The 288,358-nt window shown below is 40.8% G+C and overlaps 1 protein-coding gene and 3 long non-coding RNA genes across 5 annotated transcripts; 2 read left to right on the forward strand and 2 right to left on the reverse strand.

Annotated features, from left to right (window-relative positions):
- The first annotated feature begins 35,702 nt into the window (after nt 1–35,702).
- negr1 (neuronal growth regulator 1) lies at nt 35,703–204,795 on the forward strand. Of its 2 annotated transcripts, XM_040031684.1 has the most exons (8): nt 35,703–36,345; nt 94,601–94,839; nt 121,607–121,732; nt 142,095–142,226; nt 156,403–156,523; nt 158,414–158,562; nt 169,970–170,011; nt 201,695–204,795. In XM_040031684.1, exons 1-8 carry the CDS (start codon nt 36,176–36,178, stop codon nt 201,793–201,795), a joined length of 1,080 nt encoding a protein of 359 aa, XP_039887618.1. In that variant the 5' UTR covers nt 35,703–36,175; the 3' UTR covers nt 201,796–204,795. The 2 variants fall into 2 exon arrangements, with proteins under 2 accessions (XP_039887618.1, XP_039887627.1); XM_040031693.1 differs by lacking the exon at nt 169,970–170,011 and having other exon boundaries at nt 35,705–36,345.
- On the reverse strand, nt 111,354–126,169 carry LOC120733471. The gene is made up of 3 exons (XR_005695830.1): nt 126,010–126,169; nt 119,557–119,561; nt 111,354–111,509 (listed from the first exon to the last, which is right to left on the reverse strand). It is a non-coding gene; the product is annotated as an uncharacterized LOC120733471 (long non-coding RNA).
- LOC120733467 lies at nt 125,762–130,203 on the forward strand. Its single transcript, XR_005695829.1, has 2 exons — nt 125,762–125,973; nt 126,766–130,203. It is a non-coding gene; the product is annotated as an uncharacterized LOC120733467 (long non-coding RNA).
- A 20,221-nt stretch (nt 204,796–225,016) lies between the features above and the next one.
- On the reverse strand, nt 225,017–234,977 carry LOC120733475. Its single transcript, XR_005695834.1, has 2 exons — nt 233,847–234,977; nt 225,017–229,137 (listed from the first exon to the last, which is right to left on the reverse strand). It is a non-coding gene; the product is annotated as an uncharacterized LOC120733475 (long non-coding RNA).
- Between the last annotated feature and the right edge of the window lie 53,381 nt (nt 234,978–288,358).

Consider the following 288,358-nt stretch of genomic DNA (forward strand, 5'->3'; position numbering starts at 1 on the left):
CTACGACATAAAACATTAAAATAGCTTCTCAAAAGAAACATCTACAAAGTCTCCTTCACTGCATTCGTTATTTTGCCTTTAAATTCATCAAAAGAAGCGTAAAGTATTCTATGTTTAAGGTGGATAGTAAGAAAATGCTGTTTCCCCAGATCTGTCAGGACTGTCAGGCACATCAAAAAGCAACCGTTTAGACGAGCGTAGCTGGTAACTGTTGCTGGGACAGACAATTTTTAGTTAGAATCGATTTACAGAGAAATATACCAGTGTTGTTTTCTTAGAGTGGTTAGTGATGGACAACCCACCAAATCATAAATGCAGTGGTGAGTCAGACACTTTGAACTCACAATAAAATGTAGAGATGAATATTAAACTATACTTGCAGCAACAGAGAGTAACACAAATATGTATTTAGTTACAAATTAAAGATATGGAAGTGATATACAGTAGCATTAACAAAAGAATTACTTTTTAAAAGGAAGCATTATTTGTTCTGAAATCTAAACTGCATCACATTTAAAACAAAAATCAACACCTACACATCCACACTCAACACAAGAATATGAAGTTAATACACAACCAAAGCAAGAAATCATTATTTTTGCTGAGGATATCAAGAATGATTTCAAATTCATACAGGGATCATGGGTCCTACTGACTGATTCACCTACTTGAACAATGTGAATGTGAAACATGAGGCCCCAGTTCACAGACAGCGCTTATGTGTGAACACGAAACGTAACAACCCAAAGTTGAAAACCAGCCGAAAGAACAAGTAGAAATGTAATGCTCCAAGCAACACTCCTCATAACTGCTTTTGCTACCTGATGAAGGCCAGGCTCCATCTGCAGAGCTGGGGTTGCTCAGCTTTAGCATCATTCTGGGTTCTTTGCTAGCTTTGTGCTAGCATGCTACCTGATGCTTGGGAGGAAATATTGTTTCCGTCTTGGATGCAGTTTGCACTTTACCATCGCACTCTTGGTTTGTATAGTGCTTTACTCAGTCACTAAGGACCCCAAAGCGCTTTACACTACATTCAGTCATTCACCCATTCACACACACATTCACACACTGGCAATGGCAAGCTACATTGTAGCCACAGCTGCCCTGGGGCGCACTGACAGAGGCGAGGCTGCCGGACACAGGCGCCACCACCAGTAGGCAACATGGGGTTAGCATCTTGCCCAAGGATATTTGACATGCAGCCAGGAGGCAGCCTGGGATCGAACCACCGACCTTCTGATTAGCGGCTGACCTGCTCTGCCACCTGAGCTACAGCCACCCAATATAAATCAAAATAAGAGTGACGTCTTCCACCTCTGTGCTCTCAAACCGTTCTACCCGCACATCGTGCTGAAAGCTTTATAATACACGTAATGGCATAGTTTCAACTGTGACTACTGAATTTAGCACAGTAACACACTACAATGCTGGGTTACTGAAAAATGTAAATGTGATTACAGTAATGCTATACTTTGGAAGCCATTGCACTGATTAATGGTATAGCTTTAATGGTTTAGCTTGCTAAACAGAGCTAGCTAAAAACAAATCACAGAATGGAAACCAGGCAGCATCATGAATGATTGTATATTTTTGGTGACATTTTTTAAGGAGCAGGTTTGACTTAGATTTAGCACCATATCAAGGAATTGTATTATCATCAGCTGGCATCTGGAATATCAGGTCATGCTGGCATTTAGATTCCATCATAAAAGTCATCACTTTGAAGATGACAGTCAGTTGCTAGCCTACATTCTCGTTGCCTAGGTAACCCTCTAATGTATTTACTACCTTGTCATATCTCTGTTTGGGGTCTCATTCATCCAAGTCATTGTCATTTCAACTGCTTGAAAAGAAGGCAATTGATCTCCTTTAGGTTTGTGAAGCCTCTCATCCAAGACGCTTCCTCAGCTCTAAAATAACTGAAGAGAGTCCCAGGTATTTAACCCCTAGAGGCGCACCTGTGGGTCATTAACCCACTATTAATCATGTTAGTTGTCACATGAGCCAAGGTGTGAAAATAGGCACAGGCCACTGCCGTCACTACAGCCAAGGTGTGAAACCTCTGTAAGACATTGCCCCGCTCTAATATCATGTGAGCTATTGAGGTCACTTGAAGCAAGGTGTGAGTGGGGATTGACATCCCTGAGAAGAGATCTCAAGTCTGCTTTGGTGGTGGCTGATAGCTGGTGTCTATGTCCACTGTGAAAGACTATCACTGAGAGAGAGAGAGAGAGAGAGAGTTGGTCAGCACAGTAACCTTGCAGCAAAAACGTCCAAAGTAACCTGGTTACCCACACCCCCATGCAGAGCCCACATGCACCATCATCACCCACGTGGGCTACAGCGTCCCCCTGCAGTCCCACAACATGCTTATTAGGTTTACTGTTAATTCTAAATCTGCCAGGCGTGAATAGTGTGTGTTCTGTGTTAACCTTGCAATAGACTGTGCAGGGTGTACCCCACCACTTGCTCCATTACAGATAGCTTAACTCCAATCCACCCATAACCCTCACACAGGATGGGTAGATGGATATCTCTGTGTTATTATACGGACTTTACAATATATATAGTGCCTTCCTGCAACTGTTGTTGTGATTTGGCACTATATGGATAAAATTGAATTAAATTGAATATTGGAGGGCTGTGAATTTCTTATTAGCTTTTTTTCCTTCTCCATATTGGTTGGCCTTAGCAGGACTACCGGCATTTATGCAAAAGAAAGCAAAATGCCTTAATGTACCTTTAGAAAGCCTGCGTCTGTTCAGTGCCTGTGTTGTATCACAACACAATTAAACTCCAGCAGATATATTGCTTATTATGAACATATTAAGCTGGGGGATGACAGGATTCTCACTTAATGTTTTAACAGCTGCGTATGCACAGCAATAAGGTGAGGGAGGTAGGTGAGGGGAAACAGAGACAAAAGCTTGCTTTGTTTTTAACTCTGAGGGCGAGAAAAGAATGACTTCTGTAGCAAATCGATATTAAGTCTGCCATGAATTCTATTGTGTTTCACTGACAGCAAAGGTAAAACTCCACATCGCGCCCTCACTGTGAGATGAAGCCCTCCCCTTTGCTCAAAATGGAGCCTCCAGGCAGACTTTGTCAATCGAGCGGTTTGAGTGTTGCCCTCACTGCTGGCAGAAATCAACTCTGACACACTGCACTGGCTCTTCTCCCCATGACTGTGTGTGACACACTGCAAAAGCTCCTGGAATACTGGGCCATCATATTATCGAAATAAACACTGCAGGTGCGTCTGTCTAGCAAGCAGACAACAGACGTCACAAAGAGGGCTGAGAGAAACTCAGATTATTGACACTTTTATCCATGAATGTCAAACTGACTCTGAATTACTGGGAAAATGCTGTTAATGCCATAAAATAAACAAAATGCAGCATTCTGCTTTCTTTAACACATGAACAGTAACCTCAGAGCTTCATCAGCTAAAGCCACTAAACATTATTTCTGTCAGCTGGCCAAACGTTGTAATGAAACTTCAGGTAGCAGAAATGAAAATCCCCCAATAAAACAAATTTAATCTTAATCTCTGTTAATGATGACCTCTGTGGCTGCTGGTTCCAACTCTGCTCATACAATTTCATGAAAACTGACAGCTGCCCTTGAGAAAGAACATTTTATTTACGTTCTCAGATATTTTTAGCTTTAACAATGTCGTTTTGCTTCAAGAGATCTGCCATTGGCTCTTCTGAATGTCAAATTAATGTGCAGCTTTTGTTGGAATTAAAATAATAAGAAGAAAATAATGGATGTAAAAATGTGTCTGTTTTTGTCACAATATATATTGAAAACTCACACATCCTTCTGATAGCAACAACTTCTACTTTTGTTTGATCGATGTCTCTTTTCAAATTAAGTTTTAGTTTTTTCAAGAGATTATCCAGCAAAAAAATACAAGGTAATAATAATGCTGATTCCATGATTTTCTAACCGTATGATACGTCTACCATAGCTTAAATCCAATAACAGGCATGTGCATGAAATGGGAGGAATGCATTTTCTTGCCATAAAAGTGTTACTTGAAAAAGACAGAGTTGGGAACAGGCTGCAGTTTGTCTTTTAAATATAAAATCATGTGAAATCAGGTCTTTATGCCGTCCTGTAAAACACAAAGTGCACCCTAACTGCTTTTATAGGAATTAAGAGGTTAAGTAACAGCCAGGTGCTGCCAGTCAGATACGCTTGATTAACTGATCATCAACAAGTGCGAGCACCTCTATGAAAACAGATGTTTTTGGTATTCTGCAGGTCTGGAGCATTCAGGTATGTGTTAAAACACAACTACAGTCTACCCAGGGGTCGATATTCTCAGCAATTTCACCCCAAGGTCAGACTGTGAAATGCTCACAGACATGGCAAAAAAGCCAAGAGCTACATCGAAGACTCTACAGACCTCAGTTAGTATGTTCAATGTTAAAGATGTGACAATACAATTAGAAAAAGACTGAACACGTATGTCAAAGCATGCCGTAGTCAAATGTGAAGCCATCTGCCCAACAAGGATGGCTGTGCAGCAGGACAACGTTTCAAAGAAAGGCAGCAAATCTACAAAAAATGACTGAAAAAGAAAAAAATCATGTTGTTGCAATGGTCCAGAGGTGACAGAGGCGCAGAGGTGAGAGTGCTTTGGTACAACTGGTCCTCTATCCTAGTCGAGAGTTTGTTCACCCCGGTCGGCTCGCTGAATGTCGTGTTTCTTTATGCAAAAAGAGTTGAAAGACTCTGAACACTTGAGAGACGGCTGAACTGACCGAACTGTCAGGTTCCTCCATGATCAAGATTATGACCACTGGCTCGCAGGTCATTTGGACTCTTTGTGTGAGAAGATTGTAGATGCAGCACCTAATTTTAGCTTTCGCTTATAACCTGCAGCATCAAAACCGAACGTCTGTTGGAACTTGTGTTAATTCACAGCCACTTTGCTCTCTCCTCTTCTTTTTGACAGGGAAGTGGTGAAGACTAGTATTATTTCCCTTGTTTACTTCAGTTGGCAAGTACAACCAAAAGCAGCGCAGGTTTTTTGTTTGTTTGTTTGGGGTGTTTTGCACATTTTGCACGCAAAGCAATATATCTCTCTGTAGGTCAAAATTTGTATTGAACATTTAGGATTTTTAAAACACTGAAAAAAATGTATCTTGTAGCAGTAGAGGCCATTTATTGGACATTAAAGCCCACAAGTTGGAGCAAAGGGGGTCTAAATACCAAAGACATTATTATTATTAATATTAATTGGGCAGCACGGTGGCATGGTGGTTAGCACTGTTGCCGAACAGCAAGAAGGTCCTGAGTTTCCTTTCTGTGTGCAGTTTGCATGTTCATGTTAAAAAAAACTGTCATTTTTTTGCATCTTCTCAATACCAGGTGAAGTGTATGAGATTATTGTTAAAATGAAGAACACGACTCACTGTTGAATATTTTATAGCAGCAATAATCTCATGAGCCAACTTGTTCTGAAAGGATTTTTGGAAATGCTCTTAAGGGATCGTAAACATAAACACGTCCATATCCTTGAAAAAGATGAAGGATATAGATATGTTAATGAGGGGAACTACCTTTTCAGCTTTGAAATGATGACAGAAATAAGCCTCAGAAGTCCTGAAATTAGTCTGAGTGATCATAGTGTGATACAGAGAGTGCTGTGTCAGCTATCAAAGAAATGTGTTGGGCTCATTGTTTGGGAAAACTACGCCCGATGGAGCGTACCACAGCATTCATATCAGAGCTTTACCCTCTAATAATGTAAAGTACTGTGTAGCCGATGTGCTGTAAGTGAGACTATGTCTCCACATATAGCATTTTCATCGCTGTGAAATGTAAAGCCATTACACTAAGGAACACTCTGCACAATATTAAATTACAGTTTACGAAATCCATCTCAGCTGGCAACTACCGCTTACATCTAAGTGGTTCCCTATATTGTTCTGGGGTGATATGTCAGGGAAAAAATCCTCTGCTGACAGAGTATGCAAACACTTGAGCTAAAAATATTACAAACACTGAATGTGACATATGAAGTGAAGCCAGAAAGATATGAGGGCGGGAGGAAGAGAGAGGCAAAGAATGACACAGAGATAAAAACAAAAAAACTCAGTCTATGGGATAATAACTGTACATACATTGTTAACATCCATATCATCCTTACAGTGAACCCAAAAAGATAAAGTGCCATTACAGTAGAAATCCCTGCTGCATCCAGATGTCAGAATCTGCTGCTTTCGCTGTTCTCTGCAGAAGCTCCTCTGAAGCCTCTGTGTCTGTTGATTTCAGGGAGCCATCACCTCCTTGCCGGTGGTGAAAGAAGAAACTGAACCTGTATTTTCCCGTCTCCGTGCCTTGTGGCAGTGTTAAATTTGATGTTTCCACTCTTATACCCTGTCTGCCAGGAGCATGGTTTGTTTTGAAAGATTGGGTCAGCAAAGGAGCAGCTTAAGATCCCCTCTGCTTAAACAAGGGGCCTGAGCATTTTCTAGACAGATCTCAAACCCTGGGTAAATGATCTGTGCCAGCAGCGCTGCTCCTTCTGCATAAACACGGGCCGTTGTCAGACATTTTTACAGTCCCGTTCTTGCACTTGTCAAACTTGACACAGTTTGATTAAACTTGTCAACGCCGTTCGTCTCCTCAGCTTCCGACTGGTGGTGAGTGCAATAACCCCGAGATGCACCCGCCGCTGCCAGTCCCTGCCACTCACCTCGGGTCACTCTCATAGTACTGTGCTTTGTTGCTTAGCTGCCATACAGCTAACCTCAGCAGCAGTGGAAATACAGCATTATCATATTATTTATGAGGGCTGGCCTTCTGGGATGCAACTCAAGCAGGAATACCAATTGAGCTCTCCTGCCGTTCTGCTCCCAGGCCTGCCTCCTGGGCTAAGCACTTACACTTCTGCTTCCCGGGTAGGGTGTTATCTTCAAGCTGAGGTTCAGTGGGTGTTATTTATTCCCCATTTAAGCAGCTGCTGTGCATACACTGTACTGTAGGTGCTTTTCTCAGTGCCCTATATTTGTTACCGAGAGGCAAAAGAACTATAAACAGGACTCTTGTGTTTGAGATGGTCTTCTGTCTGATGATTCTCGGTTACTTTCCTTTGATATGAGGATTTGGTTAATAAGCCTGAGCCCCACTGTAGCTCCCTGGAAGCACCATAAGGATATGATCTACAGTCTGTCGTGGCTACAGACAATCTGCCAATCTGTTCACTGGGATGTGAAACACAGAGCCTTTCTCAGTGTTTGGACTGACAGATTAGATTGTTAGCAGAGAGTCATTATTTCCAGAATCGCACTAATCTGCAGTAGCTGTCCGAAACCAAGACCTTTCCTCACCCTCCAGCCGCACAACATTATTTTGGAATTCAGACTTTGAATGGAAGCAACAAACTGTGATTGAAAGGACGTCAATATCTGAATCACTGCTAACAGCGTGAGTCAGGTAGCTATTAGTCATTAATACCCCCTGGCTTTTTTGTGGGAGGCGGTTGGTGAGCCAGAAGGATATATTTGATGTTTTATGCTTTCGCAACTGATCATCGCACGATATCACAATCCCCTTCTCCAACGCACTTTAAATGCTGAGCCTATTCGAATTCCAACTCTGCTAATTAAAAAACACAGCCTCTGCTTTATCTCGCATGTCAAAACATTAGAAATACGCTCTCTTTGAAACGTCCTCCGTTACGGCCAAATGAGCTGCCTGAAACTTAACAACGACCCGTGGCATAATAATCTGAAAAGTATACCTAGTTTAAAAATATCAAAAGTCATTTTGGCTCGGTATCTTTTCTTTCACCCCCAAAAAGAGTGTCTGAATAAAACTTCACCGAATAAATTTGCTTGGCAACCGCTGCCGGTACTGTATCTCTCAAAAGCGACAGCACTGGCTTGCTTGAGTAAAAGGCTTTGAGTGGGTTGCTTTTCATGACAAAGAAATGGCCGAATGTGAAAAATTTACATGGCTGAATAGTCAAAGTGAAAGAAGCTCTTTTGTTTCACGGCGTTATTCAGAGACAAGAAGAACTTGTACCGAGTTGAGCTGGTGAATAACACCTTTTCTTTTGGTGGTGGTGGTAGTGTGTACTATAAAGCTCTACCATTTGCCTTTTGTAGCAGTTCCAGAATTCAGTTCTGATTTTACAAATCTTTGCCCATCTTAGCCCTCCTGTCCTCCTTTTTTCCACAGCGGTCGTAACAAGCACATATCATATAGGCTGTGTGCATGCCACCTAGGATGGATAAATGTCTTGCAGACACATTGCAGAAATTGCCTCATCCTCCTGTGAGCCTTTTTCTGTCCTCAACCACAATGTACCGAGAAGCAAAATGATGCAGGGTGGGGAGTGGCATCTAAGGGCCCCAGCAGCATGTCTCCTTTCATGCCTCATTCATTCACTTTATCACCTCATTAGACGAATGTGAAGGTGTGGAGGAGAAACCTTGTCACCCTGAGACAGAAAGGCGGAGCCGCACTCCATCTTCTCCTCCCTCGACTCAGCTCTCCACTCAGCTCAGCTTGCTAGCTGCATGCATGGTGAGCGTTGTTGGAGGTGGAGGGGGGTGCAAGCTGCCATATGAGCACACTTCATCAGGTGACACACAGCACAAATGGTTTTAGCTCTGGAGAGTCATGATTGTGAAGGGAATTAAGAAAGTTTTTATTTTTTTTAACTGAAATTATAGTTCTAGATCCCCATTAGGAGTCCACAGGCGTGGGGCATCTTATGCTGCACCAATTATAAATGTGCAATTAGGGGTTCCCTAAATAAAAAGGACTCAACTTCATCTGTAATTAGATTTTATTTTCTCATATGTGTCATTTACTTACTGCAATTAGTTTGATGTTAATAAAATGATATTGTGCTTCGCTGTATTTCTTTGGCACATTCTAATTACTAATTTTAATAAACTCATTTAATTGCAGAGTGCAGCGCACTGATGAAGGCTTATTTCTTCTTCTTTTTCCTCTTACTTCTGCTTCTGTTACCGAGAAATGAAATCGCATTAAATCCCCGTGTACATATGTGAAGAAACACACTTTATGTTTACCGTGTGTCTCAACAGATTCTGGTTCCACATCTGTCTTAATACCCCTGCTGCTAAATCACCCAAAGCGTGGAAAAAAATAGGAGTTGTGCAGATCATACGGAGGGAATAAATCACACCTACTCCAGGTCTAGAAGAGAACATCGGTCAGAGCTGCCCTGGATACATAACCCAGATGAAATTATGCATACACACAAAAACACAGGTCGGCCTGTTCTTCACACACACACACACACACACACACACACACACCAAAAACAGAAAAAGCTGCAATTTGTCTTTCCTTTTTAAGAACTAAAATAAGACTGTCGTGATCGGATGTGGCATTAATCACATGAATCATTTGTGCTGATTTGGAGAAGGCGAGAGGATAAACCATCATCTTCACTGCATCAGTACAAATGGAGCATTTCGTTAAACGTGTCAGGTGCTGTGTTGAGATTGTCTAGCTCCATGTCCACCATGTAGTGGGTTAGCCATTTTGAAGCGCTGTTCGACTTCTCAGCTGAAAAATTTCATTCACCACATAGTGCACCACGGCGTCAGTGCGCTGTAGGGGGCATGTTCTCCACCTTACATCGATCAGCTCAGACCATCGTGCGTCGTGAGCAAGAGAAGAAGAGTTGTCAGGTATGGAACTAATGTGATTTTCCTACCTGCTGAGTGTCAAGTGAGGATCGTACTATTCAGATGGCTCAGCCGTGCTGTGGCTTGTCTCTTCTACGTGAGTACAAAGATTGTTAAATATTGCCATTAAAATGCCTCCAGGATTCGTGTTTGAAAAGATATTACTGCAGAGATCTGAAGCATTTGAATCTTTTTGACTTTTCTTGAGTGGGTCAATGTTACTCAGATAGGGGTAAGTACAGGTGTTTGAGTATCTTGGAACAGTGCAGGTGGTATTTAGTGTAATTATAGGCTAATTATTACAGTGATCTTTAATAAAAGGAACCGAATACAAATGTGATTGAACAGACATTATCACACTTACTAGGAGAAAGAAGCCAAGTACTAATGAAAACTAAGAAAATGAATCATTTGTTTGTATAATTAGTAACAGCTTTGTAGAGAAAGCAAAGTGAAAAAGAAAACAAGGATCACTAAATCGCGTTAAACTTACGATCAAGACTCAGCGCAGCACAACTACAAAAAATCTGTTTGTTGACCTTATCTTTGGATTTTAAACATCTGTATGTAACATGTCTCATTTGTTGTTTCGTGATGTTGTTTCATAAGGGCTCAGTCACACTAGAGTTAAGACAGGACTGCAGCCTCCTGGTGAGCAGGAATAATCAGTGGGTGCTTTCTGATTGCATTTAATTTTTTTGCAGAGTAGTTCAACGACTACTTTAAATTACCATGCAGGAGGCAACCTCTGTCCAGATATTCGTGGTTGTCATGATCCGAGTGAGTGTCCGGTGGTTTGTTCCTGGTTCCACACCCGCATCCTTCCACCTGTCGTAAATCAGTGGCTTTGAGTGGGATGGTTCTTAAGACCAGCTCAACTTGCCATTCTTCACCAGTTTATCAGCTACCTCATGGTGGTAACTAGGCCTCCGTGACTCTAGTTATCCAGGTTTTGCCCTGCACCCGTGTCTCCTTCAAGACTCTGATCCACTTACCTGCAACTCAGTCCTCTGGATGCTGGACACTAAACCCTCCAAGTAAGCCTGCAAACTCACTCTGTTGAACCTCAGCTACTCACCGCTCTCACCTGCCTGCCCTCCTGCTTGCCGCACCACCACTGGACCTCTGGAAACAAAAGGTTGGAAGAGCAATCTCACTTACTCACCCACACACAGGTGGTAGCCTTTATGTGTGTTGGGTAGTCACTCTTAGACAGACTGGCGAAGGTTTGCATGTACTACTATCTAACTTAAAAATGTAGGCATATTGACAATGTGTTGCAATCTCTCTGCAATCAATCTGCACAGGCTGTCTGCACAACATGTCTATAACAAGTCTTTTTAATAGGGGACTCAACTCAACTGGTTGCCAGCTTGCATTCTGGTTATATACCTATATATACAACCTGCAGTTAAATAACTGTTGTGCAGCAGCTACAGCTTTACTTGTGGAGGGATTTCTGAATTTCTTTTTCTGATCTATCACTTTTGGGCTCAATTCTGTATGCTAGCAGTTCTAGCATGCTAGCAGGTACAGTACTACAGTACTACAGTACTGTACCCTCTTTTTTGTCTACTAGAAATGATTTGTGCTGTCTAGCAGTACAAAAAAGGTGCGACATGACTGGCATATGTGACATTGTCCAGTATACTAAAGATCAGACTTAGCTGCACAAGGACACTCTGTGTACACATTTATGTACATTTCTATGCCCATATTGTGGATATTTATGTCAGTTACATGTACTTAACCACAAATAGCAACGCTGTGATAAAAGTGGCCTCAACTGTGATGGAGAGTCTCTGTTCCTCATTTAAGAGACAGAGATAATTACAAATAGCAGGTGCATAGTTAAGCAGAGTCCCAAATGTCTCCATAGTTTTTTACCTAGATCCCCTAGTGAGTCCACTTTGTAGCTAACCCTTTATAGAGGATGAGCTGGTGAGCAGACAAGTAGACGATCCAAGCACAGCCAGGCTCGAACACAGCTAGGAGAGACAGTGATGTAATGTAAGAAGCTTTATCATTATGCTCTGTCTTTTTATTGATTTCCTCTGGCCTCACGTGCTCTTGTATCCCTCTGCTACAAATTGCCTTCATATTATTGGGATACAGCCCCAGCACAGGGCAATTATTTATTAGACCCGTGCTTGGTAAAAATTGCTTTTTGCTGTGAATAAATAATAAGCCGAACCAATAAACGGAACATCCCCTTTGATATTTGAGCTGTAGCTTTTATGAATGTAGGGCTTTATGTGCAAAAAAAATCGAAAAATCTCTAAATGTACTAAGCTTTTTGCGCCGTTGTGTTCTCGAACAGAAAAGAATGACTTAGGACTCAAAATAATAAAAAACAAGGCACGCATATTTTGGAGGTTATCCTGTACACCCTGATGTTATGCTTTAAAAGTCAATTGGAGCTTCAGCGGTCTACCAAAATTACAATTCATTTGAGTGAATGCTTCAGTGCAGACCTTATCAAAATCTGAAATCTCAGCTTGCACTTTGAAATTTCCTCCCCTCCGTCTGAAAGTTGTGGTTTAAAGCTGCCTGGCTGTGAATACATTTCGGGGAGTTTTGCCGGATGTATTTTAATGTAGGCATCCGTCTATTTGTCGGTGTGTACGTGTGGATTGTAGGTGTTTATTGATGTCACACACAACTTAACCTTATGAACTGCCAAAAAGCAATAGAGATGTTGAAATGTGATGACAGACTGCTTTGAATTCATAAACTGTCAAGGCCCGAGCATGGCTCCTTTAGAAGCAATTACACTGAAGCATAACTTGATCTTGAAGGAAAAATCTTTGAATAATTCATCACGGGAAAGCCATGTTTGGTATCGAAAGGATAAATATCTTCCTTTTTTAACTTTTATCTGTTTTCAGTAAGTACAGCATGTTATAAGGAGAGCAGAGGAAAAGACTGACATGTAATGCTGTCCGTTATTCTGGCTGTAGCAGAGTACGGTGTGCAATCACTTCTAGCTTTTCCAAGCATTCTTTTCTTGTTTTTGTTTGTTTTCTTGTAAGTATTTTACCGCTAATTGTTCATTTAGTTAGCTCATCGATTTTACTGATAATCAAATTAAGATTTTTCTCTTGGCCAGAACATTTCTGCCACTCCTTTGTTTCGCTTTAATCATAAAAGAATAAATTCACTCCACTAATGTGGGTAACAAAATTACTGTAGCTAATGGAAATCAAATTATTTATAGTATGCTCCCACACGGCCAGCTTGTAATTTGCGGTCTCTTGGTTTGGAAATAAAAAGGACATTTTCTTTCTTTTTTGTGTGTCTTTGTTAATGAAATCAGATGTTTATGGTATTTAATTAGAAGATGCACTGACCGCCGGGCAGCCGGGCGACTGAGGTGACATGAACTTTTATGACACTGAATCCCCGTCTGCTGAAGAAGTGCTCTTCTGCAGCTGAGCCAACCTGTGACCCCTGTGTGAACTGGATGGAGTGAAAGAGGGGGCGTTTTATTAAAGAGAATCAATCATTTAAACTCTCTTTCCTATTGATGGCCTGCGCTGCTCCATATCATAACTGTATTAACTGGTTCGTTTTGAGGCGAGCACTAAGCCCGGGTGGATTTCTAGATTCTACTTCTTTTCGTACCAAAATGCAGCGTGCAGGAGCTGTAGCCTACATCTATCGACTTAGACCATCATGCATTGCAGCCTGCGCCTGTTGTCAGACGAAGAAGAAGTAGGCGAGCAGTCAGATATGGAGCTAATGTGATTTTCTTGAAAATTCCTGGTGTGCATAATACTCCTCAGATACCTCAACCATGCTATGACTTGTCTCCTCCTCTGCCTGAGCAGCAGGATTTCAGACATTATTATTAAATTGCCTCTTGGAACCATATTTGAGAGACTTGCTCAGCGTAAACTCTGAATATGTTCATGATAGAACATGTGCATGGTGGCTAGAACAACTTTGCGGGTCCTTCAGCTTTAAAAACAAACCTGCATGTCCATCTCAGATGTCTTGTTTATTTTTTAATCAGACTCTTTTGTTCAGGTTCAGTAAATTCACTTTAATTGCAGTGAAAAAGCTGTTAGTCACTAAGTCAAGTGCATTACTTTCAAAGGTGTAGCTTAACTCAATTGGTTGAATTTCAGTGTTTTCTGGACCCAAAACCGTTTCAGTACTTGTGTGCTTTTTTTGGACAGGGTGTGGGAAACGCTTGCAGAATCACTAAAGATCAGACTGGAAACATTCAGAATGGTGAAAGCAGAAAGGGAAACACTGAACAAACTGATCAGCAAAGGAAAAGCACAGTGCAATGACACAAAGTGACAGCACACTGTGACAGCACAAACAAAAAGCAGAGGACGTTACACAATAACGTCTGAACTGTGACAGAATAAAAAAGATAAATATGGAATTCATATTTAAGCAGTATGAGGACTCAAAACACAAATAACTTAGTAAAGAATGCACTGCTGTCATGTTGTGTAAGTCAAACCCAATAGGGGACCTAACCTGTTTGAAAGTCACATGATCTAATTCATGTGTCTGATTGGACATATTGGCTTTCATTGACAAAGAGAAGTGGCAAAAAAAAAAAGGTTTGAAGTGAAAGCATTTGATTTTCATGCATTACTGAAGCTTTCACTCGATATTGTTTTTCATTTTTGACAGAGGTGGCATGGAGAGGCTTTTACATCTGAACTCTTCAGATACACTCGGTGGACACTTTATTAAGCATCTCTCCCTCGTACTGGGTTTGGAGCCCTTCTGCCTTCTTCATCACAGAGTCAACAAGGAGGTGGAAACATTCCTCAGATATTTTGGTCTATATTATCATAATAGAATCACATTTGCTGCGTATTTATCAGCTGCACATCTACGATGTGAAATTCCCATTCCAACACAAAAGGTGCTCTTCTGGATCTAGATCTGGTTGCTGCGGAGACCGTTTAAGGACAGTGAATCTTTTTGTTCAAGCTGTTCACAGCTGGAGATAACTGAAGCTTTGTGATCATGTGTTATCCTGTTAGATGCAGCAGTCAGAAGATGAGTAAACGGTGGTCATGAGGGGATGGATATGGTCAGCCACAAAGCTCCATGTATCTCCACCACCATTATACCATCACCGCCACTTTAACCATTGACACAGGCTGGATGGCTCCATGCTTTCACGGTGTTTATGCTAAATTCTGACCCTCTCATCCAAATATTCAGGAAGCAAGGCTCATCGGACCAAGCAACTTTTTTCTTCTATTGTCCATTTTTGACCAGCACCTGCTAACTGTAGCCTCAGTTTCCTGCTCTTAGCTCATGGCAGTGGTAATCCTTGTGTAGTTTTCCTGCTGCTGAAACCCATCTGCTTCAAGGTCTGACACGTTGTATTTTCAGAGATGCTCTTCGTTCTCCTCTGACCTCTGGCATCAAAAAGGCGTTTTTACCCAGAAAACTGCAGCTCACTGGATATTTTTCGTTTTTCAGGCCCTTCTCTGTAAACCGTAGAGCTGTGTTGTGTGGGAAAACCACAGCCGATCAGCAGTTTCTGAATCCACCGACAACCATTATCTCTTAAATCTCCTTTCTTTCCCTTTCTTGACCAAGTCTGCATCCCTAAATGCAAAGTGCTGCTTTGTGATTGGCTGAATATTTGGATTAACAAACATATACATTTATAAAGTATAGTGTGGCATAGTTGTAACTGCACGAGCTTGTGCAGGAGGATACACTTAACCCACAGAGAGTTGTTAATACAGTTTTATATGCACAGATTTAATGTTTCATTATTAAGATATGAAGCATGCACTTTTTCAGAAACAGCAACCGTGTAATGCCCATGGCCTTAAAATGTCCTCCAGGTGCTGTGCTGTTTGTTTATGCGATAGAGATAATTACTAATATACACACATAATTATGTATAACCTTGTAGTGTCCACAATGTACCAACCGTAGCCCCTACAATGACTCTTCTATGAAGACAACAGAATGCAGTGGGTAAGCAAGCGCAGGGACAAATGGACACGTTGAATGCAGCTCTAGTTCCAGCTGATGGACATGAAACATTATAACTTTATAAACAAGCAACAGCAGCAGAGACAAGTTTATGTCTCGAATGATTATTTCAAACCTCTCAGAACAGTCTGATTGTCCTGCACAATTTCAGCCAGGTTGCCAGAAAACATTAAGGCTGTCTTTGTAGGCCTGAAAGAGTTCAAAAACATCTATTTAAACTGCAAATAATGTTATATGATAGCGAAAGGTTACCAATTAAACACTGAACAGGTTCAATTAAAGATATAATTGCCTAAGGCTACAAAAAAAGGCTGGAACGTGAGGGGGGGCTTCAAACGGTATCAAGACGCGGCACGAGCGTTTAGATAAGGAGGCTCTTCATTTCAGCAGTGCAGACTGCAAAACTGTAAGTCTGAGTTTAGGAAGAAATTGGGGCTTCAGTGTACAGCCTGTGAGCCTCATGCAAACAAAGCATCATTGTACTCTCTAAAGATTTGACACACAGGCTTAAGGATAGCTCTTATGAAGATAGTTTAATTTAAGTATGCTGTAAATAAGCTACATATATATAGTTATAAAGAGCTGATGGGAGAGCTGCATTTCAAATGAAACAAAAAGGCATAGCAATGCTTAAAAATGCACAGACATGACTCTGGAAAATATCTCTTTAAGGGATATGAGTGAAATGGCGAAATGTGTGCCTACACTGTGAAAGCTGTGCATATGAATACTGATGGCTTCTAAGGCTCAGTGTGATTATGTAATTAGTATGGCATTCACAAAATATCATAATCATTACCACCTGGTATCTCTTTATAACAGCAAATTAGGAAATGATTCTGACTTTGGTCGTTCGGTAGATGATTTAGTGCCAAACAAGAAAAAGCACCTTTAATCTTCACAGGGGTCACCCAGAAAGAAGTGCTTCTAGGCCTTTCCCTCCTAACTGGCCTTGACTGTTTCACATGCTGTTTCCATCCATCCACCCATCCATCCACTTATCCATGTCAGGGTCATGGGGGCAGCAAACTAAGCAGAGATTCCCAGAACTCCCATTCCTCAGGGACACCAAGGCATTTGCAAGCCAGCTGAGATGTGTAATCTCTGCAGGGTAGTGCAACCATAACAGGTAGGATGCTGTGCTTTCCAGGTTACAAGCGCTGGCCCATTTTTTCACTCTCTTCTGTTCCACCTGGCCTCAAACATCCATGATTTTTGTGGCTTTGCTAGTTTATGTTTATTAAATTATCATTTATTTATGTAAACCTCTTCCGTGAACTCGCTCTTTGCCAGTTTGTGACCATCCTTTTTCATCAGTGCCTCTTGATATTGAGAGATAGCAGTCCTGTTTGAATGAGAGAGTCAAAGTCAGCATTAGGATGCAGAAAGTGTTGGTAGTGCTATAAGTCACACACCAGGAGGTCCAGAGGTCCTTATCAAATGTCCGGATGAGTCGGGGCAGGAGTGAGGTGTGACTGCTGCCGTAACCCAGCAGCAGTTACATCAGGGGACATGTGAGCACCACTCTGACACAAGCAACCTGGTTTTCATTGTAACCTTTCAGCGTGTAGGATTGTTATGCATGTGTGAACAGTACTGTGCAAAAGTACTGAGTCGCCCTTTTATTTCTCTATATTTTGCTTCCAAAGACACGAGCTTTCTTGTCATTTTTAAAGTGAAATCATTTTTTATTTATTTGTAAATAAAGAACCCTTGAATTATTTGCCTTTTTACACTCAAATGATTAATATTCCCCAATCAGTGTTGTGTCTGCACATAAAAGACGACTTAGCAAAGAACCAATTTTCAATTGGATCTTTAGGCACTTTGTTATCAGCAGCCTGTTGCAAAAACACATCATTTGTTCCCTTTTCTTTACTTGAAGCTACAAAAAACACCAAAGATAAAACAGTTTTAGGGGAATAAAAGAGCCTTTTTGCGCTAACACGGTGATTCCCAAAGGCCTATTAGCTGAAAATTTGAAATATCTATGAAGTGTGTTCTTAAAACGGTTGAGCAAGCTGGATAATTGTAGGACAAAAGAACAAGTCTCAGGCCTTAAAAAACTATCGACAGCAGATGACCAGTTCCTGAAAGTCCTTCAGAAATAGGCAGAAAAACAATAAAAGAAAATCCGGCAAAGACCTGACACGGGACCTGAGAGATGCGTGTGGCCCTTTGGTTGATCCATCTACTGTTCACCAAAACCTCATCAGAAGAAGGCGTCGTTCCTGTGCATGTACATGCACAAAAAATTCCGCGAAACAGCAAGGCCACGAAAAGTGAACCGTGTCACAGCGAGGGACCAATGTAGTCCTAAAAACTACGAACAATGGCGGTCATGCCAAATACTGACTTTCAAGCTTGTGAGAACTCCATGTTTGCATACATTTTAATAAATCCCTCTCTTCGTTCCCGTTTTTCCTGCAAAATATAAAGAAATGAGGCGTAACTCAAGACTTTTGCACAGTACTCTATTTTAAACCAAACAATGCTTAAACCTAACCATGAAGCCTATCCATGAGGAACACCTGGAAAACATCTAGCAGACAAGGGAGAGGACACAAAAGCCACAGAGAAACGCCACAGCTGACAGGAGCACAGGTCCCAGAACGTTATTGGCACCACAGTGCGGTAACAGTGCAGTAACAGTGCAGTAACAGTGCTAAGTACCACTGTGCCACCGATAGAAACGTAAACAGCAAAAGGAAGCTGAACTAAACAGCGAGTGACAGTCGTGTCATTTGTTAGGTAGACTGTAATAATAATGATAATAAAAAATGCTCCTGTATCGCTTCGATTACGCTTCAATTTGTCTTGATATAAGAAATGCATACATAATTACCCCAGTGACCTTATTTCCTAACCATGCAATCTAGAAACTGCTTTTTTAACCAAATTATAGAGCTAAAATGAGGGTAATTAGCAAGTTAACTACAGTTATTTGAGCTACAGAAATTGATAGTCATCACTTAGAAATAAGGAGCTTGCTTTTGTCTGTCCTTGTGTGAAATCAAACATGTATTGTTTCAGAAATTATTGCAAATTTTGAGTGTTACCCACCGTAATAATTGTAATCTGCATGCGAGGCAGGAAGGCTTGACAGGTGTAGCAGCAGTAACTCAGTAAAAATAGCAAGCTTTCCCCTCTGTGTCAATGCCACGTCACACCCACTGAGCTGCAGCGCCACGTGCCAACATCTGGCGCATCTATGATTCACTTTATAATGTAAAAAACATCTTAAAGGTGGCGAGAGCTTTGATATATATGATGTAAAAGAAACGTACTGAAGTTTGTTTCATCAGGAGCATTAATTTCACTCAACAAACTCATTAAGTCTTCACATCCTCTCTTCTAAACTCGATGCTCGTTTAAGGAGCCATGTATCTCCCAAACACACATTCTTCATGGATTAAGTGTCTACTATCATCATGCATAACAGATCTAATCTGGTGTTAAGTCTCACACAAAAGCAGATGGAACCATTAGTTAACCTCATTCTTGGGTTTTTCACCAGTTTGGGGCTTTTTCTAGCGTACTGGCACAATTTCACCTCACAGTCAAATGTCCGTGTTTTCACACAGGTTGCTTCACAAATCCGTGTACACAGCAATGTTATTTCTTCTTGAGTGGCGAGCCACACAGAGCAGGGACCTCCCTCAGGAGACAGAGAGCATTTCATTTCACACTGACACGTTCACCTCTATCCTCACCATCCCGCAGAGGGCTGCTGGGGTTGTCAACCGTGGGGAAATGAAAGAGGAACTCAAAATGTTGCCAGAACGAGAAAACTACATTTGTGACCACAAAGCAAAGCTGGTAACAAAATCGCTGGAATCTCTCCAATTGGGAAAGTTATTCATGTTGTTGTATTTCAATGTCCCCGCTCTATCTTTCATGCAGTTTTGCTTCAAAATAGCCCGAGGAATTATATCACCCTCAAGTAAAGGGTAAACACAGAGGGCATAAAAAGACAAGTCTCGCTATATAGGAGGAATAAAACTGTAATGGCTTGTTTCTTTGCCTCCGTATTTAGACTGAAGGGGTGAACAATATACTGTAGCTTTGTTTGTCTTTGGTCAAGTCAGGGTCAGCCTTCCAATAAAGCTCGCACGGGGCTGGTAGCACTCAAATAAATTGGATTTTATATGCTTGCCATGAATATAAGGCTCATCCAATCTGGAGGCCGCTCTGCACTTTTTAGAGCATTCATGATACCCTCAGGCTTTTCATCTCCAGCAACGCTTTGGCATATCACTTCTCATTATTTCTTGCTGAATCTTCCAATCGAGCCAATTTGAGGTATAACACGACACATCTGTTGTTCTCCTGCGGTTGAATTTGAAAGGTACAATGGATATGGGAAAGAAAGCGATAGGCGTTGTTTTCCATTTAAACACGTCAGTTGTTCTTTTCTCATTCCCCCGAGTATTTATTAATCTGTTAACGAGCAGGGAGCTGATAGACGTTTTAGGCATAGGAAGTGATAGCTTTCTTTTAAAAATCCAATTATAGATTTCTTTTACTCTATTAAATCAAGTCTGTTTGCAGGAGATGTTTATATCCCCAACGTGTGCTGTGTTTATGTTGCCATTTCATTAACATTTTGTCTTATATTTGTAATAAAGCAAAGGATAAAGCCACACAGGCAACAACAACCATTTTCACTCCTTGTTGTCAGTAAAGCAGCACATGTGTGACTGTTTCTTTCAAAGATGGCAAAAGTCCAGAGAATGATTTGTGTAGGCATAATAATAGACTCAAGTCAAAAAAAGTTTCCTTTACTTTGGGAAATTTTAAGTATATATTAGGTGCAATTTAGCTACTGAGGCATAAGAGATGTACATCAAAGAAATGGTTCTCCCTCCAACGAGCTACTCTCTCACCAGTTGGACACAGGCAGCTTAGACCACCTTACAATCAATACAAAGACTCTATAAACAGGCTCTGAAAACATTACATAAAAGGAGCAGAGCACCTTCTAGAGGTGATTATGAAACACCTCTCAGGAAAAGAGTTTGTGGGTAGTCTGGCTTTTCTTATTGAGAAAAACACACAGACAGTATAATACATGGACGCAGCTATTGTGACATCACACACTGCTCCCTGAAGACTCAATGTGAGCATTTGCCAGCTCAGTTGCAAAAAACAGATGTGAGGAGGAATAGTAGGTGTGGCCCAGTGCTAATGACTTTGATTGACAGCTCATTATCAGTTTCATGCTACCGATAGTTGTCCATTTTAAAACATGGTTGGACCAAGATTTATAAAACAGACTTTTTCTTCAATATGACCCAAAATGAGTGACTGAGACAGTAAACACATCAGGAAAGACTTCTTTAGGACCTCGTGTATGTTGGTGGCCGCAGCTATCGCCATCTAGTGGTCTTCAGAAATAATACAGGTTTAAGTGAAGCTACAGCGAGGCCTGGGCCAGTTGTTGCTGGTACTGCTGTTGATGTTGCAGCTGTTGATGTGACACATTTTGATACATCTATTTCTAGTTTATTTTTCTATTTTGCTCTTAGCTGTTCAGCTCCACCATTTCACTTTAGTTTGTCCATCTTTAACAAACAGCTCTTCCAAACTAAAGTCTGGAGAGGGGCCAGTCATGTTAGAGATCTGACTAGGAAATCTGGTGCAACGACCCTTCAAACCCACCTGTAGGCTGTAAAGTTATAATTATAAAAACATTTCATTGGCCCTTCAGCCCACAAGTGGCTCTGCCCACAGAGCTACTTCCCAGTATGCCAGATTACCAGTCCACCCCTGGCTACATTGCTATTTCGTAGTGTCTATGGTAGCACATACCTGGATTTCTATAACCACAAAACTAAGCAACATAACATCTCTTTCTCCCAATTGATAAAACAGAGATTACTGGATAATCAAATATGTTGTCATAACGAGAAATACTTTGAATAAGTCTTTGTTTATGCTAACTATCTATGTTTTACTAATTGTGTTAATGTAGGTCTGAGTTTTGGTATGCTTCATAAGTGATATGTTATGTGGTTAGGTCTTTCTGGTCATTCACATGCTTGGATGCATTTGCATTGTTCTTTTTTCTTCACTGGTCTTTCTTTATTGCCGGGACCTGCAATAAAATTGAAAATGATCCCACGTGGCTAAATCTAAAATAACATAAACATATATAGACACGAGTACACACGTTCTTCAGTTAAGTAGCAGTACAGTTAAAAACAGTCTATTAAAAGCACACAGCATGAGAACGCATTAGAACACAAACAGTATAAAAATAAAAAACAAAATAGTTCTAACACTGACCATGAACACCACAGCTGCTCCACAACAGTCCAACACAGTGTATTACATAGTGCATCACATCAGCTTGTGTCTTTTATTAAACCACCTGGTATTTGTTATACAACCTTTGAATAACAGTTAACATTATTCAGTTTGTTTTACAAGACTTTCTCAGTATGCAGGGTGCCGCTTTAGCTCAGTGATCGAGCAGGCGACCATATGCCCCATGGCCAGAAGGCAGCAGCCTAGATTCAAGTCCAACCCAAAGCCCTTTGTTGCATATCTTCCCCCTCTCTCTCCACTATCCACTGAAGGCAAAAAGTAATTAAAAAAAAGACTTTCACAATATGAAAAAAACATAATTCAGCAACGCATCGTTTAGCCTGTTAAGAAAAAAACCTCTCTTCGGTCTTTCATGTCTTACATCTTTCTCCATCTCTGAGTGGAATTATCGGTCATTGGTCTGTCTCTCTTGGAAATAGAGCAGCTGTACATTTAACTAGCAAACACACTGATAGACAAGCTGCACACAAACAGTTTGTGTTTGCTAATATTTCTCAGTCCGATACAACGGCATTTCAAATTATCTGTCACATAAAAAATGTTACTCCCTTATGTTCGCTCCTTTTCTGTAGCACTAGCTAGATGCTGAAATACCACAAGTGCAACTTACAAACATCTGCACCAAAAATGCAAACGATATCTCATTATGTGCAATAAGCAACAACAATGCAAATATCTGCAGGATTGTCTTGTATGTGATATTGTTCCCTCATTTATGAGTTGATGTCTGAAAAAAATTACAATCAAAGGCATTAAACCTGATGAAGCAAGCCCGTTTTGAGAATGGAAATAATAGAAAATAGTGATGCTTGTCTTAAAATGTAGGAAGTAAAATTATTAAAACAAAGTACAGTAACAAAGCATCTGTACTTTGAACATGCCTCTGCATATAGATGTATATAACTGAGGTCCTTTGCTTGCTTTGGTATAATAAACAGTTGTTCGTACGCGCACAGGTTCATGAATTCTAGAAACAAATGCTTATTTTAGAAGCAGACGGATAAACTCCTTTTTTCCCACACTGATAAAATACAAAATACCTCTAATGATGTACACAAAGACAATAACGAGCAGCCGGTCTGATGTTCTTTTTGGTATGCATAGGGCAATGCAGGTAGTTAGAGCGGAGGCTCTGGAGGTGTGGTAGGTAATCTATTTCTCTCTGCCAGAAGGTCAGACAGATTAAACCCTCCTATGAAGATCCCAGTTTTCCATGACAGCTGTCTGCAGGGGAGCTCTAAAACAGAACTCTCAATGAGATGTAAAATTAACTTCAAGTCATCTGGTGTGAAGGTCGTGCCTTTGTACCAAAAAGAACAGCCGCTCGATGTTCTCTCTCTGTAACCAATGCATTTTTCAGGCTCACATTTCAACAGTAGAGACTGAAGTGTTATGGAACAGTTCTACGTGCACCTTTTATGATGAAGTGTACATTTGTCAAACCCACCTAGGAATTAGATCCAGCTTCTGCAAAATTGATAGTTCCAAACATCATTTTTAACCAATCTAAAATGACATCTCCTTCAAAAATAGGAATTTCAGTAGCATACATGCTACTTTACTGCATTCAGCCTGAGCTCTCTCTGCAAGCGTTATCTCTTAATGTCTGCTTTTGCATGAGGGGGAAAAAAAAATCACCATTTGGTAACAGCATTTCCTTCATTTCACACCCGTACTCAAACCTAGACACATTTATTATTATATTTTTTACTGGAATAAGTAAGGGTGATACTACCTTCAACTGTTTTGTTCTGATGGATGGTAAACCATCGATAAGGTCCTCTTCATTGTAATTACCTTGTCCGTGTAATAACCACATTCAATTCAACCATTTCAGCCTCATTTGCTCAGTGATTCCACCTTAAATTAGATAACCCCTATTAAAAAAGTGGGCTCAATATTAACTGATTATCTTTGATGACCTTTATTATCTTTTAGAATACCTTAAAAGGTCACATCAATCCAGGCATTAAGATTAAATCCCAACAAATTAAATTTGTTGCTGACATTTAAGCTTTTTTATTGAACAAGATGTTGTTTACAACACATTAATTGACTGTGATTTGTTCAGGCGCTTTTCACAGTAAATTTGAATTATTTGACGACACCTTTAATTATTTATTTAGAAAGGAAATCTTCCGAATGTGTTCAAAACTGTTTTTTTCCACTGTCACTGAGGGAAGAAGACAAACAAAGTAGGAATATGAAAAAGCCCATTTATTATTTCACATTAATTTGATACTTTAACTACCACTTTCACCAGTAAGATGATTACAGTCAGGTAGAAGAGATAATAGCGGTATATTTAACAGATGACATTCCCGCTTCACTTGAGGCAGTTATTCTCCACCAATCTGTCTAGGAGTTTGGGAGAAGATGAAAAATTAATGCAAAACTGTCCAAGTAGTACCGAAGTTTCACCTGCTCTTACTGTAAGTAATAAACAAAGAAAACTCTTTCGATTAGACTAGAAAATGGATCACCACTTTTTCCCCCCCATAAAAGAATCAACTGCTGTTAGCGTAGCTATGTGCAATATTAACACTGCCTCGAGGCTCAACATGCTCGAGTGAAAGAGGACCCCACAGCATCCAGGAAGGTGAGTGAGATGTCATGCTGCTGCGATGTTTGCAGTCAGTGGTGCATATGTCTGAGAAAAGGGTGTAAAAATGTAGGACGAACATTAAAAACTAATGAAATGACTGTCAAACAGCCTACAACCTTTGCCACAGGTCACTCTTGCACGCGTACCTTTTCTCTTTTATTTCACATCAGTCAAGGAGGAAAATGCATTTTAATAGCACTTGTTTGGTGTCTGCACCCAGACTGCTGTCAGACAGAGCTTCTCACCCTGGCAACTTTGGAAATTTAGCTTTCTAAGACATAATAAGCAGCAGAAGTGGGGGTTTTTTTCTTCTGCCTGTCCCGTTTGGATCTTTAGCCGTCAGAATTGTTGTCCGAAGGCCAAGAAAGATGCCAAGTGGATTTACTTTACCAAGTGGATCATCATGGCCTTGCCATATTGGTCCATTTGATTGACCTTTATTATGTATTTATTTGATTTGATTTTCGGTTGTTACAGACGGGACAGACATGACTGGGGGATAGGACAGGGAGAAAGAATGAAAGAGAGCGAGAGAAAGAAAAACAGAGGGGAGAAGAGACGGTGAGAAAGGAGGGAAGAAAGAAAAGAAAAAGAAACAAAACATCTGGATCACCTGTATGGAGATAAGAAAAAACAGAAGAGAAAACAAACAAGAAAGAGCAACATAATGAATACAACACCAGTCACAATAAACTAGCTAACAGTGGATAATAGTAGATAGTAAATATTACATATTATTGTGCAGCACGCAAGATCAACAGCACACAATGTGCTTTGAGGTACCAGCCAAGAAAGGTGTAGTTTGTGTCTGTGTACACCTGTGTGCATCAGCACGCTTGTATTCAAAAGGTTTCTCCATGTAATGATCTGCTAGGGAGTGGGGAGCCATAGCCCCGTCCCCCAGGCCATGAAGCAGATATGGAGGAGATCCAGGCCCCAGACATCCAGAGGCCCCAGAGTACGAGGACCCAAGGAGGACCACCAGGGGTACATATGTCTGAGAAAAGGGTGTAAAAATGTAGGACGAACATTAAAAACGAATGAAATGACTGTCAAACAGCCTACAACCTTTGCCACAGGTCACTCTTGCACCTTTTCTCTTTTATTTCACATCAGTCAAGGAGGAAAATGCATTTTAATAGCACTTGTTTTGTGCCTGCACCCAGACTGCTGTCAAACAGAGCGTCTCACCCTGGCAACTTTGGAAATTTAGCTTTCTAAGACATAATAAGCAGCAGAAGTGGTTTTAATGCCGCGACTAAACTTTGGTAGGAACACTTAAATGTAAAAATGAAATGAAGGGGAGTCAAAAATACAGTCCGGTGCAAGATTCAGTCCGCCCACGTGACCACTACTACCTCAAGCTCCTAACACACTGTGTTGGAATACAATATGTGGTTGTTTCAGAGTCATGAATCAGTTAAGTTTCATGGCTATTTTAAACACCAACACTAGTGTTGTGAATGGGGATTTTGCTCAGATATCACAGTGCAGGAACACTGCGGTATCTGGCTTCGCCTGGTGGTAAGTGTCCTTTCTTAGTCCTGGGGTGAAACTTCATTCACTTTGAGGAGCTTTTCAAAGCAGCTTGATAGACGACTAAAGAGATTCTTTTTTTTCCAGAAGGAAATAAAACAAGTTTTCTACCTTGAAGCCCGCCAAGAGTCGTTTTATGTAATTTATGATTTTGAATCGACTTTGAATCAGCAACTGAGGATTTATGGCAAACACATATACAAGTCTGTGACAGAGCTGCGGCCTCCAAGCGAGAGGTTTAACTATATATATATATCACAAAATATATAATGTATGTCTGAAACCCAAGAGCCAAAAACAGAAGAGATATATATCCTATTGCTTTAGTGTCACTTGCCATTTTGGCTTGATAACAAAGAGTTATCACAATGGAGCTATGGTAAATCGCACTTGATATCCATTTAAGCCCCTGAAAATCTGCTGCCAGTACAGGTCAATCCATGCAAAGTATTCAACTCAAGAAGTATTGCGAGAGATTTTATGAGGACACGAGCCTGAGAAGGATTCTTCGAAGAAACGGCGGTTCAAAGGGCTTAATCTTGGCAAAGACACTAAACATTTACCCAGAGTAAAAAAAGAGAAAAAAGAAGAAGGTTTCTGGTGCATGCAGAGCGGGCCTTTGCCATGTTAGCTTACGCAATCAAAGAAAGCTCACAGGTGCAGCTGCTTTGCCTGTGGCTGCTGTTTGAGAAGAACATAGAAGAAGAGAAACCAAAGGAACAGCGAGGCAGCGTTACACCTTCTTTCCCACACTCTGAGGCTCTTAGATGACTTACAACGCTGTGCGAAACGAGAACAATGTTCATTTTAAAATAAATTCAGCGAGACAGAATGCGCTCAGACGATAGAAACGTAGCCATCAAACTAGTGAAAGCAGCAAATTACACACAGGGGAAAAAAGATAAATGGAAAAATATTTGTTTATTTTGAATATAAGGAATATTTACCACTGATGTCCAACCACTTGATATTTCACCAGTAATTTTTATAAACAGAGAATCAAAATAGCTTGAAACGATGCACACACACACACCAGAACACACATCGCTCCATTTTACAGCTAATGTCAATCTGTCAGTCTCTTTGGGACCTTTGTTTTGGTCTTCAGAAACTGCTGTCAACTCTTTGTGTTGTCAGTTCGAGGAGCACTTCCTAAGGGGCCAACATGAAGTAACTGCAGCAACATGTGTGTTTCACATTCAGTCATTGCTCTCATGAATCCTTGAAAACCTTAACAATAACCATAGAGACCTTTGGCAAAGTTTCGAGATATTTGTGAATTTTACAGTCGGATATGAGACATTTCTTGTTTATCTAAGACCAACAAAATCACAAGTATAGCCACAAGTTGTTTGTATTATTTTCTTGGAAGCGGGGTGCTTATGATCAGTAAATTACCAGTTTAGTGTTTTTAAGGTTTTGTGTGGCATCATCCACTGCTGGTTCCCAGAGTCTCATTATTATGTAGCCTAAAGCTACTGAATACACCACGGACCACTCTGCATCCTGCCAACTGGGCACACAACAGTTCCAGACAGCTGATCCACGTTTAAGAGATGAGAATTAACAAGAAACTACAGTTTTTCCCGTAAAGATGTCAGTAATGCTTTAAAGAGAATCCCATCTTCAACATGTTTTGTGACAGGGCGAACTTTTCACTTTTTCCCTCTTTTAATTTCACTTGTCTGGTTGTGCTGCACATCGTGGGGAAAGTTCAGCGTAAAAGCCACTCATGGGACAAACAGATCAGTTTCTTGCTATATTTAATGACTCAGAAGAGCTTTTTGAAACATGTATGAAATGTGGTCGATGCTGTCTGGAAGTACAAATCAGCTATGACTCATGAGTGCTGTAGGTTTTGTCCCTCATGGCCAGTGTAGGAAGAACAAAGAAAGGAAAGGCTCAAAATAAATCACTGCTTGAGGGCTACATACATCAAACTCCATAGTTCATTCAAAATGTGTTTTGTCCACTATATCTATGTTAGAAATGTGCATTTGGACTTTGACAGTAAGGCGCAGTTTGAGAAATGTAATACATTACTCTCTGCTCAAACAAGTGGCAGTTGTTGAACTATACCATAATGGAATTTCTTATGTGAAACACTAAGGCCAACGGCAAAAGCACTGTGGCTTCCTGGCTTTGTGTATCCTAGAAAGTCAGCCTTTTATGTTGAAGGCTGGATGTCATAGCTGATATAGTGTTTTTGTCAGACTCTCCAAGTGGACATTCAGCCTACTTTTCTTCACCACGCCAGGATTTTTAATATCAACTTTTACAGAGCTGAAACTCCACCATACTGCCAGAGAGATCTTCAAACCAACGTAGTGTTGAAGGTAAACACACTTTACACGTACAGTGGGGTAATAAATATTTGATCCCCTGCTGAATTTGTTTCTTTGCTGACTTACAAAGAGATTCACTTTAATGAAGAGAGAATAACAACCACAACTGCAGGAAAAAACACACATAAATGTTATCAATTCATTTGGATGTCACTGAGTCAAAAGAGTAGTTGAACCTATAGTGAAAACACGAGTTACTACTTGATGGAGAAACTGGAGAAAGTCAGTCGCAGTGGTGAGATGTTTCTTGTAGTTGGTCACCAGCTTTCCACACATCTCAGGGGGGATTTTGGCCCACCCCTCTTTACAGAAACTCTCTAAATCCTTTAGGGCTCTTGATTGCCGCTTGGTAACTTGAAGCTTTAGCTCCCTCTACTGAGGTCTGGAGACTGGCTAGAACCCCGAATGACCCTACTGCGCTTCTCCTTGGTTGCCATTGTGGAAGACTCATCCAAACTCATCTTCAGCGTTCTGGCTTGAGGAAGGAGGTTCTCATCCAAGATTTTACAGTCCACAGCTCCATAAATTGGTCCCTCAATGCGGTGAAGTCATCTTGAGCATAATGTTTCCACCTCTGTACTTCACAGTGGGGATGGTGTTCTTTGGGTTGTACTCAATATTTTACTTCCTCCAAACACGGGAGCGGGTCGAGTAGCCAAAAAACTTGATTTGGTTTTCATCTGGCCACAGCACTTTCTCCCAAGCCGTCTCTGAATTATTAGGAACTGTACTAGAACAATTAGGATGGGTCTGCTGACTGTGGATTCTACCCGTGTAGCTTTGAGTGGATCGACCATCTTTTTCACGATCATCCTAACCCCATGGGATCTCGCATGGAGCTCCAGACAGAGGTCGACTGGTGGCCATTTAGCATTTTATCAAACCAGCAGTTGTCACCTTCTCACCAAGCTTGTTGCTCCGGACTTGTGCAGGTCTGCAATCTTGTCCCTGACATCTTTCAAAAGCTCTTTGGTCTGATGGTGGAAGTGTAATGGAAGAACCGGAATCTGTGGACAGATGTGCTTCATACACATGAGGTTGATTGATTGTTTATAATCTATGTACGACACAACAAATCTGTGGGACACAGAATTGTGGCCAGGTTATAGGGCTCAAAAACGTATTTCACTCAATGACGTGCAAATCAATTTATAACCTTTATGTAGTGTGTGTGATTTTTTCGGGATTTTTGGTTGATGCTCTGTCTGTTTTAGTTTTCTTTAAAATTAAAGTGTTGAAAATAGAATTTCTTGTCTCAATTTGGGCATTAAAATACAAAAAACCCCTAACGTTATTACAATAATGTATTTATTTATTTGCCCTCTTTACACCACCACAGCGGGTTTAATGGAAACACAAATTTTTATTGATTAGATATATTATAATAATTTGTGAGAAAACATCTAAAAGAGCCGTTCCAGTTCTGGAAAAGAATAAGGGGAACTTTGGGCAGGTGAACTCAAGATTAACTTGTATCAGAATGATAGGAGGAGAGAAGTGTGGAGAAAGAAAGGAACAGCTCATGTCCTGAAGCATACTGCATCATCAGTCAAACACAGTGGAAGCAATGTTATGGAATGGGAATGTAAGGCTGCCAGTGGAACTGGGTCTCTAGTGTTTATTGATGATGTGACTGCTGATAGAAGCAGCAGCAGCACGAATGCTGAAGTGTACAGGGCTATACTCTCTGCTCAGATTCAGCCAGTGTTGCAGACCTGATTGGATGGCGCTTCACAGTAGAAATGGATAATGACCCAAAGTGTGCTGGAAAACTTCTGCAAAAGAGTTTCTTGAGGAAAAGAAATGGGATTTTCTTTGATGGCTAAGCCAGTCTGAAGAAAGTTAAATATATCCAGTGCTTTTCTGTTATTTAGATTCTCTTTCTCTAGTCAGAGTAAACATTCACAGAAAGCTGGTTATCAAATTGTTACGTTTACCTAGAGTATCCAAATGTGGCTATGAGAACATAGAAGCATCTGACCAATCTAAAACATGGATAAGTGTACTGGCAGCGGCGCAGCTGATTTCACAAATGAGGATAAAACTTTGCTATGGGAAAAATATAAAGAGCTTAAACACATAATGCAGGCTGAAAGAAAGACAGCAGCTGCAGACAAATCAGTGTGTGAGTGAGAGGAAAGCACTGTACAGGAGCATAATATTAAAAGTGCTGTATGGATGTCAGTGTGCTTTCAACATTGTAGTGAGGAAGACAGGAAAACAGCTACTACATCAATAAAGTTGAACCTGTTTGAAGGTTAGGAAGGAAAGCTAGCAAATATTCTGTGTAAGTTTAACAGACTTCTCGATATCACAACTCAATCGTTAAAACACAGGAGAATCTGATGGATTAAAATTGGTATTGATTTGCTACTGTAGTAACAATAATTATTACTGTTTCAACTACAGCCCAGCTGGTGTTTAATGGTGCAAGTAAAGGATAAATATATAAACAAAATTCCAATATAGGCTTAGTGTACATGCAAGTTTGATATAAGGCTCACGAGCACAAATAGCTGTCCTCTATTAGGATCATTTATTAACGGTTACAGGACAAATAAAACTGTTGTAGAATGTGGAGCAGGGAAATTATTTTACTGCTATTGTTAAATAATCATCATCATTACCATTGCATTAATAATATAATTTACAGTATTGATATTGCATTCAGATGTTTAAACAGTGTGTGTCTTTCAGAAAGACTAAGTTGCAGGCAGGAGTTGACAGGAAGTTGCAGAGAGTTTGCAGAAGTGAAAGCAGAGTCTAAGTTATTCTGAGGAGCAGGTTAGACGAGGCTATTTGAATTACTAGGTTATTCAAATTGTCTGTTATACTTTTATATTCTTTTATTAAGCTTTTAGTAGAAGTTCTTGATTAAAACATTTATTCAACATAGTACATGTAGTTTCAGTTAGGTTGTTACACATAAGGATGAGCCTCTGGTCTGGTAAAAGGTCAGAAGTGCAACGGGTGAATTGAGAGAGCATTTGAGGACGACACACACACACACACTCAGTTAGAGAGAATCATTTATAGGTGGAAGTTTAATCATGTTTTGCTCGGGGTTGCAAAAAAAGCAGTTTGTCGCAGAACTGCTGCTGAGGTGTCAAGATGACAAGCGAGCATCCGGCAGTGACAGGAAGTACCGGCCATGAAGACGAAGACAACGTTCTTTTAAACTGTGTTAAAAGTCATTGTGGTTTTGATTTGACGTATGTATGTATTCTGTCTGTGACGTATGAAGGGGCGTCATTAATTCAAACCCTGATGCTATAAAAATCTGTGTATGCTTTGATTAAGTCGAAGATTAATTCCTGTCTGCGTACAGAGTGGTCTTCCCACGCGTGTATTCATTAAAATCAGTTGTTTGACCAAGATCTTCTGGACCAATGGTTGTTTGTACTCTCCTTCCTCAATTATGTGAACCTTAACAAGAATTATTTGCATGAAGAGCCAAGAAGTAAAGAAATAAAGTTGAATCTAAAAATCTGATGATCTTCAGGGAAACACAAAGACTTTTGATGCTATTGGAAAACTTTAGAGGATCCTACCGTCTGTGCACAGAGGTCTTGCTAGAACGATGATGCAATTTTGGGGATAACTCCCTGATCAGTAGGCACTGATTTTGTACCTTTTGATGTCTCAAAAACACAACCAGCTCGACAGCAGGTTAGGTCTGCAGCGTAAGTTTCCAAGGCACCCAGTATGAGGTGATCTGCCTTTGTAGTACAAAAACCCAGGAGTAACCCTGAAGTTACAGGGATAAACCCACACCCAGCTTACAATTACAGGCTTTTCACCACAGTAGGGCAATGTTAGATTTGTATTGTTGGAGTGTCATTTATGCCTAGAAATATTTGTTTATATATGCTTAGAAGTATATAACCATTTGTAGATTGAAAGAATGTCTCATCCTAGGAGGTCTGTAACAACTTTTATTTATGCTACAAACCTATCAAGCAGGTTTTCACTTAGTAAAGACAAAATTAAAGGTCGAGAGGCTCCCAAACACAAAGCAACCCAAGGTGGATGCAGTGAAGGCCTGGCAGAGCATCTCAGGGGAGGAAACTTCAGGCAAAGTTTTACAATTACTGCTGAGGCTCTCAGGACTGTGTACTGTATACAAATGACTGTGATTCGTAAGTAAAGTGATACTTTTGTTAAACTCCTTGAATTAAAGCTGAAAGTCTGCATTCCACTCTCCTCATTTGATTTCAAATATGCTGTGTTGGTGTACAGAAGCAAAATTACAACAAAATGTTTAGCAGTCCAAAAACCTAAGAGCAAACTTACAGTGGTATGAATGCCCCAACGTGAAGAGTATAGACATTGACTAGCTCATATTTAACAGCAGTAAAGAGACTAAATTTAGATATTAATAACTTCACAGCTGTGAGAATAAAATGATAAAGAAAGCTTGGCCTACACGGATTCAAGGCAAAAGTTTCACATTAGAATCATTATGACTAAGGCAGAGTGAGATTTGAAAAACCTACCACCAAGTTAAAAGTGTATATCAGAATAAGCAGCATCGTTAAAACAATGAGTCCGTAAAAGCTGATGTTATTAAACCTGTTCTAAACTGCAACTCGGAACTTTATTCAGAAGAAATAAAACACACCAAATGCTGCATTCGTTTTTTCCCCACCTGGTAGTGTTTCTAATAATAGATAGCCTAGATCCAGCACAACATATCCATTAAAACTGGAGATGAATAGAGCAGTTTCATTCTTTATCATTATTTAATCAAAATACAGCTTTTGCTGAGTAAATTTGAGATTAAAAATCGGATCCTTTGAACAGGACATCAATTATCCTTGCATTTCCCTCACGGATCGCTCTCGTGTCCTGTTATCCCAGGCTGCGAGGATGCAGTCACCAGAGCCGTTCAGCATTTCTCTGCTTCGTCGTGATCGATCGGCACAGTTCCCCGCTGGACGTCATCCATTTTCATAATAGCTAACCAAATCACTATTACAGAAAAAAATGACCATGTTCTTAACTACTTCAGGAAACAATAGCCTTCAATATGCTGCCTTACTTGCACTAAATTAGTTTAATCAGCCGCGGTTGGTGTAAAGCAGAATGCTGTCACAACTTGCAGAAAGATAACAGTCAAAGAGTGTTCGCTTCACTTCAAGTTCATCATTCAGTCACAGCAGCCAAGACAAGCCAGCGCATGTTTCAGTGCGTTTGGTTATACAGTAGTGGTAACACACAAGACGGTAACTGCACTCCTGCTTCTGCATAACAGTCTCCATTAAGCAGACAGATGAAGAAGTCTCTTCTTCCTGGTGGTATTAATAATAATAATAGCGCTAATATATTTAAACCAACTGGTGGAAACAAGCTGCACAAAGAAAACTTTTTATGTGTTGCTTCATTCACTCCTTATTAAAGCAAATTGCATGCATCAGTTTCCCTCTAGCTCCGAGAAGACAAGTGTCTACCAACACCTGGAGGGAAACGTCTGTGGTATCCATTACTCAAAACAGCTCGCACACATCGTGATAGTCCAGCCTTGATCTCTTTCATCCTGTTCATAATTCCTGAGGTTATTACCAGGCTGCCACTCGCGCATACCCCTCCACACCTCTCTGGAAAGTGCACTACCACTAAATGGAGTCATCGTAATTATAGCTTTCATGCATGGAAAGGTACATTTTCTCAGGTAATTTGAAGGGCTCAGAGAAACTGGGGGAAAATCAGCATTGTGACTGACAAGGGAAGGATGGAAATTATCTTCCTGTCTCAGCCCAATAAAAACACCTCTGTCACAAAACCAGAGCGTGAGGATTTCTACTGGTGGCATTATCACAGCTATTAACAGCAGAGGGAGCTTCAGTTATGCAAATTACAATTGTTTTTGTGACAAGATGAACTTTTCACTCCCCCTGCTTTTAATGCTGCTTGTCATGGAACATTGGTTGTTGACTCATTTCCAATATGGTGAAATGTCCCCTGTAACCTCTGGAAACCTGTTTTCTGGCTCTTTGTCACCGTTAGCCCAGCAAACAGAAATCTGCCCCGTTCTCTCTCTCTTCTCTCACCACTGAAATAACAATTTATCTTCTTGAATAAATAACCAACGCTGGAGAGGCAACTTTCACAGTACCCCGAATAAATTTGCAAAGGATCAAGGCTTCTTTCCTAATTTTAAACCAAAGACAGGGTATCACTTTAAAGCTTGTTTCACTATTAAAAACTGAAGCAAAAGCCTTTCAGGAGTTTATAGTCTTTATTTCATTTCTTCTAACCTTGTGATAACATTAGAGACTTCAATCTTTACACTTTTGTCCAGTGAGCTAAAATATCATGAAACTATATTGATCCCCTTGGGGAAATTAATAAAATAATAAAAAAAAAAGTATAAAAGAGAATTCAGCAAGAAATGTAACATAGGAATCAGATGAAGGTTACTTTGTATAGGATATCAGCTCAAATCTGTAAAATAACATCAGTAACAAATCAAATCAAAAATACTAGAAGCTGCAGTGGCTGCAGGGATGAAAACAACAACAACAAAACAACAGGGATTAAGACGCTGTGGATTAACATCTGTTACTTTATTTTGCTTGAATCAGAAAATGCCCTCAGTTATCCGACTGGCTTTCTTTTATTAAAAAAACATTTTTTATTTCAACAATATGTTAAGCCTAATTTTTAAAGTCATTTTTATGCACATGCTCTCTTGAATAGGCATTCAAGGTGACTGCTTGATTAAGTGCCTTCTGTTGCTACAATCATAGCAAATCCACAAGGTTTTGCTCATGCCAAGAATTCATGGAAATTTCAGCGCACTATGCCAATATGTCACCTCATAGAAATGTATGTCATTTCCATGGTTATGGCCAGACAATCTGTATTATGTAGGCTAAGTCAAAAGGCTTAAAGCAGCATAATGGATGGGGTTTACTGCTCTAAAACAAACTTTCCAAGTCCCCCTTGTCCTTAGGTGTATGTGCTCTGTGTTTGTGCTATGCCGGGGTTTTCCCTGCTTAATGAAAAAGTCCCGTTAGTAGTGCAAACTCTTCAAGTCGGCAGTAATTATCTTTTCAAAGTATATTGTGGATGACTTCTAGAAAAAAACCAAACAGTTTAAGTGCATAAGCTCTGATTTTAAGGACTCCCATCTGGAGATGTGTCTATAACAGTAGCAGTTTGAAAGCTTTCCAGGAGTTTTCCTGTGGGATCCACCTGCGTCACCGTCAGTAAGCTCCATTTCCACCAAATGCTCACTGTTCATTTCCTTATAGGGGGACCTTCTCCAGTCGATATCTTTAATTGCTCCTGGGTTGTATCAATACCTTCCGGTTTTGCTGCTCCATCACGAGCCACTGGGAACGGGTTGCCCGGGAAACGGCCGCATGGCAACAGGATCAGAGCCTGGGGGTTGTCTGCTTCTAGGTCTGCTCCCATTTTACATCGCATTTCCTCACTAGATGGTGTGCAAGCCACTGGAGAGTACACTTCCCCGCACAGTGAGCTCTACATCCATCCAAACAAACCTGGGAAACTATACAGCGGATCGTTTATTCGTGGGGCTCCGCAAAAGTGTGGAAATAAAACGTCGTTCGCGTTAAGGTTCTCCGTTTTTTTTCTTTTGAAGCTAGCCCAGTTCGCTTTTCTTTTCTTTCTTAACAACAAGAAGACTTGGGGAAAGCGACAACAAAAACACAGCTGTGATGGACATAATGACTGCGGTGCAGGATGCTTGTGTCTCTGGTCAGTGGCTTACTGCGATAATTCTCAGCCTGTGCTGCTTTCTGCCGTCCTGCTTGCCCGCTGGACAAACTGTGGACTATTCCTCGGTTGAAAGTGTGGTCAGCAGACAAGGCGACACGGCACTACTGAGGTAAAGCGAGATAACACAACTTCACTTTCTCCTTTCAGAGTTCTGAGGAGCTAAAAGACAAAAAGACAAACAAACGCAACCCTTAGCGAACATGTTTGGTAACTACTTCTGGAGATTGGAGGGAGGGGGGTCTGTCATTGAGCGCCTGCGATGCTCACACAATAGGTCCTTTTCCCTCCATCCCGTCCTTGTTTTCGTCCGGCTAGTGCAGCCACCGCTACGGAGCTCGGCTGCTTACTAACAAACTTCTCCAAGATACTTTCCCTCTGTGCTAACTGAGCACAAGTCTTATTAGTTGTTGGCGTGTGATTTCACAGCTGCCCGTATGTGGGAGCACATCGCGTGAAGTTAGCCTACCGCTGCCTATCGCTTATGTAATTTGCTTACATTGTGTCCGCCGATTTCCACCGTCTCTCAAACGCCATACGTGTAGAAAAGCAACTTAATCTACGAGCGATGGGTCCGGCGTGCTTATTCTCAACGCTTTTGGACAGATTTTGCTGAATGTGCAGTGTGATGTCGCAGTTGCAAAAACCAGCCTGACGAGTGTACGCGTGTGTGTTCGTGTGTGGTCGCTGTTGATCTGAATGGAGTTATGGCAAATGATGCGCTAACTCCTCCACCCCTCCCTTCGTCACCCTGCCTCCATCACGTAGGCTACGGTGCCAGCTGCACAGGTAGCTGACCATTAAGGGCTAAATTAATTTCATGGGTGTGGTTTGGGTCCATTTCTCTCGGAAGCTTGCAACTTGAAACGTTGTCAAGCTATTAAAAAAGAGGAAAAAACAGCCTTCAGTTTAAACAGGCTACTAATGGTGCTGCAATAAATGCCACATGATGCACAAGTTTTACTACAAAACTGCAGATTTTTGTGTAACTGCAAATTTGCAGTCTGTTTCATAATGGTAATATGAAATAGAAAAAATATTCAAACTCTTGCAGAGCACAGTTTTTTTTAAAGCAAACTCTTTGGAGGGCTGAGATAATATCTTGTTCTACCAATATTAAATATCCGCTTTGATGGCTCTGAGGAAAGGCTGATGGGGGGGCGGGCCGGCCCCATTTCAATATGAATTCTGTGGATGTTGACTAAGGGATGCTGGGTGTGGACCTGAATACAGAGCAGCTAAATGTCTAAAGTTCCCACTCAGCTTGGCTTTTAGTAGTTGTTGTTGAAAAGCTGACTCCCCCCCCCTGTGACACAAGGTCATTCTCTGCTAAAATACAGAGATGAGTTATTATGAGGAGGGTCAAAATGTACTGGTGCTCATCACAGGAATCACCTTGGGAACAAGGGGTACTCACTATTTTTGTCACCGTTTGCCTCCGTGCAAAAGGGCCGTCCCCATCAAAAAGACTTACACCTCTGAATGTCTCTTGAGTGAGGATGTCTAATTCCCTGGTATCAGTCTGGGTTGGCTGTGATCAGTGGCAGAAGCTTTGCCTGGATCCTGATGGTTTATTGGACCAGAGATTATCCCTGTGCTATTAATCAGCTCAATAGACAAGTTGCCTCCCACCCCCTGAATAAGTCACCACTCATTTTCAACAAGCAGGCCATCGCCTCAGTAAAGTGGATCTATAGAGAGAATTTTGGAGATACTTCCATAGCTGGTTTATTAATGGCTTATACAGGACTCTGAGTAACCACTGATTGGCATTTTTCATTTATTTTACTACTGCCACTGTGACTCTATTGACTCAATACAAATATTAAACATTTTAACTGAAGCACAAAATGTCACAGAAGTGATGCCGAATACTTTTTTTTCTCCATTTTTCCAAACTACAAGGGTCTATGGTTCTGGATTTCCCCATGTTCTTTTATTGGCCTTGAGAGCCAGGCATCAAAGCATGAGCTGTCTCTTATAGGGACTCAGTGCTGAAAGCACTGCTTGTTTGTTGAGTTTCTTCATTGTCAAGACCCCTGACTAATAGTGGGGGCAATTTTCCTTTGCCCCAGAGCAAATTGCTGGTAAAAAAAAAATGCATGCATCCTCAAATACCAGCAAACCCAGAAGCACGCAATTAGTCACTGCCTTGGGATTATGAAGTGGCTCCCGAGAGGTGCGTCTTCTGTCATATGTTAATTTCCCCTCACCTCTTCAATTCTCAGTGCTGGATTTCTACTGCCCTGATTCATGTTGGACATTGGGTCCAGAGCAATTAAGTGATTTGAGCTTCCTGAAGATGAGGAATGGTCCACATGTGTATCATCACCCTTTTAATTTTTGTCTGATTGCCTAAAAGCTTAGCCATATTCAGCCTTTAATGAATTGTCTCCTGTATTTGAGTTGTGGTGCTGCTTCAAAGTCTTGCTTGCCTGCATTTGAGTCAGGCACATTTTTCACATGCTGCAAATCATAAGAGACACATTGTTTAAAGTAGCTACAAATCCATTTCTTTTCCCACCCTTTTACAGGTTTCGTGTTGTTTGGATTCACTTGAATAAATCCCAGTAAATGACATATTTGGCTATGAATTTGAGGGAGACAGCTGGATGAAAAGACAGTTCCCTGTGCTGTCAGGAAACACACTGTATCGGTGGCAGCCTCTTCCACATGGATAAGCAGCTGTAATCAACAGCAAAGAGCTCGTGTCTATAAATGTAGTCCATGCAGACTGAAATCTTAAGAACAGGCCGCTGCCATATGGTTACGGTTTGAAGTACAGTTCTTAAATCTTTTTATCTTTTACCCCGTGCCTCTCTATTTCATCTCAATGAAATGTGCATGATATGAAGAGAAATAGACAAAAGACACGCAGATCAGCAATGAAAAAATGTTTTTCTATAAAAGCAGAGGGACACAATGGTCTTAACATATTTTTGTTATTTATCACGACAGTCGGCCATCAGCTACAAAATAAGGTCTGTCCCACCAGCCTTACAGTCTCTGTAATGGTACAAAATTGACCTGTCACTGGCTTCAAAGTCGGGTATTCGTATAAATCTAAAATCATTGCCTCCATGTCAACAGGCTAGTTGATGAAAATCTTTTCTGGCTCTACATGATTGTACTGAAGCTGTTTTTTTTAACATCATCCAGGACAGAAATGGTGCCATGCATCATTTTTCTCAACTATGTCATTATTACGGCTCTGAAAGGTCTTGACATTTACTATGAGCACTTGAGCCAGAGACAACATGTAGTTTAAATGGTTTGGTGTTCGCTTTCCGGCACACACGATGATTAGACAGAAAAGAAGAACAATAGTTGAGACTTCACAGAAAATAATTTTAAAAAGAAGGAATAGTTGATGATCTGCTTAACGCACAGCCATAACCATGGGTGAGAAGCAGCTCTTTCTGCATTTCAGCAGCTTTTTAATTAGACCACAGCAAGTTCAGTTAAAAAGTAAAAGCGAGGCTACTTCATTTCCAACAGCTTGGTTGGAGATGTAGTAAACACTGGGCTCTCTGAACACATCAGTTAACTGCCAGATATCAGCAGTTTCATGCACTCATTTGGGGGAAAACCTGGTTTACCTCTTATGACACATCTGGAGGCACACCTGAGTCTGTCACTGTTAATTAAACGCCCAAATCCTCTCGTCTGTTTGCTGCACCCCATGTTTAATGCAGCCTGTGTTGCTGTCAGCACAATGCTGCTTTTCTTCAGAGTCTCCTAATCTCGGGGATCAAGTGTTTGGATTGTCAGTTGACCTAATTTTTTGGCCAATGAATAGCCACTATCATGATACAAAACCATCTGCATGTGGGAAGGACCAGTTGTTAAGCAGGGGTGGTACCAAATGAAGCCATCCCTACAGACGAAGACAACGTTATTAACCTCCAATTAAATTTAAAGTTTTTGTCAAAATTTTCTCAACTGTTTTTTTTAACAGAGCACGGGATTTTTCAAACATACATAACATAATTATTTCTATTTTCACACAAGCAGAATTAGTATTAACAACATTAACAACTGTTGTTCAATGATGTGCTTTAACTTTGTAATGCCCAAAGTTTGGAAGACAACCCTGAGTTTTAACTTGATTTTACAATTTACACACAGTATAAACACTTCAGTAGCAGTTTGCGCCTCACTTGAGAAAATATCATGCCACAAATAAACAAAATGAGTTTAGACTTGAGAAAAAGAATTACTGATGCTCACAAAGCAGGAAATGGATTTACAAAGTTGTCACAGCGTTCCAAGTGTCAAGAACTGGAGTGAAAAGTGTCATCAAGAAATTCAAAGAGAGCCCTACAGTAGAGCTGGGCGATATATCGAGTTTTTAAAAAATATCGATATATTTTTATACGAGATATAAGATGTGACAATATCCTTTATATCGATATAGTCTATGTTACGTTATAACTATACTTGTGGAGCCGCAAGTTTGCCTCTCTTTCGTCCACTTTTGTCTCTACGCAACGTTACTCGGCCTCGCCTCTCCTTCACTGAACACAACTCCCCCTCCTCCCCCATCGCTTCACCTGCAGGAAGCGACAAGATGGACACGGCAAATCTCCGTTAACGAGTTACTGCACATCGCCCCGTGCGTGGGGCTGGACGCCGTCAACGTGTTAGCTAGCTAACCACGCTAACGAGCTAACCACGCTAACGCCATGCAGCCCAGAGGCGCTGCACAGCCTAAAATCCTTGCATTTTCTCAAAAGTTGACAGCGCGCCTTATGTATGAATTCTGGTTGTGCTTGATGGCCGCGAACCGATTTTATGTGGTACACAGTCAAAAATGTTTTAGTATGACTTTGGTAAGCTACGGTGCTGCACCGCTTGATGGATTGTCGGAGCATTACGGCTACCGAGGAGCCTCGCGGAGTGATACGTACTGTGCTTCAACGTAATATTACCCTACTGTGTATAAGGACCATAAATGGCACCTGTTAAGAGAGGTGGTTACGAAGAGGATTTCAAACTCAATGCTGTCAGTCACACAGTAGAAGTTGGGAACAGAGCAGCTGTGAAATCTGTCTTTGTTATTATGCTCAGCGTCTTTTAGTTTACATTTTGACTGCACAATTGTGAGCTTTTTGTTATGCACAAAAACAACATTGTTTTCTTTTATTTATGGAGCATGATTATTTAATAAATGCTCATAATTTATTTTTGAGTAAATTTTATGTAGATCTATGCTCTATGTTAATAAAAGTGCCTGTGTGACATCTGGGACACAGCTTTGACTAAGAACTCTCGTTTTGTTCTTACTTTATGGCTTTAAAAAAAATATCGAGATATATATCTTATATCGCCGTCCAGGTAAAAAATATCGAGATATGAATTTTGGATCATATCGCCCAGCTCTACCCTACAGTACAGAACAGAACAGGCCTGGCAGAGGTAGGAATAGAAAGATTTTAAAGTCTTTGTAGGAGATGTGTCTTAAGACCCCAGAACAACTACCAAGACACTAGAGAAGTACTTAGCTTAGTCAGGAAGAAGACAATCACTAGAGGCCTGCACAAGAATGGACTACAAGGTTGCAGACCAAGAAAAACCTTGACTTCTGCAGTGTACTAGGGACAACCTGGAGAAAAACGCGTCCGTTTGTCAGATGAGACAAAACTGGCCACAGACTCAAACATATGTTGTTCCTGGTCAAGAACTACCTCCAGCAGAATAAAGTCTTTACGTCCTGACTTGATTCCCACTGAAAATTTGTAGGGTGAACTGAAGACCAAAGTCCATGCCAGAAGACCATCATATCTAGAGGAGCTTGAGAGATTTGCCCAAGAAAAATAGGCTGCGTTTGACCAGGAGACGTGTGTGAGACTTGCTGAAAGCTACAGCAAATGACTGAAGGCTGTTACCCAGAGAAAAGATACACAATTTACTATTAGCATAAGGGTGGCTAATAATTTTACCCTGGTAGTGTTAGGCTTTTTTTGTGTGTTTAAAGTAAAATAATGCAAACAAGCAAAAAAAGAGTTTGGTGTTTGGAAAAGCTAGGTTACAAATTCCTCGCTCTGTTTAACAGCAAATTTGTATAGGATGCGATAATAATAATTAAGTACTGATCTGTAAATACAAAACAGGAAAACCACAGGAAATATGATTTTCACAATTGTACAGAAATACATCTGTTAAATAAAGTAATATGGACCTCTGTGCAGGTTGTGGACCAGTTGTGCTTACCTGTGTAGTCAACCCCCAAAGGTCCATTTTGAGCCATGAAAAACCCCATAAACACACATTATTAAGGCTTGGAGGCTTGCTGTCTTATGTCAGAAAGCAGGCGTATTGCTAACATTTAGGTGTATCTCCCGTTGCCCAAGGGAGGCTGGCTTTACTAAAGTATTCATCATCACTCTGGCATCCATTTGTTACAGATGTGTTTGAGTGCAGATGGAAACCAGCCGACAAGGTGACACGCTAGAGCAGTTGTTAAGAAAGCTTTCCTAGCAGCTGCCTCCTTTAAGACCTCCAGTTAACCTCATCCAAAGCAGCCACTCGAAACTCAGAGTCTGTTATGTCTTGTTTTAAACAGTCACTCAGCCCATTGCCAGAAGGACTTGTTCAAGATGAAAAGTCCTGATGCATCCATGGAAATAAATGTTGTCTAGAACAACGTTTTCTAATGTCAATGATTGTCATAGCAAACAGTTCTGAGACTAATTTGCTTATTATGTGCACATTTTTTGTTGTTGAGCAATACCAGTTGATATTTAAGAAGTTTATTCATGAGATATACAAAGAGCTTTTTGAAGTTTACAGCTTGACCGAGGTTAGCTAGTCAGACACATGACATGATGCTCCCTCATTTCTTTATAACATATATAAAGAACATCCAGTTTAATGCTGGATGGTAGGAAAAGCTCTTACTTTTGGCTTCCTGCTGAACACATTCCAGGATGCCAGAGCTTTTTTCATGGCATGATTTGTAACTTCATGCTGCAACTATGCACTGGGACTAAAATGCATTGAATAAACCAAATTTATACACTATAAACAATTTCTAAATGCATTACATTTGTGCCTATCATTTGTCAGGCAAGTCAATCCATTGTACTTCATAAAAATTAAGCATTTCTATTTCTAATATATTTCAATTAGCACTAAAGAGATTGAGTGCCCCAGTGAATTAAAGTCTAAATGGAAATGCTTTCTCAAGGTAAATCCTTCGAGGGAAATAGATGCTATGCTAGGTTTTAAAGCATCTTTCTAATACTCGTATAATCACTACAATTATATGGGATAGGGAAAATGATTTGGGGTGGAAAAATTGAGCTTTTACCCATTCCAAGCTCAGAGCATCCACATAATTGCAATAATTCTACAGAAAATCTCAGAGGAGCATTTTTGTGATGTGAGAAAGCTATAAGACTGAAAATTAAACTTGACAGAGTGGAGAAGCAATAACAGGTTATCTTTTGGGCAATTTTAAGAAGAAGTTACATGAAACTGAGTTTTCCTGAAGTGCATGCCAAGGGTGCTGACTTTTTCCCCTCAGTGGCTGAGGTAAACATAAGTTTGCATGAAATATTTTTTAATTTGGTGTGGTGCTTACAGTGCGTTACTGTAAAAGTCTTCAGCTACCCTTAATTTCTTTGTTTTTTGTAAGGAAAGTGATTTACGTGCAAATAGAAATGGAAAGTTTGCCCAATTCTAACAAGTTTGAAGGTCAATATTTGATATGACCGCATTTATTCTTTAACATAGTCTGAACTCTCATAGAGAAGTTTTCTTGTCTTTTCTTTAAGTAGTCAGGAATAGGTCTCCAGGTTTCTTGAATGATATTCAAAGCTCTTCTTTTGTTCTGTTCTCTGTCAAGATGATCCCACACTGCTTCAATAATGTTGAGGTCTGGACTGTGAATTGACCAATCCATGACTGACAGTGTATTTTGGGACCATTATCACGCTGGGAAATGAAGCCCGTCTCAATCAGACACTTTTTAAATGGTGTTGCATGGTGGCTAAAAATCTGACCGTATTGATAATACCTACAATTTTGACGTGGTCCCCAACAACGTGCAGCCCCAAACCATAACAGAGCCTCCATCTTGTTTTACAATGGCTCTAGACTCTGTTGTACCTCTCTCCCAACCTCCTCCGTAAACATTAGGAATGATTCGAACCATTTGTATTCATCACTCCTTAAGAGCTATTGATTTTCAGTCCAGTTCTTGTGTATTTTGGCATACCTTAGCCTTTTATTTCTGTTTCTTCTTGATTGCTAGAGCCTGATTAATTTTTCAGGTCCTGTTTTGAGAGCTTCTGCTTTTTTACTGTATGTGTAATAAAGATTGATACATGAATAAACTCGAGATGCCATTTGTTTTAAATACTAAAAGACACGAATCTCATGAAAAAAGTTTCAGCTCAATCAACTCTCCAAATATTGATACCTATATTGATACGTTTTTATAGTCCTCGTAATTCTTTGATTGGCTACGTTTGCTTTTAGAGGATGAGTTCATCTTCATCTAGAAGCTTCAGCATTCATTCTTACAGTATCATCAAGATGGAGATTTTGAGCATGATTGTGAATATTTCAAATTAAGTGCTGGGTGTTTTTACAGGCCGCTTGCACATATGTTCAGTGTGTTCACTGATTTCCAGTAGCCTGTATCAAAAATCATGCTATTTTTGTGCATGTTTTTATAGATACATAATATTTTTGTTTGTGTACAAGATTAAGCTACTCCCATCTGACAGCTATTGCAGAGTAGATTTGTTTTTCCCAGCTCTTTGTTGAATACTGTGCAGCCTTTTCTGCTCTAAATCATATGCCAACACTTCCCAGCCTTTCATCACAGAGAGGAATGATTCCTCAGAGCCCCTTCAATTAAAATCCTTAATCAATCAGTTAGCATCTCCTTGTGTTTCATGATAATTAGTTGTGCTTCTCTGACAACATTGCGTAATCTCATCTGTGCCTCCTCAGTTGAGCTGTATACCAGCAAGTCTTGGTATGCCTCTCATGTCAGCAGGTTATAGTCAAAACTCGCTGACATCAGGGTTTGAAGCCTGAGTGATGCGCTGGAAAAAGAGTGCATTTGTATGGAAGGTGCACTTGGCTTCTGGTCTTTCCTGAATGGAAATCTCTGCAGCTTTGTGGCCTGTGTCAGAAGGTGAACCTGTGACCTCTTTGAGCTAAATTTATCTTACTAAGGCATTCTGCCTCTGTTGTTTTAAACTTATTTATAACGAACAGTGAATGTGAATCACCACCGTGAGAGGACTCTCCCATAGGATAATGTAGTTGATGACATGAGGCAGGTAAACATTAGTTAGGTCCTCAGGGAAAAATAAATCAGAAGTGTTGACACATGGATATGTCAGTAGTGTTGCTGAGTGAATTAACACAGTCCAGTGGGATTTCAGCGTCTTGTAGAGGGCATCTTGTTGTCCTTTAATGAGCATTTGGCGTTGTTGTATCTTGGATTTACACATCACTATCAAATGGAGCATGAATTTTCTTTCTAGTGAACTGTGATTTCAGAAATTGTAAGGATGGCTTGCAGCTTTTCTGCAGTAGGTTGAACATGTTAGGTGTGACCTCAGATCACCTTTCAATTAATCCCTGTGCAGCAGAGCATCGCTGTAAATTGAGCTTTTAGAACGGGTGCGGTATTTAGGTTGGATTACTTTAGGATTACTTTTGGCATGACGTAGTTGCTTCAACTCTATAAATATCAGCATATCTAATGAGTCACATATACTGTATTTGACGACTCAAACAAATTGCATTTGTTTTCAACGATCATGAAATGATGAGTGAGAAGGAAAAAAAGTGATTTCCTTTGCTTGACTGCTTTTTGATGGAGTGGAAAAGGGGGTCAGGGGATTACCATATTCCTATCTGCTCGTCTCTCCCCTCAACTAAAAATAGTATTTCTGGAAGTGAGAAGTGTCTGATGTGTGAGAGGAATATAAAGACTCGCGGGACAAGTTTATTTATGAAAAAGGACATTGCTATGCAAAAGAGACTTGCACTAAGACCTCAGTCACAAAGTCTTCGAGACTGGTTGGCAGCCCTCTTGCAATTCGGTTACTAGGAAAAATGTATATTCCCCAACAAATCCTTGTGATTGCTTTGATCACTACCAGATTGCGTGAAAGACGCTGACTTAACTGCAGACACTCACCATTTACTCTCTGAACTTTAGAGATTCACATCTTCACTACTGCCTAGAGAGCAGTTTGTGAGTGTTTGCAGACAAGGTGTTGTCTTCTACGCAATCTACTGACAACCACCACAACCTGGTTTTTGGTGCACCATTAGAGACATGAGACATTAGCAATCAATGTCACAGTGACTGCCAGCAACCTAATGCAGACAAATACAGGTTTTTCTCATGACGGTAGCTGTCAGATGGTTGCCAACGGGTCTCTGGGCCTATATAACCGAGGCCTAAGATGGGATAACAAAAAAAGACAACAACATTTATATAGTGCATTTCATTACATGTAAACTTAAAGTGCTTAACAAAAAAGACAAAAACATACAAACCTTGCCTCAAGGCAATGAAACTAGTACATATAAATCACTTTTTGTTTCATATTTATTCTTTGGTTTTGCCCCCTGGAGGCATAGGTTGGATGAATCTTGGGAAAAACCAAAAAGTATTGACAGTAATCTCTATTTTAGCACTTCTGTTATCTAAATGTTATGTTCACAATGGCTGGCCTTTCACAATTGGTTAGAAAAAGCCCGGCAGCTAAAAGAGGTATGTATTGTCATAATTCATTTGGTTCTATGTTGGCATGGCTAAAGAATTTTAATTGGACTTGTTCTGAGAAGGTTATGGTTTTTGTGCTTTTCTCTCTCTCGCTCTCGCTCTCTTTTTGTCATCTGCATAATGAGTGTGTGGATTTCAGGCTGCTGTAAATGTTTGTTGGAGCCGAGTAATTGGAGAGCCTGCATTAGTAATTATTAGTAAATGGAGAAAGAAGCAGTGGAGCAAATCAATATCACTGAGAATTGTGCTACCTATTGTTTCCAGAGGGGTCAGGAGTTAAGGTAACAGAAGTGTCATGCTGAGAATAATAAAAACCATTTGTAAGACTGATTCATTAAAATTGTCCAGACTTTAGGCACTATGAATGTAAGCCTAATATTCTCTACAATGCCACTGTACTGATGACATATTGAGGCGTATTTTGCTGCAAAGCTTTAATTTTATGGTTGATAAAAGGCAACCGTGACAAATGCCCCCTTTGGTTACTAATTGTAGATTCACGACAGTTTATTAACTCTTTGCTGTTTTACACAGATGGTAGAAATTGTTTCCTACTGTAGAGTAATCCAATTAAAGCGAAAAAAATTGGATGTTGCTCAAGTGGAATTTATAACATTCCCACTAGCCCTTGACTTATTATGGGAACACAGCACGCTGCCGTGATGAGTGAAACGGTTAGTGCTGGTTTATTGAAAAAGCCCCCTGACCTACATAGTTTTAATAATATGTGATCAGAATCTAGTGTGACGAGCCGTTATAGAAGGCGTTTTTAGTCTCGGCTATGCATGTTCAAGTCTGGTATACGTACGTTGCTTTTAAACTAAGTATAGAGATGATATTAAATAGTTGTCAAGCTTTGCTGTAACCACGCGTTGGCAGCTCCAGTCTGTGTCACTGTAAAATAGCAAATTCATCAATTGATCTATGAGGCTGCCACTCATTAGCATTCTAATTTTAGACTCGGGAGAGCTTTTCGCTATTCATAGTGGGACTTTGATTTCTCTACACTCCTCTGTCTTTGTATCTTTCTTTAACTCTCTGTGGCTTTTCTCTACTCATATTTCTCTCCTGCTCCTAAATGGCGTTGAAAGGTAAGCAACCAAATGTAGTCGTGATCAGTTACGATCGAGTAATAAATGAGCTGTCTACTGTTGTCAGCGTCACGTTTAGATTGTTCTGTAATTACTGATCGGTGATATTGAGGTTTTCAGTATTCCACGTGATATGCAGCAGTCAGCTCAGTGTACTCAGTTATTAATTACTTGAGTTACCAGTTTTCCCCTTTGAGGTAAATCTTGGTGGTTTTCAGACAAGCTCATTACATTTGACCACAACAATCAAGATGCACAAATGAAATAGTATCTTTTCCACTGGGAACAACACACTTGTAATATTTTATTGATATCTGCTGTAGGTGAAAATCCATTCAGTTTACCCAAATGCAGTTTACAGCTGCTACCTGATTGATGCATGGGTGCTTGGGTTACAGAAATAATTTAACAGTTATACTGTTATCTTTATATCACTTGTGCTTTTTGCAATTCTGTCATTTCCTTGGTGAATTGCAGCATATCAGTCATATATAGTTTAGTGCCTTTTCCTAACAACATAAAGCTCTATGTTGCTCTTAAACACACAGGGTAAGGGCTCAGTTAAAGCCATGCTGCTAATTCAGAAGCTTCTGGATCAGGAAAGAAAAGCATTTCTCTCAGGAAACAGTTCAACTATTCCATTTAATGGCATCAAAACTTACATGCAAGTTTTCTAGCAGGGCTTGGAATTAACCTCAAAGGTTCTCTTTAGAGAAGCGAAGCTTTGTTTTTCCTCTGCATTATGCCCCGTTTATGAAAAGGAGGATTACAGCTCAGAGCTAATTAGCATCCAGTCCTACTAGCTATGAATGCAATGCTTTTGTAGATAATACAGCATATGTAGCTACCATGCCTCTACCATGTTAGAATGTGAATGCCAGTTGTTGGGTTTAACATGCACACTGATTCATCTTACTGTATTTTGTGAGAAACAGCCATATGCAACAATAGAGCTTCCCTGAGGCATGCTATCAGTTTCCAGCTTCAGCACTTCATTCTGCAATCTCTTAAACAACCAGTTGTCTTCCTTGGAAGTGTGTGGGCCATGTCTTTCTGCCGCAAACCTCAATCCAGGCACTGTCTTTGATTTCAACACAATACTCCCGCTGCCTTCTTCTCTGCACTGCTTGCGTGTCACTTTCATTTCAGAATATTCACCCTTGTTTTTGCCATAGCAATAACTAATGGGTAGTCTTTGCAGAGCCTGGAGAGGATAATCCTGTCATCTTTGTTTTCATTGCCACCTCAGGGCCATTCAACAAGTTCAAAAGAAAAAAAAATCTGCAGTGCAGCGTCTGTGAGGTTTGCTCTCGCTGTCATGTTCCATATCTACGGTGGCCCCTAGAGACAAAGCACGTACAAACTCCAAAACACTTGCAAACTCCAAAGCACATGCAAACTCCAAAACACATGCAAATTCCAAAACACTTGCAAATTCCAAAACACAACGGAAGTGCTCCAGGACGCTAGGGGCAGTGTTGAGCTCGATTTGCAAAATAAACGGCAAGTTTGTCTGTATGGGACGGTCTAGTCTCCGTCGCGCTTCCCAGGTTGCCTAGCAACCATGATACTAACCGCTGGAAACGTGTCATACAACTTGGTTTGACAGAAATGAGGGAGAACACATTTTGTTCATTTGTTTGTTTGTTTCTACAAGAGCTTTGTGTGATTTGATAAGTATCTGAGGCTGAGACCACAGGACAGTAAAACATGATTTTTGGGCTTCATTTCTGTACTGAACAGTTATTTCAAGAATTAGCTGATGTTGTTCATGAGACTAAAGTCATATCACTTTGGTAATGTAAATATAATATGGCCAATATTATAGTTATTATATTAATCATTATTAGCTATTACAGCAGTGAACATGAACTCTGTGTCAAATACTGAGCTTCAGTACAGATTCAAGTTGCAGTTATTTATATGTCCTATCACCTTAAATCTTCACTCAAAGACAAGTATCTTTGACAGTGCATATATAGGTGTATCATATATAAGAGACAAATGTTGTTCCTTCATGTTGGCATTACTAAATTTGGCTCATTGCTTACATATATTTATAAAAAGAAAATGTACAAGCTGTGATAACTGTTTCTGATAAAATGAAGAGTAGACTGATATATGAAATATTCCTTTATTGGGTGAGAAAATCAGACCATGTCATAACTGCTTTAAGTCACACAGAATAGATATCAGAGCCTTAAACAGGCTGACTTCTGCTAAATGGGTCAAACTGGGCAGAAAGTATACAAACACATAACATCCTTATAGAATATGATGTAACACTATAGATCAACTTACCTCAGAATATATAAAGCATATAAACAATTACAGCAATATGATGCAACAAACACAGCAGTGCTACTGATCCAAAATACTCAAAGCTTCATAGAACTGGAACAAACATTTATTTTTAGCTCCATTCTGCTGCTGATACATACTTTAGGTTTCTGAATATTACACTTGTTGCTGCCTTTCATAGTGTGTAACTTGAAGGCCCTGAGTACTTTCTCCCACACTGAAAACACTGGAATGATCAAATTATTTGAACATTACCTAATAAGACTGATTCAGGACAGACAGTTAGTTATTTTAAACTTTCCTAGCAGTCCTTCACAAACAGGGAACAGTCTGTCTATTCTCTCCATCTGTCAGCTGCTGCTGGCTCTTCCTCCTCCTCTTCCTCACACACTGCTGAGTTTGTCCTGGTGGATCATCAGGGGTGCAAAGCCTCACAGATGATGTGCAGCAGTGGGTCCCTCAGTCTGTCCTCACTCTGGACACTTGCAGTTGTCACACATGGAAATCAAATGTGTGATAAGCTGCAGGATTCAAACACAAGTGTAACTTATAAACACATGTTCATACTTTTATTACACAATCAGAGAGAAAGAAAAAGAGAGAGAGTGCAGGACAGACAGACAGGTGACAGTCTCAGGTGTACACACTGCTACAAAACAGCACAAAAGAAGGAGGATTTAGTGTTTGTGTTATTACGAAACAAGAAGAGTTCCCAGATGGTTCAGTGGACACATGTGTGACTCCTGTGATTAAAGCATCTTTCTTTCAGCTTAACGAGTGAACCGTCAGCTCTTTCAAACACACGTTAAACAGTGCAGTGGATCCTGCTTGTGCCGTGATATTCAGGACTGCAAACCGAGCAGCATCACTGACTTTCAGCTTGTTGTGTTTGTGGATATATGACTGACTTAAATTATCCACAAAATCATCACAATCTCTGTAAGATTAAGGTCGACTATATATATATTTTTTTTAAAGTAAAGGCTTTAAAACCAAGTTAATTCTGAAAGTACAGACATCGCTAATGTCACATAACTTTCCCGACATGTGGCCAACAATAATGGTTTAATGTTCTTCATTAAAAAAATATTTGCGCATAAATAAGTGACATAATATTCAGTACTTACTTCTGAAAGTTTACTCTTCCTCCGCTCCGCTTCCACCGTTTTTTTTTATCCACACCACCACCGCACTATGAAGTCTGGGATATGTTGGGCCATGAAGGCTACACCGACCCATCCTTAAAATTCAGGGAAATTAAGGACGCATTTGAGGGCCGCATTTCGAGCAGCCGTTGAATTGGGAAAGCCTTCTCTTGTCGCTGTGACGTAATCGGCCTTAAAATGCGGCCTTTAAGGCTGCAAACCCCAAATCCGGTCATTGGCACTGCCTGGCTTGTGTAGTTACTAGGTAACAAAAGCTCAACACTGCCCCTAGCGTCCTGGAGCACTTCCGTTGTGTTTTGGAATTTGCATGTGTTTTTGAGTTTGCAAGTGTTTTGGATTTTGCAAGTGTTTTGGAGTTTGTACGTGTTTTGGAGTTTGCAAGTGTTTTTTAGTTTGCAAGTGTTTTGGATTTTGCAAGTGTTTTGGAGTTTGTACGTGTTTTGGATTTTGCATGTGTTTTTTAGTTTGCAAGTGTTTTGGAGTTTGCATGTGTTTTGGAATTTGCATGTGTTTTTTAGTTTGCAAGTGTTTTGGAGTTTGTACGTGTTTTGGATTTTGCATGTGTTTTTTAGTTTGCAAGTGTTTTGGAGTTTGTACGTGTTTTGGATTTTGCATGTGTTTTTTAGTTTGCAAGTGTTTTGGAATTTGCATGTGTTTTGGAGTTTGCATGTGTTTTGGAGTTTGCAAGTGTTTTGGAGTTTGTACGTGCTTTGTCTCTAGGGGCCACCGTACATATCTACCATTACAGGCACGGCTACATGTGGAAACAGGTGCTGTGCTGAATGACTATAGCGGCTCACTTAGGGGAATATCCGAGCCAGATGCTTTATTATGTTGTGTTAATGCTGATGCCAGGTTACCACACGCACAAATGTGCAGGGGTGGAAGGTGGTTCTTGAAACTGCAGCATTCCTGAAAATGATGTATCAGTTTCAGAATGCTTTCCAGCTTTTGCATATTATATATGTCAATCACTCCATAAACATCAAATTTTCCATGTCTGTATGTTTTCAGTCATCCAAGTCACGGCTTGTCTTGAATGCTTTAGTTGAAGGTGTGGACCTCTTTTTTAGTTTCTTATCTGAGACACAGAAAGCTGAAGAAGCGTCTTCAAGAACCAAAAACAAACGTAAAAACCCTGGCCTTTAACTCAAGATCTCGGGACTTTTCATATTTTTCCTGACAAGACAACATGGTCATTCAAAGACGACTATGTTTTTTTGTGGCTGCTACTGAGTTTTATGGTTTTAGCTCCATGGTGCACACTGGGTATTTCTTTCTTGGGAACAAAAATCACTCACCTTGAGGAAGCAGCAGTGTTTGATTTGATTGTATGAACTGTAGGAGTGGAGCACATTATACATTCTTGTGATGAGGAAATACTTTCAGGTTGTGGATTACAGATCATTGTAAGAAAGAAGCACTAGAATTAGAAGTGTTTACAGTGAAGGGAAACCAAGGCTTCCTTGCTTGTCCCTGCACATGACAAGAATACTTATTCTGAATGAATTAAATTTGAAGGTCTGTGAGAAGGTTATGCCAGAACTTAAAGTATTTACTAGACCTGTCCCTCACTAGTCAACAAAATGTTAGTCACTGAGAAGACTCTTTAGCTGTGTATGACCAGAGATCATAGAAAGTCACTAATCTTTGGACACTTTAGTAGACTACTAGAAAAAAAAGATCGCAATGTGAAGTGTTCAGGTCTTGAAATAAACTTGTCTTAACCTTGAGACAACTAACAATGAGAATGCAGGATGTAGGCGATTGACATATGCCCTTTTAATTAATGCATTAGAGCAGCGGTCCCCAACCTTTTTTGCGCCACGGACCGGTTTGTGCCCGACAATATTTTCACGGACCGGCCTTTAAGGTGTCGCGGATAAATACAACAAAATAAAACTAGTACCGGTACCGAAAAAAAGAAGATTTATTCATAACACACGTGAAAAGACCCAGGAAAACCGGGTTAATGAAAAAAAAAAACGATAACAAAATAACACTAAAAACCCTGAAAACCATACATTTCACACCTGAGTCTCACTCTCGCGGCCTGGTACCAAATGACTCACGGACCGGTACCGGTCCGTGGCCTGGGGGTTGGGGGCCGCTGCATTAGAGGGCTACGCCAGCAGGTAGAGCCTGGAATGTCAGCTAGCCACTAGTTCCAAAGGAATATGCAACCAGTGTGGCTGCAGCTCTAAGCTCCTGTTGTTTTCTTGTTTATTTGTTAATGTTTGGTTGATAGTAAACCTCTTCCTAAACTATTATATGGCAGTCTTCTTTTTAATTAGGAGTTGCTTTAATCACTCGCCTCAAAGTTGAGGGTAGTTTAACCTATAGCCCCCTACTTCGAGTCACAAATGGCAATTTTGCCTGTCATAGCTACAAGTTAGCAATTTCCATGATCATTCTATGGTTTCTGTTATACACATCGCTAAACATCTCTTCTTAATTATGAGTTGAGTTTTGATTGATCACCTGCTTTCAGAGTAAGGGAAATGTATCTCATATTACTTTGATGCACGTTCATAGGCAGGAGACAGGCTTGTAGAAGTTTTTTTTAGAAACTGTGATTTTCATACAACTGTCTCTAAGAAATTTAAGGGAAAAAAAGAAGAAAAAAAGCATCCAGTGAGCTGCAGTTCTCTGGGTGAAATTGCCTTGTTGATTGAAGAGGCAAGAGGAAATGACCAGACTGGTTTCAATAGATAGAAATGCAGGAGCACAAAAAACTAATTCATTACAACCAAAGTATGTAAAGGAGAATCTGTGAATGCATAACACCTCAGACGTTGAAGCAGATGGGCAAGAGCAGCAGGAAACCGTTCTAAGTGCCACTTCTGTCAGTTAAGAACAGGAAACTGAGGCTACATTGAGCACAGGGTCACCAGAATTAGACAGTGGAAGAATGGAAAAATGCTGCCCGGTCTGATGACGCTCATGTCTTTGCTGCAGCTTTCAGACACTAGACTCAGAATTCTACAAAGAGCATAAGAACTGGATCAATCCTGCCTTGTGTCAACAATTCAGGCTGCTGGTCATTTCTCTCTTTTTTTTTTTTTGCCATGCTTTTAGCCCCTCAGTAACATCGGAGGATCAATAAGTGCCATAATGTCCATGCACCCATGGCGATCAAAGTGTACCTGTCTTCTAATGGGTCTCAGTACTAGCAAGAATAACGAATAAAATGGCCAGAGAATATAAGACCAGGTAAGAGTAATTTGGAAAGAGGCGATATGATTGTGTTGTCCACCGAACCAGGCAGCTTTCTGCTCAGAGTAATTGTGTTGACAGGTGCATTGAAATTAGACTGCCAAATGGAATACTTTAGCACAGTAATAGATTTGTGTCGTGAAAGGTTTATTTAAGACACAAACAGGAATCTGATATTGTTGAGTGTTATATGACAGGGACCTGTCAGTAAGCATTGTACTTCATCTGTTCAAGGAAAGTGGTGAGGTTTTGTCTAGATAATATATAACTAGGAAACGCTTGAATGCTTTTTGCGTGTGTGTATCAATTTAGAAGTATTTATAAGAATACTTCTCAATCCTGCAGACATTTTTAAAAGGCTTTATATCGCTGTAGTTTTCTTAGTTAAAGATCGAGGCATGTCTGCACAATTACTGATCTCTTGCTGTTGCCCTAAGCCCGATACTCGACACATAATACTGTTTGACAGGATGTGTTTGTCTGCAATTTTGGAACTCATTATTGACGTGCAGCATGAGATTGGGTTTTCCAGCTGCCATGGCAATGGCCAAATAGAGTGAAAGCTTTCCCTGAAATATGAAAAGCATTGGGTAACAGTCCCAGTAAACAGCTCTGAGCCACCTAGAAATAGTATCTGTTAGTATGTGAGCATGCATATATGTGTGTGTGTTTGTGAGCGTGAGCCAAAAATGAATACTGAATGCTGTAACTGACTTGCTTGTATGTCGCTATACACTGCTATGTTTTTTATGGTGTAGCTGCATTTTTGATGCAGTGAATAAGTTATAAGGAATAGCACAAGGTCGCATTTCACCGTTTTCCATCTGAAAACAAAAGAAGCTATGCTGCGAGTGAAAGCTTGGTTCACTTCTCATTAACACTAGCCAGTATCCCCTGTTCCTCAGATTTCTTTTTTCCATCATCACCTGCAACACAGACGTCTTATATGTCAACTTAAAGGCTGTTTTGCCAGCTAAATGACTCAGACCATTGATGTGTTTTTTAACTCTGCGTTAATAATGGGAAGATACTGTATACAACTGAAATGAATAATTCATGCAGACATTCCTTTGTAGAGATTAAAAACAGAATAAGAAGAATTCACACTGTAAACTTAGATAAAGGGGTTTAGAAACAGCTAACGAGCTAGCAGCTCTTTGTGAGGCGAAGCAGCTACCTATAAAGTTCTGGGTTTGTCTTCAGAAGTGCCTGCTTAAGCCTAGCTGAGAGCCAACCAGAAAGTGAATTTAAAGGCTTCTGTACACATTATGTGCACCTCCTCTTCGATCGAAATTCCTGTGATTTTCCTCTTGGACGTGACACACTGAAGCCTCTGCTGGTTTACTCTTCCACTGAGGAAGTGACATGTCCTAATTATACAGTCTCCGGGCCCAGAGACACTTAAACATTAACAATTACGTAGGGATAAAATCAGAACATAAAAGGAGAAGAATAACGAGAGAAAATAAAGGGCAAGAGAGAAAATGAACCGTAAGAGGCTTTAAAAAAAGATTCTGCTGATAAAGCAGGCGAGAGATTGAGTTTGTGGAGAGCAAAATGACAGTAATAGTTCCTTCTACTTGTTTCAATGCCATAATCAGATTTGGAAGCATATCCTGTATTTTTTTTTTTCATTTTACATAATACCCCCGCTGCTTACCAGTTGCACAGATCAGCCATGCCTCAGTGAACAGCAACAATTTCTGAACCTTTGTCCTTCATTGAGAACCAGTGAACATACAGCACACTGTTATTGTCTTTCCAGCCATATGGTTAGCAAGTAATAATTGCCTGGTCCTGCATTACAGAACGCTGTGGATGAATTCATGATCTGAGCATGCCGTGCTGTTTAGCAAACAGTTTAAAAGGACAACGACCTTATGTTTGCTCTCCTGTAACCCTGTGAGCCCTAAATGAATTAATGATCGCGAGGTTGTCAGTTTAAACACGGACCTTGAGCGAGGCACTTAATCTAAATTGTTTCACTTAATATCCATCTTCGTAGAGGCTTTACACACATATCGTAGCTCATGCAAGTCGCCCTCGACGAAGTCAGGAGAAACAAACAATGCAAGCCCCAGATAGCAGCCTAGCTTGCAACACAGTCCTGGGGAATATCAGGTTGTTTATGTCTGGATTGTATTGCTTTGTCATTGTTTGGAGCCTCTGTCACAACATATTCCATAAGTGCGCAGAGGTCATTCTCTGACTCGTACTCCAAGGAGTAAGGAGGGTTTCTCTATGGAAACATGCATGTTCCCATCTTCTGTCAATAGTATGGCTCCAGGTGCCCTTCTTTCTGTCTGGCACTACACAGTGAACAGGGCCAGAGCGTGTTACTGACATGCAAGGGGGCTGCGAGCGGTGCTTAATCAGAGCAGTATAGCTCACACACTTCTCTTGAGTGGGTGGTTGGCTTAGACCCGGACCCCGCATACAGGGAGAGTAGAGTTTGCAGGGTTTGCCCAATTAGTGCTGAAAAGTGTTGCAGTGTGAGGGTGCGTCAGCAGGGAAGTGTGCACCAGAGGAGGCGTGTCATCAATCATCACTCCAGCTCCAGGCTTGTTCCAACCCTTTTCCCTATCTGGCAAAGAGAGAAAGAAGGGGAAGAGAAAGTGACAGTGGCTGGCCAGTTCCAGGAATGACAACAGACTGCACCACTGAGTGCATTAAAGCCTACGTCTGGATGTCAAATTAGGGAAATGACTTCTTTTTGTTTTTACAGTTTGGCTGATAGCTAATTCTTCTTATTGTACCATCGGCCACTGATGCCATTTCATTTACTGATTGGCCTTTGGCGGTTACCACAGGATATGATACGTACCAAAACTGATATATCGGTGCAGTCCACTATAAAAGTCCTCAAAATGATAAATGGCAGATTATGCATTGTGTGTGTGGGGTTATTGAGTGACATCACCAAACACTGCCAATATGCAATATCACGCCTCATAACCTGCGACAAATACTTATATATCCTACCCATCAAATATTCAGATTGCCTGCCTTTCTCTCTTGTGTCAGTCATCTACATCCAACTGCTCCTCGCTGGCTTTAACAGTAACATAATGCATGTGACACTGGCTCAAAGATTTGTAATGTTTCCAAAAATGGGTACTTGGCTCTGTATGGAGAGCATAATGATAATGACGGTTCATCATAGTACAAAATGCCTCTCATTTGGGAGTCTTCTCTCTGCTTTGTCACGGTCTTGACAGTGTCGGTACAAGCTAATGAAAGCTTAAATAATCTCTTCTGAATATTTAAGGTGTTTTATCATGTATGAACCTGTGTTTTTAAAAAAGTCTCCTCATACTCTTAACAATAAAAATCTTTAAAAGTATTTCTTAGCACAAGTACTTTTGGTTCATTTCATGCCCTCCACTAGAGCGGAAAATGTCCATGAGGAAAATGTTTGAGGTAATCTTTCCTCGGGGAGGTATGCGGGAACACGAAGAGCCGTGATAATGAGAATTAAGAAAAATGATAATACATTTGCGGTTATGGTTTAATTTAACCTTTCAATATCTGTGTGCTCAAAATGGTCATTTCGGCTGTTAAATCAGGTCCAGGTTAGCAAACATGATATGGCCTGTGGCCTGCTGGCCGTTTGTGTGAAAACCATCTTTCATAAAACAGTCATCAACATTAGCTGAATAGTGTCTAATTAGGTTTTTGTCCCTTCATCAAGGCAATATTTCATCACTCCCAAATTGTGCTCAGCAGCATTATGTTGATGGTAATATCCATATGGCATTTGTGATGACTCTAGCACCCTCACTGGGAGGGGTGTAAAATGTTATTGCACCAATGGAGATTTCCCTTGATTAAAGAAAAGCATATTACATGACAGCATGTATTACAAAGGCTATCCAGGATTTTTATGGCTTAAGGTCAAAGTTCACTGCTGTGTTTGCTCCCCCCGTAAAGTATGAAACTCATTCAGGAGAATATTGCTGTTATGAACAAAGCGCCTGCAGGAGGGTATAGCTTGGATCTACTGGTAATAAGCTCTCCTTTTAAAAAGCAGTCATGAAAGGCAGCTCTGACCTACATGCTGAAAGGGAGGATTCGCGCTCTCTTGTTAGTGTGTACTGGTGGGGAATTGAGGTCTTTTCTGTCAGGAGGTGATACGTCGAAGCCGCTGACTATTTCTGCAAAGCCCAAGGAAAAAAATAAAAGAGACAGCGATAGGGAGAGGAAGCTCTGTGAGAAGAGGCATAAGAGTGTTTCGGCTCTTGCCTTTTTTTTTTGCACATGTGTGATTGCATAATATGTTTGCGGGCCTGTGAAGTGCATTTTTTCATGTGCCAGCATCACACACTCATGTGTGTATGTGAGTAAGATAGGGGAGGGGGGTGACCGACGGCCCTGTCTCCCACAACACTGTAGAGCTCCATACATCATTAATCGCTGACAAAAATGAGCGTTCTGCCGTACCCTTTAAGGGCTAAAAGACCGTACTGCTAGTTCCCACTCCTCACGGTGTGTCTGTGTCTGTATGTGTGAACGCACACTTTGTACAGGTGAGGATTCACTATCAACTTGAGATTTCTGACCTGTGTGTTTGGTTCAGTGCCACAATGATGGATGACATGGTTATCAGAATCTCGCCTCCAGGATGGGGGCTGTCCTGTCTTGCTGTCAAGGTCAATGGTTGCTAGGCCTATAACAGAGTGGCAACCTAGTGGGCTTAGTGAAACACAGCATATATTCTATATCCATCATGTCAAATGTCAGATTCAGAGCGATGCGTATGAGTAAGCCTCTGATTGGAAAAAAGTGACCCCAACAAGGGCAGCGTTTCCTCTACCACTCCACAGGACCCCGCTGCAAGAAACCAAATTGAAATGAATGCATAGGTTTGTTTATATGTTGAGAAATAAGGCAGGGTTTTGCTTGCAGGTGTCTTGTAAAAGGCAGACGTGTGTGTTTGTGGCAGTCAAACAGGAGATTGGTCATGGCTTGATTGGGACAAATGTTGAGCCTCTCCCGTTAGACCCCGGGGAGCTGATAACAGATTGCTGGCTTAAATACCAAACTAGCCTTACCAGAAATGAACATGTAGTGTTGCTTAGACTACAGAATCCATTTGTTTCTGCATTATGATCACAGCAATCAGTCACTTGAGTGACAAAAACGCACCAAGACACAATCTTTGCTGAAGTGAAGACAGGCAAAATGAATCTTTTTTCTTGGGTTGGCTTCCTTTTTACATCAGTGTACTTTATTGATCTGTTGGTGGTTCCAAAGCCAAAAGGGGAATAAATAAATAAATAAAACAAATAAATGATAAAATATAGACTAAAAAATATATTAGATTAACAAAACCTAGATATTGATTAACTTGGTGAGTGTGCTCTTGTTTTGTTTTGGTACAGCTTGAGAGCAGTTAATGAATTTTGCTGTAATTTATGGTTGTGCTAGTCCCTCTCATAGTTTCTCTTTCCATGGTGGTCAAAGAATGGCGTGTTGCCCATCTGCTCCTCCCCCACCAAAGTCCTCATCTTAGGGGAAGCACTGACAATGACAAACACACATAATTATATTAGCAGTTAACATCAGGCTCCTCTCATTTCAGAAGTAGCCTGTATTAAAAACAAACTAAAAGTACTTTTGCCTTAGTTTGCTTATTTAATACCCCGTGGACTTCTAGACCAAGCATATGCTTTTTATGATTTTTTTTCCCTACACGATTCTGCAAAGTTAGAATTTCTCCAACTAACCTGCTGATCACACTTTTGGTTGATTGCCCTCCGGAGGAGCTGCTACAGCTACTTTGAATGTCATGAGCCAGTAAAATTACTGTCCATAATTCAGCAGTCTCTATTGTTTTCACTGTCAGGCTCTCCTACAAGTGATGGCCCTGCTATGCCAGACAGATATGCCCACAGCAAGCTTACTCTAGTTCAGTGTTTTATTGCTGGCTTTGTGTTGCACAGCCACAAAATTATAAGACCATAAAAAATACCAATCCTTAAGTCACCTTTCCGTCATCGGTGTCACTGTTCCCTTGGATTTTTACAGCAGAAAAGAAAGACATGTAATTATACTGACAGTAACTTTATGTCTTATGCTTACATCAAGAGTGCAGACATTGATTGACAGGAATATATCTGGTTCTGTGGGCATTTAGCTCCTAAAGAGCTCCTATAAAGCACTGGTTGCCTAGGTAACCCTCAAATGTATTTTAGAGTATTTGCTGATGTATCAGAATTTTAGGAGCTAATGAATGAAAATTTTAAAAGTACAGTAGAGATGGGAGAAACACCCTTTAACCATGTTATGAGTGTTGATGTTGCATAATTTGTCCACCAGAGAACACCCTGCAAAATCCCTTTTGGTAGCATTCGTAAGAAATCATGAAATATCATTTTTGAAATACCTGTATGATTGTGGTAATGTATTATCACACTGTTGTATAGCAATCATCTGCTCAAATTAATAGTCACTTCAATAGCTCGCCACATATCTTAACATACATTTTGTTTACCAAGTTTTAAGTTTGCAAACTTTTACAACACAGACATCTGTGTCTGTGTTGTCAAGGACTTAGCCCGTCGACAACATAACCAAACCCCTCAAATGGGGAAGCAAAACATTCCTAAAGCTTTGTTCTTCCATGCTGTACTAATCCTTGATTTTCACTCTGTGCTATTTTCTCCAGTCATTCCAGGATAGTCTGTAAACTCTCAAGATGCACTTGCTGGCAGATGTTTAATGAATGAAATAGATTTTGTTTGTGTTTTTGCATTTATATTATGTATGTATTCATTAGTTGTGGAATAACTCGCCCTCTCTTCCCATCTCAAGGTGTCCTGGGCTTAAATAAAGAACAAGGAAAGCATTCTCTCCCATCAAATGGGTCCCATCAAAAGCATGTCAGTGGAAAAAACCCATTACGTTTGCCTGTAGGCTCTTTCCTATTTGACACCATTCTCTTTAATGGGGTTATTCAATAAACCTTGCAGCCATCTTTAACTAATTGCGTGTTTCATAAACTGATAAGGAAAATTCTAACAGGTTACAGGCTGCAGCCCATACATCTTATTTAGATTCCCCCACTCCTGTAACCATCCAATTTAGGAGCTTAGCTGACTTTACTTCTTATCAGCCATTTTACCCTTAGCTAAAATTACATACTCTATAAAGTGGGATTTGTGGGGGTGCTGGATTTGGTGCATACAATACACTTCAGTGCTGTGATCTCAGCCATAAGCATGATGAAAAGGAATCAGTCACAAAATCACTTTAGTGTTGTGTTGTTGGTGGTTTATGAGGTGACTGTGTTGTATCTAGTGCACAGTCATCAGTCCGTTCCCCCAAACCCCACAGAGCACAGTATTGTGTGTTTGTGTATATGCTCATTTGCCATTGGCTCATTTGAGCGTGTGCAGTGCCGGTAATGAGCAGCCAGAGCTGGTGAGGCATAATAAAGCCCAAGGAAGGGCTGAGATGGATTCTCTGCTGGGTGTTTCACTTTTACCATTATTATTGTGGTTGCCACAATGCTAAAGTCCTGGAAAGTGCAGCATTTACATGGGCTTAATGAACCTGTTCACTTAGACATGCATTCCCCTGCTATTCCCCTTCACTACTGGCACATGGGTGGGGAACAATCAGACCCAAATCCAGCTCTTAATGGGCTTCAGATAACATCATGATAGTTAACATGCTTGTGTGCCATAGCCTCTGTGCATCATTTCAGTCATCATTTCAATCACTTTGTATAATTGATTGGAGTTGGTAAGCAAGAGGAGCAATTTTCCCCGGGATTTTTGACTGCGTTAATGATTAGTGAGATTAAGGGGAAGAACAGCAATTGATCAGGAGGTTCTTGGATGAAACCAAATTGCGATGTTTGTGTTGCTGTGCTTTGTATTTTTTTGTATTTTAATGAGATGTGAGATCATTGTCACTAATGCAAAACTTGCACTGTATTTTTCCTCTCGCCGCCATTACAATTTTTTCTTGATTCAGACACTCAGGACTGTCTGGTAAACATTTCCAGACAATATGAGAAATTTCATCACAACAGTTTCCTCATTACCTCGAACTAAATATGCTTAACAAGGTCATTTGGTAACAGGAAACAGTTACAGAAATAACAAGGGAGGCTTTGGGTTAAGCCAATGAACACATGCAAAATGGACTTGTGCAACTTAGCTTTGCTGCCTGTGACTTTTTTTCTATTGTCTGCTAACAATTCATGGTACCTAAGAAAGATTTTAATTGGTCTGTTACAGTAGTTATGAAACAAGGCAATAAAAACTTTACTTTTATTGCTCTTTTTTTTTTTTTTAGGTATCTTTAAGATTTACTTCTGTATCTTTCTGTAGTTTGACAATGTGACTATTTAGTTCCATTTTTGATGAAATCTGATACACCGTACTACAGACCAGAATTAGGACCAAAAAAGTGGACACGACTTTATTTTTTTTCCAGAATTCTGAATTCTGACTTTAATCTCACAATTTTGACCTTTTTTCTCAGAATTGTGAGATTAAACAAACTTCTGAAATTAAAGTCAGAATTTTGACCTTTTTCTCAGAATTCTGAAAAAAAATCATCATTTCTTGACTATATGGTGTTGAATCGATTGGTAATATTACTTCTGGCGTTTAACTTTGACAGTGTTTTTTCCATGTTTCTGTAATGGTTAATCCACCAACATGTGCAAGCTCTTTAATCAAAAATGATATTTTCCATGATAAATATATAATTATTGTTGTTATTGGTGAATTTGCCATTTTATTAAAAAATAACATATATAAAACAAGCACATTATTATTTTTTGATTAGAATTTCAAAGTACAGTTATTTATTTTAATTCCTGAGCAGAAAAATTAGTTTTACTAATTAGTCGATTAATTTCTGCCTTCTCAGAGAAGTCCAGCGTGCCGGCTCAAATTTGGATGAATTTGTGAATTCAGTTTGTTTGCCTAATATATTACAAAATAGTCTTTGGTTTTAAACAATTTTCTATGACAGGTGCTTTCATAAATTTGTTAAGACGAACATGTAAAGCAAAACACCACAGGAATAACCAAAGTTAAGCTTTTCTACCTCTTTATCTCCCTTCCGGAAAGCTGCTTTTATCTCACTGAGGAGGAAAAAGAGAATAGAGACTCTTGGCCTATGTGGCACACAGATTCCCATCATTGCTCTCACTCTTTAAGTTCTCCGCTTCCTCATCGAGTTCTTTTTGTTTACTCGCCAACTGCATTAACTTCAAAAATTGTCTTCCGTCCATCATTTAACTTAAATTGTTTGGTCTAGCTTACGTTGCACGCACCGCCCAGGGCTTTGGATTGTTTTACAGCCTCTTTAAAACTGTATACCACCGTTGACACTCCTGAAGGAATTGGATTGTTTTTCACCCTGCTGACCACCACTTCAGTCAGTTAAGTGCAACAGGCTCTGAGCCCAGGTGAAGTGAGGTAAATAAGTGCCTCTCTAACCCAGGTTGTGCCCCCTGTTGGCTGTCGTCAGAAAGTAATGTTCAGGCTCTTGGTTTGCAGAGTCCTTTTCAGACTTCTTCCTGTGTCTGTGTCCTCAAGTCAACCCAAGCTCGAACCCACACATGCCAGAGAGGCATATTGATATCTGTAATTAATGTAATAGTATTTTACTTTTACTAATGACTTCTTATGAAGACCTTACAGTGATTAAGGCAATGAAGGGAGTATTTGCTCTATCAATAAAATTACTTAGTCAAATCACTGTTATGAATCAGAGACCTTGTTCGTGGGACGAGCCCTAAGCTGAACATAATCCTTGCCAAATGGACTGGCGATTAGCTTAACTAAGGACTTTTTGGTCCCTGCCAATGCACAGGCTCTGCATTTTAAGCAGAGGAGCATTCAGTGAATTTCTGTATTCATTCAGCCTTCTGCCACCTCGTTCTATAAAAACAGGCTTACATGTCTCATAAGTACACAAAGAAAGGTTTGAATACCTCACATTTTAATATTCACAATGATGATTTTCAGTAGTAATAATAAAGTTAGACACAGTGCAACAGTCCTTCCTTCCTTTTGTCAAAATAATTAACAGCCTTAAGCTAAAGACTTCATGCATTGCTTTAAACACCGCTTGTCTGCGTGTTATAACAGTGATAGTAACGCGGATAGTGTTTACTAATGTTCTGTTGTGAAAGCAGGGGGTTTAAACTGCTCGTGATGCACAACCTATTACTTTTACCCACTAGCTGGGAACTTTGTGTGCATTGCTGTAAGACAGACAGAAAAAGCACTGTCCCTAATGCAAGCAAGTAAGCACAAATAGGGCATGTAAAATATGACTATACCCAGAGGGACCTCTCCTCTACGCAATGTATTTATTCCAATATTTGCAGATGACTGAAACCAGTTAAGTGCTGTGGCAATTGCTTATTTCCCTTTGTCAGGATGATGAATGTGGTCGCACCTATCGGACGGCGCAGGGGTTCCAAAGTCCTCTGACAAAGAAGGATTGTCCATTTGTGCAATGGACAGAGCACATCAAAAAAGGTGGATAAAGCCCTGCAGGGAGGCAATAACAAAAACACTCACTTGTTATTGTCATTGTTCATGACGGAGTGATTTTTTTAGGCATAGTCACGTGCACACACCACCTGGCGTTAGCTAATAGGTCCACAAATATCTGTGAGGAATCCAGTAATGTGATGGCATATAGTAAATAGCTGACTGTGAATTTGAATTCTGTCATATCGAACTGAAGAATGCACGTCTTTATTTTTTTAATGCATTCAGAGTACGGGCTAGATTTGCAGCAGCACAGCCACCCTCACATGGCAAGAGCAAGGACCTGAAGAGTCAAGTCAGATTTACAGAGAACAGTGAAAACAAATGACTCGATCTCCTGCCAGACGTGATCGTTACAGGTTTTTGTTGTTGCTGTTGCTAATGCAGATATTTTAGCCTTTTGCTTTTGCTTAGTAAGGCTGTTTGGCATTCAGATTGTGGAGTATGTTGATGTTTACCTTTGTGTTAAAAAAAAGGCTGAGACACTGTTTCACCTCAGCTGTTACTGTCTGTAAAGATGCCAGAGCTGGCTTGGCAAACAGCATCAGTGTGCATTAGCTTCTAGAAAACTGCACAACCTACTCTGATCCAATATAATGTTAATGCTCACAAATGGACTGTAAAAGACAATTTCATTTTTTCCTCACTGCAGAATTACAAGGACTGCTCTGAATCCCACTGACCGTTTGCCAGTTTGTTTCGTGATTAAATGCGATCTCGTTATCATTCATAATGTATCACTTTCTTTGCCGCTGGGGAAGTGATTTGGAGAATTTAAAACTTTACATTTGTCTACAGTGCAAATAATTCAAAAACAAAGAACGATAAAGGATTTTTGCTTGTTTTGTGAATATTGTGACCCGACCTTTCTCATGAAGGACACAGATGTAAAAATCTAAAATACAGTTTCATCCTCTGCGCTTATTTTGGTGAGACTTCAAGTTGAGATGAAAAGAATCAGGTGCTAATATTGCCCATGTATGGCTCTTTATGACAGCTCTCATTCTGAAGTTTATTCTTCCACAGAGAGTGTTCTCAATAACACTCTTCAGAAATGGGAACATGGTGAGCTTCTGCATTGTCAACAAGCAGAAATCCTCTTGTTGAGGCTTTTTATAGAGGGAGAACAGACCAAACATAAGATGGTCAGGTCATCGTGCTCCAAAGGACTAGTGGGCCTGGCTTCTTTCCAGCCTCCTACAAACTATGAGTCATCAAAAAGAGGGTTAGGCTCCAAACAAATCTATAACATTGATTGTCCTTATTTAGTTTTGCATGACTTTTGTAATTTCTGTAGTTTCTGTATCCCAAAAAGCTGATTCTGTTCATCTGGATGTTTTCAGTGGGACGTTTCATCATCCATTCAAGTGACTTCTTCTGTCTCAGCTTACTGTATTTTTTTGTAAATCAGTAGAATAATGTTTCAGTTCCTCTAAATGAAGTTACAAATGAAATCTTGCAATTATCAAAGTTTCGGTAGTTCTTTGCTAATGGTATTATTTAAAGTATGATAACCCCCCCTTTTTCTTAAAGCTAGGGGGAGACTTGAAAAGAAATATTTTCTCATCAATATGCACTGCTCAAAAAGTAAAGGATTTTTTTAAATATAGCATCAGTATAATGGCATCAATATAGACTTAATATAGAGTATGGCTTTAAGTTAGTCAAACTTCTGGGATTTTGATCTGCTCAGTTACGTAGCAGAGGGGGTTAATGAAATTAACAGCACCATGGAGCCCAATTGGCATTTGCCATAAAATAGCAGAAGTGGCAGGTCCACTGCTGCAGCACTTCAGAGACGAGAGTAGGCTCACGCTCAGCACTTGTGACAGTTGTGAAAGAGTCTGAGGAAGCTCGGGAAAACGTTATAATGTCTGAAACATCATTCAGCTTGACTGGTTTGGTGGTTGGTCAGTGATGGTCTGGGGAGGTTTATCCATGGAGGGATGCACAGACCACTAAAGGCTACACAACGACATCCTGACTGCCATTAGGTATCAGGATGAAATCCATGAAGCCTTTGTCAGACTTGCAGTGAGTCCTGGCCTCATGGGGCGAGAGCATGCTGGCAGCTCCTGTAGGATAAAGGAATTGATTCTACTGACTGGTGCCCATGTTCTCCTGACCTAAATCTAATAAAACACCTCTGTAACATTACGTTTTGGTCCATCCGACACCGCCAGGTTGCACCTCAGGCTGTCCAGGATCTCACTGATGCCCTGGTCCAGACCTGGGAGGAGATCCCCCAGGGCACCATCATCTCATTAGGAGAAACGCCCTGACGTTGTCAGACATGCACATGGGCACATGGAGGCCATGCAATCTACCGAGTGCCATCCTGAGTTGCTGCAATGAAATTTTGTGAAAATGGTCTAGCATCATTTTTTTAATTTGATTTTCAGGGTGTCTTTGAAATCAGCCCTTTGTAGGTTGATAGTTTCCATTTCCATCCAACAATGTGGCATCCTTTCATTACTAACACATTACCCAGTCCATGTCAGTACAGATATGCAGCAGCATTTTTTCCCCATTGAGAACTGAGCTCTTTTCATGGTGTTTCTTTAATTTTTTTTGGATCGGTGTACATGCTACAGATACAACATAATACTTGTCTCACATTTTTGCACAAGTCTTGCCAACTTGTGCAAAAATGTGATCTGAGCTGTAAAAAAAGAAATTGAGTGTTTCATCCATTGCTATTGGTGTAGTTGAGCAGGCAACACAGGCAGCAGAGGAAGCTGGAATGTGTGAGAAATGTACCAAAGAATTTGAAGAGCAGTTCAAATTCTGCCCATGTCAGTACCTTTGCACTGTGGCCCGTCGCTGCTAGAGAAATGAACCTTCAAAAACAGCCTTTTCATCATTTTTAAACTGTCTGAACTGCAGGACTTTTTTCCCTCCACAAGAAAACTAATTACGATGCAATCTTTTACCAGGCGGATGCTCTGAATATGCCCTGAATAGTTCTTTAAAGGAAATGCAATATTTAGTACATTTATATGTTTAACCATCAGAACAAACAGAATCAAGATGGCTAATCCCTTGATTTTTACCCACAGTGTTGTGAAAAACATAGTGCATCATTCCAAAGAAACACAGAAGAAACATCAATAGGAACAGTCTAACTATACTCGTGATGCGGGCTTACCTTAAAATTTGGGGTTTACAATAAGTGCCTGCTCAAAAGACTCAGCGTGACCTCATTTTAAAGAAGTAATTTGCAGTGACCTTTAAAAACGCAGTATGCATAGGCCTCCTTTTCATCCTAAGAGTCTTCACACAGTCTAGACATAACACAAACACACTTGCTTTTAGTTTGATTTAACTTGGGGTGTAAGCTCTGTTATTGAGCGCTGTAAACCCATCTCTGAGCCCCAGTGGTCCCAGGCTAACAGGCGATGAGTAGCTTTACCCCACATCCAGCCTTGACCTATCCCACTGACTCCACTTCCCCGCTCTCTCTGGCACGCCGCCAACCCTGACCTGTCACTTGGGTGGTGAGCGGTGTGGGTAAACTGTTCGACAGCAGAATGCCCAACTAAGCATATACGGATGAAAGGAATCAGCTTCCACACAGACGCACATACACACTTCAAAGCACAAACAAACGAGGTAGAGGAGCACACCAGAATAAGAATTAGTCGGTTTGGATAGGAAGCTATTTTTGCATTAATCATATTTTTGGGGGTTGACTGCTTATTTTGATGTATCTTTTTCAGATTCAGATAACTTTATTTATCCCCATGGGGGCAATTGAGAGTGCAGAGAGTGGCATATACAGTGAAATAGAAAAGTGCAATGAAGAAAAACAAATATATAAATAAAATAAAATAACACACGACAATATAAAGCAATTAAAGTAACAGTCAGTGGGTTATATACAATATATATATATATATTTATATATGTTTTTATGTTTTTGGGGGGAATTAACCTAAATATCACGCTGATAAATCCTGAGCAAATTATACTTTTTATGCCAGTAATTGCAGCTGTCAGTTTCACCTGTCATACTAGAATGCGTGTGTCCACTACAATCAGTATGTGTTTGAAGTAGTACAAGCTAGAGCACGACAACTCGAGCGAGACGGGAGACAGCAAAGGTTGACAGAATAGTGGGGGATTAGGAGGACCTGGGCACAGATGGCTGTGGGAGGAAAATGTCCCGGCTGAGCTGTTTAGGGTAGTCCCTGCCAGCCCAGAAAAGGCAACAGACGTACGCAGAGCAAATAGGCTACCCCGCAGAACGGGTTGCTAGATTTGGGAAAGCAGATGCTATAAAATGAAATCCATGTGTGAAAATGTCACCAGAACTACTAAGAGGGAGAAAAAGGCAGCCCTCTTAAAACCCATTTTCAACAATTTTCTTTTGTCTTTAAGACATCACAAACACGTGACATCCCATACATAAAGCCATTGTGGCATATTTTCATTCTATAGGAATGTAATGAAGACATAATATTGCTTCCCAGTGGAGTCCTGAACTGGTAATTTGACAGACAAACTCAGTAACAAATGTCCTGTGTGCTGTGGCAGAGCACTGAAAACCAACCGTCTGGCTTATGTCAGGCATTTTCTTTATGATCACCAGTCGGTAAAAAGCATTGCGAGCTTTCAGTCTCACTTTTGACTTTTACAGTACTGTTATTTGGCCTGCTTGTATATTGACTGTTTTCATTGATTGTGTCTTTACTTCTTAAACTCCCAAGATTTCCTGGTTTCTTTTTGATGGCATCTCTCGTCTTATGTTTTCTGTGTCTGTTTGAGAGTCTCTGATTCTTTTTTATAATTTAGGAGTAAGTAGGAAAGCACAAGATGGGAATCACCATGGCAAGCTAGTTAGCTTTGATTGAACTTTCAAAATAAGAGTGTGAATCGATTGCAGAAGGTGTCTGCCCAGGAAAAAGTCTGTGTGTGGGAAACACTGCTAAACACTGTGCATGGATTTGCATGGTTATTCGTTTTTTGGACATTAATAAAGGTATAGCTAAAGCCACGAGCTGAAAAACTGAGTTTTTGTTTGAGAATGGATGAAATACCTTTGTCTGTCCTCTCACTGCTTAAATATCTCAACAGATTAATCAAAGGCAAACGAATGAATGGCCTCAGTCACGCATTGGTACACAACAGTGAGTGATCTCGTGCACTGTTATCTGTCCGGATATAATGTCATTTTTGAAATTAAATGACGCATAATTAAAAGGCTCCAAGGGCCCAAACAGTATAATACTATGAACTTCAGTGAGCTTGTCTGGGGTTTGTCAGCCACCCACTGCTTCCGTTTGATCTCTGGGTCTTTAATACGCAGCAGCGATGCATTTATTTTCCATATTTGCATTCTTCTCTTGTCCCCCGCTATTGCATGCAATCCCTCCTCCCTTCTTTCTATAGGAGAGACACAGCCACTTATTCATAGTGAATGTGGAATTCCAGACAGGAAATACAGGCTCTCAATTGATATAATTGATAATAATCAGAAACTCCAGAAACTTGATCCTGTGAATGCCTGTCATTGTTTTTGTTTTTGGGTGAACATCATTTACAGTAAGTTTCAGGGATGTCCCGAGTGTTCCCGTTTGTGAAAGTCCTTTAAAAATGCTAAAAAAAAAAAAAAGCTGGAACCACAGGAAGTGTCCAGTGTTGAACCAGTCAGTGGTTTTGAAGGACAACGCGATTCTATATGGGAGCTATGTTCTTGTAGTCTGCACAACCACTAAATGTCGCTGCTTAATTGAATACTGAGTGCTTCTTTGTAAGATATTCTATGGTCACTTGTGCATTATGAGATTCCCAGAGAGCGTTTTGTCAGGATCCAACAAATGTGGTGTAGAAGAAAACACAAGTTTAAAAATCCTGTTTAAAGCCTTATTTTTAAGAACATCTCTTCTCACTGTTTCTGATTTTAAGAAAGTTACAAGTTGTTTTCTGACAACTTGGCGGAACACTTGCAAAGGACCACTTGTCATCACATTTAAACGTTTGCAAGCTAATGTTGGAAAAGAGGGAATCATTTATCGGTGCCTAAACCTGCCCAAAAATAAAGTAAAATAAAAACAAATATCTTTTTTATTTTCATAAATATGGAACTATTGGTTTGCAAATAAATACATATCAAGATACTGATGTCACACAGCCCCAGGCGACGTTAGATTGTGTTATATTGCTTCCTGTTTAATAAGGTTTTTAATATATGTATCCTTGATGGAGGCCTGCACTCTACTGAGCACAATTTTTTTGTTATACAAATTAGAAATGCACCGAGTGACTGGCCAGTGGCCACAATCTCTGGCTTTCTCTGGCTGATCCTGTTGCTGATCCATCTCAGCCTGGTGATTATCTCTCCAGAAATATAAGTACACATTGCAGTAATGTAGACAACAACGGTCTGTTTTGCCGTAGCAATATGCCACAGAAACACTGCCTTTTGTTTAGCAGAAAGCCACCTCGCTTTAAAATAAATTCAATATTTAAGACTTTATGTTTATAATTCTTTTTCATCCTTCCAGCATCATTTGTCTTTTTTTTTTCATTGCAGTCATTTTCAGTTAAGGTAACTGTTGTTTTACATTGATTAATTCCAAATGATCAACACTTCTACCACATAGGAATTTGGAGGGGTAATTGGAAAGCTATGCAGAGATAAAGTGGGATTTATATTCAGTTGGAGTTTTTTGTCCAAAAAATGTCGAGTAACATGGAGAACTTTATTTAGAGATTTATTTCTATGTTTGTGTATGAAGCATGAAGGAATAGAAAATTCCATTAAAACACTGTCTGCATATTCAGTTGGCATATAAAGATAGTTTACTCACTGGTAGGTTAGTTAAACACGTAATAGTCAAACTATTACTCTTAATTCTCTTGTCAGATTCTGATGGAAAGATTTGCTGGTCATAAGACGAATCACACTTGTGGACTCACTTTTGCTGACCTGTTACTCTTTGACTCCTTTAAAAAAAGGTAGCATATTGTTGGGAAGGTGCTTTGCCAAGTTGGACAAGTTGTCTTCTTTGGTTGGATTAAGCCTGACAGGTGTATTGGCAGACTGAATGAAAATGAAAAAAAAGTAAAGCAGACACTGGAGAAACATGCATCAGTCAGGTTAGGAGTGTTAATGTAAAGTTTGTCCACCTCAGGGAACTCTTCCTTCTTGGGAACGTGCATGTTGGAGCGCCACAAAGACAACAACCAGTTTAAACAAGTTCAAAATAAATAAATAATTTCAGTCATCAATAAATAACTATGCAAAAAATACACATGTATGTTTATGTATGTACACACATATGTTAGTGAAATCTGTTTATGTCTTATGTGCCTAATTTTTATGACTAGATATTGGTATAAATGTCAGGCTTGTTGGACTCTAGCCTGCATGAGTTTAAAGTATCTTTTACAGATGGGCGTGTCTGTGGGCGTGCCTTGGTTATTAGCCACAAAATATATGCGTGTCTGATTGATCAACACGTTATGGTGATAGTAACTACCCTATTTATTCTGTAAGTAATGGCAGAACATTGCATCCAACTCACAAGGTATGTTAGACCACCGGCACCAAATACAATAAAAAACTCACCTTCTTCTTGAAGAAATACTTCATATTATTTGAAGCATTTGAAAAATGACTTCCTGAAAAAAACACACAGTGAGCTATACGTTGTTCGAAAAGTTCAACAGTCTGCTTTGCAATGCAGGTTGCTTGCACCAAACAAAGATAAGCGAAGTGATTTAAAAGTGTGTCTCTAGCACAGCAGCGGGCTTCAGTTTGCTACAAAGGAAGAACAGGCTCTTAAGTGATCATTGAAAATCGTTTTGACTGGACATTCAAATCAGAACTGCTGTTCAGTAAACTTGGTCAGACGCTGGTTTCCTGTAAATTGTTTGTTACTTTTATCATGATGTTGAATGCAAGAAAATTGTTGTCGTTCTGTGGTAGTACACAGTCATCGCTATGTTATTTTTGAGATTCAGTGGTACTGACTGTGGTCCAGTAGCGTGCTGGAAGAAGACGTGTCTGACAGTGGTATTGAATAACTGCAACATTCGCCTTAGGAAATAGATTCCCACACAATATACTATTTGTTTAACAGAAAGCAGGGCAGTAAACTGGTACAATGTTTGATCATGCTTTGTCGAGCCTTTTTTTCCAGTGTGACATTTATCAGCATTTGCGTGTGCACTGAACACCGTTTTGATGTGAATATGTTACATAGAGCACATTCAGATATTTATAAGGAGGAACTGTCTGGGGTGAACATTGCACTCTCATTATGTCTCTGCAAAGGCTACTCTTTATCCTCTCAGTATTCTCAGCTTTTATTCAAAAGCTGATTTGTAATCACCATTTGTTATTTAAAAAAAAATCAAAGTTAAATTGATGCCAATGCTTGAAAAAGGCGATCAATAATGTGAATTAATCCAGAGATTACTCGTGTAGAGCTTTGAACGATTTTCTGTACATGAATTAGTTGTTGAAGAAACACTGGTGTTGACTTTTGATCAAATTGAGATTGACAGCATGTGAAATCTTCTACACGTTTAGAGTTGAGAAGAGGAGCTACAGCCTTGTTTTGCTGGTATTTAGACGCAACGAGTAGATTTCTTCTTGTTCACACCTTCTGGATATCTTCGACTCTGTTTCTTGTGGATCTTACACACATGCACAATGACACAAAACCACTTCATATGCGCCTAGAGGAAATCCGAAGCTGGATGGGACAAGGTGATGCTGTTAAGAGTTTCTTTTTGCTGTGGCAACAAAATAGGGGCATCGTCAGGAGTCTAAGCAATTTCTGCTCCCACAGTCAGAGGCTCCATCTGTGTCAGTTCAGAGAAAGTGATACTGTAATGAGAAAAAGACTATGAGACAGTTTTCAGAGTGTTCTGCGTCTGTGATGTTAGATGGCATGTGTGTGTGCATGTGTGTGTGTGTGTGTGGATTATAGCTGAAAGGCTTCAGATGTGTCCCACTGGCCACAGTCGACAGGATTATTTTAGGGATTAAGAGCCTGGTGCTCTGTACCTTGGTTGCACAGCACTACAGTGTGTCCTCATTCTCCCTCATCCTTTGCAACAACACAACACCCCACCTCTAGCATACCCACCCAATAACCAGACAGAAATCAATACCTATCTTTAAGGGAATGAGCAATACCATCACTACTAAGTATATATATATATATATATATATATGTGTGTGTGTGTATATGTGTGTGTGTATATGTATACCGACAAACAATAATATCATTACATTTTATTTAAAGTTTCATCAAACACAGCAAAAATACAGCGTTCACTGTCTGTGACCGACTAATGTGGCTGGTGAACAAAAAGAAAAAAATTCCTTACATGTCTTTTTCCTAATAACTTTACTTGGATGAAAAATATCAGAAGATCATGGAGTGACATGAACATGAACTGATCTGTCAGGTGAAAAGAAGCACTGTGGTGCTTTTGGTTTAACTGGATCTGCCATGTTCCCAAAGATGATTCACAAACAACTATCTGTCTAACATGTGCCCCTTGTTACTGTTTTTTTCTTTATGTGCATGTAAATGTGTACAAAGTATCACTTCACTGTTGTATAGACACTCAATGGATGGTTTTTAGTACTGGGGCTGGACCTCCTTTTGCTTTCAGAACTGCCTTTTTTCAGTTTTCCGTGGCCTAGATTCAAGAAGGTGCTGGAAACATTCCTCAGAGATTCCATTTCCCTTTCCACCACATCCCGAAGGTGCTCTATTGGATTGCGCTCTGGTGACTGTGGACCATTCTCTGTAAACCTCAGATGTGAGAAAAACCCCCAGTAGATCATCAGTATCTGAAATACTCGTCCCAGTCCATTTATGTGACATTCAAACTTCTGATGCTCAGTTTGAACTTCAGCAGGGGTACATCCACTAAATAAATTAAGTTGTTGCCACGTGATTGGTTGGTCAGACATCTGCATTAACGAGCAATTGAACAGGTGTTTCTACTTTACCAGTGACAACAGTGTAATCAAACGGTTGTATTAAGAAATGTCCCGTCATATTTCCTCCTCCTGCTAAAGAGATGATCTGCTTTAACTTTTGCCTTTAATAAAGCTTTCAGCGTTTCTAATTCTAATAAACACTGTCAAAACAGCAAAAATGAGGAGATAACCAATGCAAACTGAGATACACTACAACCTTCACTTTGATCACAGTAATGTGGCTTATTATCTTTATTTGTAGAGCACATTACAAAGTGCTTCACACAAGGAGGCGACTTCATTATAAGAAGGTTTTAATAAAGCAGCGTAATATTCAGCGTTCGCTGTTGGCTTTATTAAATGTTTGCAGTTCAAAACTCATCATCATTTGAGCAAATTATGGCATAGGATGAGAAAATTTTTTAATTTTTATGATTATCTGGGTCACTTGTCAGTTATGCTGTATGACTGCTTTTGTGATAGTGCATCGCTTTGAATTGTGGGGCGTTCTTTTTAATGAAGGATGGTTCAGTGTATCCTGCGGTTAAGGAGTAATAAACAGCATTTAGTGAATTTGATAAACTCTTAATACGACTGCTACGCTGATTCATCCATGGCTCTTCACTCAGGAGCCTGCTTCAAAGAAACTGGGTATTTGACTGCAACCATTGTGAATGCCTATTCATTATAAAGAGGATTTTAGATAGACATCACTGGTGATTTGGTAATGCTTCCGACAATCCCACCAAATGAATTAAAATATTCATCAAAGCCTGTTGCACACTGTTGCGTAGAAACATGCCTTTAAACCAGCAACGATAGCAAAATGTTGCACACGTTTTTCCAGAGTGAACATGGCCTTGAACTTCCCCACCCCCTCATCCCCTTTTTTCCCCACTCTGTCCCACCCTGTATATACCACCAGTCCACCAGTTGCACCCTGCCAGAGTGTCTGTTCCTTAGTGAAATTTGTCAATATTTTGTCTAGGGCTGGGCCATATTACAATACAAGGGAAACCTGAAGAAAGTCTCACCCAAACTCCACCAACACATCCATTTTAACACGCGTGGAGATCGGCTACTCGACCACTGCTACACCTCTTTCCGGGATGCGTACAAAGCCCTCCCCCGCGCCCCATTCGGCCAATCAGATCACCGCTCCATCCTGCTCCTGCCCGCCTACAGGCAGAAGCTGAAACAGGAAGCTCCAACCCGGAGGGCGGTGCACTGTTGGACGGACCAATCGGAGTCTGCGCTGCGGGACTGTTTTGATCACGCGGACTGGGAAATGTTTCACGTGGCTGCTAGGGACATTGATGAATACACAGACTCAGTTTGCGGATTTATCAGGAAATGCGTGGAAGATGTCGTCCCATCCAGAACAGTTAAATCCTTCCCAAATCAAAAACCCTGGATTAACGGAGATGTTCGCGCGGCACTGGCGGCACGGAACACCGCCTTTGCCTCCGCGAACACATCGGACTACAAACACGCACATTACCAACTCCGTAAGACGATCAAAGCAGCCAAATGTGAGTACAGGGACAGGGTGGAGCAACAGTTTGACAACCCTCGGAGTATGTGGCAGGGACTAAACACGATCACAGACTTTAGAGGGAAAACCAGCACACCGCAGACCACGGCCTCTCTGTGTGAGGATCTAAACGTATTCTACGCTAGATTCGACACAGCGAACACCATGAGACCGGACAGTGTGCGCACCGCGGATGACGTCAGTGCGTACACTGTGTCTGAGGAGGATGTGCGGAGGTGCTTCAGGAAGGTGAACGCACGCAAAGCTACTGGTCCGGACGGGATTCCCGGCCGCGTCCTCAAGTCATGCGCGGCTCAGCTGGCTGGAGTGTTCACGCACATCTTCAACCTTTCCCTCTCTCTGTCTGTAGTCCCAGCCTGCTTCAAAATGGCCACCATCGTCCCTGTACCCAAATCCTCCACCATCTCCTCATTGAACGACTGGCGACCTGTAGCCCTGACCCCCATCGTAAGCAAATGCTTCGAGAAGCTGGTCAGGGACTTCATCTGCTCTGCACTACCCGACTCACTGGACCCTCTACAGTTCGCATACCGCCACAACAGGTCCACTGATGATGCCATAGCCCTGACACTACACACTGCCCTGTCACACCTGGAGAAGAGAGACACGTATGTGAGAATGCTGTTTGTAGATTACAGCTCAGCATTCAACACCATCGTTCCCTCGAAGCTGGACAGGAAACTGCAGGATCTAGGACTGAGCAGCTCCCTCTGCAGCTGGATCCTTAGCTTCCTGTCTGACAGACGCCAAGTGGTCAGACTGGGCAGCATCACCTCATCCCCCATCACACTGAACACTGGTGCTCCACAGGGGTGTGTACTGAGCCCTCTCCTATACTCACTCTACACCTACGACTGCACAGCCACTAACAACTCCAACATCATTGTGAAGTTTGCGGACGACACTACAGTGGTGGGTCTTATCACCAATGGTGATGAGACGGCTTATAGGGAGGAGGTCAGCGCCCTGACCCACTGGTGTCAAGACAACCATCTCACCCTCAACGTCGCAAAGACAAAGGAGTTGATAGTGGACTTCCGGAGGTGCAGAGAAGTACACACCCCCATCACCATCAACGGCGCTGCTGTGGAGAGAGTGAGCAGCTTCCGGTTCCTTGGTGTACATCTGGCTGAGGATCTTACGTGGTCAGTACACACAAACAAAACAGTGAAGAAGGCGCAGCAGCGCCTCTTCTTTCTCAGGAGACTGAAAAGATTCGGCATGAGCCCCCGCATCCTCAGGACCTTCTATCACTGTGCCATTGAGAGCATCCTCACTGGATGCATCACCACCTGGTATGGCAACAGCACCGCCTACAACTGCAAAGCTCTCCAGCGAGTAGTGCGGTGCTCTGAACAGATAATTGGAGGTGAGCTTCCCTCCCTCCAAGACATCTACAGGAAGCGGTGCCTGAGGAAAGCGGGGAGGATCATCAAGGACTCCAGTCACCCCAGCCATAAACTGTTCAGACTGCTTCCATCAGGAAGGAGGTTCTGCAGCATCCGGTCCCGTACCAGCAGACTGAGAGACAGCTTCTTCCACCAGGCCATCAGACTGCTGAACACGTCATAGACACCTCAGCTTCACTACTGGAACTTTAACACTATGCACTCCATACTGTACAGTAATGCCACTGTTTTGCACATGTCTCAACTCTGTATATTTTTATATATTTTATTTATTGTTTACTCTATTTAATTTGTAAAATATGTGTACACACACACACACACACACACACACACACACACACACACACACGTAGAAAAATATTTAGTATACACATCCAGAAATGCATATACTATTATATATTGTACATACAGTGGGGCAAAAAAGTATTTAGTCAGCCACCGATTGTGCAAGTTCCCCCACTTAAAATGATGACAGAGGTCAGTAATTTGCACCAGAGGTACACTTCAACTGTGAGAGACAGAATGTGAAAAAAAACCCCATGAATTCACATGGTAGGATTTGTAAAGAATTTATTCGTAAATCAGGGTGGAAAATAAGTATTTGGTCACCTCAAACAAGGAAAATCTCTGGCTCTCACAGACCTGTAACGTCTTCTGTAAGAAGCTTTTCTGTCCCCCACTCGTTACCTGTATGAATGGCACCTGTTTGAACTCATCATCTGTATAAAAGACACCTGTCCACAGCCTCAAACAGTCAGACTCCAAACTCCGCCATGGCCAAGACCAAAGAGCTTTCGAAGGACACCAGGAAAAGTATTGTAGACCTGCACCAGACTGGGAAGAGTGAATCTACAATAGGCAAGCAGCTTGGTGTGAAAAAATCAACTGTGGGAGCAATCATCAGAAAATGGAAGACATACAAGACCACTGATAATCTCCCTCGATCTGGGGCTCCACGCAAGATCTCATCCCGTGGGGTCAAAATGATCATGAGAACGGTGAGCAAAGATCCCAGAACCACACGGGGGGACCTGGTGAATGACCTGCAGAGAGCTGGGACCAAAGTAACAAAGGTCACCATCAGTAACACACTACAACGGCAGGGAATCAAATCCCGCAGTGCCAGACGTGTTCCGCTGCTGAAGCCAGTGCATGTCCAGGCCCGTCTGAAGTTTGCCAGAGAGCACATGGATGATACAGCAGAGGATTGGGAGAATGTCATGTGGTCAGATGAAACCAAAGTAGAACTTTTTGGTATAAACTCAACTTGTCGTGTTTGGAGGAAGAAGAATACTGAGTTGCATCCCAAGAACACCATACCTACTGTGAAGCATGGGGGTGGAAACATCATGCTATGGGGCTGTTTTTCTGCCAAGGGGACAGGACGACTGATCCGTGTTAAGGACAGAATGAATGGGGCCATGTATCGTGAGATTTTGAGCCAAAACCTCCTTCCATCAGTGAGAACTTTGAAGATGAAACGAGGCTGGGTCTTCCAACATGACAATGATCCAAAACACACCTGCCCGGGCAACAAAGGAGTGGCTCCGTAAGAAGCATTTGAAAGTCCTGGAGTGGCCTAGCCAGTCTCCAGACCTCAACCCCATAGAAAATCTGTGGCGGGAGTTGAAAGTCCGTGTTGCTCGGCGACAGCCCCAAAACATCACTGCTCTCGAGAAGATCTGCATGGAGGAATGGGCCAAAATACCAGCTACTGTGTGTGCAAACCTGGTAAAGACCTATAGTAAACGTTTGACCTCTGTTATTGCCAACAAAGGTTATGTTACAAAGTATTGAGTTGTATTTTTGTTATTGACCAAATACTTATTTTCCACCCTGATTTACGAATAAATTCTTTACAAATCCTACCATGTGGATTCATGGATTTTTTTTTCACATTCTGTCTCTCACAGTTGAAGTGTACCTCTGGTGCAAATTACTGACCTCTGTCATCATTTTAAGTGGGGGAACTTGCACAATCGGTGGCTGACTAAATACTTTTTTGCCCCACTGTATATTTATTAGTTTCAGATGTAGCCATTCTTGTATTTTGCTTATTTACATTATTGTATTTTGCACAACTCTGTTGCTTGTGAAGCTCGCACACAAGAATTTCACTCACATGTGCTGTACCAATGTACCTGCACATGTGATGTGACAATAAAAGTGATTTGATTTGATTTGATATTATACCGTTGACGGTAATACCGGTACAATGTTAGGTAACGATAAGAAAATGAAATATCGCGATAGAATATGGGTAAAATGTGCATGCGCAGTGCCTTTGTTTTCGTACGCACATGGCCAAAAAAGCACGGCGGCAACGGGAAATGAGAAGGGGGAAAGCGGATGGTTGAGTGAAAAGGATGAACCAGAATTGGTTTTTAAAAATGGTGCAACTTCACTGGTTTGGTGTTTGTCTGTCAGATACACAACAAAGCACATCTTTTTTGTAGAACGTGCAAGCGGGCCGTCGTTATTGCCGTATTTGTCGGACTAAGGTGCTCGTAAATCTGGGCGTAATCTGGGTCCTAAACGCCGTCCGATTCAGGTCCCAAACTCAAACGAACACTGCTGCATCACTGAGAGTTAAAAACTGTCTAAATTCTTTCATCTTTAATAAAATGATCAGCATTGCTGCTTTACCAGGTGTAACTATGAAGTTTAACATCCATCCATCCATGAAAACAGAATTTATTACATTTAACGGAGTTAGAAGTTAGCAGGAAGTTAGCTCGCTCGTTTACCTAAGCATGATGTAGCATGTTGTGACTGAGAGATTTCTGAAAAATTCAAACGTACAGCTCTGCTATCATTTCCAACATAAATGAAGACAGAAAACTAAACAGCAGTGACGTTTGTAGAGTTACTGAAGTTGGGCTAGCTGGTATATAATGATGTGCTACGTGGTCACTAGCGACACAGCTGTGTTAGCATAACATAAACAGTGAAGCTGGAGGATGAACGCTAACACTTTTCCACTCGATAAAAGTTAACGTGAGGGTTCCTGGTGGTTAGAGACAAATGCAATCGCATAGCAGGATGCTGTAAACGGACCAAACTTCAGCAGGAGAACAACTGAGATAATCCGTCCACAATACCAGGTTAGTCATTAATATACTGCAACAACATGGGAATAGAGCAGCTGTGATAGAATACAGCATTAATGAATCAATGGTACAGAAGTGGAGGAAGCAAGAAGAATGAGTTGAATAAAGTTTGATTTATCTGACTGCTTTGTTTCGCTTAATGTGCCTTATAATCCCGTGCACCTTATGGTCCGAGAAATACGTATTTGATTTTTTTATTTGGCACACTGCAGTTTAATGTTGCAAAGCACCTCTTTTTAACTTCAGTGGATATCATACATGGTTATGCTCAGGATATGTCAGCCCATTTCTACTCGAAATGGCTTTTGGTTAAACTTTCAGCAAGGAATTTGAATTTGCACTGTTAAATGTTTATATAGCTTTAATGCACATAAAAAACAGCTTCTTGTTTAAGTGAAAATAAATGGATGGGGTTTTTTTGTGCTAGTAAAGTTGTGAAGTTGTATTTTGTCTCGCAGAAATTATATCGTCAGTTATATCGTTATCGCAAATTTTCCAATATATATCGTGATATATATTTTTGGCCATATCGCCCTGCTCTAATTTTGTCCAATATTTTGTTTTTGCCTGCTCCGTTTGCCTTTGACTACCTGCCTGGTTCCAGCAAACTTGCAAAATGACCTGTTTTCTATCCTTATCGGCTGGCTTCTCTTTTGTGGACGCAGCAAAATAAAAATTCACAGCAGAAAAGGCTTTTGATTTTTAAGCAAACTCCTGCTGACTTTCACTATGATACTCAGTATCCAGTCGCTTCGAAATACAGTTTCTCATTTGGAGAGTCGATGGACATTTGGGGTCTTTTGAGGCCAGTAAGTCGTTCTAAAGGTCACGACAGTATCTCTGTGTGAAATGGCTTAAATGGAATCAAACATCTCCAGAAATCAAGCACTGCTCTTGACATAAAATGCAGACGTAATCTCTATAAGCTGATGCTCCACGACAGTGTTACAGAGGATAACAAAAATACAAGGTGGTATTCTCAGTACCTGAAGCTTAAATCACACTTCGGTGACCATGCAAACACTACTATTACTGCTATTACTACTAATAATTTATTTTGAAATGCTAACTTTAATAATAGAATATGCAATAATACAAATAAAATATGATTAAAATCAAAAGATTGCTTACCAAAAAGCATGAAAATGTGTTTTAAGAAGTGTTTTTTGAGGAACTGATTGTGTCCAGGCAGATCATTTTAAAGCTGAGGGGTCCTGATGGCAGAAGCACGCTCACCTTTATATTCAAGCCTCAGTCAGAATGGCCCCACCTGAAAATACTGTAGATCCTCTAAACTTTACATATTTGTTTTTCAGCTTGTTACACCCAGCCTTTCCCTGGATCAGCACTGTTTCATGGTGGGAGTCTCTGGAAGGTCATTTTTCCTCGCCAGCAGAATGTTGAAAGGCTCCTGGCTGCTCCATGATTTTAGGACACTTTGAATGAATGAGAGATGAGTGCTACATTCTTCATGTGGGTTTTTAGCTTTGTAATTGACAAAAGCATTGATCAAATTGAACTCAAACAGAAGCGAAACAAATTTCTTCGTCCACTTGTGTGACATCCTGACAAATGGGACTTACAGAATATTCTGACCAAATTTGTCAGCACCATTTATTGCATTACTGTGCTTGATGCTGTGGGCTTTCGCCGTGCAATTTTTATTTGCGATTTGTCTAACATATCTTATTGTTTTCCATATGCTTGAATCAAGAGGTTGTAGTCATTTTTACTTTTTCAATTTTGTTTGTTCTACCACACCAGGCTTGTTTATTTCCCCATTTCTGTGGTCATTATTACCAATATCCAAAACTATTCGTGGTTCACCCTTATTTTCAGAAATAAAGGTTTCTGTAAGACTGACATCGGTTTTCAGTTTAGGCACCTCACTACAGGAAATCTGGAGGATGTGGGAAGGCAGCAGTAAAAGTGTGCAGGTTGAGATAGCGAGGGAAAAACTAAACAAGTAAAGAGTAAAACGATAACCCCAAACTCACTCCTATTCATGATTAGGTGGCCACAAACACACAGCTCAGATGCTGTAAAGCGAAAGAACTCTCTCTAAAATACTGTACTGCTGTGAACAAGAGGGCTCAGCTCACGCACCACCATCCTGAGATAATGTTAGCTGAACACCATCCAACAGTGGACACACTTAGGTTCACAAAGCTACCTCCAGACTCAGAGCAAACTAATAGCTCAGTGGTCAAGTTCTTGCATATACAAAAAAAAAAAAGAAAACCAAAAAAACTAATGGTTGTCTGATGATTGTATTGTTTTTTTTTTCACATTCTGTTACCGATTACAACTTATGGTGACTAAATTGTTTCCCAGAGCTTGAGTGTTACACAGTTATAACCACTTTTCATTACAAAGTGTTTTGATATGTTGCCTGACAGGAGGCAACCTTTCTGCAAACAGCTGCAGTCTGATGTGGACTGTCTGCAATCACTCTCAGAGAGATTGTTGAAGGTTTTCAAATAATTGCTTAATAATTTATAAAAGCAGACAGACTGAATGAGTCTTTTTCATTAAGCATAACTCGAGGGCACTCGACTCAAGTGGCTGCCAGCTGGTTGTATTCTGGTTATATTCCTAAAGAACAGGAAGGCTGCTGAGCACAAATGTAACAGTTAAATATGAATTTCTGTCTATGCAGACAGCTATGATATGTGATTTTCAGTGATTTATCACAGTTAATTGCTCTATTATCAGAAACTGATTGCATGTTATAGCCAACTAGACCTCATTCAACTGCAGATTGATGTCAAACTGATTGCAGACTGAATCTGTCTTGTACCATCATACATGTATATGGATGTGTTTGCTGACAGTATTAGTGTGCATGTAATGTCATTTTGCAGCTTGCAACAGATATTGACGAAGTTAAACTTTGAAGGCATAGTTTAAACTTGAAACGTGGCCTCAAGTTGAAATATATGTGTTTGCAATACTCAGCATATCACAAAATGTAAAAAACAAATTGCAATAATATAATATCATGTGTGACGTGTTGTGATTATATCATATCATGGGGTGTCTGGTGATTCCCACCTCGATTTAACAGGCACTCACACAGTACTGCAGAAGTGTGAAAGATATCCATGAAACTCCGACAGTCAGTGCCTGCTAGGTGATAAAGCAGAAACTCAGTCTGGGACTGTCTCCCAGGCCAACGTCTCTGCAGTTTCGTGGTATAACAGTACCGTATACCAGAAGGGTTTAGAAGTTTGTTTGGAGATTGCAGAGCCGCGGGATCATAGCCTCTTCAATATATTGCTTGATTGATACAATTCATGGAATTTGGACAAATGCCAGGACTGGCTGTGTACAGCCTGTCAGTGCGTTTGGCTGGTTGTGCTTCATTATCACTGACAAATTCTCAGTACAGCTTTAAACCTGGTGTGAGACATGACCTTGTTGAAGTAGGGAGTGGGTAGCATGTTGTTAGTATACCAGTACATTTCAAGTTCAGGCTTATGAATGATACCAGGGAGAAAAAGGGCCTTACAGTAGGAATGTTTTCGTGTCTGAAACTGTAACAATCTTCAATGCATGAAGAGCAGCATGTGGTGAGACACTGCCAGCGTGAATGCTGATCTGCATACAAGTTTGTCTCATCAAAAACACTCTGGATCAGTTCATTAGAAATGAACAACTCAATAAAGCCAACTGGCTGTTCTGGATCAGGAGCATCAACAGCATCATTGAGAGGTTCAGGATTCTCTGTGGAAGTAAAGCTTCAGGCCCAGGAACTACAGTTATATGGTTTACAGGGGCCCTTACTTGATCACCATCCACACCACAGCCTTCTGCTTGACCTCTACCCCATCCAAAAGCTTCACCTCCATCCCTTTTCCTGTGTTTGACCTATAAATAAATAAATTACTAAAATATAAAAAAGGAATATTTTTTATTTAGGAGCCGTGTCGTCCAGTATAACCAGGACCCCCTCTGGCATGTGAAAATGGAGAGAGAATGGAGAAAGAAACCTGAATTGTTCAGCTTCTTGTCTGATGTAATATTACAGGAAATCGCAACAGTTATCAGTTCTGTATTTCACCTCTCACATCGCAGATATTTAATGGATGCTCCTGGATGAATCTAATTATCAAACAATCTAAATCTCAGGCTTAAAACATGTCTAAGTGTCTTTCCTCTTGCATTTCTGGCTGCTGGGAAAAGAGAACAAGACCTGAGCTGTGAATCCTTTAACTCTGTTTCTGAAGAATCACAGTTTGAAATCGAACTGTCACTATCAGCAGGTTGATGAGCAACCTATATCTCTCCTCGGGTCTTTGCCCAAGTCCTCGAGTTATCTGTCTACTCCCGACACATCTGCCATATGGATGTGAAAATTCAGTGTCAACAACTCCATAGTCCATCTCACGTGCGTTGTCGCATCTGTGTGGCAACTGTCATGACTCGACCCACCTGCTCCTTTTAAAGTTTGAATCACAAAGTTGACAAGGCATGAATTATCAGAGTTTGAGTCCATCAACAGCTCCAAGGTTTGCACGACCACATATTTCTTCCTGAATAGTCTGTGGTTTTGCGAGGGGTTGATTTATTTTGCGTAAAAGCTCTAAGCTGCTTCTCTCAGAGCAGATCTTCTTCCCAGAAATGCTGTAATATGCCATCCCTAACAGCTTTCGCTGTTGTCTGACAGTAAAAAGACAGATTGGTGGAATATCTCGACAATGGCTGGGACATACTATTACACACAGATTTAAAAGAGATCCGTAATATCTTAAAATAGATTATGAAGTGCATAGGAAGAGACCCCAGGATTGAGGGTGATGTTATGAAGCCATCCAAAGCTGTAAAAAGACTAGTTGCTGCACTCTGAAGTAGATGGAAGTTGTGAGCTAGGTTGTAAAGATAAGGAGCCAGATGGGCAGTGGACGTGAGAGCACTCAAACTGCCCTCCACAACGTCTGATGTAGTGAAGTTGCAGTGTAGTGACAAGTGTCAGCAAACCTGTTGGAGAATAGAAATAGTACAGGCCCGACTGATTTGAGCGTTCTGACTGATTACGGATCAGGACAAGCTGTGATTAGAAGTGTTTTCTTTTTAATGTGATCTTTTTCACATAGAATAATGAATAAAGTACCAATTGCACTGTCATCATCAACAGCTAAACAACTAAATAATAATAATAATAACAAAACCCAACCTTTGTAATTGGTCCTCAGGTTCAATTTCAATGGTGGATAAAGGAAAAATAATAATAACAATAATTTCTGAGTAAAATCTGCACAAAATGTCGTGCTGTTGTCTTCATTTCAGATAAAATAAAAACGTTTCAATTTCTTAAAATGCAAACATCGTTTGTCTTTAGTCTTACTTAACTTTTACATCTAAAAAAATCTGCAAAGGAACACATCCAGAAATGCATTTATTTCCTTTGCCAAACTGGAGGGGAAAAAAAAAAGTGAAACAGTGAAATATGTTTATGAGGCGAGATGTGTGGAGTTGGCGCCAAGGAGAATATTTACAGTTGAAGATCTAGCAAACATTTGTATAGAGCAAAAAGAATCTGGGTCGCAGTGATGCCCCAGTGTTAATTATGATATCTAATCAAAGAACATGAATGAGTTTGGCTAAATGGATTAAAATCAGCCTCATCTTTCCAGCTTCCATACTGTAATTAATGATTTGTCATCATTCCCCATTCATGTGAGGTGCTGCTCAAACACTTTCCTTTCTCCACATTATGCACAATCGCTGGGGTTTGAATTGAATTCTTTTCTGAAATTCAATATATGTTTAAAAAAAAACACACATCTTGTAATGGGCCAGGTTCCTGTGCACTCATTCGTCAGAAACGGGGATAAACAGAAATATCAATTAGCATATATTTGTGTTGTCAGAGCTGCATCAGACCGGAAGTTCTGATGTCTGTGAAATAATTACCTGCGCTTTGTATAAGCCATGGGCAGTCTGCTACCTGGGGAGGCTTCTAGAATAAAGGCAGCCTAATGAAAACAAAGCTCACCTTAGGTGTTAGTTTTGTGCTGCTCTGCCTGGGTGAGCAGATGAACTGGGGAGTGGGGCGAGAAAAAACGACTTTTGGCTGCTCTCTCATTCACGAGGGGTCGCCGCAGCAGGTAGCGCCTCATATTTGATTTAGCAGATTTTTTACGCCCGATGTCCTCCGTAACACAACCCCAAAGGGATTTGTCTCCTCCCGGGATCAAACTGGGGCTCTTTTTGCTTGTTAGGCAAATGCGTAAACGACTACACCGTGGAGCCTACTAGCAGATGAATTTGGGAAATGTGGCAGAAACAAAAGACACGCCCAATGGCATGGCCTTGCAATAATTTACATTTAATATCCAAGGTCTTTGGTACGTGAAATAGCTTGTTACTTTTAATCGAAAATTTCCATGTGGGTTTCATTGAATAATGTGGGATTACTTTAAAATAGCAGAATTAAAAGAAATACATTGCAGGCAAAAATGCTTCTGTCCCCTCTCCAAGCAGCTAAAGCGTCTAGAAGCAGGACTGCAGATTTGAGTTTGTTGGTGTGTCAGGGGCATTTACCACCACAATTTATCACAATGTTGTATATATATATATATGTCATCTATATGTAATGGTTTTACACTACTGATCTGCCCGAGGTCTACGCTCCATCAAATTGCTCGATATCACAGGCAGCAAAAATGACTTGGCCCAACAGCAGCCTGAATCTGCCACACCGAGATGTCTCATGCCAGACCTGTGATCAGTTCCCTTGTAGCTCCTACTTCAGTCAGCAGCAACAAAGGAAGCAGCCACACTAAACACCCTCCCACCCACCCGAGACAATGTGCTAATGTAAAATGGCCTGTTTTGACACACTGCTTTGTGAGCAGATGAACAAATATGGGCATCGCTTTAGCTCCGTGGTGAAAGATGACAGCGAGATAACAATAATGATTTCTGCAGAAAGAGTGCAAAGGCACTCAACGGTGATAAGCAAACTGGAAAAACCAGTGCAAGAACATCGAGGCCTGGGTCATCAAGATGAAGAAGAAATAATATCAAAAGTCCTTGTAGAGATCCTGGCTCTGTTATATGTGTCCGCAGGCCATAGTTTTAGCTGCGTGGCTTTGTTAAAGTAAAGGTTTCCCCCGAAATCTATCCTTGAAAGGTGGTTGTTAAAAGTTAGTTTCCTCTTCAAAAACAGCAGAACAACAACCATTTCAGCAGTTTATATGACCACAACAAAGAAATGCATGTCTTATGGTACCAATGGATAGCAGTATAAGTGGTTTATACAGCTAGAAGAAGCCTGTGCTGCAGCAGTGTTTTGAGACCTTTTGATAATTTTTCAAGCCTTAAAAGCCTGTCACTGTTAAAGTGCATTGTAACTGGCATCTATACAAAGCTGACCAGAGCTTCTGATCTCTTCTGAAGAGGAGACTTTTTTAACGGCCACCTATGAAGCCAGTGTGAGAGATTCTGAAAGGACAATTTTAGGTGAGAAAACATAAAAATCAATAGCAGCTACACTGGAGACTATGTTTTCTATGGCGACCCTGTTTTACAAGAATATAATGATGAAAGTCTTGGAAGTTGTTGACAAGTAGTCCACATCAGTGGGCTGCACACAGGTTCATTGAACACTCTTACTAGTCCCGCCAAAGTGTGTTAAATTATAAGTCACTGAAGGGCTGTGATCATACATGTAGGCACCAAGCCTCCCAACACTTCTCTCAGCTGAAAATACATTAAAAATTGGCTTTATGTCACCGTAATGCGATTTAGTATCGACCACGGTCAATCCGAGTAATGAATTTGCCACTTGAAGCCCACAAATCTGCCATTATGTGAATACAGCACATTAAATAATCAGCACATCTCTAAAATCTAGTGTACAAGTGAATTCTTATTTTGTTGAAAAGCAAAAAAAAAACAGAAACGGAGTGAAACCTGCCTCGAGGCTCCTTCAGTAAATCTTGCCTGAGGGCAAGGACACCGTGGCTCAGGTGGTCAATGGGCTAACTAACTGACAGGTATGTGTGGGCTCTCCACAGGATCTGCACTTCTCTCTTGTGCTTATTTAATTTTACCCACTCTCACATTGTTTGCCACTTATTTCTCACAATGCAGCAATGCTTTCTGTAAGGGGAGAACCAGCGTGGACGAAACCATTGTCCTCTACCCGCTTTCCTGACAGACACTTTTTTGGCATAGGGAGTAAAGAGCTTTGTGGTTAGTGCCAAACTGATTTCCTCGGTGGGTTTACTACTGGTGCTGGCAGTCTGCGTGGCATGTTGACAACGGCTAAAGAGCCAAACTTGATTGCTTCTTTTCCTGCTCATTATTACAGTATTCGTTACAGAATATGATGCGATTTCTTAACTACAGTCAGCACTGGGCTTGTGAGAGTGCTTATCCCCATGTTGTAACCTTTACTGAAGCTAAACATAACCTGTGTTGGTGCTGGTCTCTCAGGCATCGGAGCATGCTCTTATAAAACACGTTGAGTAAACTGAAGGTTGGTGGAGGACTATACCTTGTATGTTTAAGTTGTAATCATACTTATTTTAAATGTTACAATTTTCACGTCCAGTTATTAAAAACAAAAACAATAATTCAGATAGCCAAGAAGACTGAAAGAGAGCCTTTAGTGAACAAGATCTAACTAGAGGAAGTCCCGAGGTTTTTGAAAGTCATCCCATGGAAGGACTGTGAACACTTGTCTGGAATTATATCTGTTTAGAAATCATTGCTGCCAACAAGATACAAGCAGGTCTCTGAGGAATGTGACACTGTTCCTTTGCCCCACTCGGTACCAGCAAACGCCCCACAGTGACGTCCCCAACCAAAAGATTAAAAGTCCCTAAAAAGTTTTTTAAATTCAGAAACTGTATCCAACATATAATTTCAGCGTTAAATAAACATCAGCTGGTGGTCTTTGGTCAATGTCTTGTTATGGTTGAAAAATATTCCCAGCTGTATTTATTACTTACTGAACATTGCTGGTTCATGCTTAGATGTTCTAGGAAGCGTGAAACACGTAGGGGTCAAACTGGGATTGTGCAGGTGGGGACCCCCAAGGTCGGGTGTAGCGGTGTAGTATGAAGAAGTGAATTACTTAGAAATAAGTCAAATATTTGCTTGTTTTGTGATATAGATGTTTCTTTGTGTACAGGCTGTGACCTGTGCTGCTACTCCTGTATTCACTGCTTTTCACAGGTTTAGCACTTTCACTTTCACAGTTCAACAAGATATAAGCAGATGATTCATGAGCTACATGGCTGATTTCCAATCGCTAGACACTATAACGGGCATATAAAAAGTAGAATTAGGTGTCATGATCATTGCCCTAAATAATAATGATTTATTATATATATTTGATTGTCTATGTTTGACCTAACCTACCATTTACCATGAACAGGGTGCTCTGTACCAGTCCAGCCTATGGTTATTCACCACATTACTACAAACTAAGCAGTGTAACCAACACTAAACTGCCTGGCATTTTCATGCAACCTTTGAATAACACAAAATTAGTATACTTGTACTATGGAAAAGCGCAATTTAATCCGCACATAATTTATAGCTCAAGTATCTGATTTAAAAGCTCTAAAAGGAATGAGGACATTACATGAAAGGTTTAAATTTCCACTTTATCAGATTTCATGTGCCGAGAAGTCTTTACCTCCATTCCCTTTCCTGTGTTTCTTACATCTTTCTCAGTCTCTGACAGTTTCACTTATAAACTTTCTTTTCCTCTCCCTGGGAAATAAAGAACATTTATTTGCATTTTATATTATCTGTAACTTCAAAGAACTTTATTCTGTTTATGCTTCTCGTCCAGCTAGATCCTGAAGTACTGCGACCAACGTCATTTACATCTACACCATGAACAGCTCACATGCATGAGAGGAAAAAATGGGCAGTCCTGTGGGATATGATTATTTTCTTATTATTGAGAAAGCATCTCCTTGCTGTCACTGGAGCAACTCCACACTACAGGACACAAAAAATGAACTCATCGACATAAACATTAACCTGCCTATCAGATTTAAATGCTCGTTAATTGAAGGTGCCAGAACGCCGTTACAGATTGTTCCAGCCCACTTTAACCCCTGACTCAAATTCACGATCTCTTTCTCTGGGGTTCATTTCTCATCCTGCTGAGGTAACCAACTTCAGACAAAAACAGCTGCATCACAGGGTTTATGATCCTGACATCAGGGGAAGACTTATGGCGTTACAGTGGATGTAACAGCCCAACACGTTCATTTCACAATGGAAAAAATGATAGAGAATTTAGATGTTAATGCAGATAGGCTTAAACCTTACCAGCTGTAAAGTGTCGTTTACATGTGAAAAAACATTCTCGGGTAATAATAATCTGTGCACATGAATAAAGGGTTAATGGTTCTCTGTTTGCAATCATTTAGCAAATTAGTTACAAAGAATGAAGACACATGCATTTAATTCTTTCATAAGAATTTGATTGATATTTCTCACTTTGCAAGAGACGTGTGGCTAGATCTCTGTTCTACATGGAAACAACCTGAGTACCTGTCTGTTTAAGGTTGATGTTGTGCCAGTTTTGATCAGAGATGACGGTGTATGCTTTTATAAATAATCATGTTAAATAATCAAAAGTGCAACATTGAACAGAAAAAGTAATACTAATTTATTTTTGTTGTGTTCCAGTTGCCTCGTTTTCAGTGTCTAAAAGATTTCAGTCCTTGTTGATTCAGCTGTACCTGTAGTTCCTTCTGCTAGCTGTACATGAGGCTTAAAACTGCAGATCACACAATACAGGAGGCAGGAACACAAACTACGGTGTTGTAATTGGAAAAGAAAATCAGGCAATAGCTGGCCTTTTCCACTCTGGGTGGGACCGTGATGTGATCTTATGCTGCACATAGCATAAGTCTATAAACGGCAGGGCTCAACGAGAGTGGAAGTTGGTTACCTATCTAAGAAGGTGGTGGTGGTGGTGGTGTACCTGCACTCTACATCAAATGCACACTGTGGGAGCTCTTTCTTGTTCCACTGCTCCCTCCAATATTTCAAAGTGATCCACTGAAAACTGCCAAAAATGACTGGCCATGGTTTGTCGATGCAGTTTTCAGTTAGTGCTGCAAACACAGACACTACTGTATAATAAAATCTAACACTATGAAACTTGGGCATATATAATGTTTTCATATATGTATATATGCACACACACACACACACACACACACACACACACACACGCACACGCACACACACACACACACACACACGCGCACGCACACACACACACACACACACACACACACACACACACACGTATTAAAAAGAGAGCTACTTTAACCTCCTTTTACTTTTACCTCCAACAAGGCATTGTGCTTTTTGAAGGCTGGTGTACAGACTGTCGAGTACAACCAGTACAAAGGAAGCGATTCTAGCACCTGGTGATTTGCCAGAAGTAAACAAATGACTTAAATGAGCATGGCTGGAGCACTTGCTAGATGTGCTCCGTATGACAGGAAGATCAGATGGTGAACAGAAATTACTGATTAACTAGTTACTAGTTAAAAAGCTCAACCCAACATGCAATATCCCAGTTTTTCCAGGAAAAATACTACCTGGGTTCCTACAATATTAATACAATAATTACAATAATTTGGTGAATCTGTTGAAATAAAGTAACACCACCAACAGCATGATATGCAATATCAGTGACACAGTAATAATTCCAGTGACAGCCTAAATCAAACGTGTGGACCAAAGTAGCCTAAATATTATTGAACAATTAGCATTTAAGAATAACTAAACTAACTTAATCTTTGAACTCTTCAGGAGCTTCAGGATATTATCACATAATAATATTGAAAAATATATTTGACCTAAACTGTTTTATCTTGGGTCAAACGTTTGAACCAGCTGCTTAAAGTGACCGTCATCACCAGCTGCTAGTATCTCTTTGTTGCCTGATTGTGCACGATGTTGTGTGTTTGTCTCAAGTGGTGGAACAGAATCGACTGCAGGAGCAGTTTTCTTGCATATTTTGCAAATCACCGTTCTTCATCAGACGTTGTTCAAGTAACTTCCTTTTAGCTACTAAATCGTCATCTGAGACGTAATATGTGGCTCTTGCTGGCAGACATGCCTGGGCTTGTCTCGCTGTTCTGCAAACACAAGGTGTTGCTATGGCAATGATATCTAAATATGACACTTTAAGACACACATTAATATACCACCACAAGGCTGCCCTTGCTGGCACCCTGTAGCAGCAGATTCACACTTCAAATTAGGTAGTTTTCATTAACAGTAACTGATTGGAAAAGAAGGAAGGAAATGCCCTTTATTTTGCTTGCTGTAAAAGATGCCGCTTCCTGCATGTTGCAATCACTGATAAAGCATCGTTCACTATTTTCTTTTCTATACTGTCAGAAATACCAGAAATATCTAATTTCCTTGAAATATCATCCTATAATTTTGCCCATCCCTGTTTCCCATTTTGAATACTTTAAGATTTCTGCCTTCAAAGACACAAACATATCTCAGTTTGGCACACGCTATGTCATTGTCTAAATTTCTGGCAAGGTGTGTTGACAACCATGTCTCCCCATTGCAGTCAGTAAGTAACCTGACCTGGTGATGCAAAGGTTGAAGGTTTGAATCTCTAGACTGTAAACAGTGCTGCTCTTCGCACATGGGTGTGTGTTAGGGCAACAGGCACTCACAATCTGCTCGGACTCTGGAGTACAGTTCCAAGTGTTTCTTTTCTGACTGCTGTAGTTTGTGTCTTTTTGTCATAAAACTCATCAGTTTGCCTTAAATTAAGTCAGACGCACCTTCAGTCAGTCAACTGCTGAAGTATAAAGATGCCTATTAACACTTAACTGTTAAAATGCCACTGAAAATGTGACAAAGAATTTCACTTTGAACTTGTTTAGAGTGTCAACAACAGCGCAGTCTTTGTTATTCTGATGGCTTTGGGATAATTTAGTCTCAAAACAAATCAAATCTCAAAGCAACCTTGAACTTCTTACATGTTAAATCACTTTGTCAAGTTGATGAGATTTCTGTATTTTGTGAGACTCGCCTTTTGGCACATTAAAGATTTCACCTGTTTTCTGAGTTAAAAAAATAATAAACAGCAGGAGGTGTCTTCTAAATAGGAAGACAGTAATATTTGTCAAGAAAGGTGACATTTTCTAGACATTGCTAATAAGTCAAAGACATTCTTCAGCAAAGATGATGACTTAAGAATACTTTGAGACGGATGTGTTTTTCCAAGTAAATCTAAATGTGTCTTTTTTTGTTGATCCAGGTGCTACTTGTTGGATGGGATCTCTAAAGGAGCCTGGCTGAACCGCTCAAGCATCATATTCGCAGGGAATGACAAGTGGTCTGTGGATCCACGTGTGTCCATAGTGTCCAGTGTTGGAGACAAACATGAGTACAGCCTTCAGATACAGAAAGTGGATGTAACTGATGATGGCCTTTACACATGCTCGATTCAGAGTGAGCGTAACCCGCGGCCAAAGGTCCTCAACCTCATTGTAAAAGGTGCGTGCAGGCCATGCGTGTTCTTTACTTTGTCTGTGTGTAGCATATGTTCATTAGTATGTATATGTTGGTGATTATCATAACTTACATTGTTCCATTTCCAAGCATGCACGTGTTTCAGTTGTCTGCACATATCTGCAGTTCAATTTTGGTTGTTTAAATCGTAGGCGCAGAGTTTTCAAGCATCACAAAAAGCGAGCTGCAGCTTCCGTCCTGTGCCTTTTCTGATCTAACACCTTATGTCTTGCTCACAAAGGCAAAGGCTTGAGAAATTGCTTTGGTGACGGGAAACCGACATTTTAAGGTACATTGTATGCCCGCAGGCCATGCAGCAAAAAGCCGGTTGGTTTAAATTACTGGAGGCAAAGTAGCTTTAATCAGGCCTCTCTGGATTTTGTCGCAGCAGGCAAAACAAAAAGAGATCCAATTCTGATAACTTTTAACTACATCCTGCACTTGCTGATATGCTATATATGCACTATGCATTGCTTAGCAGACGATAATGTTGTGAATTTTAGTTTTCGACACAAATGTGCTGGCACTGAGCTTTTCAGAGGTTGTCTGCATTGGGCTTTATCTCGGGCAGCGTGCATTTTTTTAGGGATTTTAATGGGCCCACCCATGTTATGTTTCTTTTCTAGGCTGATGTGAAGATTTCATTAAAAAATGTCTCTCTCTTAATCCTAATATTTATTTCACAACATTGTCTCCTGGCCTACATTCACACACACACACACCCGTCGGCAGGTATCAGATTAATTGAAAATGCACAACAAATTATTCTCATTCTGCTTTAAGCCTAGCCAAGGTAAGGATTAATTTATGAAAACATAATGTTGCACACCTCCGCACAAGCAGCACAGTATTAATAGAAGAGGTGAGGGTCAGGAGCACTGAAGTTTGAGCAGTGATATGTGAAATGTGCAAGTGGAAATAGCTCTCCAGCTGGCGTCTCTGTTGTGACATATGGAGAGAGCTTATGAAAATTTTTTTCAGGCATGTGATCCTACCTGCAGTTTGATTTGTTTGTTGTGAGCTGTAATTGAAAGTATTTGTTTCGCCTTTATCCACGTTAAACTGGTACAAGAGCACCAGGGTTTGGAAAAGAAAAAAAAAGAGTCACATCAATTCGCAAACAGCACGGACGGCGCTTCTGTAAACTGCTATCCTGTGAGGTAGCACTTTTCACCGGGGATAAGAAGAGTAGTCAAAACAAATCACTGTTTACCTTCTCAGGTGTCCGTCCCTGTTCAACAAGCAGCACAACATGAAAGCAGCGCGCTTTTAAAACAGTCTGTTTCCCCAAATTTCTTAATCTGCTGCCTGTAGTGTGCAAATATTAAACTGTGTGGGCGTCGAGCGGCAACTAAGGTTGGTTTCGAAGGTACAAAGTGGTGTTTGAACAATTGTGCTTGTTTGGCTGCTGATGAGAGCGCATTCACTGTGCTGCCGTTCAAAAATGGCCTTTGGTTAACAATCCTAACAATCCTGTCGGTTTTAAAGGGTCACAGAATTTAAATGCTATACTCCTGGTACTTTTTTATAGCTCCTTTTTTGGAGGACGGACTCCACCCCATCCATTTTCGTGTCAGTCCACAAAGGACAACGTTTCATAGAAAAACTTTTCTTTTAGTTGATTGTAACTTTGTGGCAAACCTGCAGACAAAATTGCAGGTAAACATCAGCTAGCTGAGTGAAAGTTGGAGGCAAAAACTGAAATCAACAGTGAAGTCCAGGTTTTATTCTTACATATAAGAACACGTGAAAAATATGAGATTTTTTTCTGTCAGCGTGATATATTTGGCATCAGTAAATCTCAAACGGAGACAGGATTAGAAGAAAGTGAAAGACTTTGTGGAGCTGCACCGACACAGCTCTGCTGATCCGTCTGTGCAGGTTAGCATAATAAAGTTACAGCAGGTGGATAGATAGTGGATAGAGCTACAGATTAGATTTAGTGTGTAACCTCCTTCTTGGGCCGGTTGTCGTCACTTTGCTGAAAAACTTTTCTGGTTGAAACTCGGCCTTTCCGATTCTGCTGTCGTCACCTTCCTGTTTGTTGTTACCTGCTTCAACTGTGACCACATCACAGCCCCATAACTGTTCATGCTGGCGCTTGACTCCCTGCAGTCTTCTTCTTAATGATGGATGTTATGTGTGCTGAATCAGTGCTGATGTAAAACAGAAGAAGTTGAAGCGTTTTCTCCAGAAAGTCTCATCTTTTCAAGCCGTTGTAGCATCTTCCTGTCTATAATCTGGGAATCTTTGAGCTTCACTCATCTATCAATTAAAAGGTGGTAAATCTGACCTACTCGTACACGCGGGTCTCTACACCAGCCACTACAGCTGCGGCGTGTGCCTCAGGTAATTAAAACTAAAGAGTGCACGGCAAGCTAAAACAACATCACAGAGTGGGGCGTGCCACCATTCACAAAGATGACAACAGCAAGCAAAAACAGGTCAATATAATTGGCTGTGCGAATGCAAGCAGAAAAAAACAAGCCCCCTGAAAGTTTGTAGTTCTCCGGCAGCTCCCCGGTGAGCTGGGACCCTCAGAGTCACGAGAAGTCTTTAGTGCAAATGCACCTTATCTAATTTCTTTTTAATCTCTCATCAAGAAATTGAGCGTCCATAGCCTCACTTATTGTTTGTTAATGAAGATGGGCTTAAACCTTTAATAAAAAATGCAGAGTTCTATCAGCACTTGTCAACTCCTCAGAGCACCGCAGCGCCTCTGCAGTTATAGCCACTGTGCTATAGCTGAAAGGTCACAGGGGCAAATCCCGCCTCTGCCAATGTGTCCATCAGCAGTCTTGAGCCTTGTTAGCGTTTCCTCAAGTGAAAGCATACACCCCCAGACGCACGCACACACCAACACAAGCACACAGGCGTTCGCTTCCTCTCAGCGAATGATGAATTTACTTCTAGAAATGTGTCCGTTCACTTTAAAGAGATTCCTCAAACTGGCCTTGAATACTGATTTTATAAAGTAGATCACATATCAGTAAGATGGGGCACGAAACACTGTTCTGCATGTCCCTTCCTGTGTAGGTAATAAAAGTGGCCATTGGCATTCAGTTGCCTTTATTAAAGGTTGACGCATCAAACTTTTTCTGAAAAGTACATTTTCTGCACTTTTTTTTTTTTTTAGGAAAAGTCATTTTGAAAAGGCACACAGAAGCTTGAAATTGTATTATATCTGTAAGCTCAGTAATACAGAATGATTGTGCTTCTTATGTTGAACTTTTAGGAGCTGGAATTTCAATGAGATCCATGCAGTAAGATGTGTAATGCAAATTTTTAATGGGGGGGTGCAAATGGGCACTGGTATTAGTAAGACTGCTTGGGGTTAGGTACCAGGAGAGAAAAGGTCAACACATCCCTATAAGTTAGGGCTAATTGCTGGTCAAAAGGTTATAATGAAAGCACCTTTGTCTGGAGGTTATAATAAGAAAATCTCATACTTTTTTTACACTAACCTATTGTGTTCACATTGTTGAATTTGCCCCATTGAGCAGCCGTTATAAGCAATTCTAGGATTGACTAGAGTGGAGGGAAGAGAGTGAAGACTGCTTTTATTTGCTGATATTCACATGGACAGAACGCACATAGAGTTGCTTTCCCTGCTCGGGCCACATTTTACAGGTACACCATGTTTCTGAATATGTATGTGATAAACTGTAATCAGCTGCTTGGCAGGCAGTAATGTGAGCTGCACGACCGTCATGTTTTTGTAGGCGTTGGTTTTCCGAAGAACAGTTTGTAATGGGAATCTTACCAGGGGTGTTGTGGGTCATGGCAGCTCCTCACCACTGGCCATATGGCCACAATCAAACCGAAGCTAATGTGCCAGCTGTCAGCTGCATAATAAGTCTTGGAATGGCTAGAATTCCTGATGGATGTGACATAATGGCTAAGATTTGGCAAAAGTTTGACCTACAAATAGCAACTGTTGTTCGCAAATGTAACATGTTGACCATCAAAGTCAGTGATGTCAGTGCATTATACTCTGAGAACTGCATTTTATTTCACATAAACAATAACGAGGCTGAACAGAAGCTGTTTAGCAGAGAGCCTGCAGCTTCGTTAAACCTGTAGTGTAGGACAAAGACTGGGTAGTGATAGCAGAAAACAAAAATATCTGAACGCTATATGAAGGGATGTGGTCACTGTTTCCTTGATGGATGATGAGCAGACGATATAATCATGTGAAAAAGTGTAAAACATGGAGATCCCTAAATGTACTTATGCTGTTATCAGCTTTCAGTAAAGCTTGATGGCGTTTTGATTGTGTTATGTATCTAAATCTGTTGAGTCATCAGGCAAATGGACAGACAGCTCTGTGTATCTGAGAGGGAGCTGCAGGCAGGAAGTATGCTGAAATACAGATGACTACCTCCAGCTGATGAATGCCGATAGGCATGTCTTTGACAGGTCGCTAGAGCTAGTTAAAAAATTTGGTTCATTACATTGCCATTGCCAGTCTGTCCCAAAGCATATGTGTGGTCTTCTGGCATCTCTGCCATTTTACACCATATTGTGCTTCAGTTCATTTTCTTTGTCAAAACTGTGCACTGGGAAACCTTACCTGTCACTGTGTGGTAGTTGTGTACACATGCTTAAGCCCACTCATCGAGAACAGAGGGATTTCTTTACAGATGAGATGTAGCAGAGGAGCCGCTCTGTCATGTTGCAGAGGCTTCTGGGAGCATGCTGTTTTTTTCATCTGCTGAAATGAAAGGGAAGACTTGCTAAGAAAAAAAACAGACACTTTAATCTGAGCTTTTCAGTCCAAGCATGCAACATTTATTAATACCGCAACACAAATGTTACAGTTGACTTAAAAGGATTTCATGGCGTTGGATTTTTTTGGGGCGTTTTTACTTTGCTTGACGGTGCACCATGGAAGAGTAACATGGAAAATTGGAGCAAGAAGGGATTACTGCATGAAAATATGCAATGGTCTCAACTCATTTCAGGTGCATGGTTGGGTCTTTGACTAGTTGATCCACCGAGCAATTATGCTTATCTGAAATGAATATCTTTGTCTGCAGTGCAGGGAGTGGCTTTCTTGCATCCGGTCATTTACAGATTTGAAAATGGAGATATTTGAATATTTCACCAAGCTGTGGGGCAGAAAAGACGAATGCTAAAATACAAGCGAGGAACATTTGCCAAAAGTTGGACATTTTTAAGGGACAGCTTGTGATGGAGATGGAAGTAATGTTCAACGCTTCGCTTCATAAATCCTTCAAATTCACCAGTCCCTTAACAATGATGACTTGGCAAATTGAGAACCCACTGAAAGTTTGTAACTTTGATAAATATGTAAAGCTGTTTTTGGAATTGTTCTACTTTTTTTTCTTCTTTTTTTAAAAAACTGAATCTCCATGTGTTTCCTTTTTAGTCGTCTCTCGCTCAGCAGAAACCTTTACATTATTTATGGCAATGAAAAATAACGTCAGTTTTATACGAGCGGATGAAGACGGAGGTAAAGACGAGAATTTTTTTCCCTCCTTCTCTGGAGTCGCATCCCTCGGGATTTCTCCTTACCCGAACCTACGGCACCAGGAATCTCTAGTTATCGTCACGCTTCTTAATGCATGAATCACATGCTGCTCTATTAGAGGCTAGAGGTGGGATATGACTTTGCTGTCTTCTCTAAGAATCATTTAATCTCAGTGTGACATTTATCCCCCTCAGAGACCTTATGTCACCTCAGCAAATTAGACATTTGCATCTGTGCCCCTCCCACCCCCCATAGCTTTTTTTGCAAACGGTGCCCCTGAGAGGTGGGTGGAAAAAATTGTTCAGAATGCACTATTGCGCTGGCATTACAGCTCAGAGACACACAACGCCGAGGGCACCGTCTCGACACCACATTTTCTCTTTGTTGTCATTGCACATGGAGTAAGCTCAGTGCGCCAAAACAAAAATAGGAAGATGAGAGGACTGCGGGTCTGTCGGATGCAGAGAAGCATATTCATATTCCACAGAGTGATGCGAAGATTAAACTCAGCTCAACTCCAGATCTACTTCTTTTTTTTTTTTAAATTGAAATCACAACAACAGTCCTCTGAAGGTGCCAGTGCCCGCTCGCCCTCTCTCTCTCACGTAATCTCAGCCAAAAGCAGTGATCATAAGGCCACAGGGGGTCTGCTAAATTACTAAAGGGTCCCTGTTTTCCTCCAGGTACTTTTGGCACAGGTGCCGAGCAGTTAGACCATTCTTCAAATACTCGACTTAACAAGATTAAACCAAATGGGCTCTGCCTTGTGGCTGTGCACTGATTATTGAGTGAATGCGAAATGCTCTGACCATGAAGTAACTAGTTCATGTGAACCCTGCTGTTCTTCCTGCATATTCTCCTCTCTCCATCCCTCTTACACTAACTTAGCAGCAATCCCCCCCGAACAGCATCTGATGCAGGATACTGAAAGATTGGCATCAGGCCCAGCCCGCCCCTTCTGTACATCACATAAGCGGCCTCCTCCTCAGCCGCCATTCTATTCCTCGCTCTCGGTTAATTAAGATTGTAGATGTGATAATGCATTAAATATGCACAGCACCTCTCATCTAAGAATATCTTGTCACAGCGAGGAAGGGGAAAGAAGCATACTTCCTTTCACCATCAGTAGCTGCTCACACAGGCATTGGAAATGCATTTCAAGGTTTCATCACCATGAATTTGTTAAGAGAAATCTTGTTCACATAATGCAGTATGTCTAAAGATATAGGATTTCATGTGGGATTTTACATGTTGCCCTGGCGTGGTGTATTGCTTCGTAGGGGTTAACGTTTTTCAAAAAATGTGAGCAGTAATCCTGTATGTGATGAAAATGCTTTGGACATTAATATGGATCAAAGCGGATCCACAGTGAAAAGTCGCCCACGCCCATGGAGTGAGTCAGCCTGGAAAGAGTGTTTCACAGCGAGAAGAGAAATGGAGGGTTAAACCTCCGGTTGCAGCTCCTCTCTTTAATGTCAGCGCAGAAGCAGTGTGTAATTACATGGCATAAAAAGACCAAGCAAATCGCAGTTTATTCGTAATGTGCTATGATTCTGTCAGTCTCATTAATTGTTGGGTGCTTTTAAAAAAAAGATTTCATTTTCTCGTGACCTGAGCCCGAAAATACAGTCCTGTCAAGCATCGCTAAAGCACCTCTGTGACAAAATCCACACAGCGAATGCCTTTGCGTTGCCATTTCTCCTTCACTGACTGTCACAAACTCCACTTGAGTATTAGTGACATCGATGTTATAAAATTTACACGTAATTGCAACCTAGCTCTGCTTTGCTCTTGATTCAATTTCAAACAGATTGCTCCCAGTGCACATATTGGTTAAACAATTTTCCTTTTAAACTCGATGTCAAGTAGCTTAAAAAGTTTAAAGTTAACTTCTGCATATTTCAGTGAAACTGAAACACGGCGGGACATTTTGTCAATAGTCGATGCAGCTTACCTAAAGATATTAGATTAGACATTTACTCTAATAGTCTACAAGTGTTACAAGGAATGAACAATCAGAGGAGTAATTTTCCTGTATAAGCAGTCATTTCAGCCGATAAGGACAGAAATGCAGCTTTTTTATTTTTAAATGAGTAATAAAGATGCTCTTCCTGTCTGTGTGCGTTGGACTCAACCTGCAACTCAACTGATTGAACTTTGACCACTGCGCTCTGTGACACGCCTTCGCACGAAGGCCTACTGTCGCCTACTGTACAGCTGCGCTAAGCTCAAGCACACGATGAAGGAAAACATTCTGTGATTATCGGAGTTCTGTGAACTGGTTTACGTGCATATAGAGGGACTTCCAGTCTTTGCGTAAGTCATTCCTTTCAACAGCTGTGGGGACCTCGGGAGGAAAGCAGTGTTGTGGGAACGACACACTCTTCACTACTAAGGTATAACAATGTATATAAAGCAATGTGGAGACCAATGCCGAGCATTTTATAGCTGTAGTGTGTTACACTTGATGTTTTTAGTTACATTAACCAAAGTTACATTTTAGCTGAGCTAGAATTACTGTTACAACTAGAAATTTTATTAAGATAAAATTAGATTTTAATTAAAAAAAGATGAATTACACTGAGATTATTGACTTATCTAGTTTTATCTAGTCTAGATGAAAGACTTGGAAGACTGAAAGACTGCTCTTGTTGCATGATGATTGTTATCAAAGTGGAAAACAGACACTTTGACAACATTACTGCAATAGCTTCTAATGCCTGTGAAAAGATGTTCTATGAACAGGGAATAGTGAATCAGCATCAGCTGGAATAACTGAGTATCAAGGCCTCAGTGGAATAATAATGCACTGAAACAATGTGGCTGCCATTTATATTGCAGGGGAAAGTGTGGAGAGAATATGAGTGCGTCTAAAGGAACAGATTTGCCATTATGGCCCCTGACATTTAGTTAGCCACCAATCATTGCACGTTTGTGTGTGTGTGTGTGTCTCTGTGTGGGTGTCTGTGTTTGTGAATTTTTATCTAAGCTCTTGTAAATTTCTCTCATCACGAGGTGTTTGCATGCATGCAGCAATATATATTTGTACAACTGCATGCACATGTGCGCGTGTGTGTAGTTGGTTGAGCATCTGCGTGAGCCTAAAGTGAATCCTCATTATGAAAATGGCTGATATTAGGCATTGTTAATTAAAATGAGTGAGGTTAAAGGTCAGCCGCTCAGCTCTCACGTCTGTCTTCTCTAGAGAATAGAGAATAGAGGCAGCTTGAGTGGAGAAAACTTTCATTTGGAGCCTTGAACGGTATTCACAGGTAAAAGAGCTTAACATGAAATTTGCCTCCTTATTGTCACCTTTTACGTCTGTAAATACCTCAAAATTACATTCCACGTGATCTGTTATGTAAAAATGTAATTGCCTTGTGCATGCTGGTTTTATTTTATTCACAATAAAAAAATGGAGTGATGTTTATTTTTATACTTTTTGTACTTTGAAATGTATGCGCTGTATAGCTTTATTCTCCAGATTATAGTAATGGGTTTGTTTCCACCGAAAACCACAGAATGTAGAGTTACTCCCCGTGAATTTTCTTGGATGGTGTCCCACTTCAATTATCCTCTGGTTTTTTTTCATGTGTTCTCTGCATGCCTGTACTCGTGGATAACATTAGATTAATGGGCAGGAAAAATAAATCTCTGCTGTCACTCATTGTTGCCGATAGCCGTAAATATTCAATAAATTACCTCGAGTCGTGAAAGTGCACAGACACTCCAGCTTAGATAACACCTTTAATGCCGGGAAGGCCAAAATTGTTTAAAAAAAGAGTCGAGCACGTGATGTATAATTTAATTAAAATATAATAGAAATAAACTTGAAAAGTGATTTAATGAATCATGGGTAGCTGTAGCTGCTTAAATCAAAGCTTTATTTACTTCAGGTAAAGCGGGAACTTGGCCTTTATTTGAACCAAGACCTAATTAGGCTTTAATTCCAGTTTCCTCTCTTTTAACTGTTAATTGTGTCTTATTCAAGTAAAAAGCCTCGCTGTTAACTCTCAGTGCCTTTTTTCTTTAATTAGCCTTTTCTTAAACTTCATGTCTGGCTGTTGTCATGGTGAGTTCGACATGTTTTACATTGTCACAGCATGTGTTGGAACAATATAGGCATACCACGCTAGAAGAATTAGCAGACTGAATCCCCCATTATGTTTCCACATCGTCATCTCCTTTGATGCAGGTGATGTTGTTCATCTTGTCTCATTAGGTGCAATAAAATCATGATTTAAGACTTCTGAGAACCTTTGAGTTTGTTGAGTTGTCAAAATTAGTCACTTGTTGTTGTCGTCTCGTGCTGTTTTTCTTTTTCTTTTTTTAATTTTGTCTGTGACACATTCTTATTCCCGCTTACACACCTCAGATTAGTCTGGTTGTTTTTTTCAGTGCAGGAAGGAGGGATTAATGATCAAATAAAAGCAGTTAGATGTAGGAAAAAGGTCTTGTATGAATGTGAGAATGAGACATGTAGAGTAATCCATTTACTGTTGTGATGTCCTAAATAATTAAACGTGACCCCACCTGCAAGTAGTTCGTATTAAGTGCTGATCAGTGTTTACTCTGTCAGTAGTTTAGAAAACAGACAAACCAAATAACGATAAATCAGGGACACATTTTACTGCTGTGACCAACTGTGGTGATGACGGGGAGGCACGGCGAGATGACAATCGACACAGTAGAACCAGTAACTGCAGAGCAGAAACAGAGATACCTGCAGGAAGTCGAGCAGGAAGTTGAGCAGTCGAGTCCTGGTCCTGCTCGACTAAAACACGATCAGGGAAACAATAAGTAATCAATAAAACTTACTAGAAACAATTTTAACGTGGCTCCAAATATGACTTTTGTTGGTTTTTTCTACCTGACTGATCTTCGGTAGAACAGAGGGATTTGGACTTTAACATTTTGTGATGACTGTTTTTCTTTTGGTTTGTTTAAAAGTCATACGTAGTCGTATATAAACCCTGATTGCTTTTCAAATGAAATTTTCATGAGCATACATTACCCAGTCCTTGCCCAGTTTTTCCTTCCACGTGCCGTCCGATTTGAACTTTTGAATTGTGAACATGCGTGCTACTCTGGCATCGTTCTCCCCCTAAGCCTGACTGACTGTTCACACAGTCAGTCAGGCTTAGACGTGTCAGGCCATGGCTTTTGTGGTGTTAAACATTTGGTTCTCAGAGGTGTAAATCACAACAGAAATAAGAATTCTCTCACTTGTGTGTGGATACAAGCGTGCTTGTCCTCTAGGCTGTGTTTATCATACAGCATAACCTTCATCAATGGTGGGATGGCTGTGAAACTGATTTGCTGGGGGGGAAACACTGGCAGACATCTCAGAGATATACTGGCCCTAATTGGGCAGATAAATATCACAGGCTGCGCTCTCTGGCCTTACAGCACTGTTGCATACATCACCCTGAATGTAAACTGACCACCAGCAGTGGGGTGCCGCCCGCCTGTCTCGTCCGCGAGATTTATCTTCTGCCCAAAGTGCAATTAAAGAGCAGGGAGAGATTTCCTCTTTGTTGGCTTCCTTGACTACTAGCTGTCGTAGAAGTCTGGTCACAGAGACCCTCCGTCTTTGTTAGATTCAACGAGCCCTCCAACTAAGCGACTGCATCAGACCTTTTTTTCCCTTACCGTCTCAAAGAATCACATTTTAGACATGCAGGATTGTTCCACTTTTAAGAGACCACCCCTCGTTTTCCACCAGGAGACTGAAGTCGGAATTCTGTTTAGGACTCCAGGAAAGTGTTGCTTAATACTTTCATTTCACTCTGCTTAGTCAGGTGTAGGACCAAAGTTATTTGGTCAGGAAAACATATGGTTTAGGTCAAAATCCACTCAAGGATAAGACTGTTTTAGAAAGTCTATGCACACATTTTAGACAGACAGACAGATAGATAGAAAATTCCTCAGCAGCTCACATAAACACATATACACATATCTAACAGAACAAATTTGCTACACCAATGTACAGAAAAAAATAGAAACAGATGTTAAAAGAGCTGTGTATTGTAATGTAGCCTCCTCACTGCCATACAATAAATAGCCGTGGACTTTGGTAGTTTTTCCCCAAAATAAATATTAAACTCAAATAAGTAAAATAATCTTAAGAGGATAAAAATAATCATCAGTTCACTACTGTAGTGCAATGAAAATCTACGCACTAGATTTATACATGCTTGAATTACAGTAGCTATGTACTAGTAGTCTAACCATGACATTCAACCTACATGTTCTGGATACTGCAGCATTCATCTGTAGCAGCCTGACACACGATTTATTATCATAGACACAAAAACAGGCAAATCAGAGGTGGGATGCTTATTTAAAATGATCAGAGTCCTGGTGTTCTGTATTAACGTCTTTATCTTTCGAGACTAACAGCGTAAACAAATAGCAGGAACTGACATCTGTATTCGGCAAAGTAGCTGATAGTTTTTAATAATGAGCAATTTATTGAATATTCATGACTTTGGCCTTTCCAAAGCTCTCACTGGACAGGAATTGCCCTGTATTACCTACGTGTTTTTTAATCCAAATCTCCCTTTACCAACCCATGGGGACGACTGTGAAGAGAAGCAGTTGATACAGGAGCACCATCAGAATGAATGGAGCACACACAGATAATACACGTGCTGTATGCAGACACTTTCAGTGTTTGTGGTTGTGCACAGATGTGCATACTACATAGATGCACCCCCCCACACACACACAGACTCTGAGAGTAATCACTAATCCTCTTATGCACTTGAACCTTGAATTGTTTTGGCAGCCGATGCTATTTATCACGGACTTATATGACTCACCAATGAGAGGAATAAATCATGACTGAGGGAGACAGAAGGAGAGGAAGTGAGTTTGACAAACAATCCACGAGTGCGTTTCGACGCGATTCCAACTTTCCCGGACAGTTCGTCGCACTTCATGAAAATGTAGATTTCTTTTGCTCCACATGGCCCAGTCACAGGGATACGTAGCAATATTTCACAGTAATTGCACTACAAATGGACAAACAAAGGCAGGGCAGTGCGCATTGCTTTGATGGTTAAGGGTCTTCCAGAAGCCCAGTGGAGATTATGTTAATGTGCTCAAAGACGCTCATCAGAACTCTCAAGGGCACTCTGACAAGTATGATGAAAAGCACAGAAAGGCATCTTAAAATTTAGATTCACTGAGAAACTGGGTAGTTGAAAAACAGCATCTCTAAAATCGCACACACAAGACAGTGTTCGGTATCAGCGATCGTTTTATGTATCTACTCCCTGAGATGTACGGGCTATAGACGAAAACTACAGCTGCTTGGTGCTATTTCAACAGGGTTGGTATTTTGCATCTTAAAGCTACAGTGTGTACAATCTCACCACTAGATGTCAGTATATTGCAGATTGCAGTCAACTGAATTCCGTTTTCTTCACAACCCTAGCTACGGTGGACGTTGTAGGACAAGCAGTTCTGGCCACCATTCATCTTTAGTGAGTTTAAACTATCAGTCAGTATTTTATCTCACCTGGCGCCCATGTGTTCACTATAGAGGAGGCCGTGAAAGTTTGTAAAAGGAGTCTTGATACGAGGCAGCAAAGCTCACTTCTGTCTGATGACAGAGAAACGGAGGTGAGCCGATGTTTTTACCCCCGTTAGCCGACATTAGGACCTGCTGTTCTTGCAATGTCATTCTGTCATTTTTGCAATGTGAAATTTAATAAAACTGTTTTTCAAAAGCAATTAGGACACATTAGGACTTTCAGGACACTCAGCCTAACGTTAGCTGGCATAATGTTAGTTTATAACCAGCTGTTGTTGTTTTTTAGCTAGCTCGCTGTCAGCTGCACTGGGACAGGAGGGTCGCACGTCTGATCTGCTGACGGTAACTAAGTGTAACAATGTCAGGAACAAATAAGCATGTTTATGAATGTTTTTGTGTGTTAGAGCCCTGAATTCAGTTCAGGTGATAAGGCTTGAGGTGAGGAGGAAGAAGATGAGGTGGAAAAGAGGAAGGAGTAGAAAGTCATAATGAGCTAGATGATTAAATGTTAAATGGTCATATACAACTGAAAGAGCTGTTTGTGATCTGTAAATTAAAAGTAACTCACTTGGCCTATACGTTTGTAGCCGGTCTCTAGCCAGATACATACAAGGCGATTGTGAAGAATGGCCATCTCTGACACTGTACTCAAGGTGGTGGCTTCATGTGAATGAAGTTTATGGGAATGCATCAATTTAATAGAAAACGTAATTACACAATCACTTTTATGAGTACAGCATTTTTGTTTTCTATTAAATAACTACTTTTAACTAATAATCCACATTTTTCTTCATAAATAATGAAACGCAAAGACCGACTGATGAGCAACAGGCCAATAAAGAGCAGATCCAAACACCCACTGAGCTCAGCTCTTTTGTTATGACTGTGTGTGTGTGTGCTAGCTGCAAACTGCTTTCTCCCCATTAATCAAGACCCAGGCTCTAAAGGTTGAACTTTGACCTTTAGGATCAGTGACAGATGGAGGCCAAGATTGTGTCCCATCACATTATTAGTTCATACACACAAGCTAAGAGTTGAGATGCACCCATAGCAGTGGTCATTTAATCCCTGGCTCACATTTTGCAGCCTGAAAGCTGCATGCCCTCTCACAGTCTCTCTGTTTATTTGTGACAGTAAACTATTTAAGGGGCCTGTGAGTAGCCACACCAATCAGAGACACTTTGCTGCCATGCAGCTAATTGAAAAACCAGCAATCATCCTTGAGATTTAAGTGTCCCACACGTAGAGGAATTTTGTTTATAAGCAAGATGCTGTGGCTTTAAAGACGCTGATTAGCATGAATAAATTAGATATCTTATCTTTGAATTACATGGCCAGTGCAGCTCTCCCATTGAAGATTAATTGCCTCTCACAAGGTATTTCGAAAAGTTCATTTTCATCAATTGATTTCCCTTAATTCACGAAATCCCCAGAAGTGCATGAAATTGGTAACAAGCTCTCCATAATCACGCTTTGTGCATCGTTAACCTCACTGGCAATTACTCATCATATGTATTGGTTGTGACATTTGCGGAAGCATGTTATTTTTGCACCATTAGGTCATGACAGGAATATTATCATAAAGTTATGGTTAATTACAAGTTGAATAGAAACGGTGTCTATAGTTTCCTCACATTGCTGCACAGGGCAAAGCGTGTTCTCAGCATGTTTGATTTTACTTTCACAATTCTTTTTGTCTTTTATCGCCTTGATCATCTCACTAGCTCCCAAATTAATGACTCGTGTGTTATTAGAATAAATACACACAGTTTGCATGAAATACTGATAAAGTCTCAACTTCAACCTCCTGATAACAGAAGTCGTTCTGTCTAATAACACACCTTCGACGTGGTGAAAATTGTTTCGCTCTATGACTCCGGCGACGTCCATACATTGCAAGTGCATTTTGGAGGCTTGAGGTAGAATTGTCCAATGTTTGTCCGATTCTTTCTTTTTCTCCTAGGCTATCATCGCCTCACCAGTGTGTTATTGTTACCACGGTATTGGGGTCACTTCTGTTTCAGTCACACACGAATGATGCCTCGAAGCGAAAAAGTGGGCCACTGACATAAACTGAGAGGAAAAAAATAATAACTTCGGGCTTGCAACTAAAGTAATTGGCATAGATTTCACTGTGAGAATGTATGCCAGGTGCATTAACAGTGATCCAGTTATGTGTAGGTGCTTACTGAGAGTCAGCAACAAAACACAACCAGGTCACATCGACGTGAAAGACACTATCTGCTGCAGATGTAGTAGAAAGTGTGTTTGTTTCACACATGCCAGCTTCTATCTGTATAGTGTCGCTACTGACATACAGTAAGTCATCATACTGTACCGCCATTATACACTGTCACCAGGCCCTCAAGCGAATTCGTGCAGTACATTAATCGGGTAAATCACTGGATTCATCATACTTAATGATACCATTATGGAATAATGTTCATCATCTAATGTGCACTTGCCAGGAATCTATTTGTGTCTTCAGCTATTTGCTGTGTGCTGCAGCTCCTAACGTCCTAATCCTTTATTAACCTGCCCAACATCGTAGCCACGAGGAGATCTTAGAATATGAAGAGATGCCAAAAACAGACAAGCAATAAGGGATGATGAGGTTTTATGTCTTGGTACTGCCATTCCACCAGTTAGTCCACCTCCTCAATTGCTGCTGGGCTCAAATAAATGGAAAGAAAAAGAAAACATCTCTTTTTCGGGACGTTTTTATTGCTTTTTATTATTGCCGTATGGCTGAGCGTGTGTTTTTGCTTTATTTTTTTCTGTTGAAAATTATTGAGATTGATATGTTTAATAACACTATGGGAGTTCAGCAGTTGATGTTGAAGCTAAAACTAAAGCTACTTTCAAAGTTTATAGGATTGGAGTCACGTATGGTATAACATTTGTTTAAAAGCACACAGTGCAAGCCTGTGGCACACACAAAGGTACAAACACACTAAAAAAGAATGGCATTAAACTGTCATTATCCGAGGAATCCATTTAAAACAGACTGGGGCAGGTTTTTGTGTCGTTGTTGTAATTCAAGTGGTCTGCATTTTCACTTGGCTGTTTTTACAGACTTTATAAAATCCATCTACCCCATTGCATCATGGGGTAGATGGGACAAGGGTGTGTGTTCCTGTGAGGGATGTGCAAAACACAGGGAACTGTTTCAAGTTCACAGGGAACTATTTGATTACCTTTGACCCCAAACTGCTCAAGTTCTTGCAGACTTCTGACATGCTAGCTTTGAGGGCTGTCGTTTATGCCTGACCTTGTGTTCGTGTATTATTTGACGACTTTTTTTTAACAGCAGTAGTTGTCTTTGACTCTACATATTTGTCCTGCGTATCTAATCTTGCTGAGTCGGACACATTTTATTGTACGGCTCGTAGTTATAGTCCTGTATTATACTTAATGACGACTTCTCGATATTCGATAATCATTGCTAGTTCTTGTTGGCTGATCTGCAAGTGCATTCCCTTCAGATGAGATGCTGTTGGATTTCATTAGCCAGAGTGTCCGTGTAGGTTCTCGGGCTTTCGTGTCATGGTAGTCTGAAGAGCTTGAGTTGAAAGCAACTGGACTTCTTTTTTAGGTTCATGAAGACATTTCAACTCTCATCTGAGAGGCTTCTCCAGCATTGAAGGCTAACTGAACACTGGCCAGACTCTTTAAAAAAAGAAATAGCAGCAGTAGAGTAAGTGAAGAGCCTCCAACACTGCCACTGCTGAAAAACACAAATCCAGTAGATTAAATAAATAAAAAACATCCCATACATACATTTATTTAATAATCTACAAGAGACAGTGCCTCTATCGACCAGCACTGTGCATGACCTTCTTCACAGTTAAATTTCATGTTAAAGTAGTGCTGAAAAGTAGTACAGCTTCTTGTGCAGAATAGCTTCTTTTCATTTTACTGATTTGGATAATTCATAGGTTTGGTCTTATGGTGAGGACCCATTCAGACTGTTCGTACTTAATTTGGGGACATAAAATTAAAAATATTTTCCAAACTATGTGTGACAGCAAAACTTAAAAAAAAAAAAAAGGGACCCAGATGACCCATTTCCCGTGCTGCCCTTTCAATCTGAGAAGTCCTCATTCACCTGCCAGCTGAAGAACCAATGACAGACGTGTAGGAAAACAATTCATCACAGCTGAGTAGAGCATCCCCATTGGCACTGAAGCTTGCACCAACCCTTTAGATGGTGGAAAGCCTTATTTAATGATGGAAAATCCTGCAGTAAAATTTGTTTATTCCTGCACTGGCACTCACTGTAGTTGTCACACTTGGCCTCAGCCAAGGCAGACTTAGGTAATATTTAGCTTCATAAAAAGCTGGATTATACAACAAACTCCTGGGCTGCCTCGCTGGCAGACGACTCTGGTCGAGCCTATTGATCAAGCTTGCGTTGCAAATATGTCGGTCGGTATATGCTGCTGCTCATTAGGCTGAAGGAACGTAGAACAGAGAAGGGAGACTGTCAAGAGGACAACATTACTTTGAAATTATACCATTTTCCTTTCTTTATGCATACTGCACCTTCAGTATCCATCAACTCTGATTTATTAGGCATGCTTTTTAAGATTTGTGTATAATACATTAAAAATCACCTAATTGATTCTGAGGGCCTTTAACTGATGATGTTACACATGAGGCACAACAAACACGATAGGTTGTGTGGTCGAGCCTTTTCCTTACACTAAAGTTATTTTTTCTTCTCTCAAAAGTAGTAAAGAAAAATGTCATATCAAATAGTGACATGTTTCTCTTTCTGTTTGGATGAACTTTCCCCTGAAGTTAAGTGCTACAAATTATCTGTGAATGCTTTATGACACTGCAAATGGAGGTAATCCCTTTGTGTAATATAATCTGTCACTGTTTATGTTTAGTCTCCGTGTCTGACACCTAATTAACAGAGTGGAAGGGTTTTTTTTTTGCCTGCATGCTTTGGGGAAATGTAATTGAAAACCTTTAGGAATAGCTGTCACATTATAGAGGTGTATATTACATCCAAGAAACTTCAGTATACTTTTATGGGGTTTATGTTTCGTTATTAAGTTTGGGGAAATTTGGGAGCAGGTAATTTTAGAGTTTTAAAAACATATTTTAAGATTTCCCTGTCATTGTATCAAGTAAATCTTCCCCTAATTCACTTCCAAATTTCTTCAGGCCAATGATTAAAAAAAGGTGTCCTCCTAATGAAAGAGCCTCTCTGTTTCAGTAAGATTATTACATTGCGTTGTCTTGAGCAGTCACAACATCTTCATCTGTTTCAACACTGGCAGTGGAAAATAAAGGATGGCACTCTTTTCCTTCTTGCCTGTCCTTCCCTCTCTTTCTCACAGCTTCCTGTGACTCATCACGCGTGCTGCCGTCCATTACAGCTAGTGGCCAGGGTTCCCTTCTGTGCTCTAATTGGAAAGCTTGATGGCAGTAGGTTTAGCCAGTAATTGGGTCCTGCAATTTAGTAGCAGAAGTCATCGTGGAAAGGCCTGTCAGAATTCATGGAAGAGCCCAGTAGCGTGCATCCCCCATGTTATAATAGTGCAGCTGTAAGCATTTCCGTAATTCAAGGTGGCGTCATTACGGTTTTATTTATTCACCTGAGGCATCTGCTAGGAGGGAGATGATGCCACCCAGATCAGCTGTGGCAGCTTGTGCTCAGCACCTCCCGCAGGGCTAGAGAAGGGAAATTAGAGAGGAATGGGCAAACATGACAATCATAGCATCGTTAATGAATTAGCGCCTAAAGAAAACAACAAGCTGGTGATGTTGGTATCGAGGGAAGGGTTATATTGTTCTGCTGTTGAAGGGGTCGCACAGTTGTGACTGTTTCTGATGTTAGAGTTGGAGGAGGTGGAAAAGGGATGATACGGAGCACTCAGAGGCACCCAGGGAACAGTAACGGTACCGAACTTCACAGGCTTTCAATGTGTTAACCAAGAATTTAACAACTAAGAATTCCAGCGACGTCTTATCTCAGCAGGGAGGAACTTTTATATGAATGTCCACTTTAGTTTTGACTAGTTTTCCTCTTTGAGCAAGTGGTTGTATTTTTTATTTATGTTGAACATAGCACATGAAACAAATAAAATCATAGAACTTAATGTTGCATTCACAGGGGGAGGATGACGTGTGCATTATATATACAAAAAAACCCAACTGGATTTATAATAATTATATATTTTTTAAATATATAGCTTTTGTAATTGCTGTGACGTTGTTGCAAAGCTTTGTTAAGCAGGGCCCGACCTTTTAAGGACGAGTTACAGTACATATATACATACACTGTGATCAGTATAGTAAGATTTATTTTTACTTCCATGTCACTGAGTTAAGTTGTCTACAGTTAGAAGCGGCTACTGCGTTATTCTGAATTAGAGGGAAGGGATTTTGAGAAAATCTTCAAACTCATCAGCGGTGTTTTAACCTGTCTTTTAAACCATGATGTACTATGGCTGGTCAAGCAGTTTGTTTTATTACAAAGATCCTAGTATCTTCTGGCTTATACTGACCTTAAGAGAAACACAAAGTGAGCCTCAGTACACATGTTACCTTGGAGTAACTGCGTTATAGTGTTGTGAAAACGAGATGAAATTAATCACCTCCAGCACACTGGCCGCCATTACTAAGTGTTGATTGGGTCAAGGTATTGACGATTCTGGCTTCTGAAGTGTTGGACTAACATTGTAAGAGCACCTTGATACTGCCACTTACATTCGGATATAATGCCTGAAGAATCCGTGGTGTCATTTTACCTCAGAGAGGAAGATCGTCATCACTGCTGTTGGAGGAGGCTTTTAGTTCTTTTTGTGTAAAAAATAAAGTTGGAAATGTAGAAAAATCTCACTGTGGTTGGATGCTGTATTTCTGAATGCACATTTTTGCACCATGTTTCTCCATTACTATGTTATGAGACATCTATTGTGCTGTAAAATAAGATAATGGTAGACCATAACACATTCCAATCATTAACCTCACTGGATGGTTACGTTTGTGCTGATTTGGAGCAGCCAAGTAGTTGTGGGACTGGGGCCCATAATATATGTCCAGTTTAATTCCTGCTGACTGGAGCTTTGCTGTCATTTGCTGCTTTTTAATGGCCAGCAACTCTTTTGGTTGCGCAAACACTTCAGTTGAGCAGGGAAATTGTCCCTTTTGTGAAATTCTCAGAGTCGGCGAGGAGGATTTTCAAGAATATGCACATTATTTAATGACTTGTCAATTACACCTCGTTAGCCTGTTCTTCGGGTCCAGGTTTCAAAAACTCTCAGCTTTAGGCTTCATAAAGGGACTTCACTTATTGGTGGGTGTCCTCATGGTCACTATGTCCATTATTTTGTTTTTCTCACTTTTCTAATAAAAGCAAAAATGTCATAAATATCCACTACAGCATTCACCCACATGAGTCCAGATGGGCCACAAAGAAAGTTGAGCTATAGTCCCACCAGATAAGAAGATCTCAGTGCCAGCCCACATCAGGCATTCTATTTAAAATGCTTTAGCTTGACTATATTTGCTGTGCTTCTGCTGCTTTGGAGGTCAGCTACTTTCATCTATTACCATTGGAGGCTACTCTGACTGGCTCTGTCCTGATCTTTAGCTTTTTATGCATGCACATGGAAGGTTATGGAACTTTGCCCGTCTCCTTTTATGCTTTCCACATATACACAGTGCAGTCGAACCGATATAAGACTTTGAAGAACAATATCTAGACTCATATTAAAAAAATCCAATATATCGTTCAATATATTTTTCTGTTAGAGACATGAAACATAAACTTCCGTCATGTTTGTGTTGTGTAGCTATTTATGCACACTTGCAAAAAATATGAAATGCATTTTAAATCTTTAAAATTAAAACCTTTGATAATCTTTTATTGTCACACCAAGTCTTGGATTTTACACTCGGGTTACAACCGTGGCAGGCGTTTCCAACAAGTAAGATGCAGAGTGGACAAATTACTTGTCTGTCACTCATAACTACAGCATGTTATGTGTGTCGATGGAGCATTTGAAGGGTGTTTCTGTCATATCCTCCTTACTTTTTAAATGTTGGATGATCAGCTGGTATGTCATTGGGCTCTAATGCACACTGAAGGACAGGATGGTCCAGAGATAATAAATATAAATGGCATCAATGAAAATAACAACTTTCTTTTGACTGTAACAATAAGAAAATAAAGTCATTAGCTATATATTCATATAAGTTACCACTGACACATACAAACGTTTTTCTGTATTAACACGAGTCACATGTCAGTATGAGACTCGTGCTCTTGTTAACACGAGCTTCGTCACTAAAACATTTGTAGGAAAGGGTACTCGCAGGCAAATACACAACCCGTTCAGTCCTGTGTCCATCATACGGACCCCTCAGCAACACAAATTGCAAAGTCTTTGCACTGTAACCTAGCAACAAGACTCCCACTTAATAAAAAACATGTAAGATATTATTTAGGATTTTAGTTTTTAGTTTTTTTTGCACAGGAGAAACAACAGATGGCAAAATCATATTTGGTCACGCTATCACTCGTTTCCTATTCCCTACACAATAAACACTTCATACTTAATAGCAGCATTGCATTATTAAACTAAAATAAATTTGCAGTTATGTAAACTTTCCCCCATATCTGCCTCTTTAAAAAGCCGCTGTAGTGAGACAAAACATGACACATGCTTTCAGTGATTTCCTCATTTGTCCGTGATAAGAGTTTAACTTATTTAACAGCAAAAGGTGAAGAGTTGACCTTATTACACATTTTGAGTGGCACCCACTCTCATTTGTATAGTTAAGCAGAAATGGAGTTTTTGCAAATAAACCAGGAAAATACAAAGGAACGTGTTCCCAAAATAAATAGATAAAAGATGAAATGCTTTTAAAATTCAAAACCAATGATGATTACATAGAATAATTAATGCAAATGTAAATACAGGTTTTACATGTCAGGACATAATAAAAGCAGTTTTTAAAATGAAGTAGATAGAAATTCAGATAAACACCAACCTGTGATATTACACCTTATTTAACAAGAATGAAGCCAAACAAACGAAGTGCACCCTGTGATTCAGAAGCTTATAGAACCAGTTTTCTACAAAAGCAATCATTTTCTGTACAAAGGCATTGTGGAGGAATTTTGGCCCACTCCTCTTTACAGTGTCAATTCAGTTCACTAAGGATTTCAAGGTCCGGACTTTGACTGGATAACACACTGACTTTTCTTTTTCACATTCAGTTGTAGAATTGCTGGTGCTACGTGACCCAGTTCAAGCCAAGCTTTATCTGTCTGACAGATGGCCTCACATTTGACTCCAGAATACTTTGGTATACACAGGAGTTCATAGCGGACTCAGTGACTGCGAGGTGCTCGGGGCCTGTGGCTGCAAAACAAGCCCGAATCATCACCGCTCCTTGACAGTTGGTACGAGATGTTTGTGCTGATAGGCTGTGTTTGGTTTTTGCCAGACGTGGTGCTGTGCATTATGGCCAGACATCTGTACTTTGGTCTCGTCTGTTCGAAGGAGATTGTTCCAGACGTCTTGTGGTTTGTTCAGACGCAACCTCGCAAACCTAAGCTGTGCTGCCATGTTCTTTTTAGAGAGAAGATGCTTTCTCCTGACAGCCGTTGTAAACAAGCCATACTTATTCAGTCTGTTTCTAATTGTACTGTCATGAACTTGAATGAATTTGCTGGGATGGTGCGATGTCCACTCCTGGAGAGATTGGCAGCTGTCTTGGATGTTTTCCACTTGTAAATAATCGTTCTCACTTGAGAATGTTTGGAAATGGCCTCATAACCTCGCCCGATTGATGGGCAGCAACAATTGCTTCTCCAAGACCATCGCTGACGTCTTTCTTTCTTGACATTGTGTTAACAGGCACCTGAGTGCTCCAGACCACTAAACTGACAAAACGTCTCCTTTTGTAGAGGTGCCCACACTTGCTGATGATCAGTTAATCCACCTGGCTGCTACTTAACCTCTTAATTCCTAAAGCAGCAGTAAGGGTGGATCTAATATTGCACACACTTATGCTTATGCATTTGGCTTAGTTTCTGTTAAATAAATAATGGCACAATGTAATATGTCATGTTTTGGAGTTGATCTGAGGTTGTAGTTATCAAATTATTTCTATCATGTCTTGATATGTAAAACCTTTCTTTCTTCTTCTTTTCATGGCTTTAAATAATCATACGTACCTACATTTTTTAAATATATTACTTGAATGCATTCAGTGTTGTATCCATTTAATTATTCATTATAGTAGTTTTTCCCTCCATACTAGAGGTAATAGAGCAAATTTACAATTATAAAAAAGCCTTCGGGTAGTTACTGTAATAGATTTAAAAAGCATGAATCGAAAACATGGACTATTGTCTGGTGAATAAATTACTGTTCAGTTGTTCAGATACCGCAGCGCCATAATGATAAAAAGTTTTTCACTCAGTGTCTAAAGTTTGACTGGTACCTATTGATCTTTTATTCTGTTTCACAGCATCGGTTGTTATTCTTAACTGGAGCAAGCATTGTTATACAGTAAAGCCACTGTGCTACAGCAGCTCTGAGCTGAAAAACTGTGGGCTCTTCATCTAAACCTTTGAAAACCTCTCAGTCCCCGCCAAAGAGAGATAGGATCAGTAGACAACCCCAACATTTTCAATTTTGTGCTATCAGACACTGAGGAGATGTGTCAACACTGGGGTCCTACAGCAAGTAAACACAGGAGTCTGACAAGCAATAACCTAGATTCAACATCGCCTCCGGTCCTCTCCCACAGAAGGTCCGCCACTTTCATCTCATTTAGATCCAGATCTGTTGATCAAAAGCGACGCCTATCATCCCTCAACAAAAAACAGCAGCACTGCAAATGTTTTCATGGGCATTCCCTTGTTTCATTGGTTGGTTATGCCTGGGTCAGTGCAGGCTGCTGGTTGGTGGAACCACTTGTGAGTCATACAGTGCTGTTTGTTTCCTTTAAATCGCAGAGTTATAAAACCGATTGCTTTTTTCATAACCCATCCTGTATGTGACGATTGGCTGTTTGCTCTTAATACACAAGTGGGACACATATAACCTTGTTAAAGTTATAGCATGCTGTTTATGGCCTTGATGTTGGTCATCGGAGTTCCGTTATTAGCTTTATACTTTTACTTTGTCCAAGCCACAGATTGTTTTCTGTGCACTAAAGAAACTCATTTATTGTTTATAAGTTGCAGGGTTTGCTTGCGTTTAAATTCTTTGCAGTGCCCTTTGTATACTCATAACAGAGTGAAGGGGAGAAATTGATGCTGAAGTGAAAGTTCAATGACACAAAAGACCATGTGACTAAAATGTGTTGGTGGGCCTAAAGGGGGGAACTCTAGACATTGTTGAATCAACTTTTCCTTTGTTGTTTTTTTAGCAGGCATCAGGCAGGATCAGAGGGTAGAATAGTTGAATAGTTGGACCCAGATGAGTGAGAATCCATTACTGTATAACACAGTCCACTGCAGAAAAGCCCCCGCCGAGATTCAAATCTTGCAGATTAAAACAGTGTCTCATAAGCTGGCAGCAGTGTGTGCGCACATGCACATGTACCTGCATGTGTGCTTATTCAAATGCGTGCAAAGGCCTTTGTGGATGGCTTCATGTGTTTCTCTCTGCGTTTTGAGCACCCTAAATACCGAAGCTTTTAACATCAAAGCTCCAAGAGGATTTAAGTGCACAGAAACTTTCCAATTATACGTGTAAGTGATGTCCAGCAGGGACTTCTCATGAGCTGCCGTCAATATGTTTTTTTTCCCCCAAATTGATGATAAACACCCTCTAAGCCCGGCTACAGATCTATGAATTACTTACTTTTGGGGAGTTTGGTTTTAGGGGCTAGGGGCTACGCATAGTAACTTACAATACCATCATGAAGTATTTCCCAAAGTAACAAAGGTACCGTGATACATGAGCCATTAGGAGACATCTATCTGCAGTGTGTCGCAGTGTCTGTGATTAAAAGGCCAAGAAATATATTTAGTCAGTGTTATGGTGTCAAAGTCTATTCAATTATTATTCACATTTAAAACTAGTTGAGCCACACTTTGTGCTGTCATTCATTGTGTGAGCACATTAGTTAACTTCTGTTTACCCTCAATCATTATATCAGTATATCACCACCAGATGTTATACAGTAGTGATTCTAGGAAGACAAGATCTGTTTAAAGCCTGTTCATGTTTTTGTAAAAATATCTAAGAATTATTTCCATATTTCGATATACATATACTGGGACCTCGATATACTTATACAACAGAGGATGTCATACAATAAGTTGCCAGATTGATTCTTTTTAGCGAGAGGTGAGCTAATCATGGGCAAACTGTTGACTCATAGCCCCATTTGGCTAGTTTAGATCCACCAGCCTCCTGGCTGGGGCCCCTCTGTGTGGAGTGTCCATGTTCCAGTACAAACACATTGACGTTAATTGCCTGTCTCTGATTGGTGAGCTGTACAGGGCGTCTCCTACATCAACCCCTATTTGACAGGATAGGCCAGGATAGACTTGTCAAATACCAAAAACTAAAGCCTGCTGTAAATGTTAACATAAGACGGAGTTAGCCTTAGTCTGACATCAGTCTGCAATTCAGTGCGGTCAATTTGGCAATTACATGGAATTTGTTTTCTATAATAGAGCAATTAACTGTGATAAATTGTTAGAAATTACATATCTGATGGTGTTAAATCTGCATTTAACAGAAATTTCCATTTTAACCATTACATTTGTGCTGGGCAACCTTCCTGTTCTATATTAATATACAACCAGCTGGTGGTCAGTTGAGTCGAGTCCCCTCGAGTTGCACTCAGTGACGAAGGCTCATTTAGTGTGATGGCAACATTTTGGCAATTTGAGTGATTGCAATCAGTGCAAGTCAGACTGTGACTGTTTGCAGAAAAGTCCTCCTATGAGGCGTGCAATCGCCTTATGGATAAAAAGTATCGTGAGTGTGCAACACACTCAAGCCCTCGGTCACAGAATATCAAATATTCGTTTTTAGTTGAGTAGATTTGGTATCCTATTTTTACTCATGGAATGGAGTTATTAGCTTACACCGAGGAGGTTAGGAGGTTGTCAAGTTTATTTAGCTTATGTTATCTCAGGATGGTGGTGCATAAGATTAGCCCTCTTGTTCATATTCAGTTTAATAAAATATTGATATTTGGTGTCCCAGTAACAATACACTATCACCATGCACCTATGCTGTATTCATTTCTTTCCTGCACCGCTAACATTTAGCCTGTCTTATACTGTGCCTCCGTTTATTTTGATCAGACTGTCTGCTTCTTTGTTTAAACCTGCCTAACCTATACTAAGTGTGCATTACCCAGTGTAGCCTCAGTCATGACTGTGATAGTCACTGATGCAGTTGAATAGGAGTAACTGCCAAGGGGAAAGTCACACTCCCCTTACGCCCACTCTGAATATCTAACAAGGTGACAATGTCAGACTCATGGGGTCTGAATATGACATGTAATGTGGGATTTATGCAAACAGTAAAGTGAAGGAGCATTTACCGAAACATATATTCTTCTTACTGTTCTTACTGTATTATTCATCATACACTGATTTCCTCTCTAATTTAATCGTACATATTGATGATATTGCTGGAGGAATCATATTTCACTTTGAAATGCTAATCTTGTTTATATGTTCTCCCTTTCCTTTCTTTTTCTTTTTTTTTTTGTAGTTCCTCCCAAGATATATGACATTTCCCCTGACATCACGGTAAACGAGGGCAGCAATGTGTCTCTCATCTGCACAGCCAGTGGGAAACCTGAGCCAACCATTACCTGGAGACACATAACCCCATTAGGTGAGTTCACATCACCTCTCACATACCCAATGCTAATGAATGAAGGGATGGATAAATGGATAGAAGGATAGCTGAATAGAAAGCAGTAATGGGGAAGCACGGAAAATATCAATAGGTGATTGTATGAACAGGACAGAGTACTTCTAGTAATGTTGCAGATAAAGAAATAGCAAGAGGATAGAGAGATAGAATAGGAGATAAATGTGATTGGATGGATTTGCATTAGAAGAGCAGGTGGTCAGATGGAACAACTGAGTTCCTTCAAAAAACAAAGTTGGGGGACAGACAGAAGCCAAGTCTGCATCTACCTGTACAACTAAAGCAATCAGCAAATGAGCAGCTACAGACTTCATGTTGACACACCCCACTAGAACCAATACTTACAGTTCCTTCCAACTCCAAACGTCTGAAAGAGGGATTTTTTTTTTTAGTACCATGGGTAGTGTACGGAGTGTATGCACTGAGGCAGCAATTCTGACAGAGAAAGCATACGCCTACAAGGGTTCTTGTCTATTCTTACATGCTGAAGAAGGAGGAGGTGGCACATTGTCATTTCTTTTCCAGGCTAGCATTGCAATTGTAAAATGTTTGCGAGGGCTAAGAATTTAGCCTATGGGTCAAAAGGCTAAAATGTTCCATATATATTGTTAGGCATGCTTGCACTGGCTAACATTATAGCCATGACAATTGCAATCTGACGCTAATTGCTGCATTTTGTGGACATTTAAAACTTTCGCAGCATCTGACCAAACGCTAAATGCTGAATTCTGACAGTTTAACACACTGTACCACCTGACATACATTACTGCTGTGTGAAGGTTGGTCGGTGGTCTCTCCCTGGTCCCCTACGTACTCCAGATGGTGATCTGATGGAGTCGTCAGTCTTTTTGACCTTTATCAGAGCACTATCCTGGAAACATATAATGCATTTCATGTCAATAGGAATGAGACACAGGTTAAAAAAAACCCTTCAAAATAAAATAAAGACAAATACTCAGAGTCAAGAAGAGTCAGAGTCAATGACAGTGGACCAGGCACCACGAGAAAAATGAGACAGGGAGAACAGACGACAGGAAAAACACTGAGCAAACTATTACTACCAAAAGTAAGAGTCAAACCAGTGGATTGCAAAACTGAAAGGTATCAGTAGGAAACATAAAGGAAAAGCAGAAAGACTCAATATCACCATAACCAAGACTAGAATAATAGAGTATCTGAAGAATGCCGTAAACACAAATGTAATAAAACAGGATGCAGAGGTTAAAACTGAGCACTGCTATAAAAGCAGGTTGATGCTTACTCAAGACTTTAACTCACATCACTGCAGGTAGACATCTTACACCTTGTAAGTGCATTAACAAAATAATTTAGTGTTATGATGTAGGAAGCTGTTATCCTGGGCACCCCCCCCCACACACACACACATAGATCATTAAATAGTTTAAATTGTGAATCCTTCCTTTGAAGACTTATTCCAAAGTGTTTAACTGTTGCTCCGAAGCCCCCACCCAGCCACTTTGAGTCCTCCCTCATTTTCATATTAATGGATTAGAGCATGCTGTGCTTATCTGATAGCTATGAGGATTACTGCATTTATCTTATGGCTGTCAAATCCTTCTCTCTGGCGTGCTTGCCCTGATTGCATTAGAGGAGTTTTCAGAGGATGATCAAAAGAGCCATCCTCAGAGTCCGAGTGGCAGTCACTCATTCTACTTTGAAGTGTCCACACTTTGAAGTATGCCAGGGAAGAAATGATATGCTGGTCAAATGAAAGGGCCCAGGACTAAATGTAATCACAGACTGTCTCCCAGCACATCAGAAAAGAAGCCGTTTGCCATGGGATCTTTGAGTCAGTCCTAGTAAGGGTGATTTGACCAAAGGATGTGGTACAACTGAAAGGTTGTAATAGGCTAATTACCTATCGATGGAATTCCATTAAATCCCTTGGATATGCAGAGCATGCTTTAACCAGTGCATGGCCAATTTGAATGTGCTATCAGAGCATATGGGAATATTTACCTCATTTGTGAATGATCTGTCAAATAGCAGCAGACTTTAAAAACTAACAGTGCTGGGACTGTAATTGCAAATTGATTCATGAATTCTGCACGTATAAGGTAATTACTTCCAGGGTATAAATATAGTCAAAACTACAGCTCTGTTAAGTCATTTATAAAATGAGACAGATGGGGGTCTAGACATGTAAAGTAAGCCTTGGCACGTGTTGAAATGATCATAACAATCGCTCGTTTTACTTGGGAACATTTTGTGGGCAACTTTGGGGACTGTTGGGGGATTTCTTTCCATCCAAGAGGCTTATTTAAGAGACTTTGTGAATAGATAGCTTGCTTGTAGAAAATAAAAGGTACAAATATGCAGCACACACATAAAAAATACAGTAATAAAAAAATCAATCTTTTGTGAATTATGCTTGGCAAGATTTAGTTAGGGCTTGGCAATATGGAAAAACGTCTTATCACAACATTTTTAATGTCAGTCATTATGGATACATATGACAATATGTGTCCAGTCACTGTGTCTGACAAGCTTAAAGTTCAGATATATTCATGACAACAATGTTCAACTACATTTTAAATAAACAACACGAGTACATCTAATAAACTGAAACTGAAAGATTCAAGTTTTACAGAAGAACACAAACGAACTTGAAAACTAAAATTCTATGATCAGCTACACAAACATAAAAATGCCATCAGTGCAAAATAAAATCTAAAAACTACATCTAGACTATAATTGCTTCTTCTCCAGTGGCACCAAAAGGAACATGAAGTGCAGTAGTCTCAATGAAGTGGGCCGTGAGCCTCATATGGATCAGATGTTCGTGGTGGCAAATACAGCTGTTCAGTTTAATTCAGTCTTATTTATGTAACGCCAAATCACAACAACAGTCAGCTCAAGGCACTTCATTGTAAAGAACCAGGTTCATGGAGAGCTGTCTCAGGGAGTTTTTTATGGCCACAGAGTTGGTAACCACTAGGGCTGGGTATCGTCACTGATTTCTAGAATCGATTTGATTCCGATTCACAAGGTCCCGAATCGATTCCATCCACAATTCGATTCAATTCGATTCGATTTGAATCTAGGAAATTTTGCCTCAGATAGTCAGAAATATTATAATTCAGATCAGTACATTTACATATTTTTGTATCTATAAAAAGGAAGCTGACACACGCAAGACTTTATCAAAGGTGTGAGCATCACAGCAGAGGCCTTTGTGTCAAAGTAGCTGAAGATAAAACACAGAAAAACATGAAGGTGATTTTCCTGGCCTGGGATTTTATAAAAATATTCTGCAGTACATCAAAACTGAAAGAAAACCATTAATCAACACATGAACATTACCTCTGAAGTTACAGCGGTTTTATTAGAGACACAGCTAAGCGTTTTGCATTTTGCATAATTTTAAAAAGTTTAAATTTGTTCAGTATTGAACGGCAGAAATTGGGTTTCCTTTTCGGAAGTAAGTAAAAGGGGAAAAAACAGCGGCCGACAGCCTGTAAACAACGGTAGACTTGTGCGTAACAAGCAAGCGAATAATGAAGAAAACAGATTTTTAGACAGGAAACTGTTCTTGAAGTACAGAGAGAGAGAGAGAGAGAGAGCTGTGCATGAAGTGTGATTTCATCCTGGTGGAAGCAAAACAGTAAAAGTCAGAGGGAATTCATGACGATGTTTATGTGAAGCGTAGTTTGGATCTTCTTTTGCTGCTGGTTCAGTCAGTATTGTTTGGAGAGAGATCAAACTAACAGCTCTAGAATCAGCACAAAAAAGACGTAAACACAAAGCGCGGACCCGCCGAAGCATCAGAATCAGCGACCTGTCGGCTTTCAGCCCCGACCGTGTCCGTGCCATCGGGTGAGAAAGGCGACATCTCACTGATTCTGATCCGTCTGCGGGTCCACGCTTTGTGTTTACGTCTTTGTGCAGAATCCGCGTACCTGCTCTCATTTACTGTTTTAGCTGTTTGGTGGTTGTCGAATCTGAGATTCTGGCATTTCGGGCAAAATAAATTTATATTAAAAAAATCGATTCAGGATTTTAATGAATCGATATCACGTTATCCAAGCCAGAATTGATTTTAATCGATGAATCGATTATCAAAACCCACCTCTAGTAACAACGGTAAAAATCCCACATTTTTGACAGTGGCATCATGTCTCGTCATGGTTCTGCTTTGCTTCTTTGTCGAAGTCTAAGGAGCTCGGAAAGAAACGCATTTGGTGTTCTTTAAGTTTCTTGGAGATGTTTCATCTGACAAGCTTCTTCAGTTCTAAGCGTAACTGGTGGAGAGTCCCAGATTTTAAGTCCTATTGGGAGTGTCCCTAAGAGGGTCATGAACCCCCTATTGATCCTCTGCCTGATCACATGAGCCAAGGTGTAAAAACAGGTGTGGGTCACAATCAGCCAAGGTTTCAGGTGAACCCCACCATATCATGTGACTCATGTGAGTGGGGGTCAAGGCGTCTGGGAAGGGATCTGGATTATAGATGGCGTACATCTGTAATCAGGTCATTTGATCTTGGTAAATTAGCATTAACGTTACTGTAATGATGCAGCACACCATACCTTGCTCTTACATTTGCTATGCTTCGCACTGCAGTGATCATCACACCAACTATTATTTGCAGTATGTACATGCATGCTGTGTTACGTAATACTATAGACACATTAAAAAACTGAATGCAAGGATTATTGCTGAAGTAGTTGCAGCAGGTTGGCTGCTTGTAAACAAGAGTTATTTTGGGTAGCAGATGAAATTAATTACCAATTTGGAGCTGCAGTGTGATTCCACAGACGCTGCAGGATCATTATAAAGGAGTTTGCATTATAATGCTAATTAGTTTATTTATCCATTTGGGCTTTACGAACATGTACAATGACTTCTCGGTGAGAAAGTCGCATGTCGCTAAAGTTTATTGTTATGTTGTACCATGTTGTTAGCGTTCTTTAGCGATCCATGTTGGTTATGTTCGTAACTACTGTTCAAACTGAAGCTTTCGTGGAGCAGAAAGGGAGTTCTGACAGAGGGTGAAACTGTCTGCTGCAGCAATGTAAAGTATAAATAACAAGTGCGTTTTTGATCAATAAAGCACAGAAACATATTCTAGTATATCCTGTTAAATAAGGTTATTTGACTGTAACGAGCCAGATGGTAAAAAGCTCTCCCTCATAAAAAACAAACAAACAAACAAACAAACAAAGACCAGGGACAATTTTAAAACTTTTTTTACTGCATAGTTGTTTATTTTTATCCTATAACTCATGTATAATTTTGATAATGTTGCATTTTCTTTTCTTTTCCACATCGCCGTGTTTTGTTGAATTTGCGTGTAAACTAATTTATTTAATAAAAGTCACAAATAACAGGAATAGGAATACATTTCCATCAAACAATGCAACATGGACTCATTTCACGATGATTATATTTCCTGCCATGTTTAGGACTATACTGGGACAGGAACAACCCTGGAAGTGTACTGGTTAGCTAGTGACCATCCTGAACTCGTTTATCAGTAGATAGAGCTGGCGGGGGAAAAAAGAAAAAACTTAATGTGTTTTAACTGTTAAAGCACATGTTTTACAAATCACACTAATAGTTTATCTGTTATGTTTGATTGTTACAGACGCAGGACAAATTTCTTGCTATTTTAGCTACCTCATTGACGTAAAGCCAAGCAGGTGTGTTTAATAACAAACACTTCTACATGTCAGGTAAAGTTTTCTGGCCTTCCTCTCCTCAGCACTCAGTCATTTTGGAGTAGTGGGCAGAGATTTTTTTGCACTGTAGATGGTTCTGCTGCAGCAGTCAGTGAAGTTTGACAGAATGATAAATTGCTCTGACTGACTGTCAGGTTCCTATTCCCACTCTGACTGTTTTGTGTTTGCATTTTTTCCCCTCTGTCCCCTTCCTGCCAACCAGCAAAGTGCAAGCTAATAATAAACTTTGTGAGTCCAGTGAAGTGTGGCCATAAACAGTTTATTGAGATGATAATTTGGCTCAAATCGGTTCATAGAAAGTTAGTGCATGTTCTTCATTAGAGATAGCTGAAGCAGGCACTTGAAAAAACACTGATCATTATTGTTGACGTGCTATGAGAAGAACAAATATGTGTGGACTTTAATGTTTTTAAAGACTTTTTCTGTAATAGCTTAATTAGCCATGAGAAAGTTGTGCTTAACAGTGAAGTCCTTAGGAGGTTGTGAGGACTGCTGCATGATAAGGGTGCTTATAACTAAAAACACATGCCCTCTATCCTTTGGTGAAAGCTACATGTTTCATGCTTCCCTTGCTCTTATCAAGCACTGTTGGTGTGCCCTTGAGCAAGGATTTCTCCCCAACTAATTCAGGGCTGCAGTTCAGTTAAAAACAGAAACATAGTGGCAAGATGCTTATTTTAGTGTGTATCAGTTTGATCAGCTTTCGGATTTGCACCCTTTAAGTGTCATTAAAACACTGTTTTGAATCAACTTGTGTGTTTAAACCAAGTGAAAGATTTTTGGCAGGAAATGTCATTGCAGTATTTCCGAAAGCAACTCTGTCTTTGCTAATTTAGCTCTTCACTTACCCACTTCATTGCTAATCTCATGATAGATTGGGGCAGCATGGCTGCTTGTCAGGGTATTACCTATATATGGAATCTGGTGCTGTTTCCTCACCATTCTTTCATAGGTCACAGAAAGTGGGGTGAAAAGCCTTTAATGTAGTCTGTTTCAATCTGGTTTGGTTGTGTGGATGGCTGGATGGCTGGGAAAATTGCTTTGATAAGCCTTTTCCATTGAGATTTGAATCCATGGGATAGAAGTGTGACCTTTGAAAAGGCTGACTAGAATACTAGAACGCATATTTGATTGTTTCTCATGATAGGACTCAGTTGGGAGCGTTTTTCTCTCTCTTCCCCTGCTACTACTGTACATGTATCAATGCTATATGTGCTCTGCCTTTTCATTTAGTGTAAGTGCATGATCTCTCCATGACACACTGTAAAGAAACAGGTAGCAGCATCCTCCGTCCTCCGATTTTCCCATAGGGCCACATGAGAAATTGGGACTGTTGTGGAGGCTCGCCAATAGCAGAATTTAATTTTGCTCAATATTAATTGTATCTCTGTGCTGCAACTGAGTAGATGTTACAATTGAAGGAATAGTAATAGTACCAATATTTTATCATTATTAATCAATATAGGCAAAAACAACTGTGAACAAAATGTGCATGTTTTTGCAAAATGTTAGATTTTTAACTCCATACAGAGCGGTCTTTGCTGTTTTGCTTGTAGTTTAAGAGTTTAAGCGAACAAGGAGTAGTCTGGTTTAAGCTTAAGTAAGTGTAAAATAATCAGGTTCATTGTCTGTTGTGTAAATGTGAGGAACGGCAAACTCAAGTTTTACAAATTCCTCATTTTTCTTCCCACAAAACTCTTGAGTTTCTGCTCTCAGGTCCCCAGCACATTTTAGCCCTTTAGCCAAACCATCTGTCAGCTACGTTGTAGCCTATGTCACCATGTTCGGTCTCATGCTCCTTCAAAAGAGCAACAAACTGACTCCTGTCCCCTTGCCACTGTTTACTGTTTTAGGAACAACATCAACAATGTGTTACATTTTTATTATTGATTTTGACAGCAAGGTCTGGTGGGAAAATACCAATACCAATACCCATTCTGGGTTCATTTTCAATTGTATTTCGTAGTATTGTGTTTCCTAATTTTCCATTGACCTCGTACGGGCCGCTCAGAGACAGCCAATGGGCTTTCCTCTGCCCAGGTCCGCTCTGCAGACACAGCTTACTATGTTGTGAGTACTGCAGCCTGTTAAAACTAGATCTAACGGGACTTTTTGGTAATAGCATGAGCTGTAGTGTTTTTCTAGCATGTAATAGTGTGATGAATTGTTCAAACTTGACTTTATATCACTGCTGTGAACCTCGAGTTGTGCCTGTCATGTCACGCTGAAATTTGGCAGCTCTTTAAGGAAGGCTTAGCAGGTGTTTGTCGGTCTGCTCACCTGGGATCTCTCATTCAGAACCGGGTTTCTTTTGTCATAGTTTGCATTGAACTGATCTGCAGTTCAAGGGCTGACATTTGGGCATGCTTTAAACACGATGGGAGGTGAAAGATAAAGAGCTAGGCACTGCATTTCAAATTTCACGTAGCAGCAGCAGGAGCCGTGTCTAACACTTCCCCATTCAGCTGTTGAACTGAGTGTTGCTAACTAAAGAGGTGCTCAATGGGCTCGTGGTTTATTGTAGTGGCCCTAACACGATGACTACTAGATTGTTTGCCACGGTGCATATGCTACTGTTACACACTACTACTTTATTTAATGGTACATGTAGTTGAAAGCCACATATAAGCAGTGCCTTTTAATATACTTAGACCGACCATTGTCTTTACTGATTAGTGTATTATTTTCTTCTTAATAGATTAGCAAAAACATGTCGAGTTTACAGATGCAAAGAAAAAAAAACAGCCAATATATTATGGAGGACGATAAATAAAATTTAATTGTCTAATGTCTCTGTAAAGCACTTTGAATCACCTTGTTGTTGAATTGTGCTATACAAATAAACTTGCCTTGCCTTAATTGAATTGAGGTTGGAACCAGAGAATGTTGGCTTTCTATCTTAGAGGAATCTAGATGATTAATCAGTTATATATTTATCCTTTTTTCAGTCAGTTAACTGACTAATTGAAGCTCAGAAGAATTTTTCACATTCTTGGCCCCTAGAAGGCTCCCAGAGTTGTTGTTTTTCTTTTTTTTTTGCTTTAAACTCTGAAAATGAGCCTTTTTGAAAATGAGCCTTGTACTGTATGTACACTGTAGTATACTGCACGCCCTAATTGACCCTTTCTTTTTCCAAACGCAGATGTCGTTGGTGAGATCATTTGTAATCAGTGATTCTTTCAAATTGGATTACTATGTCACTGTGATTACCTTGTGTCTATTTCTGAACAGACATCTGCATTTGTTACTTTTGAATTTGCATTTTAGTCACATCTCATAAAAGCCATCCATTCTTAATAAATATGTAAAATATGATCCTTTTTTCTATCCTTATATTAACACACTCATTTCATTGTTAAGTGTCCGTGTGTGCCAAGCTCGACAGATTGATTCGGTCCCACGCTCTGCAGTGACAGAGACAGCTAATTAAACAATAAGCAGTTTAGCTGTGGTGTGGACTCCACACAACAGGACACTACAGCTTGTTCCGGTTTAATTGTAAAGTAAAAAGTGTTTATTATTTTTAACCTAAACCCTCTGTGATAAAAGGATTCATCTGGTAGAACACACAACTTACCAGGCCGTATTAAGTAAACAAATAAATCTCTTAATTGTGCTGTTCTGTGGTACATTTTATTAACTTCTGCAAATTGTTGGAGCCTAATCATCGTTTCCCATACGCAGACTTTACTTCCCGGGCAATCGTTTTTATACCTGGGTGGCCTCTCCAAATATAATCTGTGTAGGAAACACTAGCAGTTTAGCACTTTTCTTCCACTGTGCTCTTTCTTCTGCCGTGAAAGCTCTGCTAAGCAGACAACAGTTCAACAAGGGGGACTCGAGACTCAGTTATTCATCACAAAGAACTTAGCATAGGAAGGAAACTTACACGCACAGTGTGCAAGTAACGCACATGAGCACGCACATGTATATCTGTGTGTGAACACACTCGTCCTGGCCACAAGCAGAATACAAATCTGCTAATTCACTAAATAAATAAAAGATTTTTCTCTGTAAAACTAATTATTTTGTTTTTCTCCCGAGACCACTCTGTTTGTCTCGTCGCTCATTTTCTGAATGATGTATGTTACTCTCAGCATTGTCTAGCTATTGTGTAATCACACACTCCAATAACCAATAACCAGTCCAGCACCTGAAATTGTGTTTCACTGCCTTCAGCGCATTTGGCTAAATATGTCAGCACAGAAAGTAGCGGTGAGGTAATTCTACGGGTCACGGAGGTGGCAGCACATCCAATCAGACATGACTTAAGGCTCCTTTGGCCCAGTTCCACTCTGGATTTTAACGGCCTCAGATTGACAGCCAGGGAGCAGGGTAGGGGTTACGTATCAAGGTAGACTAACAGCCTGTTTTTCAGACAAGCCCTGCACATGGTGTGATTCTACCCCTACTTCTGGCCCACACCTTGAGTCGGGGCCAGAAGGCACCAGTGCACAATGTAGCGGCGTGGGTTGTTCTCCATTTTCACGAGTTTAAAGGATAAATTGATGTAGAAAATGCTGCTCTATGCTATAATGGATTCTTAGGCGATGCCTGCCCTATCTGTGTATTGCAGCCCTGAAGGAAGTGTACCCTCAGCTCCCCTACACAATGTGGGAAATTGCTTACCGCATCGGCACTTAGCCAGGATTGGCACTGAATACGGAATTAACCTTGCTGTGATTTCTTTAATTTGCTTGGAGTGACATCTCCCTCAGGTGAGAGAGGCCTCTGTCAGTTTCTCGAATATCTCTCACCATGCGCTCACATGCAACTTATGTTGCGTCCCTTGACAGTTTTACATTACTTACACCAACGCTAGAGCTTGGATATATTGTTTTATTTCTGTGCTGTCTATTAGTTGAACAGTGGACATAAAATGATCTCCAAAATGTATATCAAGGATGGGATACCTGCCTAATGGCCTCCCTGACCTTTGAAAAGGCCCCTTCTTGGTTAAATCAATAGAAACACAATTTGCAGCCTGGTGCAAGTGGATCCTGCATGGAAATAATATATTGGAGTTCATTTACTAATACACTGCAGCATAATCAGATTTTTAAATCTGAAATTTGTCCATTTGTTTCTGAAGGATCTGCATTAATATTTTGTTCAACTGTAAGTCCACATCTGCTGATTCTGAAGTTAACATGTGAATGATGTTGGGGGGAAAGCAGCAAATCTCCCTGTAAATGCCCGCTGCAGCTTTGTGCTGCAGTGGTCTTAATCTTAGACAACGTGTTGTTTATTTTCATGTGATTTTATTTTGTTTATCTGCTCTTTTGCTTCTCGTACTACAAACTATTCCAGTCATTTCACGCAAATGATCACTTTTATTACAGATTCACAAGATAATGTGGCTTTGGTGTGAAAATTCATTTGGCAGCAGGAACAGGGAGAGCCTCATTCTTAATGTTCTGTAATATTGTTAATGTCCTTTTGTAAATAGTAGTAGAAGTATACAAGTCTTCATACTGTACCTGCTGGCAAGTCAGGCTGTGTTTGGTGTGATGTGGTTGGATCATTGCTACGTAGGTTGGTGAAAGAACGTTTAAGAAATCCATAAAAATCCATAAAACTTCATAATTATTGCTGTATATTAGAAAAAAATAATAGAATAGAAAAGCTTCACTGAAATGGAAGTATTTCGTCCTGTGATCTAGCAATGCTTGCATATTACCTTTTGCAAATCAGTCATTTACCTTAAAGTATTCCTCAAAGTACTTCCACACACGAGTCTTTCTTATCAGCGAATCGGGGCAGAGCTATAAGACGACAGCTTCACCAGTTGCCATCTTCCAAGTTGTCCTTTTTTTATTCTCGTTTCTTTTTTTTCTTTTTTTTCCTACCTTTTATTGTTTATTTTATTTTAACCTGCTAGATACGGGACAGACTTGACTGAGGAAAAGAAAGGGGAGAAAGAAAGAGGGAAAGAAAAACAGCGGGGAAGAGGAACGGTGATAAAGGGCAAAAAAACAAAAACCAACAAAATAAGCAGACAAAACATACATAAATCAATCACCTGGATCACCTGTTGAGAAAGAAAAAGGAGAAAACAAGCAGAAAAAATAGAGCAACATAATAAACAACATCACAATGATATATGTGAATATAACAGTAAATACTAAATATTAAACATTATTGTGCAGCACGTAAAATCGACAGCACACAGTGTGCTTTAAGGTAGGAGCCAAAAAGGGTGTAGTTTGTGTGTGTGAGCACCCGTGTGCACTCCTGTGAGCATGGACGCGCTTGTTTTTAAAAGGTTCCTTCATGTAATGATCTGCTAGAGGGTGTGGGGGGGCCACAGCCCCGTCCTCCAGGGCATGAAGCAGGTATGGAGGAGATCAAGACTCCAGACATCCAGAGGCCCCCAGAACACAAGAGACCAAGGAAGACCAACAGAGGGGCAGCCGCGCCACTGTCCCAGAAAGAGCTGAGGAGAGCCCCAGATGAGGGGTCACTCAGCAGCCGCGGAGCAGAAGCCAGGGGGAGTTGCAGTGACGCGCCCGTGAGCTCCGCCGGCAGCCAGCTGCGCCAGAGTGACCGAGCCCCAGGCCGAGAGACTGAGGGCACCCCACCCCCGAAGTGGCCCGAGCGAGCCCCAGGCTCCAGGCCCCGACAAGCAGCCACCAGGAGCCGGTGTGTACCTGGACGCCCATCCCCAGACACAAAGAACCACCAACGCACCGATGTCTGAGGGCGTCTGCCACTGGCAGGGGAGTGGTGGGGGGAGATAGACCTCCTTGGAGGGCCTGAGATGTCCCCAGAGAGGTGGCGTCTGATACCCAACCTGACATATAGACACAGACAAACAGGCACACACATATACAAACATCCATTCCCACCCTCATGCTCTCATATTTTATTCTCATTTCTAATTTCGTCCTTCCTGGTCACACCAAATGAGTGAAATCTTAACATCGATGGTACCAAAAAGGTTTGCTGCAAATAATGATGCTCTACTTCAAATGATGAACACCTCTACTGCTCAACTTCTGCTGCGTGATGGTGTAGACCTAGAATTGAACTGAATTAAACTGATCAACATTATGGTATGGACCTTGTTGTAATACTCAGTCTAGTAAACTGAGTCACTATTAGACTAAAAATATTGGACCATCTAATATAAAGAATCTCTTAGCTTCCCACTGCAGTCTATAGTAGTATGAAATATTATGAAATGTTTAATGTGATTTTAGCTGGATAACTATTACTGTGAGCGCTGGATGTGTTTCTCTTTGAAACTGATTCAGGAATTTAGCTTTCATAAACATTTAGCTTTTGATTTCTTGGTTAACACTGATCTTGTTTTTAAATAGTTTATTCTTGTTCAAGCGACCGCTCACATCCAGTAGTAGGAACATGTCTTTGTGCAGCTCAGAAAATCCAACAAGAAAAAAACAAAGTACACCAAAAACACTGTTAGATGAATAGCAAAGACAGGGATGTGGGATATATAAGCACAACAAAAGGCTGATAGTGTTTGCTATGTTAGGCATGGGAAAACTCATGTAACAGTAGCAATGACCATCCTTTTCCATTTGGTTTGACTGACCAGGTTTGCTAGCATTTGATAACTTCAGAGATGTCATTATGTTCACATTGAATCAGCACAAGGCTGCATATTTTCTACAGAATTATGAACACTCGCAAACTGGAATATTTAGCTCCGTCAGTTTAATTGGAAGCCTACATGCCACCTGTGTATATCACTAAAGGGTACTGTTGAGCGTGGGAGACATTATTACTCACACCTGTTTCTCATTATTGTGATCTGCTCATGTGAAATGGATAGCATTCGATTGCTTCTCTAGGCTGAAGCGCGTGAAGATTTTTTCCTTTCCAAAAGCCCACAAAGATGCTTGTATGTGTTCAGCGGAGGTCACGCCCACATTTCACGTCTATGCCCTCGCTATTTGGCACCAGTAATGCTGGTGGTTTCAAATAATTATGTATTTTTATTTTATCAGTGTATCAGTGCCATTTCACTGCAGGGTCTCAAGTGTTTCACAGTCAGCCTCATCTCTGTGGTCAGATGTTCCAAACCAGCAAGGTGCAAGTAAGACAGATGACATGTGGTGAAATCAGTGTGGTCTGGTAGCATTTGATCTGGAAACTCAAATTACGTAGGCTGTTCCAGAATAACCCAGCATTTAACTGTCATGGTACCACTCAAGCAGAGCAATTCCCAAACACACTGGTGCAGGTTACTGGTGCAATCACTGTTAATGGTAACCACACGGCAAGCCAGAATGGCATTATGTGGGTGGATCACAATGTGCTGCCCATTTAAAACACAGTTAGTTTTTTGTGTGCATGCAATATTTTTTTGGACTGTGTTAATAATAATGGATTGCATTTATATAGCACTTTTTGGGACCCCTCAAAGCGCTTTACAATTCCACTATTCATTCACTCTCACACACTGGTGGAGGCAGCTACAGTTGTAGCCACAGCTGCCCTGGGGCAGACTGACAGAGGCGAGGCCACCATATCGCGCCATCGGCCCCTCTGGCCATCACCAGTAGGTGAAGCGTCTTGCCCAAGGACACAACGACCGAGACCGTCCGAGCCGGGGCTCGAACCGGCAACCTTCCGATTACAAGACAAACACCCAACTCTTGAGCCACGATCGCCCGTGTTGAACCTTGTGTGAGTTCTGCTCAGTTGTGACTGTTTAAGTTTTTTGTTTTCCCGATGGTTCCGAATCCTGATAGAAGGGGTACCTGAATCAAAACGACCAGCAGGTTGGTAAATGCCAGAGACCAGTTACTGCCATCATTTAGGATGGACACCAGCTTGCTGCCTACCAGCTTTAATGCTTTTAAGTATAATTACTCATTCTCTAAAACTGTGGACAGCCCACTAACAGGGGCTCCAGACCTTCTCTGCTCCCTGTACACTTTCCTGCTGTTTTTCCTTTTTCAGTCATGTCCCTGCCTGCTGAGATCAATTTTATTTGCTTTAATCTGTTTTGTGTATTTTTAATTGAATTGGTAGCATTTTTATTCTTTTCACTGTTCATATGTGAGTGTTGCTTTGTGCATTAGTCTGCAACTCTTTTACATTTTACCTGCACAAAAGGTGCTATTCCAGAACTGATTAAATGAAGCTCCAGTAAATCACTGCCGGCCTTTAAGTCTATGTAGTCTTAAAGATGATGGTGGTATTGGGCTTGTGGGGCTATAGAGCTTACTGGGACTGAACCATCATCACATTAATTGACTACATCTGTAATGCACTAGCTGTGACCAGTCACGCTGCCTTCCATTTACCATAATTAAGCCACAGCAGTTTCACCTGGATTCTATGATTAAATATAGACTGACATCATGTCTCATTCCTGTTGTGAATGATTCCAATTTGCTCTCATATCCCAAGTCTTCACTGCCTCTTTTATCTGCTCTGTGTACTCACAGTTCAGTGATATTGAACTCGCTGTGGGTTGTATTTATGCTGTGTCAATACTGAAATAAATGCGAGGTCGTCATTTTTCAAAGCGGTTAACTGGAGGCATCGGAAAGTCAGACGCTTTTTTTTTTTTTTTTTTTAATATCATGTGACTAACCGAGCATAGATGACCCATTCTGCATCAATTTGCTTACCAGGAAAGCTACACTTGTTAGTAGCATTGGAAAATCTGACATCAGACAGATTACAACAGCCTCATTTAATACTAGACAAATCATCCTCAGCGTTTACAAGAATTCTCCAAACAATTCAAGCAAACCTGCCTTAATTTATCTCTCAAATGTAAATACTTTTGTCAGTGAACAAAGCCAACTATCCTTACATCATTGTTTACAGTCATGATTAGTCACGTTGTCAATACAACAGTTTCTTCAAGTATTTTCTGATGGTGACTGTAGGTAAGGTTTTGCAGACAGTAATTGAAAAAGTTGTTGAAGAGCAAAAAGCTGCACTTTTTTCTGTGTGGCTTATATCAGTTTCAACAAAGTTACACATTTCTGTATAAGAGACTGATTGCAAGAGACTGTAAAAGACTCACATTTCCACTTTTATATTGTTTTATACTGTAAATTGTCGACAGCGTACGTCACTGCAAAAAAGAAAGGAAAAAGGCTGTACTCTTACAACAGTCCATAGCAGAAAGAAGAAAAAAGCATCACAGCGAAACCTGCAGTAGCTGGATGGGACAAAAGATTCTTTCAGTGCCGTTCTGCAAAGGAAAATAAATGTTGTGTGGATGGGAACCTGTGGGTCAAACGATAGCATCATCTGGAGGTGCAGAAAGACTGCGCTCTAACAAGCTATACAGCACTGCAGGTACAGTTCTGACTCAAGAAAGCACTTTCCTATGTTTTCAATTTTAATTTTGAAGTGTTGTAAATGCTTTTTTTAAAATATTTACTTCAATGATCAAAAAGGTTTATTTAAAAAGAATATATATTTATAGAGAATGTGGTTGACAGATTATGATTACAGATTATTAAAAGGCTGAGGTGTTATTCCACACCCTTAAAAACCAATCTGCGGCATTTTTATACTGCAGATTCATATGTAGATTTATGATTGTCTTTCGTCCTGTCTCCTTCCCTTTACATGCAGCTGGTCACGGCAGATGGTTTCCTATCCCTGACCCTGGTTCTGCTAGAGCAGGGGTAGGCAACTCCAGCCCTCAAGTGCCCGGTGTCCTGCAGATTTTAGCTATGACCCTCGGTCAACACACCTGAATCAAATGATTAGTTCACATGTGTCCAACTCCAAGGCTCGAGGGCCGGTGTCCTGCAGGCCACTGGAAAACTTCAAGACATGTTGAGGAGGTAATTTAGCCTTTGAATCAGCTGTGTTGGATCAAGGACACATCTAAAACCTGCATGACTCTGGCCCTCGAGGCCTGCAGTTGCCCACCCCTGTGCTAGAGGTTTCTTCCTGTTAAAAGGGAGTTTTTCACTACCACTGTTGCCAAGTGCTTCCTGATATTGGCTGATCCGATCTGTTGGGGCTTTCTCTGTATTATTGTAGGATCTTTACCTTACAATATGAAGCACCTCGGGGGTCACTGTTGTGATTTATTGCTATATAAATAAAACATAATTGAATGCAAATGAATTGAAAAATATGTAAGCTTCATGCTTAACATTTTTCCTTTTTTGTTCTGATGTAATCGACCTCCTGTAGAGGCAAGGAAGTGAGTGATTGTGGAAAAAAGCTCTTTCCTGTGGAAACTACAGCATTTCGTAATATGTAGCAACAGTACTTGGCCTTGTGGGTCACTGCTTTTGATTTTATTGCCTTATTAAAGACACTAGTGCATACCGTGTCTTTAATACCAAGTATAGTGAAATGCAATGAACGAAGCTGTGGAATAAGGGCAGTGTTGAGGTCAAGCATAGAGCCGGAGGGTGTGTGTGTGTCTCTGTAGTATGGAAGCTTGCATTTCTTTATAGTATATATGTTGTTAATTAAGTTTATTTATATTGGTCATTTCTAAAGCGCAGCTCTCAGAGTTTTCACAATAAAACACAAGCATCAGATAACTCTAATCATCAAGCCAAAATGCAACCGCTAATGGGCCGTAATGATCCACGAGAGCTGTGTTTGCAACAAGTAGACATTCATTTTAATGACTATACCTGGTTTTAGCGGTGTCATGTGGGTAATACTAACACACATGCAAGCAATTTTATATGAAAAAAGCAAACATTCTGCCTTCTTTATGATCAATTAGATACTATAAAGCAGTCTGTAAACTCAGATAGCAGATAGCAATGATAATTAGGGTATATGGGGAAATTATTATGATTCAGCTGCCCCAAATTAATTGGCAAATTGCATCATTTTTAACTCTATATTACAATGACAGTTGGAAGGGTTTTCAGAGCTGACAAAACTTATCCACTGTGCAGTCTGTCTCTGCCTTCTGAAACTCTTTCAAATTTAAATTAAAATGACTGCGCTATTACAGCTTTTCTCGGTGGCTTTGATGCATTTCAAATGATCAAAACTGCTCGTTAAATCATCTAGTCACTTGTGCACATCATAAAAGCACGTTCGCATTCTTTTGAAAAAATTGCCAAATGCAAATGCTGAGAATGATCAAAAAATATACTAAGAAAAATACACGATATGACCAGTAAAGCAATTGTCACGTTCTGGCTTTGCTTCCGTTCAGTAAGTCCACTTAATAGATGGAAACATTAACAATACTATGTAGTTAAAAATGACTTCAATTTGTGTATTTAATCTCTTTGTTCAAATACAAGCTGTACATGTATCATCAGGCCAAGGTGCCACACAAATATGTAAGCTATCTTAGATGATTAGCTTACTACTGAAAGCCACCCACTGCTTATATTCAGCAGCTAATGCCTCTTCCCTTGTAATATTGTTGACATTGTGACTTTGTAGCATACCATGTCTCTCAATCTAATGGATTGCTATTTATCTTTTGCTATGAGAGATATGCCCGAGTGAAATTAGAAAACGGCAGTGTGTTATTTAAAATAAAAACCGGTTTGCAATCTTTGCACGAGTAATTTAATAGCACATGGAAATACTGTGCATTGCATCCTGGTACTGTAACCTTGTCTAGACAAAATCACATTTTTATTACATCAGACGTGCTCTCCACCATTTGATTACTATATTGACACACTCTGCTGCACACCCTCTCGCACATTAGTGGGATTAAGTCAAAAACGAAACAAAAGCGGTGCACCCACTGAAGATTCCTCTTCACTTGTGTCCCAGCCGCTTACCATCCAGCTCCACAAAATTAGAGCCCTTTGTGTGATGTCTCCATCCATGTGCTCTCTTGGCACACTAACTGGTGTGGTTTTTCAGACACATTCAGTGCTTATTTATGGATTGTTTTCTCAAACGCTGGCCCTTTTATTTATTTTTTTATTTTTTTTGCAGTTGTTTGTGTTGCTACAATATCTTTGCCAAGACTCTTGGACTTCGTTGTTGCCACCACGACAGTGTGAGGAGAGACAAGAAAGCTTATTATCGACAGTTCCTTCGGTTTCAAGTTTTTTGACACAGTGGTTTGCAGATAAAAAGAAAAAATGCCCACCAGGGTTGGAGAATGTGGCATTACATATAAAATCCAGCTCACTTGCAGGCAGCACCGAATGGCAGCTGTTCTGAAACACAAGTTGTCTTTATAAGATCTGGCTAAATCGGGGTTAGATCTCTGTGGTTTTCTGTATGGTACACTGTGCTCAGTTTAACTTGATTGTGTGCTCTGTTTGAATCCCATGCCTTCTGAGTCTGGCCACACATCTTCCATCCCAAACCACCATTACCAGGCTGAAAGGTTCTGTATAAATAGATTTCACACTGAGCACCACTGGGTTGGAAATTAATTGTTGTCTGGGGAAAAATCTACCACAGTTTCTCTTATATGTACACAGAGCAGCCTGCTGAGATATTTTAACCATTTGTTACACGCACACTCACAAGCTAAATGATCTAAACAGTCTTATAGGTGTGATTTTACTCGAAACAGAACGTGTCTTTGCTGTCAGTTGGAGCTTATTGGCCGTGATTATCAATAATTGGACAGATTTTTCCATTATGCTGTTTTAAGTGGCCGGTTTAACATGTTAAATAGAGCTTCAGATTATGCTATTTTCAGTGTCGATTAGCCGAGTCGTCATTTTCATATTTCATCTTCCAGTGAAATTGTGGTTATATATAAACGATGTATTCGTACATAAAGAAGCACAAACATAAGCACACATACTGAGAAACAGGTTCCAGATGAGTGCTAAATAAATGGCGGCAATGATTAATTGGTTATTAAAATAGTTGTTCATTAATTTTGTTTCCATCAGTGCCTCAACTATTCATTCTAACGACAGCGTTAAATAAAACAATGAGTGGCTTACCCATAATGTTGGCTTAGATAAACTTCATTTACATTCATTCGCTTTGGCTAAAAGTGTGTCATAGCCTTGAACACTTTCCAGCATTTGCTGCTTTGCCTTTCTGTCTTTCAGCTTACATCCTTCAGATATAAAATGATTAAGAATTCCCAGATTTATGCCACTAATGTATTTATTCCTGATGGCTGTATCCGAATTGTTCTGGAAACCATATTATTCTGTGTCGCTCTACTTTTCTCCGCATTATTATTAATGCAGTTTCTAGCATCAGAAATTAGCCAAGTGAGTCTATCTCTGTTAGCCTATTTTAATTTGAGTGTTGAGCGGACATCTTTGTGTGGATTTGCATGTTTAAAGTGGGCCATGCCACTGTTGTTATGCCAGTAAAGCACTGGCATGTGCATTGAGCCATCAAATCTGTCTGTCTTCAGGGACAGCTCTAACTGCATTGCGTGGGGTTGAGCAAACGATGAGCGGATGACTGGGAATACACCATTATTACCTACCGCTGTATCAATATAAATAGATCAATGCTCTGCTGGTCCGCTGCTATTTTAGGATGCAAGGAAGGTAATCAGGAGTTCAATGCAATATCTAATTGTATTGCATCTTCTACTCAGACTTAAACTTACAAATAATTTGCTACAAATGAGGCCTTTCCACCCACTAACCACAGGCAGCACAAAATGCCTCATGTATGCGTGTACGTGTTTGTATTCTGTGTAGACATGGTGGTAAGTAGTTTGCTTCTATTCTTCTATTTCCAGCCAAGAAGTATGACAGTGGCGAAAATCTTAACATCACTGGGATCACAAAGGACCAGGCTGGAGACTACGAATGCAGCGCTTTAAATGACATTGCCTCTCCCGACACCAAAAGAGTAAAAGTCACAGTCAACTGTAAGTACATCTCTTTCTTCTTCCTTGGGTTCCCGTGTTTTTTTTTTTTTTTTTTTTGTGCACCGGCCTTGCAGATCCACGATCCCTGACGGTGCACTTCAAGAAAGTATACTATCCAGAAGTTTGAGAAAGTCGAGAGCTAAAGAAGTTTCTTAATATTTAATGCGAGAATTCCCTTTTTGTCGGTGCATGTAGATGATTAATTCACACTAAGGAAAGGTCTGACTGTTCTAAGCACTATTCCATTATGCAGGTAATGAGTCTTTCAAAAGTGTGAGGAGACAGTAATGAGGAGCCAGGGCATTAATGAATGATACTGGGCTTTAGCTGTCGTGGTCACATAGAAACCACCACTTGTAAGTAGAAGCAGAATTCGGGTGCTTGACTATTATTGCCATTCCCTTTTCTTTCAGAAGTGCTCCTTTGCTTCACTGTTATTCATTGAAGTTTCTGTATAGATGCCCTCTGCTAAATCTCACTTTTGGAAAAGCTTATCAAGCACTCATCGACAGCGATGTGGGGAGGGAGGGAGGGAGGGAGGGGGAAGTGAAAGAAAAAAGGCTCGTCTTGGCCCAGTTAGTGAGTCGCATCCAGAAAGCTAATCATGCAAGTTTTCTAATTCGGGTTTTAAGAAATTGATACGTACTTTTTTATATTCATTTTCAAAACGATTTTTAATCTGTTTCTGCAGATCATCTGTATCCACCTCCATGTATTAAGACAGTGTTCATGCCCGCTTTGGTACAAAACCAAGAATTGTTGCCATTATTTCTGGGTAATGCCTGGCTCTAATGAGCTGGGTCTGAGTGAAGTTTCAGAGGCCAGTTATTTATAGCTCTACTGAGATGTGGGTTCAAGGATGAAAAGTGCTTTGACAACTGGCTGTGTCTTTATGGTACAGAACAAAGGAGGTGTTCTCTGTGATTGATAAGGCATGTCATAGTCAGACGCTGAATTTTAAGCCGAGACGGCGGGGTTATGTGGGCTTAGCATTCGAACTGAGTGAATTGATTAGGAAGACTTTTCTTTGCTGTCAGACAAAGTCTTCACAGTTTGAGCCCCTGAGCCATAGTTGGGGTGGGAGCGTGTTGTATTTGGTCAAGTGCTCAGGCCTGCTGGACAGTTATCTCAGGCTGCTTCCGCCATTGATTCGCTCGTTGCTATTGATCGATATCGCAGACGACAATGGTCCAGATATCTGTCTGTGACTCCTTTGATCTTATTGTATAAATTGGTTTCTGAGAACTATTTATAAATTTCCCTTTGATCTGATATTTTACATAATCCTTCAGTACAGCAGATATTGAGTTGCTCCGCTTCACAAATACAAAGTGTCTCTATTACAAAAGAGTTAAACGTATGGACCAAAAACTCTCGCACATTACATCAGCCTTCAGGGTAATGAATAATTAGTTTTTGTAACGCAGCCAGCCTAACTGCAACACCTTTATGGAATATGCTATAAAAATGAAAAATGTAAAGGAGACAGTTTGTTGGACAGTGTTATCAAAAGCAGCAGGAGGATGTTGAGCGATTACTTTGAAATGAGATTTTTAGAGTCGATGTCAGTTGAAAGCCATTATCTCCAAAGTGTTTCTTTTCAGGAATGAAGTAACACAGCCTTCAGTGAGGTCGATGATAATTCATTTTTGAAATAATCCAATGGGTCTTAAAAGGGTTTTTTTGTGCGCTAGCGAAGTGGCAAAAATATCACCTTTTATAAAGTGGCACGCAGTCCTTAAATTTAGGTGAAGTATCGTTAAAGATCCAGATGCTATAAAGTCATTGCCGAATGACCAATTAAGAAGAGGCTCCACAGTCGCCCCTTTCTCTTAATATAAAATACACAAAAAACTTTCATGTAATTTAGGAAAGGAGGCATACCCTGCACGAGCTGTCTTAAGAAAAATGAGCTTGTGGATTTGTTTTTCCACTTTACATGTGCAGTACCATGGCAGTGTGTTTGGGATCATTGTCAACAGTACAAGTGCATCTGCGAACAGAGAAACCTTTGTGCATTTCCAGTATTTTTTGACCAAACACCAACAAAATATTAGAGAAATGCTTTTAACTTTTCACACATTCGGACTTGTAATGCTGGCATCGTCACACCTCAGTGGCGGTGCATCTTACCCCCCAAAAAACCTAAAGTATTTATGATTTTTTTGCAAGTTTCACATTCTGCAAACCCATCAGGTGGGCCAGTTCAGAGATTTTGCTGGGCCCGTTATGGCTCTCGGGCCATTGGTTTTGCACCACTGATTTAGAGAGACAGCTTGATGGGCATCCGCCGTACACATGAAATATCTGATAGAGCTCTTGTGTGACATGTGTACACATTTTCATTCATAATTTGTGTGCAGTAAGACTAGAAGGTGTCTGATAAGTGTTTGAGCACGCGCTGTACATCTTTGGGGCCACCCTTTCAGTTATAAATAATGGATTTCATAATTATTTACATGCTGTTTGAGCTACTGCAAACACTGTCAGATTTTTCTAGCCTCACAAGCATTTCACACACGAAAGGTCCTGTGTTTTATTGCGGCTGTTTAGCATTCAAGGTGCTGAATAGGTAACAGAGAAGAAGCAAAAAATGCAGCTGACGTTAAAGAGGCAGGACTTTGTTTGTCGGCTTCTTCAAATGGGACTGAAAAGTTCTTCAATATTTTGCGCTCTGTAGCTTCAAATAGTCAGCGACTGTTTTCAGAGCATTTTGTCAGTATGCTTTTCATGCTTGTATTTTTCATCAAAGTTGCCTCTTCCCTTTTCTCTCTGCATGGTGACTGGTGACACATGTGCTCATCTCTAAAGATAAGGAAGCAGAATGAATGAATTAAAGTTGTCCATTGGAGCGACTGATTTGGCCACAGCAGGCAGAGCTTTAGCCAGCTGGTGGCCACTCTTCACTGCCTCCTCTCCTCACTGGCACACTTCTCCTCCTGTGAAGTAAAAAGAGAAGCATTTGGATTGTGTCCCAATCTACTGTATCATTCATGCTCTGCTGTCACACATCAGGCTGTATTCACCAGGCACCCAGGAGTGTGGGCTATTGATGAGGGGCTGAGCGTATTAAAATCTGTATTAAGATAAAGACATTAGCTGACATGGAAACTCAAACAAGAGAGAATAATTACGCAGCAAGAAGCAAGAAATTAACTTTATTAAAAATATTACACTGCATGGACAAGTGCTCATACAGCTGTTTTACAGCTGTATGTCTCACAAAAGAAGCCTGCTAATTTTGTGAAGGCCCTCCTGGGAGACTGCAGGTGTCAGTTTAACTCTCTAACTTAAACAGTACACAGCACAGGAATTCAAATATTCTTTTTGCTTGTTTATTAAGTCACTCAACACTGAACTATGAATCATCCGAGCATAAAAAAACACACCTGACTCTAGGAAGTGTTTCTAAGAAGCCGTTCTTAAGGGAAACAGGCAAAAAGCTGAGGTTTGCCAAATCACACAAGAACTAGAATGAAAATCAATGACAGCAGGTCTGATGGAGTCATGAATGCTAATATTCGGTTCAAATAGTCAGAAGTGGGGGTCTGCAGCCATCTGCAAAACACAGTGGGGGCTCTGTTTGGTTTGGAGCTGCATTTCAGCCAGTGGTGTCGGGGATCATGTCAAAACTAAAAGAATTATGAATGCAGAAACGCACAGACAGATTTGGATTCGCCCTGCGATGCCATCTGGAAACCATTTCATTGGCAGCAGCTTTAATTTCAGAATGACAATGATCCCAAACACACTGCCAAAGTCGCCAAAGCACACCTTTTACAATACTGGCAGTAGAAAAAAGAAAAACGCACAATGGAACATTACAAATCATGGATTGGCCTCCCCTGAACTCTGCATTTTCGATCATCTTGACAAAGAACAAAGCAAAAGGCAGCCAGCATCCAAATAAGAGCTTTGAATGTCCTTCAAAAAGCTGAACTATCTGTGAAGACTACTCAAAGAAATGACGAAAAAGCTTCTTAGCAAAACAAAAAGAAATGAGAGGCGGAGTAACAGAAAGGGCGCAGCGTTATCGTTCGATATTGTTAACAGTGTAAGCGGCTATCGTGGCGTGCTTTGACCCCATTATGGTATCACCACTGATCCTCTTTTTTTCTTGCTAACAGCAGTTAAATGAAATGAATTCATATTCATCAGTTAGTGAAGTCTGTAGTATTTTTTTCCTTCATCATTCTAATAAGACAGCATAGGATTGAGTGACACTGACATTTCAAGGGTTAACAGTCTAATTAAATACATGTCCAGACAATTTTGTTCAAAACAATGGCTTTTTTCAGAGCTGTGGGTATAGCTGACCTCTGGGCTAATTGCAGATTAGGGCCACTAATTAAAATAAGCAAACCAAGGTAATGAAAATAAAATTAAGCTCGAACATATTTGCAGTTTTAATAACACCGGGCCACTAAGCCTGCCATTTGGTTCTCTATGATAGGAGGAGTTAGAGGCAGACGTTCGCAGGCATTGTCACTGCCCGAGTGTTAAGTCCAGTACATGTAACCCCAGCATGTCCTACCTTCATGTGGCAGCATTAATTAAATTATGGCCTGAGAGGGCTTCTTGCCTTTATGCTCCTGGCGATAAATGAACGGCGACTGAATACTTTTATCATCTAAACCTGAACGATGGCAGTCATCCATAAGGTCGCACTAGAATCAGATTGGCTTAAAAAACCCTACTTGGCGAAAGAATATTTCAGCTGTGATTCTACCTGATGAAATTTGATCTCTGACCTACTTTTTTTAAATTTACATATTCATCTTCACTGCAGGTGGGTGCCGTTACTGGCTGAAATTCTCACTGCACAGTGTGACTCAAAAGCATAAATATCACATCTAGGTGGTTGAGTCGGAGGGATGAATGAAAAGGAAACCACCGTGGAACACCTCCGCCTGAGATAAAACGCTGGTGTTTGATTAATTAATGAAGCCACCTTGTAGCAGATTGAAGGCATCCATCACTAACACTACAGATAAAACAATAACAGAAGCCTGTTTCTGTTTTAAGACGAACAATCAAAGGTGTTTGACCTCGCTTTCTAGTTTAGGGAGCTCTTTTCCTCCAGAGAGAGGTGTCGGCTCCTCTTATTGAACGAGTGAGAATACAGGGTTTGAACATCATCATGTTGCAAGATGAGATTTGACAGTTTGCACAAACTTTAGTCACACACGGAAGAAACGGAGACAGCTAACTGTCTTGTCGTGCTACGTTTTATTTGCCCGTCACTGTTTCAGTTGCTTCATCTGAAGCTGTTTGAAATATCTAGAGGGAATTTGATAGCGTGGCACAAATGTTTACATAAAGATTTTAACCCTAACTCAAAAAACTCTGGACAAAATTTCACAGAAAATGTCAACTTTGCAGATATCCAGATGTTTTGCAGAAGTACAATTTGGATATTATCTGAAATAAGACGCACGAGGAGGCGATATAGAGTCAGTTATTCATTTATTTCACGTTTATCTTCTTAAGATGAACTTAAGAAAATGAAATCAGCAGGGTTCTTTTAGGACTCTTTTACATGCTTTTACATTGGGCTACATTCCTGTTAATTTTAGCTTATTTAATTAAATAATACGTTTAAATCATGCATATATTCACCTGACCTACATCTCTTAGAAGCTTCATTATACCTCCACCATGAATGTAAATAAAGCTATAGAGAAGTACTCGACTGCTGTGAGATCCTTCTGAATTTCTCCTGAAGCTTGGGAAAAATAACTCAGCGATGCGATAACACATCTTTGTCCGCTAAGTTGACTATTTTCTAATTTACGTTAGCAACCATTGCATTGTTTTTCCTGCACTTTACGCATTCATTATACTGTTTCTTAAGGTGTATCTTGAGGCAGCTTAAAAGGTAATTGCGTTCCTTTGCAGCGCAGACAAAACGCTTTGAATATGATTTATAATCGGTTGAGATAACTTGTGCTAAATCTGAAGTATTTCCCACAACAATGATGATCTCCTTTGAGGGACAAGCTCTTCTCAGTCTGCTGCGGCAGACGTTAGAAGTTTGATCTCTGTCTGTCTTTTAGCATAGCTTCAGTCATCGAATCATCGAATCATACGAGTCCAGGAAAGTTCAAGTTGCTCAGTGCTGGGAACAGCTGTGATTGGCACATGCCTGCACATGCTCAGGTGCCACTTGATATGCTTTTACTTTGTGTTCTGTAGCTGGAGCGTGTGTTTTTATTATTGCTCAATCATGGTCATTAAACTGTGTCATCACGCCCTAAATGAACATTATTGGTATTTACCAAAATGATTGTAATGTTTTTGTAACGATTAATCCGCCAATATGTGCAAGCTCGTTATTCAAAATTATGGTTTTATAAACAGAATGTAATTATTGTTGCTCGCCATTATTTTCAAATTTACTTTTTTAAGGCACAGTAGAATTTTTGATTAAGATGTAAAACTAGTTATTTTCTTGCATTCCTGAACAGACAGATTAGTTTTAATGGTTGATGTCGTGCTTGATTTATTAATGAGCTCTCAGAGAAGTCCAGTGTGCCGGGAATAAAAATGTTGATTACATTTCAGTGAATTCAGTGAGTTTTATTTTTTAACAGGTTTTTTGACAGATTTCTAAAAAAGTATTTGTGTTTTCTCTTTTTAACTAATTTGTTAAGCCCTGTATACAAAACTTTTCTCCAGGAGCCACTCGGCTTGTCAAGTTAAAAGGCATCAATTACTAAAAGTTTGAGGTGAATGTATGTAAGAGTTTGCATGTATAATTTTTAACTCTATGTGGATTAGAGAAAATGCAAAATAAATTCAAACTCGTGGACCCAGTTTGCTTGTTTTTAACCATTGAAGATGTGTGCTGTACACAGTTCAAAGAAACGATTGAAAGCCCAAAATTCCCATTATATTCATGCCCACGGTGAGCGTATACAAACTTCTGACCGCGTGTAATTTTGTATGACAGCATCCCTCGATTCAGGCTAAAGCTTTAACCAGTTCAGGTTTGTCTTCCTTTTTAATATCACTTTGGCTCCTTCGTGTCAAGCTTGCTTTTCAGAGTGAAAGCGTACCCTGTATGCTTTGGAGTTTTCCAGCCATTTTTACGCCTCCTTCCTCCTCCAGTACCCTGCAGCTGTGAATTCTGCTCACATATTCGCCATGGCTGTGATTGGAAAAAGAAGAGCACCTCGCTCTTTCCTGCTTACACTAATTGTCCAGCAAAACTGTGATCATTTTAATCACCATACACATCAGAGCTGCTGTGAGCAATTTAACCAGTGGTATTGATAGCTTTCTGAAAAAAAAAAAAAATCAGAATGCAGGAGCACACTGCGAATACTTCTAATTCTTTACATCACCTGGTCTTTTGTTTGCTCCTAACCTTCCTTTCCCTCTAATACCCCAGCCGTCCAGGCCTGTTTGGAATTCAGGCCCCGGCCTGGTAGATACACCCACAACATGCTCCTCTGCTGACAGAGTGGTTGTGGGGAGTCACGACCATCTCTGATAAATAAGAGACTAAAGTTGTTTACTTGTGTTCAGTAGACACATCTTCATGACCACCCAACATTACAATGTCAAGTAATGACACTGGAGTAAACAGCTATTAGCGGCGTGTGGGCATGTTTGTGCTTTATTTATTTATTTATTTGATAGTTATTGAATTTACAAAGAATCATTATACACCATAACAGCTGCATAGAGGTATGCAGAATTTATTACATTTTGCAAAATGCAATGACCTACATACTGTGTGTCCATATCAGGCTCAGCGCAGCGGTGGATGGTGAGGTTGAATCAAAGGTGGAATAAACGTTCATCGCACAGTTCAATGAAAACTGGCGTCGGGAGTATTTTCAAATCAGACACGCAGTCTCCGTTGAGCGTTTGTAGACAGTTTGCCCTATCTGTTGAAATACTGTGGCTTACGATTCAAAAGAGAAGGCTTCCTAGAATTGGATTCTGATCCAATCCTAAGTAGAGTTAAAGCCAGTACCCTCAAGCTGTTTGGATGTAAATCCATCTTTCTACATCTCTCCAAAGCTCTCGTCTTGATTGCTATTTGGATTCCTTGCTGCATGAGGGGCATGAATAAATGAGCGGAAACTTGATCTTCTGCAGAATAAATGTTCTGGCTAGTACACTTCCTTTTTTTTCCTTTACTTTTAAACATTGGCATCCCATTTTAGTGACAAAATAAGTAATAATGTTGAGCGCAAGGTGAATAACATCACAGGCTTACATGAAATCGTCTATAACATGGTTATTATGTTCACACAATCGGAGATGACTTACTGCGCTCGCTCGTAACAATAGATTAATGACATTTCCGCGTGTGTCGACTGTACCATTGTCTTCATCGGAACAGCTCGCCAGCTCGTGTGTATTTAGGAAGATAGGTGAGGATTTGTGTACCTTGAGCCATTTAGTGTTAAACACAGACAATAGATTGAATCCCTGGTGTTGTCGACCCACACAGTCCTACACACTAAGCTGGTTATTTATATGCCTCGCATTGTATAAAAAGAAGGAACACAATGTTCCCTAGCTGTTCTGAATAGAAATCTTAATGAATTAATAAATCTTGGCAGTAGAACCATTCCTGACTGAGGGGGGAAAAAGCAGGACAAAGAAGCCCACAGATGGCAGTGGGGAACAGTGTCTCTGTGTGTAAGCTGACAAGTCATGCACTGATGAGTCCATTTCTTAATTGCAATGAAAACTCATTTTCAAATCTGGCTGAAGAGGTAGGGTTATTAATTGATCTTTTAATTAAAAAGCCTGCGTTCTCCGGGTTCTCTTGGCAAACAATAGTATGTAGCTAAATAAATCATATTCATCCTTGAAGTACACCAATTAATCATCAATTGTCACACGAGGATTGTTTAAGGGACGCTACTCAGCGAAGCCTTGTACATTAAGGTGTTTTGCTTTGTGAGCAAACCCTGTCCATTAATAAAGGTCACACTTGTTATGTATCTTTAAAGTGTGTGTATTTGTACGGTTTGCATAGACATTTGGAGACATCGGCTTTGTTTTGATAATGCAGATGTAATGGCTTTTGGTTCGTGATCGATCCGTAGCTGCCCATTTGTCACCTGCCAGAGTCCTCATTTTTCTGCCATGCTTGTACTATTCCTGGACCCAACCGCTCACCCCCATCTGGTGGAGCCACCGTGACTTCAGGCATGATTTACAGCACCACCCCAGCATTCCCTGGACATTAAATTACCTGGATTATTGGGGCTTCATGGTTTTTAGTGCACTACTTTGCATTACTCTCCAAAATCCGGATGGTGTATAGCACAATATATGATGATATAAGATATGCCAGCAAGGTAAAATTGGACTTATTGGATTGTACTGGGTTTTATGGTTGTGATCTGTCTTAACAGATCGCAGTGCCAAGGTCCAAATTGGGAGAACTTGATAATATTGATATGCATATAAAATTATAGCATTTTGCAATACCTGCAATGCTATAAGAGAGATTTTTCTATATTAGAAATCGCTGAAAGACAATTATTGGACCCAAATTGCTTTTTGAATTTGTCCATTTGCAGAAATACAACTGGCCTTCAAGAAAAGCTTTGTATTCTTAGTTACCGCTCTTGGAGTTTTGCAGCCTGTAGTGCTCGTATTGTATGCTGGCCAGTGGGATGATGCATTTACATGGTTCAAGTTTTCAAATTAAGTGCAGCAAATAGAAAAATGCTTAAAAACATTTGACTTTGCCTTTGCAAATAACCAACATCAGTTCCAACTCCACACTTTTATAGTTTTTCTGAATACGCGGCATGTTGCACGACTGGATCGCTGGTATTATTATTATACTGCGCTCTGTATTTAGAGCTGTGCTGTGGAATGGATGAGCACCTGAAGTGCCTAACATTTTTTAACAGCACATTTTTCAATCCTTTCATTGTCTTAGTTTGATTTTTTTTTATCTGAGCATTTTAACCAACTACTGATGGAGAACAGTAAACCTAATTAACTATAAAAATAGGAAATCCTTTGAGTCTAATGAAGAAAGCACAGTGTTCATTTGACAAATAGCTGATCCAGCTGGTAATATATTAAAGGGAACACAGCAAAATAATCCAGAGAGGAAATGCACATTTAGAAAAACAATTTTCCAGCAGTTTTGTGGTTTGTAGTTCAGGGTCTATCCCTGGGTCCGAATGGATGTTTAAAGATATGCACATAAGCTTGATTGGTCAGCGTACCATAAAAGCAGTGAGTGTGTGTTACATTTTTCACAGAAAAATTATTTGCTAAACACGTCTGCAATGCTCGATTCAGTCAAATCCAGATAGTCTGAGCAGTGTAGGTAATCATTTTATTAGAATCGTGGTTGTTTCTCAGTTACTTTTCATAAAACCTCTCTATGCAGGGCAGCCATGAAAAAACCCTCCATGCAGGAAAAACCCTCCTGGTATAATAAGAATGAAATAAATAAAAATGTCTCTATGTGTGAGGTTTGAAGTATTGACTCACCTGACTGAGCCACCCTGTCCACTGTCCTAGTAACTGTACAACACGACAGCCGGGTCACCCTGGTGCTTTCAGAGCCTTCAGATAATCGATGGCCCCGCACAATACCACCAATGGAGGATTACGAGGACTTGCTAAGCCTCTGCTGGTCAGCATACTACATTGATTTTGTCATACTTGTTATTGGCTTATATTTCTGTGCTGCAGAGTACTGTTGCAATTTTCTCTGCTTCTTCTCATCTTTTTCTTTAAGTACATCTGTTCTGTAAAGCGCAGTGTCAGACACCAGACACTCTGATGTTACTTTATTATGTGCTTTAGAAACTTTTGTTTTCTTTTAGTTGCTGCAGGTTGTTACTGCTCCTCTGCTAAGATGTCTTCAGGTGCAATAACCACTAATGCTGGTTATGTTTAAATATAGCTCTGAAGTAATCTGTGATGTTTGAACAGATCTTTGAAGTTTCTGAAGCAGAAAAATTTTGAGTTTAGACCACAGACACAAGGGTACACACACCCACAGTGCACATTCACACACAACATGCACAGGCATCCAGTCAAGGTCTACTAATACCCCCCCAGCATGGGGCCGAACATTTCATGCAGTGATAAATGAAGAGGAAGAGGCCTAGCATAACCCATTGCTTGATTCACTATCTTAAGTCCTTCAGATTATTCAGCAGAGCAACAAAAGAGGGAACTAATGGTATAATTGGCACACATGCAAGGACAGAAAATCAACATACACTAGTCCTATGAATGTGCTCATTAGGATGCAGAGGAAAGGTTGGTGGAAGGGCATCCATCATCACAGAGCACACTGTGATCTTTGTGTGCCTCTCTTACATGATTTTATGACACTTGTACAAATGATCACATGCTTCGCTTTCACCTTGCCCAAATCTGTGGCATTCCACTTCATCTATCTGCGCTGACTGTCACAGGCTGCAGGGAAAGACTGTGCATGCATTGGTTCCATGCAGCTCTTCAAACCAAGGCCGTCTCACAGAAAGTACTGAATGATCAAAGGTGAAGGATTTGTAAATCTAAGCGGATAAAACACATGAATGCTATCCTGTTCCGTAGGAGTGAACCAGATTATGTCTTCGTTGAATTTCCGTTGTTTTGGGGGAGTCTGACGTGCTGGGGGTTATGTTTAGAAGCTTTTTCACTCCATACTCAGGTCTCTCCAAATGCAATTGAAAGTAAAGTCTTGCAGGCTCTTGGCCAAGTCCTTCCACTGGAAAGGGGCTTTAGCTCAGACTGACAGGTCATTCTTTAAAGCTCATTGTCAGGAATATAAATAGTCCCCATCTTACTTTCAAACTTGGCTGGGCAATTTACTGCTAGCTGCAGGACTGGTCTAAAGAGCGTGAGCGTTTTCCATGTATCATATGCTTTTAATCAGAAACAGTGTGAGTGACACAAAGTAATTTTGCCCTGTCTTGTATCTGAAATGGCTGTGCATCTGCTTGGTTGTTCAGAACAATTTTATTGTTTGTCAGGCTTTTGGAAAGTCAAGCCAAGTTTACACAATACACAATGTCAGATTGAGCTCTGTGTGATAGTGTGATTGGTTTTTCCTGTTTCTTTGCCTCAGTGTTCAGTGAAGAAGCAGGCGATCTATGAAGGTAAGCTGTCATAAAAATACCAGTGGGTTTAAGCCACTGTGTGCATTCAGCTGGGACCAGTTTAGCGTTGTCCCCAGTCCTTTAAAGGTGCCATTTTATTTACCCATCACAGTTTAAGCATTAATTGAATTAATATTATAACATTAAGCAGAGTATAATACAATCTTAATCATTCATCTGATGAGTTGGCTGTTTATTTTACCCTTTGATCTCCACTTGGTAAAATTGAGTCAAATGCATTGAACTAAACCTAATAGCTAATGCTGTTTGAATATTATATTGCTCATCTAAATGTTTTACATACCAAATAAGAAAGCACAGGACAGTTACAGTTGTGTTATTGATTCAGTCCCAGTAATCCCACTTTGCGTGTGCAGTGGAGTTCAGGAGTCCCGGCACATTACGCCCACTCACTCGCTTTGAATCCACTCGACAATTACCTACACATGGACTTACTGTGCTTGGCCATTAATTGGATTTTAATGTCAGTCATCATTTTGACTTCCACCTAAGAAGAAAACAAAGTGATTGGCATAAAATGCTTACACTCCCCCCTTTGTTTTTCTTTTTTCCCACGGTTACAGCCGTGCACTTTTACAACCCCCTAAAAGCTCAAACTCACTGGTTAGTTTCAGCTCAAGCCTTCGACTGAAGGAGACTCTTTGGTCAAAAAGCTCAATATCAAGGAAGCAGAACTCGCAGGGCTTCCAAAGGTGAACCTGCCCAAGTATTTTTTTTAACAGTTGCCTGCAGCTGCTTAAAAATTTCACATACACCATTGACCAGAATAACCTGGAATTTTGTTATAAGCGGGCAGTCTTACGGACTGCTTTGCACTGGGGGACCCTGCAGGTTAAAGACCATTTAATGTTCGATCCAGCTGTGCAGGACAGCTGGATCGCATTACCCCCTTAAAGCCTGAAATATGAAATAATTGCCAGAAAATTTTTGAAAATGAAGAATTTATTGAACCATCTGACAAATTGGTTTAAAAATGATTTACATTTTAATTTCCATATACGATTTTATATTTTGGATCATATTTGCTACATCTGACTTCTTTTTTTTTTTAATTGCTTAAAAATATGTTTTGCAATTTATTTAGTTTTTTAAAGAGGGGGGGTGGGAGGGATGTTACACTGATGATGTAGAAGTCTCACAAAAACCTGCATGAATCAAATATGATGCGTGCACCTCTACAGGCTGATGTCTTGAAACGTCCAGGACTGCAGTGCATCAGTGAAAACAGCTTCTGACACATGCAACAACGTTTTGAGAGTGTCAAGAAAATGCAACTTGTGCTTTCAAGTTTAAAGACCATCAGACTGGAGAAATCTACCAAACCCAAACTGACTTACATACCTGTAAAAAAAGTTAAACTGATGGTATATTCATGGTGACATTATTGGGCCGTTATTTAATTTTTCATTCATTTTGGTATCACTGATCGTAGCTGTCGTCTGGTCTGCACTTGTGTTGGTTTTGTTATTCACTGTGTGACCTCTTAAACACGATGGCCCATCTCCCCGAGTTTAACCTGTAGTTACATTTTAGATGAAATTTGAAATGGCATTTTTGTTTTTGGTCTACCACTTTTATTATGTTGTCAATCTATAAAACATAAACATATTACATTATTTCAAGGCTCTGTTGCTTGAAGTGGAGAAGGACTGGGTTGCTTTAAAAGCCATCGCTGCCTACATGACACTGGCAAAGAGATTAACACCACACTTCAGCACATGAAAGGAGTCTGATTTTGCATTCACTGAACCTGCCTCTGCCATTGAGTCTTTGAACTTCCATTAAGCCATTTATCACCATGCAGTGCAATTTATTTGAGTTTCCTAACACAGGGGATGGGCGCCCTCTCTCCTCTCCAAATATGCCTTTGTAGATTTTGAATGTTGAGCTTACACCGCGCAATGTCTGCACTGACCAGGGTGTCAGCAGTTGTCAAGTGCAGCCACCCTTCGCCATCAAAATAAGAGCATTCACCGCTATTCTTATGGTAATGTTGTGGGTAATCTTGCTAAGATGTCTTATTTTTATTTTTTCGTTTTCTTCAGTTGCCCCATCTATCCACGACATAAAGAGCCATGGAGTCGGTCTGGGACGCACAGCCCTGCTAAGATGTGAGGCTGCTGCAATGCCTTCTCCAACATTTGAGTGGTACAAGGGTGAAAAAAGGTGAGTTCGGATTGTTTACCCCTGCATACCCGCATAGACCTTTTTTCATACCAGATTTCTTCTGCATGTCATTGAACTACAGGAACATGTGTAATCAATAAAGGAGGAAAATCACTGCCTTGCATTTAACTGAACTTACAAGCCTCTGGTATTGTGCACGCTGTTTCACCGTGACTCTCGATGGAGCTGAGGCATTGTTAACGAAATTAGTTTCGTGTGTCCTTTTCTTGCTATGACAAGTCCACACGCCATGAAAAATGGGCCGGTAGACACAACTATAAAGAAATCCGTATGATTACCCGGGAATACTTTCTTCCCGCGGAAGTCTAAAGTCCACATCTAAATATCAAATTTTTACTGCAATCGTTCACGCTGACATTTGACAATAACGCTTGTGTTATTAGGTCACACCTTTACTTGATAGAAAATGTATTACTTCTGCTTGTTTGCTCTTTTTCCAGAGACAGTGCATTTGTTTGTTCTGCCATCCATCCAGCCTCTGGGGAGAGCGCACAAAAATGTTCCAGCGAGAGTCATTTGTGCCTTGTCCTCACCTTGCATCCTAATAAAATGTTTGCTGGCAACTGGCTTAAATCATTCGCGACACATACATCAATCAGTCTAGATTCAAGTGTCAGTTCTTGAATTTAAAAACCAAATTACCCCTATTACCCGTCATTTACCCACTCCTGGTGAGCACAATTTCAATCATCAGCTCACACTGTGCTAATTGTAATTATAGGGTGGATTCAATTTATTCAAATTGCTAAGGAGGCAAGTTGGCGTGATTCTAGTCTTTACTTAATTCAAGGACTTGTTCTTTCTGTGACTTCTTACATGGCTAAATGTTGATTTCTTATTTACTCCTCATTATGAGCAGGACATTAGTATAGGGACTTAAGCATGGAGCACGTGTAGCTGCTGTACAGCATTAACGCTGCCTTTTTCACTGCCCAATTACTCTGCATGTAAAATGAGCCCCACTCCTGATTTTGGCTGAGTGTTGATGCAGCTATAGCATTGCTGCAGATGTCGTTTCATTTGGTCGATAATGGAAGGCGTGTGGCGGCTTCTGCAAGTAAATCTTTCTCGATGCATCGCCACTTTCGCTCTCGGATGACGGAGGAGAGCATTGACTAGTTTCACGGTGAAGTAAAGAGGTGAGACACATGCTGAGATTATCAGAGAATGTTCAGCTAACATTTGAGGAAATCGCCATGGGAGAGGGAACAACAGATTTGTGGATATTTGCTGGACATAAGGTCGCACATAATGCTTCAACCCAGAGTGGCTCTCAAAGCTCGAGATCATGGGGGGGCACAGCAAGGCCAGGATAGAAGTATGTCTCCTCTCTGGAGGATTTTATGGTTTATATGTTTAAATATGAATCTGTAGCAGTACAGGCAACCGCTGAGATGAAAACAAGCTGTACCATCTACAAAAATCCCACAATCAGGATTCATAGCATATGCCTGTGCTGAGTGAATTTTAATCTCTACAGGCTGTTTAAGATCATCACGCCCACAACAGTAAACAATTTAACATTTGTCAGTTTCTTAGCACAGATGCCAGGCACAACTGTAGTAGGATTTATTATAATCCGGCCGCACCTGCAACAAAAACGATGAACAACACGTCAAGTGGCACCCAGCTGGTTCACCTCTGGGTCATTTCTCTCTCCTCGCAGTCCTTCAAAGCGTCTCTCCAAGGCAGACCAAGGGATAAATAGATGTGTTGAAGAGAGTGATGAGCCACTACACAATCTGAAAATCCACTAAAGATGACAAACATTTGCGCTGCCCTTGACTCTAGCAGTTTCCACCCCCGTTACTTTGTGCTCGGGGAGAGAAATCAAAGCATCATTTGTTGTGATTGTGTTCTGTTTTTCAGGATTATCAAGGGTCAGGGCATCGACATCAAGAGCCTCAGCTCCAGATCAGTCCTCACAGTCACCAACATGACAGAGGATCGTTACGGGAACTACACGTGCGTCGCCTCCAACAAGCTAGGGACGGCTAATGCCAGCGTGCCTCTCAATCGTAAGTTGTCATTCTACCTGCTTGTGGCTAACTGGAGTGCTGAAGAGTCAGAGGGTTGGAAGAGTGTTGTGGATGTCAGTGGGGGGTTCTCTGCCCTCAAAAGTGTTTTCATTTTTTGCTACAATTTTCTTGTTATAGAAAAAAAAGGTTTAACCCCAGTGGAAGTGGTTGCCCACAGATCACCAGTAAAAAAAAAAAAAGATTATTTCCTAGACATCGGCTTTGTGAATCAGTTGTCTATTATTGTTAGACATCCTGTGTGTGTGTGTGTGTGTGTGTGTGGGTGGGTTGGTGCGTCTGCTTTTTAAGTCTACATCTGCATGTGTACTGGATAAAAACACCACCTGAAAAAGAAATTTAGGTTTGAGGCAACAGCGTCACAATTACAAAGGCAGCAACACAGGTCAATCCTGCTAAGTTGAATACCAAGTAGGAGTATGACTCAGATTTTAAAGAGGGCTCCGAGCCAGCCCTTTCACAGCTTTTCAAAGCCCATAAGGAATCTTTCAGAGTTCCAAAAAGACCCAAATATCAGAGGCCAAACTCCTGCAGTATCACTGATAAACAGCATTTATTTCTCATAGTTAGAAGCATTCTTTTAAATAAATAAATCAGTATGTGTCCACAAAGTAAATGAAGTCATTCCTGCAGAGATACTTCAGCTATGCTATTATAGCTCAAGTTTTCATTCTTTCATGCACAACTCTTCAACATTGCCACCCTGACTGAATCAATATTGCATATGAATAAATGAGGTGGCTCTGCTTTTTCATTCAGTGCTGTTGTCTGCCTGAACACAACCTTAGACCTTTCCGCTGGAGAGAGAGGCTCTGTGTTTCTAGGATGAGGCTTACACAAGGCTGTCTGTTTTCACCCCAGACCAGCACTTACCCAGGCCCCTGCTTGCTTAAGCATTCAAAACAACTAATGAAAGGGAACTGGAGATTGAAGGGGGAGAAAAACACAACGCTGGATCAAAAGCTGTTATACAGCCAAATCATAACCTTGTGATCTCATTCATCACTATGTTCAGCAAATACAGGAAACAAGTACATTATTTGAGAAAATGCACACTTGAAACCAGTGCTGCCAGGTAATTTGGGCTGTAACATACTGCATAAGACTGGACTCTCACACACATCACATCACCACACGCACTCTGGTTTTTCTTTATGCACACTTCCTATAATTTATAATCTTTATAATCTCTTTCTGCTATTTGCACATTTTTTACTGTAAATTTCTAAGTTAATTTGTAAATTTTTGTAGTAACCTGTAAATTGTAAATACTGTAAAACCACTGTCATTTAATGGTCGGGTTTGCACAGCTACAAGCATTTCACCCCCATGTCATACTGTGTATGGTTGTGTGTGTGTGAGACAAATAAAATTTGAATTTGAATTTGAATAACAGTTCTGCACATCCTCAGTTTGGCTTATGTGTCAATTTTATAGCTTTATTTGGAACAAACGATCTATGTGCTTCAGTCACATCACAGATTTTTACAGATTTTTACCCTGAGTGAGATTTCTTTTTTTTAAATCAGAGAAAATATCCTGACTAAGAAAACGAGAAATCTCTTAAAATAACAAGTAAAACACACATTCTAAGCAGTTCATTCAGTAAACTAAGCCTAACTTACTAGCTGATATACAATTTATGAAAGAAGAACAAACTCCACTAAAAACTCTACATTTCTCTCGCATATTAAGTGTAACGCACACCTATAGCACCTGTTAAACCTGAATGGTGTATTATAGTTCTGCTTTTGTGAGTATGCCAGGGTTCACCGGGTCCAAGCGATGTAAATTTTGAGCGCAAAGCTCCGTGCCGACGTGCACATGCCTACCAATTTTCTGTGACACCCATTGACACATTACACTACAACACACCAATGCATATACCCTTCAGGTGCACTTCAAGCAGACTTCAAAGAAGCATAACAAGAATGGCTACTCATCTGTGGTGTCTGCAGCTCTCCATGACGGTTCCCGCAACAGAGTATAATCCCTGCCTTAGTGGTTCTACAAAGTGCCTTACAATTCACTCACACACACACACACACACACACACACACACACACACACACACACACACACACACACACACACACACACACACACACACACACACACACACACACTCATACACCACTAGTAGAGGAGCACTGGACCCAAGGATGCTGTGGCTTGAGATCAAAGTTTTCTCAAACAGCAATCTTCAAAATTGAACTTTAAAAATTTCTGACCATAATCAGCTTTTTGAAATCTGATCTGTGCGTGCCACGAGCCGCAGCTCAGAACTGAAAGATGTAGGAAAATATAAGAAGATGTACAACGTGCAGGCACTCAGTGTTAACCAGCATGTGAGTGAAAGGCTTCTAATAATGACGAGTCCAGTCGAAGCAGCTCTTGTTTGGGGACTGTGGAAAAGCATTTGTGTGGTAAACTATCATTGTATTGTTTTATGTCTCATCTTTGTGAAGCTCCGTGTTTGAATAGAGATCTTCTAGCACATAAAGATGCCGGGCTTAATCTTGTCCAGGAGGCAGAGTATAATATACAAGTCATACGTTTATATTATACCATCTGTGCATGTTTTGACAAAATATAACGCAGTGTTGTTACTGCATTTAAAAATGGAAAATAATAAGCACACTGGATAAGGTTTGGAAGGAGTGTGATGCGTTGATACTACTGATAGTTATGATTTCTAACACTTTAAGGAAAAAAATGTGATAAGTTTGGCACATCAGCATTGGGAATAATGATAATAATTCTAGAATAATAAAAACATAACACGTGTGTCTGAATGAGGTGGCTGTGCATGCAGAAAAAATACTGTAGGATTTTACTAAATGGTAAAAAGTAATAATAATGCTACGTTGCTGGCTGTCACTTGGTGAAATCAATTGCAAAGAGGGTGCAGCACGAAAAGCCTTCCTGTGCAGCTTACTGCTACTACTGCACACATAGCTAACATGAAGACACCGACTTGTCTGTGGACGTTCTTGAAATTTGAAAAAGTCCAACGCAAACACTTTTCAAAAAGTGCAACTTTTACTTTGAAGGCGAACCTTCTCCATTTCCATTTTTCACTGCACTTTTCACCTTCACTGCTTTGAGAGTGGTTGCCAAGTGTTTGCAGACATGTCGGCGTTTTCCATGCAAACTACTGGCAACTGTGGCAATGTGCAATTGACCAAAGCAGGAGGTTTTTGGTGAAACACCAAATACATCCACCAACCACTTGCCAAAGTTGCAGAAAACATACATTTCCCTCATGACCCTTCGTAGTTACCAGGGGGCCACTGAGTGATCTGTAGGCCTGTGTGAAAGGGGGCTTTAGCAATCGACTTCACAGTGACTGCCAGCAACCTCCAACAACCACTCTCAAGCAGTCAGGAAGTACATATTTCCCTTGCAACCGGTGGTTGTTGAGATGATCTTTGACAGGTTTCCTAGCAAGATTAATAAGTTTCCAATTCTTGGTTCTGTATGAGAAAACATAGATTCATAAAGGTTGGACGAGGTTGTTTGACGATGATAACCTTTCACAGTTTTGAAAGTTGCAGCAGTAGATCCGTTCTCTACACTCTAGGCTTTATCACAGTCATGATGTCTACTGACTGGAGCCGAGGGCGGCGAGAGTCAAGGTATAGATTAGGTGAAGTGAGCCATCAGTTCATTTATTACAGGCCTAAGTGAAGTTCTTCATTGATCATTAAAGTATAATTGGCCCATTTTGTCAGACTGCCCAATACACAGAATTTATCCAAAAAAAGACAAAGTTCTTAAAATGCCCTGAGGCTTATTTGCCAGTGTAGTACTTAAAAGGCGAGGTCTGTCGATTGTTTAATGAACAAACAACCTGAGGCCTTTTTTTTTTTTTATTTCCAGGAAAGAAATCCACTATAAGCAAACTTTTAGGAAAAATTCCGACATGTTTGATGACTCCACTTTCTGAACGCACATATTTTTAAATCTCCGTGAATTACTTTTCAACATCTTTCATTCCTGAAAGAGCAAGACACTTCTTTTATGAAATATCTGTCTACAATACATGCATTCAGGAACGTCTTCGTGAGTTCTCCCTACTTTTTGGTGGGTGTTTGAGTTTTTCTTACACTCTTCCATTATTTTGCCCAACTGAGTGACAAAAAAAAGAGATTTAAAAAAAGCAGTGACATCGTGACTGAGGAACATCGTTTTCTCGATGTTTTACAGTGAGAGCAGTGGGAAAAAATCTATTTAATGTATTCAGTGATGAAATATGAACAGGTAAATTAAATTATTCACTAGTTTGCACTGCACTCTCTGATGATAACATTGTCCCTAGCAGGCCAGAGACTCAGACTACAAAAAGATATTTCTGTAGAGTTGGCAATTGTCAAAGGAGCACTCCACTCTCCTGTTTGTGTATGCACAAAGAACATCAAAGGCTTGTCTCAGATTCTCAAATGGATGATCTTAATGTGACACTAGCGAGGCCTCAAAGGCAGAGCGGTAAAGAAACCCTCGGAATAGAAAGAGGAGGCAGCTTCCTGTGCTGCCACCCCCAACTTCTCCCCTTCTCTTTATCTCTTTGTCTGTCGTTCTATCGTGGCTTTGTCTGTCTGATTCTCTTATCTCGTTCTCTCACTCTTTTTCTCCCCCTTTCTGCGACTGTTGTCACTCATTCTTCCTTTCGATCACTCTCTTCCTCTCAGCGAGAAACACACACAGAGTCTTGCCCCTCCCTTTGTCTCTCGTGATCTAGAAGAGAGGCCGTTTCCGATGTCGCTCTTAATGAGAAATGGCAAGCAGTCGCCGCAGCGCACCTCATCGCTACGTTGACGCAAATAACAAAACCCAGAGGTGAGATTTCACCACGGGTGACTTTGGGTTGCTATTTTTGAACCAGTCAATAGCTATTGATGAGCAAGGGGGGAAAGGGGTATGCATATTAGACTGAGCATCGTATATAGTGAGGTGAATTGTAAGTAGAAGAACAACGTGTGGAGGGATATTTATGGTCATGTCCAGCTGTCTCTGTGGTTGTTTGCACTGCACTGTGAACTGAGGGTTATCCCTATTCAAAAAAAGAAAAACAAGAGAAAAGGAAGTACAATAAAGCAAAACACACAAGACTTCAGAGCTCAGTGTCATTGCTCTGTTGTCAGGAATTTAAAGCTGAAAGGTCCTTATCTGTCAGTGGTGTAAATCCTTTTTTGTCTTAACCTTACAGAGTCACTTTAAATCAATCCAGGAAAAGGTTTGCCATTATCGCTGATGAGATGAACTGTGACTCTGCAAAGCCTACTCCCAGAGAAAGTAAACACATTTGCCTTCAATTCAGAGCAGCCAGTGGAAGACAGATAGTTGGGTTTCTGTTTCAAATCAAATAGGGATGAAAAGCAGAATTTGCATTCTGATCTCGTCTCGCTTTCGACATGGTAGGCTCTGACTAACGCCTGGGTGTTTTTATACGAGTTAGGTGCTGTGTTTCCTCACTGTCTGCTCTATTCTGCCAGTTATGTCAGAGCGTTTTGGTTTTCGTGCTTTTAAACCATTAGTCAGGGATTGTGATCTCTTTGAGCCAAGTACCACTTTAAGCTTGTGTTAAAAAGCTGTGGTAAAACACAAACTGGGTTCTGTGGAGCAGAAAGAAAGCATATAGCCTCTTTGTCACCACTCTGCAGCACTTCTGTGCGCGTGTGTGTAAATCTTTTCATACTTTGTGAATACCACAATGCCCAGTGTCATCGGTGAATGAACAAATATCAAAGTGAAACAGCACTGGTCACAATTGTCTGTACTTTTAAACAATTGTTAAGCTACAAAGGTGTGATGAATTGGACTGGGTAATAGTTATGAATGATGCATAGAAATACCCCAAAATAACTTTTTGTCCTTCTGTATGTTTTCAGTTGAAATGTGTGATTACAGACGAAGCCGAGCTCGCACAGGTTCAGCTTGCACTGATTCATTATCAGTCTCACTCTCAGTAGCTTTGCTGTGTTTTCCATATCACTCTGTAGCAAATTGAGCCGCAGTGTGCATACAACAGAAACGTAATCGCAGTTAATGAGGGTTCAGCTTTCGGCAAAAATTCTATAGTGAAACCTGCGGAGTTTAAAACCAGATCGATGCACTGGTTCCACGCTCTTTTCATTACTGAAAGAAATGTAAGGCAGTCGTCAACGTTGCGCTGTGAGGAGTCTCGTCCAGAAAAGCGTGAGTGGGTTTGATTCTGGGAAAAGGACAACACAAAAAATGATAGATATTCCCATTAACTTTTGCCAGAACTGGCTGACCTGTCACGATCCCTGCTTCTCATCTTGGACAAGTTAATTAAGGAGTAAATAGTTTATCACCGCGCGGTTGTCAGTCAGCATCTGAAGCCACAGCATTTCCTGAGGTCACCATGCCCACGCTGACAGGGCACGGTGACCTCAGGAGCTTTTATTCACTCTTAGCATGTTTTCCTTCAGTCTTTGTTTCCTCTATAATGTTAGTATGCTATGGCTGTTTGTCTGTTGGGTTAGTTTCATTGCTCTGCTGTTGCTCTTTCATTTATAATGAGCAGGAATTATTGGCATTTAAATGCATGCGTCGATTTTCGTGCCGGTGGCTGCTCAGTGTGCTGCTGCGTCACGGAGACAAATATATATTGAGTTCCGGTCTTTCTGTTCATTTGCATGGTGTTATTAAAAAATCATCATATCATATCACAGTGCTTGCCTTGTTGCTGTTATCCAGTTATAATTGGAGTATACTCAATAAATTGGTGGAATTAGTCCTTTTCCACTTGTAGTTTTGGTGCTTTTCCGTGAGCTGTTACTGTATATGGGATCCAGAGTGTATTTATATTTTGGCTCAAGATGTCATTAGGATCCTACCGTATGTTAATTTGCAAGTAATCAATATTACCGAGTAATATGTCAGATAAAAAGTGCACGCTTGCTGCAGCCTCTCATGTATAGTTTAAAATGTTTCACTTGAATCAGTGTCCCGCTGCATGATTATCAGCGGGCAGCCAGCGTGTTGTCTAAACTCCTTCTCAGGCGACAGCGTGCTCGTCGCAGTAATGTAGTTATTGGGGATTTGTGGTCGCAGCAGAATCCTCATTGCTGTTCGGGTCCATCGACAGCGCCCTCAAACAGCCGAACCTTTCTTCCTCCACATCTAACTGTATAACCTTCAGCTGTAAACGTTCACTTCCTTGACTCGGATCTCTCACTTGATGAAATGAATGAAACATGGAATTAGTTCTGGCAGAGAGCTGTAATCAATCTGGAATGGCTGATTGACACCAGCTCTTATATGTCTTACAGTAATTGGCTCTTTCAGTGATTGGCTCATTTTGCAGTAGTTTATAGTAATTCAGGTGCACAGCACAGATATTACAACGTGAGCCTGATGATTGTTCCTCTGACAGCCACACCGCTAACAGCCGCAGCACCCTTTACCTTCCCGCACGCCCTCCTTGTGTCTTAATTATGATTGTTGTTTTGAAGAAGACATCATTCATGTATGTTTATGTTTATTTATGTGTTTATTAGGTGAGTTGAGCTTCATCAGCACACCCCCCCCCCCCCCCCCCTCATTCATTGACAGCTCCTCAGACAGCAGAGGATTTTCAATCAAATCTAATTGTGTAACAGTTTTTTAAAAAATGTTCATGATCGTTTGTGGACCAATAATTATTTTTAAAAGGGCCAAAAATCATTGCAGGTTGTTTCTGACGGCCTCTTACTACACATACACATGAGCACTGTGTGTACACTGCACACACACACATGCAGAGACACACTCTTTATGATTTTAGCCGAGGTATAACAATCACCAAGCTGGCAATCCCTATTTCAACTTCCCATTTCATGTGCTAGATGGAAGTGAACTTCGGTGAAAAGACTGAGGCTGCTCACTCCAATTTTCTGAGGAGTCCTCCAGCTTAATTGGTCAAGCTCTTATCCCCCAGCCCACCTCGGCTTAGCCCTGAAGGAGATTTTCTCCGCCTATACCTCTGCCTTCATTTCCCCCCCCCCCCACCTGCTCCCCACTCCCACCTTTTGAGCAGTAATCGGAAGAGACTGATGGAGAAGAAAAAGAGTTACTCTTCCTCTCTCTGTGTCACTGCTCAGCCTCCCTCAGGCAGGAGAGACACTGCTGGCTAGTTGGTTAATGAATGTTGTGTTCATTTGTCACGCTTATCAATCACTGCATGTGTAGGTGTCATTTTGACACGTCTCCTCGTCTGCCATTGTTGTCGATGATGTCGTTCGCTCACGCACCCTGTGATTGTACCTGAGTCACGGAGCAGAGATGCAGGAAAATGTGAGCAAAAGGTGAAACCTGAAATGTGGGTGTGTGATTACAGCCTCGAACGCAGGGGAATAATATCGAGTCCAGGCGGGGATTGGATGGCTGCGGCGCATCGTGCTTCAGCCAGGTTTATTCATCCTGGTTTAAAATGACTCCTCTTTTATATTTGTCCGCATTGGTTAGAAAACAGAAGCGTGTCCTGGCAATATTGGACCGCTGATTGTTTTCCAGCATTAAAACCATTGAATAGAGGCAGCGCGACATAATTTGAGGGCATTTTTAGAGCACGCACATATGAAAAAGACACTGAATAACTTTAACGTGGCGAGGCTGCCATACGCTTTATTTTCCCCAAAAGCGCCCTTAGAGTGTTGCACCATTTACCTGTCTTTTGAATGCCTGCATTTCCATATTTAGGCAATCATAAAAGCCATTAACATTTTCCAGTTGCACTGCGATGATGTTTGGTGCTGAAGCCCAGCAGGCAGCGGAGCTTATTCCCGACAACACCCCACCCACCACTGCCGACTCCTATAGGAGGCACAAAGCACTTTATGGACATTCATCCCTGGATGAGTGATCCGAGTGTGTACCCACACACACTTGCCGCCATTAAAAATGAACAAGGGCGAATACTTAATTGGGCGGCTCACAAATGAGCACAGCCTTAAAAACGGACCATTCCATCATCATGGAGGAATAAGTGAGGAAGATGTTCATGCAGGCATGTGTCCCTGCATGAAAAATACCTTGATAATGCTCTCAAATGGAGCAGCGGAGATAAATTGGACACTTACAAAGGCTCGGGCTATATCCAAGTTTGTCTGGAATCTCCTCTTCCTATATTTTATGGCTCTAAGTACGATTTTTACTGCGGCATTGCACAAACACGCCATATTTTATCCATGGAGGTTTAATAGGATTAGTGATAAGTTTTATTGACCCAGCCAGTAATTAATGAGTTTTGAGACTGTTGGCTCTGAAATGTGACTTTATAAACTCTGATATTGGCACAAACTCGCATACCAAAGACATTTTGTGTTTCTTTGTTAAGAATCTAACTCTGAACACATCTCATACAGGAGAAAACTCCAAGAAGTCTTTTTGGAATAGCTGCCTGCGTGCAACCCATAGAGCTAAAACGGATGTGTACAGTTTTAGTATTAACTTCTCCTTATGCTTGTAATGAGCTAAAAGTCTGAGCTGGGCTCTCTGTGAACACTGGTTCCTTCAAATCGAGTCAGATAAATCTCTCACATTATCCCTTCACAAAGAACAAAGAGAATAGCAATCCATGAAATAAAATAGCTGTGAAAACTAATGTGTTTTATCTCGCAAAAGGAGCAAGCTGCGCGAGAGGCCGACCGGCGTATACAGTATGTGAAATGATGCGTCGCTCTCCTGAATGAGAGAGAAACTCCAAGTCGGTGTGGAGCTACGAGGGAGAGATTGCATGTCAAAAGATATGTTCCACAGTAATGGAGGAGTGTCTTGAGAGCTCATGAAATGATTCAGTGGTGAATCCATGCTCAAGTATTAATCAGATAGCACCCGGCTGGCTGTTTGAAGAACTGAAAAGAAACTCTCTTCACATACCGGGTCCCCCAGGACTACTTAAAGTGGAAACATTTGTGGAAGAAAAGATGAATTCGACCATTTCCTCACCAATATACCGAGGGAAAAAGGCATATCATTTCACGTATGAATACTGATTCTTGCACAATTTCCACCTCAAATAGAATGATGAAACGACGTGAAAGCAAATGTTTTATTGTTGTTGGCATAACAGTGGCTCGGTAAAAGAGTAACACAGTGATTACACACTTGTTTGAGCGCTTCAGAAAAGCAACACAGACCACAGATTGAGAGCATGGTGGGGACTACAGCGTACCCTCTTTTGCCCCGCAGGTGAAGTGCCCATATTGAGTTCCCGTGTAAATGGATTAAAATAGAGAGACTAAGTAGCCTCTGCACTATCGCTAACGTGGCGCGGCACTGGTGGAACGACAGAAAGTCATTGTATTCCTCGTGTGAATGTTTTTAAGGCGTAATCATGGCTGCTTTGATTTCTCTTGTGACATTTAAGCTCCTCTGCTCTCATGAAGCCTTTTAGGAGGAAGGTGGCTTGTATCTTGCATAGCACCTTTGCAGGAAGTCTAAATATTTTTATAGCCTATCATGTGCGAAAAACACATGATAGCGATGCCGACTCCTGTATCGCTTTGAGTTGAGCCCTTATGGTAAAGAACAGCTTTGATTTTTGCTACGCATTTCAGATTCTGCTCTCAAGTGAGTCACTGCACAAAGTGGGTACAGATTTTTCTCAAATCGAGTGCTTGTTTACCAAACAGCTATGTTAGATCAAATGGGCAGCAGTGTTTGCATTACACTGATATCTTCATACCAATTTAGTCGACAAGGTGATTGTTGAGTGTTGATACGAGATCTGCGGGGGGGTGTCTTTGCTGCATATGTGACACAAGTACAAAGATTTATGTGTCATATATACTTAAAGAGCACAAGCTAGCTGTTTAGATTGCCACACTGGATGTTACATAATTCCATCAGCCTGAAAGCTATTCAAGATTGAGTTCCTCCCTCAGAGGAAGGTTCCCATTGTTGCTGCTTATTCTTTAGCGCCTTCTCCAAACACGATTTGGAGAGAAAAAGTTAAGCCGAGTGTTGCTACTGAAAAACTACCCCCACTAAGTGCAGGTGGCCGAGTATTCCTGAAGAGAAATGAAGACTTTTCACCAGGTCACAAAATCCCTTCAGGGTTTGGGACTGGCTCCGGCTGCTGGGTTCGCCCTTGTTCTTTTTTTTGCCTTAGCAGCAATTCATGCAAATCTGAGGCACCTGGGGGGGGAAAGGTGCTTTTTATTAGCACGAGGAGGTTGCATCTCGCTATAGCCATCGCTCCTTAATGCACGGAGAGGATTTGTCGTCATTCCCTGTCCTTTTTTGTCCTTGCATGCATTATTATTATTATTATTTTATTTTATTTTTAAATTTTTTATTTTTTTATGTCTCCATTCTGTTAATAATACATGAATGTCCTCTTTCCCTCCCCTTCCCTCTCCCCCCCTCTCCTCCCCTGTAGCAATTATTGAACCCACCACCACTAGTGCTGTCTCAAGCCCAGGTCAGTATATGTCACCATGCTGTACACCAAATCAGCAACGTGAGCCGCTGCCTCATACTAACCTGAGCTGAAAACCGCTCCTCCATCTCGATTTATTTCAGTTGGCTGGCTGGAGTGCCTGCTGGGTGTACAGCTTCACTGTATGTCTTTTATACTCTATATTTGCATTTATTCTTTTTTTTTTTTTTATCTTTTGTTTTGGGGATTTTTATTTTTTGGTAATTGTTTCTTTTTTGGCTTCTTCAGTCTGGCTACATTATTACTTCTTGCAGCCTGTGCCATCACACTACCCCGCCCCTTTTTTCTGCCATTACAACCCCGCCTCCCCCACCAGCACCCTCACTTGGATCAAATAGCGTCATCAAGTGGCTGCTCCATATTCCGTTGGGTCTGATGCTTTTCATAATGCTGATGGCTTCTTTCTCTCTTTCTCTCAACAACACTCTCCTGCTCCCCGCCACTCGCTAAATGTAGTATACATGAAAGGCAGTACACCGTCGGTGGTGAAGGGCCTGTGGTTGGTTTGTTGTTTGCAAGATGGAATCTCTGCTGCGCTTGTAGTTTTCTTCCCCCCATTCCAAAAGGAGAAAAAGAGAAAACTACCCCCTCCCTTTCTGTCTCTCTCTTAATATTCCTCAATCATTTCCCCCTACTTTCTCTCTCTGTTCTTTCCTCTTTAAAACAGTCCTCTGGCGCCGTGCCACCCTCTTTAACCTGATCTCCCCCTAGTGCTGTTGTCAGTGCTACACTGTCGACGTCGCCCTTATTTCCCCCTCCTCACTGCATTCTGCTGCTTCCACATTCCAGCCCAGAATAATCCCCTCTGCCTGGCCGTCTCTTCTCCCTCTCTAATGGTTTTAAGCAAGTCGCAGAATGTAATCTCTCATGGTGGTTACATTATTTATTTATATTTTTTGCTTAATTGTGCTCATGTGCACAGAAGCACACTGGCACTAAAAGCTTTCTCTGACACAGATGCGCATTGTTGTAGACGCTGAAATGAAAACATTCTGAAATATTCTGATGTGCTCAAATGCACCTGCACTTACAGTACATACTGTACTGTAATCACACGCGAGGATTCGTATTGCACGATTTATCTCCTAGGCGGTTCTCGTGACTTTTCACCCGGCTCTGTGGAAAGATGACATTCTCTACCTGTCTGTCTGAGCCAAATATAATTATCCATGGAGATTCTGTCAGATAACAAGTTAAAATAAGCTCAGCAGCAACAAACGGTCCTGGCATGGCCCTGAACTCTCATTTGATGTAATGCTAGCAGAACAAATGACAATTTCATGGTCCAAAGGAACACCGGTGGTTTCAATCGTGGAGATAAACTCTCTCAGTGAGCCACTGTTTTTGCTTTGTTCCAAGTTGTATTTGAAGTTAATTTCTCAATGCTGCCTTCACTAACTGGCTTGGTAAAGGGAATTATTTTAGATCCCAAACATTGTATAATTAAGTTTCATAATTATTATTTTTTTACCAAGTTATTATCTGCTTTTATTTCCCCTATGAATGGGTTTGGGGAGATGTGGTCCCAAAATAAGAATGAAATTTCTTGTCTGTAAGGTAAGACAATCCGAAGATCTGAAATGGGGGGGAAATAAATAAATAAATCTCAGGCCCCACAGCACTTGGCAGTGTATGTTTCAGTCCATTGATCAAGGGCAAATGACAAAAACAAAATCAAATTACAAAGAGAAAACATTGTTAATAGGAAACATCCGTCACTGTGCTTTTATTTCTAACCTTGCTGGGCCAGTACTACTCTAATAAAAGTCGTCTCCAATGGGCCAAGAAAGCTATTGTGTAGGTTAATTAAATCCTATTTTTATGGTAGATGTTAGATTGTTTGACTCAGCACTTGTATAATCTGATATCCCACAGACACAGCTGTACACTTTCTCATGCCACAAGATTAGTTTCCCACCCAACAGGAAAACTTATGAAGTATTTCTAAGCAAGATTTGGGATGTGAAATGACACCATTAGTCGCAAAAAGCTGCAGTTCCTTTAGCGCTGCTAAATAACAGCATGGACCTCTACGTGAATGATAAACATTGGAGCTCACATCTGCAAAACTAAATATATCATGGCTGAAATTCATAGAAGCAGGATTCACTTGGCTTAGTTGCCTTGTGTTCAGGAAAGCTGGTCAGTAACCCATTCATGGTTTATCCAGTGAGGACTGTCATACTGCGATGGGTCACTACTTGGTCTTCAGTATGATGTACTACAAAAGATCAACCAATCAAATGTCATGCCTGATGTTTTTGAGACAATAATTGTATCTTAAAAGCCTCAACCTTTTACATAATTGATTATACACAGTCTAAAACAAGGCAACACGGTGGTACAGTGGTCAGCACTGTTTCCTCATAGCAAGAAGGTCCTGAGTTCAATGCCACCATTCTGCTGCTTCTGTGTGGAGTTTGCATGTTCTCCCTGTGTTTGTGCAGGTTCTCTCTGACTACTCCAGCTTCCTCCCAAAGACATAATAGGGGATAAGTTAATTGGAAACTCTACATTGTCCAGAAGCATGAAGGCGAGCGTGAATGGTTGTCTGTGTCTATGTTAGCAACAGACTGGTGACCTGTCCAGGGTGTACCCTGCGACCCTGAAGAAGGATAACCGGGAGCGAATGGATGGATTTCTAAAACATCATGTTAATTAACTGAATGTTTTTCTACTGTAGAGTATGAGTAGAAGGACATTCAAATCTTTGGATGTTGACTGCTTTTTGTTCAGTCTTCTATTGTGATTCTATCGTGATCCTGCACTGCTTCAGTAATGTTGAGGTCTGTGCTCAAGTGTGTTTTCTCTTTCTGTTCAGGTGTGCTTTCACTGCATTGCTAGTGTGTCAGGCTGAAAACTAAAGCTTGTATCAATTTCCAAGATGCTATGTTTCTGCATTTATAATTCTATGTATTATGTGCATGGTAAGGCAAGTTTATTTATATAGCACAACAAGGTGATTCAGAGTGCTTTACAGAGACATTAAAAAACAAAAAACAAATAAAAAGCATGATTTAAAATTGATTTAAAAATAAAAAAAGTAGATAAAATCAGTAGTTAAAATGTAAGTTTTGAAATTTAAGCTTAAAAGTGTGGATTTGGTGCTTTATTCAAATGCAGCTGAGAACAGGTGAGTCTTCAACCTGGATTTAAATAAACTGAGTGTTTCAGCTGATCTGAGGCTTTCTGGGAGTTTGTTCCAGATATAAGGAGCATAAAAGCTGAATGCAGCTTCTCCGTGTCTGGTTCTGACTCTGGGAACTGATAAAAGACAGGATCCAGATGACCTGAGGGATCTGGAAGGTTCATACTGGGTCAGGAGGTCACTGATGTATTTTGGTCCTAAACCATTCAGAGCTTTATAGACCAGCATCAGAACTTTAAAGTCTATCCTCTGACGGACAGGCAGCCAGTGTAAAGACCTCAGAGCTGGACTGATGTGGTCCACTTTTTTGGTCTTAGTGAGGACTCGAGCAGCAGAGTTCTGAATGAGCTGTAGTTGTCTGACTGATTTTTTAGGTAGACCTGTAAAGATGCTGTTACAGTAATCAAGCCTACTAAAGATGAATGCATGGACTGTAAGGTACAAGGACTGGACTGAAAATGAATGAAAAAGCAGCCAAAGTCCAAATAAAAACCTTCAGAAAGCCCAGAGAACTATTGTTTAAGACTACTGTGAAAAGGTCTGCATCCTCAAGACAGTACTGTATAATATGAAGATGCTACTGACTCACTACAAAAGCACATAACTGGGACTTTGTTTGGGTATATGATCAAACTGAACAGTTGGTGACTGATAGGAGCAGATTGTAACACGATTCCTTTGGTAAATGTAACTAGTATTCTAACGTCTACACAGCTGTGTGAGCTGTAAGGCCTAGTATAACTGTACAGGTGTTGTTTACCACCACAAAAGCATCTTTGACCTTTGACTATTGAATTGCACCCATGGAGATCAATACAAATCATTTCATACTTTTATCTCATTCTTTCTTTACCTGTTTTATTATGTCATACAGATACATTCACATCTATCAGGTAACCACACACACAAAGGGAAGCCATCTGTCTCTGCCTCTTGAGATGATGTTTTATGTACCGCACCGTGAAAGTTTATGCTGTGCAAAATGGTAATATACTATTTGGTGACAATCAAGGCCTTAAGCTTATTTTATCTTTAGCATATGGATCTGCATGCATTTACCCAAACAAAGCACTGCTCCAATTCTCTAAAGCAGCTGGCTTGGTGCCACCCTATCCTCCCAATGAAATGTAGATCTGCGATAAGAGTGTTTGCTCCCACAGGTTTTCACTACTGTTTATTCGGATCACTTGACTCTAAGAAAACAGTGTTCTTAACACTGTACTGAGCCACATATCATGTCTTCATGAGGCAAGATGCACAACTGCTGCTGGTTCGAGGAGTACTGCATGCATTATACATAACCGAGGTACCTCACTCTAATTCCCAGGTGCCATGTTAACTTCCAAATAAACAAATTCAGGCGTGAGTGTAGCTAAGTGAACGTGATTCACATACTGTTTGACTTTCTCTTTTATCCTCTTATTGGGGCCTAATTTTTCATGGTACATAATTTCCTTTTTTCTTGTTATCTGGTATAATTAAAACGAATTACAGAAAGAGGTAATGCTGATGCTTTCGCGTTTCTGGCATGTGAATCATTTATTTGACCGTCCTCCATTCCAGCATCAAGCTTTAGGAGATAGGGAGAGTGCTTTAATGAGTCTATGAAGGTTTATGTGTCTTGGAAGATAGTGGAGTAGGCTGTTAAAGTTTTCTGGGATTTATTCCCTGAAAATTTCTTGTATCTTTGCAGAACAAAGACTCAGATGAGGGTTCCTTTATAAAGATGTTTTCAAATTGGAAGTTTCAGCGGCTTAATGAAGACCATTTTCTGATTGATTTAGAGCAGGGCTAGGTCATATATCTTGCTTTATTCAAGGTCCAGAGCACAACATCAAAGAGATAATCTACCTCATTAAGTATTCTTCCAAAGTCCTCTAAAATACAAAAGTCACTCACTCAGCTCCCTGAGGTTCAGGGAGTTGTGTTAATCAAATTATTATAGTAAGCCTGTAAAGCTTCTCTAATGAAAGGAGAGCTGGCTAATTTATGTCTGAAATTGGGGTAATGTCTTCTTTGGAAGATTACTTTAAACAAGGTTGAATGTGCTTTTGCTCTTTGAGTTTCCTATTTTATCTGATGCTGACGCAAGCAAGACTCTAAGGAACATTTTGTTTATGTTACACTCTATAAATACACAACTTGGCATTTTTCTCTTAAGTTCTAAATTAATATTTTCTCTTGGCCATCACTTTGTAAATATTAGACTAACTCTAACTGAAGAAGCCCATAAGCACATCCAGCCTGTCTTTGAATCTATATATAGTATTTCTTTGGTGATTTTGTCAGCGTATGACTTTTACTAACTTAAGCGTAAAAAATGGTGCGCATTTGGTTTAGTACCTTATTTTTTATACAAATATTTGCCCTTAGGGGAGGCAAAGAGAATTACAAAGTAAAATTGTATGTGCAGATTTAGTTTCCCTTCTGAGATGGAGTATTACAGGGAGTGCAGAATTATTAGGCAAATGAGTATTTTGTCCACATCATCCTCTTCATGCATGTTGTCTTACTCCAAGCTGTATAGGCTCGAAAGCCTACAATATTAGGTGATGTGCATCTCTGTAATGAGAAGGGGTGTGGTCTAATGACATCAACACCCTATATCAGGTGTGCATAATTATTAGGCAACATCCTTTCCTTTGGCAAAATGGGTCAAAAGAAGGACTTGACAGGCTCAGAAAAGTCAAAAATAGTGAGATATCTTGCAGAGGGATGCAGCAGTCTCAAAATTGCAAAGCTTCTGAAGCGTGATCATCGAACAATCAAGCGTTTCATTCAAAATAGTCAACAGGGTCGCAAGAAGCGTGTGGAAAAACCAAGGCGCAAAATAACTGCCCATGAACTGAGAAAAGTCAAGCGTGCAGCTGCCAAGATGCCACTTGCCACCAGTTTGGCCATATTTCAGAGCTGCAACATCACTGGAGTGCCCAAAAGCACAAGGTGTGCAATACTCAGAGACATGGCCAAGGTAAGAAAGGCTGAAAGACGACCACCACTGAACAAGACACACAAGCTGAAACGTCAAGACTGGGCCAAGAAACATCTCAAGACTGGTTTTTCTAAGGTTTTATGGACTGATGAAATGAGAGTGAGTCTTGATGGGCCAGATGGATGGGCCCGTGGCTGGATTGGTAAAGGGTAGAGAGCTCCAGTCCGACTCAGACGCCAGCAAGGTGGAGGTGGAGTACTGGTTTGGGCTGGTATCATCAAAGATGAGCTTGTGGGGCCTTTTCGGGTTGAGGATGGAGTCAAGCTCAACTCCCAGTCCTACTGCCAGTTTCTGGAAGACACCTTCTTCAAGCAGTGGTACAGGAAGAAGTCTGCATCCTTCAAGAAAAACATGATTTTCATGCAGGACAATGCTCCATCACACGCGTCCAAGTACTCCACAGCAAGAAAGGGTATAAAAGAAGAAAAACTAATGACATGGCCACCTTGTTCACCTGATCTGAACCCCATTGAGAACCTGTGGTCCATCATCAAATGTGAGATTTACAAGGAGGAAAAACAGTACACCTCTCTGAACAGTGTCTGGGAGGCTGTGGTTGCTGCTGCACGCAATGTTGATGGTGAACAGATCAAAACACTGACAGAATCCATGGATGGCAGGCTTTTGAGTGTCCTTGCAAAGAAAGGTGGCTATATTGGTCGCTGATTTGTTTTTGTTTTGTTTTTGAATGTCAGAAATGTATATTTGTGAATGTGGAGATGTTATATTGGTGTCACTGGTAAAAATAAATAATTGAAATGGGTATATATTTGTTTTTTTGTTAAGTTGCCTAATAATTATGCACAGTAATAGTCACCTGCACACACAGATATCCCCCTAAAATAGCTAAAACTAAAAACAAACTAGAAACTACTTCCAAAAACATTCAGCTTTGATATTAATGAGGTTTTTGGGTTCATTGAGAACATGGTTGTTGTTCAATAATAAAATTATTCCTCAAAAATACAACTTGCCTAATAATTCTGCACTCCCTGTAGTTGCTATCAGCTGTAGGCTTCATAACAAAGGCAGTAGGTTTTTTGTTTTTGTACATGCACAGGTTAACTGTGTATCACAGTTTTTCCCCCTGAATATACTACCGGGCTGCCCTGCTCCTTTGCCCTGCAGCAGTGCATACTAAATTCTCGCAATATATTCTGAAACATATGCTCCAGCATATGCTCAATGCCCACACGGACGACTAGAATGCTGATCATTGCATCATAACCTCAGTACTAGGCCATCCTAAATGTACTGGGATACCTAGGAAACAAAAGTTATGTATTCAAATGAGTCATAAAAGAAAAATTTGAAACAAAGTTGCAGATTTCTTTCACCTCAGCACACAATAATAGGTTTCTGATGCCACAATATGCCTTTAATTTCCACTAGGATTATTTCTGACGACATGCAGGAGAACACTGATACTTAGAGATTGATATTGGATTTCTTGAATGTCATTGGACAAGTTGAATAGATCTGCCTGTCCTTTGTTTAGTCCCAGACAAAGTCAATCACACTAATCATTCATTACACATCATCGGTTAGATAACACGGTCTTCATCTGCTCTACGGCGCCTCTCAAACTAAACCAGCTTTACTTTCCATATGTTGTATTTTTAGCAGTGAAGCAATGTGACACTGTAAGCCGGTTGAAAAGAATCAGGTAACTGATATAAAAAGGGCCTTTTTCCTCCTTCCCTTGGCATTAAATCCAGAGACTGCAGAGACTCTACCACCTCCCTGCTTCTGCAAACCTCAAAGCTCCATAAATCAACCACAGACAAAGTTCCTGAACTTGCACTCAGCTAAAACCCATACTGAGATGCTGTGTGTTTTTTTCCTGTTGCTCAGAGGTAGGTATTGTAGACTTTATGGATAAAGTCCTCATCCTGAGGTGAACTACGCCGGATTGCTCAGTACGTGAAACTGCTGTTCTAACAAATAGCACACATGCACACAGTTCAATTACACGTCTGTAGTCAGACGTAGGAGCCAGAAGTGCTGAAGTTCAGTTGTGTCAAGTGACAATTAAAATATAGTCACCAGTTTGACTGCTGTCTACTTGGGTTTGTGAGTCATACCAAGCTAATGACTGCATTAATACATTGCACTTATGAAATATTCAGCAGGATGGAGTATCTCCCACTGTTAAACCTACATTGGAGTGTGCTATGAGTGTGACTGGTAGTGTAAATCCTAGAGCACTGGGCTTGTTGAGACCACATTTTAGTGTGTTAAACCTTTACAGTAAACAGCCCTGCCTCTACTTTACCCAGCATGCCTGGTGTCAGACACACTGAGCTACCCACAGATAATCCTTTTTGGCAGCGCATTTTCTGCTAGCCTTATCAGTTGTGTGGTGGCGAGATCAGGAACCGTGCTCTGCTCCTGCAACGCACTGCCACCCCCAACTCCTGTCCCGTACAGTTTGTTTTGAGGTGTTATGCTGACCTTCAATTTCACTGACCTCTGGAAGGGCCTGATAAGCAGATGGCACGTCATCTATCACGCTTGACCCCCCGATCCCGGAACAATGTAAATAGATCGGGAGTTTTGTCCTGCGAAACTGGAAGCCTGTGAGCTTCCTCGCTCAGAAACCTGTTGTTTCAGTAAACATTTTAAAAACACGTGAGATAGGCTCGACAAATAAAACCTCCATCTCCTCCTCTGATAAAACAGAAATTCTATAATGTCTAATGAAAAGAAAACAGGGACTCAAAAGCCACCAGTGAGTGCATGTAAACACTAAATTATACAGGATATATCCAGCGCTGAGGAAGGCTGAGTTTATAACTCTTCTCGGCTTTATTGCATTATCTTCTGAAATGTCAAAGTGTGCTAGGGTTGTCAGAGTTTATCCATTTGATCAACAGTTCCCTTGCCTTCTGACAACACATGCATTACCATAGTGTAGTGTAGTGTAGAGCATATGTTTTCAGGAAATGAAAGCCATTACTTTGATATTATAATAACACACGATGCGATTGCCTTGTGATCTTCTGTTTTCTCTCTGTAATTTCCTAAATGAGTATTAATCAGGGGAAGTGTTATTTTTTGTTGTTTGGCTGATTGGTACTCCGTTGTTTGTGTGATATTAGTCATTACAGGCTAGGTTTTGTTTTGCTGTGGCTGCCTGGGCTTTTTATTACTGTGCCCTAAAACGCATTCTGAGTGCTAATGCTGATTAGTTAAATGTGGGAGATACCGACAATGAAATTGATTTTGTGTTTTACTGCGCTGAGAAGTGTGCTCTAAAACAAAGTGATGGCTCTTTCTCCTTGTTTGCTTTTGGTTAACTGATTATGAAACACTTAAGACGTGTTTCAAAAAAAGAAACCTTTTATAATCTGAGGAAAAACAATTATTAATATTGATCGCACACTGTTTGTTACAAATTAAACACAGGGCAATTCTTGGATGGACAGACGAGTCCACACTGGTGAAGGGACACCTCATACATCTATTGGGAACCTTCAATGCCAGTGGAGTAAATGTGGCGTGTATGAAGCTAGAAAACTGTCATTTGCTTTAATTAATTCTAACCCCAACATTTTCCTAAAATTAAGCAATTAAGCAACCATGTTGACATAATAGCATTACACAGTTGTTGCAGATTTGTCCGCTGCACATCCATAATTCGCCTCTCTGTGAGTTTGGAGGCTGCTTGAGTGCAGTGAACTCATGTTTTAAACTTTGTTGCATGACATGTTATCCTGCTGGAAGCAGCTATCTAAAGATGTTACACTGTTGACATAAAGAGATGCAACAATACTTGGGTAGGCTGTGATGTTTAAACACACTTCAGTTGTACTAAGGTGCCCAAAGTGTGCCAAGAAAATAAATACCCCCCATTGTTACAGCATTGGTAGCAGGCAGGGTGGATCCATGCTTTCATGTTGTTGTTTTTAAGCCTATTACTGAATGCTGCAGCAGTAACTGAGACTCACCAGACTGGGCTTTTTCCAATTTTCTGTTACTTTTGGTTAGCCTGCACGGATTATAGCATCCATTTCCTTTTTTTAGCTGAGAGAAGCGGCACTCGGTGTGGTCTTCTGCTACTGAAGCCCATCTACTTCAAGGTTTGACATGTTTTGTATTCAGAGATCATCTTCTGCATACCTTGGTTGTGTCGAGTGGTTATTTGAGCTACTTTCCTATCATCTCGATACAGGCTGGCCATTCTCTTCTGGCCTATGATATCAACGAGGCATTTTCAGCCAGTGAACTGTTGCTCATTGGATATTTTCTCTCGTTATAGCCTCTCTGTAAACCCCAGAGATGGTTGTGTGGGAAAATCCAAGCAGATCAGCATTTTTTGATACACCAGCTCGTATGGCACCAACAACCCTGCCAAAGTCACTGTTCTAATGCTCAGTTTGAACGTAAGCAGGCTGTCTTGACCATGTCCACATGACTAAATGCATTAAGTAGCCCAACCAGGGTCCCCTATGGTAAGTAAGGTCCACCGTGCTATCTAAGAATATGAGTGAGAGACATAGTCAAATGATTTATACATAATATATATGAGAAAATGCACTGCAAAGGCAATTATGCAATCATACAAATAATCCTACAGTCTAAGCTAGAGTTCTGAAATCACGCACGTGTACTAAATTTAAACTCTTTAAATTTGGAGACGTCTCAGAGGGAGCCTGTTTTAGCAGTAATGCAATATTTTTCTGACTCTAGGCTCTCAGACAGCATTGCCAAAACATTTTCAGCTCACACAAAGGGCTTTTTACCTCTCCTCTTCCCTATCTTAACTACATAAACAGATTATTATCCATATTTCATGGACCTTAACCTTCACCATTCCCCTCTGCCCCCTGCAAAGACTCATTTTCAGGCTTGCCTTTCACCTATTTGTCAGTCTCTGATTTAAATGGCCGTGCTGCCCTCCCCTTCTGTCAGCAGATTATTTTACTTATCCCACATTTCTCTCACCGAGTCTCTCTGTCCCTGCCTCTCTTTCACACACCGTTGTTCCCTTGCTCCCACATGCACCGCTTTTCTCTCTGCCTCTGATTATCTCTCCCATTTTGCATCTCCTCAGGAGTGCCGGCCATTAAATGCAAACCTGGTCATGCTGTCAGTCCCACACACACGGAAAAGAAACACAGCGGCGCTCACTTAAACAACTGTCTCGAGAAGAGCGAGAAAACTATTTTACAGACTTCTCCCTGTATTCATCTTTCATGGATATTTCTCTGTATTTGCAATGATAATATTGGAGGTGGATATTAAAACTGAGACCTGTCAGAGCCTTTTCCCAGTTTTTAAGTTGTGCCAAAGAATCTTCTTTCTTTCATGTGTTTCTTCCCATCTCGTATTTGAGTTCTTGTTGGAGGCAGTGCTTTTATCCCTGTCGCTGTCACTTATATATTTTTTTCTGGTATAACTTTTCAGAGTTTGCAGATCACCAAATCTCACACATCTCTACGCTGTACCCAGAAGATCAAAGCACATTATGCATTGTAGCGCTTTCAGGTCCGCGACATCCTTCCCAGTTTTTGATGTTGTATTTACAAAACCTCCATTCCTGCTCTTGTGTAAAAAGTTCTGCAAATAAGCAGAAAGGACCACAAAGGGAAGCTGCTGTTAAAGGGACGTTGAAAATGGGTTTTTTTTGTCAATTTAAATCTCTTTCCAACTTTAATTGGCACTCTCACCGCTGCAGTGGGGGTGATTAATAAGACAATTCAGTTGGAAAGATGAGTTTTGGCGCTCCCAACAACAGACAGGACCGTGCCGTTGCTGTGTGAGAGCTGGAGCAGAAAATGGATAGTCATTTCCTTTTATGACCACAAAAGGCTGCTGTAGAGATTCAGTCTTGGTCTATAATTGAGACACCAGGGTATATTCTCTTTCTGGACAGACTCTAATGGTTAGTGCATTAAGGAGGATGATTGAAGAAAGCCACACACTTACAGTAGAGGCCGCGGTAAATCAGAAAAGATGGCTTTCTGGCCAATTTGTAGATTGCAGTGGGTTCACACTGTGCAGTGCTTTAGGTCTTCCCTCTCTCTCATCTTTGGTGAGTGCACTCTTCAACAGAGTTAAATGGGCATAATTTTGAGGTAGAGGAGAGAACACTTTTAGTAGTAATGGAGAGAAAGCTTTGGACATGTTGTCATTGCCCTTGGAAATATAGCAAATGCGCTCTTCAGGCTCGCTCACTTCTCAGGAGGCTCTTCGCTGCATCACGCTCACTTTTGGGGTTCTTGAGGAACGAGTTGAGGAAGCAGCTTTGCTTAAGAGATCCGCAGACCTGCGGGCTCACGCTGCATACTCCTGCTAATCCAATAAAGCCTCATGCAGATGTCATTCCTAAACTCTGGGTGTTTGAGCAGTTGTCTTTGTCCTGTAGTTTATTCTCACAGAATCTAAAACACAGGCATTTAAATTTAACCCTGATCGCTTACCGCTGTTCCTGCTCAATTAAGCGTGCTGCTGTGCTCACCAGTGCATGCTGTGTTGTCTGCAATGTTGCATTTCACTGTGTTATAACAGCTCTGCTTTGGCATCTCTGGGATTTTAATGATGACCCTAAACGGGCACTTACCGAAGTGGCTTATTGAAGCAAATCAGAGCCAATGGAACACTGCATCCCCATCCGCAGGCACTGATACTGTCACATTAAAATTAGCCATTGCTTTTTAAGAGTCTGAGATGAAAACACGAGACACTATGAGAGATTACTCAAGAATATGTTTCCATGTCTGTATTATTTTGCAGATATATAAATGTTAAACCTTTGACCACGACGGTGAGGCGATAAGGTGGCTCTAATATGCTGGAGGCGCATTTTGCTGGTGTGATTTAGCTTTACTTGTCCCCAGAGAGGGAAGGGTCACTTTAAATCAATACAAAGTTAGTCTAATTAAATGGCTTAGGTATGAAAATGATTTAAAATCATGCATTTTCCACTCCACCACTTCAGTTCCAGAGACTTATTGAATCGGTACCAAGGGGCACTGAAGCTGTCTAGCAGCACAAGGTGGCTCAACACCTTGCTAAGACACTTGATGTCAGCTCTTCCTTTAATTTGTCACCCGTCCGTGTGTGACAGCTGTCTTCTGCAAGATTACAGGTCATGTGATCGTGCCAGGGTGGTTTTGTCTTTGTTGCCAACTGCCCCGATAAACCTCAGGAACTCTGCCCACCCATGACATGTCTTCTTCCCCTGTATTTAAATTCTAGAGAGACTGGTGCCTATATGTCACTCCATGATAAGTGCTAGGAATTACACAGTTCCTCGCTTGCCCAATTTAAACAACCCCTGCTGACACTGGCAAAGGAAGAAGCCTGAGGAGTAAAGATACTGTGCCCACTGCTTCTAAAAGAAAACCTATGCTCAACCCTTGCATCCAAAATTTTCAAAGAAATCATTATTTGAAGACTGGCTTCAGTTGTATAAACCAAACATAGAGGCATAATGATATGGAGATGCGTTTTAGCTGCTGTTCTGTTGTTAGGTCTGATGCTGAATAATTTTCTCCCCTGTTTAATTCAGCAAGCAGATTAGTGATGCAGGGAAATGTTCCTGCTGTTCTTTAGTTGCATTTCTCCACAATAAATTAGCCATATTTTGTTAATTTGTGTATATTGATATTGTGCATTATGCATTTAACAAAGGCTAATCTATATTATTAACTACTTGCTGTTTCGAGAGAGGCTGTATGATGGTTCAAATGACATAAAGTTGTTAATTACAAGATATTTAGCAATGTGGACTTCTCCACAATAATCTCCACAATCTTCTTCAAATATCCACATATAAACCAAACATTCATATGTGGTCATTTTATCTTTTAAACAGTCTCTCAGTGGAGTTATCAGACAGTTACATTGTTGCTATTCTTACCTATGATGCCAGCCTTAATCTTAATCAGTTTCAGTTTTATTTATAAAGCTCCAAGTCACAGTAACAGTTGCCTCACGGGACTTTGTATTGTAAGATAAAGACCCTACAACAATACAGAGAAACCCCCAAGAATCGGATGACCCCTTATGAGCAAGAACCTGGTGAAAGTGGGAAGGAAAAACTCCCTTTTGACAGGAAGAAACCTCCAGCAGAACCAGTCTAAGGGAGGGGCGACCATCTGGCGCAACCGGTTGGGGATGAGAGGAGGGAAACACAACACCTTGTAATGTTCACATATAAAGTTATAACTCATTCGAGTTCACACATTGGTGGAGCCTCGATTATAAACTGGTCTAAAATATGTCTTTACGGGGGGGGGGGTTATAAGGAACTGCAGTTTTGGCATGAAATGGTGGGTAAGCAGGTCTTTACCATCATCAGGCTTTGCGATGACAATAATGAAAGCGCTTTGCTGTAAAAAGAGTTACCTCTATTTACCTGCTATTTCACAGCAAAATAGCTGATGTAAAATTGGTCTGTTGTAGAGTTACTTTGGTTTAATCCACATTTAATACTCCTGTTGTGTTGACTTGCAAATGCTATGGCTGGCTCCTAGCAAAGTGTTACACACCCAAATGTAACTGAGTTTATTCATATGCATACACACGATGCATACTTTTGATAAGGGAAGCTATGAAAGTGTCCAGTCAGTTTGATATCACCCTGGCCCCTCGAGCTTTTTTCTCATCCATGCACTGCGTTGCACCTTGGTACAGGAGGAAAAGGAGGAAATCCTTAAGAAACCTTCCTGTGGGTGTAACAGATTTGTTCGGGGCTCACCTGAGTTCAGCTCAGCTTTGTTCTCTGCTCACTTTGTAAATTGAACTCTAAGTCCTACTACAACACTTGCATGAAAATGCTTGTCAGCCGTCAGAGATGTGACTGTACTGGCTACTGATTTGCATTTCATATAGCTTTGACTGAGACAGAACTGTTAATCACAGCAGCCCGGAGACAAACCGATCTAAATGTACTTGGTTTCTACTTTGTATGCATGATCATACAGGAGGAAATGTAACAGGAGGCTTCACTAGTGCTGTTCTTCAGTAGGGCTTTGCACACCTTGCTTCCTTTTCCACAGTGAACGCTTTCTAAATGAATCCCGGTGACTTTCTGCACTTGTTTCACCTTCAACGACACGGTGTTATCGATTATGTGGACCCATACTGGGTGTCCTTATGACAGAGCAAAGAGTTTAGTCCATAGTCCTCTCAAATCACACTCCAGACACCTTTCCCTCATCTTTTCTTTAATTTGTTTTTTGTCAAGTTTGATGTCTTCAGTGTTGCCCCTCTGCCCTCTCAGGATTAACTGCTGTGGAGTGGTTTGGTTTTTGTTTTTTTTTGCTCTTTCAGACAATTATCTCTGAGAGGCCTGGACAAAGAGTCCTTCTCTTCATGACAATTTCACCTACCTTTAAACCAACCCACACTGCCCATCACCCATTAAATAGCACTTACTCTTGTCTATTTGAAAACACACTAAATCACACACAGAGGCAACCCTAAAGCTCTTTTCCATTTCTGTCTTTTGTGTTATTGAAACTGTCTGGACCCTCTCCTAAGTTCATCAAGCCCACGCGCGTCGTTTCAATTGCTGTCGTGAGCCTCTGGAAAATTCTCTCAGTCATCCCATCCACAAATGACAGTATCTATACTGAAGCGCCCATTAAAAGCGGAGCATTTGCATCGCCTCTCCGTCAGTTACCCCCTCCTCGATAGTCTTTAAATTCTTTTCATTGACAAACCACACCTTGAAGACCTTGGAGGTTTTTAAACGCGGTTAGAAAAGGTCATGACATTCAGAAATGGCATCCTCTTTGGGGAAATGGCTTGGATGTCTGACCGTTAAATAAGGTTAGTTCTATCGGCTCGATTTCTAAGCAGCTTGGCATCTTCTGCATCTCTAAAGAGTGGTCATTTCTCTGCCAGTACTGAAGGCTTTCTGCACAACTTGGAGTGGTTTCACTCTGTGTTATGGCTAATAAAGCAGAACAGCCCCCACACACATACGGAGACACATAGTATATAAGCACGTATATGCTGAGTATGCTCCCACTTGGTTGTGGTGGTGAGTGTAGGGATGGATGCATTAGCGCTGGATGGCTGGGGGGGTTGTTTCTGACAATTAATGATATACACGCTTTTGTTCACACACACGCGCGCGCGCGCGCACACACACACACACACACAGACAAATCAAACCCCCTGCATACACAACTTTTTTTGCATCCCGCACAGCTCATTGCTATCTCAGTTCCCCACTCTCCTGCGCTCAGTTCTTCTTCCCATGAAACAGAGGAATTGAAATGCAAGAGCTTAAGGGTAAAGCCTCGAAGGACGCAAACAGAAACCATTAACCCTTTACTTTTCCTTTGGCCTTGAAACTGATGAGTTATTCAAGGCTTTTGACAAGGATCCACCCTCTTCCCATCGACTAATAATGAAGAAAGGTCGATGAACGTGCTGCTGAGAGATGCCTTTGGCAAAATAATCTCAGGACTCAATGCACCAAGGGTCGTAACGGCCTCTGAAGTGATAAACGGTCCTTTATTATCCAAGTACCCCGTATAACGTGCTTGAAACAATCAATGGGCTGAGCTACTCACGAGTCTGAGTCCTGTCACCGCTGACACTGTTAATTAGCACCAAAGAATCTCAGGCGCTTTTGTCTGAGCACATTTGAAAGGAGACAGGAGGATTAGACCATTTTGCTTAACATTTGTTATTCCTAATGCCATCTAGCATGTGGAGATCTCAGTGATGGTGGGTGGCTCCCTGTGGGCCGCCACAGATCCGTATCCCAACATGAAACAGCAGAAAATGACTGGAAGGAAGCCCGTATGCCTCTCACCAGCACAGGGAGGAATATTAGCACAGAATGAGACGAATATTGCCTTCTCCTAGAGTTGTCCATTTGCATATCACTAGTGACACTAGTGTGTCTTTTGATTGTTTGTTGGCATTTGGATGATTGATGTGTGTTTTGATATCTGGCAAACCCTTTCTTTGCTACACACCTTAATTTATTCTGCACCACAGTAGAGACGAGACAAAGTGATAGACGACGCGAGAATTTCATTCTGTTCTTTTCAAGTATATCCTAAGGATCAGTGCTGCAGGCACATATTAAACCGAGTCTGATATCTGACACCCTGTTTGTCAAAATATACAGATTTGATAAACTAACAGTAACTATAAAAGAGTGTTATGCAACACAGTTATTTGTAGAGCCCTGGTTGCTGGCAGTAGGTCATATCATCAGTCACACATAAAACTGATTCTGTGAGTAACGTCCTACAGGACTACGTTAGAAGTGTTCTCTCTTTGTTATTGTGGAACCGCCACCCTGAAACACTAATATTTATTCATAGCACGACAGTCAATCATATCTTTGCACTTTATTCACAAGCTTCACAGAAAGAAATAGAAAATATAATTCAACATCTTAAAAAAGTAATATTCAAACTTTTTGTGCAAGAACTATAAAAAGTGGAAATTATAAAGTAAAAAAAAATAACAAAGTTTGGATTTTAAATTTGGATCTGAAGAATTAAAATAGCAGCTACATGTGTCATTAATCTGTCAGATGTCATTAAGGAACAGATAGGTGTCAGATTTAACTTGCTATAAGAGATAACTATATTAAACAATGACATCTTTTATTCTGTGCAACAACAGACACTCACCAGCTACTCGCAAAAGCTGGGTAGGACCTCGTTTGGCTTCGTTCCTTTGAGACTTTGCCCTGCCCACCCACCACGCCCTTTTTTTGTACATCCATAATGGAAATCTCCCATTCCACCACATCCCAAACATGCTTAATTGTATTAAGATCTGGTGGCTGTAAAGGCCATTTGAGTACAGTGAGCTTACTGTCATCTAAGTCATGTTTCATCGTCAGTTTGAGATGGATTGAGTTTTGTGGCGTGGTGTGCTATCCTGCTGGAAGCAGCCATCAGAAGATGGGTAAACTGTGGTTATAAAGGGATGGACTTGGTCAGTGACAATACTCAGGTAGGTTGTGACATTTAAACAACGTCGGCTGTACTAAAGGGACAAAAGTGTGCAAGAAAATTTCCCCACACCATTACATCCCCACCAGCAGCCTGAACCGTTGAGCCAGGATGGATCTGTGCTTTCATGTTGTTTACACCAGATTCTGACCCTACCATCCAAATGGTGCAGCAGAAATCGAGACCCATTATTCCAGGCAACATTTTTCCAATTTTCTGTTGTCTAATTTTAGTGTGCGAATTGTACCCGCAGTTTCCTGTTTGTAGCTGAGAGGAGTAGCACTCAATGTGGTCTTTTGTTGTTATAGCACTTCTACTTCAAGATTGGACATGTTGAACATTCAAAGATGATCTTCTGCACACCTTGGTTGTATAAAGTGGTTATTTGAGTTATTTTTGCCTTTCTATCAGCTCGAAGCAGTCTGGCCATTCTCCTCTGACCTCTGACATCAACAAGGTGTTTTCACCCAGCAAACTGCAGCTCACTGGATATTTGCTCCCTTTTGGACCATTCTCTGTAAACCCTAGAGATGGCTGTGTGGAAGAAGCCCAGTAGGTCAGCAGTTTCTGAACTACACAGACAAGCTGGGGCTTGTACAAGCAACCGTGCCACATTCAAAGTCACTTAAATCCCTTTTCTTTCCCACTCTGATGCACGCTTTGAACTTCAGCAGGTCATTTTGACCATGTCTGCACACCTAAATGCATATTTGTGTTATAAAGTTGGTGAACAGGCGTGTTTTTCTTTTTTGGATAAATACCTCTCAGCCTAAATGTTACCCTTATAATGACTGTGTGGACACATATGGACAGGTTAAACACAAGGCAGTTCTAAATAAAGAGTTTTTACTACAGATTGATTTCTGGTACACAGCAAACAGTCCAAAAAATCTGGCAGAGACATTTTTAACATTTACAAAAACACAAGAAACAATTGTTGATTACCACTAGGAAAACATGAGGGAAATGGCTGGAACGCTAGACATAAAAGTCAGCACAGGGGAAAAGTAACACAGAGACTACAAACACAAGAAGAATAAGATGATAATTAGGTAATCACACAGGTGGGAAAAGGGCCCAGGAAGTTAAGTATCTGCAATTAGACCAAAGAGAAAAGTTGTTTCATGACAAAACATTGACAAAAAAGCAGAAACATGAAAGCGGAGCAGGAATGAAAAAAACCAAATGTGTTCCTGATACATTTCAGCAAATTCAGTCTGTCGATTTAAAGTCTGATCAGCAATTTGTATTATTGCCTCCACTGTATTATACATTTTTTTTATTGGGTGACACGGTCGCTTGTTACAATGAGCATGGCACTGTATACGTATCCATTAATGCTCACTTGTTTATTATTTTAATGCTCACAAGTGCACAGAAGAATACGCTGCTCTTTGATTAAAACTAAAACTACAGTGCCTGATTTTTCAAATATTTGTGTCTTTGAGAATTGAGCTGGTCCTGCACATATAGTGTCCCACCTAATGGTGGTACTGACAGAATATTAAGACATTGTTTGTCTTGTCTTTGGATTTGTTGATCAGACTCACATGAATCATTAAGAGATATAACATGTATGTCAGGATATTTTACGCTAAAAATCACTGCAGTCTGAGGAGTTCTGCAAATTCTGGAATATGTGGGACTAGAAACTGACAGTTTTTTAAGGTGAGAAATGATTCACTGAGTAGTTGAATGGTGTTGGACAAGACTAAGTCAGGAGTCGTCAGTAATCACGTAAGGACAGCTTGTTGGAATTGCTTTTTTAACAAGTGTGGATGATTGTTTTGTCATCACGTGTTTGTCAAAGATAGATATATTTTCAATGTGCTGTGTTTTTCTTGGGTTAGATTGCTCCTGTTCTTGGAAATAGTGCTTTAACGCTGCATGTAGCCTTGATGGAAAAGTGCACATTCAATCGTCTGCTCTTTTCCACACACATTATACAGGCACAAATTAACGGTGATGGAGGGACTTAGTAATTGGATGCTGGGTCTGATTAACCAATAAAAAAGCATTTTGAAAAGCATTTTGGTGGAACTTTGATCAATTTTTTTCTAGACAGACGATATTAGCTTCTTTTATATGCTGCTGCTGGTTTACCCTTTATGCTGGGCTATAATTGCCTTTAATAGTATGAATGCAGTATAATTGTAGTGACATTTCCCATACTGACATCCCCTGTCATGAGACCAGTGAGTCAACTTGTTGATGAATACTGTATGTAAATGTGAATCCATCTGCTTTGCTTCCGCCGACAGAGAGATTTGTGTGCATTTTACCAAATATATTGATATTTTCAGCTCCTGAAACCAAGCCGAGTTGAACCGGGGGTCAATCCACCAGTCCAATTTGTCGGTAAACGCAGACTCATTCCCCTCAGTGATTCCAGTCAATAATGCTTAACCTCATGTGGAAAACAAAGGCAGGGAGAGTAGTACTTACAGACTTGAGAGCCACATTCACCAAGTGTAGTCTCACATCAAAAGCAAGGAGCATGTGTCACAATCATCGGTTATGGTATTTATGCAGGCATGAAAGTTGCACATCGATAGCGTCAGCGTGGCAGAGCGGATAAGCCTACAGAGGAAAGGCTAAAGTGGATTTGGAGTAGAGGGGGAGGATGTGAAGGAGCAGATAAGAGTTGAGGGCTTTTTTGGGGATCTGACACGTTGCAGTGTGAGGAGATATTGTCTGCCTTTTATTCATACAACCTAAACATCCAGGACTGCTGCACAGCTATTGTCAGTAAACACAAAGCAACAGCTCAGCCTGCACTCTGTTTAAATGCGCTGACAGAGAATTTGATGCAACTTTTAAACACAAGTCATTGTTTTTATTTGGCTGCCTTTTTCCCCACCGCCTCACACCACCTCAACTTTTCTTCTCGTAAATGTTTCTTCTCTGAACAATTCCAACTGCAGCTCGATCAGTGATATAGAAAAACAAGTACTGAACAGCATTTTATCGGTGATTGCAGCTTGCAGGCACCAGCATTTGTTTATTAGCGCTAACAACATGGAGGACATTTTCCATCCTTCTTTCCCAATGACCCACTGATGACAGACTGCCTAAATCAAAGAGTGAATCTAGCAGCAGCATTAGAGTAGTGACACAGCATTATATCCAGTAGCACAGCGCAAGACAAACGCGCCTGTGTCGGCTTTCCCTGGTAATTTTCAGTTAAAGTGTAAAGCTAACTGCTTAATGCTTTGACAGTAACTAACAAAGTAACTTAACCTTGTAACTCAACAGTTTAGCGCATGTTTTAATAAATGGTGATCAGAGGGGGACACACAGCTCTCAGTCAGACATGCCTGGGCTTGACTTGTTGTTGTGTCCACTGCCTGGCATTGCTATATCATCTTGATTCAATACTTTTATATGACGTAAAAAAGCTATACCAGTAGGACCATATGATATGGGACAGCCGTACTGAGATCATTAATTTAATGCTACTAAATATCTCTCAATTTCAGGACAAAAGATTTTGCCTTTTATCTCAGTGCACATATCTGACATCTGCACATTGCACTGGTACAGATTAAACCAGTAAATCCCCAAAACGAAAGCAGTGCATGACTGAGGTTGATTGTTTTCAGGTGTCTCTGGGGATTATATGAAAGCTACATTAAAATGCATGAGCATGAAGTTATTACAGTATATTCTTCGAGTTACTAATCTAATACTAATTAGTACTTTAATAGTGCTTAAATAGTTCAAATAAATTCCACTACAACCATTTGACAACAAGCTACTCACCATGTGTTTTACTACATTAGCTTTAATTCTCATAATATTAATAACTTTAAAGCTCCTTTCATGTGTGTCAAGCACAGTTGTAGCATGTACAAAAAACACCGTCTATCTCTGCTTTAACATGTGACATTTTCATTATTACCCTCGGACGATCAGTGTAACACACAGAAGCAACTCTTCCAATTCCTCCCCGCACACCGCCTTCTCCGTGTCATAAGAAGACCATCCCAGAGACACACGTCAAATTCACTCTTAATTCTGCCTTAAATACAGTCCCCCAAATTAACTGCAGCTGACATTAGTGAATTAGTTTTGAGCCTTTCCAGTGCAGCCCATCTCCAGGACGACAGACGGAGGCTATTAAGAATTAATTAACAACCCTGCAATTAGTTTTCTGGTTTCAGTGTAAAAGGGATTCATTCTCATTCCAGACTGCAATCTCCTAAAGCTACATGTGTCACGGGGGTCACATAAGTAGCACGGCGGCTCTGTTTTGTTTTGTTTGTTTCATTGTCCACGAGGACTTTGTGGCAGGAGAACTTTATATCTGTTTCTGAGACCTTGAACTGTGAACCGCTGAACACATTCCTGCGTGTGAAAGGAAAGGAAGACACATGCAGAGAGACCCGGCTGCCTGGTGTTGTATCAGCACTGCCTGTACTGTCTCAAACTGCTGTATAAAATATCCCTCTGAATCAATGGTGCTCACTTCAGGACACTATAGCTTTTATCTGAACCTCCCGCAGGCAGTCAGCAGCAAGGTGGGGAGTAGACACCGGAGTGCATTCACTGCCTCGGGTTCTGTCTTGGCGTAATAAAGGAATATTTCATGTGTGACACTCACACAGCCTGTGGGCGTACATTATCTAAAGCAGACTTTGAGTTAGAAATAATTAACAAAAACATATTGCTTGTGCCTTCATTGAATTGCGTGTGCCGTCCACTCATCCTCATCCTCGCACAGCGCCTCAGCTAGGAATAATCCACTGCACATGCTAATCACTTGGCGATTGATTTGGCCCTTTTTGGTCCAACAATTTCTGTAAACCACCGAATTGATTTGAGAGAAATCAATTAACAGCTCAGGGTAGGTAAATATGAACAAAATTATGGATCGCTCTGTATATAGTATGACCATCTGAGCAAATTCTTGCTGCAGCTTGTGTGCCCGCGCCGAGATGCTCAGCGGGAGCGAATTCCTGTACGGTTCAAGTAGCCCCAGGTGAACTCTGATAACCAGGCAGTCTGCAGTGATAAAGTTATCTTAGATCCATCAAGAGGAAAATGCACTTAACCCTCTACATCCAGCCCTGCCATTTTATCAGCACCATAATGAAAATTGATAAAAAGGGAGCTGTCTTATCATAATTCCACATACATAACAGCAGGGAATTGCTATTTTAGGAGGCTACAGGTGAAGGAGATGAGTGGAACAGAACAGGCAGGAAGAAAGAGTTGCCTCCCAGTTGCAGATCAGATGTTATCGATGGAGGAGCTCACGGTGATGCAAGTACAGGCCGTTTGTCCTAAGACATTCTTCATAACTGGCCAGATTGTCGCTGTCATCGCAGGGATGCTGGAGCTGAGCAGCGCCTGACTCAGCGAAATCCTTGGCCCTGCAGCCAGGACTTGCACAGAAATAAAATCCTGATAAGCATTAAAATGTGAGGGAGAAAAGGGGGCACGGGGAATTATTAGAGAGAGCGGGAGCGAGAGACCCACATGTGAATAGGAGATTATTACGGAGACAATGAGAAGACGAGAGGAGGAGAAAGGAGCTGCATGAACCCACTACATGCTGACGCCATTTGTTTGTGTCCCTGTGCATTTTATTAAGCCTCTAACATTAAACAGATTTAGCGGGAGCAGCCAAAGTCATGAAGTAATTATGCTTTAGAAAACGCTGTGATTAAAAGCGCTTGCTTAAACTATCAATCCACACTGTACTGCGTTTTCTTGTTTATTCCCAGAACATGCTGCTCTGAATTTACCCTCTAGATTCAGAGGAGGGATGGAAAAAAGGGAAAAATTCATAAAACATTTTAAAATGGAGATTTATCCATCAGGCTTGCATATAAAGTACACAATTTGCAAGCTCATTGATTTCCTGCATAAAGCATGTCCTTGAATTGATAGGTGTAATAAACATACGTTGAGGTCACTCAGAATCGTGGATTCTCTCAAATACCTGACTCAGTGCGGATAAAATGAATGTAAATGCGCTATAAGAAGGAGGATGAAAGAGGAGACTGTACGAGGGAGCGGTCGATCAGTGAAGACAAGCAACAGTATCTCTGCGGAGAGCACCGGAAATGTCTTCTCTGTTGGGATTCCTTCCTCCAGCTCACACTGCGCTGAGGGCTCTCTTAAGTGTCCAGATACCCCACAGAGGTGTTGATTAAGTCAAGCTGAAGGCCAAAGCCCGCCTGCAATCGAGAGCCCCCGGCTCACTCAGTGGGCTATCAGGTGACCCGTCTCCTGCTCATTCGTTTTCCAGTCAGATACTGATGCTGAGAGGAGCTATTAGAGCCAGCCCCAAAAAGCATTCTGCTGGGTGGTGATAACTGGCAGGTACCACGATGTGGAGAAGGAAGGGGGAGAGGGGTGAGGAAACGGCAGCACTGGGAGGCGGAGGAGGGTAAATGATCTCTGAAGGCCATCTTATTAATGGAGGCTTTTCATTACTAGCACTAATGCAAATGATTGGTGGGGCTAATGAGCTCGAAGGTCTGTGTGAATGAGGGCTCTGTGGAGCGGCAGTGTGTGATGATCATAGCGGGAGACAGAGGTGATGAGTTTTGAACATCGTATCTGTTCATGATGAACATTTTGCTTGTACAAGAACAGAAGGAATAGAGAAAGGAATGGATGAGTGAACTGATGGGTCGGTGAGTCAATTGTGCACAGACTCGATATGGCAGCCCGCTACAGGCAGGAGGGTACAAGATGAATGGTGAAGTAGAGGAGCGTATTTCACCGTCAGCGGATTGAAGTGAGGTAAGGCATGGAAAATGTCTTGATCGCCTTCTGTACGCTCTCGGTGTGTGTAAGCTCTCAGGAGATGGCGAGGCGCGACGCGTTCTTTGAAGGTGCGGCATGCCCTCGTCATATGTCACGAGGGTTGCATTATTTTACATTTAAAGTCTTTACCAAACATGATGCCTAGGAAAAAAAACCCTGCTTTTTAGTGTTTGCAGTACTGTGTTAAAAACACCCTTGGTGGCTGCTGTGAACCTGGCGTGTAGAGGGATTTAGCCCGATTTACAGCATGGCGTGTACAGGATCAGTTCTGGCTCAGGAGTGTCTCATCTGGTGTCTCTCGGGGGAGCTGTGGGGGTAGGACCAGAGGCCACTGATTGATGGTCAAGGACACTGAACCCCTCCCACACCCTCTGCTCAGAGGAGCCCATCTCTGAAGCCACGTCCACAGGGGGATTGGGATGTTGCCTGGCTGGCTGCCGTCCGTGTGCCGCTAGTGACAGTCTGTTTGGAGGATACAACCAACTCTGTGAATCCAATAAAAGACAAATGAATAGATTGGAGACTTCATCCAATACAAAAACATGCACGTTTGTTCGATTTGTCTTCCTTCATGTGCTTTATTGAATTATACAGTATAAAGCTCAAGGAAAGGAAGCCTAAAGTACCAGTGTGTGTTGGTTAAAGAGCTGAAAAAGGGTCGGGTTAAACTTTATGTTTCTGCATTTGTGCCTGTGTTGAAGGATGATGGGATTTCAGTTCATTCAAAGGCTCCATAGATTGCACAGGTGACTGATTAAAGCGTTGATTTGAACTATAAAGGGACCAACAGCAAAGATAGCCCACGTTCCCGAATAGATCTTCACCTGTGTCTGCAAAGCCGCCCAATTACCTCACACTATGGATGTTTTTCATTATGCTATGTGAGAAAGGACGCACCTGTGTTTCTCCGAGCTCCTCCAGAAGCCTCCTCGCTCCTCGAGGTACATTTAAAGGATTGAAAGGTCCTCGTGATGGCAGAGGGGGAATGAATTCAGGGTCATAGGAGAAGATAGGACGCGGGGAAGAATAGGTTAGCATAATGAAAAGCACCCTATTACTTAATAAACAATGGCATTCCAGCGAATTACAGTGCAGCGCAGCACTCGAGATAATACTCGATACAAAGCCTGCATTGAGTGCCACAGTTGCAGATTTCAGTATGATTCATTATCTGTGTCAACAGAGACTGAAGTTCAAGGCCTTAGCATTTGTTGTGCATATGATATGTGGGTGACAAAACTGCTGTCGATGGAGATTTGGGAGAGATAAGGGGTAGGGAAGGACGAGAGAGTGAGAGAGAGTGCTTCATACTCCAGCTCACTATTTACAGCTAATGGCTCCAGTCCAGAATCAGGGGAGAGTAGCAGGGATTGTTATTTTCATATGACTCTTGCTACAGCTGGAAAGGCTTTAGTTTTTCATTTCAATTCTGTTGCAAAACAGTAATTGAAGCATATCGCTTTCATCTCCACTTATCTCCTCTGCTCCTCTTCCCTTTGGAGCGCTGCTTGTCTTCCCTGCATTTGCGCATCCTTGACACTATTGGTTTCTCTATGATATATTGTCTGGTATTCTGGTACTTCATTGTAGCTTGCTGCTGATGTACATGGCAATTAAATTCAAACCCCAAAGAGGTAGAGCTCAGTCAGCCCCCCCGCCCTCCTGCATCCGCTGCTGCCGTTTCAGCCTCACTTTCACCCCCCTTTCAATCACTGTCCTTTTTTTCTCTCCCCGCTTTCTCCTCCTTTAGTTCACCCTGCTTCTCCCCACATCGCTCTTTCTTCTGCACTGTCTGTCTGTATCTTTCTCCTTCCATTCCCTTCATGGTAATAAGCAGAGTAATAGTATTGCAGGCGGGTCCTGGTTGGGGACTTAATTAAAATGGCAAGTTACAACCCACACAGTCAAAACAATGGAGGCTTTTCGCGGTGACATGGGGAGATATTAAACAAGCCCAAAATCAAGCACAGAGAGGAGGCAGGGACCGGTAACTCTGACTATACCTCAACCTCACTTAACACTTCCCTTCCTGAAGTACTGAGAGGTTTATTGTTATGCTCTCCAGCCCAGTCAACATTAGTCATCGCAGAGATCCACTAATTACTTCGTGAGCTCTTTGAACTGCTGCACGAAAAGCACTTGTGCACAAGATATTAATGTGATTACTGCAGTATTTACTGAGCCGTAAACTACACTGACTCTGATGAGATGAGAGACTGAAGAAGGCAAATAGTGACATCTGCCTATTCCCCCTCCCACCGCCGCTACCACGATACGCACACACATAAACACACACACGCAACACAAACAACACCCAGAATGATTTCGCTAGCATGGCTAGCACAATGCTGCGCGCTGAGGCGCAGGCAGCAGTGGGCCGGCTGAGCAGGACAGGAGCTGTTGCTATGGTTACCATTTCTCAGCTCGCTCTCGCAGCCCAGGAAAACTGTGTCATTATCCTGTACTTTGGATAGGAGGTGAGGGAGAAAGAGAGAGAGGACGGATACAAAGACAGAGAAAGAGGTGGAAAGGGGAGACAAAGAAAGAAAGGCGAGAAGGAGAAAGAAGAGGGAGGGTCTGCGGCTCACGCCGGCCAACCACGGACATAAACCGTATATCATCGCACATCAGACACATTAAAACTACTTACAGCAAAGGTGGAAAAACACTGATTGTCTTGTTACAGTAGAAGGTCCTTCTGGTGAACCTCAGGTCTTTGCAATTATGGGGATGTTACTTTGACACGTACCACCGACCTAAACGTTTTCTGCAGACTTCAACGACACCGGCCTCCCCCGGCTCATCTCTATAAATAGATTCTGCATATCTATTAACCAATCACATCTAGGCAAGCTTTGGCTGCGCTAAGTAAAGAGCACGTATGAAAAGAAAAGGAGAGAAGGTATTTGCTGAAGTCATCAACTATCTTATTTTATCTGCATTCGTAAAGACAAAAGAAGACGATGGAATCCCGGCCTGGATATGCACCGCTTCCCCAGAAAAAGATCACAAGCTATTTAGTAATGGCTCGAGGAGAACAGCAAAAGGCTCCAGGCCAGCTCCCCACATCCCGGCCCGATCAGACATCTGTGGGTTGAATCTGATCTGCGAAGGCCCAAACCTGCACAGGACCCAAAGGATCTGGTGCCAATATCCCACTGCCGCCAGACACCACAGGACAACCCCCTGGGTCCCATGTCCATTCGCTGACAGGTCCAAGCTGTTTTGGCAGCCCGGGGTGTACCTTTACCATATTCACCGGGCGGTTTGAATGTTGCGGCGGATCGGTGTAATTGTGCACCTCTGTTCACTGTTTTTTTTCCCCTTTTTGTTCCCCTTTCCATCTGTCAGACAAGCTTATAGTTTTCACTCTAATAGGTAAACAACTTCAGCGCTGACAAATAATAGCTGAAAATATCAGGTGATAACGGGGTGGCTTTTTCCCTTTCTCTCCATCACAACTCCTGTGAAAATTGTCAATAACAAGCTATTATGTCGGCAAGAAAAAAAAAGATCAATCTCTGCATCATTGTATTTATTTTAACACACTAGTGTTCATGTAACACTCTAATGGCAACCATTGCAGGTTCTTATTGAATAAATGCATGGCCCTCACTACCAGGGGCTGAGATTCTTGCAGATCATGCATCTCTGACCTTTGAAACGCCACGAAAACGGCTCGATATATTGGCGACGGAATCTGTGTTTCTGCGTGGTATGTCTGTGCGTTCGGTTTTGTCGTCATTCACTTTGGGCTGTGTGTTTGTGAGGTCCACATCAGAGGAGTTACATTGTGAACTAATTACATGGCTGTGTAAAGAGGCACCCTGCTGATATGGGCTGTGCACCACATGATTTCCCCTGGTGCAGCAGAGCCTGTTTGTGCTGCTTTGCCCACTTCTTTGTGCAAGCATGCATGTGACCTGTACATGCAGGTTTATATATATATGTGTGTGTATGTGTGTGCAGATGGAGTGTTTGTTTTGTAACCTGTGAGGTGTGCTTTATTGAGCTACAATCTAAGAGTGTGCCTGTGATGAGGAGGCAGAGTAGCCCTTTTCCAAATGAAAGGCTGCCCTCTTCCTCTTTGCCCGCCTGACGCAGCTCTCCAGAGAGACCTGTTCATATTACTGTGGCTGTCTGCTGGTCAGAGAAACACAAACAAGCCAAAACAAAGCCTCCTTCAATAGCAATGTTACAAAAGACCTTGTTCAGCCCTCAACTGTTCTCCACTGATGACTTTTTTGGGCCACTAATTTGAAAGAGGGAAAAGGGGGAATAAGTGTTTTGACACTCAACTAAAAATAGATGAGATGGAAGAAAGGTTTTTTTCTCTTTTTTCTGGACTCTGGTGCTGCTACTCCTGATTGAACTGTATGTCCGGTTAAAGTTGGATTTACTAAATGTTTTAGCTGTAGTGGTAGACAGAGTGCAGTATGTGCTGGTGCACCACTGTTTTCAAGTATTAAATGCTGTTAAAACCATAAGGTCCCAGTGGAGTTTCGTGCCAGTTTATTGTAATTGTAATCTGGCCGCACCTTTAGTGCATACACATTTAGAGCTGGCACACCTGAAATATCTGTCTGCTTTAATAAAAAAGCCAAATTTTATATATACATACACAAGATGCAGTCTGCAGTTGAATGCAGTCAAATCTGTTGCATTCTACATACACATAAATTCTCAACTACTTACATTCAGAGTCCAGCCACAGGTCCGAAGCACAAATTCAGACATTTCTCCACAAGTGTTGACATTGTTGCTGCAGGGGATTCAACTGCAAAGTGAGATAGGCAATGGGTACGCTCAAGTCATGTGACCTGTTGAAAAGAGACGGGTTGCGACCCACACAATCACCTTACAATGGAAAGGTGATTGCAACACCCTCACCTAGAATGTGAGGGTGTTGGCCGTTTAACATCTGGGAGACCAGCAGGTCAACATAACTACTTGCAATCAGTTGCCAAATGCGGAAAAATTGTTTTCTAGTTAATGTGACTCTATTAAAACATCACTAATGTCATTATTCCACCTGCACTTTTCCTGTGATGACAGGTCAGAATGTCTGCAGGGAGTCGGGGAGCTGTAGATGATGTCACAAAACCCTCTGGGTCTGTCCAGCCACCCGAGTGTTCAATAACACTAAGAGGAAAATAAAACAGCTGTCGATCAGGTCGTACACGCCCTCGTTCATTTCGGAGAAGTGATCTGATCAGACAGCATAACACACCAACACCTGTCTCGGTTGACTATTACTGCTTTAAGCCGCAATTATGGGCGACGCATTCGTCACCGCTCGCTGCATAACCATTTATGCCCGCTGCAGTCTGCTTCTAAATGACAGGTGTTGCAGCACAGAAAGAAAAACTAGATTACAAAATAGAAGAATATAAAACAGAAAAAATGCGACCATGGTGGCGTTTTCAGCTCACTGTTGTCGAAGGTCTCATCTTCTATAAATGTTGCAGTGATCTCCCTCTGAGAACCTCCTCTGAGTTCAGCAGTAATGATGTCACTTCTGGATGTTACATTTAATACCTTATGAAGCCAGTACGGTACAAAGAACGGGTAAAGTTCACACCAGTGGGTGAAAAACTTACTGGCTCATAGTGTTGTACTATAACAGTAGTAAATGTGTCAGGACAGTTTTGGATGGTCACACGATCAGTGATCTATAAATGTGTCAGGAAAAACTTAACATTCAACTCAGTTACATAATATGGCGTTAACATTTTACTCACTCTTTGGTCATTGATTGATTGATTTTGATGATTATTTTTCTTCATTTGCTGTTTTTAAATTTGCTCTACAAAGAAGTCGACTTTGTTTTATGTTTTTTGATCTGAGTTAACTTTCAGCCATTTGGGGCTTGATTTCTGGTTGTGTTGCTGATCAGTTAAATTACCAACAAGATAAGACACATCATCAAACTGGCCTTCAGCCCCACAAAGTGTGCTGTGATATCTTGAGATGCCCATCAGGATAGTCTCAGAGGTGTGCAACATGTAGTTGACCACATCACTTACTGACTTCCTTACAGAACACTAATCTCTGACCGTCAACAGGCCCCCTCCCAGGGGCTCCCTCCCAGGGGCTCCCTCCCCAGGTCTGGAGGAAACTGAGAGCTGGTCTAAGGAAAGTCTTGGATGTCACCAACCATTTTACTGAGACTAATATCTTTTTGACTCGGACGATACCACCTCTTTCATCTGTGGGCTGTTTTTCCCATTAATGTTTTTTATTAATTAATTTAGAATTTTTTCTTAAGACCCTCCCAACAAATTCCTTCCCCTTTAATTCCTTCATCTCATATAATTCATTATGTAACTATACTCAGATTTGTATCCACTCATTTATTTAATGTAGTATGTATGCATGTCTATTGGTATATGTTTGTATGAATGCATTGGTGTGCAAATGCGTACGTAAAACTACTTATGTATGCATATGTTAGTGTTTCTAATGTCTTTATCTTTTACAGCTTGTCCTGTTTTCCTTTATCTATTGTAAAAAAGGAAAATTACTAAAAGTCTTGTGAGTTCATGTGTGGTAATAATCTCTTCTGATAGCTTTACTACATTTGGTTGTTCATGAGATTATAATGCAGCCTTTTTACGAGTATCAGAGCTTAACTCTGTCTCACAAGCCAACTGGAATCAGTGGCAGCGGTACAGTAATTGCCATTTTTGCTGTGTCATTTGGACGCGCCACGCCAAGCTGACCGCGGGGTTTGCAAATGGTCAGTGCAGCGAGTGAAAGTGCAATCACAACTAATCAGAGCTTCTCTTGTTTCCTGCCTACAGCGCCCAACACTGCACCCTATGGGAGCACAGGAAGTGCGCACATCTCGCTGGCCTGCCGGTACCTGGTCATGGCTCTCTCCTCCTTCATCAGCGTGTACTAGCAGAGGCCAGCCCAGACACAATGACTGTCGAGAGCATTTATGAATCCTTTTTGACATTGCTGATGGCTGGAATCCAATCTGGTACAGTTTGTTGAGCTGTGGTGGGAAAATAATCAGCGTTACTTTTTGTGTGGGGAAATGTTTTCTTTTCCTTTTTTTTAATCTTATTTTCTTATTTGGTGAAATTTCTGTCATGTAAATACTATGATGTTTTTTATTATTATTATTATTTCCTCTTTATTATTTTTTTTCCTTTTCTGATTGATTGACCAGCTTGTGAATCAGTGCTCATCCCCAACCCCCACACCAATCAACAGCCCCACCCTCCCCCACCCCTCGAACCTTTCAAATGAGTTACTTTCATGCATCTTGTCCCTGCGAGGCGATGGCGCAAAATTGACATCTTCACCCATTTTTGTACACGACTAAAAAAGAAGCAATTCCGCAAAGTCTCTCAGTACAAAGAATTACCATACCAATGTTGTATTGAATGTATTACCGGCTGTTGAACAAAGGAAAGACATTTAGATTCCTAACAATACAATTTTTGATCATGGAGTGCGCTCGAAAAAACAACAAAAAAACAGTTAAAAAACAACAAAAAACCAACAACAAAATAATAATTTAAAAAAAAAAGGCAGGGCGTTTTCAGGACCTGTATTATCACGATTACTCAATAGATGGATGAACAGTGTTCAAGGTGTGTTTGCCGTATCCTGAAATGGGTCCTTCAGTTACTATGCCTGCCTAACCGCTTCAATCAGGCAGCCGTCAAAAGTAGCAAAATATACTGTATTGTATCTTTATATTTTAATATAGCGTAGGCTTTTGTTTTAAAGTGGGACCAGCTTTTCTCATTCGACCAAGAGCATTAACACAAACCATGACTTTGTACGCTATGAAAGGAGGAACATCGCCGCCCCCATGTTTACATTTTCTTGAAAATAGAAATAAAAAAGTATATTCTCTGTTTTTTTCCTTCTGTTTTGTCTTGCTTTTTTTTTCTTCAGCGAGTCAGTGTATGTGAAGAATATGACAAATTGTTGCAGTTAGGAAAAAGGCGAGTACCAAGTTGAGCTGCTTCTTTCTTTTTAGTTTGCGCTCCACCTCCAGTAGGTATCAGGGCAGAGCACTTTGTCTCTGAATTCGCTGCGTACCTACTGATCATCTTTGGCTGAAAACCCACAGCTCCGTACTGTAGGATCGGTTTTTTCGCCCCCAACTTTGGGTATGAAACTTGGATAATGGAGTCTGGGAAAGCACCGTTCTGCTGCACTGCATTTTATTACTCTCCTTTCCAGTGCAGAGAATTAAATGAGGAAATATGCCCCACTTTCTTTTTTTCCCCTTCAAATAAAGAGTCAAAGCCATATTTGGCTAAGTGCATAATCTACAAAAAACCTACAATAATTGCACCTTTTGCAACTTTAACTTTTTTTCATGTTATTCATGATGAAGAGAAGATGCTCATTACCAAACAAACATGGCCTAAGGTGCTACCAGCCCTCTCCAAGATGATCAAGGTTAACAAAGAGATGATCAGTGTGCATCGGAGGTCATTTAAATTCAGCCTAACAGCAGAAACTGTAACTTTTCAAGGCTTAAAATCAGTGTTTGCTTTTAGACAAGGCTGTCAGCGTGGCATATTCATCCTCACGTATCCTTAATTCATGGTTGAAACAGAGAAACTGTACTGTGATGCCTTAATAGTACCATAGACATTAAATTACCCTCTTTTTGAAAGGACGCTTGGAGAAAATCTCAATATGACTCAACTTATTTGTCATTTTGACGTATTATTGATGACTGAATGTTCATGAACAATTAGCTGACTTATCTGTTAAATTAGGCATTATATCCAGTCAAATCCAACCGATGGCTCCTGCAGGTATTTTCAAATAAGTCAGTTGTACAAATGCAGTATTTCCGGTCCAAATAACGCGTTCGGATTTGGACCGAACAGTGGAGGGACTAACAGCATTCAAGTTCAGAGTATTTTAAGACAGCAAACTTGCAACTGCAAATCTATAGAAAAATAGCCATCGCAGTTAAAAGACTTAAAGCACAAACATTATTATTTGAACGTTTTGTGGTGATTTGTTTTGAGGTCTGCTGAGCTTTTCTGTTGTTTCCTTTTCCGTTTCTTTCTTTTATTGTTTGTACTAAAGTTGTTATCAGCTTGTTTTACAAATTATAAAAATACTGCACCATATGATCTTGTTTAAATGTTAAGGTATAATGAAAATGGGTCAGACGTATATTTATTCTCTTCCTTTATGAAAACAGTGTAAAAAAATACATTTGAAACATGTAAAACTGAATATGTGACATTTATTTGAATGAGGCACAGTATGGCATAGTTTATAATGTTGTCTGGTTCATTTAGATGCCATAACTGTTGTTGATTTAAGTACATTAAAAGAACAATGTTTGCAATCAAATTACCTACTTTTTGAAAGAGAGAGGGTGTGAACCAATATAACAGTATTATAGAACAGAGTCAATGTGTGTATATTTGGAGAAAATATGATACCTTTTGATCTTTAGAGCCAGTGTGTAGTCATAGTTTCACACACTTGCGTGTTTGACGATGTGCAGAGAGTATGGTTGTGCTGCATGTCAAAGTTAACCTGTGTTTTTGAGGTGGGCATTTTACAGATATTCATACTTTTTATGACTGGAAGCAGTTTTTTCCAAACGTTTGGTTCATAAACCTGGTCTAAAAAGACATACCTCTTACAGATTGCCAGGCTATGTTTGTTTGTGATTTCTTTCGATCGACTTTGCTGATAAACTAAAAACAACTGCTGTTCAGAGTCATGATGATTATTGTGGCACATTGGTGACAGTCTGGAGTTATGTTGGTTGCTTGTTAAGCAGTTAAAACCATGCTAGTATTCCATATGAAATGTAATGGATGTTGATTATTTTCAATAATGGTATTAACAAGTCCCTTTTATCAAATCAATATTATTTGCAATAAAAGTCTTCATGTTACAAGATAAAGCAACATCTGACTTAATGAGCGCTCAAGAGCAGTTTTTCATTGTTACTTCATGATGTTTTGAGAGTAAAGGTAGCTGAGACAGCATCCTCACAGCGTACGCCGTCCCGTCACTACAACCTCACTGCACGTCATTTCCCCCATGAAGCAGATTTTTTCTTAAAGCGTTCGGCAAAACTACAAAATTAGCTTAAATGCTAAGTTGTAAAGAATTCGCCAAAAGCTCGTGTGGGTTGCACCAGTTTGTAAATTTGCTATGTTTGCATAGTCTTTCGTAGTAAAAGACATAAACTTGTCAATAAAAACCGGCATAGCCTTTGTTTTCCAATAGCATAGAAGTCTGTGGCAAAATGACCCAACTTCTCACTTGTTTTATGACCACAGTAAACTCGTCAGGTTATGGTCTCTGTCACTAGTTCTTCTTTGATGTATCGTGACTTTTAGTTTATAAAGTACGGTCCCATTTATAGTAAACTAGATGGTTAAGCAATTTGTGTTAACTACGGTTTTGCAGTGTTATTGGGTTTGCAGTCAGAGCCACTCTTCGCCAATCAGGTTTCTAAACACCAACATGGCCACAGCTAAAATGACCAAGCAGTAGGTGTGCATCTTTTATTTACAGTTTCCACCATGATGTCACCCATCAGTCTGTGAAGTCCCAAAACGAGTGTTTTCGCCCTCTTGGCTGCAAAAAAAGAAAACGTGATGAGGAAGGGCAGGTCTGGCTGTGAAACCTTATACTTATTAGCTAATAACTTGTGATTGACAGCTTGTTAGCCAGTTTCAGACCACACCTCCATTTTGACACATAGTATGAGATAAAAAATTTACATCGCAAATGTAATTTTTTATTCTTTATTTTCCGCAACGAGTGACTGAGTCCATAAACTCAGCAAAAAAGTGTTTACAGAGGTCAAAACAGAAAGCCGTTTTCCTGTAGATGTCTATTGGACCAGATGTGTTTTTGCTACCACAGCCATCGCCATCTGGTGGCCTTCAGATAGAATGCAGGTTTAAGGCACTTCTGCACTGGTTTCATTTTTCCAACACAAATGCTATGTCCATGGTTTATACGGATGATCTGATATCCTCGTGTTGGTGTTGTTCCCAGACCATCATGAAAATGTTGTTCCAGGTTCAACATTGCAAGTGACCAATCACATTGTTGTGACATTATTCTTTTGCGCGCCAAGCCATTCGTGCATTTATGCAATTCCAATGTTGCAAGGACAATATCAATTCTGCTTACTGTTTATTAAAGGGTTACGGTTAGGGTTAGGGTCAGGGTCCGTTGATCGGCGGACAGAGGCGGTTTCTCGCAGCTTAAGTACAGTTTTTTGTTTTACGCCGGTTTTTCCCGAAGTCGCAAAAGTATGACGTCACAACATTCTGATTGGTCACTTGCAATGTTGATCCTGGAACAACATTTAGTATGATGATCTGGGAACAACACCAACACGAGGATATCAGATCGTGCGGTTTATACCAGCGGTCCCCACCCCCCTGGCCATGGACCGGTACCGTCCGTGAGTCGTTTGGTACCGGGCCGCGAGAGTTGAGGCTCAGGTGTGAAATGTATGGTTTTCAGGGTTTTTATCGGTTTTCAGCGTTATTTTGTTATCATTGTTATCATCCGGCATAAACCGGTCCATGGCGCAAAAAAGGTTGGGGACCGCTGGTTTATACCATCCATGGTTTCACTGCATCCTAAATATGGTTTTCTCGTTAATATCTTTTTTTTTTTTTTTTTATGTACGCATTTTCGGATTGGGATGGGTCTGGATCAGGTGGTATGGCAGGTCACCTATCACTCAGAAGGTCAGTGGTTGGATCCCTAACTCCTCCAGTCCATGTGCCAAAGTATCCTTGGGCAAGATACTGAACTTCAAGTTGCCCCCAATGCATCTGTCAGAGTGTGAGTGTGGTTGTGAATGTTAAAAAGCACAGGGGCACATAGAAAAGCACTGTATGAATGTGTATGTGTGACTGGAGTAGGAAGCTCTTTCAGTGCAACCAAGTAGAAAGGTGTTATTTAAGTACCTGTTAATTTACAATATGTTCACATTGTATGTAGTTCTTCAACTTAAGAACTAGCTTTCATGATATTGTCCATTCTAGCTAAAAATTGGACTTCAAGCAGTTGGTGCGCCCAAATATGTTCTCTCAAATGAGTGAAGACTGATAAAACACAGTATAAGTGCACGTAATCCAGCTCAATAGCAGTTTCTCATGTGATGCTATGATACAACCACTAGTCCCAAGGAAATAATCATTGTTCTGGTTGGCAAGTAATTCTTGGGAGTTATTTGCTGTTGCTAGGTAAAATTGGTGGAAAGATTGTGCTGCACCAGATAAAAATCACCTTAACTACCAACTACAGCTGACTAGCTGATCGGCAGTAAAACTTGAAAAAGTACAACATAAACTTAACAGAAAAAGCTAAGCTTCACTGCTACAGCCAGCAGTGACAGGTCTGTGTGACGTTGGCTTTAGCAGTCAGTTTCCCAGCAACTGCCATCAACCTCCAGCAACAACTCTCCAACCAACTGGGAAATACTAATTTCTTTTCCCCTCACAACCAGTGGTCCTCATTCGCTTGAGGCTACAATGTTACCATGATTATCACAAACCCAAAATAGCAAGGAAGCTAATGCCAGGTGGTTAACAATCATGTGTCAGCTAAAGCTAATTTCTCTGTAGCTCGATAGCTAGCAAGTGACACTAAAACAGTCAGTCTTCCTTAAAATGCTTTAAAAATCACACATATTTAAATCACTTAAATCTGTCTTGATAAGTCAAAACAGAGTTGATGTTTGTTCTGTCACTCTGTGAAACTGTAGCTAACATCAGCTAACGTTACATTAGCCATTGCTAATGTTTAGATTTGTATACACCTCACCCCGAGCTTCCATTATCTGTCTGTTAATGCAAGTTAGTTTAATATTATTTTGTATGTACATCTTATTATTTAGTGTATTTCTTCCCTTCTAAAAGATTTTTTTTAAGTTGCAGCTCAAATTAACAATCATTGTATCAATCATTGCAAATGTGCCGCATCATGCATATTTGATCCCCTCCCTTCCTGCCTCAATCACTGTACCAAGCCTCCTGAGCACAGATGGCCAGACTCCACAGCACGTAGGATTAACCACCTTTTGCGCTGCATTATCATCACTGACTGGCATGCGTCGCTCAGTATACGTGATCTGGAGACATCAGCGGACATGAGTCACTGCTCATTCCATTCGATATGCACCTGTGCTACTTTATACCTTTTTGGAAATAGCACGGGGCTTTCTACAGGGTGGGCCATTTATATGGATACACCGTAATAAAATAGGAATGGTTGGTGATATTAAAGTCCTGTTTGTGGCACATTAGTATATGTGAGGGGGCAAACTCCTCAAGATGGGTGGTGACCATGGTGGCCATTTAGAAGTTGGCCATCTTGGATACAACTTTTGTTTTTTCAATAGGGAGAGGGCCATGTGACACATCAAACTTATTGGTAATGTCAGAAGAAAAACAATGGTGTGCTTGGTTTCAACGCAACTTTATTCTTTCATGAGTTATTTACAAGTTTCTCTTTGTTCACAGCCATTGACACGTTGAAGAGGTTAACACGTGAGGAGCGGATCGAAATTGTGTTGATATTTGGTGAACGCAGTAACTGGGTCATTGCAGCAGGTTTCAATGCAAGACACCCTACAAGACCACCCATCTCCCATGCTACAGTTAGCAAACTGCTTGCTAAGTTTCGTGAAACTGGTTCAGTGTTGGATTTGCCAAAATGTGGACGCAAGAAAACTGTCACTAATGAAGAAACATCAGTGGCTGTCCTAGCTTCATTCAGCAAGAGCCCTACACCGTAGCACTCGCCGCATGTCACTGGAGAGTGGCATTAGTCGAACATCCCTTGGATGGATCCCTCCAAGACTGTTGGACCAACAAAAGTGATGGTTTGGTGTGGTATATGGGGTACAACGATAGTGGGTCCATTCTTCATCAATGGAAACCTCAAGGCCACTGGATATTTGAAATCGCTACATGATGATGTGTTTCCCTCTTTATGCACTGAAGCTGGCACGTTCCCTGAGTTTTTCCAGCAAGATGGTGCACCACCACATTATGGGTGCCAGGTCCGAGCATTCCTAGATGAACAGTTTCCTGGAAAGTGGATTGGTCGTCGTGGGCCAGTTGAATGGCCCCCAAGGTCTCCCGATCTGACCCCCTTAGACTTTTATCTTTGGGGTCATCTGAAGGCAACTGTCTATGGTGTGAAGATACGAGATGTGCAGCACCTGAAACTACGGATACTGGATGCCTGTGCTGGCATTTCTCCTGCGGTGTTGCTATCAGTGTGTGAAGAGTGTGAGAAGAGGTTTGCATTGACAATCCAACACAATGGGCAGCACATTGAACACATTTTATAAGTGGTCAGAAACTTGTAAATAACTCATGAAAGAATAAAGTTACGTTGAAACCAAGCACACCATTGTTTTTCTTCTGACATTACCAATAAGTTTGATGTGTCACATGGCCCTCTTCCTATTGAAAAAACGAAAGTTGTATCCAAGATGGCCGACTTCTAAATGGCCACCATGGTCACCACCCATCTTGAGGAGTTTGCCCCCTCACATATACTAATGTGCCACAAACAGGACTTTAATATCACCAACCATTCCCATTTTATTACGGTGTATCCATATAAATGGCCCACCCTGTAGTATTGTATGACCCGAATACACTCTTGACTAAAACATCCACGGTGTGACCTACCTCTTAAAAGTTCAGATGAAAAAGTCGTGCTGATGTACAAGCTGAAAAGAGGCCATGCCACCCACCTGCAGAGATCACTGCCTCACCTCATGCTCCCAGCTGACAGCGGAGGCAAAAAAATCTCTCCACTTTTTAAATTTAAGATAAGAGGATTTTAAATATTCATGCTAGCGCGTATTATCATGGCCCTGCAATCCCTATCCTGAATTTTTAAATTTCCTCATTTGAGAGCATCCTCTTCCTCTCACCGCGATGTATCAGAAATGCACTGCTCCCTGTGAATGCACTTATTATGAGCTCGAGTTTGTTGCATTGTGAGACAACAGCTGTTGAAAGTGAGTCTCTGAGGGGGGACGAGTACTGTACTGAATGTGCCTTCAAAGTATGCTATTAATCAGCTGAATGCTATAACCCAGCCCGTATTTAGAGCATTACTGCCATGACAAATGTCATATTTCTTTACACTGGCTGTTTTATAACACCAGCCAATCATTCCACTTTAACAAAGACGCAACCAATGACCACTCACACTTATAACTGAGATCCTCTGTATTTGTGCCCCTTGACAGTACTCACTCACATAATGTACAACACAAAAAACAATGAGTCCAACATGGTTTGAAATGTCACGATAATCACAATAATTCTGATTAGCGAATAGTTCGGTGTTGTCGTGTGTTTATCTTCCAGGGTCTGGATATCATGGGGTCAAACTGCACACAGATTATTTTTACAGCTAGTTAAAGGCACGTTTTTAAATCTTCCCTTCTTTTTTGACATACTGTGCCTGACTCTATTGTAACTTTCCTGATGCTTTAAAAACAGCGAGGAGGATTTTGTGGCTCATGTGCGACTGTGGATGTGAGACTTGGGAAACATCGTGACTCAGACTGCTGTGACACTCTGAGACAGCGCGTTACTGCCGAGTGCATACACTGCACATGTCACCGGCAAGAGCAGGGAGGAGAGGCAATAGATTGTAAGTGGCATGTATGGTCTTAAATGACAAATGTGGGGGGGGAAATACCTGACAATGAGTTAGTTTGCGTTGATACAGCTCCTCAACCTATCAGTGCATGTTATGACATTAGGATGAGCATTTGCAGTCCTGCAAATTCATCCATCTATCCATATATATATATATATATATATATATATGGATAGATGGATGCTGTGGAGTGTGGAAGTGATTAGGATGGTGTCAAAGTGGTTTTTTAGGCTCTTCGCAAAGACATCTGTGGACAGCGCGAACAGAGAGGAGAGACTGGAGGACTTGTGAGAGACAGGGGTTCCTCCTGACCTCGCGGTTAATGAAACCCTTCCTGTGCCTTTGTCAGTCTTAACTGGGAGATTGTGTCATACTACACGCTGGGGCTGCTGCTTGGCTCCTGCAGTCTCCATCCCGTTTCCCTGAGCAGCATACTGAGTTGTCAGTATCAAAAAAACCTCTGTTTCCTGAATGCATTCAGTTTGGTAGATATGTTTGTTGCACAGCAGGCAAATGCTATCCCTCCTGTCAAAACCAGGCAGAAAGAAAGGGGGGGGGGGAAAGAAAAGCTTGAATATCTTTCTCTATAACCAGCCCCTGAGTACGTTTGAGTCTATTCTAAAGAGAAAAGGGAACAATAGTCATCTTTTTGTCAAAATAAGCCTGTTTCGTTTCTCTCAAACACTTCAATATCTGCTCAAACTGAGTAATTTCTGACTAATGGGACTCCTTTAAAATCCCTCTGAAAATGTGGCAGGTGCCAGTGTAGTGGAGGGACATGCTATTTTAAATAGAGGGTGCATCAAGTATTTGTCAACCTGTCCCTCATTATTTCCAGTGAACTGGAAAATAAGTTGCCAGCCAATGATGCAGAGCCTGAGATAATGCCTGGGTTTTAAAGCAAGCTATCTGAACCAGGTCTCTCCACGACGCCTATGACTGAATCACACACCGCAAAGTGTTTTCTCATGAAGCTCCTGGGCAATTGTCATTTTTCAAGAAGAGTTGAAAGGATTGCTATAGAGAAAATGTCATTATTTGACTGACAGTAAAAGTAATCCCATTTTATTTGTTTCCACGCTTCAAAAGGCAGATTACGCGTAGTTTTATACACTGAATGACACAGCAAATCAGTCCCTTGTAGCGCCGGTGCATCATGTGTCTCCAGTGTTGTATTGGTTTAAATGGTACGGGGTGCAGCATTTACTCTGTTTGTCTCTGTAAATTAAAAATGTTTACTTATGCCATTGTTTTCATTTGATTTCATTGCAAAACAAATTGGAGGATATTGTAAGTTTTCTGTATGTATTTTAATTTTTTTATTATTATTATTTAAATCTTCATGCTGAAAAATCATTTGATGAGAAATCTCGAATGGAAATGTTTACGTAAATGTGTATGAAGGTCCTTTATCCACAAGGGGTATAGTTGTACATTTATAGGGTCTAGATCACTGGAATGATATATATATGGCTTTAAGTGGCATTGATATATCTATATATAATATATATAAATATATATTGATATTTGTCCAGAAATAAGAAACTCATGTACTCAGTTACTTTAAAGCTTACATTGTGTATAGCACGTATGCAAGTCCCTTTTCATCATGTTTGATGTAATTTTGTAGCAGTGGTTTGATACTAATAAATGGCAGTTGATGATGGAGTTGCAGACTGTGATTGTGTCGATTGTGTTGACCTGATCAGACCTCCGTGGCGGCGAAAGCTCTCAGCCGACCGCATTCACAGAGAGCGCGTCTCGCCTTCTCGACCACTCAAAGCGGCGCTTTTATGGGTTTAAGAGAGAATGATTTGAATTGACGTGATTTATTCATAACAACATGCCTACGAGACTGAAAATATCCGAGTCGTCCATTTAATTAGAAGATACTTTGTGGTTTTCTCTGTGCAGCTCGTGACTATACGTATGTAAAAGCAAAACAGACCTTTTGATTCGTTAATTTTACACAAATTATTGGATGTCGCTGCATTTTTTATAAATGTTTTTAAGGCAGCGTTATATTATTTACAAAAATTCCTGATATTTAAATATAATTGGACAGTGTGTGGGCTTTAGATAAATACTAATGAGTGCATCCGTTTGATTCAGGTTTGATCAAAGGTGCGGACGCTCAGCTGTATCTCTCCCTTCACTGTAGATGGATGCGAGTGGGCCTTTGAGGGCTTTACTGCAAGTAACTGACCCTTTGTTGAGTCCCACCCCCTGCTGCTACACCTGTTAAGCTTTCACACCTGGAATATCTCAAAATGAGATTTATTCCAAAAATATTTCCAACCGGAATAATAGCAAAGCTCAGGAATAATACTAAACCAGCTTAGTTTTACCTTCAGTTACTTACCTTCAGTATCCCGTGGAGCAAGGCACAGAATAGGGAAAATTGGGTGTTAAAGGTTTTGGAATATTTTGTACTTTTTCATTCCAGCTTTACTGAATCCTCTTTTTCCTCTTTTGTGATGTTATGGAAATAACCACCATACCTCCAGCTGCAAACAAGATTTTGCTTTATTTGCGTTAGAGCAAAAGGAAGTCAGAAAGTATTTGGATTCACTATCCAGATGTGCAGTTTTCTTTCACATCAGGTTTCTAATTCTTCTACATTCAAGTAGGCTCGTGCTGCAGTGAGCTAAATCATGAAGTGAATCTTCATTATGATGAAGAAAGTCGTTAATTTAGTATGTTAGCATGCTAACGTTAGCTCGAAGCAGCACTGTGGCCATAGACTGTAGGTATGTCCCAATTCATAGACAGCATCCTTCGAAAGCCGCATTTGAAGGCTGATTACATCACAGCGACACAACGAAGGCTGTCCCAATTCGAAGGCTGCTCCAAATGCGGCCAACAAATGCGTCCTTCATTTCCCCGAATTTGAAGGATGGGTCCAATAATGGCGGCAGTTACTTAGTTTTAATATTACTCTTATTATTCTTTCTGGGTCACAAAATAAACTTTTAAGATATTTTCAGGCAAAAATGTAGCTGTGTAAACTTCATATATCTGCTCGGTTTTTCAAGACACCACATATTTGCAAAAGTGCTCCGACGTTTTCGGAGACGTCTGTTACCCAACAGCTTGATAGCTGGCCGGGGTTCAAGACTCACTAGAGCCGGCGAGAACAGCGGACTCTCGGCACATCGTTTTCAGACCTCCTTTCACTACTCAGGTTAAACATGATATATAAGTCACTTAGATAACTTAAAGATGTTATTGTTTGGCTTTTTTCAGTGTTTTATTTGTTCCTGAGTAAATCAGTTTGGCTGAGACTAAAGTTATAGTTTTCACACAGCTGAATAAACAGAAAACGGATTAAAAAGAAGTGTGAGATGGGAGAGAATTTGCTACAGTGTCTTGTTATACTGTATATTAGCGAGCGAGGAGCAGACGGCTGAGTTTATTAAACTTCACAGAGACAGCTGGTGATCTGAAGGCTAGACCGTCCTGTTTCACAGCCTCGGTCCTCGAAGGACCCGGCCCACGTAGCTCACGAAGGCCGGGTCCTCCGAAGGATGCGGCCTATGAATTGGGACATAGCTCGTATATCAAAAATAAACCTATATTATACAACTCCCGTGGTCCTCATGATGCCAAAAAACTCCAGTTGTGTAAAAATCTAAATCTGGATAATAATCCTGCCCCGGCGATCTATGAGCTCAGTACTGTAACGTTCAAGTCTTATGGAAATACAGCATAATGTTCTTTGGGAAAATCAGGGTTGTTTTTATAGATTATCAGCAATCAAATGTGGGAGTCACTTGACAAATGATGGCGATGCTGATAGATGGTTCAGATCAGCAAACATGATTACATTTTTATACATGCATACACAGTGGCCACTTTATTAGATCCACCTTGCTTCTGCATGTTTGGACCCTTTTAGGCCTTCAGAGCCTGGAAACACCTCTCAGAGATTCTAATGTTGATCTGTTAGTGTCACAGTTGCTGCAGGTTTGAGCTGCACATCAGGACCGATACATGGTGCTGAGATTCTGTGATTTGTATAGTTAAAAACTGGCTTGTGCACAGTACACAGCAGCCCTGCTCGCTTCTTTCTTTTCCTTCTTTGTAAAAATGCTTCGAATATCTGGTCACACTGGCAGGGGAGTCTGATACGATGATAGATGGTTAAATCCAATGGATGAATTGTTGACTGGAACCAAAATTTGTCCCTGAGAATTCCTGTGGGGCAGGACTTGAGTAGAAGCTCCTCTCCACTCTAATTGCCCCTCGTCCCCACCCGTGAACTGGTTTCCTTTACAGCAACCCACTGTTAAGTGTTACCGAGCTCTGATGAACACACTTTAAGTGTTCCAATAATTAAAGCCCACATATCAGATTGTCAAGATAACATCCAACACAACAATAAGACACGTAAATTAAAGTGACCCAAAGGCACTGCTTAATTGCGGTGCCTTTGCAGCTGGTGTAGCCTACAACATTTTTTACAGTGGTCCTCTCACCTGAGGAGGCAGCTGAGGTAAGTGCAAACCTGAAGAGAATATGTAAATTTAAAGAGATGGAGTTTATCATCCAGAACTGCTCGGCACAGAGATGGAACAATAAGTGACAGGAAGTTGAAGACAGGATGAAGAATTAGAAAAGTATTTGTGAAATGAAAGTCAGTATAATGAGACCTGAGTCTCAGGCAGCTCACTGCTTCTAGTACAGCAATTAGGACAGCTGTGACAGGCTAGATGGCCATTTGGCTGACGTTAATACCTCCGATTTTGTCAGATGATGAAGCGGGCTTTAAGAAGAAAAAAAAGAAATGTGTGTTGTTTTGAATTGATTTCAAAAAGGTACTCTTAACAGCCCCCCGTCTCCTGGATGCATATATCTTTATCACACGTGCCAGGTGGCAAAATATTAATAACCTCAGTCGAGGCTGCGCTCCTGCCTGACTCCGGTCCGTCAGCACGATCCTTCTCTGTCTTCTTAATAAACACGACTTAATAATAGTGTTTAAAACTAATGGCATCCAGCTTCATCAGAGTCATTACTGTGGCACAGAGAAGCTGCACAGAAGGGGCGTCAAACATAAGGCTCGGGGTCCAGAATTGGCCTGGCAAAGACGCCAATCCGGCCCATTGAACTGCTTTGGAAAATGTGATGGCGGGCATAAATTTAGATCTTTTAACCATATTTTCATATGTTTTCAGCTTTTCCTAATGACAAAGACCACCATAGGGACATTCATACTAAACCAATGTGATTAAGTGCTAGCTAATCTTCAAATTTATTTCTCACAATTTGAGCCCAAAGAGTTGTGCTAACAGATTTCTTTCATTTACTACAGCAGCGTTTTTTTATCGTCTACAAAAACTGAGACATACAGCTGAAATTACCGTTTTCTCTTATACTTCTTATATATGTAGTTAAATGTGAAAATGTGTGGTTAAACTTCTTTACAGTGACAGAAAGTGGAGTTTCACTTAAGATCAAAGTAGGCTCTATGTGTAGACCCACAGTGTAAAATGAGTTCGGCATCCCTGCTGTAGAGAAACTGTACCCATTTGGATTCCCCCAGATTAGAAAAGTACTACAACCGCCACCCACCTTCGATTATGCAAAGGAAGTAGGGACTTCAGCATGTACGCTTTATCAAAGAAAAGAGAGAGCAAGCTTTTGAATAAAAATGAACTGCTTTTGTAGCAGATGGAGTCCAGTCATCGCAGTATTTATCCAAAGAAGAACATCTGTCCCACTAAAACGCAAAGGTGATTACCTTGGAGGGTTTCATTTGGTTTTCTGTGTATGTTGTCATGTATGTAGAGTAAGTATTCATGTCCTCTTGTGCGTCATGTAGGATTTTTATGTGAATCCCTTAATAGAGGAAAAACAACTATCATAAAAGGTTTTTTTTTCATACAGAGTTCAGGCACTGTGGTGCGCGATAGCTCACTTGCGTTTTCTGGGAGTTTAATACAAAATCACTGTAATTATCGCAGGAAAATTGGTTCAGAATTGTATAAAAATACACATATGAGGCAGGCGGTGAAAAACATCAGACGTGCCTTTGCCCACGAAGATAATTCAGGCAGCAATAATGGCTCCCATCAAAACGGGTTTGATGTTATATAAACATAATTTCTACAAGGCTGGATTGGTTTAAATAGTTACATCTGCTCTTTGCCACAGACGCCAGCGTGTGCGTTCTCAGGAGCATGTTCTTCTGCACTTCAATTCGTCTTGATAAAATGACACGAGTGCATTATTTTTATGTTCATTACGTTCATTATGGTCCCACCACAGCCATCCTATCACACCAAAGCACAGAAATATTGTGCCATTCTAACCCTACAATAAACACGCAATCAGCACACACATTTATAGTTTGTGAAATTCAGACACGGCGTCGGGGTGCCTTACATAACCATAAAGAAAGCCTGGCGGGCGCTGTCATCAAAAGTGTGCCTGGAGCCGCCTTCCTGAGATGAAAAACAAATGAAACACTTTGAGGCTGAGCTGATTCCCCTCCTATTCTGCAACTCCATCTGTCACTCCCAGCGACTTATTCTGAGCAAGAGCGCTTTCCTGCAAGACCTCCATCACAGGGAGCAAGATGAACGAGCTGGGTCTGGTTTCTGTCCTCTGTCTTCTCTTTGCCAAGGCAGCAGGAGCACCGAAGCATTGAGAACACCTGCAAACTGAGAGTAATGAGGCTGCAGGCCACATAGCCGCCCATTCTTCCTGCACTAATCAATCCTGCTGGCCATTAAAAGGTCCAAGGAGAACTGCAACCAGTTACAGGAAGTTACATTCATACCTACTTAAATCTCTGCTTGCTTCCAGGAAGTGGTCGTCTGTAGCTTCATTCAGGGCCCACTCAAACAGGAATACAGACTGGTTGACAAAACTCTGGCAGTCTCTGGTCACCAAGGATAAAGGTGTATTCCCCGACTGTGTTTGCTGGAGGTTGCTGGCAGTTGCCGATTGAAAAGAGGTATATGGTGCAGCCCCAAAACCACCTTGTGATTGTTTTGGTCAGTATCAGATTGCTGTGGCATCCATAGTTTGTATGAAAAGCTCTGAATTACTTTCCAACTGGTAACAAAGCCTGAAAAAGTGTCAAATGTTTTTAGTCTTTACAACTTTCCATGCAAACTATGAGTGACTGCTAGTGAGCAAAACAATCACAACAAGGTTTTTGGTGCAGCATCCTCTTTGCCACTGATTTTACCTAGTGATAGCCAGCAGCCCGTCCCCAACTGGTTGGAGCGTACACATTTTTCTCTCAGGACTGGAAGTTACAAGCATTCACTGACCTCACTATGAAGTACAAAGTAACTGAAGGATAAAGAGGTTACAGTGTTATGGGAGTTTGTGAAATAGTCACCTAATGTGTTGTGCTCTCAAAAAACAGAGTCTGAGGATTTGGCGAATTAGTCGTGAAGTTTTACCTGTTTTATGTGTGCATGGACATAAATCACAGTGCCCCTTCTTCTGTGGAAGCAGGTCCCAGTTTGGATTCAGGAGGCGGACGCCATCTCTACTTTTAAGATCAGGCTTAAAACTCTCCTTTAGGTTGAGCACATAGTTATTGTTGTATCAAGTGACCCTGAAGTAATCCTGCCTTAGTTACACTGCAATAGGTCTGGACTGCTGGGGCCTTTTATGATACATAATGCATGATGTTCACTCTTTATGTGTTTATATTGGCAGATGGCCCCGCCCCTCCCTGAGCCTGGTTTTGCTGGAAGTTCCTTCCTGTTAACAGGGAGTTTTTCCTTCCCACTTTCACCAAACTCTTTGCTCACAGGGGGTCATCCGCCCATTGTTGGACTTGTTTTCTGTTTTCTCTGTATTATTTTAGGGTCTTTACCTTACAATGTAAAGGACTTTTTTTTGGTGCTGTATAAATAAAATTAACCTGAATTGAGTTGAACTAAATCTGTCTTCTCAATCAGTTCCACGATATTTTTAATTTCAACATTTCAACACAAGCATTACATGGTGCAGGCAGGAAACATACTTCCCACTGAAAACTGTTGGATTCAAAGTTGTGCTTTCATGGAGTTAAAAACGGTCAGTTTGTGTCTAATGTAGAAACAGATCACAATCATGGCTGTTTCACAAATTACCTGGAGACCAGGAGGGCTTTTGGATGTCCTGTTGATTTTCCTGTTGAGGTTCTGTGCTTTGTATAAGGGATCGAGCCAAAAAATAAAAGCCACAACCTTTCATGATTAGTGGATTGAGTTCTCACCCGGGGTTGAATTGACAAGTACAGCATTTATATAAACATGTGGTGGATTAATAATGTAAGCATGCTAAAGCTAGAACTTTTATTAATTAGAATGCAAGTAAAGCTAAAACATTTGATGTAGTCTTCATGTTGTAGTATAGGTTTTGTGTTTCTTTTTACTAATTCTCTGAGTTATCATTTGCTTTCCTGAACACCCTGCAGCACTTTTCATGTTATCACATAAACGGTGTACATGAAAATATGTTTTGATTTTGATTTCACTGTCCGTCTTGCATCCATTCCACCCCCTTCAATCTGGCGGATTCTCCTTCTTTGCATTTTCCATCTCTTTCTGCCAGCCTGTCAGACAGGAGCCAGAAACGCACTGGAAAAGGACGCTGTCACACGGTGTGTACCCCCCCCCCCTCCAAAAGAAGAAGAAAAAATTATACCAGCATGTCATTACCCAAGCTCCACTCTCTCAGTGCAATCACATCTAAAGAGCATTTTTCAGGAGCTTCCTGCCCAGCACAACTAGTAAGCATGGCTAATGGAAATTTAATCAGCAACAAGAGAGGACAGCAGGCATAATGCAACAGATGATAAATAGAAGAAAGATGCAAATGGTATTTATTTTAGACAGGCCGTGCTGACAAGCCTGATAATGCCTCCTCATGCAGCTTCTCCCTGAAGCTTCCTTTTGATGGCTCTGAAGTGGTATGCACCATATTTCACAGCCTATCTTTTATGGAATAAATTGTGTTATTCATAGAAATGTTTTCTCGGTTTTTTTTCCCTCAAAATGTGTCTTGTCAGTGGTCCCTGAGCACCATGGCAGTGGGTCTAAATTAATAAAAAGCTATGTAATTTGCTGCAGTTACAAACCAACAGTATTTTATAACTGGAGATGTTCTAGACTCCTTAAAAATTCCCAACATGTGCAAATATTTTCAGTCAGACTCGCTCCAGTCACGGGTGACTTTAGGGTTGACAAAGTGTGATCCAGAAAGATGCGAGTGCTTTTTTAGCCTCCTGCAAAAGTAATAAAGAGTATTTCTTCAAATGTCCACAGAGTGACAGTTTTTGCTCTCCGTCCATGTTGGGAGGACGTATTTAACATGCTTTGACTTTGCAGCCTCGACACAGATTCAGTGGTTTTTCTCGACATGGTCTCACTCTGAAAATCAGCAACAGCAGAAAGGTGTCTCATGACTATCAGTGAATGTGTTAAATATCCAGAACTGGCTTTAGCTCCTTGGCTGGTGACATTTCAAGTTTAATTATACAGATTTAGAGGTAATGTTCAGTATTAATGTCACTTTTTATTTTAGTCTCAAATGTTCGTCACAAATGCATCACCGAAAATGAATATTTGATGAAAGATCTGAAAGTACCAGGAGTGTTATTGAGAGTCGAGCTTAAAAATTCCTGACCTTGGAAAGAGCAGTTGACAAAATAATCTTAACAGGAGATATATATAAGATGAAATTTGCCCAGTTATCCTGAAACCCATGAATGGCTCCATTCTTATTCATGAAGACTTGCCAATAAACTCCACCATTTCTTTTCCTCTCCTTACAAAAAAGCATCAAAGCTAAATGAAGTATTTTACCCTTTTTCTATTGAGAGGCATTACTGCACCTTCTGCTTTTTCCCACGACTTTTGTAATGGTGTGAAACCATCGGAAGTGCAAAACATTAACAATGACAACAGTATAGGGGATCTACACATTGAAAATAGCTTTATTGTGCTTCTCCGGGTCATTAACTTCACAGGATCCATGTATACAAAAATACAGTGTTTGGAGAATGAACAATACATACTCTGGCTAAGATAAATATATTGACAGTAGTGCTGGATCACATACTGCAGGAAGAGCAGTCCAAGGCTAAAAATTCCCATCAGAGCATGGATAAATGGAGCCCCCCACCCCCATTCCAGATATCCAGAGGGATATGGATCAGGATCTGGAGTGATTTGTGATATTTACTACAAAATATCAAGATAATTTCTCCCAGATTTTTCATTTCAATTTGATACGCATTTGTAAAGATATAATGCAAGATGCCTAGTTTTTCCTAACTTGCAATCACAATGAATCCTTCCAAGGATTCCTGTATCCAAATTCAGATTGACTCCAAAAGTTAAATCACTTCTGAGTTAGGCCAAACACTGCGTCTGGTAAAAGCTTCATGCAAAGCTGGCCATAACCATTTGAGTAATCCTACAAATAAACAGACAAACAAATCAAACCCATAACATAACCTTCTCGGTGCGGGGGAAGGAAAGCAAATGCTACTATATAATGTCACAAGTACAAATGCACTGATTGTGCTTTGCCAGCTTTAGCGACGTGAGTGTTTCCCTACAGCAGTACTCATGTGACACGGCTGAAAGCGACGGAGCAGCTACTAATTGCATCTTGTGTTCTTGTATTGTGCTGTCCATCATGTGAGAGGTTTGTGTGAAAATGGCAAAAAATCAAACAGTTTAAAGATTTTAACCCAAAACACCAAAGAAAAAAGGTTTATTTAAGTTTTTTATTGTCGTAGACACACCGAGTAGCAAAATTCATCATCGCAGCCTCTCTCGGTGCTGCTGCGTTAATTTGTAATAAATAATTTGTACTAATATAATAGCATGTAAAAAGGAACAGGTCAAGTGTGGCTATGTTCAGCACAGTTTGTGAAAGCTAAGAGCTGCGAATCTGTCTGGCCTCATGTGGTGATGTGTGTCCTTGTATGCAAAATCAATATTTTCCACTTTTATAGGGTAAAAAAAAGCCCTTAACATTTGGAGGTTGGAATAACAGAGGCCAAAGTTCAAGTCATACATGGTGTTCATAGTTTACGTGTATCATCGTTTACGTGAAACTTTATTGAATCCTTTATTATGTTTATCCATTGAAAATAACTTTGAAATGGTTTAGGCTTTAAATACTACTGGGAAAAGATCATGGTTTCGGTTAAAAGACATTTGTTGCCACTTCTTTTAAAGGTTTTTTTGTTGTTGCCATGGTGATGCATATTGAAATTCATTAGTTACAAAGTCACAAAAAATGTCAGCACAATGCGGTCCGTGCCCAAGAATGAGTCGTTCCAAAGAACTCACAGAATTCAAGCGAGGCTCTGTGATAGCGTGCTGCCTTTGCAACAAGTCAGTTTGTGAAAATTATTCCCTCCGCGTCAGAGATCAACTTTAAGTGTTGTTTCTGTAAAGTGAATGCATTCAGGAACTGCAGAAAGCTGCAGACCACGTATGTTACAGAGCGAGGTTGCCAAATGCTGAGGCGCATAGGGTGTAAAGGTCATCAACACTCTAACAGCTGAGATCCAAACCACCTCTGGCATTAACATCAGTGCAAAAACTGCATGCTGGGAGCTTCGTGGCATGTGTTTCCATGGCTGAGCAGCTCCTGTATGTGCTGCGTGGTGCTTCCTTAAAAGCAACAATAGAAAAATAAAATAGATTGTTCAAAGTTCATTTGCAAAAAAATTAATGTCGCAAGTTTGGTTTAAGTCTAACAGATTAATGTCGTCAAAGTCACAGACCAATCAGTTAATATTGTTTTGTACATAATATACTTCAGGTACTGTATGGTAAGGAAGTGGAACATGTCATGAGCAGCAAAGGTAAGCTGGCTGAGTGACTTTACAGTGAAGTGTGTGCAGCACTGGGGGTCTTTAGCGAGGGCTAATGTGAGCAACAGTTAGATGGAGATGATGTGGAGGGTGTAAGGGCAGGAGTGTTGTACTGAAAATCGTAACCTGCAGATAAAAACCGTCCTGTAGTCTTTTACCGTTTGTCCTCACACTTTGACACCACTTGCTTAACCGCATGAACACAAAGAAACTGCTCATAGTTTGGAGGAGGGCCACGGATAATTCCTGCAACTATTACAGGTTTGGCAGTGTGCGTCCACACCACACTGCGGGGTTTGCTAAGCGTTAGGTTTTTTTTCAATTAAGATTTTGGCTTCTGAATACGAGAAGAAAATAATCCAAATAAAATGAACATTGTGCTGCTTTCAGTCTTGCAGTCAGTCTTGGGTGTAATGTGTTAAAAGCTCAGTACTTCTAGTAATAAGTTATTTGGTTACTTGTAAGTGTTAACACGTTACCACATTTCCCTGTTCCAGTCCTCTTTTTCAGTCTCCAGCTCACTCCTTGGCCCACAGCTGCCTGACAACAGACAGGACAGCCATTACACACTGGGAGGTATTTGCATTATTTTGTGCTGAGGTGATAAAAAGTATCTGTCAGCTGCTAACGAGCTCCACTCCACTTTTTTGAGGAGGACCTGCAGGCTAAGTGCCGCTCCACAACAGTGATGGTGAGGAGAATGATACCAGTGATGCAGCTCAGAAACCACAACCGCCAGCTATTCATTTAAGTCAAGTTATTGTTCAAATTACAGTCTTGGTTATGTGGTGGAAGAGAAGCTGTGAGTATCATCTTGCTATGGAATGAGGTTGTGAGTCCATTCACAGGGACTATTTGATATAATAAAAACGTCCAAGCGAACTGGAAACGGACTGCAATCTTGTAAGTTACATTGAACACTTGCAACTTTTTGTATCTAAAACTTTATGTTCAGCCATGTATTTTTAATTTAGCATAAGTATCAATGTCCATCACTTTAAAAACTAGCTTTTTGAAATCAGATCATCCTTTTTGATAAACTCTTTATATCATGAGGATGTAAAATAACGTACTCACGTTAAATTGCTGAGAGTGTTCTCGCTGAAATCAGCTCCTGCTGAATCTGGAGGGAAAAACTGCCACTAAGCTTATTAACATCATGGCCGAGGAGGTCGAAACAGTGGGCAGTTAGTTAGTGGCTGGTACTGGGGCGTTCACTTGAATGAGAGACTGAAGTGGAGTACCAACAGAGATGCTGTGCCCGAGAAGGGGCTGAGCAGGCTGTACTTTGTGAGGATGCTCAGATCCTTCAACATGTGCAGCAAGATGCTGGAGTCGTTGCCAGGCTGTGGTAGCGAGTGCCATTTACTTTGTTGTTGTCTGCTGGGGGCCAGCATCAGTGCCAGAGATGCCAGCAGGGTCAGCAAACTAATGCACTAATCTGGAACCATCTTTAGCCAGAATCTGGAAGTACTGAGGAACAAGAGGTCAGTGAACAAACCACTTTCCATCATGGACCACAGCACATCTGCTCCACAGTGCAGAGGCAGCAGAGCTCATTCTTCTTCAGACTACTTCACGTTTAAGAGACGGACGAGTTGGTCCTCTGTCAACGTCCACAATAGCTTTCTTTTTTGGAACAGGTAAACTCACCTGTCGGGAGGTAAGATTCTACAAACAGAGTTTGTCTGTGACAAACCTCACATCTATTAAGTTTATATGCAGTTCAATGAGAAAAATCTAATCACTCATCTGCCTGCTTTCACTTTCCCACGCTGTCAGAGTCAAAGCTGAGTCACTGATCTAGTCCAATCATCTTCTTGCCCACCTAAGCCAATCAGCCTCCACTCTGTGTGCTGTAATGTCAGTGCTTTTCTATCATTCTGCCTTTTAGACTCTCACTCATGTAACCCATCATCCCCATGTCTGCCTCTTCATCTTCACCACCACCAGCATCTAGACTCTGAGACATCCTGTCCTACTTCTTAACAACACTGGGTTTCTGCAGAGTCTAATCATCAAACAGCTTAGCTGAATTCTGTAACTTAATAAATCACATTGAATTCTTGTCAATGGACTGGTGGACCAGTAGAACCAGAGCACCGTATATTATTTTATTGTGTTTTCTTTAATCTTTATATATGCCATTTAGATTAAAACTTAGGTTATTTGGTTAATTTATGTATTTAGGTTTATTTAAAAACTACCACGGCTTTATTTGAATCCAGTTGGAGGGAGGAAACTTGACCCGCCTCTCAGAAACACAGCGCCACACTCGCGACAGGAGAGAGCTGAAGATTACGTTTGCAAAAAGAAGCAGAGTGAATGTGATGGCCAAAGCCATGGCCGCACTCTAAGTCAGTAACTCTTATGTACTTTAATTTATTCATTTATCTAAACACAAAAACACACTTTAGTTTGCAACAAGTTTGATTGGTTTAGATAAATTTATTCTATTTGTAAACATACAGATTTAGCTTACCAATGTATTTATACCAATTCAGAATTAAACTAAATGTTTAAATTCAGAGTTTAGGGTTTTCTGATTTTCTTCTGTGGTGTTTAGTTTACTAACAAACTGGGCTGTACTGCGTCCTTTTTCCTGGTTCGTGATTGTGCTGTGTTTAGTTACCCCTGTTGTGTCATACTGGTCTGATCAGCCATTATATATACTCTTGTGTGTCATTTCCTGTTTGGGTCAGTTATGTTTGTTTGGGCAGGCAGTTAGTTGGTTTGTCCACATTTCTTTGCCTGAGTTAAGTTTTGGTTCTTTGAGCTCAACTTCATCGTTTTTGTAAATCTAACTTTTTAGGTTAAAGGAAAACCCTCAACTCCTGCTTTTCAACTCTGTCCATCACAGTGAGAAAAGCGACTTTTGTATCTTTAAAAGTGGTTACAAGTAAAAATAAAAGTGACCGAGGCGTTGTTTTCTACCCCGGGGTAAGGTACCCACAGAACAATAATGATGATAATGTTTCATTTCAACATACAGTCAAAGGAACATTTTAAGTTGTTCCAGTATCATCAAATCTAGTGAGAGTACAAACTCTGTCAAAGCTATTTCGTTTTAATCACACATATTTTAGTGCCGACCTCTCGAACCCAAACGCTGGTCCACTGTCTTGTATCCAGACCAGCTAGCGGGTCTCAGGATGTTACAGACAGGTTCTTGTATAGTGCTTTTCTATTCCACTTGGGCACTTTATTCAATATGTCTCACTGACACATGTATATTCATAGGAGCACATCCAAGTGCTTTCTATTAGCATTAGCACACATTTACACTCCAGGCAATGCATCAGGAGAAGCTCGGGCTTCAGTATCTTGCCCAAGGATTACTTTGGCATGAAAAGATGCAGCCAAGGATCAAGTCACCAACCTCACAGTTAGTAGATGCCCTGCTCTACTTCCTGTGCCACAGTCTCTCACCAAAAAAAAAAAAAGATTCTAATCGGCTGATCCTTCAAAGCTGATCACAATCAAAAACAGGCTTCACAGGTGAAGAGATCCTCTCGTCTCTGCAAAAGTTCAATAAATGCACGAATTTCTAAAGTTCACAAGTAATCATGTTAAACACATGAGATATCAGTATTGGCCAAAGTATAGAGAAATATGGTTTTTGCTGTCATTGAGCATGACTATCACAAAGTCAGGCTGTTTTGAGAGTTCGGTCAGTTAGTGAAGAGGCATCATTTTTAAGGGACTGCTCACTGGTTTCTTACTTTTTCAGCCGGTGTTTCAGGTTGTCATTGATCTAAACCTTCATGTATTCTAAAGGAGTCACCTGCTAAACCTCATACCCGTGTACAAAAACCAGTGCAGTCAATGATGTTCCCATTCTGCCCAGGTCCACAACCATCTCCTTGAATTTGCTGATATTCAGGACAGGTTTTCACCTCCAGCCTGACCACCTGCGTCTTGTACAGTCTCATGACCACTCATTATCAGGACTGTGGCAGTCGTATTATCAGCAGACTCAGTGATGGGGTTTCTCTAACAGGAGGTGATATAGTCATGGATAAAAAAAGCCTGTAGAGCAAAGGGCTCAGCACACAATCGTGAGAAGTTTATGATGAGTAACTCTGAGGAGAGAGGTCGAGCGCTGGTCCACTTGTTAAGAAGTGGTGATGCGGTCACAGAGGGAGGGGGTCAGGTTCAATTTTATTGAGCATTCTTCTGTACTGGATGTATTTTTACTGTATATTTTACACATGAAAGGCCTTCATTGTCCACCCTGATGCCTTTACACTGGTCAGTAGTTATTCTGTCCTCAGGTGCATGCTCAGGTGCATCCGTGCCATAGAGTAACACAGCCTGTCATTAGCACTAATACAGCTGTCAAGGGATCGGCAGAACTGTAGGCTGTCCTCGAGTGCAGCTCAGTTGCTTCGCTTGTCCCTCTCTTAAGTTTCTTGTTTTTCTTCAAATGCTTGACTCTGGCTGATACCTTGCTGTCAGGACAACTGTACCGCTGCACACAGCAGCATCCCTGCAGAGGCATCGCTAATCAGATCTTGTTTTGGTCTTCAGCAGCTAACAGTTGGACTTCACTGAATAGCTTCAGAAATGTCAATACTGCAACACATCTCCCACGAACTGGCAGCTCATGAGAGGAAGTCATTAGATGAGTCCTGGCATTTCATGCACACACACACACACACACACACACACACACACACACACACACACACACACACACACACACACACACACACACTTCTGTGCATCATATAATGTCATCCTGAATTGTAAGAGCGCTACAAGAGCCCCATTTGGTCTCCAAATTGTTATATGTTCATATATAATGTCTTTAAGTCTGGAGTGTACCCTCGTAGCGCTCCCCACAGAGAGTCTGTTAAGGAAATGGAAGCATTCATTTGGCAACAGCTCCCAGCAATATGCTGCAACAGATTTTTTTGACATTGATGTATAATCTCTCATAAACACCTAAGATTTAAAAATAATAAAACACCACCCTCACTCTGTCTCCGAGATATATACAGTCTTCCGCGAGCATCCACATTTCGAAATTAAGATGAGCTAAGTGCAATCTACCGAGCATATTGGAGTGAGAAAAAATACGACCGAGAGGGAGCTCGCTGCACGATGTCCTGCTGAGATAACACAAGTTTCCCTGCCACGATTTTTTCCCCGCTCTCTCCGAAACAGCAACATGGCAAAAACAAAACAACCACAGGAACTGTATTTTAGAAAGACAAATAGAAGTAAACATAGGAGACAGATTCTAACAAGGATCAAACTGAGCTGGTCCACGTCCCCACAGCCCTTCGTGTCGATGTCTTACTTTAAATGAAAGCAAAAACAAGTTCAGACTTCAGATATCAAAGAACACTGACCAAGCCAGGCTCACAGGGAAGTGATGCTGATAATTGTGTTTGTTGTGTGTGTGTGATTAAGAGGGTTAGGAAGAACAACTAGTGCCTCTGCGCATTTTAGCTTCCTGTTGATTAGAAAGCCATCCATTTTAATGGCTTTTCTTCTGCTTTTGTTAACTAGGCACCTCTCTATACAAGAAAATGGCACCCAAATAAATGGCGTGCTATTAAAGGGGGAATAATAGCTCAAAGTGGCAAAACAAAGAAAGGGGGGAAAAAAACACATGGGTGGCTTATAAATGTTTGAGATATGCAGATGTGCAGTCTTCTCAGTGTGCTGCTCACATTAAGTGTGTTTCCCAAAAACGAGTCAAAACTGGTATTGTGTCATCTGGCAGCTGGTTCATTTTTTCACAGCGATTATGCTGCACAAGTACCACGGGCCTTTTTTCTAGGTAGTTCATTACAATTTCATTCACATTTTGTCAACCCCTAAGTGCAGAAACCAGCTGTATCATGATACTCCACCATGCTTTCATCTTTTAATTGTGCTGTTCTGCTTTATTCTGTACATAAATCACTAATTGCACGTCTGCCAGGGCCAAGGATCTGTCTTTCAGCGTGTGGAGTGTCGAAGCCTATGTGGGCATGACTTTTTATTCCAATCACCTGTCACTGTTTCCGAACGCAAAATGACAAACCCAGAGTGGTAGCTGCCTCTTCTCTTCCTCAAGTTTCTTGCAGGTCTAAGTGCAAACACTGCTCTAAATATAAATATTAGACTCTGCAAGTAACATTGACTTGACCTAACAGCAACTGACGTCCACATTGCTCAACAACAATGTCATAATTAATTGTGGATCTTTGTTTTATTTTAAGGTGTTTCATTTATGTCAAAAAGAGGAAAATATCAATTACTGGACAGACTGGCCTTGAGAACTTTGCTTCATTTTGGTAAAGACGCTTTATCTGAACAAACCTGCTTTTTATCAGAGAAACAGCACAAATACATCTCCCAACATAAGAGTTGTCCTCGTGACATTGCAAATATTGAGAAAAAACATTTAATAAAAGAAGGATATGAAGGACGACTCACACTAGGTGATCTATATCATGGCTGAGTGCTTGTGACCCCCAAAGTCTAGTTGGGTTGGCTAGCGTCACTGATGTGTGCCATGCCTGTGTGGAGTTAAACATACTGTGGCGTCCTTGAAGAGTTAGTGCTGGGGATGGTTCAGCTGGGCCATGATAAGGATGTGCGCTATCTGCTCCAGAGCACATAAGTCAACCCTTTCCTCACTTCCAGTTGCCTCTGTGAAAATCGCCGTGTTAGGCCTCACTCACACCAGAAAACACCAGCTTGCCAACTGTTTGCTCAGTGGTAGTGAAACTGTAGAAATCAGAACACAGAAAGAGAAGCTTTCAAAGTAAAAGTTGGACCTCATGAAGCATGTTGGTTGAAACTGTAAGGCACAAGTCTGCAAACATCTGCAAACTACGGGTGACTGTGGCAATCTGCTAATGACCAAAGGAATCACAACGTTCAGTGCTGTGAAAAAGTATTTGTCCCCTTTCTAAGTTCTTATTTCTGGCACACTTACATGTTTCAGGTCATCAATCAAACTAGAATATTAGACAAAGAGAACCTGACAAAACACAAAATGCTGTTTTTAAATGATGATTTTATTTATGAATGGAAAAAATAACCTTTCCAAATCTACCTGCCTCGTGTGATAAAATAATTGCACTTGAATTTAATAACTGCTTGTGCCACCCATGGCAGCAAGACCTGCAATCAAGCATTTGTGATAACATGCAATGAGTCTTCCACGTCACCGTGGAGCAACTATTGTCACTCTTATTTTTAACTCGGCCACATTGGAGGACTTTTGAGCATGAACGTCCTGTGTAGGTCATGCCAAAGCATCTCCAGTGTATTTAAATCAGGACTTTGACTAGGCCACTCCAACACCATGCTCAGTCTCTTTCTTATTGTTGAATCATGAACTCTGACCTTAGCTTTGGCGGATGAGGCCTGCAATTCTGAATCGTCGATGTGCTCTTGGAGTAATTTTGATTGGTCGGTGCCTCCTGGGAAGGTTCGCCACTGTGTAATGGCTCTAATATGGCTCTCACTAGAGTCCAAAGCATTACAAATACTTTTCCACAGCATTGCAAACGCCTTTGTGATCTACTCCACATAATGACTGCCAGCAACCTCCAGCAACCACTCTCCATCCAGTAGAGGAATACACATTTCTCCCTAGAAACCAATGGTTGTCAGGGGGTCATCGATTGGTCTTGAGGCCTGTGTGACTGAGATCGTAACAAATCGATAGCATGTGTGAGAACAGTGTATCACTGTGTCATTACAAAATGTCAACCAAACAGCGTGAAGACAAAGAAAAACAAGCTAATCAAAAAGAGTGCTCTCACATTCATGTCTATCAGTTATAATTGACGTGTATTTGTGCTCCACCACCACTTCAGCCTAATAATGTGGACCTCTGTGAGCCTTTCACTTTCTTTGAGCACGGTGAAATGCCCATCACTGAATACTGTGATAAATACAAGCGATGATGGTGCTGATAACATCTGAAATGAGTGAACTTGAAGTTTGAGGACAGTTTGCAGCTGTTTTTCCAACACTGCTGCGAGTGTAGCCCTAAAGATCCCATTTCATCACGAAGCCATCTGTTTTTTGTGTGTTTTTTCAAACACAAAGACCACACATGGCCTCAGCTGTGTTTCTCTTTGTTAAAGCTGAATTCTTTCTTCAGAATGCTAACTGGCATTTCGTGGGCAGTATATGATCCTGTGCAACCGCGTGAAGCTGAAAGGTTTCCTGCTACCTTTACAGACACAAAAACAATCCCACGTGGGAATAGTGTGTCCTCCTCCTTCTGTCGTTTCCATCTCAGAACTCGACCAGCTCTCCCTCAGGAGAAACTTCAACAGAAAAACAAGGCGATTAGAGAAGCAACCTGCAATACAAAGTGACTCATCATGCTGTTTACCTCCAGACATGAGCTTTTATACCAGCTGAGACTCTCTGCTGTCTCCTACACATGAACTCTCTTATTTTGACACGTAACTTGACATTTCCAGGTAATTACAGGTGTTTCTCATTACTGGGTGTCGGAATTGAGACTTTTTTCTCGTCTTGCCTCTGGCATATGTTCAAAGATAAAGAATCATCTAATTACTTTGTGACTTTCATGTAAGACCTGCATGAATATGCTTCTCTTTTAACTTTCCACCTGGACATATGGATAGCTTTAGTGCCTGTGCGCAGAGTTAATAATGCTCATGTCTCACAAAACTAAGAGCACTTTTCAACAAGCACATCTTGCCCGATGCAGATTACGCACGGTGAATTACGGCTTAAGCTATCCTTTCTTTGATCTCTGTTCAGGGAACATACTGCCACTGTTTCATGTTTTGATCTTTCTTCTTAAGATGCACTGATAACGCTGAAATATAAGATGCTAGCACAGCATCCGCCGATGTAAAACTCCCCCCAGAGCCCTCCGCCTCCTCCAAAGTTCATATCTCCGGCATCACCGCATCAAGTGTCTTTGCTGAAATGTCACAGATATGACAGGTGATAATTTACAATGGCTGCTGCAGGGCGGAGGACAGGGTGCTGGCGCAATCTCCATCCATTACGTCTCTGTGTGTGTGCATCCTTTTATGGCACAGATAAGCAAGAGGATGTTGGTTTTAGTGCCGTCCTGGTACATGGCGTGCATCTAATCTCAGCTTGACAGGCTGTTATGAACTCTCTCCAAACACGTCATTGACAAGTGTCTTAAGCTGCCTGATTCTCCTTGAACTGGGGATGAATGACTGTTTCCGCTCCAAAGCTTAACAATATAAATGATTTATACCACCCAAAAGTCCTTTGAGTGATTCACGACCTGCTGCACATATAGCCGTAGCTGGCATTAAATGCATAAACAGCCGAGCTAATGCGGTGCAGCTCAGTGTGGGACCATGCATGCTCGCACCTGCGTGAGCTGTAGGCGAGGAGCTTCCGCTTCCATTTAAGGGCGCGGCGTTATTTTTCATCAGCCAGCGGTGGTAACCCAACTCCTCACGCTGACTGTGGCATCGGTGAGCCTGCTGTCAGCTTTTATAACACGTACACCGCTTGAAGTATGTGTTGTGCAAATGTGCAATTGCATACAGAAATTGTTCAGATATTTTCCAGTCATTAGGGCAGCACTATAAGACACAATCAGAAGCTGACAGTGCAACAAATATTATGTCAGATTTATTCTACTCGTGTTGTTTATTTGCCGTGAAATGGGTTGAAAAAAAAAATGCCTGTGCCACGACTGGATTGGAGAAGCTGGAGGTGGAGGTGAATTGAAGGCTCACATTTAGAAAATGCTCCTCACTAACCTCCAAAAACCACTGCTTAACACTCTGGTTTACATTTTTCTATTTTTTTCTTAATAAAATACCATTTTAAGGTCAACTCAATTAGCCTGCATCCGCTCCCCAAATTGAAAGCTAATTTGCATTTTGCTTTTCAATGCACTGAAATCATCCAGCTGTGGAGAATTTGTAATATGGTTGTAGGTGCCAAAGCTTAGATATTGCTTAATTACAATATAATTGATGGCTAATGTTTCGTAGCAGGCAGACGAGTTGTTTTTAATGGTGCTGCAGCGCAAATGGGAGAAGTAAAACTTGACTACGGTTGAGCTGCTAAAGTTATTATTTCATTAGACCTTGGGATACACGTTTGTCGTTCTGATTTTGGCACATAGCTATCGGCCTGGAAAATCACACAGAGATTGTGTTTACATGGTAATCGGCATTCAAGGTGCACGGGTCATGATCAAGAGAATTAATCTAATTACCACTATCATTATTTTATTATCTGATAAATTGGCTGTCTTCACAAAGGCTCCCTGAGGATGCACAGGTGGAAAGTGGCAAAGTCTCTGTGTGAAAGCGGTTCTGCTGGAATGATCAAATTAAAATTGCTTGCCAATCATGCTCATACAAGGGCAAAAAGGTAAAAAATAGTATGAAATTAGGGGAACAATGCAAATTTCTTTGAAAAGTGTAGTGACCCTGTAGTACTTTTAAAACAACGTGAATAGAACTGTGATTAAAAGGGGGGAGGGGGGGGGGGTGAAATTTGAATGACTGTTGACTGCGATCAGTCACACTGCTGGCGAGCGTTTCGCTGAAATGTTATCGCAAGAAAACAGCAAATATCAAACCCAGCAACAGGAAATGAACTTGGTCCCATTTACAGTGCAGCGTTTGAAACTGTGAAATGATCTTCAGGAGGTACAGCTGAGTGTAGCCTGCTGGAGCAAACTCGAGTAGATCAGAGAGAGCCTCTTGTTTGTGTATTTCTGTGTGTGTAAGTGTGTGTCTAAATACAAGGCTGGCTTCAGATACCTCAGTAATGTTGACACATTAATAATATTCCCATCTATGCGAATCAGAAACAAAGGAGGAAATAAAAGGAAATTAAATCAGGTATTGTGATCTGAGTCCCATCATATCAAATGGTAAATGACTGCTATAAACACTCAATTTTTTAAGCTCATGATTAAATAAATGGAAGGTCATTACTTCTGTGCTCCGCCGTGAGTTTTTATAAAAAATAGAAACAACAATGTGACAGTTCTCAGAGGTATGAAAGGTTTTTATCTTTGTTAAGTTTCTCAGTTTCTATTTTTTCAGACGCAGCAGTGACATTAAGCTGCACAGGCAACGAATGCAATTACAGTACACAGGAATTTTAAATCAGCTGTAAATGTAATAACTGCAGTTAATTATTTACACACCCGAGGAAATTAAAATGCTATATTTATACACGCACATCATTTATCCCAGTTCAAACACAAATAAGCCAAATTTTTAAAGACAAGACAAGTGAATGCAAGTAAAACTGAAGTTTTAGTGTGTATGACTGTGTAGTATGTGTCATTACAAGTTTGTTGCATTGACATATGCAAACACATTTCCAACAGAGAGAGTGGAGTAAAATTAACACCAAAATGTGCATTTTTGCTCCATTTTTTCTGCAAGTTCGAAGGAAAATAATCCAGAACCTCAAAAGTGTCTCACCTTAACATACACACCAACCACTTTGTTAGATCCCTCTTGCTAGTACCGGACTTCTTTGTGGCATGGAATCAGTCCTGGGAACTTTTTGGCCCATTACGACACGATAGCTTACTGCACATCTGTCAGGTGCACATCCAAGATAGGAATCTCCTCTTCCATCACATCACAACGTGTGCCAGGAAGCTATCCCACCCACTATTACACCCTACCATCCAAATGTCACAGCAGAAACCGAGATTCATCAGACCAGGCAACATCTTTCTCCAATCCTCTGTTAATTTTGCAGAGCCGGCATGGACTGTAGCCTCAGTCTGTTTGTTTCTGACAGGAGTGGCGCCCGTTGTGGTCCTCTGCTGATGTAGCAAAATTTGATGTATTGTGTATCAACATTCTTCTGCTTACTGCGGCTGTAATGAGCACTTATTTGAGTTACTGTTGCCTTCCTACTAGCTTGAAGCAGTCTGGTGATTCTCTTCTGATCTTTGACATCAACAATGAATTCCCCCCCCCCCAGAAAACCGCTGCTCATGGAATATTTCTTTTCCAGACTATTCCCTGTAGATCTCTGTAGAGATGGATGCGTGGGGGAAAATCCCAGCCAATCAGCAGTTTCTGAAATATTCGGACTGTCTGGCACCACCAACCACGCCACATTCAAAGTCACTTAAATCTTCTTTCTTCTGATGCAAAATTTGAACCTCAGCAGGTTGTTTTGGCCGTGTCTACATAGTTACATTAAAGAGAAGTTGATTAGGTGTTCTCAACAAAGCAAACCGTGAGGATGTGAATCTCCTTGTTAGGTTTTTGGTTCAGTAAAATCCTAAATTCTTCCATTTCCTTCCTTCTACTCCATGATGTTTGCCTCTTCTTTTTTATTATTCGATGTGACAAAATCTTCAGAAAACATCTGTTATTTCCTCATCTTCAGACTTTAATGTAGCAACTTTGTGGCTGCTGTGAAAGTAGTTTACAGCAGCAATTACTTTGTCTTTCTTCCAGTCCTCGTCGAGTCCACAATGTCTATTGTCAGTGTTTGTGGTAAATCCTTGCTTGTCAACTCCCAACAGAACCAAATGCCCTGTAACAAAGGAAACAAAAAGAAAGCTGGAACAGAACAGTTTGTTATTTCCTAGTGTGTCACAAAAATGTTACCAGTCTTCATTCGCTTCATGTGAAAATCACTGAAAAGGATGCAGTGAAGAAAGTTTCTCTATTTAAATTCATACACTGATAAATGTATTGATAAAAAATTGATGTGTACTACTAAACATGTATATTAGAAATGGCACTGTTAAAGCGAGTAACTTCATGTAAAACACTCCCAAGCATTTAGCGAGTTCCCCCATTATCCCACCTCTACCCATTTTTTTTCTGGTCTTATCCCTGTTCATGGTTCAGATGTAAAGTTGCGTTTGCAGTACTTCAGCTAGCGCTACATAACTGGAGTGAGCGTAGGCAGGAACTGAGGAGCTGAACAACGATCCAAAGCCTCGAATTAATGAACATTTGCATCTGATCGCTAACGTTAATGCATGTTATTGTCACATTAGTCTATTTTCTGTCCTGTAGTCTGGTATTGCTTCTGGTGACAGCACAAAGGTGTTTGCTCAGTAATAAGAAAACAATCCCGTCCCATCGCCCGCTTACTCCCGCAGCACATCCTAACATACAAACTGTTACTGTGCTTTCTGGCACACAGTAGCTGTGTCCCAATTCCTAGGCCGCATACTTCGGAGGACCTGGCCTTCGCGGTGTACGTGGGCCGGGTCTTTCGAAAACCAAGAAGGCCAGAAGTGAGCGGCTGTGAAATGGGACGGTCCAGCCTTCAGATTTGTGTCACCAGTGTGGACTCAGTTTAATAAACTCAGTCGTCTGCTCCTTGCTCGCTAATATATAACAGGACATGGGCGTAAATTCTCGACCATCTCACACTCAGTTTTCTGTGTGACGTTTATTCAGCTGTGTGAAAACTATAACTTTAATCTCAACCAAACTGATTTACTCAGGAACAAATAAAACACTGAAAAAAGCCAAACAATAACATTTTTAAGTTATCTTAGTGACTCATATATCATGTTTAACCTGAGTAGCGAAAGATCGCAGGGGGTTTGAAAACCATGTGCCGGGAGTTCCGTGTTCTCGCCGGCTCTAGTGAGCCTTGACCTCTCGGTCAGCTTCGAGTTGGTGGGTAACAGACGTCTCCAAAAACGTCGGAGCAAATTTTGCAAATATGTGATGTCTTGATAGACCAAGCAAATATTTGAAGTTTACACAGCTACATTCTCGCCTGAAAATATCTTAAAAGTTTATTTTGTGACCCAGAAAGATTAATAAGAGTAATATTAAAGCTATGTAGCTGCTGCCATTGTTGGAAACTGGAACTGGCTGGGCCGCGCTATGAATTCTGGGATATGGTGGGCTACGAAGGAAACACCCGACCCATCCTTCAAATCCGGGGAAATGAAGGAGGCATTTGTCGGCCGCATTAGGAGCAGCCTTTGAATTGGGACAGCCTTCGTCGCGTCGCTGTGACGTAATCGGACTTCAAATGCGGCCTTTGAAGGATGCTGTCTATGAATTGGGACACAGATGGTTTGTCTGCTAGCTAAAGGTATGGTGGCTGTATTTTTCAAGGAAGTAAAATCCCATTGGCTATTTCAACCAGTGCAGATACATTCTGCAGTTTTACTCTTGATTTATATGCTTTTCACTATAATAAAGTTAAAAAATAGAGATTGTTTGTGTCAAAATAATGATCAATGTCAGTTTAGAATCATTGAGCTTTTTTACTCTTAGCAAAGCATTTTTTTTTTGCGCTGCAAGCTGCACATAGATACTTTTAATACACATGCACAGCCAGATAGATGTGTAAGGGGTACACTGGTGTCAGTATCTTGCCCAAGGACACTGTTGCTCAATATCTCGAGCCACCATAAAAACAATTACATTTTTAGGGACCATTGGTTTGAAATGCGTAACAAGTAAGGAGTGTGAGGGTCTGTACTACTATAGCCTACACCGCTGTTTGCAGATAAGTAAAACAAAAACCTGTCGGTAACTTCAAGCTTCTACAGTCAACTTCTACGTGGTTGAACGTGTATGATATGACGCTGAGATCATTCAGAAAGTCTGGTTTACTTTATCTAAAAAATATATATTTTCTTACCTTTGTCGACTGCCATCTTAAAAATGGCCACAATCTTGAGTTTTCAAATGGCTAATGGGCTTCATCAAAAAAAAAAAAAAAATCATAAAAGAGTATATGTGCCAATTTTGGTACTTTTATCCACCTGTGAACAATCCCCCTGTAATCATAAGTTATCTGCTGCACTGAGAGAAAGATGTAAGAAGGAGAACATGAGAGGAAGATGAAAGCTTCTTTTTGAAGGTAAAGACTGCTCAGCAAGTGTCATTTGATAAAACTAGAAATTTAAAGCTTACCCATCGTGTCCTAATTAATTTTAGAGTTTTTAGTCAGGTATCAGATCTGTGCCATGATGTGTTTCTGAAGTTATCTGGATGTTTCACATCATAAATGTTTTTGAAGGCAAATTAAATAAGTCTGTGTTATTCAGAGTTTATACTGGGCTGTAAATATGGGCTGCAGCGCTGTGGTTCACTTTAGAGGGAAGCATTTTGTTGGACTGATGCAGACCAGACTGTGGCATCTTTGATAACTGCGAGCTTAGCAGCACAGATATTGTAAGAGACACACATGGCACTCAGTTCTGAGCTGAAATTTATGAGAGGATTTTAGATGGAAAGATACTAATGGAAGCATAACTGTCAGCAGAGAAGCTTTTAAGAAGAATAGAATAGCCCATTACTGTCATTGTACACGTGCCACAACAATGTGGGCGCGTCAACGGAGTATGAAATAAAAACAGTAAGACACAGAAATAAATAACAAACAAGAAAATATACACAAAGGCACACATGAACTGCATTCGTGAGAAAAGTCGGCAAACTTTTAGGCATTTGATCAGATTTGACTGAAGTTTCCATGTCAAATAACTGTAAATATAAGTGCTCAGGTGTTTAAATGTGTAGGACTTGCTTCTAGAAGGACTCATTAGTTTGAATTTATGCTGATTGTGTTCTTCACTTGCCAAATTGCACTGCAACACCTGAGCTCAAGGTTCCCCCACCTGCCAAATCTTATTTTACCCCTGACTGTTGACAACAGATTATCAGACACATTACAGACGCGAGCGAAAAATCTTTGATGGGTGCAGTGTTTTGGCAAATTTGCACCTATTCAATTCAATTTGATTTATATTGTGCCAAATCACAACAACAGTTGTCTCAAGGCGCTTTATATTGTAAGGTAAAGACCCTAAAACAGAGAAACCCCAACAATCATATGATCCCTGATGAGAAATTGCTTCGGTGACAGTGGGAAAGAAAATCTCCTTTTTAACAGGAAGAAACCTCCAGCAGGCCCAGGCTCAGGGAGGGGCGGGGCCATCTGCCACGACTGTTTTGGGGGGTGAAGGGAGGAAACATGAGAAAGGCACGCTGTGGACAAGAGCCTGAGATGAATGATAATAACTAGTTATTAAATGCACAGTGGTGTATAAACACATAGTGAGTGAAGAAGAAAACCGTGCATCATGGGAAGCCCTCAGCAGCCTATTGCAGTGTAACTAAGGGAGGATTCAGGCCTAACTGAAAACCCCTGGCACTGATCTATAATTCTAATTGAATACAGCAGGTTTGCAGATAGGCAGCTGGATAAATGTTTGTCAAATATGCCTGTGAGAGTGACCACAAAACCCCTCTTTGATTGGTTTGCCTCTCTTAATGATGTGTGCCTCCACATTCCCTGCACATGTTGAGGAGCATTGTGTGTCACCACATTAACTCTAGATGTTTACAAGTCCGATGTTTAAAACATTTACAGGAAACGTCTTACAGAGAATAATAAGCCTCTTATAAAGAGAGAAAAATGTGTACGGAGCTGGATCCACTACAGGCACAAGGCTTTGGTGTTTATGGAGTCATAATGAACCCTCTGATAGCTGCACAATTAAATGGACAGTGAATTTGCTGTTGCTCTCCACATTTAATGCTTCGTGTAATTTTTTTGTTTGCCGCATCTCCGCTCGTCAAGTCCGCCGCTCGTTAATGATTTCTAGGCGACTGTGTAAAATAAATGACGACCTCCTGCCCTGACGTCGGCTCCACCACAGCTCCTTGACATAATAAGCAGTTAGTCGCACCTCAACACTCTCTTTCATTTACTCTCCTTTGCTTCGTTTTGACCCCAGGATGGGCTGACCTGTAGCACCTGGCAGAAAGCTGCTGACTGACAGCATAATTCATAGTTGTCTTGTGATAATTGGTTTGGCTCTGGCCAGCATAAAGCACAGAGGACAATGGATAATGTCGGTGTGATTAGAAACAAAAACCATGCACGTACCGGCGCTGACTGTCTGGCATTTTGCCCCATCAGCCCTGTTCAACTGTCTTCGCAATTTTCCGAGATGTTTTCATAAGAAGCGTCAAGGCATACTGCTGTCAGCAAGCCAAACGCGTCGCACTCGCAGGATTTCGCACTCCACAGACAGAAGTATATTATTGTATTTATTTGTTTGTTTCACAGCTTTATGCCCAGGCATTTGTTTGGCACGTCAACCGGGGAATCATACATGAATCCTCCTTACTCACGCTACAAAACACAGAGCAAGCAAAGCGCTTGATCTTAATTTAGGCCGACTCTTGTAGTAGCGTCGTCATTCTCACTCCTCTCCTGTGCCGGTACCAAAATATTCACAACACGGCTTCATCTTCACTTACGGAATGCGAACTATATTTAAACTCGTTAATATGAAATACTGTAAAGTGAATTACTTATTCCAGGAGGTACCTGGTGTCCTGGGTGTATATTAGTCATGCTTCTCATTTCTTTTCAATAGGAGCAGAAGGAGCAGCTGCAAATGATCTGTTGGCCCGTGGTTCTTCGGCTTCTTTGTTCAACGTGCAACATCAGCCGGTAAATAATCAGAATGAGTTATAATGATTTGCTCCGTGGATGCTAATATACATGGAAAACAAAAACTATGCAGCCTAATGAATGAGACATATGCTACAATAGCTATTTGACAGAAACTGAAATGTATCAGTGCACAGTGCTCATCTTTTTATTCCATGCATAAATTTATGACACTACTGTACACTTCATTTTTTTAGAGTGTGTCACGCATTGAAATTATAGATTGTGCATATGGTGCATTCATAATTTATCAATTCTAGGCAGGGACACTGCATCTGCCCTATTAGTTATAAAGTACAGAGTTGTTATGTATGCATGGGGAAGTGGCTTCAATTATAAAAGCACCCTATGCATACTTTTAAATAATTTATCCCAAGCTGTGGTTTAGTTATTACCACAGAAAACCTAAAGTTGGAGATATTTCTCTAACACTTATCTGATTACCTAAATAATTTCTAAAATATTTCTCGTCCTTAATTTAATATCAGTTGGTACAGAACGCTTTGCAGAGGGGTTTTTTTCTTCTCACTGTTCCAGCCAGTTTAACATTTCTAACAGGACTGGCTTTGCTAACTAACACTTATGCAAGGGGAAGTGAGGGGAGGGGTCCCTGCCAGAGCTGACACCTGAACTACACACTTTAGTTTTGGAACTAAAGGGAGAACTGTCTGCTCAGATGAGCTGAAGGTGTGAAACTAGCAGCAGGAAAAATCTAAATCCTGAATTTTGCTGAGAAGGAATTACCGTATTTTTCGGGCCATAAGGAGCACCAGATTATAAGGCGCATTAAGCAAAACAAAATCAGATAAGTCAAACTTTACTCAAATCATTCTTCTTGCTTCCTCCACTTCCGTACCATTGATTCATTAATGCTGAATTATCTGACAGCTGCTCTATTCCCATGTTGTTGCAGTATATTAATGACTAACCTCGTTTTGTGGATGGATTATCTCAGTTGTTCTCCTGACTGAAGTTTGGTCCGTTTACAGCATCCTGCCATGCGATCGCATTTGTCCCTAACCATCGGGAACCCTCACGTTAACTTTTATCGAGTGGAAAAAAGTTGGCGTTCATCCTCTAGCTTCACTGTTTATGTTATGCTAACATAGCTGTGTCGCTAGCGATTACATAGCACATCATTATATACCAGCTAGCCCAACTTCAGTAACATGTTCTCTGCTTTAAATATTTCCTGATTTATTTTGTGTGTTTCAGTCATTTTTTTCGTCCACTGAAATTATCTGCTACACCTTCTTTACTTCCATCCTGGTCTTGTTTACAACAACCTGGTGCTGAACAGTATTGCCAACTCCTCAGTAAGGAAAATCGCTATTGGCTGTCCTAAAAGTCGCTAGAAGTCGCTAAATGACGTCATCGCCTAATTTGCGTAATTGGTCATGCTAATCTAATTGTAACCTATGTTGTTGGAGAGAGAAATAACATCGTGGAAGAGACATAAAGTGAGTAAAAAACGTCCTAAATGCATTTAGAGTTTATTTAGAACTACAAATTAAATTTATTTTAGCAATTATTGTTTTTTTTAATGTCACAATTCCAACCCTGCTCCTTTACCCGGGCTTGGACCGGCAAAAGTGACCCGAAATAGGCACTCTGGTGGAGTTACTTTGTGTGTGTGTTTATAAGTAGTTTTAAACCTTGTGATCCACAAAACAGCATAAGAGTAAAAGAAGAACTGACTGCGTTACAGCACCCGCTGCTTGTTGAGAGTAAAAGTGATACGCGCTTTCACGTCTTTTTTTAGCGACTTTTTTTTTTAGATATAAAGTCGCTAAGGGGTCTGAAAACTCGCTAAATATAGCGACAAAGTCGCTAAGTTGGATACACTGGTGCTGAATGCCCAGAAGACAGTGGAGATTATTGTGGACTTCAGGAAGCACACAGCTCCACTCCCCCCCATCATCCTGACTGACACCCCCATCACCTCTGTGGACTCATTCCGCTTCCTGGGTACCACCATCACTCAGGACCTGAAGTGGGAGCCCACCATCACCTCCGTCATTAAGAAAGCCCAGCAGAGGATGTACTTCCTGAGGCAGCTGAAGAAATTCAACCTGCCAACACGGACGATGATGCAATTCTACACCGCAATCATCGAGTCCATCCTCACCTCCTCCATCACCGTGTGGTACGCTGGAGCCACTATCAGGGACAAACAGAGACTGCAGCGTGTTGTGCGCTCTGCTGAGAAGGTGATTGGCTGCAGACTCCCATCTCTGCAGGACCTGTACACCTCCAGGACACTGGGGCGTGCAGCTTGGATCTCAGCTGACCCTTCTCACCCTGGTCTGTTTGACCTGCTCCCCTCAGGCAGGAGGCTCCGGTCCATTCGCACCAGAACCTCTCGCCATAAGAACAGTTTCTTCCCCTCTGCTGTTGGACTCATGAACAATAACCGTACGACTGTTCCCACCACTAACTCATGACCCTACGCTGTGGTCACTGCATCATTCCATGTTTGGCACTGATCACCACCTGCACTCATGTATATATCTATCTACTTAGCACTTTTAATTCTTATTCTTATTTTTATTTTCATATCTATTTAAGTGTTATTTATGACAGTATGTTTGCACTGAAGCACCGCAGCAATTTCCTAATGTTGTAAACCTGCTCAACATTTGGCAGTAAAACCCATTCTGATTCTGATTCTGATTCTGTTATTATAGTCCTGTGTTCCCACCTGCTTTTGCAGCATGTTTGTACACCTGTCTGTCAGGTGAGTTCACAATTCTGGTTCACGGTCGATTCGGTGTTTGTAGTTTTAACTATTTTATTTCATCGATTAGGAAAATCTTTTTGCACATCAGTAAAACTAATGCAAATAATCATTTGAAGAATTATACTAGATCATTCAGCACATAAAGCCACATTTGCGATAAAACTAGAAGAATAAAGTCTGTTACCACAAAGGTGTAGTGGTAGTGCATGTGTCTGGTTGTTGGTTTTCAAATTTAGAGAACATTACTATCAAATGTAGCCAAAGCAGATGGCATAGCATTTTGGAGCCTTAATTGATGGCTATTGCACAGAAACTACTGCCAGTGTTTGTAGACAATCATTATGCTTCCTAATGTTTGGTGTAATTTTCTTACTACAGGTATTTTTGAAATTGCCTTCTGTTACATGGAAACTGCCACCGCTGTTACCAGATAATCACAGTATTGTGGATATTTGGTTGGACCTAGTATTACTAAAAAAAATGAAATATAAAATGATAGCGGCAGCTGTGTGTTTTTTAGGTAAAAAGCAAAACATTAAACCTATATTTACACTGTTTACCTAGAATCAAAAGAAAATGTTGGGCACACATGTGGGACAATAACTGTGAGGTTTTAATCATTGTATAATTAACCATTCAAAGTATTTTAAGTATTCAGCTGGAGACTAAAATGTGAAGCCTCTTTATTGCATCTTTAATATTAATTTCATTATATTATGCTAACACATTAGGTATATAGTGGTCTCTCGTTTATCGCTGGAGTTAGATTCTAAAAATAACCCGCAATAGGTGAAATCTGCGAAGTAGCCAGCTTTATATTTTACAGTTATTATAGATGTTTTAAGGCTGTAAAACCGTCACTACATACTTTATACACTTTTCTCAGACAGCCATGAACACCTTCACATTTCCCCCTCTTGTTTAAACACTCCCAAAGTTCAAACCTTCATTGAAAAATAAGTCCAGTATTATAGAATGAAACCTAAGATCAAACCCTGTTTTCAGGTTCAGAACAAGGGAATAGAGCAGCTTCGAGAGGATTCAACATTAATGAATCAATGGTACAGAAGTAGAGGAAGCAAGAAGAACGAGTTGAAAAAGTTTGACTTATCTGACTGTTTTGTTTCGCTTGATGCACCTTATGGTCCGAAAAATACGGTAACTTCTACCTTCCTTTGGCATGTCCAGAAGTCCAACTTTTTGTGCGATCGTTAGCGTCTTCCTCTACCTTTTGGGTGCTACCGCAGGAGCCTTTGACAGTGCAAAACGTTTCATCAACATTGTTGTGTTTGTTGGGGAGAGAACTTACAAACAGACAGTACAGCACTTCAGAGTCACACTGCTAGCAATCGAAGATTTATGTAAATTTGACAAGCTGCACACGCAGTTCTGTACTGTACAGGAGAAATTAAAGCACGAGATTGGATGCAGAACACAATGCGCTGTGGAAAAAAAAAACATGCAAAAACGCACCAAAAGAAAATCCGCGAAACAGCGAGACCGCGAAAAGTGAACCGCGTAGCGAGGGACCACGGTACTACAGTATTAGTACATGGTCTTTTGCACCCATTATAACCTTGTTACATGAATTCTATTATAATGTTGCTCAGATACACCTTAATAATATAAGTACTACAGTACAATGAGTTATTATGGTGTTATTACTTTGGTAATTATGTGTCTTTACCTCATTATTACATATTTATTATAACTCATTTGCTCACTGTTACCAAGTTGTTGTTGATTATTTTATTCACTTTTTACAATAAACCTTTTCCAGAGAAAAGAACCATATAAAGTGATTTTTTTTAAAACCCAGGATTCCATTCGATAAAGTATATTTCCCATAATAGCGGTACATGGCATCTACTATAGGCACATAAAATATGTGAAGATAGTGCAGCATACAGTATAGCAGTTTCCCCTCTGTTATCTCCTCCTCACTGTGACAAGGCTGTATTTTTTCCCCAGCACCAACTCTGAATGTGTATATTGCGTGCCTTTTGTTTCTCCCTAAATGATCCAGATTGTTAGGAAAAACTGTACTTTGCTTGCACAAAATGATGTCACTTCCATTCTCCCCTAACCACCACTACTGCGTGGTTTTATAATATAAGAGGAAGAAGAAAGAGAAGCCGAGCCGTCACACTATAATAAAAGTCCCATATGGGTACGGAGAGGGCAGATACCTCTGCTGGCAAGATTGGTGTAATCAAGGCATTCATAAAATCACAATAGAGCAACAATAGAACCAGCCACGTGTAGCAGTAGATGTGAGAGAAGTTCAGCTCCTTAATTTTCTAGGACAAAGCAGCCATTTATGCCTTGTTCCACAGAGGGTGAATTTGACTTAAGCAATGAGACGTTACCTGAATTGAATTTTGGATATTGTAGTTCAAATTAAGTTATGCTGAGCTTAAGTAATATAAAAAGACTGATTTGCTGATGTCCTTTTCTGAGCATATACTACACCAAAGTATAAAACATTAATATAAGAACTTGGCGTTGCAAAATATTCCCTGTTTTCTGATTTATAGTAGGCGGTGGGCAGGAACGACTGGACTGTAGGTGTATTTTTCAGAAGGCACTTTGAGGAGAGAAAACAGGAACAAGAATGTCAGGTTATGGTGACAGCCGGGGCTTTTGATCAGTGCATCTCAGTGTGGCATGTTGTGGCCAGTGGATGATGTGGGACTGGAATGACAGGAAAAGATCTATGCATACAGCAAGTAGAGGCTTTGTCACATCTGTTACTCACAGCCCTCCTGTCAGGATGTACATTGGCTGCACAGCGGTGCAGGAAGAGATTGTAAACAGCACGTATAGTATTTATTCATATATTGTTAACCATGTGACAATAGCCTATGTGAGCTCTACAATATTCCCATGGAAGCAAACAAGGTATAAAAGTCCTTTCTGCCTTTTTCTGTTTTTTGTTTTTATCCTTTCCTGCTGCACAGACTTTCCCCCCGAGTGTGGAGGAAGCACCATCGCTGTCACAAACACATACTCCAGTGCCGATTGACAAGATCTGCCTACACCTTCTCACCCGATAGCCAATCAGGACCAGCAAAAGTGGAGATGATGATGTGTGGTGTGGGTATATATCGCTCACTGAAACACAAATTTGATCTAATTTAAAAGAAAAAACTTTTTAGTGAGGGGTAAAGTCGTACTCATTTAGGGAACAGTTCTTTTTTCCAGTTTACTTTACACTAAATTTATGTGAATGGGTGGATGACTGGATATGTAAAGCGCTTTGAGGTCCTTAGGGACTAGTAAAGTGCTATATAAATACAGGCCATTTACCATTTACCATTTATTCGCCAGTTTGTTAACTTCTTGTGTTTGGAGGCAAACTAAGCAACTAAATATCAAGGCAGAGGTGAAGGCCGCTTATCCGAGTTTATACTAGCTCACTCAACAACTAGGTCACTCCTTTTGAGCCTCAATAAGCTCTAGTTTGTTCATCATGGCTGTTTATGTTCAGTCTCAGTTTGTTTTCAGCCAGCTGTGCTTACAGCACACCCTTACATGCCTCACTGGACACAGTCGTCAAAGGAAGCAGATTTCAAGTTAAGTCAGACGAGACAAGCGAGCAAATGAAAAGACTGAATCTCTGCAGGGAGGGAGGTGAGTGTGAGTTTATAGCTCCTATAAAGAATACTTTCCACACATCTTTAGTACTTTTCTACTGTGTGTGTGTGTCTGTCAGTATCTGGATGGTGATATCTCTTTATAGTACAGCCAAGAGCAGACAGTCAAATCACATTAGAAATGGATCCCAAATAATGATGTTGCTAGCTGTGGAGCAAATGTTTTGACAAGTAGATCCCTGATTTGTTTGTGTCTCAGGCAGGTGAACAAAGATGCACAGACTTCGGTGGTTTCATACTGTCCCACAAATGAGTGAGCTGTTATGACGGGCATGTTGATTTCGCACTATACTGTCTCACCAACAACTGATTACCAAAGATGGGCTGCATCAGAATTGAACCTGATTTCACGACATCGCGCTTTGCCTCTCCAAAACGTGAGATGTACGCGCACGCAGAAGTTGCAGTAATCTGCAGTAATCTGCAGTACCAGCAGAGGGAGATACTTTATTTCCAGCCAACATCAAAATAATCAAAGTGTTTGAACAGGCGTTACTAACACATGTTCATGTTCATGTATATGCATGGGTATATACCGCCTAGCTTAATCGATGCTGACAAATAAGGACCCGGGACTGTAAGTTTTTTACTCACTACCAACTTTGTGGCTTTAAATATTTTATCTCCCCCCGCTGGTAATGCAACTTCTGCACATGTGACAAGTTTATGATCATCTCACATAGTCCAACTGTTTTCAAATTGCTTGAAATGAGTCATTCAAACCCAAAGAATGCAATAAAAAAAACAATGAAACTTTAAATTCACGTTTTCTTTTAAGCTTATTTTCCTGGCTGTTTTTTTTTTTAAGAGTTGCAGCTCTTTAATGCTTTTACAACCTTTAAGGGAGATATAAACGTAGTAGATAACACTTGTGTAGAGCGCCTTTGAACGCAGACTTTATTCTACTGGTGAATAAACAGTGTTGACTTTTGTGAGCACTGAAAGCTTGAGTGACTGGTGATCATACAGACGCATTTTCCAGAGAAGCTAATGGATTCAATGAACTATTATCTAGCTCAGCTAATTAAAACCAGAGACGCTTTATTTATGCTAATTTGCTGTGTAAACTGACATTTTGGAGAAAGATGTACAAGTTTGTCAGTCTTTTATTTTTATCCTGGTTAAATACTGCGGATTCCGTCAAATTCCAGCTGCCATTAATTTCAGCCTAAGTTTGGTGCTGAGATTGCACTGTTGGATAAAGGCAGCACCGTGGACACAATTCACACTTCATCTCAAACACTGGCCTCAGCCCACCTATGATGTGCTTTACTTTGGACTAAATGTTACATCAAAAGTCACAATATCTTAAATGTCATCAATCTATTCATGTAAACAAAGCCATGTTGGTTATTCTACCTGCGGTTATTTGGCACTAGTTCCTAGTCTGACTTGCTGTGTATCATTTTTTCTGGAGTGCACTTCCTCAGGTGGCATTGTTAGTCACCATATATTAAACATTCAGCCAAAACCCTGCACAGTGCAATAACCCCAGCCTGCAAATTTATCATGCAAAAACTATATATGACTGACATCTGCTACACTGTCAAAACACAAACTATTGTATTTTTTAGACAGTCTGCAGCTACTGTAGAGACCCACAATGCGGAGCATAAACAAACAACAGGGAGAAGAAGAAAAGCAGTTCTACAAAGCAGACGCTGATTTAAAGATCGTCTCGGTGGCTTTGGCACATTTTTCACCAAAGCTACTGAAGTTCTCAGCTCTTTTTGAAGTTCTCGGCTCTGAAGGTGCATTTCCCAAAACAGCTCATACACGCAGCAAAACATTAAAGATGACCTGCAAAAGTCTGTAACTTGTCTAAATCCTGTAATTGTGTGAAATGGAATGAATATAAACCTAGTAAATCAATAAATGAATAAGCCATTGCCATAAATAAGTTGCGCTGACATTGTCTAAACCAGGATGGTCGTGATGTTTGGATTAATCAGAATGATACGGTAGCCTAGAGAGGAAAAATCCTCCCCACATGCTTTTCCTGTTACTGAACTCCTACTGTACTAGATTACTATATCTCAATGGGTAATGGACTTTTATTATGTATCAGAGTGCGTACTCTTCAGATGCTGATTTCAAGAGCAAAAGAGGGTTTTTATTTTACTAAAGCAAAACGAGCTCTTACATTCGCACACACTGTGCGGAGAAGCGTTTTTCCTCCAGTGGTCTCACAGCACAGTAAATTGCAGCTACAGCAACAGAAAATTCACACAGCACAGAATAAAGCATGTAGAATATCAAAATATGCTGCGGGAAAATAAAACAAAGGCATAGTGTGTGTGGAATAGCACATTTTAGTAACAAAACAGTGCTGGGAATCACTGGGCATCCTGTCGCTTCATTTGGCCAAAGAGTCTCATCAGCCTCACACCTAACGCTCTCTCGTGCAACATACCAGAGAGAGAGCCAGCGCGTATGCTGCATCCGTCCCTCAGCTCTGCTCAGTCTTCCTGCATTCGGTCAGCTTTCCTTTGCCATGTATTCCTCTTCCAGTTTTCAAGCATGTAAAATGTTTCCTCCATGTTCAGAAACTGTTATAACTATTTTGCAGTCAAGCTCTTTAAATACACCTCTATAAAAAAAACTGCAGTCATACTTGCAGCTTATCATTGTCTTGGTAGACTCTGTTACACAGTGAAATTATTCTAGCATATACTGGAGAGATAAATGCTCATTTTGACAGGAAGATAATCTATTTGACCACAAAGACCAAAACGCACAGCGTTGTGCTTACGGTAATTGTTAACAGCAATTATGAGGTAGAAAAGCATTTAAAAACTGCTATTATAATATTCAAATATATGTTTATAGAAGTTATAGAAGTATTTTTGGGGTCCAAAAAGTCAAACTAATACAGGAGTGTCTTAAAACTGCATTCTTTAAATTGCCAATGGCTGTGACTCCCCTGGTTAGAAATGTTTGCATTTTGCATTTCTGGTTCTCTGGTTCAAACATTTCATTTACTTGCCTGAAATAAGGACTGTGGTTAATGCAAACTTTAGACATTTTGATCTTTTGTTCTGAAAATGTGAAGAAATATATATATATATGTATATATTAAAAATGTTTCTATGAATCCTGTGAACCTAATTTGAATAAGTGGTTATGAAACCAGATGGATAGATGTTTTTTTTAATATGTTTTATGAGGAGGTATAAAAAGTACTTGTTGTATTTACCAGACTTCCAGCATAAGCTGAATGGAAACAAGCAACTTAACATCTTCAGATTTTGTATTGGGCTGTATTAATTAGTATAGGTCAGGGGTGGCCAATTAATTTTCCCAAGAGGCCTCGCGAGAAATTGGGACTGTTTTGGCCCCAATAAGCTTATAAAGGGATAAAACGAATATTTACCAGAATCAGGTCCCAATACACAACAGTCCTAGTTTCTCATGAAATAATTGCCCATGCCTGGTGTAATGTCCAAATGGGCTGGATAAAACTCATTAATGTACAGTATACCCATCTGACAAGAAAAGTACACAACCTAGATGTATGTGCTGTCTTTCAGCCACAGGTGTAATTGTCGGAAGAAGAAAAAAACAAGTGCGTTTAATTGTTTTCTCTCCTGAAAGCAATAAAAGTAAATAAGCGAAAGATGTCCACTACTGAATGGATATTTGCTTTTGGCTTTTTACTTGAAATATAATGGTGCTCAAAGATATGAGAGATTGCATTGCAAAAAACAACACTGACACAGTGTGACTGGGTAGTGGCGCTTTATCCGGGCATTGCTTGGGATCTCTTCCCTGACTGGGACATAAATCACTCGTATGAATATTTAATGAATCCCAAGGGGACAAAAAGTAGAGATGTAAACTATAAGACGTCTCCTATCTCATATTTGTTTCTCTGTGAGCCGGCAGCACATCAGCATATGTTATATCTGCAAATATTTTGTCACTCAACTCTTGCGGTTTTCTGATGTTCCTTTTCCCGCGTGCCTCCTCGTGCTTCCAACAACTTGGAGACACCAAAAGAGCAACAACAGCAGATCTGATATAATCATTTTCTTTTACCAAAGAGAGCTGCAGCGTTTTTGTAAAGCAAAGCTGTGAAAACACAACATAATTACTTATTATGGGAATATAAATACAATATAATGACAATATAATGACTTTTTATGTGTCTGATTTTGTCTGTTTTGCTGAAGCGTGTGATTGTTAGAGAAGGAAATAGGCAGGAAAATAACAAAATATGGTGGTGATTGTGGTGGTAAACGCACAATAAGAAACTGACATTTTAAGCTGAAGACACACAAACACAGGAAATTATTGCAAACTAAATCTCTTTTAGCATTTGACCATAATGGTCATTATATTTGAGCCACGCCGAGTCTAAAATATATTTTAAAGATAAAGGATAAAGGCATCGCCGGATCAAAGGGTAACCTTCATACCTTCACGCGCTGTCAGGTGAAATGTCCTGACGAGTATCGAAGCCTTACAATAAGAAACGTATGAATCCTGAATGAAAGCAATGTGGTTAAAAGAAGAAAAAAACTGCATTGTGTGGCGTGACAGGATAAAACATCATCCTCTCCCACTGGCCTGGTAATCCTCAGGCGGATAATTAAAAAGTGTGTGCCACAGTCGGGAAGGAAAAAGAAAGATTAAAATAAATAAATAAGTGAGGAGAAGGGAAGAGGCTCTGCGCAGATCCCGGGGGTATCCATTAAAGAATGTTTTCTTGAATTGAGGTTAGGTGCATTGATCTCTGTCGAAGCTGGCGCAGCTGAGAGTTAACACTCCCTGCCTGCGACTCTGACTCATTTCATACATTATTCCAATTAAATCACTGCAGCCTGTCTGGCTGCCTGCCTTTCGGTTTTCTAGGAAAGCAAGAATTGGAACCTGCCACACTCGATCCACTGTCATCTAATATGTCATGTTACATGACATTAACACAAAGGAGAGGGACGATAACGTCAACGCTGGAAGACTTAGAAGAAGAAAAGAGAAGATGATGTTTTTGTCGGCAGCAGCAGAAGAAACGACTGAATGTCCATGGTGATATATTATACGTATTAGGTGCACGCTAATAGGTGCAACTGTCCTATACAGTAGGCCTTTGTGTCACTTCATGATATATTGAGTGGTGAAGGTGTGAGAACAGCCATTGTTTTTATTGCTTTTGCACAGCAATGGGAAGCCCATTACCTTGAGTTTCTTTGGGGACATTGGTCTGTATTTACTAGTTTTTCATTGGGACGTTCACTTACACCTTGAAACAACAACAAAGCATAAAGTTGACAAAAAAAACTTTGAGTGTTTCCAAAACCTTGCACCAATGTCACTGCTGGACAGCGCACACCAAAACAACTCGCTGGCTTGTGATAAAACAGTTTAAATCAGTACCTGTTGTGACTGGACTGAACCACACAATCACAACAGTTGTAGCCTTGGTGATGCTATTTTTCTCTCCAAGGTCATGAATGCCAATATTTAATCCAACAAACAGAAACTGCTTCAAATTGCAACTTTTTCATTAGGTTTATGAAAAACGTCTGGATCAGGCGACCCTGAATCATCTCTTAATCATGCTGCAATGGGCCCAGGTTGCTGGGTGACATTCAATGATCCAGTGAGTCATTAAATTTTTGCATTTTGTCCTTTATATGTCGCTCTTCTCAGTCTAAACTTTCCTTTTGTCCCTGTGAATGTTCCCCTGTGATCCTGGCTCTGTTAGAGGTCTCTTCCTGTCATAAAAGAGTTCTTCCTCCCCACAGTCGCAAAGTATTGCTCTGAAAGGACCATGCAGCCATTTCTTTTCTTTTTGTAATATTGCATGGTATTAACCTGACAATAGAATAGAATAGAATAGAATAGCCTTTTGTTGTCATTTGACTTGTGCAACGAAAAAGTGAAATTATACAGTGCTTTGAGATTTACACATTAGTTTGTGTTTCTCTCACTATTTCTTGTATTGATGTACAGCATATTTTTGATGTGCAATGCAATCCTTGCAACAGTAGTGCTTTTTTTTTTTATAATTATGAATTTATTTTATTTTCAGTTGCTACAAACGGGACAGACATGACTGGGGGATAGGACAGGGAGAAAGAATGAAAGAAAGAGAGGGAGAGAAAGAAAACCAAAGGGGAGAAGAGACGGTGAGAAGGGGGGGAGAAAGAAGGAAAAAAAAAAAAAAGAAAAACAAACAAAACACCTGGATCACCTGTATGGAGAAAAAAAAACAGAACAGAAAGCAAACAACAAAGAGCAACATAATAAAAAAACAGCACCATCACAATAAACTAGCTAGCAGTAGATAACAGTAGATACTAAATAATAAACGATATTGTGCAGCACACAAGATAGACAGCGCACAATGTGCTTTGAGGCAGCAGCCAAGAAAGGTGTAGTCCGCGTCTGTGAACACCCGTGTGTACACCTGTGTGCATACCTGTGTGGATCAGCATGCTTGTATTCCAAAGGTTTCTCCATGTAACGATCTGCTAGGGAGTGTGGGGAGCCATAGCCCCGTCCACCAGGGTATGAAGCAGGTATGGAGGAGATCCAGGCCCCAGATATCCAGAGGCCCCAGAGTACAAGGACCCGAGGAGGACCACCAAAGGGGGGGGAACCGTGCCACCCTCCTGGGAAGAGCTGAGTAGAGCCCCAAAGGAGAGGTCACCCCGCAGCTACGGAGCAGAGGCCAGAGGGGGTTGCAGTGGCGTGCCCGCGGTCTCTCCCGGCAGCCAGCTGTGCCAGAGAGGACCGAGCTTCAGGCCCAGAGGCCAGAGGCCTGAGGGCATCCCACCCCCCGGAAGAAGCCCAGCCGGGCCACAGGCGCCCGGCCCCACCAATCGGCCACCAGGAGTGAGCCGGTACATACATGAGCGCCCAGCCCCAGACGACAAGGACCACCAACACACCAACGTCTGAGGGCATCAGCCACCGGCAGGGAGTGTGGTGAGGGGAGATAGGCCTCCGTACTTTGGAGGGCCTGAGATGTACCCAGAGAGGTTGAGTCTAAGACCCAACCTGACATATAGACACAGACGAACAGGCGCACGCGGACACAGACGTGCATTCCCACCCCATATGCACAACCAAATACTCGGCACTCACCCAACGTGTAGACAGACACAAATAGACACTGCACAGACAGTCGCACTCCCCAAACATACTCTATATCCCAGGTCCAGGTACCCCCGCCCTCAGAGGGGCAAGCCGCACCTAGACCCAGGAGATGTAACCCTTCTCTCTGGGGTGGAGGCAAGCGGACCACCTCCTTATCTGCAGTAGCAGGGAGGCCCCGCATCCCAGACCCCAGTCTGACGGCCAGCACCTCCTCCCAGCCCCCCAGCCCTGACGGCTAACAGAACCGGGGTGAGTGAAGACCTCAAACCTCCCTACGCCCACTCATATGTAGTGTTACTGTGTGCTGTTCTAAAGTGCATTTAAAACTCAGGAGAGCATGGTACTAGCTTCCTCTCAGAGAGCAGCACGGCTCCTCCCGAAAACCCTCAGTGTCTAAATGCATTTAAAATTGAGGGTAGGGCACCAGCGCCAGAGGTGGGTTGGAGTACACCGACCATCCTCTGGATGCTGTAAAACGTGCCCACCCCCAAGGCCCTATATGTATGTGTTATGTGAGAGTGTGAGTAATGTGGATGTCTAGGTTGCAGAATAAAATTGAGGCACAGGCGGCCAGAAGGGGACAGAGGGGGAGTGCCTCCCCTGCACCCTGGTGACATACCTGCACCCCAAGCCCTGCGTGTGTGGGTGGGTGTGGTAGAGCGGGAATAGGGAGGCAGCTGAGGATGGGGAGGGAAGAAAGGGAGGGGCAAGCAGCCCCTCCCTGGGGCCAGCTCCCCCGCTGACCCCAGTAGGCACCCCCACACTCTGGAACCCACCAGGGCAAGGGGGCCCAGGCCCATCCGGACCGGGGCCTGCAGCAGCAGCACCGCCCAGCCCCACAGAGTCCGGCGCAGCCCACCCGACTCCACCTCAGAGAAGACTGCACCCACCCCATCATCCAATCATCTCCCAAACTACACAAGACAACAGACACCCAGGTTGAGTTCATTCTCCACCTCTCCTATATCTCTCCCCCCACCTGCAGAGTGAGCTCCTGTAGTGAGGAGACCACCTGCAAAGATATAACAACCTCCCCACCAGTTAGAGAGCCCCCTAGTAGGGCCGATGCACCAGAAGTCCCCTGCACTGGGGCTGAGCCCCCCTGCACCCACCCGCCCACTGCTCCGGCGATACAACAGCCAGGACCCAAGCCCCCAAGGCCCGGCCAACAGTAGTGCTTTTGATGCAGTGCCAAAGTCCACATAGTTCAATATGTTTGTCTTGTAGTTTTTGGTAATGTCACAGGTTGTCATTTGTTTTTAATTTACTGAATTTATTTCTTAACCTAAATAATGAGCCTCATGTCCCCGGCCATAACCAGCTATGAGGTGACAGAAGTCTGGACCACAGTGTCACCTCTGTCACTGTCAGCGACCTCTGTTATTTATTGATTTATTTCAAAAACTGATTGGGTTGTATTAAGGACGTTAGGTTGTTGGCGAATGGTTTAGGCACAAGGAGTGCCCTTTACAGTGTTTAGTTCTCAGAAGTGCATCACTGGGCTACACCTTAGATGTGGCACTAATTTCTAAACCCTGGTTACGGCCCTGTTTGTGTCAGCTCAGGGCAACATGTGCTGCTAACGTGTCAGCGCTGCTTGTGCCAGCAGTAAACATAAAGTGTAGTTAAGTCTGATGTCCTTCTTTAAGTATTATTCATAAACTGAAGAATTGGAGAAGCTAAAATTTTGTGGCTCACTAAAGTTTATACCATTTATCTTCTATCCCATGAAGATCTGTACATTTTGTGGGAATCCATCAAATACATGCTTCAAAGTGATGGGACAACAAACTAACTGCCAACCCCGTAACAACACTTCTGTCTAAAAATATATCAATCAAACCGCAATATATCCGTCTTAGAAATCTCCCCTGAACCAAAGCTGCCTGTCAAGGGGCGTCTGTGGGCTGTTATGACCCACCAGCTGAGAAACTCTCTATTAGCACTATAATTGTACAGAACAATGCTGATTATATATGTCAGATGACAGGCACAGTGCTTTATGCATGTAAGCAGCTCGGATCAGCAATCCAATGCTGAGCTGCCTCACACAAATTTTAGTGTCAAACTAGCAGAGAAATGGAGGCATTACAGCTGCCGCTCAATAACACAAAAACAAATTGTTTCAGTTGTTTCCCACAGGAGCAATATGCATGGAGTTAACTGAAAGTGGGATTAAATTGCTTTTTTCAGCTTGTTTCTCTCACCTTACCACACCAAGCTGCACTGTGCAAACAACGACCAAAACACACCGTAACAGTACACCGCAATCAGACACAGCTATGTGATTACAGGCAGAAAATATGTTTTTCATGTTTGCTGTCAGACTGTGGGATGATACGAGGAGCAGTGTGTGCAGAGAGTCTGATGCATGCTGGGGTCACTAAACCAGGCTCTTTTAAGCCCTGCAGACAGACTTTACATAAACGTTATTCATCAAGCAGCTTTTACAGATATGACTTCAGTGGTCCGGCGGGGATTGGCTGGACATAACGCCCACATCAAACGTCTCTGCTCGGTGAGAGGGATTAAAGGAAGTGCTTTTCTATGAAGCGCCGTGTGTTTCAAAGCAACTAGCCCTGGTAAGTGATGGTTTGATTTCAAAAACAAATATTTCGAAAAGGAATATCAGACCCACCTTCAATGAGAGAGGGCACTAAAAATCAAGATTTATCCCACCATGGGTCTAAGATATCCTGGCATGTCCGCCTCTTACCCCCCTGAGCCGGAATTAACGCAACGTCACACAAGAAAGTGAGAGAGGCAGACACAAAGACAAGACTGAATCAGCTGGAAAGAGCAACAGAGTGGAACATTTGACTAACAAGCAGTTTCTGAATGCACTTTGTTGTTGTCTCAGTCGAAATGCAGTGCATTCTGGTCCCAAACGTGTATTGATCTGACTGATGGAGACGTCAAGAAAAGAGGGGACAGACCAAGGGGACAACTCAATAAGATGGCTACAGTTAAAATAAGAGGACAGAGGAGCGCGTACATGGACGAGAGATGCTCCTGCATTTTTGTTAGTGCAGGAGTAAAAAATAGACAGAGGGCATATGCTAAAGCCTGACTGTAATGAGCACACACACGCACGCACACAAGGTTAACTGCAGCCTCCACTGAAGGAGAACGCAGCTCAGCTCATCATTGTCTCCTAACAGGAGCAGGTTGCATTGTCTACCAGGACTCGCTATTCTCTGAAAGACAGAGAGGAAATAAATAAACAATGGACTTGGCAACAGGAGGGGAGTAAACATTCATGTAAGGGTGGAACATGTTTAGTTGCTGCATGTAATTTGCGTCTTTCTATTTATGGCCAACTAAGCTCAGCCCCAATTAATGTGTGAACAATATTCTTTGGGTTCTTTGAATCATAAATATGCAAATGATGCCGTCTTTTGATACTGCTTGTTTTTACAATGCATCTCCTAAATTGGCTTTCACAGCATACATAGAGAGCGCCACCTCGCAGGTCTGTGACATGTATTTGATAACATAATTTTTCTTTCATGGTTGCTTATCCTCCATTGACTCAGCTGTAATCACATTACGAGCAATGTAGTGAGTCATTTGACCTTCTCTGAATCCACGATAGGCACCAAGCTGTAATCTAATGTTATGTAATCTAATGTTTGATATAATTACATTTATTGCTCGCGTGAGGCAACACAAAGCCTAAAATGATCATATCTCTTAATAGAGGCTTATTGCAATAATGAATACATGTGAAAAACAACATAGACAAGCAAAACATTGCACTATGATACATATATATTGTAAACAGCTTATGAAGAAGTTCTTTGTATCCCCTGACGAGGATTTTGAATTTTTATAAAGATAAAAAAAGAGGCAAAACTAATCCAAGATTTTCCTTGCGTCCCTACTTTCAGTCTGCATCTGCAAACTTCCTGCTTGTGAAAACTAATGGAAAATGCATACGGGATTTCAGCGGACGCTCCAATCCATTTTAATCCTGAAGGCAATTACAGCGTGGGGTTTTAGGGTCAGTAGTGCTGTTGATTGATGGGAAGAAAAAGTCACTTTAACAAAGTGCTGTGAACTTCAACCACCTGGCTGCAGCACAAAGGGTGTTGCTTGATGCACCGAGACAAAGCTTTAATGCTTTATTAATGCATTCATTGAAAGAATACAAAATGGAGAATTAATGATTGTGCCTCCGATAGGCCCTGTGTGTCAATATCACTGATGCCTTTTGAATTATAAGCTAATTCTTTAATTTCTATGGATCATTTGCTCTTCGTGGCCAAGATGACTCTCGCCACCGCCAGCACCGATGACATGCACTTTAAAGTGGATGGTGTCATTGATCGGTGACATATTTGCAATGCCTGAAAAGCCAGGTTTGTTTGTGGGGAGAATCAGCCGCTTCGCTGTTTTCTCCTAGCTCCCTTTAAAGAGCCGTGATCTGTATCCTAGCAACAGGACTCGCTCGCCCCCATCAAGCTGTAGAGTCGGTGGCAGAGAGCTAGGGCGAGAGTATAGGACCCCTACTGTCTCCTATCACTGTCAGCAAATAGTGGACAGATGCAACTTTGGACCATGTAGACAACTTCATGTAACGTCAAGGGCCTAATTTAGGTATCCTACTGACACTCTGTTACTTTTAACTCCTACACATACAAAGATACAAAGTATATTTACCCAACTATTGTATTCAACACTGCTTTGTATTTCCTGTTTTTTCTACTTTACTGAATTTTAGAGTTCATACCTTCTGCTGCGCTGCCTCTAATCTGACAGCTAAAGCTAACGGCTACATTGCCAGTTGCCACATTATTTTGTGTGTGTGAAACAAATTATTAAGTTCAATATTCCTAGTCACTGTTGCAGATTAAATGAGCTAAAACACACATACTCTGAACAGCTGCAACATGTAAAGATTGCTCACATATGTACAGCGTGACTGTTTTACTCAATAACATATTTGTGAAGCCGCGAGGGAAAAGCCAGCCACAGATATGGACTGAAAATCCTGCCTGTGCACAAAGACAGCCACACAATAAGGCAGTCAACAACACCGAACTCTTCAATATTTCCATTGTTTGTTATCTTAACTTCACAGTCTGCAAACATCTCTCAACAATACATCTGAAAAATGTAGTTTCTGATGCGTAAACTTCAAATAAACAGTGCACAGATTTTTCCCCAAATCCTCTTGGCTATGAGGGGAAAACCCCCACTCAGCACAGCCACACATGCCCGGGGGTGGAAAGTATCCAATCAACCAAGAAAATTTGCCCAATTTTAATGATGCTATTGACTTTTCCATCTTTAGCTTCTGGCAATGTGGATTGTGACTGATTGATGGTTTCCTGTAAACCTTGTGTAGTTTATTTAAATAGGAAGTTTAATCATTTATGAACCTGCTTCAATTGACTATTAATCTATTTGCATTGTTTCTAAACCACAACAAGAAGCACTTCAAGAGCACCAACGTCCTCCACGGTAGGTAGAAAACAGTGTTATATTTTTCTATGTTGTAATTTTGTTTTCATTGTTTTTTTTAAATGTATTTTAAGAAACTTCTAATGCTGTAAGTAAGAAAAACAAGAGAAACACATGTGATATATATATATATATAAATGAAATGAGAGGTAATATGTGATATTTAGGGATACTGAATCTCACACGTGCAGCGCGATAATGCTGTAACTCTCCCAACACTTTGAATCTGTGGGTCCTTTTTTGTCAGAATGACACACACACACACACACACACACACACACAAACACACACACACACACACACACACACACACACACACACTTAAGCATTTTATCTAAAATTTGTGCACACACTCACCCTCTGATGCATGAATCAGGAGCAACTCTGGGTTCAGTACCTTGCCTATTATACTGCAACGTGCAGACTGCAGTAGCCGAGGAATCGATCCACAACTGGTAGCTGACCTGCTCTACTTCCTCAGCTGTAGCTACCCTCTAGAGAGTTGCATCATTCAGCTAATACAAATATTATCCTACAAATCTATATTTGCTGAGCAGTTTTTAGTAATTTAACTTTCCTCCAATATATGAAAATGGTTGATGTCAGATGCTCCTATGTGCCTGTATATCGGAAATGGAAGGTGTGAACAAAGAACTGATAGGAGTGTTTAACTGGAGGGCTTCTTGTCTTACCTTTATGGTGCTTCAATAATATTATAAGCTTTTTATGATTTTCAAGATGTCTTTAAGCAAGAATTCCAATTGGACTTCATATGATAAATAAAGCTTGCTGTGTTTTTACTGTACTCTCTTGCTAGCTACCCTCAGGAAAATCCCAAGTCACATTGATTTAGTGCTCAACTTTGCTTCCTATAGCTTCTGTCTCTATCTCTAAATAAATGGCAAGTTTCTGAGTGAAGTTTTTCAGCCATGAGTAACACCGGGTTTTCGAAACCTTTAACCTTTAAATTGTTGCACATTTCTATTTCCCAGTAGCAAGCACAAAAGTGCATTAATTTTAAAGCATAAAAATGTGGCATGAAAAAGTTTTAAAAAGTTGTTTTTTGTTGTTGTCCTGTGGTCATCTGTGCCTTTCTCCTGACACTCTGAACCCTCGTGAACTTTCCAGCTTTTCATAGTCAAGTGAAGGAAACCTGGAAAGATTTTGTGAGGGTTGATCAATGCCTGAGGAACAATGTAAGGCACTCTTTGACCCTTTCCATGCTGTTTGTAATGGCCTCAACACATAAGCGCCTTCAACAATCCATTCCTGTGCGCGTCACCTCTATATTATGAGACAAAGAAGAGCAGCAGGACTTGCTCTAGCACAAAGCCACTGTGATCTCCTGGGATAAATTACAGCACATGGCTTCTATTCAAAAAATAAAGAAATAAAATAACCACTGTGGCTTTAAAGGTTGCCTCATTTCTTTTAAATCTGCAAATTGTCAAATTTGTGGCAGAATGGGCACAAAAGAAGCAACAAAAAATAGAAAGGAGACAGGTTCTGATTTTTTTTTTAGATAATGTTGTGGAAGTATTGAAGGGTGCAATCTTTCATGATGACCCAGTAATGAATGGCTCTTCCAGGAAGTAGCTTTCATCAGGCCATGATGTCCTCTCCCGGTGAGAGTCATCAGCCGAGGTACTGATTTGCTCTTGTTTCTTGACTCCTTCAGAGTGCAGTGACTGGGCTGCAGCAAACAGTGAGAAAGCAACTACCCTGGGAAAGAAACAGCTGATAGTAATTGCAGTTTTTGTCAAGACAATCAAATGTATTGTATTGAAAATAATTTTGATTTATGTTTATTTCCCTTCGTCAGATAATTACAAGAGACGTAGTGCTTGACACAGGCGTGTGCCTGAGCAAAATCAAGATATGAGCATTCAACATCACAGCACTCCAGGATACAATACGCCACTCAGTACCATTAACTATGACCAGTTACGACCAAAAACATAGTTGTGGTGCTCTTGAATCAAAAGGGCTGAAATCTTCAAATGTGCAACAAATCAAACTTGAGACACTTAAACACGTGCATTAAAAAATACTCCCATTGGTTGATTTGTTTATAAGTTTCTTTTTATTTTAAAAAACTTTTGATCTAAAAAATTTTTAAATAAAATGTTCTTGAAATCACGGGTAAATGCCCATCTGCACAGCTTGCTATATTTGCTCTGCTTCCTCCCAATTAAAAGGCTTTTCTGTCATCTGAATTTCAGATGCTTACAAACCACAAGTGCTATCAGAACTTATTATTGCGTCTCATCTATCAAAGCCTATGGATTAATCGTCACTTCATCACAGTTCCACCTGCCAGCCTTTCTAATACTTCACTAAAAGCCTGGCATTATCAAGCTTTTGTACAATCACAGAAGCTTGTTTGCAAAAGCTGCACTCTCAATTAAAGGCACAATTTTATTGAACTCCACAGTGTGGACAGTGCCATTTTAAAGGAGATTTACAATAGTTAAGCCCCCGTTTAACAGCAATCATGGCATCAGCTAATTACAGATGTATACACACACATATATTACTATTGCTGCAAATCTACTATAAAACAGCATTGTCCAGATTCTGGAGTTCAAGAAAACTGTTAGTAACACACTAGTACATATATTTATGATGACATTTGGCAAAGAATTAGATTTAATGCAGGTTTTCTATTCAAGTTAAATATATTGAATATTAAATATATTTCTGTGAGTTTTATTTTTATGTTGTCAGAAATAAAGTAATGTGCAAAACTCTAGAGAATTTCTTTATACTTTGAAAAATGAGATCTAGGTGCAGCGATTCACTGAAGCATGGAAATACACTTGGAAACATGGTATACAAGACGAAACAGAGTTCGCACAAAGCTGAACGTCAATACTTTGTATGCCCACCTTTATTTTTTAACACAGCCTGAAGTCTCTTAGGCACGTTTCTTCAGTTATCCAGGCTTCTTGACGGACATTCAGAGCTTCTTTGGATATTGGCTGTGTTTTGCTTAGTTCTGTCAAGGTGATCTCAAAGTGCTTCAATAACATTGAGGTCCGGGCTCTGGGGAGGCCAATCCACTGTTCTACTCTGTCATGGTTTGGGGCTCCATTTCAGCCAGCGGTGCTGATGAATATGTAGCAAGAAAAATTAAAGCACCATGCAACGGCATTTGGAAAGCATCTGATTGGCAACAGCTTCATTTTTCAGCATGACAAAAATCTAAAGCAATGCTGCCAATGCAGTAAAAACATTCCTAGATAGAAAAACACAGAGCCTCCACCGTGGTTTACAGGTGTAGGCACTCACTATTTCATCGCTCTCCTGACCTCCTCTGTACATGCTGATGATGATGTGAAGCAAACATTCCAGATGTGGATTCATCACATGCTGCTCATTTTCAGTCCACCTCCTTGTGTCATTTGGCATAGCTCAGCCTTTTCACTCTGGCATTGCTTCCTTAAAGATGGCTTCTTGGCAGCTACTCTTGCACTAAGACCATTTCTGACAAGGCTTCAACAGACAGCACATGGATCAGCTAGCTAGATGTACCTCTCAGGTTCTACGTCAGAACTTCTCTGGATGCTTTCTTGATTCCTAAGGACGTGACTTTCAGATACTGCTCATGTGCTAGGCTAGATTGCTTTTGTCCCTTCTTCCTTTGTCCCCAGCTTGTCCAGGTTTCAAAGACTTTTAGGAGAGTTTCCAGCCGATATCTCTTTGGAAATCATCACATCGGTGCAAGAATATATTTTACGCCCATTAAAAAAATAAAACAATTAAAACAAATTATGTATTTTGTTTTTATTGGGGGGCAGGGGCATGTTTGCTGGTAATAAAGTGCCTTAAAATACAATTTACAATTTTTTTGCTAGTTATCTGTTATCTGCAGATAAAGAAACACTTTGACTTTGAAAGCCCTTTAGAAAGCCTGGAGAACTATTGCTCAAGAGCACTTTAAAAGATTACAGTCTGGTTCCTTTTCAAGCAAAATATAAAGAAATGGGGGACAACTTAAGACCTGCACAGTACTGTAACTTGAAGAAAGTGAGTAAATCCAGAGACTACAGAGAAGTAGGCTATTCTCCATAAATCATGTGAGGAGCTTATATGGTTAAATTTATGGCCTTCTGCCTTCATTAGATGGGTCATAGAACAGATGCAGTACAACACGCAGCAAGGGTCCCCAGCGGGAACTGAATTGGGGACATTTATCATGAAAACCATCATAACCAAGTCCACCAAGTTACTCTTTAGCCAAAAAAAAGTCTCTCTATTGAAGGACATTTTCATTTCATGACTAAAATCTTCAATGAAGTTAACAGCCACCTATCAAGTCTTCAGAGATTTGTACTTAAAATGTATATTTATGATGGTGTTTAATTTTAAGTACAGCGGAAAAAAAGAAAAGAAAAATAATCTCAGAATTTCACTTGCTCTATGGAAAATAAATTATGGCATGTCTTATGTTAATGTTGCAATTTTCATATGATGTTATATAAAGCTTTTAAATTTGAAAGGGTGTCATTTTGGGCTTTTTCATATAAATGTCAGCTATTAGGCTGTTGTGTTCACTCTGCTGCGGCCTCAAACCTTTTTCAAATTATGCTGTTTTCATATTACCATCCATGCACGACATAAGCTGCCGATAAACTCTGCCCAGACTTATAGCTGCGTGTTGTTTATAGCTGCCACTTGCTTTGCATTCACAAGACAGTTGGCATTCAGTCTTTCTCCTTTGCTCCCCCAAAGCGCACCACAACTCACAACCGTTATTATTTTTCTAATAGGCGATAACTGTTATCAGTTCAGTGAAAGAGGACATAATCAACATAAACAGAGTAAGCAATTAGGAATAAAAACTTTCTCTTCATTTGCATGCAGCGAGATTGCAGTGTAACTTCTGCAGGGAAACTGGATGTACTGTGACCACACAGTCACAAACAAAGGTGGTGTGATTTAGTGCGCAAATCAGTCCAAATACAACAACAAAAATACTATAAAACATATGGATATTTTATTGTAGCCAATATTCATGTGCTTGTTGATACTCATGACATAATCTGTCATGTGAAAAAGGGCGTGTGGCAGGCAGGGAGGCAACCCGGAACGCAGGACATACAGAAATAAACAACAAATCATCTATTTGCAATGCAGAACAGGGAGACACAGACAGTGGGGGTGTCCAAATTCATGGGCTGCATTTGTAGACCGATTACATCACAGCGACGCGACGAAGGCTGTCCAAATTCGTAGACTCCTCCGAATGCAGCCGACAAATGCGTCCTGCTTTTCCCCGAATTTGAAGGATGGGTCGAGTGTGTCCTTCGTGGCCCATCATATCCCAGAATTCATAGCGCGGCCCAGCCAATTCCAGTTTCCAACAATAGCGGACGCTACTAAGTTTTAATATTACTCTTATTAATCACAAAATAAACTTTTAACGTATTTCAGGCGAGAAAGTAGCTGTGTAAACATCCAATATCTGCTCAATTTATCAAGACACCACATATTTGCAAAAGTGCTCCGACGTTTTCGGAGACATCTGTTAACCACCAGCTCGATAGCTAGCCAGGAGGTCAAGGGTCACTAGAGCCGCCGAGAACGGCACAACTCCCGGCACATCATTTTCAGATCACCGCGGACTTTCGCTACTCAGGTTAAACGTGATGTATAAGTCACTTAGACAACCTAAAATGTTATTGTTGGGCTTTTTTCAGTGTTTTATTTGTTCATGAGTAAATCGGTTTGGCTGAGATTAAAGTTATTAGATTAGATAAAATAAAACTTTACTAATCCCCTGGGTGGGTTTCTCTTTGGTTTTCACACAGCTGAATAAACATCAAACAGAAAACTGATTAAACAGAAGTGTGAGACGGTTGAGAATTTACTCCAGTGTCCTGTTATATTTTAGATAGCGAGGAACAGACGGCCGAGTTTATTAAACTCCACCGAGACAGAGATGACGCAGATCAGAAGGCTAGACCGTCCCATTTCACAGCCGTTTACGTCCGGCCTACCCGACCTTCTGAGGACCCGGCCCACGTAGACCGCAAAGAATGGGCCCTCAGGAGGATGCAGCCTATGAATTTGGACACCCCCAGTAGATTTACATGTGGACACAACTGGGAAACACAGGTGGGCAACATATAACTGATGAGACAGTGGAAGCAAAACTAAACATCACACCACCGGACAGGAGACTATCCAAATAAAACAAGAAGTAAAACACACACTATTGAAACAGACATGGAGACATGACAGACAGAAAGATGAATATGGGAACAGGAATGGAAGCAAAACACAGACACGAGGACATCACCGGGGGACATTGGAGGTAACCAAACACAGGGACACTTTTGACAGGGCAAATTCACAGGCACTATAAAAAACACATATTCAGGAGCTGGAACATAAATAATTAAACATTTTCAAAGAAAAGACCAAACTCAAAAATTATACTGAAGTCTAATACTGAAGTACACAAGGACACGAAAGAAATCCCTTAAATGAAGAAACTAAAGGAAATTACATTTATCATATAAATCAAACGCTGTAATTTTGACTAATGCAGAAGTAAGCCCACTGTTTTATAAGGAAATGTGGGTGAGATTAGAATAAATTAAAGCAAAATTTTAAAGTGCAATCATAAAAATATTTTACACACCAAAAGATGTGGTCATCCAAGAACCCTTTTGGACGTAACACTTTTAATCACCAGCCAAAATACTTACATGCTACAAACCAACGACCGATCAATAATGTAATTATCAGCTTTACTGCTAACTGAAGGCTTTAAACTGCACGCCATAGACAGGATCTGTGGCCGATGCTCCTGAAATCATTTAAGCATGCATAAAACAGGTAAACAACAAAAACATTGTATTCATAGTAAGTTTCATTTAGACATGTTTTTAACTCACATTTATTTAATGCATGAAAATAATCATACTTTTTTCTGTCGGTAAAACCTGATTAATTACTTGTAATTATGTATTGAATGAATACTTTTTGAAGACTTGAGTTCAGCCTGGTTCACCTCACACCACAGTGTTTTCTTTCAAAGTATCCACTTGTTGATTTTCTAAGTTCATCATTCATTTTACTTGGTATCTTTGTCACAGAGCGCATTGAAGATCTCTTTTTTCTCAGATGGTCGGTCGGCCTTCTTAACTGTCTGTAAGTGACACACTTTTCCTGTCCTATTCTCTGTATTTGTCCCTTTCTCCACATCTCCATCTATTTCCAAACACTCTGCTTTTATCCAAAGAGCTTCCATCAACTCCTCAAGCTTATCAAGACCAGTTCTTCTAACCCAGTGAGTAATTTTATAAATTTTCAGAACTTGTCAAGTTTGCAGTTTCCACAACAGACAAATTTCTTCCATTTCATCATAGTAATGAATTTCTCTTTTCTTGGGCCACATTGGACCAGTCTAACGCCATCTGTTAGGTGTTACCAATCAAAACAATTTATCGCCCTATATTTATAATGGCGACCCACATTTGATTATAATAATGTCACCAATAATTAAAAAAAAAAACTAGGCTGACATAGTGCACAGTGTTTGTATGAGGTTCCAAAATAGTCGTACGGGTCCACATCACACTGCCAACACTGTTCTGAACTATGGAGGCATGGCTGCAGAACCTCTGGGGTGTCGTGTGGTGTCTGGCACTCGGATGTTGGCTCCTTGTTCTCGTTTATCTCTCTGATGCTACGATCAGGAGTTAGAGGAGTTTGGCGGCCAGGTGATTGGCTCGAGTTCTTTGCCGTGTTTCTTGAGCAGTTCCTAATCCATTTTTGCAGTGTGGGCACACCGAGACCTTTGCCAGCGAGGAGTAGAACGTTGCATTATAGCGAAGATCTGCTTTATACGCATTCTTGTCAATACTGATTTTAATATTATGGCTGATGTGTACAACAGAATATATGGTGTGGCTCAATGATGCACTCTTATGCTCCATTTCCCCCCTTTGGTCAATTAAATACCTCTCTGTACAGCCCTTGATCCAGACTAAGTGTCCCTTGAGTGCCCCTCTGGATGGTTCAGATGTCCTTGTAATCTCTCCAGTTTTGTCTCTATCTACTGTCATGTGACCCTATGGCAAAAATGAGCCCCAAACCCCAACCCTATGGATAAAATGTCCTTTCTCACTGTGTCTCAGTGTGTCTATGCACAGCACTGCTCCCATTAGATCAAATTAAATCAGGTCAGTCTGGCTCCTCCTAATGAGGCATCTGGGCTGCCAAAAAATCCACAACCAGCCACTACTGACAGTCAGTAGTATCAGATACCACTGCTGAGCTAAGAGTTATGTCTTCCAGAATCAAGTGGCTGTAAATACTCTCTTGTTGTTTAACAGGCACTGAACAGACAACTTTATTTAACTTGCATGTGCTACCTGACGAGGGTAGCAGGCACTGTGACCTTTGATGCCCAGATTTCCATGAGTCCTCCAAGCTAAATGGTAAAGCGCGCAGTTTTCCCTCTAGAACAAGGCGCCTCAAACCTCTGGCCCTGAAGCCACATCTGCCTTTTATCCTAATGTGGCTCCCTGTGACTTTGTTAAAAAATGACTGTCAACATGATTGTTCATTTTTTATTAAGCATGGCATTAAGTGAGTCCTCCTTAGACTACGATGACCTGGATGGCTGAGAACCTTCACAGTTCCTATTCGCGTCTCATTGTTGTGTTTTGGGGGTTTGGTAGTAATTAAATAAAAATAGGTCAATATTTCAGGGAAATGTATTTTATAGCCGCTTTGAATGATCATCTCTATGGAGTTCTATTGTTTCATAACTACAATAAAAATGCAATTTTTGCACTACTTAGGGTGGGCTACATGTGGTAAAAGATTTTCACTGCTTAAATGTATTAGTAGTACTATTGTTAGGCTAACCTTTACTCAATGGGCTTAATTATGAGTAATAATATGTTTTGTGGCTCCATACAGATTTATTTTAACCAGACATTGTCTCTTTTGATTGTGACATGATGAGTAGGAAATTATTTTTCAGTGCCTTCCATAACTAAATAAATATTTGATCAAACAAAACCGTTAGTGAAACATCTGAACTTTCCTGGAAGGACTGTCTCCAGTGAAGAAAAAGGTTGGCTCTCTGAGTGGGTTTCTTTGTCTGAAGACTAGATGGTTTCTTTTTTGTACACCTTGTCTGCCTTATATACATTTAATAAAGAGACAGCTTTTAGGTTTATAGATGAAACAAGTGTCAAATAGTCTGAACAACTGAAGCTTCCATGGCCACAAATTCAAAAGTGTGGAAGGAAATCAAACAGAGAGCTTTTCGGCTGACCGTGAAACGGTTTTGGCAAACACTTAGATGACTCAGGCATCGTAGAGCTGATAGGGAGCCCAGGACCTTGACTACATATACCTTTTAAATATAATATCAAACCAAATTCTTCTGTTCAGGAGCTTTGCTTCAAAAAACTGTAACCTTTCATGTGTCTCAGCATGAAGCTCCACGTTAGGTGAACTGGTAGCAGCACTCTTTCTTCACTATTACATTTTCTATGCATATCTAGCAGACACACCAGAGGGTTGCAAGGTAGAGTGAAAGGATCCCTGTAATCATATATAAAAAGGGGACAGATAAAGTCTAACTTGCAGAAATATATGACTACATATTTGAAAAAGGAGCTGTAACTTTAGTTATTAGCATTTGTTAACATGAACTTATTAAGGTTGGTTTGAATGCTATTCTGCTGTATGTGTCATTGTGTTTAAACTTCTAGCAAATGCAGCTGGACCTTCCTTGATGAGAAGGCTTTGATGGCACAACTCAAAAGCATCCACACAACAAAGGGCTTGTAATTGTTTGCATTTTCTGTCCAAATCCACCCATACACTAAGCTTTCTTACAGCCGCTTTGAATGATCATTTCTATGGAATTCAGGCCTATCTCGTTTGTAGTTCCAACAGCACCGTGCCATGTTGACTACAGACTAAGACCGCAAAAGGATCCTTTGTAAAAATGTGTTTCACTCACATCTTTCAGCTTACAGTCCATGGACACGCAATGCAAAAAAAATAAGCACAACAGACATACTGAAAATGTAACAAATGGTTTGCTTTAAAAAATGAATGACATTTTTGCCTTACCTGGCTGTACTGCATCTTTCCATTTGTATGTGTGAGGTGTAAACGCAGAAGATATAAATGACTGAAAGAAATATTTTTGAGTTACTGAAGTTTTAGGTTTTTGGCCTGAGGGGGAGCATCTTGTAGAAATAGTAGAGAAATTGTGATATACTCAAAGGAAGGTTTCTGCCAGCCTACTAACTGCCTCCAGGAGACGGCTGCCAGGGAGGAATTGGCAGCGGTCTGTGATTTTGGTTTTTAGACAGAGAGGTGAGTGAATCAAAAGACCAACTTGCTTCAAAAAGGACTAGATGACATTTGATCAGTGCTTACTTACAGTTTTAAATTTGCATTTGTATATTACAAAAGGCAAGAAATTATTTTTCAGCGTTTGCTTAAGGCGCACAATGCAGAAAATCTATTAAAACTATCTGAGTTGGTAATGAAACAACCGATGCAGTGATGCAACCATATGTTTTGAATTCCAGCCAGCCTGTTAAAATGTCAGTATAGTCTATGCAGTGCTTGTTGGGTGGTAAGACATCGTCTGAAACACCCACTCGCAGCTCCTTCTTACAGCATTAGAACTGAGGGAGCTGTGTCTGACCATTTCTGTAACTTTCTGTAATTGTCAATCTGACATTTAGACCAACGGTTTCCCAGCTGTGGAGGTGAGACAATAAGAAGGGTTTAAACTTCTCTCTCTGACTCTCTTTTTAATTCTTTACATACCTACTTTTGTCATGTTTCATATCTAGTGTACAAACAACTACCAGGCTAAAACCTGAAAATTATACCAACTAAACAATAAATACTATTGTTGTCGCCACTTAGTCAGCTATACATTATATTATATCACCATAATGAAGTGCCATGCAAAAGGCAAGCAAAGACAAAGACCACCTCCGTAATCTCCATTCACTGTGTAAGAAGACAAACTGAAGAAGGTTAAAATATACCTTATTTTTTTGCTACCTGTCTTCTTTTGTGCATGCCTGCTGCATCTCCCTGTACATCTTCACCTATCTGCAGTTCTTTCTGGCTGAAGAGTTGTAAACTATTATTATTTTATCATTAACCTCTAAATAATTAACATTAGCTAACAATGACAAGTGCTGGAGGAATTTATTTTAGAACCATTCCTTTAGTTAAAGTAACAACACCAGACTATCTAAGTTGCACCTACTCAACTTGCCTGTTTTATTAAACGGGGCACGGTGGGAGTTGACATCCCTTCATTATCATCAAGGCTTTTATAAAGGATATTAAGTCTCCTTCACACTGCACTCTAATGCCTCTACATCAGGGGTGCCCAATCCTAGTCCTCGAGATCTACTATCCTGCAGCTTTTAGATGCATCCCTACTCCAACACAGCTGAATCAAATGGTGTGATTACCTCTTCAGCATGCCATCAAGTTTGGCAAAGGCCTGATAACAAGGCATTCAGTTGATTCAGGTGTGTCAGAAGAAGGATGCGTCTAAAAGCTGCAGGACGGTAGCTCTCGAGGACTGGGATTGGGCACCCCTGCTCTACATCATACAACATTTTGGCCACGGTAATTAGTAAAATTAAAAGTATCCAGTAGGATAAAAATAATCGCAGCGTGCTCATTTACTTGCTAATGCCAGCTCTGTTTATATACAACATGCAGTCGTTATCCGATCTCAGAGCAGTGAAAGCAGAGCCAGTTCGTTTTGTTTCAGTTTCCCATCAGCCTCTTGTCAAAGACTGGAGGTTTAAGCACAACCAGAAAAAAGCTGCTGGCCTCACACCTTGTCCAGCTCCAACCTATGTCAAGAGCATGTGGACGGGCTTATTAAATTGAAAGGCAGCTCACGGTCAAGCAGAGAAGGCAAGGCAAGGCAAGTTTATTTGTATAGCACAATTCAACAACAAGGTGATTCAAAGTGCTTTACAGAGACATTAGAAACAAAAACAAATAAAAAGCATGATTTAAAATTGATTAAAACAAGCAAACAAACAAACTAATTAACAAACAAACAAAACAGTATATAAAATCAAAACAGATAAAATCAGAACAATAGATGAAATCAGTAGTTAAATGTAAGTTTTGAAATTTAAGCTTAAAAGTGTGGATTTGGTGTTTTATTCAAATGCAGCTGAGAACAGGTGAGTCTTCAACCTGGATTTAAATAAACTGAGTGTTTCAGCTGATCTGAGGCTTTCTGGGAGTTTGTTCCAGATATAAGGAGCATAAAAGCTGAATGCAGCTTCTCCGTGTCTGGTTCTGACTCTGGGAACTGATAAAAGACCGGATCCAGATGACCTGAGGGATCTGGAAGGTTCATACTGGGTCAGGAGGTCACTGATGTATTTTGGTCCTAAACTATTCAGAGCTTTATAGACCAGCATCAGAACTTTAAAGTCTATCCTCTGAAAAACCTGTTTCCAGAGACGATAGCCAACTTTGGCCACAAAATGGCAGTAATTTAAAGGATGGACGCAAACAGGTGAGAAGCTTCATATCATTGTTTGCACGATCTGATATCGTCATGTTGGTGTTGTTCCCAGATCAACATAGTAAATGTTGTTCCAGGATCAACATTGCAAGTGACCAATCAGAATGTTGTGACGTCATACTTTTACGACTTTGGGAAAAACCGCCGTAAAACAAAAAACTGTACTTAAGCTGCGAGAAACCGCCTCTGTCCGCCGACCCTAACCCTAACCCTTTAATAAACGCTAAGCAGAACTGATATTGTCCTTGCAACATTGGAATTTCATAAATGCAAGAATGGCTTGGCGCGCCAAATAATAACGTCAGAACAATGTGATTGGTCACTTGCAATGTTGTTCCTGGAACAACATTTACTATGTTGTTCCAGGAACACTGCTGTCGGATTGTACCTCATTAGTAATTGCAGTGCATTAAGTTTCCATTACTGTCCTCAGTGGTGTAAAGTGTAGCCTAAATATGTGGCGTTAGTACAAACGCAGATCAAGGAAGTCATGTAAGACTTCAGGATATAACGTTGTTTCTTCTGCCGTAAATAAATCTGGAATGCCAAACAAAAGCACTCTTTACAGCACCAAATGTTTCACAAAGTATGTGAAATGTATGAATGCATTAGCCTTGGGCAGGCGCAACATGAGAAGCACTTACTGCCAGCAGTTGTTGGGAAGAACCTGTTTGAAGCACGACACTCTTTTGCTGTTTAAAATGTTTTTAAGTCAGCACAGTGAACATGCCCAGTGCTCAGAGCTGTCAGAAGTGCATTCCATTTCTCTCCCTAGTAAACACTGAGAGAAAGAATCCAGCTCTGTAACAAGAGGTCCCAACAGGCTTGCAGCCTTACAGCTGAGTGAGTTAGCCAGCAGTTGAGCTGACTCAATCTGTTTGACTTTCACTGTATGGCACATGGAGCCCTGGGCAGGCAACAAGGTCTTTGGGTTGGCCCACGTTCATCTGAAAAATTCAGTGCCGGACTGCTGGCCAGCTCTTAAATATTTGGTTTTAATTACTGCCACAACCTTTACTCTGGCAGGTTACTGTTGAAACATAATCCCCAAGGGGCTGCACTGCAAGGGCATCACACCATTATTCAGCCATAGAAGGGATGGCAGCCATTCTCTTAGCCAGGCGGGGTTTTTTATCTGAGATATGGGACATAGCCACAACAGACTATATAGGCTGCCTCTGACAAAGAGCAATAGAAAATTGTGAGATGAGAGACACTCCATAACCCTTAATTATACAGCAGCTGAGACTGAGGAGCACAGCTTATCTCTCTGGTGGGGTTGGTGGATTTTTGAACTTCTCTCATTTGATTACTTGCCCTGTTCACCTGTCTGCCTCGACAGCCCACAGCAGCACTAATGAAGGTGCACACTGTTCCTCTCACAAAGATGATTTTATAATTTTTCTTCCTATTGTCCATAAGATAGGTAAGGCAAGAAAAATCTCTCTGTAGATGAGTCGCCTAAGGGTAACATCTGCCTCTGCATGAGTATTCTCCTCTGCGGGGCTCTGACAGTGACTTTATAGGACATTTTCGCCTGTTCATTCTTGCATTAATTAACCATTAGCATTGCAAAGGTAAAAATAAAGAAAAAAACAGGATGCCTTTTCCATTTGGGATTTATTTAGAGTACCCAGCTCAAGAGATTCTTTGTTATTTTTCCCGAGGCTGCCGCTTCCCATGATACAAAAGAAATGTTTTATAGTGAGGCCAAGGAAAGTTGCTGTCAGCACACATTTTCAAAAACTGCCAATGGGTTGTAACAAACTTTTTGGCACAGGTAGATACAGTATGTTAGGTAGGAAAATATTTCTCATCATCCCTCCTACACTCATTTGTACTTGCATGAACAATGTTGGCGCTTGATCAAGTATAAAATCTACGAACTCCATTAAATGTACCAATATGTTTGTGTATTACTTTCACAGCATCAGCCATTAACAACCTCTCTCTTTTGCTGTGAAGAAATCATTATCCCCCTTGGTGTGAGACTAAGAAAGCATGAAAGGGGGGAGAGTGCGAAGTGTGTTTTACATACTAGCTTTTAATCCTGACACTCCAATAATTGGACTTTGTCACATGTAGCCTTTGATGTATTTCTGTCTGAGTAACCACAAAGCTGTGTCTACCCCATGGACCGTGCAGAGACAAAAAGCTTTCAGATGGAAACACAGCTTCTGTTTTTGTTACCTCTCTCCAAAACCGGTGTGTACCACTCCCATAACAATGATCCTCACAAATCATTCTCCTAGGTAAGCCTTGAGTAAGGGAGTGTGTTTGCTAAAGGGGTAAATATCGTCTATACCTGTGATCCTATCGCTCTATGATTAAAAATGTCAGTGAGGCCCTAGAGGTGACAGATTGCAGGGTTGCTGACATCGCTCGGTATTTTTGGTACAGGGACAGGTGCAGTGTGCCTGGGAGTCCTGGAGGGAGGAGCGTACAGGAGAGAGGGAGGGAAGGAGGGGAAAAAGGAGACCAGAGAAGGAAGGAAGTAGGAGCAAAGGCTCCTGTTCATTGATGGCCTGTGGCTTCCCGACATCATCCACTACCTAGGCCAGTCTCCAGAGCTCATCTATGTCAGGCAGAGAGTCTGGTACCCAAAGGCACCACAAACAGTTCGTGAGAGGCAGAAGACAAAACCAATAATTCAGATGGAGCCAGTACAGGCCAGACATTTAATACTGTAGGGAATCTGGTGGACTCGACATCTGCACCCTTTTGAGCCACATGGAACCGATGACGCACACTGAACAAACTCCGCATGACTGCCAGGACAACATAACACTGCGAGGGACAGCAACACTGTCGGAGTTCATCAGGGCCCCCTCTAAACCCGATCCATCTGTTCCCACCGGTCACTTGACTCTGACTTGTCATTCAAGGGGCAGCAGCACCAGTCAGCCCGTCTGTTTATACTTATCATGCCACTTGGAAAGGTTGGGACTTCCAAAGAGAACACTTTGAAGAGACAATTTTCATTTTAGATAGATACAGATCTGTTTTGGCATTCACAGGTGTATATTAGGATATGAAAGTCCATCTGCCTGTTTCACCCATCAGTCTAATTGAAGAACACTGGTCTTTTTAAGGGTGACCAAATGAAAACATTGTGAACACTTGCAGGATTATTAAAAGCCCTCAAATCTGTGTGAACTGCAATATATTAAAAGTGATTTTCGCACTGCTCAGAGTGGTACTGCAGCATTTTTCATGTAAATCATAGCCTGTGTGAGGTGCAGGATCCCTTAAGCAATGGCAGCCTCACACTTAACATCCCATTATTCCACTCTGCTTAATCAAAATTGTGCATTGTGTGTATTCCTCACTAACTTCTCCATTTTAATACCCTATTATTGCCCCACTATAATTCTCTACCCTCTGCTATTCTCTCTGTATTGTTATGCACACGTGTTGTATTGTACAGTTATTAAGTCTGATTTCTAGTTTGGGATTTTGGAGACAGCAATTGCTATCATGAATCCTGCATGACTTTTGATAAGTATGATACCTTTGTCTTTGACTAAAAAAATGCAAAGAGATTTTTTTGAGTGTTTTCAGACATACAGCGCATGTAATTAAAGTGTTAAACACTCCCTGAGCCCTGCCTAGCAACAGAGGTACTGACTCTGCCGTGGTCCAGTGTCTGAAGGAGGCTGCCAGAAGATGAATTTGTGTTTAGGCATTGTGATTTAGATACCCACTACCCACTGTGTGTGCCTTTTTGGCAGACAACTCTCTCAGGTCTCAAACATGGGCATAATGACATGCCATTGTGACTGGCACAGTGCCACTGCCCCATGCCTTTGGTCATGAAAGACAGAAAAATCATCAGGGACCACATTGGCAAAAACCAGTCCTCCGAGAGCTCCCTCTCACATATGGACAAAAATGGCATCACAGATGACAGGAGCTGCAGTCTGTGCAGTCTGAGGCCATGTGCTTGTTAATGTCTTGGGGGAAATCCATTTCAGAGATGTGTGGGGGGGATAAGCATAGACAGGCTAATCCTAGATTATTTCCATGGGGATTGCTTGCTATACACTGTAAATACAATAAGTTGACTCTGACTGCCTCTGAAAAATTATCTAAAATGTAAGCTGGTGAGTTAGAACAAGCTCTTCATTGTGAGTGCAGAAATATTTAGACAATTAATATAGCGCAAGGTCACATGAAAATAATAAACTGTGTCACGGTGAGGAAGCACTACTTAATTTTAAATTAATTTTATTTAATATATCTTGTTTTATATGACTTCAAAATAAATAAAGTCAGAATATGTGAATATAAAAAAGCCTTTTTAATAGAAAGATAAAAGTATTTGCACACACTATTAACCTTGCACTTTTAATCTTGACAGGAGTCTCAGTCGTGGTGACCTGTTTGCCGGTTAAACAAAAACATTATTCTTAGCTACAAAAGGCCTGGATACCACATCACATTGCCACAACAACTGAAATCTATGCATAGCATGAGCTGGCAGTTCAATCTACTGGGCACTGGGCAAGATGGTCTAGATGACATGTGCCCACCTTTCATCCCTGCGTTGCTGCCAATGGTTTGTCTGTTTGTGTGTGAACATGAGATGATAAACACATTGTTGTGTGTTTTGTAGTTAAGGTTAAATCCATCCATCCCTCCGTCTTCTGCTTATTCAAGGTCAGGTGATGGTGGCAGCAGGTTAAACAAAATATTCCAGATGTCCTTCTCCCCTGCAACACTTTCCAGTTTCTCCTGGGGGTTCAGAGGCGTTCCCAATCCAGATGAGATATATAATCTCTCTTTGGCATGCATGAAAAATCTCCAAGGGGACATGCCCAAAAGGCATCCTAACCAGACGCCCAAACCACCTCAACAGGCTCGTTTCAACACAAAAATGCAGCAGCTCTACTCCAAGATCTCTCTGGGTGTCTAAGCTTCTCATCCTATCTCTAAGGCGGAGCCCAGACACCCTATGTGGGAAACTCATTTCACACGCTTGTATTCGTGGACTTACTTTTCAGTCATTACCCAGTTCTCATAGCCATAGCTGAGGGCTGGAATGTAAATGGTCTGGTAAACTATTCCTTTCAGCTCAGCTCTCACTTCACCACAACAGTTCAATACAATGCCCACATTACTGCTGATGCCACACTAACACACCAGTCTGCTAGTCCAACTTATGCTCCGCCTTCACATCACTCATTAGAGCCCCTCATACTTTGAGTCATTTGCAGAAGCCTCTTTCACTCAGCCCAGAGGGACTTTTCCACCATTTTACCATCAGAGAGGTTAAAATGTTCTTTATAAGTTTAGACCATTTAAATTTGATGTTAAACATTAATGGCCCCAGAAGTCGCTAAGCTCCGCAGCAGAACTGTACATACAAAAAGTTCATTACAAGAAACAGTACAGAAAACTTACTGTAAGCAAGTAAAGTTAAAAGGCCAGTAATTCAGTACAATGCACAGCTTAATATACAGGACATTGTTTACATAATACACTGCAATAAAGTGGCCAACTTGAAATGTTTTAAAGTGCCCACACCACCTTCATAACCAGATACTCTCAACATATTCCAGACAAGCAAAGAAAATAAAACAATCTATAGTCATTGAGTATTCAGCCCATACAAACAGGGGGAGCAGAGCTTGTCCCTGAAATCTAAAAACTGAAATTAATTAAAACATATCAGAGTGAAAGCAATCTCTTCTTTCATCTCAGACTAGCGTATGTGCCTGTTTGCATCCTTCCTGTAAACTGCTGCCATCGTGTGGCCACAGAGTACTTTTGTCTCGGAAAGCTAGCTTCTGTTGTCACTGTGGACATGGCTGACATTGTCTTGCTGGGCAAGGTTGGTGATGGATAAACCTTTGTTTATTGGTGAGAGAGTAGTGGAGACCAGTGTGCCAGCTAACTGCGCATTTGCTATCCCCGTGCTGTTACACACATGCGCAAATGTCTGTTAGCAGGATCACTAAAGCCTGAATTACACTAATCTGCAGTGACTCTACATACAGCCTGTGATCTAACCTGTGTACGAGGCTAACACTGTTGCAAGCAATTATACCTGTGCTTGAACAGCTATGCGTAGATACATTTGCAGGTGCAGGTCACGACATATGAAACTGCCTAGGGATTCAAAAGAGTTTGCAGTTACAACATACCTTTTTCCAGTTTGGAACACTGTACTGAATTATTTGCAGGGGGGGGCACTTTGTAACCTACCCAGATCACCTAAATTATGTCTACTAGGAGACAAAGGAGAGGTGCCGCAATTAAATAAACACCAGTTTAGAGTGTTAAGTACTGCATTGGTAACATGTGCCCGTGTCATTTTGGAACACTGGGAGGACTCCCATACTCCAACACTTAAAATGTGGAAAGAAAGAATGATTGGGAATGTTGCGTGCGAAAAGATGTTGGGAAAGTTACATCATGTGACGGAAGCTGCGGTGGAACAGTGGGACAATTTTTGCACCTACATGTCTACCTGACTTGGACATTTGAGCTTAATGCAACAGATGTTAAAACCTCACTGTTTTTGTTTTGTTTTGTTTGTTTTTTTGGGGTTTTTTTTTTTGTTTGTTTGCTTCTTGCTTTTGGTTGCTGCATCTTTGTATTTGCTGTTATAAAATGCAAAATCGAATAAATACTTGAATTATAAAAATCCTGGGAGACGATAACACATAAAGGTACACGTGTGCACCATTTTTGCACATATGAGAAATCATACTGACTGACAGGATATGCTTAGTTTTATCCAGATGTGATATCCTTATTATAAATAATATTTATAATAAGGATTTATTTTTCTGTATAATATATTTAAAAAAATAACGGCAACAAGAAGGAGTGTTGAGTGCAGAAAGGTGAAGACATCCAGGCAGAGTGTACAAAGATGCAGGAGAGACACTGTCAGGCAGGGAAAAGCAAGCAGCAGAAAATGATGAAATGATATGGCAACGTATCCCGTTGCTGTGTTAAACAGCTGAATTACTCATTACGAAGATTTGGGGTCATTGACGTTGCCTGCTTTTCTGTAAAAAGCCACCGAATGCCACTGCTACAGTGAGTCAGGAAAGGGGTTGATAAATTACAATATATAGATACAAGTGTGGAGGACAGTATTTCAAGACCAATATCAAGCATGTTTCTTAATGCACTGAAGTGTGGACAACTCCAAAGAGAAACAGACTGACTTAAACAGCTTAATCAAATATCTGCAACTGCAGGCCTATTTATGGAGCACAGCCACTCAGTCCTGTGTTTTTCTAAGTGCACTGTGTCATAGGGCTGTTCGATATAACGATATATATCGGATGATGATATAAAAACGTCTATCATTTCATTTTAGGCTATCGTTTGTTTCGTGGTGTCGCAAAATAAACTGTTTACAGCAATATTTTTTCATCCTTTTGATGGTCACTGTAGTGGCTATATTCATTTCTTCTTTCTCTCTTTCTCTTATATTTTATATAACCACACTACAGACAGACAAGCGCTTGTTTTTATGTGTTTAGCAACACCGACGGTAACACCTTCGCGTGTCCGCTTGTTTATGTTTCACGTAAACCTTTCACAATAAAGCTCAAGATCCTGTTGAGACTTTTCAAAAAAAACTGAATCACGTGAAAGAGCAGATTATTTACGGATAAGAAGTAAAAAAGAGCCGCCAGGTGCTAAAAAATAAACCTTGGAGTAAAACGTTAGAACAGGCTTTTCCCCGCAGCACGCCGTGTAATAAATACTCACAAAGAAAACGGCGGCCGTTAAAACTTATGTCTAAAAATGTGTCGTTTCATGCATCGGTTAAAACACTCGACTCCAGCTACATGACGCGCAGCTGGAAACACTTCCCGCAAGTCGAGCTGCCCGAGATTCACAGAATTTACCGAAAATGTTACATTTTTGTGATTTATATCGTTATCGGGACGATGGAATTCTTATATCGGGATATGAGATTTTGTTCATATCGCACAGCCCTACTGTGTCATCTGATTGTACCGATAAGTTTGGTTTGTTTGTAGCTGTCGATGAAAAGCAACCACTGACCAAATGGGACCATAAAAGCTTTTATTACACTTGCAGTTGTTTCTTTTCTGTTTCGCTCTGTATGGAGGTAGATGCATGCAGTGAAAAAGACTGACATTGTTTATTATAATGGATGCAATTTTAGCAACTGGACATTCACCATTTTCTTGCATTTTGTTTTTCAGTTTTGCTGAGCTTTATGTAGACAAAGGATTTCAGACTTTCTTCCTCACTGTGTGATGAATAGAGGTTGTTTATGTAACACTAGTTGGATCAGTACTCATATGAGCCATTACCCAAAGCCCTAAAGCCAAGATATCTGTATCTGGACTGAAGAAGTTGGATTGATGCAGACCCTAATAGCAAGAGCAGGTGGCACAGATGAAGGGACTCATAGATTCAGATAATATCACAAATACCCTAAAACCAGATGCACGCAAAGCACAAAAAAGACGATGAATCAACTGACTAGTGGAAATCATTTCAAATAAATCATTGATCGCTTTCATGCTGATTAGCTCATAACAAAGAGAGCATTTCGCATAGTTTTTCTATTGTGCAGAACTGTCAAATCCTGACAAGGCTACTCCACAACTAAGGCATCACCACAGAGGGCTCACAGGCTTTTGTTGCTGTCAGCAAGCCCTGAGCAAAGCAGACACTCGCCTTTCAAACTCATTAGCCAACCCTGATGTGATGAACTCATCAAAGGCATTGTAATGAGACTCTAACGTTCATCGTTTCCTGCTCTTCCCCCGTATAACCAACATGATTTGGAGTTACTCCATAATGGAATCAGAATTAATTGTTAGCATGTATTTCAAAACAAAAGTGTGTCAGGATTGCCACAGAGGATTGGCCCAACAGCTGTGAATATTTGGATGTGGCTTCCTGGGCACCAGCCAAGCTGACAGCTATGTCAGTTGCTAATGCACACATGCGCACACACAGACACACAAGCTCTTAAAATTGTGCACACAAAAGGAAGAGGCAGAGAGAAGCACACACACACACACTGCATTCGCATTCAATTATTCTGCAAAATCAGGCAAATAAACGGGACAATACAATACAATTTAACACAATATTTGGGATTTAAGCAATATTATATGTGGAGAACTTACTGAGCAGCAGAAAATTCTGAAAACTGCCAGCATTGTCCACTGCTGATATGATTGTGGTGGGGATGTTAATTATCAGCTGCAGGAGTCGCAGACTGCTAAACCTGCCAAAACTCACACAGCCAAAGAATTACAAACTTTATTCAATAAACTGTCCCAAATTAAGTCATGTCAATTCAATTTTATTTGTCTAGCTCAATATCACAATTAGCTTCAATAGGATTTACATTTATCTTCTAGGCTGCAGCTTTCAACACCCTCTATCATTAGCCCCTGACTTACAAGGGAAAACTGCCCAAACTCAACCTAAATAAAGTAGAAGCCCAGTTCCCAATAGAGCTCACATAAAATTGCTATGTGAAACAGCCAGTTAGCCTCCCCAACTATTTTTTATACCTTTTCTAATTAGGAAGTGAAATTCCGGGAGCTTCGTAATCTCTTTTCAGTGTCCTCGACAGCTCTAACCTAGCATATTTATTGTGATAGGAAACACCAAAGGTCTCAAAACCCTCACCGGCAGGACATTCAGATTCCTGTTACTGTCAAGCGCTAACTCTTAAGCCACTGTACAGCCAAACAGGAAGTGAAAAGCTTCACCTTTTAAAAAAAATGCCAAGCTTTACAGCATAAATGACTCTTTTTCTAGTTTCGCTAGCCAACGTCAAATTTCATGTAGGTTATAAAGGGGCTCTCTGTTGTTTTTTTTTAATAATTTAATTTTTTTATAGTTTATCAAGTTCTATGCATTATCAGAAACTCTGACACCCAAAGGTGTTGGTTTTGGAGAAGATGTTGGAGAAGAGGAAGGAATCTCTCGGAGTTATAAGCTAATGTTAGCGCTGACTAGCTGGCTTGGTTAGCATGATATGAATTTTGGAACTAGCAAAAGACAGGCTTAAAGCAAAATGTACACACCACAGCCCACTGAACAGCCCACTTATTAAAGTGGGTTTTATCACAACTGATGCTATGCAAGATGAAATGTCAACTACCTTTTACTGAAAGTAACCACATCATCTTAAAAGCATTAGGAACCCATTCGCTGACCCAGTTCACAATGCATCAAAATTGCATTAAGAAAGAAAGGTTTAGGTTAACTAATGAAAATGATGATCCACAGAGGAGTTGAGGAGGCTCAGAAACATAACACATACCAACACTGTAGAGCAAGTACCGATTCTTGTGAATTTTCAAGGGTCTGTAACATAAGCTCACCGGTCCTGCAGCCAGTGATGCTAAAAATGAAGAGGCAACAGCCACAATGTTACACTCCATACTTCAAAACAGCTCTCCACAAACCAGTGATTAATACCCAGAATGCTGCATCCATATTTTATGCAGTGTGTTGACAGTAAAAGTTTTTAACTTTCCAATTTCATTCTGCTTACTTTTTTAACCCTTAAACTTGTTGTTGTTGTTATTGTTTTTTAAGTTTAACTGTGATAATTACATCACTTTATTGTTGACTAAAGTTGTAAATATTTCAAGAAAAATAAATACATTTATTCCTTCTCGGTTTATTCATTCAGGAACTGAAAAGCATGATCTGGTTGGCTTGAAGAAGTGTCCAATTTGTTTAAGGAGCCCCCAGATGTGGAGTTTAGGAACCACTGACACAAGGAATCTTGAACTAGTGGACAGGGACGCAACACTTAGACTATTTGTGCCTAATCCCAGTGAACTTTCAGAGAATCTTTACTATCAGTACATTACATGTACATGTACATTACTATCAGACTCCAAGGAATGTCTAAATAAAAGCAGGAGTTATATTCTTTCAACAAAACACTACAAGGTCTTCATTCTGGCTGTAACCAGCTCAGATGGCATTGTGCTAATTGTGCATTTCTTCTTGCACATAGACTAATAAAGGAAAGGAAACAAGTAAATGAATGTGTATAACACAAGCACCAGCAGCTTGAGCTTAAAAATATCACTGTCATGAATCGGCCTTCCAAAAGCTTTTAAAAATCAACACCCATCCAAATATACCACGATTTGTGCTCCACCGCCCTGACAGCTGTGCATACACAAACACTTCAGCAAACACTCAGCTGTGTTTCCATCACTTCAGGGGACATTACAGTGGTTTACACTTTTTTTGATAAACACCATAACCTTTACCCGAATCTTAAACAAACTTTTCACCTTAAAATCGAATTTATTTGTTTTTTTTATTATTATTATTATAAGAAGTCATCAGGGGCTTTTTTTTATTTCTCTCAGCAGAAATGTCCCCACAACATAAGTAATGCCAGTACACACACACACACACACACACATATACACTGACACATTCAGCATGCAATCATAGGAGCCTGCTCTGTGATGGAGAGAGGAGAAGCCTTGAACCCAGGTGGAAAGTGGATAGGAGGCATATGGAGCAACATACAGAGGTCAGAAAGCAAGAGTGTAACACATACCCCTATTTTAGCTGGGCGGCTGCAGCAGCAGATATCAGCTGAATCCTGATATTTAATTTCAGGATTGGCATTAAAGCTTGGAGAAATGACAGTGTTTCTAATGGATTAGTGGTAAGCAAATTGGTAGTATAATACAGCTATGAGGACATCCACTGCACTCAGATACTTTTGCTTGGTCAGGACTTCTTGGCTTCACATTTTTAACTCGAACGGGTCAGTGAAATTTCTAAATCGCAGACTGATCGGTGTATGCTGCCTGAGGGATGCATGTGAATCACAAACAGTAAAGGCACGGACCTCTGGAATACGAACTGTGAAAAAGAGTTTTCTTTTATTGTACATCACTGCTGAAACAGCGTGCACTTATGTATGGTGAGCAAGCAAAATGTTTTATCTGATTCATAAACAGTTCAAGGACCCGGCGGTTTCAAACCCTCTCACAAAGCTGTTTGTGTCTGAGAATGAACAAGAAATAAAGAAGAAAAGAGCTGATAAACTGATACTTCACCTGCCCACAGAATTTCCAATAAACCCATGAGTGCATGTACATAAAGAGTGGGTTAAATGGGTCTGCTGGGAGGAAACGCAGCATTTGAGCATCCAAACTGATAAACTATCGCAGTCATGTGCACTAAAGCTCGTTTTATATTAGTATGATAGGATATTTATGGAAATATATGCTCATTGCTTGTATAATGGCATGTAAAATACACCATACTGACATCTGTTTGACTGCAATACTGAGAGACAGCGCGTGCGTATATTACACAACACTTTCAGAGCGAGAAAGCAGTCTGGGCTTTCTTTTAGGTGCCTTCATTTATAATTATACCCCCTCACGGGCATGCTTGCTGCATGTATGAGTATGAATGTGGCTGGATATTTATGGGAGCGAGAGAATAATGCACCGATAGTTTGTGCTCAGTGATTAGACATCCATATTTATAATTTACCACACCCATGGACTTCAGCGAAACCTGTATCTGTATCAACGTGACAGGAAGTCATTTGGGAATCAGTAGAGGATATCTATTGTGTCAGGCTGTTACAGTCTGAAAAGAATGGGGCTTGGCTCAATGAATAGGTTTTCATATTCATAATTGGCAATGCCCTGTGTCTCTCAGTAGTTTTCTTTGCATGCTTATCACAATGACGCAGAATGATAATCGTTTGTTATCTCAATCCCCAAAACTCTCATTTCAACAGAGGTTATTAGAGAGTGAAATAGCTAGCCATATAGCCCCCCTCACTATATTCCACGCACAGATCCGCTCTCAGACACTGTATGAAATAAGAGGCCTCTCAACTATTTAATAACCCAATTTAGCAATGATGATGAAAACATATTCCCACTTACCTTTTCATCTAAAACGTGTTATGTTAAATTCAAGTAGTTTGAAATTCTAAAAAAAAAAGGTGGGGACATCAATATTAATAAACAAGACCACAGGCTGGTACATCAACAGTGTCCTCTTGTGGCGGTGTTTGTTTAGAAGCTGTCCTGTCTGTCTCTCGACCCCAACTGTCCCAGATTTATGTTGCTTTGCCAGGATGCCTTGACATCTGCCAGAGACAATTGCGCCCAGCTGTCTCAAAAGGTGGCAGCAATGTGGCATGATTTACAAGGAATGTTGAGGTTGGAGCTGCAGTGGTGGAGGAAACTCAGGTTTCCAGCAGCTGGACGGTACACCATTAGATCATATTCATTCTTATGTCCATCAAGAAAACAAGCATGCCACCATCATTTTTGCACAACCGGTACCAGTTTTATAATAAAGTACTGCATTTCTTAGACGGTGCTTTGTATTCGTCCCGCTGGCATCAACAACCGAGCTTGTGCTTTTTCATCTCACATTTTATTTCGCGGTGATAGCCAGTTCTTAAGCAGTCAGATCATCATGTTTTCCTGAACTTTGAGCATTTTCACCCAGTCACAATGCTTCACATTTCATTTGACTCTGTCTGCTCCCTGCAACTACCTTGAATATAGATACAGCTCTTGAAATATCAAGCGCCGTATCTATCGCTCTCCTTCTCACTACCTCCTCGACTCACATCTCTGCCTGAATTCTTCAGTCTTACGCTCTCCTTCTTACTCTAACCATTTCTCTAGATCTTCTTTAGTGATTTCAGAGAACTTTCTCTCTCCTGTGTGCGAGTGTGTGTGTGGGGGGGCTGGTAGCTGGTACTCAGCGCATCCTAAATGACCTTGTATCCTCATTATTCTTTGCAGCCAGGCACTTCAAAGGAAGCTGTGGGACGGCAGTGCAGAAATGACGAAGTGGTGTCTGATCTCACACAGATTCCTGCTCACACTGGACCGTACATATACGTGCTGCTTGTTCGCGGCGATACTGTGAACATTATTACCTTGGTACTACAAGAAAGCCTTAAAAGTCACCCTCAAAAGAGGATGCTGTTTTTAGCTATGTAAACGAGTCATAACTTCTTAGAACTCGTTTGATTTTTTTATGACTCGGTAGTAATTCAGCGGACTTGCCTGTGTTTCTTTCCCACCATAACTCCAGCGGGCTCTTAAAGTGAAGGACAAGTGTGATTCTACTTGAATTGCTTAGTGGCCTGTTGGATTCATAAATGGGAAATGAGGAATGAGGGCTGGTTCTGGTAAAAGGGTTAATGGCTTCGAGGGTGCTTCTGCTCCTCATTTGTGTAAAAGATGTGAGCATTTAGCAGGAGTCATTTGTGGTTTTTTAATACCACCTCTGTGGCATTTCCCCTGGCATCCAGCAGACAATTTTGTGAGGTGAGGTTTTCTTCTTTTTTCTTTTTTTTACTCAGCAGTGACACTACAGATAAAACTTGTAGCTGCACCCTTTCCCCACCCCCTTTTCTTTCACACATATTTCCTTTCCTCACTCTATCTGCCTCCCCGTTACCTCCTCTCTCATTCTGACAGCCATGACATGGAAGTGGTAAGCCCTACTTCTGTGCACTAGCGGTTTGTGGGCTGTGCTGCTAAGTGCCTGGCACATCACAGCACCTCTGCCTCAGGAGATAAAGCCATTTGAATTGTATTCCTCAGCCCACAGAGAGTTGGGCTGGATATTATCATCAAATGGGCAGCAGCACGAAGAGTCTGACACACCAGTTAAGTTTGACATCGGATGTAAATTGGGGAGTCAACATTTCTGTAGCGTGCACGCGTGATGACTGCCTTGTTTGTGCCTTGAGAGAGGGCATGTGAGTGGGAAGCGGGGGAACAGTTGCTGGGGAGCTGTTGAGTTCGTCCATGTTGCCGTGCAGTGCAAGGATGGTGTGCTCACAAAGATGTGCAAAACGGGTCAGACAGCTTCCCCAAGTTTCCTGCAGTTCTTATCGGGTTTTTATCGATTCAGTCATGAAATACCAACACGGTCATCTTGTAATTATGACTCCTTCTTTCTGCCTTTATTGTCCCTGCATAATCAGCTCCATCAGGTCTGGAATAATTGATTCCCCATTTATGCTAATGGTATGGATCTGGAGCGTAGAGGAGCAAATACTCAACCATGTTGTCTTTCGGGCCTGACATTTAAAATGAAATGAGGAAAGTGTTAGATTCCAGTCAGATATCAGGATGTTTTTGGCTCTGGCTTCAGTGACAGTCTTGAGTGGAGCTACTAAGTTGTACTTGCTCTAACCAGACTAGAAAATGGATGGGAATAAGACCTTCAGATGTATTTCATCACTGCCTGTTTAGGGACCTTTACTATTGTGTATCAACTGATGGAAGTAAATTAGATCGCACTCATGCATGCAGAGCCTTACCAATTAATCCCCCCACCAACCAGGCTGCGTACGGCTCTAAACAGAGACACACATAGACAAAACAGATCCAAACAGGCTTGCCGGCTCACCCACAGAGACACATATGGGCAGAATTGAAGAGCACATTTGCATACACACCTACAGTCCAAACAACCACATGCAAGAACATGCCCATGTAGAGTCACACAGAATCATGCTGTGCACTTCTCTCTTTCATAACTAAATAACTGACTATAACTTACTCAAGTCAGGTTTATCATTTTAAACTTTTTTAAATACTCCACTATTCTAGTCATGGTCACAACAGGTCAATCAAAGGGCCCAAAATCTTTTAAGAAGCTCCTCTTGGAGAGCAATTTATTTTGTAAATATTTGTAAATAGCCTGTCCTCAGTCAGTTCCTCTGAGAAAACCTCTTGTCAAAATGCCAAATTACATTCCACAGCCTTTTTTCATCCAACAGCAATGTCACAAAAATATCCGTCAAAAGCTTCATAAAAACACATCAGATCATTGCCCACAACTACCTCTGAATCCCTCAGTTCTTTAATGTCAATCACCTGTCAAGTGACGGCTGATAGGTTGCCAGCGGTCCAGCAGGCTGCCTGTGGCGGGATGAAAGGTAGCACTCGCACATGGGAATTAAAGTTTCCCGGTTAGTATTCATGACACGAGTAAATCACTTATATGCCAGATGCCCTCACCAATGTGATAAATGTAGTGTTATACACTCCTGTATCAAATGATAAAGAATTAGTGTGTGTGTGTGTGTGTGTGTGTGATAGAGCATAAACATCAGAGTCCATTTTTGTGGTGCACTCAGTTTCATGAAATTTGCTTTAACTGCCAGCTACCAAATCTCAACGTGCCAAATGGGCACTTACAAACGGCCAGTTAACAAAACCTGTAAACCAAGGAGCTTCTGCCTCATTGTTGTGTGCACAGTGCTAACCCCTGGAGGAAACCCCTCAAACAAAGGCAACATGGTACAGAGGGAGGCCATGACGGCTCTATCTCATTCTTCCCTGCCACTCACGCAGCATACACATCAATCACAATCCGTCGGCCTCAGAGCCGAGCAGCTCCTTGGATGCAATTTGTCACAGGTCCTTAGGCGCTGACATGCTTCTAAAACGCTCAACTAATCTGCCTGTGATAACGGTCTTAAATTTCCTTGGTGGGTGTTAATCAAAACGATCTGCTCTGTGTCTGAGAAATGACCAGTGGTCACTGGGCAGAATTAAGCCTGTTGTTAAGCTAATGTGGACACGCGGCACAGGGGCTGGAACTATTTTTGACACTGATAAAAATGTTCCTTTAAAAAAAAGAAAAGAATTTAAGCCGGATTTATGTAAAAGGAAATTTTAATGAGAGCTTTTTGTCCTGTATCAAAGCAGCTATAAAAAAGGTACCAAATTTAAATCAGAGTTTTGATTCAGCTGTAACATTTTAGCTTAAATATTCTCTCTCATTCTTGAACTCACCTTTAGCAAGAGCTTTTCAGTCTGGTAACAGATTACTCATGAATAAGAGCCTACATTATTCAGTGGCTGGTGCTTTTATACACCAGCCAAATGCCTCTGCCTGCAAAGATACTCCAGCAAGGAGGATACATGTCCCCCGTTCAAGAGCAATTGCCATTTTCAGTGAGTCCTC

The sequence above is a fragment of the Simochromis diagramma genome, unplaced genomic scaffold (assembly GCF_900408965.1).
Source record: "Simochromis diagramma unplaced genomic scaffold, fSimDia1.1 OVJJ01000334.1, whole genome shotgun sequence".
Taxonomy (NCBI): domain Eukaryota; kingdom Metazoa; phylum Chordata; class Actinopteri; order Cichliformes; family Cichlidae; genus Simochromis; species Simochromis diagramma.

Coding starts and splice junctions, on each gene's coding strand:
- negr1 (XM_040031684.1), top strand. CDS start 36,176: ATGGACATAATGACTGCGGTGCAGGATGCTTGTGTCTCTGGTCAGTGG. Junction 36,346..94,600: donor GGCGACACGGCACTACTGAG/GTAAAGCGAGAT, acceptor TTGTTGATCCAG/GTGCTACTTGTTGGATGGGA. Junction 121,733..142,094: donor GAGACACATAACCCCATTAG/GTGAGTTCACAT, acceptor TTCTATTTCCAG/CCAAGAAGTATGACAGTGGC.